Here is a 203961-nt window from a genome sequence, read left to right as displayed (position 1 = left end):
CTCTGAATGCAGCTCTGCCCCCTGCTGGCTGTGCGGGGTAACTTCCTCCACCTCATTATCTCCATCTACAAAATGGGGTGATGGTGGCACCAGCTCCAGGAACTGGCGGTGAGAGGCCACCAAGTCACACAGGTATCGAGAATTCTCAGATAATCAGCTATTTATTTGTGTGCCTGTATTGGGGCTTGAACTCAGGGGTTGGGCATTCTCGCTTAACTTTTTCACTCAAAGTTGATGCTCTACTACTTGAGTCACAGCTCCACTTCTAGCTTCTTTGGTGATTAATTGGAAATCAGAATCTCATAGACCTTCTGGTCCAGGCTCTTTGACCCTCAATCCTCCGATTTCAGCCTGCTGAGAAGCTGGGATTACAGGTGTGAGCCACCAGCACCCAGACACAGCTAATTTTTATTATTACAGAAGTATTATATGCTCATTACAGAAAGTAAGAAAAGTAATATAATTTTGCTTGTTATGATGTTCTTTAAATGTGAAGCTTTTCACCACTAATTCCAGCCCCCGGGAAGTTGTATGAAGGACTGTTTAGGAAGAGGACAAAGATGACACTACAAGAATGAAGAGGTCATGTGGGAAATGACACACAGCCATAGGGATTCACTGAATAAAGGATGGCAGAGTCCTGTGCAGGCTGCCAAGCAGCCTCTGAAAATCATGCAGTTGTTGCCAGAGAAAGATGTGTGTGACTATGATTGGAAGGAGAAGTCGGGCTTCAGAACACTATGTACAGAATCAGCCCTGGTCTAAAACATGTGTTTGGTCCAAAGACTGAAAGCTGATTGCGATATTTAAATAAAGTCAGGCACTGGTGGATCAGATCTGTAATCCTAGCTACTTACAAGGCTAAGATCTGAGGATTACAGTTCAAGGTTTAAAGTTCGAAGCCAGTCTCAAATAAGATTCTTTCTTTATTTTTTTGGTCCAGTCATGGGCCTGAACTCTGGGCCTGGACGCTGTCCCTCAGCTCTTCAGCTCAAGGCTAGCACTCTACCACTCGAGCCACAGCGCCACTTCTGGCTTTTTTCTTTTTGCTTATGTGGTGCTGAGGAATCGAACCCAGGGCCTCAAGCATGCAAGGCAAGCGCTCAACCACTGAGCCACCTTCCCAGCCCCTCAAATAAGAAGATTCTTGATCTCTACTTAACCAGCAAAAAGCTGAAAGTAGAGCTGTGGCTCAAGAGGTAGAGCACCACCAGCCTTGAGTGCGGAAAAAAGCTAAGGAACAGCTCCTGAGCCATGAGTTCAAGCCTAAATATCAAAACCCCCCATCCTACCTCCTCCCTCCAAAAAACGTTTAGATTACATGGACTTACATCTTTATACTTTCCTATTATTTTACAATAAATATGTATTCATACTTTCATAAATTATTTTTTTAAGGAGGAATGCTAATTAACCTATCCTACAAGGTCAGGTCATGGGAAGCAGGAACTGGCTCTCCTACTCCCCTCCAGGCTAGGGGAGGCCAAAGCACCCAGAGAGAGGTCCCGATGGGGCATGGGGCAGGCAGCACCGCAGTGCTGCGCAGACTGCGTACACCTGCGCCAGTCCCCACAGCGGCCCTCCCCACAGGCAGGCACTCTTTGCCATTCACCCTCTGGATGGAATTAGCTCGCAGAGACGATTTTAGGAAGCCCGTGGGTGGAGGGAAGCGGCTTATGAGCAGAGCTGGAGGCCGCAAGGAGCTGCACAGAGTGAGTGCCCAGAAGAAAGCAGGCAGAGAAGAAGAAGTCAGCGCTTTTCCTATTTTTCTTTTTCTTTTTTTTCCCTTCCAAAAACAGTTCCTCAAAAAATCTTTGTTTGGGCCTAAACACTTCCCCCTCCACCGCCCATTTCCTCCAGGCCTCCATGGAGGATCTGAGGCAAAGCCTGGGAAGCCACGTTCTGGTCTCAGATTTGCCAATAACAACTTGGCACTCATCATTCACTCTTGAGCCTTGGTTTTCCCTCTCATGGACCTGGACTGGCGTGGTCTGCAAGTGTCACTCTTGAGGCTTTTGGGATTCCATCTCAGGAGCAAGGCAGCTGGGCCAGATGTCTCTAAGGCCTCTTTATAGCTCTGAGATTCCAGTATTTGTGCTTTGAGGCTTTGGGAGTCTCACACACACTGGCAAGAACTTGCTTTTGCATTCCGGGGCTCTAGAATGTAATGGTATTTAGTTGCTAAGATTCTAGGCCAGGGTGTAGCTAGCATCTGCTCACTGATCCATGTCAACTAAACGTATTCAGAGTGTAATATGGCAGTATACACCTCTAATCTCAGAACTCAGGCAGTAGAAGTAGACTTGTACATTCAAGGCCAACCTGGGCAATTGAACAAGGCCCTTTCTCAAAATACCATTATCACCCAAACCAATCAAAACCATCAAAGGCTGGACCCTGCCTTTGACAGAGGGATGGGGCAGTCTCCATCAGCATAAACAGAGAGGCCTGTCGACCTGGGGCCATGAGGGGAGGGCCAGGCTTCAGAGGAAGATATGAAAAGGGCAGTTCACAAATATGGTGAGCTGCCAGGCACTGGTGGCTCACACCTGTCATCCTAGCTACTCAGGAGGCTGAGATCTGAGGATCACAGTTCAAAGGCAGCCTGGGCAGGAAAGTCTATGAGACTCTTATCCCCAATTAACCACCAGAAAACCAGAAGTGGCGCCATGGCTCAAGTGGTAGAGGGCTTGCCTTGAGCTGAAGAGACGAGGGACAGCGCCCAGGCTCAGAGTTCAAGCCCCACGACCACCACCAACAAAAACAACAAACAAACATGGTAAGCTGATCACATGCCAGGCTGTGACATGTCTGTGGCCATTTGTCACCTGAGCCCTTGCCAGCAACAAGCCTCTGTTTACTGAGTCCTACTAAGGGCCCAGGGGCCCATGAGAGGATAGGGTGCAGGGGTGCTACTATGTCGATGTCTACTTTCTCCATGAAGAACTGAGGCTTCCTGAGGTCCAGTGGCTCACCCAAGTCACAGATCCAGAAGTCAGTGGAGCTAAAACCAGTGCCTGCTTAGCCGACCAGAGCCAGGCTGATCTGGCTCTGCTACCCTGAAAACCCCAGTCCCACTGATGCTGATGGCCAGGACCACTTGTGGGGAGAGTAGGAAGTAGCTTGCAGACAACCAGAACTTCCAGAACAAGGGGAGTGGCCCAGTGCACCCACCTTGCATGGCTGAGCTGGGGGAAGAGGACTTTCGTTTGTGGCAGTATGGCTCCGAGGGTGTGGCTCTGACTGTGTGGGTGTCTCTGCACATCACACGCTCATCTGTTGCCTGTGAGCGCGTTGCATGTGGGTGTGGATTGTGTGTGTGCTGGGTCTCTTCAGGAGCAGGTGAGACAGACAGACGGAGCCCACAGAGCCTGTGCTCTGCTTCCCCTCCCTTCTCATGGCTGGGTGGGGTAGAGGCCTTCCGAGTCACTGCCATTGGTCTCTGTAAAGCCGCTTGCCCCTCCGCCATCGTTTACCTGGTTCTCTCTCTCACCCCAATTATCTGGGACGACTGTGGGAACCTCGTGGATGAGTTAAAGGACTCACTAGCCTTGGCCTTGATCCCTGGAGGACTGGTGAGCCTCTGGGAGAAGGCGGCTGGGTTCCAGGATTCCTGATCCTGAGGATTGTTCAAAGCCAGCCCAGGCAGGAAAGTCCGTGAGACTCTTATCTCCAATTAACTACCAGAAAACTGGAAGAGGAGCTATGGCCCAAAATGGTAGAACACTAGCCTTGAACAAAGGAGCTCAAAGACAGCGCCCAGGCCCTGAATCCAAGCCCCATGACTAACATTAAAAAGAAAAAAAAAAAAAATAGCTGGGCGCTGGTGACTCACGCCTGTAATCCTAGCTACTCAGGAGGCTGAGAGCTGAGGATCATGGTTCAAAGCCAGCCGGGGCTGTGGCTCAAGGGGTAGAGCACTAGCCTTGAGCTGAAGAGCTGAGGGACAGTGCCCAGGCCCCAAGTTCTAGGCCCACAACTGACCAAAAAAAAAGAAAAGAAAAAGAAAAAAAATTACCAGCCTCTACCTCCTGGACTCCCCCCTTTCTTCTTCCCTGAGTCAGGTCTGCTAATGCTATAACTGTCTTAGCAGTGGCTCAGGAAGAAAACCCTAGAACGATCTGTGACCTAAGAACCAGAAGGAAATTTCAGTCTTTTAGTGAGCCCAGTAGGCTCCAGGTTTTACTTGCACACCTCTGAGAACAGAGAACTCACTAGTTGTAAAGAGCCCTTTCCATTCTGACTAGAAATTTTATTTTATCCTAAGGGTTAGACCTGCTCCCCCTCCTCTGGCGTCCGTAAGGTTCAACCCTGACCATTCCTCCTGAGGTTGGGAAAGGTCAGCAAAATGCCTTGTGGGGATCCTACACAGATGCCAGGCTGAGGCTGGAACATCTGCTGGGGGGGGGAGGGGCTGGCCTTCTGACTGGAGTCCCCAGAACCTTTCAGGTCAAGGATGCCTGAGAGCCCCAGGGAAACCTAGGGGCCGATGGTCCTGGCTGGGCCAGGATGAGGGAGGGCTGACAATCAATGTGTGTAGATAAAGAGACAACATGGAGGGGAGTGGCTCCCTCCGCAGCCCAACTGTCACTGAGGTGAAGGATGACTCATGCCCACAGCCTGGTACATGGAAGAGCCTGAGGGGAAGCTCCCTTAGGACTTACTCATCCCGCCATTCGCTGCTTCTCCCAACCCCGCCCCTGCAGTCCTGGACAGCTGTAGATAGGTATGGATGCCTCCATCACTCAGTACACCAGGCGCACAGAAACGGCCTTGGGGACAACACAAGAGTCCCTTTAGAGACACTGAGGCTGTGTCCCAGGGCTGTGGCGGGCTCAGGCTCCCAACATGCTCTTGGGGCTGCAGCTTCCGGATGAGTGCAGGGTCCAGGTTCCCAGGCTGGGCCTCAAGCTCTTAGCTTGGACAGGGTCCCCGGCCCCCTGGATGCATACTCCAGGCCGATGCATGCTTGGCAGCGGTTGTGGCCTCGGTGTGGAATAGGTTGGATGGAAATGAGCATGCTGGCTGGCCCAAGCTAAAGCCTGTGCCCTCTTGGAGCCTGGCTCACTTCGGAGGCAGGTACTTGATCAGGGTTGGGACGGGCATCAGATTGTCTGTCAGGGGCAGCTCCATGCAGCTGGCCATGGCTACCTGGGGCATGGTACTGACACCGAAGGGCAGTGTGGGCATGCAGTGAGCATGTACACTGGCTGGGTCTTCCTGGCCCACTGGAGGCAGGAGACACATGGACTGAGCTAGCTCTGTCACCTTGGGTCTATCTCAGGCACACAGCGTTTTGCTGGCAAGCTCCCCATCCCCTTCCCCCAGCTTCTGACAGAGGGCCAAGGCTCTGTGTGAGCAGAGGCAGAAAAGCCTGAACTGTAAGTGCAGAGCAGTGCCAGGCCTCCCTGCCTTCCTGGCTCTCAGCTGTGTCCAGAAGGAGAGGCAGCAAGCCCTGGCCTACTATGCACCCGGCCCACTGCGCGCCTTGCAGCCTACTTTCTGCATGGAGCTGGCTCATGATGCATGTGCTGAGCGCTGGCTACAAGCTTCCCTGCACAGAGGAGGAAACGAAGGTCAGGGACTGTGACTCCCTGCTGCTAGCATCAGCACCCGCGGCCCCTCCTCAGCCAATGGCCAGCAGCACTTCCCTGGGTCTCGATTCCCTCACCTGGGAAACTAGAAGCAGTCTCCCTCTATTCTCTGGGCACCACTGGCAGCAAGTGCCCTTCCTTCTGGTGTTCTGGCGCCTGAGGAACAGGCAGAAGTGGAGGGGTGCTAGGGTGGGGCAGGGGCGGGACCCCTAACCACATCAGGGTAGGTCTCCTCCACTGTGAACTGCAGCCCCTGCCTCCAGCCCCTCAGGAAGAGGAGGGTACTGGGGGTGGGGGAGTTGCAGTCCGCTGGTTGCGAATGCGGCTTTGGTTGGCTTGCACAGTTCTTAAAAAAAAAAGTCTAAATTGGTTGCCAACATTTAAAAATAGAGAAGTTTCACATAAAAACCCAGATTTCCGGCTCTTGGAAAACTGGAGGCTCCGAGACATCTGCCTTAAATGAGGAGCACAGGGTGCGGAGGCCTCCCTGCCCGCCCCCCCCCCCCCCCCCCCGCCCCCTGCCTGCCTGACCCTCCCTTCCTGCTCCCCCCCACTCCCGGCCTGCCTGACCCTCCCTTCCTGCTCCCCCCCACTCCAGGCCTGCCTGACCCTCCCTTCCTGCTCCCCCCCACTCCAGGCCTGCCTGACCCTCCCTTCCTGCTCCCCCCCACTCCAGGCCTGCCTGACCCTCCCTTCCTGCTCCTCCCCCCTACCCCCCCACCCCCACCTGCCTGACCCTCCATGGCTGTCTTCCCTGTGCAGTGGCAAGCTGGACGCAGGCAGCTCACGTCTGTAATCCTAACTACTCAGGGGGCTGAGGTGTGAGGATCGCGGCTCAAAGCCGGCCCAGGCAGCAAAGTCTGAGACTTTCATCTCCAACTAACCAGCAAAAAAACAAAAACAAAAACACAGAAGTGCAGCTATGGCTCAAGTGGTAGAGTGCTAGCTTTGATCAAAAGAAATCAGGGGCAGTGCCCAGGCCCCGAGTTCAAGCCCTAGCACCACCACCACCACTACCACCACCACCACAAAACTATGGACAAGAGTCAGGCTGACCTGGGTTAGTCCAAGTACATGATCAAATTGCTGTGCGACCATTGAAAAGTTCCCTAACTACCCTGGTCTGCTTCCTAGCTGGGAAATGGGATTCCCACAATCCCTGCTTCATATGGAGGCTGCAAAACTACAAAGAGTGAATGTAGCCCACAGTTCTGCTCGCTGCCTGGGATGTGCTCAGCAAGCTCCAGCCTGGTGTGGACCACCATGGAGGCCAATAAGGCCAGGGTAGCAGCTGCCGCCACCCTGCTCTCACCCAGCCAAGTACTCCACTCCCTCAATTGCACACTCACCTCGATTGCTCCTACTCCAGCTACTCCTACTCCAGCTACTATCCTGTCTGAGTGGCACAGCCAAAATCAACAGATCAATAGAAGGACACCGAGCACTCCAGTGCCATCCCTGAGGTCTGCACAACTACCCGGGCTGCTGGCACCGAGTTCAAGCTCATTTTCTCTTGGATGGGGAACAACTCACCAGGGCACATTGGATGAGTTTTGTTCCTTCTTTCCTGGGAACTGGGCTTCACCAGCCCCAGGATGAGGCTGGTTTCAATCTGTCTCCTTAAATTTGGACACCTTAGGAGCTTGCAGGCAATGAGGGCCCAAGCCTTATGATACAGAAATGTTTTTGTCTGCAGTGGTAGAAGACGGTTAGAAAATAAAGGTGCTATATTTGCTTCATATAGAGGCAGTCTGGGACTGTGGGCTGTAGGTAAGGATAGATCCAGCAATGCTGTCAGCTCAGCTTCCTTTGGTATTGGCCTCATGGTCTCCTCAGGTATAGGGTTTTCTGGGATGGGATCTGTATATGTGCTGTAACGCATTCTGTCTCTTGTAAGTACCTCAGGGAAGAGGCCATGAAGCATGCTACCTTGGTGGTGGAAGGACAGGGTGTGATCAACACCCCCATCAGAGAGGACGTGGGGAAGAAAGTCTTCCCTACAGCCAGGGAGCCCTGACATGGGCAGAGTCAACTAGGATGAAGGGCACAGCCTGAGGCGGCAGCAGCCACTGGCCCTCACAGGCCTCAAAGGAGAGGCAGGGAGAGGAGGGGGTTCTTCCAATCGATGAGGTTTTGCACATGTAGTTCTGCCTGGAGTCTGGGAGAAGATTCTGAGCAAATGATTCTGAGAAGCAGAGGGGAAACAACACACGTCCACACTGTGGGTCCCAGGGCTGGCTGTGTGCAGCCCAGCTGTGCGAGCCGTGAGAGAACGGAGGAGGCCTGTGAGAGGCCTTGGGTGGCTAAACGAAGGACAAGGCGAGAGACGTGAGGCAGTGTGTGCAGACTTAAAATGTGCACAGAAAGAATAGATCTGCAGTATGGAGGGAGCAGTGGAGCTTCAACAAGCAGAGGAAAACAGGAATTTGACCATGGGAAATTTAAAAAATGTAAATGAGAAATACCAGGAAAACTGGAACTGGGGTGGGAGGAGTATACCTTTCCTCTTGATTGGACTTTCCCTCCCCCCTCCCCCAGTCCTGGGGCTTGAACTCAGGGCCTGGGCACTGTCCCTGAGCAGCTTTTGCTCAAGGCTAGTACTCTACCACTTGAGCCACAGCCCCACTTCTGGCTTTTTTTTCCTTCTGTGTATGTGGTGCTGAGGACTCAAACCCAGGGCTTCATGCATGCTAGGTGAGCACTCTACCACTGAGCCCCCTTCCCAGCCCTTGATAGGACTTTTAAGAATTAAAGTACAGGTCTGCAGAGCCACCTTAGTGAACTACACATCACACTGTGACCCACGCAGGCCTGAGATGAAATGCTTTTGGTTTAGTCTTCATTTTCTAGAAACCATTGATTCATATTATTGTTTTCATGAGATACTACTTAATAAGAAGTCATCACTTTAGAGGTTTAAAAAAAGAAAGCAGCTGGGCGCCGGTGGCTCACACCTATAATCCTAGCTACTCAGGAGGCTGAGATCTGAGGATCATGGTTCAAAGCCAGCCCATCCTGGAAACTCCATGAGACTCTTATCTCCAATAAACTACCAGAAAACCAGAAGTGGTGCTGTGGCTTAAGTGGTAGAGTGCTTGCCTTGAGCTGAAGAACCCAGGGACAGTGCCCAAGCCCAGAGTTCAAGCCCCATGACTGACAAAAGAAAAAAAAAAAAAAGCAATGGAAAAAAATTAGGTAAAAAAGAACAAGTGTGTCACATGTAACAGAAAAGTCAAACATACATTTCCAAACATCATAAAATTCAACGGCAAATGGTCAAGCTGGGGGAAGTACTTATACTATTTTTAAGAGATCTATAAGAACCAAGCAGTAATGGCTCACACCTGTAATCCTAGCTGCTCAAGAGGATGAGATCTGCAGGTCAGTTTGAAGCCAGCTTGGGAAGGAAAGCCTGTGAGATTCTGATCTCCAATTAACCACCAAAAAGCCAGAAATGGAGCAGTGGCTCAAAGTGGTAGAGCAGCAGCCTTGTGTGAGAAGGGGCAGTACATAGGCCCTGAGTTCTACTCTTCTGGGATTTTGGGGATCCTATCACTCTACTGGGGTTTGAACTCGGCTTTCACACCTGCTAGGCAGACACTGCCACTTGAGCCTCAGTTCATAAGCCTTAGACAGCTGGGACCCACTGAAGCCTCTGATGTCCTCTACTACCACTTTGACCATGACATTCTTTACTATACTGACCCTTGGTAATCCTTTTTTAACATACCAGACATGCTTATGCCCCAGGGCCTTTGCATTTGCTGTTCCTCCGCCTGGAATACTCTGCCAACCCCAGACAATGACAGGGCTCACTTGCTCACCTCTTTCAAATCTTTGGTCAAATACCACTCCCCTAGAATGGAAACTCCCAGGAGTAGGGATGTGCACCTGGTTGTGGCAAGCCCTCAGGGAAGACTGGATGACCCATGGGGATGCCCTCCGCCTCTCTGTAACTTCTCCTTGCCCCCGTCCTGCTCTGGGCAGAACGCCCCGTCCTTTGGTGAAGTTCCTGCAGTTTTCTCTGGCACACTCTGATGGAATGCTATCAGCTTCCCTTAGAATGCGTAAACACCTGGGGAAGTGGTCAGAGGGGGACAGACGTGTGGGAAGGAAAGAAGCTGAACAAAGACCCAAGGAAAGGGGACAGGTAGTTTCTTACAGGCCACTGGTCATCAGGCAACTCCACAGAGAAACCTCTGACTTCTATATCCCCAGAGCAGCTTAAGAGACAGCCTGGCTACCCTGAAGTCTGCTCTCAGGAGAATCAAGAGTCTACCCGGCTGAGGGCCAGATTGGAAATGTGGTAGCAGGCCTGGCCAGGAGGGAGGGGTCTGAAGCACTTCTCCCAAGCAGTGAACAGCTGGCTTGGTTTCTGACTCTCCTCCTGTATCCCAGAGGGAGGCCAGGCCTCAGCAGGAGCCCAGGGCTGGAGGGAGAACGCTCCAGCCCCAGAGGTGTGGAGGCTAGGGCAGAGACAAGTCCAATCAAAACCAAGCCTTCCCAGGCAAGACAGGATCTGAGAGGAGGAAGTACCATCTGCATTCAGCAGAGGACTAGAGAAAAAAAAAGGCAGAATCCCATAGGCTCCCAGGATTCCAGGGTGGCTCAGGTGAGCAGCCCCACTCTTGATCCACTTTCAGTTTGGTGGCTGTGACTCAGTGCTGGCTCTGACCGTGGAGTGTCTCTGCGTCTCCAGCCCCCGTTTCAGCAGGGGATGGCATCTTGGTCAAGCCAAAGTTTGATCAGCTAAGGAGAGCAGCATGTCACAGTGCCCTGGGAATATTAAATAATATTTACAAGGGATGACGCTAGGGACATAATTACTGACAATAAGAGGCAATCAACGGCAGGGAACTCCTCCATTGCTCTAGCGGTGAGAAATTAGATGCAGTGAGTCTGGGAGCTGTGAGGGTTTGTCACAGGGACAGCGGAAGGGGCTGGCAAGTCACTACCTCTGCTGATGCTGTTAATAGGATAAACCAGCCTTGCAAATAAGAGCCAGACCCCAGGAGGCCTGCATTTGAGGAGGATTTTAAAACCAGGCCAGGTCCTGCCAATAGCTTCACTTTCAGACGCATTAGCACTAGAAGGGAGCTCAGAGAACAGCCACACTCACAGCTTGGCTTAGAGGGCTTCTGCCTTCCAAAAATACGGCAAGTGTTAAGTAATAATTAATTTGTTTTCACATTTCTTATTCATCAAAGGCATAGAGGACTGCCAACTGGGACAAGCAGAAGACCTGAAGTTATCACTTCCGCCTCAGATGGAGGAGCTATTGTTTTATGTCAACACATATTATCTTGCTTTCATACAGTTTCCCTTTTGAAAAACATCAGAAACCTCAAGCCAAGCCAAATCCTTTTTTTTTTTTTTTTCCCCTGGTCCTAGGGCTTGAACTCTGGGCCTGGACGCTGTCCCTGAGCTTTTCTGCTCAAGGCTAGCACTTTACACTTCAGTCACAGCTCCACTTCTGTCTTTTTGTGTGGTCTTGATTTGTGTCTTATACCTGACACATTGTTTTTAGGGTTCATCCACACTGTAGCTTGCCTCAGGACCTACACTTTTAACAAGCTCCCCAGGTAGTCCTCATGGGCGGGCTTTGGGGAGCTCCAGGGTCCATGTGTCCCCAATACCTGCCCCTCCAGAGATGGAGGGCTGGGCGTCCCGAGCACTCTGCAGGGAAATGTGTATCCATAGACAGAAGGCTGGCTGCTCTCGGGACCGGGCAGATTAACTGCAAGAGAGACTCACAGAGAGGATTAGTTTCATCTCCAAGACTTTAATGCACACTATGCTCTTGGAAAAACATCTCCAAGGAAACAAGAGGAAATGAAGTCTTAACCAGCGGGACTCTCGTCCACAGACATGCTGCGAGCCCAGCCTTGGAGAAGGATGGCACCATTTACAGGAGTGCCATACAAAGTGTGAGGCCAGAGTGGCAGGCCTATGTGCCCATCTAGAGACAACTCCACCCACATGGCATGATGGGCGGGCCCGCAGGCCCCAACGACGGCTAGTTCTGTAGCAGGGCAGGATTCTGGCTAATTAGGTCATTTCTGTGGCTTGGAACAGCAGGCACAAAACTTGCGCAGGGCCTAAGAAGCCTGCTTCCCGGGCAAGAACCTTCTGTCATATCTCAAAGTTATCCAAAACAGTTGTGGTGGGTCTGGTGAGAAACAGGACACGTGGGAGGGCTGCCGAGTCTCACTGCTGAGCAAGGCCCGGGATGGGATGGACAGGGTGGGAGGGTGATAGCACCTAAGGGAAAAGGCACCTGAGGACTTTCTGGCCCTGCTTTCTGTCATGGACACCCGCCTAACAGGCAGGCACACGCTCTAGCTCTGCCTTCCATAACCCCGTATTTAACTGCAAAATTGGCCAACTAACTCTTCAGACTTCAGGGCATCTTTTTTTTTTTTAATCATACTATGGAATAAGTGACCAGTCCTCTTGGACTTGGGTTCAGTTTCTCATCAGCAGGAATCAGGCTGCTGAGGCAGGTCGCATCTGGGCCCTCTGAAGGAGAGAAATTTGGTTCCATGTGTGCCACAGCTGGCAGGATCTCTGGTCCCGGCACAGGTCATGGTGAGTGGAGGGGCCTGGCTGCCGCTGTACAGGAAGGGGTTTCTCATGGCCTGAGTACCCCAGAATTAGCTGGTCTCCACCCCCTCAGGGAGCTCCACCACCACTGGGGCACAGTCCTCAGGCTCCGAGGCAAAATCCCATCGAAACTTCTTGGTCAGGTGGGCCTGGAACTTTTCAGCTTTCTTCCTCAGGGTGGCATCCACAGCAATGCTACAGGCAGAGGAAAAGAAAACCTACAAAGAACAGAAGGTAAATCACTCCTGAGAACAGAGAGGCCAAGAAAGGTGTGGAAATTTCCTCCTGGTGTTCAGCTATCTAGGGTGCTGGATCAGCTGCTGTTGGCATAAACCCGGACACCTGCAGTGCCCCCCAAACCACAGAAGAAGGCCCAAACTCAGCTGAGACACTGGAACAGGAGTGGAATGGAAAATTACTATGCTGGGCAGAGAAGCCCCACAGAGTGTAGGTCCAGTGGGGCCACCACCACAGCCTTGCCCCTGGGGGGAAATCTACGAGGGACCTGGGCAGTTAACAGAGGAAGAGACAGTAACTAAACTAGTTAGGAACTAAGAAAGGTTTGGAGGGTGGCACACAAGCCCTTGTACCCTACAAGGTCCCAGAGCCCTTGCCAATGAGACTAAATTGCTGCTCTAGTCTTCTTTTCCCCTTACATATACACCTTAAAAGCTACCTCTGGTGTTCTTTTTGGAATGTGTGTGCTGGTTGTGGGGCTTGAACTCAGGGCCTGGGTGCTGTCCCTCAGCTCTTCAGCTCAAGGCTAGCGTTCTACCACTTGAGCCACACTGCCACTTCTGGCTTTTTCCTTCTGTTTATGTGGTGCTGAGGAATCAAACCCAGGGCCTCATGCATGCGAGGCAAGCACTCTACCACTAAGCCACCTTCCCAGCCCACCCCCCCCTCCCCCCCCAGGCTGGCTTTAAACCACAATCCTCAGATCTCAGCATCCTCAGTAGCTGACTTCAAGGTGCCAGCCACAGGCACCTGGCTGATGTGCATTTTTGGAATTGTGACAAAATATAAAACATTCTTACCATTTCATCCACTTTTTGGTGGGTAAGTTTTCAGGTTCTCGAGCTCTGCTTGGCTTTTTCAGTCATGCCTGGCACTCTAACTCTTGACCCATTCTTCTACTTCCAGTGCTCACTGGAGAGTTTGGTGTATTTGTTCACTGGGGCTAGCTGGGAATTGCAACTCTCTTAGATCTCAGCCTCCTGAGTGGCTGAGATTACAGGCATGATCGTAGGCTGGGCTTTAATTCGCTTTTAAATGTACAGCTAAGTGGCATAAAGTACATTCACACTGCGAGGGAACCATCACCACTATCTACTTCTAGACAGTTTTCTCTTCCCCAACTGACACTGTCCCCATAGAACACAATTTCCTCATACTTTCTTTCCTGTGCTATCAATCTCATAGACAAGAATAATATACTATTTGTCATTTGTCAAGATTCATCCCCATTTGCCAGGTAGCTGCTGGTGGCTCACACCTGTAATCCTAGCTACTCAGATATGAGTTTGAAGCCAGCCTGGGCAGGAAACTCTTATCTCCAATAAACTACTCAAAAAAGCCTGAAATGGCACTGTGTCTCCAGTGGTAGAGCACTTGCCTTGAGCAAAAGAAGCTCAGGGACAGCACCCCTGGGCTTAGAGTTCAAGCCCCAGAACTGGCCAAAAAAAAAAAAAAGATTCATCCTCATTTTAACACATGCCAGAATGTCCTTCCTTTTCAGAAATGAACAGGCACACTCCTGTAATCTCAGCACTCAGGAGAAGGAGGCAGAAAGGTCCTGAGTCTGAGGCCAGCCTACGCTAACAAATAAACAACAAACCTGAATAATCTGCTACTGCATATACATGTCCCACGTTTTGTTTATCTGTTCATCTGTTGCTGGCCACTGGGGTTGTTTGTACTTTTTAAATACTGCGAACACAGGAACAGGGCTTACAAATACTTGTTGCAGTCCCTGCTCTTAGTCCTTTTGTGGAACTGCTCTGTGTCATTGTTCAGGAGGTGCTGTGCTGCTTCACAGTACTCCACTGCAACGGCATCACCCTCTCCAGCATACGCAGGGCTCCTGCCACCACCCTGACCACAAACATTGTAGTCTTCTGCTTTTGTAAACAACAGCCACTCAAGAAAATGTGACATGATTCCTGTTTATAGGCTTCATACGCCTTTTCTCTGGCCAGGTCCACTCCAGTCCATTGCCTACCCCCCCCACTCCCTTTTCCTCAGGGGAATGGGGTCAAACCCAGAGCTTTATGTACACTAGGCACGCACTCTCCCACTCTTGGCCTGCTGCTTAAGTTGGCTTGTTTTGCTGTTGAGTTGTAGCAGTTCTTTATAATCTAGACACTGATTCTTTGTTTTGTTTTTTGGTGCTCATCCTGGGACTTGAACTCAGGGCCTGGGCACTGTCCCTGAGCTTTTGTGCTGAAGACTAACACTATACCACTTGAACCACAGCTCCACTTCCACCTTTTTGGTGATTAATTAGAGAAAAGAGTCTCGTGGACTTTCCTGCCCAGGTTAACTCTGAACCATGATCCTCAGATCTCAGCCTCCTGAGTAGTTAGGATGACAGGTGTAAGCCACCAGCACCTGGCTATCCTTTATTTTGATGTTCTCACATATTGTTTCATCTAATACAAACCTAGAGTGAGGAACAGAACAGCAATTTTCTCCACATCTGAAAGGCACTCCAGATTGTCCTAGTTCCCGACTCACTCTAAGAATAACAGCACTGAAGAAGTTATACAGAGGATCCTCAGCATGCTCTGGGAAAATACGCCAGAACGTGTGTCTTAAGGACATAGATAGAGGCTGAAAGGAGTTAAATGAATGCATTGAAGTTATCCAGAAGAGAAGGAACAGGTTTTCCCAGACTACCACCTGTTATCCTACAGGCCTGTCCCAAAAGATATAGGGTAGAGGGGCTGGGAAAGTGGCTCAGTGGTAGAGCGCTTGCCTTGCATGCCTGAGGCCCTGGGTTCGATTCCTCAGCACCACATAAGCAAAAAGAAAAAAAGCCGGAAGTGGCACTGTGGCTCAAGTGGTAGAGCGCTAGCCTTGAGCTGAAGAGCTGAGGGACAGCGCCCAGGCCCAGAGTTCAGGCCCCATGACCAGAACCAAAAAAAAAAAAAAGATATAGGGTAGAAGCAACTCTTTGGCCCACATTCCCCTCCGGCCATGCAGCAGACCTGTAAACCATGGCAAGGCCTGCTGGGGTTGCATGGAGGGACCCTAGTGAAGGCAAGAGGTTTCCTTTATCAGCAGATTCCATGCACAATGCTCCTCCCACCCCGCTCTCCACCGTCCCAGTGCTGGCAGGAGGAGTGAGACACAGGCTCACTTGCAGGGTCTGTGTGAAGCCATTCTGTCACAGCAGTAGCAGCGGCAGGAGGGACAGAGTGAGAGAGTGGGTATACAGAATTAGGCTTCATTAACTGGGAATCGATTAAATACAGGAATGCAGCCATAATAGAATGCCAGATCAATAACTAATTAGAGGGGCTGTGCGATCTTCATGGCAAAAGGGTGGTGGGGAAAGCCAGATTGTCCACAACTAATGAAGCCTGCCCTGGAGCACAACTGAACCCCGAGTTGGCCTGGAACAGGCAGCAGAGACACCTTCTTTCCCATTGCATTAGCTCCGGAAGCCCTAAGCACCGATGGGTCTGTCCTGACAAGTTGTAGGGAGCTTGCTGGGATGAATGAACAAAAGCAAAAAAGCCTAGGGACAGCACCAATGCCCTGAGTTCAAGGCCCATGACTGACAAAAGTTGTTTTCTTTGGGGGGGGGGAGGGGGAGGGGAGTTGCTCGTGGGACTTGAACTCTGGGCCTGCATGCTGTCCCTCAGCTCTTTAGCTCAAGGATAGCACTCTACCACTTTGAGCTACTTCCAGTCTTCTGGTAGTTTGTTGGAGATATGAGTCTCATGGACTTTCCTACACAGGCTGGCTTTGAATTGTAATCCTCAAATGTCAGCCTCCTGAGTAGCTAGGATTATAGGCATGAGCCACTGTGCCTGGCAAAAAAAGCTTTCTTCTGTATCTTTTTTTACTCAGTAAACTGAATACAATCCTTCTGCTCCAGCCACAATGAGCAGAGCTTCCCAAGCACAGAGAATACTCAACTGTCCCCTCTGTTCACACATGCCTTTCTTTCTCTTTAGACAACTTTCCACCTCCTGCTTTCTCCTCCATAACCTAGCCAACTTTTACCAGTGATTCAGGCTCAGCTCAGGCTCCTCAGACCAAGATGAGACAGGTGCTCCTCTGTGCTTCTCCTTGACCAGCGTTATCTGGCCAAGGTCTCATACTCAGTTAGATAAGAGGTCATTGAGGGCTGAGCTCACCCAAGAAAGAGGAAGCAACTCAAGGCAGTAATTCCCACACTCCTGGTAGTCTGACCCAACATGTTCAATCAACAGAAGACTAAAAAGAACCATAGGTCAAGGGAAATCTATTTTTTGTTCATTTGCAGAGGCACTGCCTGCCACCAAATAACTGCTCAATAGCTATATGATGTGCTGGGAGAAGAGGCATATCCTGGGGAGGTGACTTGTACATGCTGCTGGCTCTCAGGCCACCCCTTGGGACAAGCCCTTGTTAAAGCCCAGGATGAAATGAACCTCTGATCCTCTAATGCCACACTAAGGCCTCCCTAAGGACTTCATACTGTGCCTGTACTATAGTGGTCTACACCACAGAGAACCAGTCCAATTACCAATGGCTCGCCCAGGACCAGTATAGAGTTGGGCCCACAAGAGGCTCACTGAGTTGGTAGGAACAGGACAGAAGGGTGCCCCTGTACTTGGTAACAGCCAGAGGTAAGAGGATGGGATAAGGCAGATTCACAGTCAGCACCCACCTCCCCACCCACTCTCCAATATGCCTGAGAGTAAAATCAATCAGAGGCAGGTCCAAAAGAAGCATTTGGTCTAAAAAATAAGGTTTCTAATTTGAAAAGTGCTTTATCTTCTTAAAAGTATCTGTCAACTGAATCTTTACTACAAACCTGACAGGTAGGACAGGAAATTACTACTCCCATTGTACAGACAAGGACATTGGGCGTGCTGTACCTACCACATAGGCAGAAATGCTGAGCAAGCTCCAGTACAAGGTATCTCAATTTAATCCCATTTCTCCACCAACACCAAAGTGTCCCACATATTTCATTTCCATCACCGCCTTGTGGGTACTGATAAGTACTTGTGGAGCTGTGACCTCTGTAGGACTCTAGAACCCAGGGCACAAGCCAGAATGGATTTTTTAAATTGATCAACTTTATCAAGGCACAATTTGAACACAAATTCAACCACTCTAAGTGTTTAATTCATTTGGACAAATGTACATCATAGCCACGTGACCATCCTGAGAGACATTTTCAATTTTTATTCTGGAACTCAGTTCCAAGTATGGAAGCCAGACCACCGTGAGGGCTTTGGGCAGTGCTGTCCTTTGGGCCGAACCTTCCCTCACTCCAGGAATCTACTCAGCTATTTTTGACTCTCTTTCACAAAGTTGATATTTTTTAAAGCAAATCAGAAAAGATCTTTGAAGATTTGTACTTAGTTTTCAAACAATAATTTATTCTGATTCTTTTATTTTCAGAATAATTTTATGTCTTCTTTAGAAAATTTAGTAATGATCTGGCTATTTTATTCACTAAGGTGAAACCAAGTAAACATTTTCTAACATCACTGAGAAATGAATCATCTTCATTTTAGCAGATGAATCCTAGATATTTAAAAAAATATTTTTGAAAAAGGATGACCACATTTGGCAAACACATTTATCTAAAATAAAAACCATACCTACTGGTATTCTATTAAATATTTTAAAAAGTACCAGCTATTAAGTCTATTATAAAATTTTAAATTAGTCATAAATGTGAAAGCTTTGTTTGTTTGTTTTTTAACCAAAGTTAAATAAATTGAGTAAGGTTACCTTGAAAAATTAGAAATATTCAGTTAGGGTCACTAAGTATCTCTATCTTATCCTATTTTTGGTTATATCAAAAAGAAGAAACTTCTCCATTTTTTCAATACCCAAATGGTTATTTGACTCAAAATGAAACTGGTCAGAAGTAGGCCATTTTATTTTTTTAGTTTTTGTTGGTCATGGGGCTTGAACTCTGGGCCTGGGCTCTGTCCCTCGGCTCTTCAGGTCAAGGCCTGCATTCTACCACTGGAGCCACAGTACCACTTCCGGTTTTCTGGTGGTTTATTGAAGATCAGAGTCTCACAGACTTTCCTGCCTGGGCTGGCTTTGAACTGTGATCCTCAGATCTCAGCTTCCTGAGTAGCTAGGATTACAGGCGTGAACCACCAGCACCTGGCTACAAAAGAAAATATTTTTTTCTTTTTTCTTTCTTTTTGTCATGTAGGCCATTTTATTACTAGAAAGTGGTACTAAAAGCAAGATGATCACTTTCCAGTACTAACCAACCAGCTAGGTGATAAGCAGATAAGCAGGGATTGTGGGATGATTCCCACAATCTGAGGTCAGTTAGAGAATCTGGGATGGTTCATCTGGTACTGTAGTCATATGGGGCGGCCCACACTGGCTTCAGAATCCAAAGCTCAGCCTTCATCCACTAGCTCAGTAATTGCGGACAAAATAATGTAACCTCTCTGAGTCTCTTTCCTTACCTGTTCAGGGGATTATATACCCAACTTCTCACACTGCTGAGAGGGCTAAAAGAGAAAAGGCACACTGAACAAATATAGGGCACAGCTGATGGCAGAAGTCAGGTAAATGCACTAGTTTGTGCTGTGATAAAATAGCACAGAAATTATTGGCAGAGTCAATGTTTTCCTTAAAGTTAGAGATGGACACTAGCATCCAGCATACTGACAAGACAGGAAGCTAGAAAACATCTATAGCCTACAGTGACTAGCAAAGAAACCAAGTTATATGACTATCTGAATAAATGCTATGTAATCAGCAGTAAGAATTCCTTTTTTTTTTTTTTCCTGGTCCTGGAGCTTGAACTCAGGCCCTGGGAGCTATCCTTGAGCCTCTCTGTGCTCAAGGCTGGTGCTCTGCCACTTGATCCACAGCACTACTTCCAGCTGTTTTGAGTAATTTATTGGAGATAAGGGTCCTTACGGACCTCTCTGCCCAAGCTGGTTTCGAACTGTGATCCTCAGATCTGAGCCTCCTGAGTGACTAGGATTACAGGCATGAGCCACCAGTGCCCAGCTAGCAGTAAGAATTCTTATTCTGTACATAACTCTAACATACTATTAAATTCAGATTATCCTATCATAGGCTTTAAACAAATTATGATGATTTAAGTTACTTTAAGTAGAAGAAAAAACTATAAATTTATAAAACAAAGAGTTTTTTCAAGTTAATTACAGAGTTTTTATTCATGCTAAATCCAAAGGATTTGTAAAAATCAGTGACATCTACTCAAAAGTACCCCGTATAGGAAAGCTTGAAGAAAAAAAAAAAGGCCAAAGCCATTACAGGGCTGATTTTCCCCACGTGAATACGACAGTTTTTAATGTCTTTAAGTGCTTACCCATACAAACACAAAGCCCAGTCCGTAGGCAGTAGCCATTTTCACTCCTCAGTAAGGAAGCCAGCTGCACTTAGTTGACTACCTGGGGCCAGAGCACTTGCAGGGAGCTGAAGAAGCTTTAAGGGCTGAATCATCCATTTACAAACACCCTGAGAGAATGCCTCTGGGAGGGGGGTGGGAGTGGGGGAAAACCGGACTCTCTCTATCAGATGGCATCATGTAGCTCTCCATTTTAAAACAAAACAAAACAAAAAACACCTTTATAATATCCTTGTCCACACTGTGCCTTTTGACACTTCAGTCATCCCTTAAATTCATGGCCAAATGCCTCCCTTGACATAAGGCCTGTCCTAAATACCCTCAAATCTCAACCAGTCAGAATCCATTACTCCCTCTTTGGTGCTCCTAATATCGTTTGGTGAGATTTCACTACTGACACTTAGCATACTCACATTGCCACATAACTATAAAATCTTTCCATCTGAAAACAACCAATAACACAAAGTGCGATAAGTGCTAGCCCTTAACAAGTTGTTGAAAATAACCAGATAAGCAAATAATCGGTCTTGTGTGTAAAGAGCCCATGGTTCAATGGGCAAATCAGGGAGAAACTACGTTAACTCAGGAAGCAAAACTGTTCAATATGCTAGTGGTGAGTACAAAGCAGGTAAGAGCAAAGAAGGTGGCATGAAACAGCATGGCCGTGTGCAACCCACCAGGGGGGCTACCGACACTGACTCAATGGGACGAACAAGGGGAGGAAGGGATGCTGGAGAAGAGGGTCAGAGCCAGGACGCTGAGGCCTTGGAACCAAATGTTTGGGCTTTTAAATCCTAGGCAATGAGAAGCCAAGAGAAAGGGTCAGAACCACATTTTGAAGCAGCTCAGGTGGCAATGTGGGAGATGGATGGATGGGCTAAGGGCCTATGTGTGGAGGCTGACAAATTCTGATGCCTTGTACAGGAGGCGGAAACACCAGGGCCAGGGCAGGGACCATGCTGCCTTCTAAACACTTACTGCTCTCTGGAGTTATTTAGTTAATTCATTTGTTCACTTCCCCCTGTGGGGCCTCTGTATGACTTGCTCACAGTTTCTTTTCCACTTCTATAACACAGCCTTGCATACAGCTGGTGCTTAGTCAACAACAAATCCCTTGAGGGCAGGAACCCTAGTTAATTCTACGTGCACTCCTTAACGCTTTCAGAACATTCTATATAAATGATGCTCAACTTTTTGTTGATGTATTTTTTAAAGGCATGAGTTCTTAAGGTTTCTAAACATAGTATCAAATTTTCTTGGTGAAAAGCTCAAGAAGAATTTTTCTAACCACAAGCTTTGTACAACCCATCTGAGCACCTAGAAATCTGGCTGGGTCTTTCTGCTTTTAAAATCCCTGCTGGTAACAAAGCCTCAGCAAAGAATGCTCAGGACAGTGGCCAGGATAACCATGGACAAGGTAGATCTCCTGTTTGTGCGACAGCACTCACTCCCTCTCTTCCTTAGGCTGTAGCCACTGACTGAGGCAAGTCAGGTGATGCTTCTCACACTACCCCACAACCCACAAACAGTATCTTTGTGGAAAGGTCTCCACTGAGGAAGAATGAGGAGATTAAGTTTCTTTGTTCAATTAAGAACCAATTAAAGGGTAGCTTTATAATTCTTCTAGATTATGCCATGTTCAAGTCATTAGCTGATAGATTCATCATCACAATCTGTAAAAGTCTTTCTAGTGCCAGTTTTCAGCTAACTGCCTACTCAAAGGGACTCTTCCAACAGCAAGTTCATTTTAGAAAACTGCTTTGCACTTCTGAGAAACAGGCTACTGGTGGTGTCTCCATCCATTTCCACCAGGAATCCTTCCTGGGAGTTTCCTATATTCAGTATTTCAGGCCATCAGCATAAACACTCAATCAAGTCTCAAGACTGTGTACGATTGACAGACTGTGAGTTTAAGTAAATGACTTAACTTTCCTGAGTCTGTTTTTCCATTCGTAAATCCGGAACAATCTGCTCTGAGAATCCATACAGTGTGGTGCGCACAGTGTGTGAAACCAAACATCATTTACTGAATGCTACTGGTGGCGGGGGGGGGGGGGGGGGGGGGGGGTGTAAGGGAGGGGAAGGAACTACATTGCATGGAGTAGGCCGCTGGGGTCTCTCACAGGGAGAGAAAGTTACAAAATGTAAGTGACAAAGGCTGTCCCAAGTACAGAAAGGGAACTAATCTGTTCGCAAAGGGAGGAAATAGCACAGGATGAAGAATCTAAGTTGTTTGAAGCTCTTTCCCTAATTACCACTCATAATGAAAATTTAATTGCTAAGTTAAAAGCAAATTTCACTTTTTCTGTCAGAGAATCTCTGTAGAAACTGGCACATTTTGTTTGAACAGGAAATCAAAGTTACTTTAATGCTTAAATGAGATCTAAGGAGCTGCAGATGTTTCTGTGGGAATAACAAGCTTCAAAACTCTGCTCTACTGGGTTGTAGCAGCTCAGAGAGGTGGAAGGGAGGGAAAAAGAGGGGGAAAGAGGGGGAAAGAGGGGGAGAGAGGAGGAGAGAGGAGGAGAGAGGGGGAGAGAGGGGGAGAGAGGGGGAGAGAGGGGGAGAGAGGGAGAGCGATACTGCTTTGAGCTGAGGCTCTGGCTTGGTTGTGATCTGTTCCCCAAGGGTTCATGTACTAGAAGTTTTGTCCCCAGTGTGGTGATATTAAGAGGTGGAGCCTGGTGGGGGGTCCTTAGGCCACTGGGTGGTACCCCTGTAGAGGATTAATGTGGTTCTCAGAGGACCTCTGTTAGCTCTACAAGGACTGAACTGGATTCCTGTATGCATTTCCTCCTGCAAAGATGCTCTTGGTACTAACCAAAGGCCAAACTGATTAGTCCACCTTGGACTTCCAGCATCCAGAACTGTGAAACTGCTTTTAACTATTAGTCTGTCTCATATTTTATTATGGTAATAAAAAAAAATGACAGGGGCTAGGGATATGGCTTAGTGGTAGAGTGACAGCTTTGCATGTATGAAGCCCTGGGTTTGATTCCTCAGTACCACATACACAGAAAAAGCTAGAACTAGAGTAGTGACTCAAGTGATAGAGTGCTAGCCTTAAGCAAAAGCAGCTCAGGGACAGTGCCCAAGCTCAGAGTTCAAGCCCCAGGACTGGCAAAAAAACAAAAACAAAACAAAAACAAAAAAACAACACCCCCCCCCCCCGACAATACTGAGTAACCCAAAGAAATAGAAAAGATTCAAATTCTAAGTCTCACAGTGCATGGGATGTCTGGGGAAAGAAGAGCAGAGGGCTTGCGACGGGCAGGGGGTGGTGTGGCAAGGGCTATCCCCCCCAAAAGGCTCCTTGATAGAAACTTTCAACAAAGGAGAAAACAAGGAAACATCTCAAGATCAGGAACGGCAATCAAGAAACGTCAGGGTCTGGGGCGCTTTAAACCTTTGCTATCATTCTGACCCACCTGGGCATCAGCTAACAGAATGCTCACCTGTAATGTACTGGTGAGGAAGTTGTCTTGAGAGACAATGTCCACGAAGAAGTCAGCAGGGATCTCGCCAAGCTGGTGGTAGAGGATGGAGATAAGGTTGATGTAGAGTGTGTGGTGCTTCACCATGGCTGCTTCTGACCGGCACAGAAGGTTCAGGAGCCGCTTCCAGTGCTCAAATGCCTCATACACATTGCCCAGGAGGAAGCATACAAAGGCAAACTGCAGTTCACCTGCAAGATACAGAGGAGCCATGACCCCAAAGGCAAGAACTTCCAGTGGGCTTACATGGCTCAGAAGACCACCAGTTCCACTGACCTCAGCAATGGGAATGTCTGTCCTTGTCATTCTAGCATAGGCTAACATGGACTTTGCACCAAGCAGGTGCTTAGCTCATGTTTGTTAAACTGCCACAAATTCAAATTGTGGGGGTTCAAACTGTGGTTTTGGATTTATGTAAAGTCAGCCTGCAGAGGAGCAAGTCCTAGTATTTGTCTGGCACTTTAAAAGGTGGACACAAACCCGGCTATTCATCAGAATTACTGGAGAAGCTTGTTAGAAGTAGAAGCTTGCTTCAGTCTCAGAGATTTGGGTTGAGGAGAGATGATGGTTCGAGGATTTATAACCCTAATAAGCTCCCCAGGCGATTTGTTGTAGATGACCTGCCTCAAGGTCAAGGAAACATTGCATTATACCACCACACAGCCCTCAACCCAACTCCCCAGTGAAACCACGGAAGGTGGTATTGACCCCCTTTTATAGAGGAGGTCAGGGGCTTGCTTGAGATTGCATAATTAATGCTTTGCAAGGTGAACGATGGGCAGGCAGAACAACTCCCTGCTGGGCAGAAACACTCCTAGAGCCTCCCAGAACAGGAAAATTCATGAGTTCTTATTTCAGGGCTAGCCTGTTTATTTAATCACAGGACTTTGATTTAATCTCTATGAGCAGCCTGGGGACTAAGAGCCTGAGCTCTGGAGCCAAACTACCTGGATTCAAATCTTAGCTCTACCACTTAGCAGCTGTGCAACCTTGGGCAAGTTGTATAATGAATTTATGCTTCCATTTTCTTATTTGAGAGTTGTACTGAAGATTATAGAACTGATACATAGCATGTAAAGCATTTAGAATAATACCTGGCATAAAGCAGCACTAAAAAATATTAGTTACGGGACTGGGAAGGTGGCTCAGTGGTAGAGCGCTTGCCTTGCATGCCTGAGGCCCTGGGTTCGATTCCTCAGCACCACATAAGCAAAAAGAAAAAAGCCGGAAGTGGCGCAGTGGCTCAAGTGGTAGAGCGCTAGTCTTGAGCTGAAGAGCTGAGGGATAGCGCCCAGGCCGAGTTCAGGCCCCACGACTGGACCAAAAAAAAAAAAAAATTAGTTACTATTCCCAATTTCACTGAATGCCTGGCTCAAATGACAAGAAAACCTGATGACCCAGAAGCTACAATTCACTGGACAACCAAATAGGTCTTGGCCTGCTATAGATATGCTAGGTGACTACAGACATTCTCACCTGGCTTCAAAAGCAGCTATAAATTCAATGAAATGTACCATAAAAAGAATGGATTAGCACAGCACCATATATCTCCTTAAATGTATGGCATTTGATCTGTCACCACCAGGGATCTGGGAAAACTAGTTCCCTGTCCTCAAACTTGTGGAACCAAGCCTGATTTGTAGGAATAGTCACCTGGCCCATGTATTTAGATACCTGACCAATCATTTCAAAATACAGTCCAACTTTCTTTCTAAATGACTTATTTCTCAGGAAGGCTTTACCTAGTTAACTTTCAGAAACTAAATATCACCCCATGTTTTGCATTTGGAATATATACTTAAAATTTATGCACTTCTGACCTTGTCTGAAATTAAATTATGTTATAAGAAATAATTTCAAGGAGCCGTTATATAGATTCAGGTATTGGTGAATCCAGGGCCTCTTGAGCTTGACCACAAGCTCCTATTCAATTTTAAACATGTTTCAAGTGTTACTTAGAATACTATATAATACATTGAGATTTGCCTTTCAGGAAGGCATGGTGGCTCACCCCTATAATCCTAGCTACTCTGGAGATAGGAAGATTAGGAAGATCATGGTTTGAGGCCAGCCCAGGTAAAAGGTTAGGGAAACCTTCAACTCAATTAATGAGTGGGCATGGTGGAACAAACCTATCATACCAGCTAAGCAGGAGGCCACTGGTAAGAGGATCAAGGTCTAATGCCAGCCTGGGCAAAAATTCTACCTCAAAAATAACTAAAGCAAGGTGTGAGAGAGTATGGCTCTGCTGGTAGAACACCTGCCTAGCAAGCGTGAGGCCCTGAGTTCAAAGCCTTGTACTTCCAAGAAAAAAAAAGAGAAAAGGAAAGGAAAAGAAAAGGGCCCTGTACCCCTTGTATCATCAGCTAAGCCAGTGATTTTTTTTAAATCTTATATTCAAATTTCTCACCAATCTTCCAATAGGAAGCTATACAAATTACTTGGACTACACAGAAACAAAACAAAGCAAAACAACCATTCACCACAAAAACAAAACCAATAGTTATTAAAGAGGTGACAAATGTTTGCTGTCTCTAGAATTAAAGAAATGTAAATAAAAATGAGATGCCACTTTTCACCTAGTCAACTGAAGAGGCTCTAGCTAGGAAACCAAGCCTACTGCAGTAAAAGGGTAGGAAAGGGCCTCTACAGTCATCAAGGATGAGAGCAAACCCTTCTGGCAACACAACCCAATTCAACAATTCTAAGCCTAAATGTCTGCACAAGTACACTCACGGATGCTCATGATATTTATAACGGGGAAAAGCAGGAACCTCTTTAAGGCCCAGAAAACTGGTTCAGTAACTGAAAATGCTGAACAGCCACTAAAATTGGGTGACCATTAGTGACACAGAAATGTCTATATTAGCGAAGACTATAAAATAATATACTTTAGTCCTGGTTTTTTAAGTCAAATATACAACTAGACCCCTAACTGAATTCTTTTTTTTTTTTTTAACATAACTGAATTCTTAAAAGATTAAAATAGAAAAGGTTGAAGTAAAAAAAAAAATTAAAAAAGAAAAGAAAGTACACCAAAATATAAAAATGGTTATTTCCAGTTAATAGGACATGAAGTGGATTTATTTTTGTTTTCCCTATATAATGCATATATTTTATAACAAGAAGGGGAAAAAAACAAAACACTACAAAAACAATTAAAATAAAAATCACTGTCCAAGCCGGGCGCCGGTGGCTCATGCCTGTAATCCTAGCTACTCAGGAGGCTGAGATCTGAGGATCACGGTTCAAAGCCAGCCCGGGCAGGAGTGAGACTCTTATCTCCAATAAACTGCTAGAAAACCGGAAGTGGTGCTGTGGCTCAAGCGGTAGACCACTCACCTGGAGCTGAAGAGCACAGGGACAGTGCCCAAGCCCAGAGTTCAAGCCCCACGACCGACAAAAAAAAAAAAAATCACTGCCCAGTCTAAAGTAGTAGAGACCAACACCTTGGGAAACCCAGGGTGAAGCAGGTGGCAGGAATACTATTTGGCCAAAGCAAGCGCCGGGCTCTGGTCTCAGTTCAACCACTCTGTTGGCCAAATCCTTTCCCTCTATAGGGCTGGGCCATATCAGTGGTTCCCAAACACAAGTTACCTGCACAGATTTACCTAGGATGCTTGATTATTACAAGATAGTCAGCCAGCCAAATTGCTGGAGCCCTGAAGCAGATCTCCTGATTCAAAACCTCTAGCATAAGGGTAAAAATATACCTGTGTCTTTTACGAGTATACCGAATGACTCTACCAGGTTTAGGAAACTGAATTAGATAACCCAAGACGTGCCCCTTCTTCTAAAACACTCCTTTTAACATCATTCCCTTGGCCCACTCCCAAAGAGCCTTTTGCTTCTCACCAAGCACATCCTGGGGGCTGCTGGGGAACTGCTTGCTGAGCACAGTTCCCAGGGCATAGCTCAGGTCCATGCTGTGTCTAGTTATCTCTGCTGGTGTAGCTCCAGCTGGGAACATCTGAGTGGGCAACTCTGAGAAACGGATCTCTGTCCCAGCTCTGGGCTTCATCTCAGGCAGGCGGGCCAAGCCCTCTTGGTAGCTTTTGCACTCAGTGCCACAATGAGGCAGATTCTGCCCCACCCGGTCCTTGGTATGCTTCATGGAGAGTACAGGCAGCACATCTGAGAAGGCACAGATCTGCCGGCTCTCGGGTTGCAACTTCTCCATTGTGGCTTCACTAATGAAGTTAGTGAGTGAGATCCATTTCTTGAGTGTATTATATGGGTAAGGTCCCAAAAACTGGTCCAGCTCTTGGAGATTGGCCCTCATGGCTTCTACTTCAGCTTCTGGTGCTGGGGACAAGTCTATCTCTTCCCGGATGGCGTTCCAGCGCAGGACTGTCAACCCTCGTTGCTGCAGGTTAAGGAAGAAGCCCATCCGAGGACCCACCTCTCTGGGATTAGCCTTGTCCACGCTGCTATAGTGGAGGAAATGGATGCCTGGTGGGATCATCTTCACCCCTCGGAACTTGGGCCCCACTTCCCAGGAGTTGTAGTCGATGCCAAACTCAGTTCCCTTGGGCATGTTCAGAATGACCACAGTGGCCCCTTCAAAGAAGAGGTGCTTGGCCAGCTCAGGATCCATCTGCACGGCAGCCATGGGGCTAGTAGTTGGAACCCAAAAAGAGAACCCTTCTTGCTGACCTTCTACAACAGCTGCAGAAAAGAACAAGAGTTAAATAGACCTTGGGGAAAAGTGCTTTATTTGCTGAGCATTGTGTGTATGCAAGAAACTGAAATGATCCTTTCACAGAATTAGTCCCTTAATCCAAATCAACCCTGTTCTACAGAAGAAGAAAATCAGGGCCAGAGAAGACTTTTGTGTTTTGGGTTTTTAGGTTTTTTTGGGTTAGTCATGGGGCTTGAACTCAGAGCCTGGGCACTGTCCCTCAGCTTTTTTTGCTCAATGCTAGTGCTCTACCACTTGAGCCACAGCACCACTTCTGGTGTTTTGGTAGTTAACTGGAAACAAGACTCTCACTTTCCTGCCTGGGCTGGCTTTGAATTGCAATCCTCAGATCTCATGCTCCTAAGTAGCTAGGAGTGAGCCACCAGTGCTGGCTGTGTTTTGGTTTAAAGAGCAACATTACTACACAGCCAGAAAGCCAAAGAAGAGTGGTTAGATCTGAGGTCACATGGGGGCTCAAATTAAAATCTGGGTTCTGGTGTCACAGGCCAGTGGTTTTTCATTGCCCAGTCTTGTCTGCTCTCAGTTGCATCTCTCACAAGAGAGAAGAGGATAAGAAAACCTAATAACTATGTCAAGATCATCTTAAGCTATAATTCTGCCCCAAATCTGTTACTAGAGAATTCCAGATGCCTTGGAAAGGATGATTAAATCAAGTTATAACTGTATATACAATTTTCTATCAGCATCTAAAATTCACAAAAGGTCTGGGTAGTGGAGAGCTTTTCAACCACTCCTTTTTAAAAAAAATCCTTCAGCGCTGCAGACTGAACCCAAGCTACATCCAGGCCTTCACTTTTCACTCTTTCACAAGCTGTAATCCTAGCTACTCAGAAGGCTGACATCTGAGGATTGTGGTTCCAAGCTAGCCCAGGAAGGAAAGTTCCTGAGATTCTATTTCCTATTAACCACCAGAAAACCGGAAGTGGTGCTGTGGTTCAAGTAGTAGAGTGCTTGCTCACCTTGAGCTGAAGAGCTCAGGGACAGGGCCTAAGCCAGAGTTCAAGCCCCACAACTGACCCTTCCCCTTCCCCCCCCCCCACCCCCCGCCAAAAAAAAGCAAGCTTCAGGGAATGAAGCAACTTTCTGATGAGCCACCATCAGTTGCATGTCTGGTTCACAATGGATTTTTAGGTGGCAGGGTTGGTTCTAAGTATTTGCAGGGGGAAAAACTGTAAAATGCTTACTTTGCCGACCTCTAAACTTCCTATGAGAGCATACTGACAGAAAAACCTCTATAAGCAGGTACTACCTCTGTAGTATTTGTAAGAATGGTTGTAACATGAACTAACTCAAACCAGTTATCTTACCTTTTAATCCTAAATCATCTACCAATACAATTTAATAAATGTTCAGGGCTTGGAATGTGGCTTAGCAGTAGAGTACTTGCCTAGCATGCATAAAGCCCTGGGTTCCTCAGTACCACATAAGCAGAAAAAGCTGGAAGTGGTACTATAGCTCAAGTGGTAGAGCATTAACCTTGAGCAAAGAAGCAGGGACAGTGCCCAGGCCCTGAGTTCAAGCCCTAAGACCAACAAAATAACAACAATGACAACAACAACAAATTCCATTAATTACCTGCACTGTGCCAAGATCTATGCTGGGCCTCGAAAGAAACATCCAGAGTAAGTCACAGAGTAAATATTTACCTGGTAGCCCATACTTGTCATCCCAAGTACATGGGAAGCATAAAAAGGAGGATTGTAGACCAAAAAACACAAAACCCTATTAAAATAGTGAAAGCAAAAAGGGCTAGAGACATAGCTCAAATGGTAATGTGCCTACCTAGCAAGCACAAGATTCTGAGCTCCTATTACAGTTCTTAAAAAAAAAAATTCAGGGGCTGGGAAGGTGGCTCGGGGTAGAGCGCTTGCCTTGTATGCATGAGGCCCTGGGTTCAATTCCTCAGCACCACATAAGCAGAAAAAAAAGCCGGAAGTGGGGCTAAGCCTTGAGCTGAAGACCTGAGGGACAGCGCCCAGGCCCAGAGTTCAGGTCCCTTGACCGGACCCCCCCCCCAAAAAAAAAAATTCACAAGCAGAAAAAAAAATTGCTGTTTAATTGTTTACTTCTTGCTTTTTTCTTTCTTTCTTTTCTTTTTCTTCTTCTTCTTTTTTTTTTTTTTTTTTTTTTTTTTGGTGCTGGTTCTGGAGCTTGAACTCAAGGCCTGGGCCTGTCCATGAACTCCTTTTTGCTCAAGGCTAGTATTCTACCATTTCAGCCACAGCACCAATTCTGGCTTTTTCTGTGCAGTTTATTGGAGATAAGAGCCTCACAAGCCAGAATCACTGATGGCTCATGCCTGTATTCCTAGATACTCAGGGAGCTGGTATTTGAGGATCATGGTTTGAAGCCAGCCTGGGCTGGAAAGTCCATGAGACTCAATCTCCAATTAACCACCAGAAAACCCTAAGTGGCACTGTGGCTCAAAGTGAAAGAGCACTAGCTCTGAGTGAAAAAGCTCAGGGACAGTGCTCAGGCCCTGTTCAAGTCCCACAACTGACAAAAAAAGCCTCATGGACTTTATTGCCCAGGCTAGCTTTGAACTGTGACCCTCATGTATCAGCCTCTGAGTAGTTAGGATTACAGGCATGAGCCAACAGTGCCTGGCATTACTTCTCGCATTTTAACCAAACAAACAAACCAACCATAAAGTGTAGGAAGATCAGTCTTTCTACAAAAATTCAAAAGTATATTTTATTACTTGTACCTAAAAAACACTACAAATGATTCTTATTCTGGGGCTGGGAATGTGGCTTAGTGATAGACTGCTTGCCTAGCATGCATGAAGCCCTGGGTTCAATTCCTCAGTACTACATATACAGAAAAGGCCCTAAGTGAAGCTCAGGGACAGTGCCCAGGCCTGTAGTTCAAGCTCCAAGACTGGCACACACAAACACACACAAAGTTTGAAAGGCACTACTTGACATATTTATATCTTCCCCTTCCTAATCATAATCTAGAATTCAGAAAGTACTTAATATTTGTGGAATGAACAGAAATTCCATTTAGAGTAATTGCTCATCTATTAGCCATCTTCCCTGTGGCATTCCCTTCACTCTAATTCTGCCATCCTTCAATTCTCTTCATTGTATCTCCAGCAGCTGGCACACGGCCTGGCACAGAGCAGAGGCTGGGAAAGGTTTACTGAGTATGCACAGTACTCTGCAGCATACCAGCCTGACTGGCCTCAGGGTCTGTGAGTTCCTCACAGTCCTGGTATACACCTATCTCGATCCACTCTCCACTACCTCTCCAATCCATCCTCCCTTACACACAACGCTGGCTTGACCTTCAATCCTTTCTCTACCCAACAGCCAGAATGACCATTTCAAAATGCCTATCTTATACCATCCCACTCATTTGCCTTCTAGAGTGCCTCTAAGGTAACCACAAAGGCTGAACTACAAAGCCCGGACGGTCACATGCTAGATAACCCCTCCAGATTCCCCACAACACAGACCCTCAAGTCGGAGTGCACTCTCCCCACCACACTCGGTCAAATCATTTTTTTTTTTCTTCTGACTTCAGCTCAATATTCACTTCCAAGGTCAAGCTTCCTTGACCCTGGGATAGAACGGGGGAGCTGGGCAGGGGAAGGAGTTGTGATTACAGCTGGGTGCTTCCTGGCTTTTCCAAGACCACTTACACGGTTGTGACTTTGATTGAGAGCTGTCATCCCCACAAGATTTGAGTCCTTCGAAATCCCTAGCACCTGCCCGATGCTTAGAAAGCAGTTGCTTAGTAAAATACAGTCGCCACTGTGCAGACGAGAAATAAAGGCTCGTTTCTGGGGAGACTTCACCCCCGGGTCGCGCAGAGAGGAGAGCAGAGTGAGTCGGGTACAACTAAGTTTCCTCGGCTGTGACTCGGTGCGCAGCAGGGCGCCCTGACGGCCACCACGCCGGCGGTCCCCGGGACGGACGGCCACCACGCCGGCGGTCCCCGGGACGGACGGCCACCACGCCGGCGGTCCCCGGGACGGCCCACCGAGGTCTCCGGGGCACCCGCCGCGTTCCCACCCCGGCCCGCGGCCCGCACGCGGCCGCCCGGGCCACAGCGGCCTCGTTCGCCGCAACCCGCGGGCCCGAGTCGTGAGGAGCAGCGGCCTGCTCACACAGACCACGGAATGAGGAAAAAGAAAAGAAAAGAACGGCGGGAGACCCCACTCACCGTCCCCACTGCTTGCTCCCGTACCGCGGAAACGCACCGGAAGTTTGGCCGTTGGGGGGAGGAGGGGGAAGCGCCGGGTGAGAGCGACGGAAAAAGCCGTCCGGCCGAGCGCTCGGTCACAGAAGGAAAGGCCCGGGCCCGCAGGTTCCGCCTGGTCAAGCAATGCATTTTAACTATTCCTAGGCTTTCGCTTTGCCACCTGAATTGTGGGATAACAACGTTTGTTACTAAACGATGCATAACATAGCCACTGCTTGGTCTCAAGCAGTCAAGATCATTGAAGAATGGTCCGGGTCACGGCTACCCAACAAGCTTCCACACTCAGATTCTCTTCAGGCAATCTGTCGGAGCTGGCCCACTGCCACCCAGTCTCCGCTTTGTAGTCACACTCAGCTCTAGGGGAGAGAGAGCCTCCGAAACTCAGGCCCTAGCCCAGGGAAAACCAGTCTCAGCAGCTGTGGTGGCCACTACATAAGCCACTGGTGGTCACCCAGTCTCCTGAAAGCCTAGCCTGACATTTCTGGTCGAGGAAGGAACTTTGCCTGTTTTATGCTACACTGTTTCCTTGAGTCCTAGTGCAAAGCTATTTCAAAACATGTGTTATGCACTTAATTAATAATGATACTAACTTGGTATTGGTGAGCAGCTTCTATTCATGAGTCTAGCCCTGTGCTAGGTGGTTATATTCTTTGGGCTCCTCTAAAGAAGCAGAGTGGGCTGAGCACCAGTGGCTAATGCCTGTACTCCTAACTACTCGGGAAGCTGAGATCTGAGGATGGCCGTTAAAGATATCTTGGGCAGGACAAGTACATGAGACTCTATCTTCAATTGACCACCAGAAAACTTGAAGTGGAGCTGTAGCTCAAAGTAGTAGAGTGAAAAAGCTCATGGACAGCCCTCCAGGCGCTGAGTTCAAGACCCACGGCCCTCCCCCCCCCAAAAAAAAAGAAAAAACAGAAAAAGAAAAAAGAGGCAGTGTGTAGGAGATATATCTTAAGCAATTCATTACCAAGGAATTGGTTTATGTGATAGTGATGTCTGGCTATATAATGCCAAAATCCTAGGGCAGGCTACTTGGATATTATTTCAAATCCTTACACTATTCTTTTTCACTTTTCAGTCAACAAGAGAGAAAACTGAAGTTCCAGAGAGGCAGAGTTAGGATGCAAATCACGGTCTAACTGGCTGTTCTCCACCTTGTGTTCCTGCTTTTTAGCTTGTCTGTCACACTTCCTCAGTGACAGCTAGACACATCAATGTGTCTCAGTAACAAGTCGTCTCTTAAGAGGTTGCAAACTAGGCTGGGCACTGCAATCATGCTAATCACAGTGGGCTCCTGCAGGGCTAACCAGAAGTGACCTCTGAAGTTAAGCACATCAGTCTCAGCCTGTCAGTCCCATTTCTTGCCTGATGTAGCTCAGCTTCCCACTTCTAGTCTTAGTCTCACAGCTCCCTGTTATAGATGGGTTCACCATCACCTCAGAGACTCCAGAACACTTAACACTGGACATAAAAGAAGTAGCCTGATGGCCCAGGAAGCCCTGCCTTTGACTTGCAATCTTTATTCAAATCAGGGTTTCTCATCCTTGGTATATTTGGGGCCAGATAATTCTTTGTTGTAGATAGCTATCCTATGTATTATAGGATGTAGTAGCAACCCAGAGCTGCACCCTCACATGCCGGGAGCACCCCTCAGTTGGGACAACAAACGTCTCCAGGTAGTGCTCCATCATCCTCCCTCCTATCCTAGTTCAGAAACACTGATTTAGATGAACCAATCATTCCCAAGAAGCTGAGGCTGGCCATACAGATCCAGGGAGCATATGACCCTGAGTTGTGTGGGGACCTAGTGTTTGTAAACCAAGCCCTATTCCAGAATCTCAGTAGTGACCAATCATTAAAGGAAACCTACCAGGAAAATTCTGGGAAGAATTCACAAAGCACCTCACAGCAATTATCTTTAACAATAATGGGAATCCAGAGACAGCTGGAGAACTACTTTTCATCACACAGCCTTTGCATTATTTAGTAAATTACCTTTACAAGAAAATGATATTTAATATCTGAAATTATGAGTAAATGCTCTGGATAAAAGTATTTATAACCAGGTGCTGGCTATCATCCTAGCTACTCAAAAGGCTGAGATCTGAGGATCACAGTTCAAAGTCCATGAGACTTTCCTGAAAACCAGAATGTACCTAGGGCTCAAGTGTTAGAGCATCAGCCTTGAGCAAGAGAAGTTCAAAGACAGCACCTAGATTCTGAATTCAAGCTTCAGGGCTGGTTTAAAAAATATTTTTAAAAATATGTAAAATGGTATGTACAACAAGGTTTCAACTCTGAAAAAAATACATATGTGTAGAATAAAAGACTCACTGGTTTGCTTTTGGGCAATATAGAAAGGTGGCCTGGGGCAAGTCATTGATAGAATAATGGGGAAAATGTAGTATGTGTACCTCAAGTGGTCCAAGGAATGAGTCTAGATTTTATATGTTTGGGTTTTTTGGAGGGTTTTTTTGTAATACCTTTGCATTCATTTTTGTGGATTCTTTCCTTTGGCAAATAACACTACTTTTTCATTTATGGAAATAGTAATAATATAGCTTCTTTTAAAACCATCATTCAAGTTAGTCAATTTAAAGAAAAAAAAAGTCAATCATGGAACAAGTGATAGGCTATGGCAACATGCATATGAAGGTTATGGTCAAAGGCTGGAGTGGAGGCCTGAGTACCTGACTTACCCACAAGACTCCCACTGTGGGGGAGGGGGTACAGGAGGGACAGCATGGTCTTTCCTTACCACGTCCCTCCGGGCATTGGAACTAGTCTGCTTCCTGCTCCTATGTGCTTGTTCTCACCCAAGTTCTTTACCTTACTTGATCTTTTTCTTCATTCAGCTCAGACTACCTCCTCAGGGAGGCCCTTAACTGGCTGTTTTTTTTTTTTCTGTTGGAGGGAGACATGCTGGGGATCAAACCTGTGACCTTACATATGCTAAGCACACATTCTACCAGTGAGCTGCCCTCTCAGCCCTGACTGCTTTGTTGAAGCACATCTCCCTCTCTGCATTTCTTTCCTGGTGCTGATCACTCTGTCATTGCCTTTAAACAGGGAGTTGCCTGTTCATTTTTCTCAAGAGCCTCTCAGCTCCTGCACAGTAAGGACTTTTGCCCTATTTGCTGCTGACCTACTACAGAGCCAAGCCACTGTCTTGGGCTTCATTGGGAGTTCTGAACATTTGTTGAATAAAAGTATTCTAAGTTGGGAGGCTTCTAATCTAGTTTTATACCAACGTACCAGTAGCCAAGGTTTGAGAGAAGGAAAGACAGAGTGGGGGGGGAGGGGAGGAGAGGGAGAGAGGGAGGCAGAGGAAGTCTGTGGTTCAGCATCAAACACATTTATTTCACTTTTATTGAGTATACAAGAACAGAGAGCACACGCATACAGCACGGAGCACTGAGGTGGGGAGCATGGGGACGAGAGAGGAGAGAGGGGTGTGAGTTAAAAAGAACAGGACAGCATTGCAGTTGGTTGGTAAGGTGCTTTTGAAAAAAATATATCTATTTAGAACGATGTTTCTCATGCAATTTCAGGCCAGTCTTGAAATATGCTTGCAGGATTCAAAAACTGACACTTCTGACACTTCCCTTACCCTCAGATGGAAAAGATCCAGAGAGAGCAAAATAAGCAAAAATAAAAGTTGGTAAGATGGCACCGTGGGAAAAAAAAGACAGAAACAAAATCCCTGGAGACCATCTCTTTTACTCTGCTCATTTTGAAGGCAGGGAAACTGAGGTCCAAAAAGAGAATGGGACTAGCACAACTGTCACATACTGAGTTAGAGGCTGAGCCAGGAGGGTCACTCAGAATCCTAACCGCTCTCCAGGACATTTCCTGCTATGTTACCTGGCCTCCTGGATCATAGAGGCAGCAGAGAAGATGAGAAGCATTTGAAAAAAAAGGAAAATAGGTTGAAGACAGACAAGACGAACGTCCCTATTCTCTATGGGGAGGGAACAGTGCCCTGTATTTCAGCTTTGCAGGGCCCCTCCTCCCTGGTGGCATTGCCTGCCTCTCTGCAGAAGGTCAGAGCATCATCCAATGGGGTCGGGGTTGTTCCAAATCCTAGCAGCCCTCAAGCTAAGCTGGGATAGGTCATCTCTGTCCTAGAGCCACACCCCCAAGGTCTAGAGACAGGTGCAAAAGCCACAACAAAGAACCTCCCTCTCGCTCTGAAGTGTGTGTAGGGTGCTCAGGAAGGCTGGTGCCTGGGAAAGCCAGGGGGAGCTGAGCCAAATTCTTAGCAACCTAAAGAGGATCATGCCATTCCAGCTGTTGGCCCAGAATGGGTGGGAGATCTTACGTTGAGAAGGGCAGGAAGAAGGTTCTGTAGCTTTTTCAGTGTGATTGTACATAGAACTTGGTGCAGGGAAAGTATGCTGCTGTACCCCAGTGTGTGTGTGTGTGTGTGTGTGTGTGTGTGTGTGTGTGTGTGTGTGTGTGTGTGTGTGTGTGTGTGTGTGTGTGTGTGTGTGTCCATCAGTCTGTCATCTGACAACCCTGTTCTACTTCCCGTTTGCTTACCGAGATAAAAACTATCCTAGTTTCTTACCCTGCTTTAAGCCAGCACCATGGGAGTAGCTAAGGTGTATGGCAAGCAAAAATGGAGGCACATCTAGACGGGGGCCTTTGGGGTTATCCCCAAGCTAGGTCCAAAAGGTTGGAGGAGGGGAAGAAAGTTCTCAGATGAGCCAGCCATGGCTAGAGATACAAAGTGGCTTCTTAGATTCCTTTCTCCCTTCACACTTCTCTTCAGCCTGACAATAATGCCTGGCACAAGCAGATACTCAACACATATTTGTTGAGTGAATTTATTAAGTGTTTAGAAGCAGGACTAGACTAAGAAAGTAAAAGGGCCACGGAGCGCTGTCTCTCAGAAAGGGCTATTCCTTGAGCGCAGGCAAGCTGGAGCAAGCCCAGCCCCTGTGTGCTTGTGACAGGGTTTTCTCCGAGGGCTCCTGTGGTTTAAGGCCATTTCTGGGACTCTGAGGGCACAGACTCAGATGCTGACTGCTGCAGAGGCTCCCAAGCCACGCTCTAAGGCAGAGACTGCCCCGTGAGTGACAGGGCCCTTCACTTTTCATTGTTCTGGGCAGGTGAGGCCTTTGGAAATGCAGTTTTGACCCATCAGAACTTGACATGCTCTGGTCTCTTTATTATGGCTATTTTGGCTCAGGAAGAAGAGAACGATTCCAGAATGGAAGAGGAGCAGGAGACTGAGCTGGACATTTCTGGGAAGCCCAATGAAAGCCACCATAGTCTACCTTGATCAGAGGCACCCTCTTCCCTTGGGTATGGCACTAGTTATTACAGTGTGGTCAGAAAAGGGCAAGATGTGGCAAAAGTAATAATAAAATAAAGAGAGGACTAGAAAGCAAGGCAAGCCCCTAAGGAGGTAGGAGGGGCGAGCTGGGGGACCTGTACTGTCAGTCTTGGTCCTGACTCCAGACTCTGTGTCTGCGCACAGACCAAGTCCTGGCTTCAACTGCTAGAGAAGGCATCTCAGACTGGCTTGCTGGGAACTATTTGTGTTGCTTCTCCCTTGCTGAACCCCCATCTCTCCTTGTGGGTGGGGGGCAACTCTCCCCACCAATCACCCAGTTACAAATACCACACACAGTTTTACTACACTGAACTATCAGCCCATCAAGGGAACTGGCCACACTCAGGGTCCAGTCTCAGCTGGGCCAGTTCAGCAAGATCTAGGAACCTTGAGATACATCAATCACGTCAGATAATTATAACTTGAAAATGTCAGCATCATACTTACCAGCACTGTTTATTTTAATATGTTTCCTGCTATATATAATATACATAACTTAAAAGCACATCCATACAAATCTCCTACGAGCTGCACCTTTGTCATGAGAAACCAGAAACATACAATGTCTACTTCTCTTCCAGAGGCTTCTGTTTTCTGTTCTTGCTTTTTTTTTTTCTCTCTCTCTCTCTCATTTCAAATAAATGTTATCTGCAGTGGCCCTCAGCAGGACCAGGACACAGAGAGGGAGGGGCCAGGGGCAGAGGGAAACTGAGACAAGACATGAGAGCTGAGGGTAAGGGAGGCAGAAGAAGGTAGATTTTGCAGCCCAGTGTCAAGGCCCCAAAAAACAATACTCCAGTGTTCCTCTTCCTCTTTTCCAAATGGGAGGTCTTTCCTGCTTGCTTGCTTGCTTTCTCTCTCTCTTTCTTTTCTTTCTCTTCCTTCCTTCGTTCCTTCCTTCCTTCCTTTTCTTTCTTGCTTTTCTTTTCTTGCTTTCCTTTCTTTCTCAGAAACAGTTGACCTGTGTGTGTCTTGCCGCTGCGACCTCTCTTGCTTGGCTGTGTGATCATTTTCCTTTGCACTCTAGGGGGCAGCAGACTGGAGAACACAGCGCTGTCCACTGAACTGGACCGTGTACACCCCGGGTTGAATAGGATTTCTACCATCATTGTGGTCTGCTTTTGTGGTTCAGCAGGGGAAAGGGGGAGCAAAGGGAGTATGGTGGCTATATTTTTTTTTCCTGAAAAACAAAACAAAAACAAAAACAAAACCCCACCAATTCTTCAATTTGTCTGCAAAGGAAATGTAGGTTGTGGCAGATGTTGGGTGATGCCGTCAGCTGACTGCTCCGCCAGCCCCAGCAGCAAGTGCAAGGACGCGGTGTTTCCTGTATATATATCTATATCTATATATATCTATATATATATATGCTTTTCCCTTCCCAGTCTCTCATCTGTGACAGTATGTCGCAGCTGGGACAGCAGTGTTGTGTTGGAGAATCCAGAACGAAGGCCCCTTCTTAATGGTTCTCTGGCTTGGGTTGACCAAGACACACCAGCATCTCTTCACAGAGGTCAGGATTCCTGGGAGACACAAGGCAAAAGGGGATACAAAGGAAGGAGGACAAGGAGAATTTAGTAGGTTTTGTTGCTTATATTTAAAGACATGGCAAGTCCTAGATACCCTTGACCGTACGCCCTTTATTGTGACTCAGAGAGACAGTGACTTATGCAAAGCCACACAGCTGGTGTGCAGGTAACCGGACAGAGCCCAGAGCCCAGGTGTATTTGCTAGGTTGTTTCCAGGGAGGTAATGTCTTTCCTTTCGGCCTGACATTTTATTAAAATAACCTCTGATACTGAGAAGCTAACATCTCAATTTGCTTTTCCTTTTTGTTTTCCTTGGGACTTCTGTGACCTGGGGAGTAAACTCAAGTTTAAGAAACTGGAGCTGTGCCGGGCGCTGGTGGCTCACGCCTGTAATCCTAGCTACTCAGGAGGCTGAGATCTGAGGATCGAGGTTCAAAGCCAGCCCGGGCAGGAGGGACCGTGAGACTCCTATCTCCAATAAACCACCAGAAAACCGGAAGTGACGCTGTAGCTCAAGTGGTAGAGCACTCCCCTTGAGCTGAAGAGCTGAGGGACAGTGCCCAGGCCCAGAGTTCAAGCCCCACGACCGACAAAAAAAAAAAAAAAAGAAACTGGAGCTGAAGCCAAGTTTATGAGACTCTTATCTCCAATTAACACCAGAAAGCCATAAATGGCACTGTGGCTCAAGTGGTAGAGCGCTCGCCTTGAGCTGAAGAGCTCAGGGACCCTGTCCAGGCCCAGAGTTCAAGCCCCACGACCAAAAAAAAAAAAAGTCTTATGGACACTTTTCTGTCCTGGCTGGCTTTGAACTGCAATCCTCAGATCCCAGCCTCCTGAGTAGCTAGGATTACAGCCACCCAGCCCCCTGCATGAGACTCTGATCTCCGACTAACCACTCAAAAACTGGAAATGGTGTTGTGTCTTAATTGGTAGAGCGCTAGCCTTGAGCACAAAGAGGCTCAGGGACAGGCCCAAGCCCTGAGTTTAAACCCCACAATCAACAACAACAACAACAACAAAAAACCCTGGAGCCTCAGATTGTATGCTAGTACTCAAAGTAAGGGGTGTGGCTCTGAAATCAGACTCAGTTTAAATCTCACTCCTTGGCCATCACTGCAATCAATCATGGGCAGATTTCTTCACCTCTCTGAGCTTCCGTTTCTTCTATAACACGGGTCTTGTCTCATGCAGTTATAGAGGAGTGTCAGCAAAGCCAGAATACAGGAAGTGCTGAGCAACAATCAGCTGTTATTATTACTGTGGTTGATGCTGATGATTTAACCACAGTTCTTGCCCTGATCCCTGAAGGGAAAAGCTTTTTTTTTTGTTTTTGTTTTTGTTTTTTTGCTGGTCCTGGGGCTTGAACAGAGGGCCTAAGTGCTGTCCCTGAGCCTCTTTGTGCTCAAGGCTAGCACTCTACCACGTCAGCCATAGCGACAATTTTTTTCTTATTAGTTTACTGGAGATAAAAGTCTCACAGAGGCCAGACGCCGGTGGCTCACACCTGTAATCCTAGCTAATCAGGAGGCTGAGGTCTGAGGATCACAGTTCAAAGCCAGCCCAGGAAGGAAAGTCCATGAGACTCTTATCTCCAATTAACAACCAGAATAACAGAAGTGGTGCTGCGGCTCAAGTGGTAGAATGCTCACTTGCCTCAGATACAGGGCCCAGGCCCAGTCCCAGAGTTCAAGCCCCATGACCAAAAAAAAAAAAAAAAAAAAAAAGTCTCACAGACTTTCCTGCCCAGGCTGACTTCTGACCATGATCCTTAGATCTCAGCCTCCTGAGAGGTTTCCAGGCGTGAATCACCAGTGCCCAGCAGAGTAAGGCCTTTTATCTATCATCAGCATTCCAGCGCCCAACACTGTGCCTGCACTCAACAACTACTCAAAACCACTGAGCATATGTACTACCGGCCTTCTGCTTCTCATAGGTCAAGTATTAAGGACATTCCTAGAAACGGGTGCTTTTTGTTCCTTTGACAGATGGGAAAACTGAGGCCCGGGAGATTTGACGATTTACCAAGTTATAGCAGAAGTAAGACTAGAATCCAAAGCTCCTGTTTTGGAATTGGTAAATTTTCTCTATGTAGTTAAACATTTGAAGGGAAGGAAGCTCAAAGAAGCTGGGTGAGTACCTCCCTCTTGCTGACAGTGTATGGAAAATACTTTCACTTAGAGGAGGGAGGGGGAAGGGGTTCATCCCAACAATACCGTACTACAAGGTATTTGTCTCAGCTTATTAAGGCAAAGTCTCTATGTGTACCATTTGATTGCTCACTTTGAGTAAGCAAAGTATTATATCTTTCTAGAAGACATTGATGTTGTTTATTCAAGGAAAAAAAAGCAAAACAGGGGACCAGCTACTATTTATGGAGTCTCTGAGGCAAATTTTTTTCCATTGTATGAAGTATGATATATATACCATTTCTCACTAAGAGCTTGATTGGTTTTGTGTGTGTGTGTGTGTGTGTGTGTGTGTGTGTGTGTGTGAGTTGTGGAGCTTGAACTCTGGGCTTGGGCGCTGTCCCTGAGCTCTTCAGTTCAAGATGAGCGCTCTACCACTTGAAGCACAGCTCCACTTCCATTTCTCTGGTTAATTGGAGATAAGAATCTCAGGGACTTTCCTGTCCAGGCTGGCTTTGAACTGAGATCCTCAGATCTCAGTCTCCTTAGTAGCTAGGATTACAGGTGTGAGCCACTGGCACCTGCAAGAGCTCAATAGTTTTTGTTTGTTTGTTTTCCCTTTTGGTGCTGAGGATTGAACCTGGAGCCTCATACTCGCTAAGCATAGACCTCTACCATTGAGTCACATCCCCATCCAGGGATGGAGAGAATGATAAAAAGGGTGACGCCGATCAAGATGCACTGCACTCATCAATTGGGTTGTTGAATGTCAGTTCCTTTATACAACTACTTAAAGATAATAATAATAGAAAGAAAGAAAGAAACTGAGGAGCTAGTCTTCCTTTCTCTCCTCCCTCAGACTCATGTCTGAAGGAGCTCCCTGACTTCCCTGAACCATAAACCAGGTAGGTGAGGGGTCAACGCTGTAATAGGATTAACCCACTTGGGTGCTGAGGTAGAAATGGCTCTTCCCCTACTTCTACCCTCCCCTTCCTGGCTGCTGAACCTCAGAGCCTTACCTGTGGCTTCTTGTCCCTCTCCTCTGGGGATGGGTCTGTTTCTCTGTATACGACAGCTTTGGTTACCAGCATGTCAGGATGCTGCAGCTTGGCCTCTTTGATGGCCAATGCCAGAGCCTGGAGGGTAGAGCAGCAAAGTGAGGCACCACAGAATATGAGAGCATAGCTGGGGGAGACTGAGGCTGGGGGCAGAACCAAAGTCAAATGGTCAGAGGGAGAAACTAGAAACTCTGGCCTCTGCTCAATGCCCCTCCCTTGGAGTTTCTTATTTGCTCAAGGTCAGCAAGAAATGGATACCTTCTCTGCCCAGAAAGTACTATCTGTGGGTCCCTCATTATAGGAAGGGCTAGAGACTGGACAGTGCCATGGGGAATAACCTTTCCTCTTTCTGTACCTGGTCTTGATCAACATCTTCATCGCCAGTAATGATGATTCGCTTCTCAATCCTGGTCTCAGAAAACCCTCCCTTCACAGTCTGCAGAGGGAGAGAGAGAACGAGAGGGAGAGGGAGAGGGAGGGGGGAGAGAGAGAGAGACAGAGAAGGAGAGGGGGGAGATGAGCTTTCTCTTGGGTCTGCTGGGACAGTAGCCACAATAGGGCACCTACTCTAAGCACCTTTCAAGAGCAAGTATGAGGACCCTCTTCTCTTGCCTTTTTCAGTTTTCCCTCCATTTTCTCATTTTGGATCTTCAGATAGCAGATCTTGCTTGGCCGCCACCATCCCCACCTTAGCTGGCAAGGATTCAAGGCCATTCTAAGAGGACAGAGCTGCAGATCTCTCCTAATTCTGGGTTTCTGCTTGGCGCTGACCTTCTGCATCTGCATGTGATCTTGCTCACCCAATCAGACTTGGAATTCTCGAGGGTAGGGCCTGTATTTCATTCATCTCTATAGCCCCTCCTCCCCCATTCCCTTGCCCAATCTGACCAGGGCAGTGCTGAATGCAGATTTTGTTGAATGAACACATGAATGAAATGTGAATGGTGACAAGGTTCTACCTGAAATGACTTCAAACAATATTACAAGAGTAGATCATACTGATGAAGCTTTAGTGCCCCTACTGTTTTCTCAAGGCACAGGATCTGGGTGCAAGTTTAGAAGTAGAAGATAGGGCAGGACCTAATTGGTTGCCATATTTAAGGAGGGAGTGGTGGAAGGAAATCCCAAGTAAAGCCAGGAAGGGTGGAAAGAAAAGAAGAGGCCTAGGCCAACAGTAGCACAGGACAAAATGCACAGCACTCTAGAAACTAGGGTTCTATTTGCCTTACAGATTGAGAAACCAAAGTTGAGCTGTGGTCATGGCCTTCCCGCCTGCAGCCCCCTGGGGCCCGGGCGCCTGCTGCTACTCACTTTAGTGACATGGGTGGTGGTGGAGGTTGAGAGGGTCTCCGCGGTGGCGCCGTAGGTGCTGGTGAGGACATCTTTCCCGATGATCTGCAGAATAAACCACCCCCGCCCTGGGTGTCAGGTCAGGACTTGTGCTCTGCAGGGCAGGCAGGGTCGGGGAGACCCAGGGATGACTAGCAGGGGCCCCCATAAAGGTGAAGCTTAGAATTAGAAGCCAAGATGCATTGAACCATTAAGAATTCAAGAATACTTCAACCTTCTAAAATCTGGACCCATAAACACTCTCAAACCCAGGAATCTCAGATTCCTGAGCTCCAAAATGCTACTGCCACCTAGAGTCTAAAAATCCTGGAATCTGAAAAGAGCAAGTAGTGGGGATGGATTCTTTCTGATTCCCTCATCCTGTCATGGTCAGGAACATGCACTCTCCAGGGCTAGATGATAAGAACAATGGGCAGAGAATCAAAGAGCTGGAAGAGACAGTGACAGACCCTGTCTTGAGTGGGGCAGCCATCCACAAAGCCAGGCCCAGAGTTCAAGTCTCTGGACTCCTAGTTCATCAGTGTTCCTGGTCAGTAGGAGGGGTGAATGTAACAAGGGAGTCCGTTTACCCCCAGGTTGCCAATGCTCTGCTTGCACGAGAAGGGCACACAGGGAATGGAGGAGAGCCGGGTAGGCACCAGGAAGCCTGTGGGTATTGGAAAACGATCTTGTTTCCTGGCTTTACACTTCAAAGGGCACCTTCTGAGCTCATTGCTGCATTTACTGTGTGCTACATGCAGGCCTGTGCCCACATCCTTAGCAGGAAGACCCCTAGTCTGTGCTGGCCCTGCCCACTTACCGGAGAAAGAGAACGGATTTCCGTGGCCACCGTCTGTGGGCCTGGGATCATGGCAGCTGCCCCCTTCCCGGACTTGAGACTGTTCTCCTGGGGAAACAATAGCGCTCAGATGGCCAGGTCTCAGGTGGGCAGGGCCCAGGATGGCTGGGACATGTGGCCATATGGCCCTCATGGCTACAAGGTTAAGGAGTGGCACTGAAGCAGAGAGCTGAAGGTACCATTCACTTCAGTCTCCATTCCTTAGGCATTGGCACACACACGTGCCCACTCATTCACTCAGCATACTCATTCAACACACTGATCATCCATCCAACATTTACTGAGTGCCTGGTGGTAGGGACACTGTGGTGAACAAGGTATGGTAGCAGAGGGGTTGGGACACTCAGGTTCTTGTCCTGTCCCTGCTCCATTCTAGTCATGTGACTTAGGGAAGCGCCGCATCTTCCTCTACGGACTTTGTAGATTCCTCTGTAAAAAATAAATCCTGCCTGCTCTCATGGAGATCTTAGGAAATGGTGTGTGGCGGGGGGAGGAGTAGGAAAGGGAGAGAGAAGGATTTTGCAAATCAAAAATGAAGTGTAAGTGTGGGAACCAGGCTGGTGATGAGTCATATACTAGCTATCGCTTCCCGAGGACTTGCTGTGGGCTAGGCAAGAAACTCAGCAGGTGATATGCATGATCAGATTTAATCTTCTCAATGACCATAGGAAAGTTGTTCTCACATTCCTGCTTTACAGCTGAGATACAGGAGGGCAAAAGCGTACAGAGTGGCTTCTTCAAGTCCCTCAGCAAGTTGGTCAGGCCAGAAGGTAACGCCACACTGGGCCACTTCCAAGACAAACAGGTAGGTACTCAGGTGTGAACTACCACTCTACCCTCGGACCTTTTGCCTTTTCCTGCCTCCCTCACACCCATATACAGCAACGGCTGTTAGTGACCTGGTCATTTGACAGGTCATCACAAGGTACTTTCTCAGACGCATCCTGGATCCCAGAATAAGGTCTCAGCGTTTTCTTTTTCTGTGTTAGGGAACAACCAGTGATGATGGTGATCGTTCAGGCCATTCTTCCAAAAACAGCCTTGATCCCTGTCTCTTGGGGCAAGCTTTACCTCTACCTTCACACCTCTAAATAGACACGAGTTGTTGAATCTGCAGGGGCTGTCTGTTCCTGCCCACCCCGGCTGTATCTTCAGGTAGAGCCCTTTCTTATCTCAAAAAGTAGTGTGTCCTCTCCCTGGCCAAGGCCATCCCACCATCCCTCCTCCTCCACACTTTCTCCCTCGCCACTCTCTGCCAATCCAGGGCTTCGTCTGCCTCATTGAGCCAGAAGAGAGGTCTCCCATCCCTTTACTATAGCCTAGATCTTTCTTTGAACTCTATACCTTTAAAGCCAGTTGTCTCCTTGTCCTTTGCCTAGAAATGTCACTGCTGGCCCCCTCTCAGCTGAAGGGTGGACTGGAATTTCCCTTTGTCACTTTGGCACCTGGGACCATGCTGTGACAACCATTGACTAGGAAGTGTCCCCGGTCCACCCTAAATTCTGTCTCCTGAGCCTTCCCCTAGTGACCGTACCCTATACTTTCCTCTCCCACACCTAACTAACCCGAGCTCTCCTCTAGTCCCAGCCATACTCCAGCTGGACACCCATCTTCTCTCCGTGTCTTCCCAGTGCTGGCTTCACAGTGTCTGGCACAACACTTCACACACGTGGGCGTTCAATAAATATTATTGAAAGGAGGAAGGAAGCAGGAAGATGGGAGGGTGCAGGGAGAAGGGAAGGCATTTTTGCTCTAACCACACTCCATATTGCTAATCTTTTTTTTTTTTTTTTTTTTTTTTGGTTGGTAGAGGAAACTGAACTCTGGGCCTGGGCACTGTCCCTCAGCTCTTCAGCTCAAGGTTAGTACTCTACCACTTGAGCCACAGCACTACTTCTGGCTTTTTCTGCTTATGTGGTGCTGAGGAATAAAACCCAGGGCTTCATGCATGTGAGGCAAGCACTCTACCACTGAGCCACCTTCCCAGCGCCTGCTAATCTCTTCTCTCTCTCTCTCTCTCTCTCTCTCTCTCTCTCTCTCTCTCTCTCTCTCTCTCTCTCTCTCTTTTTGCTGGTCATGGGACCTGAACTCTGGGCCTGGGCGCTGTCCCTCAGCTCTTCAGCTCAAGGCTAGTGCTCTACCACTTGAGCCACAGCACCACTTTCAGTTTTCTGGTGATTAACTGGAGATAAGAGCTTCATGGCTTTTGCTGCCAGGGCTGGCTTTGAACCCTCCTGAGTAGCTAGGATTACAGGTGTGAGCCTCCAGCGCCCGACATTGCTAATCTTTTTTTAAAAACACAGAAACAGAACTGATATCAAGCTTCTGCTCTCAAAATGTAAATAATCCTCCATTTTCTCCAGGATAAAGTTTGAACTCTGTGTATGACACCAGACATTGTCCAAGCTCTGCCTCCATCCTTTCCAACATTCACCCTCTGCCCACTACTGACACCTGCCTGCTCTGATCACAGAACTTTCTGGATGCTTTGCTAGTTGATGTTCTCACCTTTTTTTTTTTTTTTGGTCTAGGGCATGAACTCAGGGTCTGTGCACTGTCCCTGAGCTCTTTTGCTCAAGGCTACCATTTTGAGCCATAGCACGACTTCGAGTTTTCTGGTGGTTAACTGGAGATGAGTCTCATGGACTTTCCTACCTGGGCTGACTTTGAACCACAATCTTCAGATCTCAGCCTCCTGAGTAGTAAGATCACAGGCATGAACTACCAGTGCCTGGCTATGTTCCTACCTTTATACTTGCTCTTCCTACCGCCTACAATCCTTTCCCTTACCTTGATTTATCCTTCACACACTGTTCAATCGACCGTGCTTAGATGGCACCTTCCCTAGCTCCTCCTGGCAGAGATGGCACCAGGAACTACCCTCCTGGTATTCCCTAAGCCAGCTTTATTGCACTGTTTCCTACGGGTAGGAAAGATAACAGCAGCAGTGTAAACCTACAGACCCCTTACAATATGGCTTTGCATAGATTATTCCTCAAATAAACCTTTTGAGATATGTGCCATTATTGCCTCCACCCCCTTTTACAGAAGTTGAAACCGAGGCTTGGAGAGGTAGAGGAGACTTGCCATAAGTCATCAGCCAAGAAGAGGGAGGGCCTTGTTCACCACTGTGTGCCCAGAACCTACATATAGGGCACAGCACCTTCCAGATGCTCATGATGATGACTGAACAAAGGAATCCTAGAAGGTAGTGTATTTCTTTCATTTCTGTGTCCCTGTACCAGGCAGACAGTAGAGACTCATCAGGGTTTTGGGAACAAATGGATGGATGGATGGAAGGAAGGATGGATGAACGGATGGATACATGGATGCATGGACAGATAGATGGGTCAATGAATGATATAAATGCCTATTCACCATAAAGAGAAATTTAAATCCAGCCCCACAAGCATCCCAATGCCCCACAGTGATGCGCTGGGGGAGAGGAAGAGTTGGGAAACCAGAGAAAAGTGGGCAAAATGGTAACTTGTTTTGGGCTTATTGATCCTAAAGCCTTGTTTGCGTAAAACCTACCTGCTGGGGAGATTAGATTAATGGAGTTCTCTTCTCATGTCAGAGGTTTGGCAACAAAGAGCATTTGAAAACAGACCTCAATATCTTAGGAAATATCTGGATTCGGCATTGCTAACTTCAGCCCCATGGGCTGACTTTCACACAGGTCGGGATACCAGGGGTGAAGCAGAGTGGTAGATATTGAAACCCAGGCTTCCAGTGTCAGAATGCCGGCATGAACCCATCACTGCCACTTATTTATTCCATGTGGGACCTCTCCCACTCTGAACGAGTTTCCTTGACTGTATAGGAGCCCTCACCGCTTTATATTCTGGCCATGGTTCTCAGCATGTTCCCCGGCACATAACCTGTGTGCAAGAGCTGCCTGCTCTTCTTGTGATTAAAGGCTCTAAAGTTCTCTTAGGACCTGTGATCTAGGCAGATGAGGATGCCTAAGGCCGAGAACACTTCTTCATAGGTTAGACAGCAAATAGGTAGCAGAACCCCAAGGTCCCTCGTTATGATCTAAAAATCTTGTTTCCAGCTGGATGCTGGTGGCTCATGCTTGTAATCCTAGCTACTTGGGAGGCTGAGAACTGAGGATCGCAGTTCAAAGCCAACCCAGGCAGAAAAAGTCAGATTCTTACCTCCAACTAACCAGCAAAAAGCCGGAAATGGAGCTGTGCCCCAAGTGGTAGAGTGCTAGCTTTGAGCATAAAAGCTCAGAGACAGTGCCCAGGCCCTGAATTCAAGCCACAAGACAGGCACCCCAAAATAAATAAGTAAACAAACAAATAAATAAATAAAATCCCGGGCTGGGAATGTGGCTTAGTGGTAGATAGTTTGCCTAGTATGTACGAAGCTCTGTGTTCAATTCTTCAGTACCACATAAACAGACAAGACTGGAAGTGGTACTGTGGCTCTAGTAGTAGAGTGCTACCCTTGAGGAAAAAAAAAAAAAAAAAGAAGCTCAGGGACAGTGCTCAGGCTCTGAGTTCAAGCCCCAGGACTAGCAAATAAAATAAAATAAAATAATTAATTAATTAAAATCCTGTTTTCAACTCTGGTTCAATACTGCCCTCTATTGCCCACAGACAGGAAGTGGCCTGAGACAGGAAAAAAAAAAAATGCAGCCACCCAGAGAATGAGCTATGAAAGGACTCTCAGGTTTACTTTCAGCAAGGGAAACCTGAAGAGGAGATTCACCCATGCCACAAATCAAATCATCCCATCGTCCTTCAGCCCTTATGTGGCTGAGATGGTTTAGATTACAGAGACTGGGAGATTCAATTTAGAAAGCCGAGGTCTGACAGTGTCCAAAGTACCAGACAACGGAGATCGGATGGTGTGTCCTGTCAATACAATGCAACATTCCACACATTATCTGGCTGCTTTTGGGGGTGGGGGAGGTCAGAGAGAAGGGCCTCTGGGTCCCACTTACCATGGTGGTCGATATGGTCTCCGTGGTAATGGAGGGGGGAGCTGTCATGAAGTCTTTGCCCAGTACAGCACTTCCATCAGCCTGCTGGGCAGAGGAGGAGTTAAGAGACGGGAAAAGCTAGACACACTTGCAGCATCTGTTACCTGGGCTGGTGGCATAGCCAGTAACAAAGTGGTAAGCTAATGACAGAGGGGCTGCCCAGGCCCTCCCCTTCACTCCAGCCATTCTACTAGACAAAGGAAACAATAACCCAACACAAGTTGAAAGATTCTATCCAAATTGCATTTGACCTAGGAATCCACAGGAATGTACACTTTGGATATAAATTTTGCAAAGTCTACTAAGAAATAGGTCCAGGGAAGTTCACTGCAGTATTGATTATTAGGAGACAAAAACTAGTGGGGTGCTGGTGGTTGACATCTGTAATCCTAGCTACTTAAGAGGCTGAGATCTAAGGATCAAGATTTAAAGCCAGGCTGGGCAGAAAAATGTGTGAGATTATTATCTCCAATTAATCACCAATGGCCAGAAGTACAGCCACATGTGGCTCAAGTGGTAAGAGTATCAGGTAAGGGACAGTGCCCAAGCCTTGAGTCAAATCATAGTACTGAGACTAAATAAATAGTAAAGGATAAAAACTACCACTAATGAAATAGAACAAAATAGCTGGGCGCCAGTGACTCATGCCTGTAACCCTAGCTACTCAGGAGGCTGAGACCTGAGGATCACGGTTCAAAGCCAGGCCAGGCAGGAAAGTCCGTGAGACTCTTATCTTTAATTAACCACTAGAAAACTGGAAGTGGCACTGTGGCTCAAGTGGTAGAGCGCTTGTCTTGAGCTGAAAAGCTCAGGGACAGCTCCCAGGCCAAGTTCAAGCTCCATGACAGACAAAAAAGAAAAAAGAAAAAAAAAGAGAAAGAAATAGAATAAAGTAAATAAGGAATTGCTTCCTACATGGGGTCAAGGAGAGAGTAAGGTGTTGCACAGGTGAAAAAATAAAGTGTGATCTAAAAGTGTGAAAGATAATGACCACCTCAATGTAAATATTTTAAGCATATTGGGATGTAGGTATATACATTGGCATGTGCATAATTTTTTCCCAGGAGGCAGCATAAGAAAAAATTCTTTTGGTTCTGTTTGAGTTTTATAATGGAAACTTTTTGTTGTGTTGTTTTGATGTCAGTAAGAAGAGTTAGTGAGTTATAGAATTTAGGCTTTTTTTTTTTGTTTTTTTTTTGGGGGGGGGGGTTCTGGTTGTGGGGCCTGAACTCTGGGTCTGGGCGCTCTTCAGCTCAAGGCTCGCACTCTATCACTTGAGCCACAGCGCCACTTCCGGCTTTTTTTTTTTTCATTTTGCTATGTGGTGCTGAGGAATCGAACCCAGGGCCTCTGGCATGCAAGGCAAGCGCTCTACCACTGAGCCACCTTCCCAGCCCCTTTGTTGTTGTTGTTTTTCGACTTTTTTTTTTCTTTTTTGGTACTGGGGATCGAACCCAGGATGTTGCACTTGCTAAGTAAGCGCTTTGCCACTGAGCTACATCCCAGCCCGGTGTTTTTTAAAAATACTTTTCATTAATGAAAATAAAATAAGCTACAAATCACTGAGACAGCCAGAAGCCAATGGCTCACACCTATATCCTAGCTACTCAGGAGGCTGAGATCTGAGGATTACGGTTCAAAGCCAGCCTGGGCAGAAACATCCATGAGACTCTTATCTCCAATTATTCACCAGAAGACGGGAAGTGGTGCTGTAGTTCAAGCTCTTCGGCCTTGAGCTAAGGAACTCAGGGACAGTGCCCAGGCCCAGAATTCAAGCCCCACAACAGACAAAAGAAGAAGAAGGAGGAGGAGAAGGAGAAGAATAAGAAGGAGAAGGAGAAGGAGAAGAGGAGGAGGAAAAAAGAATTCATGGAAACAAAAAAGGTCAGAGAGGAAAAGAAGCTTGCTAGGGGTCACACAACTCATTAGAGCTCAAGAATCTTGATTGGACCAGGCAGCCTCATAACTCTCCAGTGTCCTTGAAAAAAATGAGAGAGAAAATGAAGGAAATGAGACAGCTGCCCATATGGTTGGTCTAGGTCTTATTTTAGGCTTGTATATGTGTGTGTGCACTTATGTGCACACATGCTGGGGATCAAACGTAGAGTTGTGAACATACTAGGCAAACACTCTACACGGAGCCACAACCATACAAGTGGCCCTTATTTCAGTTTTTTTTTTTCTTCCCCTGATTGTGGGGCTTGAACTCAGGGCCTGGGCTGTGTCCCTGAGCTCTTTTTGCTCAAGGCTAGTGCTCTACCACTTTGAGCCACAGCTCCTCTCTTATTTCAGTTTTTGAAACAAAGACTGGTCGCCAGGACAAGAAAGCCCCAAACACTGCAGCTCTCTGGCCACAAGTTTAAAGCCCTTGAAGGGAGTGTGGAAAGAGCACAGGACGCAGCACACCTGTGCACCTGTGTCTTTCTGGATGCCACACATGCTTCATCTTGCCAAGACAACTTTTAGTCTCACCCTTACCCCACTGCTAATTTATCTTGTTAATCTACTGTGGAGCCCCCATGTATGATGGATGACCAAACGGGGACTAGGATTTCTCCCTCTGAGCTCCCTTCGGGCAAGATCTCTTCAATCCCTAGCAGTGGTCTGAAAACCAGAGCCCCAGTCTACCAACCACTATTCCTGGCATCATTCCAGGAGAATGGAGGAAGCTGGACCTCTCCCATTTTCTAGATGGAGAAATTCAGGCTTTTAGAATTGTGGTCTGTTCCTTTCCCTCCAGTCCTAGAGCTCAGGGTAGACACTGAGACTCAGAAGAGGATCAAGATGAAAATGAGGGCTCTAGGGAAGGCAAAATGTAGTTGGCCAAGGGGCTTGGCCATAGCAGTGGGCCCCCCCAGGCTCAGTACAGTAGAAGGCTACCTGGGCACTATCCATAGTGGAGACTCTGCTCTGAAGTACGGCCTCTGGCTCGATCTTCTTTCTGATGGCCAAACTGCTGACAGTCATAGTTTCTGCTTTTACAGGCTGTGGGAGATGAAAGGAAAGCACTTGGAAACTCCAGTTCCCACACACCTCCTACCCCTGTAGCTAGCCAGACCTCTGGAAAGGTAGGCAGGTCAGAACTGACATCAGAAACAATGTCAAAATAGCCCAAGGAGCGTCAGAGCCCCTGTTGGTATCAGGAAGGCCCACCCCCTATCCCTGGTACCACACCAGGGGGTGGGGTGGGGTGCTGTATGTCTTTTTATACTACTGATACCACTTATTACCAATATACGCTGTACCAGGCCCCACACTAAGAATTTTCCTTATACACAAAATGCTGTGGAATCCATCAGCACACCAATGGTTAACCCTCCACTTGCTGGTTGCTTCAGAGGAAGATTCTATCTGTGGTCTTCAGGGGTCAGGTAGGGAATGGGAACGGGGAGGGCAGGCTGAGGGGTGGGGCAGGTGGAAAAGCTGTAGGATTCAAGTTGGGTCTGGTCCATCTTTTAGCATTGGCTCTGAGAAGGGACTTTGTTTTTTGTTTTTGTTTTTGGCAGTACTGGGGTTTAAACTCAGAGCCTCACATTTGCTAGGCAGGTACTCGACCACTGAACAATACCTCCCATCCTAGTATAGTGATGGTTATTTTTAAGAGAGGGTCTTGCTTCCTGCCTAACTTCGCATCATAGCTGACATGAGTGGCTCATGTTACCATGTCCAGTTTCCGTTGAGATGGAATCTAATAGACTTTACTGCTTGGGCTGGCCTGGAACCCAAATCCTCTTGATCTCAAATTTCTCATGTAGCTGGGGGACAGGTACAGATGAGCCACTGGCACCCTGCCTGCTTGTTTATTTATTTATTTTATTGACCTAAGAGTCTATCATCAGATCTTATATTCAGTGTCATGATTTTTTTTTTAAGTCAAAGAAAATGTCTGCTGGCCAGATGGAGCAGAGGCCATTAGTTTCCAACAACCTCTGCTCTAGCAGGCTAAAGCTACATGATCAGTTTCTCCATGAGGCCTAGCTCATGGCTGCCCCACTGTCATATATGTGAACTGAATAGTACAAGCTTGTCATCTAGTTGAGGGGGAGAGGGCAGGGGAGAAGGCACGAGGGGAGGGGTGTGTCTCTTGTAGATGGCTGGAACCCCAAAATCTAGCCATTCACTTAATCATCTCGTGGTGCTAAGTATGTGCTGGGTTTGGAGGGGCTGCCACATGGTGGGTGTGTATGGGGGTGTGTGTGTGAGCAGACTTTGCAGCTGCTGCCCTGGCTGATGCTGGAGTGGAGCTATCAAAGCAGGCCAGGGTGCGCAGGGCCAAAACGAATACCCAGGGTAGCCAGGAGAGTGCTTGTAAGGGCATAGCCTGTAGGGGTGTAGCTATCTGAGCTCTGCTCTGGACCATCACGGTAAGTTTGTAAGGCACAGAGGAAACAGCATGCAGTGAGAGCCCAGCACAGACAAACTGGTCTGTCACACTGTGGGTCACAAAAGGTGAGAGGCAAAGGCAGAATGTGGCCTGGTCTACAGGTAAGGCCACAAAGCAGAGGCCCAGAGTTTCTCCCCACGTACTCCTTAATGTCTATATTTCTTGTTCACCAGGAGTTTCCACAACCAGCTTGAGACCCCAGAACCTCATGGATTGTTCCTTCCCCCAGGGAGTCCAGACCCCAGGGAGAAGAGACTGAGCTTGGATCAAAAAACAAAACAAAACAAAAAGATTTGAAGTTGGGCACCAGTGGCTCACACCTGTAATCCAAGTTATTCAGGAGGCTAAGGTCTGAGGATCTCAGTTCAAAGCCAGTCCAGGCAGGAAAGTCCAGGAGAATTTTATCTCTAATTAACCACCAGAAAACCAGAAATGGTGTTGTGACTCAAAGTGGTAGAATGCTAGCCTTGAGCAAAAAAAGCTCAGGGACAGCACCCAGGCCCTAAGTTCAAGCTCCAGGACCACAGAAAACATTTGAGTTGCAGATGAGACTGTGGGAGCCCTGGAAGTCCACAGATACATGCTATCAGCACGTGCTAGGCAACACAGGCAAGGAGACAAGGAGTTGAGAAAGATCATACTTCTATCATCACCTGACCTCAGCAAGCGATGGGGTCCCAGGGTTAAAACAGCAGGATCTAGTGTTAGGGGGGAAACTGAGACAGAGCAAACATGCGGACCTAGAACCATGCTGTTCTACAGACGGGCAGTCATGCAACATGACACAGGGTGCAGGCTGCAGCCGGCTGCTGTGTCTTCCCCCACATGGCCCAGGGCCCTCTGAGCATGCAGTGCTTGGGTAGGCCGAGTCTCCACAACGCTCCACTATACCTCAAACTGGGGCATTTCAGGGGTGGAAGAGGCCCCTCGATCTGGGCTGTCCTCGATGCCCCCAGACTCCTCATCTTGGCTTGAGGGCCCCTTAAGATCCCGCGAGAACACCAGTCCCTCGGTTTCGGAGTCGCTTTTGTCGCGGTCCAGCTCGGGCAGGCTGCGGGAGAAGTCTTCGAAGGCGCTGCCGTGGTAGTCGCCAATAACTGTGAAGTCCACCTCAGCCTCCAGGCTGGATGCAGAGCTGACCGTGATGCTGGAGCACTTGCGCTCAATGGTCAGATGGTTATCCTTCAGGAACACGGGGTCCCTCTCCTGGTCCTGGTCCTCATCTCCAGTGTCACTCTCTGGGGCCCGAGGACGTGGCGGTTTGGCTTTCTCCTCTGAGCCCTCCCTCAGCCCCGCTCTCTATGGCCAGATAAAATCAGGGGAATGGGGATGCAGGGGGGGTGGGGGAAGAAAGAGCAAGAGAGAGAGAGAGATAAAGATGGTAAATGTCAGAAATCTTGGGGCTGTGTTGATGTCCCCTGAATGGAAGCGCAGGTCAGGAAATGAAAAACAACCCCAGGTAAGGTTCTTTGAAATTATAACAAGGTTCAAATGAAATTAAAAAAAAAAAAAAGATTCTCAAGGTTGAGGCTGCTCCTTTGGAGGGTCTCACGCTGATGGCCAAAAGCAAGTACAAAGCAAAACATCCTGCTGGCAAATCCTGGACAGGAGGCCCCCATCCAAGGCCTGGATCCCGGAGCCCATCAGAAGCGGTATTATGCGAAAGGCAGGGATGGAAGCCTGGACCCCAGGCCCATCCGTGCAGGTGGCGTCTAGAGACAAACTATGGAAAGAGGCTGGGGATTGAGGGAAACCCAGGGGAGGAGGCAGAGAGGCTAGAGCCAAGAGCTTTGAGGAACACACAGGAAGCCAGCACAGCCTGTCAATTTCACTGAGTCTCTGTGGGAGGGGCGGGCATTATCCTGAGAGAAAAGCCTAAGAGGTCAGGCCCTCAGGCCCCGGTTCTCCGGGAGCTGGGGGGCTCCCAGGAGGGAGGTCCTGATCAGTGTAATTGACAACAGTGCTCTTGCTGACTTACAAACCTCTCAACTGGCCTGTCAGGGATTAAACACCACACACACTTTCAGCTGGTTTGTGACATTACTTTTTTTTTTTTTTAAATAAAGACCAATCTAACACAACATATTATTTTTAAAGAATTCAGCTTCAGGTTGTGGAGGTTCAGTGTGCTTAGAGATTCACTTGCTAAATGGCCTTGGGCCTCTGTGTAGCGGGATTCTGGAGGAAGGAACCAGAAGTGTGAGGAATACATTCCAGACAAGCCAGAGTTGAGCAGCCACAGGGAGTTGCTGCTAGAGCAAGTGGGAATCTAAAGAGCGATGCATCCTGGCCAGGTGAACATGATCCAGGTCATCGGGGTCAGGGAATAAAGGAGCTGCAGAGACCTGAGGACCCGGGGGGCTGGCGAATCTCAGGCGCCCCCCCTTCCCAGGGGCGTTCGCTGCTAAGCTGGTCACGTGCTTCTCTTCCCTGACTGCATCTCCGGATTTGTTCTAGATTAGAGAAGACAAGTTAGTCTTAAAGAAGTAGAGAGAAACCTGAGAGGGAAACCAGAGTGGAGGATGGAAACTTCTGGACTGTCAACTTCTACAAGGCAGGAAACCCGGGATGGGAAAGGATGAAGAAAGATCACTGGATAAGCCAAGCAAGACAGGAAGGGATCTAGCAAGTGGGGACAGCAAGGCAAAGCAAATAGGTAATCTGCTGGTGGTGATGGCGCCTTGTCTATGGGACTTGGGTGAACCTCTGGGCATGGGGTCACACCAAAAGCCGAGGATCTTTGTGGCCAAGCTAATACGGGCTGAGCAGATGAGCCCATCCTTCGGTCTGGGCTATTCTTGGGCACCATCGGGGGGAAGAGACCTCACAGGGATGGACAGCAGCCTTGGATTGCGAGAATGATGAGGGCATCGCTGAGCATGCTTCTAAAGAGCTACGCAACATGCGGCCAGACCCCTGGGTGGGGGGGTCGCTGTGGGAGCCAGTTACCCCAGTAGCTTCCTCCAACGTGGTTTCACAGCCTGAATCGGGAGACACAAGCTCCAGCTCTGAGCATCTTTCCTGGTGGGATGAAGCGGAAATACCCTCCCAGAAGGGCCGGGGAGCCAGAGGCATGGCAGAGGAATGCATGTCTTTGGGGCTGGCGGAGTCACCTGGGGGCTGGAGTTGGACAAACCCCAGGTCTAGAAGCTTGTTCCGCTGGAGCTCTACCTGTCCCATGGAGGCCTCCAAAGTCAGCTCATTTGGAAGGGCCCTTGTTTCACCCTGACCGGCTCGGTGAGGTTCGGCTCCGTGCGTCTCAAATATCCGAATCTTGTTGGCCACTGAAGTCTTGCTAATATCTTCCAGGGACCCCACCTGATCCTCAGCCTGGAGCGGAGTCATTTCTTTTTGCTTCCCCAAAGGGAACATCAACCCTAGGGGTACAACTCCCTCAGCTTCTTCAGAGACAATCCGAGGCTTTTTGCTGACAACTGGCGGTGCCCTGCGCTCCCCTTTTGTGTCAGGAGACACCATTAACCCAACCTGGTCCTTGGACTCTGAACTCTCTTTAGGAAGATGGACAGGTTTGAGAAATACAGGGAACTGCTCTCCAAAGGGATCCCTCGGTTGTGGCCCAGCAGGGCCTGGGCGTGGAGAAACTTCCTCCAGAGCCTCAGTATGATCCGGGGAAGCTGGGAGCGGGATGATCAGCTCCATGTGATGAACCTCTGAGGCCTGTCGGTCCCCAGTCGCAAGTTCTCTGGTTTCTGTGGGAACCACTCCCGGGTCTCTGGACAGGAAGTTGCCTCTGTCTGGTCTGGCGGGCCTTCTAACATGGGAAGGGATGGTGTGCAGAAGAGCGCAGGCCTGGGGGTCCAGACGCACCACCCCTCCTCTGTTAGGGGAGTGCTTGTTCCGTCTCGTGGCGGGATTTTCTTCTTCCTGTCCCATCAAAGCTCCCCTCACAGGGGCCTCTTCCTTTCCAGACACACTGGTGGGGGGGTGAGTACACCCTCCTTCTATCCCCTGCTGCCCTTCCTCCCTGTCCTCAGCAAGCAGCTGTCCTGGAGAAGGTCCCTGCTGGTCATCAGAGCTTCCCTGGCTCCTGGGGAGCCTGGCCTCTTGGTCTGGGGGAGCTGAGCAGGCAGCATCCTTGTTCCTGCCCGAAGCTGTGACGGAGTCCCTCAGGACCAAGGAATTGAGCTCCCAAGTCTCCGAGAGCTCTCCCAACAGCTCCAGGCTGCTCTTGCCGCCAGGAAGGCCATCCAGGTCTCTATCCTCTGGGGGTGGAGGGAGGCCTTGGTCTCCAGAGTCTTTCTCTCCATAGTTTAGATAGAAGCTCCTCTCTGCACAGGAGGTATCCGTCTCGTCACTTGAGTCAGCTCTGGCTTCTGCATGAGCTGGGTCCAATAGAAAGGACTGGAGTCCTCCCGTGTCAGAGGCGGGAGAAGGAATGTCCACTTCTGCTCGCATGGCTTCTGCAGCTGTGCGCCTTCCATCTGTCCTCAGTCCCTTCCTCAGCTCCATCTGGCCCTCTAGCTGACCATCTGAGACAGGGTAGTTGCTGACCTCTGCCTCACCGACGCCTGCCCTAAGCTCAGAGCCCTTGTCTGATGACACACAGCCTGCAGCCCGGGCAGACCCTGCGGAGTCTCCCCTGATCCAGGGGCCTTCCTCCCACGCTGATGCAAAGTCTTCTGGACTTGCAATTATCCTGCCTTTCTGCTGGGTGCTGGCTCTTCTGACTCCTACCATTTCTTCTGTGGCCACTTCAACTTTGAACTTGTCCACCAGAACGTCTACCTTGGAGAGTCTGCCATCAGCAAGAATGCCAAGGCCAGCCTCCCTTTCTTCCAGATGTGTGGTGGCCAGTGTTAGAAGACCCAGGTCTTCGGGTCTAGCGTACTCTCTTTCTATAAATACCCAATGCTCCGAACCCTGCATTTCAATTGGAGCAAGAAGAGTTAACATGGAAGAGCAGGCACCAGAGGGGCAGGTCACTTTTCCCTCTGTAAGACAGGAACCAATCTACCTCTGAAATGGATCCTGGGACCACATGACCCAGAAATGGTCAGGGGAAGGAATGAGGAGTCATCCTCATCATGGCTGTGTTTGTTTGTTTGTTTTCCCATTGAGGCCCCAATAAAGTATTGACCAGCCCTCCTCAACCAGTGCCCCCAACTCGGATAAAAGGGGAGTCCTCCCCATGTTAACAGTGAGGAAACAAATCCATAGAGGGGCCAGGACTCATCCTCTCCTAAAACAAATGAAATTGTCACTGTCAAAAGTACTTGCATCACAAGGGGTCACTGACCGTTAGAGCTGAGAGAACTATGAAGATGTCTGGTATAATCTTGTCATTGTACTAGATGGGAAAACTGAGACATAGAGCAGGTCAGTGACTTGGCTATTGTTGGTTGATAGTAAGAGTCAGGAAAAGAATGCCTGTTTTTTTTTTTTTTTTTTTTTGGATGCTTGAGATCTTTACTGACTGAGATCAGAAGCTTGGAACACAGGTACCAACTGCATCTGAGAGAAGCTGAGGGGACACACTGGATTGAGTTCCACATGCCACAGCCTGAAATGTGACCTTCCTCCAAAACAGATTCGTAGCAAAGATGCCAAATGGCCAGATTCATAACCATCAATGCTTAAACACTCTGGGGTTCAATCCCAAAGAAACAAATATCGAGACCCGTCCTTGGAGAATTCTAACAAAATCCTCAGACAAGGTAACAGAGGATGGACCAGAACACAATCATAAAGGAAAAAATCATCACCACAGCACCAAAGGACCAGAATGTGGCCTGTCTACAGAATGGTTTCTACCTCGCACACCCAAGAGCTCTTCAAAGAGGGGGAATGACGGGAATATAATCTTGGGGGTGACATCATATTTTCTTCCCACACAACTTTAATGAGAGTCCATCTCATGTATAACTCCATCACTGGGCCACCCTGGGGAAGCTGGAAGCCTGGGCTGCCCTAACAAGGAAACTAATTTCTATATGTAGGCCTAGGGAAGGAAAGATTCTCCCCTGAGGTCCCAGAAGCCTGCAGCAAAGGCAAACAAACCATATGTGTCGAGAACCAGCCCCAGATTCTAAGTTTGGGAAAGTACATTCTTCTCACTCCTACCAGGACCTCTCCAGATATTACTTGTCAGAAACTGCTCCCAGGAATAAAAGAGGGTTTGTATGACCTTGGGCTCTTGTGCAGGTTATGGCATGGTGAGGAATCTGTCCAGCCCACAAGATCTGAAGGAGTTTGAAGGATCAAGGGAACACTGCAAACCCTTTTCCTTGACTCCACTTTAGCAAATTATGTCTCTACCATGACCAAGGAGTCAGATCTCATTAAGAGAATTCTGCCAAGAGAAAAGAGATAAAAGGAAGATGGAGGCCCAGACAAGCTGTCCTAGGTTTCTGAGATGTTCTTTCAGGTCATTGGGGCTTCAGGACCAAAGCCAGACCTCATCTCTTTGGGAAGCAGGTTCCTATAGCTGCTCCCATTTCAGCTTGTACGCACATTATCAGCCTGGCAAGGGAGGCCAGAGATGTTGACCTCTTCTAGAATGTTCCCCTTTTGGAACATTCCTGCCCCAACTCAAACTAGCAACCAGTCTAGATGAGCAATTGTGCATAGTGTGAGGGAGGAGTTGGTGAGGAATGGAAAGAAACTTTCTTTCTGAAGGCAGAAGAGACACATGTGGTAAGAGCTGGTTACAGATGCCAAGCAAGGTTAGCCCTTTGTCTGTGCTAGGAAATGTGATCAGACTGGCAGTATAAAGCAGGCATCATTATTTTTATTTCAGAAGGGGAGACTGAGGCTCTCAGGGTGGGAGGGGACTTGCATAAGACGACAGAGTGAGCAGTGAGGGAACAAAGTATGGGTTCTGCTTCTAACCAGCAAAAGTAGGTTTGTTGGATCCTGAGGTGGTGGTGGGGGGGGGCGGAAAAACTAGAGGGAAAAGTGAAAACTTTGCTATCATCAGTGTACGAGGAGAGACATGCCTGGCCCAATCACCAAACAAGGCAGCCCTAGATGATGCGAGTGCTCAGCCAATCTCATTCCTGAGCCCTTTCACCTTCATGACTTTGCTTAGAGCTCCCCCTGCCATGTGCTGGGGGCACTGCAGGCACTCCAGCCACAGAACTGGGAACAGAGAGGCTGGTTCTGCTCCCACACAAGACACAGACAAAAGTCTCCAGAGGGATTGTTTTTACTGACCCGGAGCTGTTCAGGCCCTACCTGAAGCTTGGGCCTTATCCTTTACGGGAGGAGGAGGAGGAGGAGGTCTGGAACATGAGGCCTTCTAGACACCACTTCATGGGAGAAGCTGCAGTAGGGACGTCTAGGGAAGGGGAGGTATTCAACCTGCTTAGGAAGTCTTTGGCAGATTGCAGAGCAGGCCGATGGGCACCAGAGGGCAGCAGGATGTCCTCAGGCTGCCGATTTGGATGGGCAGATTGAAATGAACACAACTCTGGCTAACTGGGGAGGAGACGATGGGCTGATGTCAAGGTTAGAAAGAGTCCCTCTGTGGAGGATGATGAAGGGTGCCCACTGGGAACTTCGCCCCCGACAGGGACACATCCTTGGTTCTAGAAGCATCTGTAGACTCCAAGAAATCACTGTCCCTGACCTTTGCACTTAGGATGCTGTTGACTCCAATCCTCCTTCCCTCAAGAGAGAATGCTTATCATTTTTATTTTATATGGAGAAGAAATCCATGTGGAATTCCAGTTTATGTTTCATCACATCTGGAGCTTCAATCATGACTTTTCCTAAAGTTTCAGTACATTGAACGAGAGCTATAGAATCTTTCTTTATGCCAACAGAAGAGGTCGTCTGAAAGCCCAGCAGGGCAGGATATGGCCCCTGCTGGCAGGGCCTGGATTCCACACCCAGCACTCACACAGAACCACAGGAAATCCCCAGAGCCCTGGGAACAGAAGTGATGCCTTCCTTGTTCAGAATGTTTGTGTGCTTGAGCTCACTGCAGCCCAAGAATTCTCCTGGAGAAAGACTTCCATGATCATCTACCAGGAGACCCATTTTCATCTCCTGGAGACTCAGACAGACCCATGCCCTAGAGGAGTTTAAAGAATTGGAGGCAGGGGATAGATGGGATGTCATGCCCTAACTAGCCACTGATAGACCCTACCTGGGCTTCTGAACAAAGAGAAGACTAAGGAGACATGACCTCTAGCCCTAAGCTTCGAGATCAGAGCCTGTACCAGGGTCCTCTGAGATAGCATATCTCCTCTCCTTTAAAGCTAGATATTCAGCTGTTTGGTCTTTCCAAGATGGTTTCAGTCCTGTCCTCTCTGAGAAACAATGAATGAGGAGGGCTGGCCCTTTATGGATCCCTCGGCTTGCTGGTCATAGCATGGGATAGCATAGCCACCTATCTCTGCCTTCTGCATGGCAGAGTGGGGTCCAGACCCTCACCCCAGAGGATGGGTTTTCTTAAGACCCTGGAAGGTAGACTGGCATGGGTGGGTGGCCCCAGGAGGCAGGGACCGGGGAAGGGAAAGGCAGTAACCTCAGGTGACGCTGCGAGGCTTTTCTGAGTGAACACTTCCACGCTTGGGGCTGTTCCAGGTACCAAGTCCTGCTGAGAGGTGTCCTGGGTCCTCTGGGACTGCAGGGGTAGGCCCAAGGCCAGAGGAAAATAGAGAGAGGGAGGGAAGAAGCAAAGGAGTGACAGAGAGACAGGAAGAGAGGGAGAGAGCAGGAGAGACACACAGAGTGAAAACAGCCCAGTACAGGAAGTCCCCCATCCTTCGGAATCACAAATTCAGTCTGGAGGAGCCACTCTGTGTGGGAGGTAGAGAGGGACGACCTTCCGAGCCATTGAAGGAAGGAGGCCCAGAGTCACTGACTTTGTCCTGTAATTGGGATCATGATTCCCCCCCTTTTTTTGTTTTTATACAAGTCTTGGGGCTTGAATTCATCCCTGAGATTTTTTTTTTTTAGCTCAAAGCTAGTGCTCTACCACTTGAACCACAGCTCTACTGCTGCCTTTTTGATGGTTAATTGTAGACAAGAGTCTCATGATTTGAGCTGAAGAACTGAAGGACAGTGCCCAGGGCCCAGAGTTCAAGCCCCACGACCGACCAAAAACAAAACAAACAAACAAAAAGAGTCTCATGGATGTTCCTGTCCTGGATGGTTTTGAACCATAATCCTCTGAGCTCAGCCTCCTAAGTAGCTAGGATTACAGGTATGAGCCTGTAAATTACCTTTTGAGAGACAGGCAACTGACTCCACATCCCTTTTTAAAAGTGAAACTAAAGCCTGGGTTTTGCAAACGGGAATGGCTCAGGTTCCACTTGCTTCTCCTCTTTGCCTAGACGGGGGGCTCAAAATCTGAGGCAGTTCTTAGGAATGCTGGGTAATATGTCCCTGCAGGGCCCCACAGAGCCCAGCCTCAGATCAGGGATTCTAGTTGCCATCAGCTAAGACCCTGTGACCTTCCAGAACATCCCAGTGGACAGATATGGTCTGCACTATTTCAGTCAATGTGGCCCAGAATCTCCTTATGGAAGGTAGTTTTGGTCCTCCTTCAGGTGGACTTGGCAATGGGGCTCAGAGAGGTGATGCCACTCACCCTAGGGACCAGTCTTTGCCTTGGGCTTCCAAATTTTCAAGAGTTCCCTAAATTGCAGGGGGTAGGCAATAAGCCAGTTCCAAGATGGGCTCCTGGACTGTAATTCTTTTTAGTACTGGAGATTATAGCTCTTGCAGCCAAGAAGGTAAGGTGGTGCTGGACGGGATTACCTTTTGTGAGACCCATCCTCTAGCAGTGCTAGATCTCACCAGCAGGTGGGGCACATCCATAAATCAGGCTGCTCTGAAGCTCCAGAGCTCCAACCCCAGCTCAGCTCATCAGCACCCAACCTTCTCTTCTGACTCTTTCCTTAGCTTCTGCATCCCATCTCACCCTCAGCCAGGCCCCCTTCAGGATGGATTCCAGCCCCATCTGGGCAAGTCTCTCTCTAGGGAGGAGGCAGGGATGGAGGACTGCAATTAGTGAAACCACTAAAGCAGGCTCTGAGACCTAGTCCAGGATCTTGGTTACACTGGGGAACACAGAATCCCTTAGATGCAAAGGTTTGTTCCCCACCCCATCCCCGCCCCCACCTTCCATAGCACTTGCCACAAAAGCCCCCTTTAAGCATCCCTAATTTTGTGAATTGGCAGCCTGGGAATCCAAAAGGTTCTGTCTGAGCTTATGCCTCACTGAGCAAAGCTCTCTGCTATCTGGCCAGCTCAGACAGTGGCTAGTGCTGATTCAATCAAATACTCAGTAAATTAGATCATGGCGGTATCACCAGTTTTCAAAGCATTAGAGGAAAGCACATACACAATTGACTCTATACCTTGTTTTCACATCATTTTCTCTTGCTCCAGGGCAACTGGAGTTTAATGGCAAATACAAGAAAAGCAGCTATGGACCCTGCTTCTGTGAGCTAGGAAGCAGAATCATCCTTCTTTCCAGGTCTCAGAGCTCCTATCTATAAAAGGAAGACCTTGAACCGAGAGCGTTCCAGGGATCCTTTCCAGCTTTGATTTGAAGTTAACCTTCTATACAAAAGAGTCCCAAGACTCTCAACATGAAACAATAAGTAACTCCTATCCGACACCGCGGCACTGTGCTGGTCCCTTTTCGTGCATTCGCATCTAATCCTCACGAATATCTCCACCTAATGGGGCCTCAGAGAAATTAAGTAACAAGCCCAGAGCCATCCAGCTGGCAGGCAGCAGAGCCACGATTCAAACCCAGGCAGCCTTAAGTCTAGACCACAATCAAGTTTGCAGCCCATGAACGGTGGCCCTAGAGAGAAAATACTTAGGTACAAACTGGGATAAATAGTGCCAAAGATTTAGCAAATGCTAAAAAGAATGGGTTGGAATTGTAAATAGAAGAATTCCCCCAATTCTATCACCTTCTCTTTGTCAATTAAGAAAACACCCCTCTTTTTCCATGTGCAAGGGAGGCTGTGTGGGTCCTTTGTGGAAACCTCTGGAGGAGGTCTGGTGTATGTGGGGGGGGGGGGTCTCTGTCTCTTCTGGTGTGTCCCAAGGATCCTTCCAGGAGAAACAACACCCCCAGCACATCTTCACCCTCAGCTGTCAGGCCTAAATGCTGGATCAGGCTGCCAGGATTCTCAAAGGAGAGTGTATAAGAGAACCACCTAGGACTTTTGTTTGCATACTGCCCTAGGGCTCCACCACCAAATCTCTGATTCAGCAGAGAGGGCCTTGCTGGATTTCTAGCAAGCACTTCTTCCCACAATACTCTAGCTGGTGGAACGGAGTGTCTTATGGGTCCCAGGATTCCAAGAGTTAGTGGATTTTTCTCCTCCCCTCCGCCCCCCAGCTCCACACACAGGTATTGATGGAGAAGGTCATTAAGTCAGTACATTGCAACTCCCCACCCCCATGCCTCTTTACCCAAGGCCCGGATTGAGGGCTTCAGGGTGAGAGACCTACCTCATTGGCTTTCTCAGGGGTGCCTTTGGGGGAGGGAGAGGCAGGCGAGGAGGGCAGCCTGCGCTCCCGCTCCCAATCGCGATCCCGGTGGATCAGTTTACTGTTGGGCTCCTTCAGGGTCCTCTTGAGCTCATTGATGCTAGCCTGGTGCTTCAGCAGGACATCCTCTGGCTTGTCCAAGAACTAGGGATGGGTGGAGAAGGAAGTTGTGTTAGGGAAACGGCTCTGAGCGGGCAAGGCAGGGTGCAGGGATGATGGCAGCAGTTGCCATGGTGATACGATTCCCCACCCCCAACCTGGCTTGCTCTGTGTGTCTCAGGGACCCAGTAGGCCAAGGAGCCCAACTGGGGCCCAAGGTTCTTGAAATGACAAACAGGAAAAGTCACCTTCTCTTTCCCCCTGCCTGGCTCCCTAATCTCTGAACACCCAACTCAATTGAAACCCAGTAGGTCTGGGTGCGGCAAGCCCAGCAAGAGTCAGGCACGGAGATGACTTTTCTCTGGTGACAACCAAGACACAGCAGACAGCATCTGCCAGAGTGAGAACTCCCTGGTGCATTCTCGGGGCTGTGCTTTCCTCCCAGGTTCCTCCTGGACGCTGGTTCTTACCTTTGGTGGAGCCCTGGAACACTGTACTTAGCAGGGCATGTAATCTAGGCCCCTCCAAGCCCAACATATGCAGCTGCCCAAACCCTGTGGAGGTCTTTAGTGTAGACAGGGTCATCCAGAAAAAGGGGACCAAGGTAAGACTGCAGCTCTGATCACAGGGCTGTGAGCCAGTACCATCCCTACCACCTAGAATCTTCCAGATGCCTTTCAGCTCCTGATCTACCAAGAACAGATGGGATGAAACAGACAGAAAAAGCAGGATGCTGCAGGGTAGGAAGAAGAAGGGCAAATCCTAAAGCCTGGTGCAAGAACAAGCCAGATATGGCTGGAGCCACAGGTATGATCCCCTCTCCACATTGAGCTGCCAAGGCTGAATTCATGCCAGTGCGGTGATCTACCTAGGTCCTGAAAGACTGAGACATAGGAACCTTCCAAGCTGTTTATCTGCCTGCTTCTGGGACAGAGCAGACAGGCTGACACCCAAAGACCTTATCTGTAAGGCTGTTTGGGGACTCTTGGGGACTCTATTAAGGGCAAGAAATGGAGAATTTCAGTTTATTAGATTCAGATCAGACAGAGGCTTCTTCTGCTTTCCCTTCAGCCCCTTCTTGAGGCTGAGCTGCCTGCAGAATGGTGTATCTGAGAAGCTTCACCTGATGGAGTTTGTGCAAAGTTGGGTTTGGGGCAGCAATGGCTAATGAGTCACAACCAAGACGATCCCAAACTGGCCTGCTGGCAGCAAGGAGCACAGGGGTCCTGGGATCCTTGAGGTTAAAGATCCTATTTCAGACAGGGCACTGGTGGCTCCCACCTGTAATCCCAGCTACTCAGGAAGCTGAGATCTAAGGATCACATTTCCAAGCCAGCCCAGGCATCAAAGTCCATAAGACTCATCTCCAAATAGCCACCAGAATTGGAGCTGTGACTCAAAGTGGTACAACATTAGCCAGAGTGGGCTTTCCTGAGACCCTCTCTGTCAGTGACAGACTGTATTGAAACCCAGATCTCAGGACATCAAGGCCAGGCTCTGGCTATGACCCAGTCTTGGGCCTCTCCCTGGGCAGTCCAGGCATAAAGTCTGTTCTCTTGTGGCTAAGGTTCCAATAAAGAATAGAAGACTGGGGGCTGGGACTATGGCTCAGTGGTAGACTGCTTGTCTAGCATGCATGAAGCCCTGGGTTTGATTCCTCAGTAACATATACACAGAAAAAGCTGGAGTGGCGCTGTGACTCAAGTGGTAGAGTGCTAGCCTTGAACAAAAGAAGCTCAGGGATTAGTGCCCAAGCCCTGAGTTCAAGCCGCAGGACTGGCGAAGAAAAAGAAGAAGAAAGAAGAAGAAGAAGAAGAAGAAGAAGAAGAAGAAGAAGAAGAAGAAGAAGAAGAAGAAGAAGAAGAAGAAGAAGAAGAAGAAGAAGAAGAAGAAGAAGACGACGACGACGATGACGACTGAAAGGGAAGGAAGTGTGTGAAGTCAGGAGGAAGAAGTAGAAGGAAGCAATAAATAAGAGAGGGGAGAGGAGGAGAAAAGGTTTCGACAGAGCTGATGCACCACAGCCAAGCTGCCGGGGAGATGAGCTGCAGTCAGAGCAGCTACATTTATCTCAGAGAAGATATTCCTCCCTTCTACCCCCTTCACCCCACCCCGCCCCCACCAATCTGATTGCCAAGAGATGCCAATTCCCATGCGGATACTGATGAGATGGAGGAAAGACTGAACAGTGCAGTGGGGGAGGGAGAAATGGAAGAGGGGAGTTCAATGGAAGCACAAAATGACCTGGAAGAGTTGGGTGGACACAGGGATACAGGTCAGGTGCTCAGCAGGTTTAAAGCAAGCATAGAATACTTGGTTTCAGTCAGGAGGGTGGCAGGGGTGAAGAGGGAGGGAGAGATGGCTGAGAGATGATGAAGTCTGAAAAGATGAGCTCAATGCGGGGGAGAAGGGATGAGTGGAGAGGGGTATGACAGGGAGGAAGATGGCAGGGCAGACAGAGATGGTGCTGGGGCCATGAGTCCAGGATAGACATGCTGACAAGTGAGGGAGGGGACCTGGATGGCTGGGCAGGGAAGGGCAGGTGCCATGCAGTACCTCCTGCTTGTGTCTCGGCGTGGTTTCCTGCTCCGGCTAGCGGGATATACGAGGAGGGAAAGGAACCAGCAGGGTCAGTACAGCAAACAGACTAGAGACACCACGGCTGGCTGCCCCAGCAAAGGCCTAGTGCATGCACCCTCCTCCACGTAGTGCTGTCTGGGGAGCTGCTGGCCACCCCTCCCCACAGCAAGGTGAGGCAGCCTCAAGGTGCAGAGTAGGAAGCAGGGATCCGGGGAAAGGTAAAGAAGAGTCCTGGGAGACTGAGGCAAAGTGGGCAGAGCCACACTCTGTGGGGCAGGGCCTGAGTGTGTGTGTGAGGTTTCATGCTTCTTGTTGCAGTGGGGGTGTGTTCAGAGGCCTGTGCTCCGACAGCAGAACTGCACGATGGGGGGAAAAACTGCTTAGCAACTACATGGAGAAGAAGCCGTGCCTGGCACATGTGCACGTGCTACTTGTGTGTCTGTGTGCATGAAGCATGAGGTGTGCTTTGTATATGTTTGAGATGAATGCACGCAAGGCTGAGGCTGTGCATTCCTGAAGTGTGTACGTACATGGTAGGTGAGTGCGCATGGGCATATGTCTGTGGGGGGCGGGGCATGCACGCTGAATTCCAACAGCAGAAGGGGACACAACTCAGTGACACCTGATAATGCTGGAGGGGAGGAAGAGGAGGTAATATGGAGCCAGATTATAGTTAAAGGCAGACTAAGAGTGAGCACCAGGAGGTTTGAGGAGACCTACACCCCCACCCCCTCCCTGGGCAGGGGGAAGTGTACAGGGCTGGCAGGGGCCGTATGCCTACTCCTCCCAGGACGTCCGGGTGTGGTGAACACCCGGAGGGCAAGGTCCCATCTCTATGTGTCCTAGGGCAAGGCTGGATGGTCTCAGCTGGGGATGTGGGGCCAGGTTGGGGAGCCTAGACCTCCATCAGCCTCCTGCTACCCTGGGCAGAGGGTGGGGCCATCCAGGCTCCTACCTTTAGCTCCTTGATCTTGGTGGGAGTTCTGACCTCTCCTTCTTCTGCCTCCGACCGCCGCCCTCCAGACTCAGCATCTTCATCCCGTTTGTCACTGTCTGGCCCTGTGTCGTGGTTCTCACTGACCGAGGCTGGGCGGGAGAACTCTGCTGAAATAGGCAGAGATGTCCAGGTGACCGTGGGAGTCACTGCCACAGGTGTGACGGGAAGCCTGCCCCGCTGCCACCCAGCCACGTCTCTTCCATAGCCCAACCTGCTGACCACCCCATTACATGGCCAATGAGGGGGGGGAAATGGCAAGAGGGGCCTCCTAGTCCAGGGCCCCCTCCTGCTTTCTACACACCAGAAACTGGGTTCAGGTCTTAAATTCATGGTTAAAAAAATCCATCTTAAAACCATTGTTGGCTGTGTGGTCTTGGGCAAGTTACATAGTCTCTCTGGGCCTCCATTTCCTCATCCTTAAGTAGTATCTATTTGAGAAAGTGGAGGTGAGGGACAAACAAGCGAACACGGACAAGCATTCAGTAAAGTGGCACAGAATCCATGCTGGCCCATGAATGGCACTGCTTTGGCTGTGCTCACTGTGGAAGAAGGTTCATTGTTACTGTTGGCAGCTAAGGTCCTACAGACTGTGAATGCTTTCTTTTGTTTTCTTTTTGTGCTGTGCTGGTCCTGGGGCTTGAACTCAGGGCCTGGTGCTGTCCCTGAGCTTTTGTGCTTAAGGCTAGCACTATACCACTTGATCCACAGCTCCCCTTCCAGTCTTTGTGTGTATGTGTATGTGTTAATTGGCGATAAGAATCTCATTCATGGATGTTCCTGCCTGGGTGGCTTTAAACTGCAATCCTTAGATCTCATCCTTCTGAGAAGCTACGTTTACAGGTGCCTGGATATTTTACTAATTAGAATTCAAAAAAAAAAAATCTAGCTGGGCACTGGTGGCTCATGTCTGTAATCTTAGCTACTTAGGAGGCTGAGATCTGAGGATCATGGTTCAAAGCCAGCCCTGGCAGGAAAAGTCTGAGACTCTTATCTCTAATTAACCACCAGAAAAACCAGAAGTGGCACTGTGGCTCAAGTGGTAAAGCACTTGCCTTGAGCTGAAGAGCTCAGAGACAGCACCCAGGTGCAGACTTCAAGCCCCACAACCAACAAAAAGAAAAAAAAAATAACATCTAGCCAGTGCTGGTGGCTCATATCTGTATCCTAGCTACTCAAGAAGGTTGAGATCTGAGGATCATGGTTCAAAGCAAGCCTAGACAGAAAAGTCCCCATGAGACTCTTGCCTCTAATTAAAAACTCAAAAACTGGAAGTGGCACTGTAGCTCAAAGTGCCTTGAGCCAAAAGAGCTCAGGGACAATGCCCAGGTCCTCAATTCAAGCCCCATGACCAACAACCAACAAAAATAAATAAATAAATAAATAAATAACATCTATCTTACTAACAGCTATTCCAAAATACTTTTCTGAATGGGAAAAAGTGGAGTGAGAAGCTTTGCACCAGCCTCTGGGTGTAACCCAATTTAAGCCTATAAATTGAGTCTTGGTGGGAAACACTGAGTTAAACCAACCAGAACACAGATTACCCCCAATAAACTAGAGAAGAATTTCCCCCCGCTAGCCATAGATGCTCAATGTGCAAAGTATTGGGCACAACATTTGATTTGAGTCCTACAATACTCTCTTGGTGGTGAGCAAGGAAATCACTGTATTCATCTTAGAAGAATAAACTGAAGCCAAGTGCTCACACTTGTAATCAATCCTAGCATACTCAGGAGGCTGAGATCTGAGGATTGAGGTTTGAAGGCAAGAAAATCTTTGAGACTTTTACCTCCAATTAACCACTAAAAAAAATGGAAGTGGTACTGTGGCTCGAAGAAGTAGAACACTAGCCTTGAGCAAAAGAACTCAAGGACAGTACCCAGGCCATGAGTTTAAGCCTTGTGACCAACACACACACGCATGCACACACGCACGCACACACACACAAGCCCCATGACCAACACACACACACACACACACACACACACACACACACACACACACACACACTCACGAATAAACTGAGAAGGAAGAAGGGCCAACCATTGGGATAAGAGCCTGACCTCCTGGCTCAGAAACCAGGCTTCTGTCCCTTCCCTGACAAACTTCTCCAGCTCTCGGCTAACACCTGCTAGGTTTCATTCAGCACCTGGCTTAGGAATGGAGACTTCAGGGGAGAAACAGAGAGATGCGCATCACCTTTGCATCACCCGCAGTCTATCATCCTCCTGACTCGACGCCCACTGTGCACCCTGAGCTTGTCAGGCAGGGGGATGGAACACTAAGTGGCTGACCTTGGAATCCCACAGGACTCATGACTCCAGGAAGTCTCAACAACAGCAGGTGGCATCCAGTGGCAGTGGGCCCTAGGGGGTCTCAGCTGCCCACCAAGTGCTGCCTGGGTGGTGGTGGTACTTCTGGGCTGCCACGTGTGGTGCAAATAAAGTTGGGATGCGTCCACCGCTGTCCCTGCGCATTATGCCAGGACCTGGGGTGCCCGCTCCCCTACTGCCCTGGGAGAAGCCTCTTCCCCACCTCCAGCCCGGGCCCTACCTCCGTCTAGGCTGCGGGACATGGTGTACCGCTTGCTGGAGGAGCGCTCGAAGAAAGGTGCGGGCCTGTCGATGAGGGCGCTGGCCTGGCGGGTCTGGGCCTGGGTCCTCCCGCTGTACCGGAACTTGGAGCCCATCACCAGGAAGCCCTTGGGTGGGGGCTCTGGAGACACCAGGCTGCACGGGAGGGATGGAGGTGAGGAGGGAGGGGGTGGACCAGCACAGAGAGTCTTTTGTCCTAGTGTCCTACCAGCAACAACACCTCAAAGTAGCCCAGGAAGGAGGAGACTCGGGGAAAGACAAAGCTTTCCTGGGGTCCCCACTAACTCCTTCTGCTCCCCTGAACTCTCACCTCCTCTGCCTCTTCCCCATTACCTGCCCAGGTCGGCTCACCGGAAGAACGTGTGGTGCTCGATGCAGACCTTCCACAGTCTCTTGGCTGACCGGTGGTTTGGGAGCTTGAAGCCAATGGTGCTCTCAAACTGCTCATACTGGGAAACCGAGAAGGGGGGGGGGAGGGTGAGTGGCAGAGCCTGGGCCCCACGCTCACCACCAGCCCATCCTTTCTCAGCCTCTTCCCAGCCATGTGGCTTTGACACGTGTATGTAATCATTAAGACCTGGTCCTGTGACAGGCCCAGTGATAAACATCAGACACACCATGGGGACCAACAGAGAAGATTTCAGGTGATCAGGTCTGATCTCTACACAGGTAAGTTTTGAGCTAAGATCTGACAGATGGGGGCATGCTATAGTTTGAATCTCAAATGACCCCCAAAGGTCCCTGCATGGAAGGTTTTGCCCCGGAGTGGTATACTGGAAGGAGGTGGAAATCCATTAGAGTCAGGGCCTGGTGGGAGGTTTTAGGTCACTGGCAATGCACCTGTGGAAGTGAGTATGGACACAGGTGTCTTCCTCTCTTTTTTCCTCTTTTTTACACCCCAGCCATGAGGCGAACACTCTGCTCCTCCACATGCTCCTGCCAGGATGCGTTGCCTCACCACAGGCCAAATGTACTGGAACTCTTTAGGGATAAAATAAACCTCCAAGGTAGCTGGGGATGTGGCTTAGAGGTAGAGTGCTTGCCTAGCATGAATGAAGCCCTGGGTTCGATTCCTCAGTATCATAGACACAGAAAAAGCTGGAAGTAGTGCTGTGGCTTAAGTGGTAGAGTGTTAGCCTTGAGCAAAAGCAGCTCAGGGACAGTGCCCAGGCCCTGAGTTCAAGCCTCAGGACTGGCGAAAAAAAAAAAAAAAGAAAGAAAAAAAAAGAAACAAAAACCCTCCAAAGCTGATTGTCTTGGATGTTTTGTTACAGTAATGGAAAGCTGACTAACAGAGGAAGAAGGAACCAGCATCATATGCTAAAGATTCAGGGCAGGAATGAAACTTAATTGGTTCAAAAATTGCAGAGAAGGCCAGAGAGACTGGAACATCGTGTGTATGGGCCAGTGTAACAAGGAAGAGGTGGAAAAGGTAGGTGGTCCTGGGACCTGAACTCCGACCCAAGACCTAAAGAACTCCTAGAAGGCTTAGACAAGGAGATGTGTGGATGGGGTGAATGGGAGCTTCGCAGGATCTGAATTATGGAAACAAAGACAGGGAGTCCAGTGACATGGGTGACAGGAGGCAGCTGCTGGTGGCAGGTGGTCCCAGGTACTCCAGCAAGAGAGCCAAAAGGATTTTTGATGGGTGTGATGTGTACTTAAAGAAAAAGAGGTGTGGACATGTTTGTACATGCATGCTATGTTGTCAGCATGTGCCCGGCTGTGTCTCAATATGTGTACATGTTGGAGTACTACATGTAAGCAAACACATGCACAGACATGTACTACTTGTGTAATATGAGTGCATATGGCTATTTCCCTCATGTACATATGTGCGTGCATGTGCGCACGTGTCTGTGTGTGTGTGTGTGTGTGTGTGTGTGTGTGTGTGTGTGTGTGCTCTATGCAAAGATCCATGAGGAACCAGTTCTTCTGTCCATGTACTCTGGATATGAAAAGCCCAAATCTCTGTTGGGTCTACCTATTTTGGTCACCCCATGGGAGCAGGGCTCTGAGGGCCAGCTCACCTCCCCAGGTCGAATCTTGATATAGAAGTTACTCCTCTTGTAGGAAATCTTCAGGATCTTGGGCCAGGCGAAGCGGTTGATCCTCAGCCGGTCCCGGTAGATGAGCAGGCCATTGGCACAGACACCTAGCATGATGTCGATGCCCTCGGAGTCCTGCACAAGAGCCCGGAGAATGGAGAGGCCTGGGCTTCAGGCCCAGGGCCCATGCCACCCACCTTAAACCCTCTCCTGAGTCTCAGGAGTTTAGTGAGAGACTCCATGCTGGAGTCCCAAGACTAATCTCTCCCACAGTCATCTGTCTTTCCTTCCCTCACTCATTTGTCTACACAGCCCTTCACTCCTCGCTTGTTCCATCACTGGCTTTGTCATTCAATCATACATTCACTCAGCAAACATGCAGGTAGATACACAATGCTAGGCCATGTGCTCTCCATCTCATGATGATACACAGGTTCATAAAGAAATGGAACACAAGGAAATGGCCAAGATGAAGGGGAACTAAAGCCATGAACTTGGAGGAATGAGAAATATGACCAGAAAGGATTCTGAGCTGGCGGTAACACAGGTCTGGTACCCCAAGCGCTCTAGAGGGCATAATAATTCTTTTGGGGGGGGGCAACACCCAGTGGTGAAGGGGCTGGGCTCAGCAGTACCTTGGCATGGTGCAGATCAACTCCATACATGGAAAGCTTCTTGGCATTCTCCAGGAAGTGGATCTCAGCTTCTCCTGGGGTCATGCCCCTGAGAAAAGAATGTCATCACTCAAGACTGGTCCAATGGGACTGGGAAGGTGGCTCAGTGGTAGAGTGCTTGCCTTGCAAGCATGAGGCCTTGGGTTCCATTCCTCAGCACCACATAAGCATAAAAAGCCGGTGGTGTGGCTCAAGTGGTAGAGCACTGGCCTTGAGCTGAAGAGCTGAGGGACAGCACCCAGGCCCAGAGTTCAGGACCCACGACTGACAAAAAGGGAAAAGACTGGTCCTGCTGGCTACGAGTGGTCACCACCAGAGCCTGTCATTCCAGGAAGAGAGGTGGCAGAGTCTCATCAAGCTCTTCCCTTTGCCCTTAGGGCAGGATGGACCCAGCATCCATCTACCCAACCCTGTCTTCTGCACAGCTCAGGTCCCATCTTGTTTCCTCCTAGAAGCAGAGAAGGCAAGGGCTAGGCTAGGAGTCATGATTTTTTGCCTCAATGGTCACCAAGTTAAGTGAGCTAAATGTCCTGCATCTCTATAACCAAGGAACCATTGTTGAAGATGGTCGCCACTGTAATCACCCAAAGGTGACTAACCACAGAAGCCATTGCCCTCAGAATTTATTGTCAGCAGCCACTGAATATTCTCTGAGGAACAGGTGCACAAATTCCCTTCCTGAAAAGAAGAGTTAGGATGGGAATCCATTAAGATCTGGATCATCTTGAGCCCCCAGACCAGTGCTTTGATTTACAAACACTCTTGCCTCGCCCTCTCTTCTTGACTGACTATAACTCTTTGGGCAGGCGACAGACCAGGGCTTTGAACAGGGGACACTTCACTTTACTCCCTCCCTTATGCCAACCGTGGCCCATTTCACAAGTTTTCTATGGCCCATCATTACTTACTTTCATACCAGCCCCCACCAGACAAATCTAGTGTTCACTTAGACTCACAACAAATATCCCAGCCTGTGAGCAAGGAGTCAGTCTCTAGCTCTGACCGGTCTCCTCTGCAGGTTTTGTCCCCAATAAACCTATGCTGGTATTAGCTGTCTCTTTGCCTACTTTCCAGGCCTTTTAAAACTAACAGCATTAAGACCCTTAGCTTTTCAGGAAACTCAGACTACATTTGACTCTTGTTGAAAGGAAACTTCTATCAGTGTCTATGTGCACATGTTTGTTTCATGTACAAGCTCAAGAAGAGGTTTCGGGTTTTTTTTTTTTGTGTGTGTGTGCCAGTCCTGGGGCTTAAACTCAGAGTCTGAGTGCTGTCCTTGAACTCTTTTGCTCAAGGCTAAGTTCTCTACCACTTTGGGCCACAGCTCCACTTCCAGTTTTCTGGTGGTTAATTGGAGATAAGAGTCTCACAGAGATTTTTTGCCAGTCCTGGGGCTTAAACTCAGGGTCTGGGCACTGTCCCTGAGCTTCTTTTGCTCAAGGCTAGCACTCTACCATTTGAGCCACAGTGCCACTTCCGGCTTTTTTTTGTTTGTTACTGAGGAATTGAACCCAAGGCTTCATGCATGCTAGGCAAGCATTCTACCACTAAGCCACATTCCCAGCTCCTGAAGAGATTTTGATACAGACAGTGTGGCTCCTGAACTTGTGCTTCCAAGCACTCATCATCTCTCTCTCTCTCTCTCTCTCTCTCTCTCTCTCTCTCACACACACACACACACACACACATCCTCTGGGCCTCCTTGATTTGTGCTCTCTTCACCTCTGAGCTGCCTGCCGTGGGGGATGTATGACACTAAATGTCAATGAGCGTTAGGTCCAGAGAACTTTGGGAATCACCATTAGCATCTGTCAAGTCTATATTGATCTTAATGTCCTTCAATGAATTATTAAAATTCTTGTGTATCTCTAAAGTACCTTGTTATCTAGTATGAGGATGGTAGATAGAGGGCAGGCAGGCTGCCCTAGACCTGTGTCCAGATGCCCATGGCTAATCAGTTGTTTAGCCTTACTCAACACAAATCACACCAGTCAGAACTAACCAAGTAGCAGTGTTATATAAGTCTGAGAGGCAGCATTTGCTGTTCTGGACCTAGTGTTCATCATACCCCAGCAGAGTCTTCTCCACATCAGGTCCTAACCTTCCTCTCCAGATGTAGCCCAAAGCACACCACCCTCCACCCTGCATAGTAATGAGTTCCCTGTCACCATAGGACAACCCGCAGACACAGAGCTTTGTCATTTACAATGGATCCACTTTCACATCATTTGTCCCAAGAGGTTTCCAAAATAACCTTGAACTTGGAGCCCAAAGCATGACCAGCTTAAAAAGCCCCTATGGATTCCTCCCTGGGTGGGTGGGGTTAGTAACCCTGCAGGACAAACATTTGGAAATGGCAGAAAGGGGAGCATCTGGGTTGACATAGCAACTGAAGGGAGATCGGGATCCATAATGCCTGGGATCCAAGTGGGAATTATACTGCGCTGAATACCGACAGTTGAGAAACAATGATCATCTAAGGCTATGCATTAGCAGGTAAAAAAGTGGGAATTCCGGAGGTTAAATAGCCTGTGCTCACACATCTGGTTACTAACCTTCTCACTCCTGAAAGAAGGAACACACTTGACTGTTCACAGATAGCCACAGTCATGGCCAACATGCAGTGTGTCTTTAGTAGTGCCACATGGCCTCCCAACAACCCTGCAAGGTGAGTTTACAGCCCCACTTTGAACAGACCAAAGCATGGGAAAATGAAGTGACCTGCCAAGCCCTCCTGGTTAGAAAGCAGCAGAACCAGATGGTGAACCCAAGCATTTGAACTTTATGCCAAGATCTAGACATTAGCTCACTCACACGGAGGCACACAATTAGTTATCACCTCCACGTGGCAGATAAAGAAAAACCCTCATAGGTCAAGGGCAGGGAATTATAATACCCATATAGAAACTTCAGAAATTTAAAAGGTCTCAGCTAGACACCAGTGGCTCATACCTGTAATCCCAGCTACATAGGAGGCTGAGATCTACAAATCTAGGTCTGAAGCCAGCCTGAGCAGGATAGTCTATGAGATTCCTTTCTCCAAAGCCTGAAGTGGCAGAGCACTGGCCTTGAGCAAAAAAGCTAAGAGATAACACCTAGGGCCTGAGTTCAAGCACCAGTTCTGGTACAAAAAAATGAAACAAAAAACACTGAGGTCCCAAGAGATCACTTATGGTCACACAGCTAGTCCGTTATTCCTATCTGATGGCAACTTTCTCAGCCACCTTGGGTTTGGAGTAGAGCCAGGTGGCTCACAGACAGTACAACATCAGGGCCTAGGACCTTCAGATCCTGCAAGGAAGGGCTCCAACCAACTAGTCAGCAGACCCACTCACCTGTATGTCTTGTGCAGCTCCATGATCCTCTCCTCTAGCTCCCGGGTCTGGTTAGGGGCGAAGCGGAGCTCACTGACATAGTTGCCCACATGTTCCTCTGCATCATAGTCACCCAGCTCAGCCTGCACAGCATAGGAGCCCAGCAGAGCATGTGTGACAAAGGAGCAGGGCAGCCGGCCTGTGATGATGTCTGCCCGCAGCTGCAGGCACAGGTAGTACCTGGAGAGGGGAGAGAGGGCGTGGGCTCGGGCCTAGGCCTGGAGATGTATGCACCGACTGATACCTTCAGATTCCCCGACTTCCCCCTACTCTCTCCCCCACCCCACTCCACACCCCGGCCCTCCCTCCACAAGCCTTAGGGCTGCTTTTTCCTGGCACATGTGACTCTGCCTCATTCATTTTCATTTCTGGACTGCCTCTCACAGCCCAGATGGACTTTCCTCTCCAAACTTTTTATTTTGCCTCCAGCTCTAAGTAAATTGTCTGAAAAACAAATTGGCTTCAAGAAACATTTCCAACCACCAGGCCATGGTTTGTTTGTTTTTGTTTTATTTATTTTTTTTGGTTGGTCATGGGGCTTGAACTCTGGGCCTGGGCACTGTCCTTGCACTCTTCAGCTCAAGGCGAGCGCTCTACCACTTGAGCCACAGCGCCACTTCTGGTTTTCTAGTGCTTTATTGGAGATAAGAGTCTCACAGAGTTTTCTGCCCGGGCTGGCTTTGAACTGTGATCCTCAGATCTCAGCCTCCTGAGTAGCTAGGATTATAGGCGTGAGCCACCGGCGTCTGGCTCATTTTTCTTTTTCTTTTTTTATAAGTTATATGTACAGTTGGATGACTTGACAATTTTTAGAACCATTTAAAACCATTTTGTTATTGCTTTATCAGTTATTGTGTATTAAAAATACACACACTGTGTTTCAGTTCATTTTCAACCAGTGACATCTCCCCTGCCCTTTTTGCTATGTGTTGTAATTTTTTTCCAATCATCTATTTCTCTTCCTTTAAAGGGGCTTTTACTTAGTGTAAATTTTAGAATTCCATGACATTAATTGAGTCAAAACTGAAGCCTGGGTAAAAGGCACATATAGGTCGGGCGCTGGTGGCTCATGCCTTAATCCTAGCTACTCAGGAGGCTGAGATCTGAGGATCAAGGTTCAAAACCAGCCCAGGCAGGAAAAAGTCCATGAGACTCTTATCTCCAATGATTCACCAGAAAACAAGAAGTAGTGCTTGTGGCTCTAAGTGGTAAAGCACTAGCCTTGATCAAAAAGACCTCATGGACAGTGCCCAGGCCTTGAGTTTCAAGCCCCACAACGGACCAAAAAAAAAAAAAAAAGTTCAGTCTAAGTGTGTGCTCACAGCCATAGCACAGGCTCAGAACCAGCAGAGCTCAGATGGTCCAGACACTGAGCATGGGCTTGTGACATTTTGTTCAAAAGCTAAAAAATTCAGGAATTACTGCCAGACACTCTGACCAATCTTTCATCGCAATCAATTTGTCATTCTGACCGGCTTATTTTAGGCCTCACTATTTTTGACTTAATCAGCTGCTCCTACCACTCTACCTCCTGTGGCCATCTGGGCTGGACAGGGCTAACTTTCCCCCTGGTTTCTCTCGAAGCCCAATGCCTAGAGTCCCGCACTGAGAGGAGAGGCTCCAGGGCAAGACTGGAAGGGTAAAGGGACTGGGGTGCTGGATCTAGCTCTGGAGTTTAGATCTGCCTGTAGCCACTTTGGTTTCAAGGTGACCTCAGGGCTCAAGAAGAGGTGAATGAGGCCAAGACTGGAAGCTTACCTATGTCAGGACATGTCTTTTTTTTTTTTAATCCCGGTGGCAGTCCTGGGGTTTAAACTTTGGGCCTTTTCACTCCAGGCTGGTGCTCTATCACTTAAGCCACAGTTCTACTTCCAGGTTGTTTTTCTGTTGTTATTGTTGTTTTGTTTTTGGTGGTTAATTGGAAATAAGAATCTCATGGACTTTCCTGCTCAGGCTTGTTTCAAACCTCAATCCTCAGATTTCAGCCTCCTGAGTAGGTAGGGTTATAGGCCTGAGCCACCAAGGCCTCGCTAGAACATCTGTTTTATTCCCCAAGGCCAGAGCTGGTGTCTTAACGTTGGACTACTGCTTGTAAACAGGGAGCAGGCAGTAAGAAGGGACCAAATGGGAGAGAGAAGGTGGCTTAACGGCCCCTCACACTGAGAATTTATCGTGGGGTTTAGGACCCATCACTTGGATGACACAGCCCCAATCTATCCTGCAGTGATGTCATCTCTCTGGACCAGGCTTAGACAGAGAAGGGCCTCTCCCTGTTTGCAGGCACATGATGAGAGCATAAGGCTGCCATTGGAAGTATGCTTTGTACCCCCTTTCAATCTCAGGCCACCTGATCTATGGCGTAGGACTGTACACATCGGCTGTGTTCACCCCAGTAGCCCAGGCGGCCTCTGCCTGATCTGATCTCCATGTGCTTGTACAGAGGACACGCTGGACCCAATCCTATATATAAAGCAGCTCTGGCATTTTACTCCCTCCTATCAGCCCTCACGTGGGCTGTATTTGTCCCAGAGATGGCCCACATGAGGTTCATACACTGTGTGCCTGAGTTTGTCAATACATAAAATGTGTGGTTTCCACTCTCAGATCTCTAGCTTTATTCTAACAATCAGGGGCCCAATTCCCAGGGGCCAATGATTGCCAGTGCTGAAGAGCAACTTTTCCCACAACAACTGTCCTCTTAAGTGCATAATAGGTCCAACAGGCCCCTGGGTCACCTTCTCCTCTTCTGAAGTTAAGGGTCAGGTGCAACTCACAACTGTATTTCTGTCCTTAGATTTTTTTGGGGGGGAGGGGTTGGTCACAGGGCTTGAACTCTGGGCCTGGGCACTGTCCCTCAGCTCTTCAGCTCAAGACAAGCACACTACCACTTGAGCCATAGCGCCACTTCCAAATGGATTTTTTTTTTCTAATAGGGTCTTCCAGGCTGACTTTTCAAATCCACAATGTAGTCTAAGTTGTCTTTGGTCTCCTAATCCTCCTGCCTCAACTTTCTGTGTAATGGAATTACAAGCAGAAACCACAAGGACCAGCCTCATGTGTCTGTTTCACTACTCCTCGCCATGCTTAGTCTGTGCCTCTCAGTCTAGGTACTCTCATTCATAGTCCCACAGGGCTATATGCCTGGCCTCCATCCACAGTCCTCACCTAGTGATATCTTCTGTCAGCTGAGCAGGGTCAGGGGGGTAGAACTTGACTGTGAAGGCAAAATTCCAGGGGCTACCTGAGAGGAGAAGAGGAGGAGAGATTAGAGAGGCCCCATCATCTCAGTGGACAGCCTGGATATGCCAGCCAATCATAAGTTTTCAGTTTTCTATCTCTAATCTCATGGCAATGGAACCAGAAAGCCTGAAACATGATTCTCAGTTGAGCGATGAGAAAACCAAGACTCGGGTCAAGAGACTTGTGAGCAATGAGAAGGAAGTAGAAAGAAAACTTAGTGCTGTGTGCCAGGTACTCACACTACATGCACCCTGCTTTGCAAACTTCACTTTACCAAGCTTCAGAACAACCCCACAAGTAAGTCCTGTGATTAGCCCTATTTTGCAGATGGGGACATCTAGCCCGGCAAGAAGTGAGCTAGGTTCATGCACAGGTAGTAAGTTAATCTCCATAATCACCCTGAGGTATAATTGTTATTATTATTACTATTATTGTTATTTTGCAAAGCTGAGATGCAACTTAAAGCCTTGTATAAGATTTCTGCCCCTGAGCTATATCCCCAGCCTGAGTTCCCCCCTCCCTTTTTTTTTTATTGGTCATGGAGCCTGAACTCTGGGCTTGGGCACTGTCCCTCAGCTCTTCAGCTCAAGGATAGTGCTCTACCACTTGAGCCACAGCACCACTTCCAGCTTTTTCTGTTTATGTGGTGTTGAGGAATCGAACCCAGGGCCTAATGCATGCAAGGCAAGCATGAGCCACCTTCCCAGCTGAGTTTCCCTTTTATAGGGGAAGATTCTGAGACTAAGTCACTTTCCTCAGTCACTCATCTAATTGGTGGCAGAGAATAGGGGTCCAAAATCTATTATCTGACCTCAGAGCCCAGGCTCCAGACCATAAGGATTCTTGGATAAAAGCAATCTCAAGGTGATACGAACACACACTCTCTCAAGAAAAATAACAGTAATAGTAAGTAATAGCCAGAGAGTTAGGCACTAGTGGCTCAAGCCTGTAATCCTACCTACACAGGATGCTGAGATAGTAGGATCACAGTTCAAAGCCAGCCAGGGCAAGAAGGTCTGTGAGACTCTTATCTCCAATTAACCACCATAAAACCGTAAGTGGAGCTGTGGCTCAAGCTAGTAGAGTGCTAGCCTTGAGCAAAAGAGCTCAAGGATAGAACCCAGGTCCTGAGTTCAAGCCCTACTACTGACAAAAAAATTGTAACAGGGCTGGGAAGGTGGCTCAGTGGTAGAGCGCTTGCCTTGCATGCATGAGGCCCTGGGTTTAATTCCTCAGCACCACATAAGCAAAAAGAAAAAAGCCGGAAGTGGCACTGTGGCTCAAGTGGTAGAGCGCTAGCCTTGAGCTGAAGAGCTGAGGGACAGCGGCCAGGCCCAGAGTTCAGGCCCCACAACTGGACCAAAAAAAAACAAAAAACAAAAAAAATTGTAACATCCAGAGGTAATACATTCCAGATAGGCTGGTATATATTAATTATAGGTGCAGGCACTGTCATTCGTATCATACACATGACAACTCATTTCTTCTCACAATTCTAAAGCTAAATACTATCATGATCCCACTTTATAGATGAAGAAACTGAGGCACAGATCAGTTTATCTAACACAAGAGGGAGTAACAGACCAGGACTCAAATCCAGATGGTCTGGCCCTAGTGTCTGTCCAGATGCTATAGAAAAGCCCAAATAAAACAGCCACTGAGCACCTGTTCTTGGCTGAGTGCTGTCCATGCATTTGTCAATTTAAGTGTCACCCTCATCTCACAAGATGGGAATGGCTAATCCACTTGCTAAGGAGAGGAAGTAGGCTCTATAGGACTTCCCCAGGGACCCAAGGTGATGGTCACTGAGGCTTGAGAGGTGACACTCCTATGGGATAGGAGTTTGGGGAGCTACCTCCAGAAGCTGAGGGGCCATCATAAAGGACTGGAGGGAGGCAAAATTGTATCCCTGGGATCCCATGGGGAAGGATGAGGATGAATAGCTGGAAGTTTCTGGAGTGGGGCAGAGCCTTGGCTTCTATTAGGGGAAGCACTTGCTAAGGACCAAGACTGCATCTTTGGCTTGAGGTACCACCAGTGGCAACATCCACATGCCAAGCTGGGCTGGCAAGGGGCTGCACACACATTCTGGGGAACCACGCTGAGGCCTAAGGATTTGGCCTGGTTGCCTCTCTTTTCCAGGCTTCTGATCTTTACTAAAGACTGCACATTTGGCTGCCCATATGGGTTTTCTTACCATAGGAGACAGCCCTCTCAGGCAGGCTGGAGCTACCAGAGGACAGCCGGAAGCTCAGGCCTAGGATGCTGTCAGCCTCAGAGGAGCATGCTCTGCTGCATGCTCTGCCTCTTTGTCTCCAACTGACAGAAACCTACAGGAAGATCTCCTCAAGGCCCCTCCCGCAGAGTCAGGCTGGCATCCCTGGGCCCAGCTGCTTGCTGTCATGGCAACGGGCTCAGCTACAGCTTTCCAGCCAGGGGACCAGGGAGTCCAACCCTGGAGAGACCAAGCATAGTCAGGAGGAGGGGCTTTGAGTAGAGGCCTCTCTGCCTCCAGGCTCCAGGTCTCCACTTCCTGCAGGGTACCTTGCTGGGACCACAGAACTCCCCCTTCTGCCATTTGAAAGCTGCCCCACCCCTCCCAACAGGCCTTGTCTCAATGTGCCAAAAAAAAAAAAAAGACAGGTTGTCAGCCTGCTCATCTGCCTTCTCTTCAGGCCTTGAAAAGTGCACCGGATGAAAGGCCAGGACTCAAGAGTGGTTCAGGCAATATTTGGCTCTGTGAGCTCTGGGCTTCTGGGAAAAGGGTCATTGGTGACTACCCTAACTCTGCCAACTTGCTTGTAACTCTGCATGATCAATTCCAGTCTCTGGACCTCAGATCCATCGTCTATAAAACCATGTCCACCCTACCTTCCCCAAAACCACCATGTGGAACCAAGGAGCTCACTGTATGACAGTCCCATCTTTAAATCCCGCCCCCCCTCTGCACAGCTGCCACTCACTCCGGGTCTGCTTCTTGATTTCCTTGGAGGGATCCAGCCAGTTCTGAAACAGAACAGAGTTATTTAGAGGGGAATGGAGGAGAGGCCCAATGGGGCTTGGAGAGTAGGATCCTGTAATGGCCAATTGACAGCACCTATTGGGAAACACCCCTGGGACCCTTTCCCTTGGGACTGGGAGGTGGGGGTTGGGAAACCCAGCACCCAGGGTTGGCATTGCCATAGTGACTGGGCATTATAGCCCCACATGCCCCAAGGGGACCCTCAGTTCTTGCAAGCAACCCATATAGTCACAATGGTGCTCTCTAGATACCATCTAGAGACCAGGGGCAAGAAGTGGAGACAGAGAACTGAGGGTGAACAGAAGTTGCTGGTCCTTGAGGGTGGACGAGTAGAAGGTGCCTGGGAAATGACGGAAGCCAGGGGGTGTGGCCAGGGCAGGGAAAGGCTTCCCCCTCTCCACCCACTCCCCAGCCTGCTGCAGCAGGCCTCACCCAGCCAGGTACCTTCTGACTGTCAGCATCGCAGAAGGTCAGGCCGAAGTAGTCCTTCTCCAGGAGGTTGAGGTGCTCACAGACCAGGTCAAACAGTACCTGGCCGCGGCCGTGCTTCTGAAGGGAGAGCAGAGCTGCTGTAGGGCTTCGTGTACTTTAGACTGGGATTAAGAGCTCCCCTGGGCTCCATTCGGATGACTGGAGAGCCCCCAAGAGCCCCCTGTGTCTGGACTCCTGTAACCTGGCTTTCCTGAGTTTTTTTTTAGGGTGGGGGTTCAGTCATGGGGCTTGAACTCAGAGTCTGGGGGCTGTCCCTGAGCTCTTTTGTTCAAGTGCTGTACAATTTTTTTTTTTGGGTTGGTCATGGGGTGTGAACTCTGGGCCTGGGCACTGTCCCTCAGCTTGTCAGCTCAAAGTGAGTGCTCTACCACTTGAGCCACAGCACCACTTCTGGTTTTCTGAGTGGTTTATTGGAGATAAGAGTCTCACGGACTTTCCTGCCCAGGCTGGCTTTGAATCTCTATCGGCGGATCTCACTTTCCTGAATAGCTAGGATTACAGGTGTGAGCCACCAGCACCTGGCTTTGCTCTACCACTTTGAGCCACAGTGCCACTTCGGTTTTCTGGTGGTTAATTGGAGGTAAAAGTTTCATGGACTTTCCTGCCCATACTGGCTTTGAACTGTGATCCTCAGATCTCAGCCTCCTGAATAGTGAGATTACAGGCATGAGCCACTGGTGCCTGGCCCTCTGACTGTTAAGTTCTGAGGGAAGGGTTGGGAGGGAGAGTAGGAGAAAAATGAGGGAAGGGGTAACAAGTTTGACAAGAAATGTACTTGTTACCTTACTTATGTAACTGTAATTCCTCTGTACATCACCTTGACAATAAAAAAAAGAAGTTCTAAGGTGAAAACATCCGCTCACCTAGGCCTCCTCAAAGTCTACTGGGTGTCTCTCTAGACAATGACCTTGCTTAGGGCCAGTTGGGGTATAGTGGGGAGTGACTGATTTCTCCTTCTTTATAGCAATCAGTGGGAGCAACACACCAAAATTCTAAGCTTTGGGGGTAGGAGGAGAAGAAGAGCCCCTTGAGAAATGAGGGATGTGGGCAGGGCAGCAGGGGAGGAGGTGGGATTTGAATCATAGACTGTTATTGTCCTTTCCTGGCTGGTCCAGATGGGGGTAGCAGGTGAGGTGGTAGAAAGAGCCATGGGTCTGAATCAGCCTCCACCCGAAGCAGCACAGTCAGAGTTACCTTCTCCCCAGTGCTCTCCTGAAACAAGGTCCAGCCCAGCCCAAGGACTGAGCATAACTAAGCTAAGGGAATGGGAGGAGTCACCACCTGAAAAGGTAGGGGACTTGAGGGAAAGAATGAGGGCTCTCCAGGGTCGGGCTGGTCCCTGGGGACCAGGGATCAGGACCAGGCCTGGCAAGGAATTCCTGAGACTGGAGGAGTCTGCGTGAGGGAGCGCATCTGGCCTGGACCAAAGTCCCTACGGACTTCTAGGTCAGACTAAAGCAACATCTTGGGACACACACACAGGCAAGCAAGAAGAAGAAAGTAACCCTTTACTTCGTTCAAGCACAGGTAAGGTATCCACCCTAAAACCCTTCTACAGAAATACACCTAAAAACCAAACTAGCTGGGCACCAGTGGCTCCTTGTAATCCTAGCTGCTGAGATCTGAGTATTGAGGTCCAAAGTCAGTCTGAGCAGAAAAGTCCTTGTAAGACTCTTATCTCCAATTAACCACTCAAAAACCAGAAGTGGTGCTGTGGCTCAAAATGGCAGAGTGCTAGCCTTGAGCTGAAGAGCTGAGGGACAGTGCCCAGGCCCAGAGTTCAGGATCTACTACCAACCAAAAAAAACCCAAAAGACGAAAAACAAAAAACAGGGCATGGGGAGAAGGAAAAGTACTCCAAAGTACTCCTGGCAGTCTTGGTAGTGGGGCCACCCTCTGAACTCTTTTGTGCCTGTGGAGAAGGGCCTGGTGTGATGCTGGACCAAAGCAGAACTCCTAAGGGAGGAAGGGTTAGATGGGGGTGGGAAGGTATAAATGAAGAGTCCCCTGTTAGGGCGGATCTGAGCTTATTTAAGACAGGAGACATTAAATGCCACTGCCAAGAGGCAGGGCCATGCCGCAGGCACTTCTACACAGATGAAACTCATCTTTCCCTTTGACCACCTAGGCCTGTGTGGACCTACTTGACACAGAACCCTGAGAAGATAAGTTTTGTTCTGGAGACTAGAGGCAGGACATTGGACAGAGCTGTTCACAAGGATGAGAGGACCCCTCTTACTACCTATCATACAAAAGAAACAAGAAAAAAAAAAAAAAAGCTGGGCGCTGGTAGCTTACGCCTGTAATCCTAGCTACTCAGGAGGCTGAGATCTGAGGATCATGGTTCAAAGCCAGCCCAGGCAGGAAAAGTCTGAGAGACTCTTATCTCCAATTAACCACCAGAAAAAAGCAAACTAACAAAAAAAAAACCTGAAGTGGTGCTGTGGCTCAAGTGGTAGAATGCTTGCCTTGAGCTGAAGAGCTCAGAGAGAGTACCCAAACCCCATAACTGACCATAAATAAATAAATAAATATTAAAGCCGGGTGCCAGTGGCTCATGCTTATAATTCTAGCTACTCAGGAATCTGGAGATCCTGGTTTAAAGCCAGCCCTGGCAGGAAAGTCTATGAGAGTCTCATCTCCACCAAAATGCCAGACATAGAGCTACAGCTCAACTGGTAGAGCACTAGCCTTAATCAAAAAAGCTAAGGGATGGGGCTGGGAATGTGGCTTAGTGGCAGAGTGCTTGCTTAGCATACATGAAGCCCTGGGTTCAATTCCTCAGTACCACATAAACAGAAAAAACCGGAAGTGGCACTGTGGCTTAAGTGGTAGAGTGCTAGCCTTGAGCAAAAGAAACTCAAGGACAGTGCCCAGGACCTGAGTTCAAGACCCAAGACTAGCACCAAAAAAAAAAAAATTAAATTAAATTAAAAATGAAAGTAAAAATAAAAAGATTCTAGTTTCATTGATCACGCTGGTGGCTGAGACAGAAGAGCTGTTTCTGGGCTTCAAATCTAAGGGTCAGACAGTGATAGAACTGCCCTGAGGATCCTTTCCTGATGCCTGCCCTGCACTGAGTCTAATATTGTGTTCAACCACAATTGACCTTTCTGGCCTTGTTGCTACCATCTGTACAAAGAAGGACTGGGCCAGGTCATCTCTCTGGACACTGTAGCCGGTCCAGGACCCCTCTGGTCTGGCTCAGGTTGAAGACACACAGGAGCCTCGGTTGCTCTGAGGCTGGCCGGCCAGGGATAGGGCATATGGCACTTAGTGCTCCCCTACCTCCACCTCACACTCATACTCAGAGGCATCAAGCAGAGTGACTCGGCAGATGGCACTCTTGAACTTCTTGGCAATCTTCTGGGGTGATTTCTGGGCCTTGCTGGGCGTGGTCCTCTCTGACAGGCCATCAGCCTCACAGAAGTCTTTGTCCTCCATGTCTAGGCTCTGTGAGGCCAACCAAGGAAGGGTTTGGTCAGTAGGTTTGAAATCACAGTCTTTCACACAAGCAGGAAGTAATCAGGAGGAAGCGAGGTCCAAGATGGATTTCTCAAAACAAGGGCCACTGCCTTGTAAGTCAGGAGCATCCCACAGAACTGAACCTGTGGCCAGAGCTGTCCTATCTCTCTAGAACAATGCACAAACCATCCAGGCAACCATCTGGACTTGTCTATCACTGGGAGCTGTTAAAGGTCTACTGGAGGCAGGACCAGAGCCCGGCCTCTTCCTGTGATCAATCCTACACTGGGTCTATGGTGAACGAAGGAAGGGAGATGTGAATTTGAGGACTAGATGATTCCTCTAATCCCTGGTAGTTATACTGGGATAAGTTTTACTCCAGAGTCACACTGAACTTGTCAAGCTCAAATGGAAAGGCTCATAGGTAGGAAAATAAAGGTAAAAGAACTATTTTTGAAATCACTTCTAGATCTGACTTTCACTTCTGTCACTTTAGGGCAGTGTGACTCTGGGTAACTAACTGGCTTCATCCCACTGAGCCACAGTTTCTCCAAGTGTAAAATGAGGAAATTAGCAGCTTCCCTCTAAGGTTTAAGAGAATTAAATGTAAAAATGACCACAAAGCCCCCAGCATACAGCTCAGTATGCAATGAGTCAGGAATAAGTCTTACTTTCCCTCTTTCTTTCCTGCTGAGAAAATACTGGAGTCCAAAGCCCTGAACCCAGAGGACTGGCTGGGTGGGAAGACGGATGCCCTGGGCCCTCAGGTACACACCTGTTCAGCAGGCCGAGTGTCCGGCTGGAATGGTTGCTTCTCATTGGAGTTGGCCTCTGGGTGGCCGTGGCCTGCGGGGGTGACCAGGGTGGTCGCAGCAGCTGCAGCCACGGCCTCAGGCTGCTGTGGGGCCTCCTCCTGAGCTTTCTTCACCTCAGAATCGGGACCTGCCTCTGTTGTCATGGTGACCAGCACGCCTGCATTGGCACGGAGAGGGGCAGCAATAGTGTGACAGAGTGAGGGAGCAGGAACCACACATGGAGAGAGACAGATGGTGACAAATGGACAAAGAGCCAGAGAGAAGGAAGGCAGGAGAGAAGGAGGAAAGGACAGAGCAAATGGGGAGGGAGGACATGAAAAGTGAGGGGTTAATAGTGGTAGCAGAGGTCACAGGCCCTTCTCCCTTCCCCCACCCCCACCATACTGTGTGTCATAGTTGACCCTAGGTCCTTTCTAGGGGTGACAGGGTTCTTTCCAGGCAGCCCCATTCTGCCAGGAGCATAGGAAGCAGTGACCAGCTCCAGGCAAGACCCTAGCCAGGCTGTCTCCCCACCCATACCTGAACCATGGCAGCCCTTCAATAAACACTAGACGTGCTGACCTCAACCAAGACAGCTCTGGGTTTCAGGCCCATAGGGTCCTGAATTTTGGCAAGCTTCATTATGCCCAGCCTGCAATAATTCCCACACCTACACCTCCAGCGAGGCTTCACATAGGTGCTGGGGAATAAGCCTACATAAAACTCAGGAATGGGGCTCGAGATCAAGTCTTGACACAAATATACCAATCACCTGACCTCTCTGGGACTCCGCCACAAAGTGAAGAACTTAGGGGACAGGCTCTTCGTAGGATTTTCCCCTTGGAATATTAAATGAGGTCATTCCAGAGAGAATCCAGGATGACACTCACTGTCCAGGTACTCTGTTAGAATGAGCCCATTGCAGAGAGAGAATGGCAAAATAAAAGCCTCAACATTGTGTGTGTGTGTGTGTGTGTGTGTGTGTGTGTGTGTGTGTGTGTGTGAAAAATTTATATATTTATTTATCATTTATTTATTTATTTTGTGCTGGTCTTGGGGCTTGAACTCAGGGCCTGGGCAGGGTCCCTGAGCTTTTTTTGTTTTGTTTTTTTCTTTTTCTCAAGGCTGGTGCTCTACCACAGCTCTATTTGTTTTTTGTTGTTGTTTTGTTAACTGGAGATAAAAATCTTACAGACTTTCCTCCCCAGGCTGGCTTGAACCACAATCCTCAGATCTCAGCCTCCTGAATGGCTAGGATTACAAGCATGAGCCACCAGCACCTGATTAAAAATTTATTTTTTAACCTCTAGTTTTCAAAGCCATCATTTAAATTGCTGAGCACAGTGGTATTTTCCTGTAGTCCCAACTGCTTGGGAGACTGAGGCAGGAGACGTCTTGAACCTACGAGCTTGAGACCAGCTGGTCTTGTATAACAGAGTGAGACTGTGTCTTTAAATAAGTGAACAAATAAATACATTCATAAATCATTCAAAGAATCTCCAAGTGTAATAGGTAACAAATCAAGAACTACAGTTAAATAGAAGAGAAAAACAACAACCTATTTCCACTGCTCAGAAGTAACTACAGCTATTACTTTGATAAATTTTTCTGTATAGATGCTGCTTGATTTTTCATGAGTTTACATACTGGCAAACCCACATATACTGAAAATATGATAAGTCAAAAATGTATTTCAGCTGGGTGACACACACCCAGTAATCCCAGCTACTCAGTAAGCTGAGATCTGAGGATCACAGTTCAAAGCCAGCTTGGACAGGAAAGTCTGTGAGATTCTTTATCTCTAAAAAGCCAGAAGTGGAGCTTTGGCTCAAGTGTAGAGTGTTAGCCTTGAGCAAAAAAACCTTAGGGACCCAAGGCCCAGATTTCAAGCCCCCAGACAAGGGCATGCATGAACACACACACACACACACACACACACACACACACACACACACACACACACACACACACACACACACACACACACACACACACACAAATGCATTTCATATATTAATGTATCAAACAGCTTAGTTGAGTCTCACTGATCTTTAACACGCCCAGGACACTGACATCACCCTACGGTCGGGGAAAATCATTCAACATCAAGCCTATTTAATAAACCTTGACTAGCACATGAAAATTATTGAATAAAGTACTGACAGGGAAAGACAGAATGGTTGTAGGGGTGTGCTTTCACACCATCATGAAGTCAAAAAATTGTAAGTCAGACTATTGTAAATTGAGAAGCATCTGGGTCTGTGTAATCATTAAAATACAGTCTGTACACATTTCCATGTCCCATGCTACTTCACTCAAACATTCTCATGCTTTTTCTATCCCCATTTATTTTGCTGTCTGAGAGGATGAATCATCATCTACTCACCACCCTTGGTACTTGGCCTGGGCCTAAGCGCATCCTTCTTTGCAGCTATATTGTTGGGGTTTGTGGAGAGAGCCAAGTTTGAGGGAGAGAAAATAGACTTAGACTAAAAATCTGGGGAGTCAGGGGGGCTGGTGGACAAGCTTGGTCTCTTGCTCTCCAAGTCTTCCTATGAAAGAAGAGGAGTGAACTGAATTATCTCAGAAGGTGTCCTGGTCCTATTATCTGTGTCACTTGACTAATGGCAGGCTTTGCTAGAGACCTGGGAAAGGAAGAACGAGGATGTTGACTTAAGATTGCTTTTCTTAGCCAGGTGCCAGTGGCTCACGCCTGTAATCTTATCTACTTGGGAGGCCAAGATCTGAGGATCCTGGTTGGAAGTCAGCCTAGGTAGAAAAGTCCCTGTAAGATTCTTTATCTCCAAGTAACCACTCAAAAACCAGAAGCGGATAGCCGGGCGCTGGTGGCTCACGCCTGTAATCCTAGCTACTCAGGAGGCTGAGATCTGAGGATCGCGGTTCAAAGCCAGCCCGGGCAGGAGAGACCATGAGACTCCTATCTCCAATAAACCACCAGAAAACCGGAAGTGGCGCTGTAGCTCAAGTGGTAGAGCGCTCGCCTTGAGCTGAAGAGCTGAGGGACAGCGCCCAGGCCTGGAGTTCAAGCCCCATGACCGACAAAAAAAAAAAAAAAAAAAAAACCAGAAGCGGAGTTGTGGCTCAACATGGTAGAGTGCTAGTCTTGAGCAAAAAAGCTCAGGGACGGTGCTCAAGCCCTGAGTTCAAGCCCCTTGACTACAAAAAAAAAAAAAAAAAAAAAAAAAGATTGCTTTCCTGTCTACTTCCAAGAAGAATTAAACTGGGGGAAAAGCTCTGGGGCTTGGGCTGAAGCTAGACCAAAGTCTAGTTTGAATCTTTCTCATGTGCAGAAATCCAGTACATTTCAGGGAACATAGCAAACTTGGCGCGAGGGCTCTGCTTGTTTCTTGGTTCCCCGAGTTTAGCTCTAACATTATTTTTGTTGAGGCTGGGATCGGGAATGGGTACTTTTGCCCCTAAACAACAATTTTTAAAAAACAAACAAAAAAAAAAACGTTGGTTGGCTGATCATCTACATAACCTTCTATGTCTGTATCTCTACATTAAAAAGATTAAATATTAAAAGGCAAAGTTTTCTATCCCATCGCATTCCCATAAGCCTCTTTCATTTTTCCTTTAACCTATCTTCACAGCATGGCAAGGGGCCTTCCAGATCTTTCCTAAATATAAAGCACAAAGCCAAAGCCAAGCGCCCATGGCTCTCCCCTGTAATCCTAGCTACTCAGGAGGCAGAGAACTGAGGATCACGGTGCAAAACCAGCCCAGGCAGTAAAGTCCATGAGACTCTTATCTCCAATTATCCACCAAAAAAAAAGCTAAAAGTGGAGGTTTGGCTCAAGTGGCAGAGTGGAAAAGCTGAGAGACGGTGCCCAGACACCATCCTGAGGTGAAGGCTCAGGACCGGGTAAGAGGAGATACATAAAATCTGTTTAATTGTTTTAATTTATGAATTAAAAGGAAAAATAACAGTATATATTTTTAAGCCTTATAAGGCAATCTTTCTTTTTTTCTTTCCTTTTATTTTGACAAGTCCAAGAATAACAGCATGTCTCTCTTTAGGCTGCAGAAAGAAACCCGAAGCTGGCCCTGGCTTCCGCCCTAGCAGCATGTGCTTACAGTTCAGTCCAGCCCAGGTCAGCTGACTGAGAGAGCCTACTGGGTAGACAGGCACTGTGGAGACCCTAAGGGAAGCACGTGCTACTTCCCTTGGAGCAAGCTGCAACTAAAGATGGTATTCTCTTAGGAGAGGGCTGGATGGGATTTAGATCAGCCAGCGTATGCTTCAGCCTCTCAGAGGAGCCCCAAAGAGTCAGTTCCCAAAGGTTTCTAGAATAGGGAGCAAAGATACAGTGAGAAGCCTTTAGACAGATGGCAGGGACAGCGTTTGATTTGAGTCACCATGCAGGCAAAGGCCCAGGTGAGATCAAGGGCCTGTGCGGGGAACAGGATACCTTGGCATTCTGATACTCCAAGAAAACTGTACAGGGGAGTGCCAGACAGCCTGGCAGGAGGGACAGGCTGTACCTAGGGAGAGGTACAGAGGCTGAAGTGGTGCTAGCAGCCTTATAAGAGTTAGAAGTGTTGCCAGGCACTGATGGCTCACACCTGTAATCTTAGTTGCTCAGGAGGCTGAGATCTAAGGATTGCAGTTTGAAGCAAGCCTGGGCAGGAAAGTCTGTAAGACCCTTATCTCCAATGAACCACCTGAAAACTGGAAGTAGAGCTGTGGCTCAAAGTGGTAGAGTGCTAGTCTTGAGCAAAAAAATCTCAGGGACAGAACCCAGGCCCTGAATTCAAGCCCCACAAGCACTAAAAATAATTAAGAGTTCAAAGTGTTGACTTCCACCACTAAGCACTACTTAGTGTCCAGGATCAAGCCATAGACTTCATTCAGTCATTCATAGACCCTGCAGGCAGCAGAGCAGGACTGAAAGCCCTGCATCTCAATGGTCAAAAGCACAGGCCTAGCTGGACGCCAGGGCTCATGCCTGTGATCCTAACTATACATGAGGCTGAAGTATAAGGATTGCAATCCAAAGCTAGCCCAGGCAGGAAAGTCTGTGAGACTCTTATCTCCAATTAACCACCAAAACAAAACAAAAACAAAAACCCCATAGAACTGGAACTATGGCTCAAATGGATAGAAGTGCTAGCTTTGAGTGAAAAAACTAAGAGACAATGCCCAGACATGAGTTCAAGCCCCAATACTAGCATTAGCTTTAGAGTTAGGTACTTAGAGACTTGAAAGCTCAGCTCTAACCCCTGCTTTTATCTGTGACCTTGGGTATGTGACCTCCTCTTCTATAAAACAGAGATACCCCCCTCCTCTCAGAGTGATGATGAAGATTCAGAAAAGAGAGAGAGAGAAAAACACTTACCATTATGTACACCCAGTAAAACAAGCCTATGAAGTGGGCCTACAATTTCAAGCAGTATTGGAAAGCTGCTGTACTCAGGACTGGCCTGAGAACAGAAGTGCCCCTCCAGAATGAATGCAGAACGAGAATGTTCTATGAGATAAGAGGCCAAAGGGCCAGACTGATGACACCATCAGAGAGGAGAGGCTGAATGCACAGGATTAGAAAAGAGAAAGGTCAGCCAGAGAAGGGAACGCTGACAGCACCCACACCAGCCCTGTCTGGGGCTGAGGAGAGGGGCACCAATGTGGCTGGGAGGCTCGCCCTACCCTGGGCGAGGGCCAGCCCAGAAGACTGCCTGCATCTGGGGCTCTGCCACTGTCTGGCTCCCTGGCTTGCCTTCCAGGGGCACTAATCAACCATCTCATGCTGTGGCCTTCCATCTGGGTAGCCTGCAGGGAGAGGATGTCCCAGCCAGCCAAGGCAATAGCCACTGGTCCTGGAGTGATACCACGCCATAAAAATGAATCACCTGGCATCAGTTAACCTTTTAATCAGCATTAGTGTGAGTCAGCATCTCTGAGGCCAGTCATTCACATTTGTCCTTTTCCCCTTTCCACAAGCTACCACCCAGGTCCAGGGCACAACCAACTCCAGCCAGGATCGATGTCCAGGCTGCTCCATGACTCTCTATGTTCACACCTAGAGTTTATACTCCATAGGAAAGCCACAAGGGTCTTTGTACAACTTTGAGTTAGATGCCCTTTTTAAAACCTCCAATGGAGGGGTTGGAAAGTTGGCTCAGTGGTAGAGCACTTGCCTTGCATGCATGAGGCCCTGGTTTCGATTCCTCAGCACCACATACACAGAAAAACTACTCAGGAGGCTGAGATCTGAAAATGGCGGTTCAAAGCCAGCAGGAGCAAGAAAGTCCATGAGACTCTTCTCCAATTAACCCACTAAAAAGCTGCAAGTCAGGTGTGGCTCAGATGGTAGAGTGCTAGCCTTGAGCACAAAAGCAAAGGGACAGGGGCTGGGAAGGAAGCTCAGTGGTAGAGTGCTTGCCTTGCATGCATGAGGCCCTGGGTTCGATTCCTCAGCACCACATACACAGAAAAAGCTGGAAGTGGGTGCTATGGCTCAAGTGGTAGAGTGCTAGCCTTGAGCTGAAGAGCTCAGAACAGTGCCCAGGCTCAGAGTTCAAGCTCCACGACCAGCAAAAAAAAAAAGAAAAAAAAAGCAAAGGGACAGTGCCCAGGCTTTGAGTTCAAGCCCAGGACCAGCACACAAATACAAAAAACAAAAAACAAAAAAATTCCAATGGAGCCAGCCTTGAGCTGACTCAAGGGAGCTTCATTAAGAGAACTGGGGGAAAGCGAAGGGGTAACATGTCCAAAAAAGAATCATGATCATTATCTGACTTATGAAATGGTAACTTCTCTGTACAACATCCTAATAATAACAATAAAGTTATACTAAAAAACAACAACAACACACAAACTAAGGGAGAGGGCCAGGCCCTGAGTTCAAGCCCCAGTATAAGCACATGCACGCGCGTGCACACACACACAGAATTAAAAATAAAAAACTCCAATAGCTTCCCACAAAATTAACACACAAACTCTTTTTTTTTTTTTTTTGGTCAGTCATGGGGCTTGAACTCTGGGCCTGGGTGCTGTCCCTCAGCTCTTCAGCTTAAGGCGAGCGCTCTACCGCTTGAGCCACAACACCACTTCCGACACAAACTCTTTATCAAGCAATAGGCTTCTGCTTACAGCCCTGACCACCTTTGCAACATCAGCTCCCACCTCAACCAGTCTCCTACTGACTTCTGACTCTACCCCGCCACTGTGTGCATGATGTACTGACCCTAAGTCTTTCTTCAACCATGCCAGCCTTGTCCCTGCATTGGGACTCTGTCCTTAACACGCACTCTGCATGGACAGTGAGCCTGTCCCTTTCCCTTTGTACTATATTTTCCACACACACCTCCCCCCCGACTTGCCAGTGCAGAGATCAACCCCAGAGGCTCAGACCTGCTGAGGCAAGTGAGCTGCAACCATAGGCCTTGGTTTATAAAGACAGGGTTATAGCCGGACGCTGGTGATTCATGCTTGTAATACTAGCTACTCAGTAGGAGGAGATCTGAGGATCACAGTTCAAATCCACCCTGGGAAGGAAAGACTGTGAGATGCTTATCTTCAATTAACCACCAGAAAACCAGAAGTGGAATTGTACCTCAAATGCTAGAGTGCTACCTTGAGCAAAAGAACTCAGGAACAGGGCCCAGGCCCTGAGTTTAAGCCCCATTGCAGGGGGGCGGGGGAGAGAAAGAGAGACAGGCTCTTGCTTCTAGACCAAGCTAGCCTCAATCTTAGCTCCACCTCTTTTTTTGCGGGGGGGAAAGTCCGTCGTGGGGCCTGAACTCTGGGCCTTATGTGGTGCTGAGGAATCGAGCCCAGGGCCTCATGCATCCAAGGCAAGCGCTCTACCACTGAGCCACCTTCCCAGTCCCTTAGCTCCACCTCTTAAGTGTCAGTATTACAAACCCACACCACATTTGGCCAGATCATAAATCCTGTGTCCCTTGTCAACCCCGTCTAAACTGGTCCCTCTTTCTTTGGGGGAAGCACTGGATATGTGAAGCTGTTTCTTTGTCTTTGTTTTTCACATTTTAAACAATTTTTAAAGTTTCAGCAAGGATTTATTTTAGCATAATAGGGTTAAAGAAGGGAGAAACAGAAGAGAGAGACAAACATTTCCTGGTCTTAAGCAGAAAATGGAAGTTAAAGACTTCTACGTTAAACTGTATTAAAGTGCAGCAATTCAAGGGCGTAAATGACATTCAACAATAGCCACTCTCTATTTCTAAAAAGTTTTTATCTCCCCAAACAGAAAAAAAAAATGTTTCTACTAAGCAAGAATGCTCCATTTGTTTTCAAAGTAATCATCACAAACTGAATTTATATTTCGTGATTGATTTACTTATGTGTTTCTATTCCCCCTCTAGAATATAAACCCTATTAAAAAAAAAAAAAGCCTGGGGGCTGGGAAGGTGGCTCAGTGGTAGAGCGCTTGCCTTGCATGCTCGAGGCCCTGGGTTCGATTCCTCAGCACCACATAAGAAAAAAGCCGGAAGTGGTGCTGTGGCTCAAGTGGTAGAGTGCTAGCCTTGAGCTGAAGAGCTGAGGGACAGCACCCAGGCCCAGAGTTCAGGCCCCACAACCGGACCCAAAAAAAAAAAAAAAAAAAAAAAAAGCCTGTCTTGTTTGCCAATCTCCAGGGATTAGTGCAGTTTTTGATAAATAATAGAAAAGTTAACATTTAGTCAGGCACTATAGAGCATGTTTAAAATTCCAGCTATTTTAAAGCAAGAGGATTGTTGGAGCCCGGGACTTCAAGACTAGCCTAGGAAACATAGTAAGACTGTCTCAAAATAAAACAAAGCAAGCAAAACACATCAATAGTCTAGAACATTAACTCTTATAGTTTTCTATCTTCCAGGCACTGATCTAAGTATTTGATAAGAACTAGTTCATCTAATCTACACAATAACCTGTAATACATATTCTTATCATCTCTATTTTACAAAACAAGAAACTGACCAGGCACTGGTGGCTCATGCCCAGCTACTCAGGAAGCTGAGATCTGAGGATCATAGTTCAAAGCCAGTCTGAGTAGAAAAGTCTGTGAGACTCTTATCTCCAACTAACCACTAAAAAGCCCAAAGTGGAGCTATGGCTCAAATAGTAGAGTACTAGCTCTGAGCAAAAAAGCTAGCTGGACATCAGTGGCTCACACTATAATCCTAGCTATTTAGGAGGCTGAGAGCTGAGGATCATGGTTTAAAGCCAGCTCAGACAGAAAAGTCCCTGCAAGATTCTTGTCTCCAATTAACCACTCAAAAACCAGAAGTGGCATCATGGCTCAAAGTGGTAGAGAGTTAGCCTTGAGCAAAAGAGCTCAGAGACAGTGCCCAGACCCTGAGTTCGATTCCTACAATCAACAACAACAACAAAAAAAGCTAAGAGAAAATGCCCAGGCCCAGGCTGAGTTCAAGCTCTAGGATCAGCACAAAAGAGAAAAAAGAAAAAAGTAACTGAAGCAAAGAAGTTACCAGACCTGCCCATGTTAGTACATGACAATGTACTAACAGTTAGTACATGACAGTTAGTACATGACAATGCCAGAGCCACAATTTCTGTGCTGCATTCATTCACCTCAATTGTCTTGGTGGCCTGTGGCCTGTCAGCCTCTCTTGGTAACTTACCAGACCTCAAGCACTTGATTTTTCCATCCAGATTCCTGATTTTATCTTCCATATTGTGCTGATCAGAACACACACGCTCAGAGAAGCAAACTCATTTGACCAAGGTCAAAAGGCTGTGCCAGCTCCCTACTACACCGAAGTCATTTCTGCTACATGTTACTGTAGAGCCATGGCGGGTAGGGGAGGACCCAAAACCCGCTGGCCAAGAGAAGTGTCTCAGGACTGAAAACCAAATGCACTGCACTGGGAACTGCCGGATTGAAAATCAGGAGCTGCTTCATGTGTCAGGGCTGCCTCTTCCTATCTGTCCTATCTGATGGGCCTTGGTCAGTTGCTTCCTCTTTCTGCCTCCCCATCACAGTAACACCAGGGTCATAGCGATTATGATAGCGAATGAAGGGATTGGAGATCCCACACTTAACATCCCACTGTGTACAGAGCAGAGAACAATAGTGGTGTCTATACCATGTATCCAAAAGGCATAGCTTCACACATGCTTACAGCCATGGCTACCTACAGCCACATGAGGCTGTGGGCATGAACCATCATGGACTCTTCAAAATCTTAACACACTGATGGCACCAAAGACATTGGAAAATTCTGACCTAAGTAAGAGTAGCAGTAGTGGTACATGGGGAGGGGAGAGAGACAGAGAGACAGAGAACAGTGCAGGAGAGACATCAAGACACAAAAAAGAATGCCAGGCAGGAAAAAAAAAAAAGCCAACTCTACTTTTGATGTTTTCAATAACCACAGTTACCAAGACAACTCTTCTTTCTTTTGGGCGAGTGAGGGGGCACAGCCTTTCCCACCCCCTGGCAACAACGCCTCCGGGACTTGTATCTCTATTTACACCCCCAGATCCATGCTATGCTTGAAGGAGTGGGAAGCCAATCCCCTGAAATGCCCCTTGAGCTCACTACCTGCTGTTTCCAGTTGGGTTTGTCCAATAGTAGACACAGGCTGGAGGGCAGGGGATGGGGGGGGGGGGTCAGGAGATATAGCTCGTGGCCTGCTCCAGCTACCCACCACGGCACAGTTCCCTCAATGCTGTCATTACTAGTGTGAGGTCACCAGGACATCCCATGGGTTCCCATAATCCAGCTCACACCTGCATTAATATCCCCATGCTAGAGCTCCCCCAGGGCTCCAGTGGCTTCTGTCAATGTCTGACGAATCAACCACCTGGCACTAAGTGTACATGTACACTGGGGTCCAGGAGAAGAGCCTGGGAGACAGCAGCATGGTTTCAGTAGCTGAGGATGACAAAGAGAAAATAAGAGACCTGCAGCAGGTCCCCTTAATCCCCTGTGCCACCGTTTCTTCACCTGTAAAGTCATAAGGACAACTCTGCCATCATCCCAAGTTTTCTATAACAATGGAATGGCTATGCGTATAACGTACTCAGGATGCCAGACCCACAATGAGCAGGTTTGAGATATTAGCTCTTTTCATCTTTATTATGAAATCCAAAGACTGGCATATGAACACAATCCCCCAGAGAAGAGAGTAGAGGACTTTTCCCTCTTTCTCCTCACTGTTGCATTTTTCTTCTATGAGTGTGTATTACTTTAGAAATCATAAAAGGAAAGAGAGAGAGAGAGAGAGAGAGAGGTACATAAAGACTTATTCTTCCTTTCTCAATGGCTGGGGAGGATCTTACCTCCCTCAGGGATTTCCTCAGCATGGAACATCCGCTTCCTCATGTCTGTCCCATTGGGAACAGACATGGATGAAATGACGGGAGCATGTAGGATGTGTTGCTCCCTCCCAGCCAGGCCCTGAAGGGTCTAAAAGAGAGCTGAGCCCATAGCCATCCTCAGCAGGGGCTGCTCAACTCTGGCTGTGGCACAGGGAAGAGGGCAATTTGTCAGAGGTCTGCAGTGCCCATAGGTACCGCATTAAATAAAGCCGAGCAATGTGAGCGAAGCTACCACCCGCAAGCCCTGGCTTCTTGCCCAAAAGTTTCACATGCTATCACAGAGTCACAGACTGATGTGCAGTTGTGGGCCGGAGACCATGTGACAACTTTGATCTGCAAAGTAACAACATCAAAAAAGAGCTGCCTCCCACTTGGACCACGTTGACAACTGCAGGAGACAACGCACACCTCCCTTTGGCAGGGCATCCTCTGAGAGCCAGCACCGTGCTGACTGCCTTCCGGCCTTTATCTCACTTGAGCTGTGCAAAGGCCATAGAGAGCAGGAGGAGGGGTCATTTCCCAGGCTAGCTTAGCTGGCCAAGGTCACACAGCTAGTCAACTTGAATACAGCCAGGACTCCAACCCAGGTCTGCTGGCTCCCAGCCCAGTGCTCTTCCCTCAATCCTGCTACAGCCCACAACCTCCAACTTGCTATAAACCACATAACCAAAGCTACTGATGTTCTGGATATAGAAATAATAACAGCAGTATAAATCCCTCCCATGTGCAGGGTGCTTTATAATTTAAATCATTATCATTGGTTCACTAATCAGCCATTTGAGAGGGCTCATGGAACAGCAGTCACAAAAATGGCAGAGCCAATGTGGTCTATATACACAATGAAATTCAATGCTTCCATCAGAAAGAATGACATTGCCCCATTTGTTAGGAAATGGAAAGACTTGGAAAAAATTATATTAAGTGAAGTAAGCCAGGCCCAAAGAAACTTATGTCCCATGGTTTCCCTTATTTGCAATAACTAGTATATGCCTGAGTCAAGCAGAAAAGGTCAGATAAATTGTTGTTAGGGAAATGAACCCTAAGATATGTATTCAAATGTTTTTTTTTCTTTCAGGTGATTGTTTCTAACACATTTATAAGATTATTTCTTTGTTGCTTTGTATGTCCCTCCCCCATGGTAACCCCTGCTTTCACAGTATTTGAGGTTGGTATAATTTGTGGAGGGGAAGGGAAAAAACAAATCGTTTAAATAGGGATACAGGTGGATCCATTGCAACAATGAGATGTACAAGTCGTTATGTGGAAAAATGAACTTTACAACTTTGGTGGGGGGGAAGAATTGGGTGGAGGGGCGGGGGGGCAGGGGGGGAGGATGGGAAGGGATGGGAAGGGGAAACAAAGGAGGAGGCTACAATGCTTGATAAGAAATGTACTCAGGGGCTGGGAAGGTGGCTCAGTGGTAGAATGCTTGCCTTGCAAGCCTGAGGCCCTGGGTTCGATTCCTCAGCACCACATAAGCAAAAAGAAAAAAGCCGGAAGTGGCGCTGTGGCTCAAGTGGTAGAGCACTAGCCTTGAGCTGAAGAGCTGAGGGACAGTGCTCAGGCCCAGAGTTCAGGCCCCACGACCGGACCCAAAAAAAAAAAAAAAGAAATGTACTCATTATCTTGACCATGTAATTGTAACCCTTCTGTACAGTATTTTCACAATTAAAAAAAAAAAAATGGCAGAGCCAGGGCTGGAATCCTGACTCCACAGGCTCGATCGTCTTGGGCATGTTACTTAACCTCCTTGAGAACCAATATAAGCAGGTAAAGTGAGAATAATACTCCCCATACTGCTAAGGCCTATAGGAAAAATCAAAGAAGGCAATGCACAGCAAGCTTGCTTTGGCCTAGTACCTGACATTATGGCAGATACTCAGCAGGGGGCAAGGATTGCTCCTATCAGTAAAGCCTCACTACCACACAGATGGGCAAACTAGGGTCCAGAGGAAGTATAGAATTTGCTCAGAGATGGGTGTCAATGGATCATGCCTGTAATCCTAGCTACTCAAGAAGCTGAGATCTGAGGATTGTGGTTGGAAGGCAGACAAATCCCAGAGACTCTTATCTCCAATTAACCTGAAAAAAATAAAAGTAGAAGCTTGGCTTAAGTAGTAGAGTGCTAGCCTTGAGTGAAGAAGCTTAGAGGTACAAGATCCTGAGTGCAGGCCTCAGCACTGGTACAAAACAAGAGAAGAAGAAAGGAGGAGGAGGAGGAGGAGGAGGAGGAGGAGGAGGAGGAGGAGGAGGAGGAGGAGGAGGAGGAGGAGGAGGAGGAGGACGAGGACGAGGACGAGGACGAGGACGAGGACGAGGAGGAGGACGAGGAGGAGGAGGAGGAGGAGGACGAGGAGGAGGATGAGGACGAGGAGGATGAGGAGGACGAGGACGAGGAGGAGGAGGACAAGGAGGAACAGAAAAAGAACATTCAAGGGCACTGACAACTAAGCAACAACACGACCCTGGCAACAGCTTAACAGCACCCTAAGAAAATGTAAAAATTCCTGAGGTGAGCTCACAGTAAGTGGAAGAGGGGTCTACTTGGGCCAGTCCTACCTTTTGAGAGTGACAGTGTCTTCCAAGCAGGCCTCTCCACTGGGGAAAGTAGGAAGAGGAGGTGATAGGAAGCAGCAGCAAACCTTCCAGGGCAACTCCACAGACTCATCATTTTCTATTTTTTTTCCTCTCATATGATTTTCATCAATTGTTCACACACCACTAGAGTTCATTGTCAGTGTCATTTCAAATACAGTAAAATTAGAAACAACTTTTAATGCTCACACCAACAAGCGAGGACTTATCCATTAAAAATTAATTATAAGCCAGGTGCCAGTGGTTCATGGCTGTAATCCTAACTACTCAGGAGGATGAGATCTGAGGATCACAGTTTGAAGCCAGCTGGGGCAAGAAAGCCCATGAGACTCTTATCTCCAACTACCAAAAGGAGCTGTGGCTCAAAGTGATAGAGTGTTTGCCTTGATCCAAAAAGCTTAGGGACAGTGCCCACACCCTGAGTTCAGGCCCAAAAACTGGAATTAAAAAATTATTATAAAAATATTACATAGAGGCCGGGAATGTGGCTTAGTGGTAGAGTGCTTGCTTAGCATGCATGAAGTCCTGGGTTCGATTCCTCAGTACCACATACACAGAAAAAGCCAGAAGTGGTGCTGTGGCTCAAGTGGTAGAGTGCTAGCCTTGAGCAAAAAAGAAGCTCAGGGACAGTGCCCAAGACCTGAGTTCAAGCCCCAAGACTGGCAAAAAAAAAAAAAAGTATTACACAGTCCAAGTGCCAGTAGCTAATACCTGTAATCCTAGCTAATTAGGAGGTTGAACCCTGAGGATCATGTTTTGAAGCCAGCCCCAGCAGGAAAGTCCATGAGACTTTTATCTCCAACAAATTACAGAAAAAGCCAGAAGTAGAGTTGTGGCTCAAGTGGTAGAGTGCTAGCCTTGAGTAAAAGAAGCTCAGGGACAGTACCCAGGCCAAGTTCAAGCTCCAGGCCTGGGGAAAAAAAAGTATAACATAGTTACTGTGATTTTTCTTACAATTCTAAGGGATGGAACTGAGTATTTGCATATGCTAGGGAAACACTACACTAAGCTATGTCCTAACCATGGACAATTTTTAGACAGACTTTATATGTAATGACATAAAAAGATGTCAATATACACTTAAAGGGAAAATGCACATTGTAAAACCATGTAGCGGGGCATCAGTGGCTCATGCCTATAATCCTAGCTACTCAGAAGGCTGAGATCTGAGGAATAAGGTTAAAAGCCAGATTGAGAATGAAAGTCCTGAGATTCTTACCTCCAATTAACCACCAGAAAACCAAAGTGGCACTGTGGCTCAAGTGGTAGAGCGCTTACCTTGAGCTGAAGAGCTCAGGGACAGTGCCCAGGCTCAGAGTTCAAGCCCCATACTGACCAAATACAAAACAAAACATGTAATTCATGATCCTGTTCTGGTTTACCTGTTGATTTTGGTAAAGAAAGTATTCTGGAAGTTACATACTGCAAATGGCTACTTCAGGCAAATAGGCCTTACTGTCATTGGCTACTTTGGAGGGTTATTTATTACTTCTGGAAAGTAGGATTACTCTCATTGGTAACTTTGGTAGGGTTGAACTTTTGTGGGGGAGGTAAGGAGAGAATGTACTGAATGATAAGAATTCTTCACAATTTTTGTTATTGTTATTGTTGCCAGTCCTGGGACTTAAACTCAGGGCCTGGGCACTGTCCCTGAGCTTTTGTGCCTAAGACAAACACTCTACTGCTTGAGCCACAGCCCCATTTCTGGCTTTTTGCTGGTTAATTGGAGATAAGAGTCTCATAAGCTTTCCTGCCCAGGCTGGCTTTGAACCACAATCATCAGATCTCAGCCAGCCTCCTCCTGAGTAGCTAGGATTATAGATGTGAGCCACTGTCACGCAAGCTCTCTTCACAATTTTTTAAAATTGAAAAAGAAAAAGTGAATTTTATACTAGATTTAAAGTCAAAAAAGGGGGGGAAGCATATAATTAAAGAAATATTTTTTGGTCACTCTTGTCTCATTAACTTCTATAATATTTGCTATAACTTTATTAGCGCCTATTTTCTACCAATGTGTCTCTGGTCTAACTTAATAAACACTCATAAAATTATGAGTTTCAACACTGTAACCTCAACACTCATAATTTTGTAGGTTTTCTCTTTTCTATGTATCAAAAATATTTCCACATTATGACATAACCATCCTTACCACAGCTAAAACTCATGGATGCTTTATTACATGCTAGTTGCTATGTCAAGAGTTTTACCTGCCTTAACTAATGTAGTCTTCATGTAGAAGCCAAGTACATAGACAGTCTGTATTACAGATGGGGAACTTGGGACTCTAAGAGTTTAACTGATCTCCAAGGCCAACCTGCTGGTAAATATAGAAGTAAGACCTAAGTCCTAGACTGTGTGAGCCCCTTGTCTTTGCTGAGGAACTCTCCATTGGATGAAACAGATGGTCTACAACATTTTTTTACTTGATTTTCTTACTTTACGGTAATATAAAAGCAATATTCATTCAGGAAAGGCACACTTTGAATGCTGATCTTTCTCTAGGCTAACAATTTCCACAGGATACTCTCCAGGGATGCTGAGCAAGCCACAGCTACCAGTCAGCTGCTTGATCACGAGGGAGAACAACCCATCCACTACCACATGCCATGGAGCTGGGTGAGGATGTGTGTGTGTGTGTGTGTGTGTGTGTGTGTGTGTGTGTGTGTGTGTGTGTGTGTGTGTGTGTGTGTGTGTGTGTGTGTGTGTGTGTGTGTGTGTGTGTGTGTGTGTGTGTGTGTACTGGGGCTTAAGCTCAAGGCCTGGGTACTGTCCCTGAGGTTTGTTCCTCAAGGCTAGCACTCTACCACCTGAGCTACAGCACCCCCTTCCAGCTTTTTGGTGGCTAATTGGAAATAGTCTCAGGAACTTTCCCTGTCTGAGCTGGCTGCTTTGAACCCATGATCCTCAAATCTCAGCCTCCTGAGTAGCTAGGTATTCAGGGAATTCTTAATTATTTTCAAATGGTAATAGTCTTACTGGAAGGCAACTCCATCTTTACAGAGTAGGAACAATGTAGCAAAAAATGTGGCAGTAGCCGGGCACCAAAGGTCATGCCTGTAATTCTAGCTACTCAGGAGGCTGAGATCTGAGGATCACGGTTCAAACCCAGCCTAGGAAGTAAAGTCCATGAGAGTCTTATCTCCGGTTAACCACTAGAAAACCGGAAGTGGTGCTGTGGCTCAAGAGCATTAGCCTTGAGCTGAAGAGCTCAGGGACAGAGCTGGGAAGATGGCTCAGTGGTAGAGCGCTTGCCTTGCATGCTTGAGGCCCTGGGTTTGATTCCTCACCACATACGCAAAATGAAAAAAGCTGGAAGTGGTGCTGTGGCTCAAGTGGTAGAGCACTAGCCTTGAGCTGAAGAGCTGAGGGACAGCACCCAGACCCAGAGTTCAGGCCTCAGGACCGGACCCCCACCCAATAAAAAAAGAGCTCAGGGACAGTGCCCAGGCCCAGAGTTTAAGCCCCACAACCAACAACAACAAAAAGAATGTGAAGCCAGGCACCAGTGCCACACTAGCCAGTGCCTAGCTACTCAGGAAGCTGAGATCTGAGGATCACTGTTTAAAGCCAGCAGGAAAGTCCCTGAGACTCTTATCACCAATAAGCCACCAGAAAACTGGAAGTGGTGCTCAAGTGGTAGAGCATAGAGCACCAGCCTTGAGCTAAAGAGCTGAGGGACAGTGCCCAGGCCCAGAGTTCAATCCCCATGACTGACAACAACTAAAAAAAGAATGTGTCAGTGACTGATTGGACCCTACAACCTGTATGACCTTGAACAAGTCACTTCCCCTCTGCTTAGTTCACTCCATCATTCTTTCACTGGACAAGCATTTGCTGATCACAGAGCGATACACTCATGATAGAACAATGAATAAAACATAAACCCCACCCTGAAGGAGAAGAGAGGCTAGTCTCAATCTGTTCTTGCCCAGAAAAGATGTAACTCTCCCCACCATGGCCACCAGGCAGGCATGAATATGAAATAAAGGATGAAAAGAAGCTCAGTAACACACAGCTTCACACTCTGCGAGGATTTCTGCGGCTGTTCTCCACTGCCGATTACTTTATCCAGTGGATGTTCTAAAACGTTCTCAATCATCTTCCTATTGTTGGACATCCAGTCCCAATTTGCTGCTATTATAGAGAAGCACTGATGGGAATTTATCCAAAGGAAATAATTCGAATGAAAAAAAAAAAGAAGAAAAGAAAAAAAAAAAAGCCAGATGCTCAAAGAAAATGCCACCCAATCTTCTAAATGAGGGATGGGAGACTAACCCTTGTTCTCCAACTCACCAAGCCTCAAGACCAAATTCCCAACCCCCCTGCGGAACTTCCTTACCCAGAGCTGCTTTTCCCCTAATGTGGCACATCACCGGCCACCACCACCACCACCGGGGAACACGGCAGAGCAGCTACCACGTTCCACCTTTCCCAGCCCTCCCAGCCTCCAAGACCAGCCTTCCTACTCAGTCACAGTCTGCCCCCTTCGTAAGGGTCAGACAGACATTGCCAAAGAGGCCTTCTCAAAGCATAGCTCTGTCATGTGCCTCTGCAGACGGAAACCCTGAAAAGGTCCTCAAAGCCCTCCGGCTTACGTCAAGCCCAAACACCTGGGTCTGACGTTTAAGAGATGGAAGGGGAGAGAAGGAATGGTTCCCAGGGTTCTGCTATGTGCCACCACTGTGAATATAACAATAACTATTGCAATGCGGTCCCTGTGAGGCAGGTGTGTTTATCGCCTTTGACAGATGACGAAACTGAGGCTCAGACCAGCTAAGTGGATGTGCCCCAGGCCGCATAATTAGTGCACAGCAGGAGCCTGGCTCTAGTGAGTTCTATACCTTAGTGGGAAACTTAAACCCAAACTGATTTTCTGGGTTACCTGCTTCCTCTCCTCTCCGGCTCCCACTTCTCTATATCATTTTCACCATGCCATCCACTCTCCTTCAAAGGTATCCCTACTTCTTTGCCCTCTGCCCTGAGCCAGTGGAGCACTGGCCCCCAAAGGCTCACATCTAGCAAAGCCCCCATCTTCCTGAAACTTCCCTAAATACCAAACACGCTGAGCTGACCCAATGGCACCATCTCTCCCTTTGTTCTGGCACATCTGTGTCTCTCCTATCCAGGCTTGAGACCACTCAGGAGGAGTGGGTTGCACAAGAGAACGCGGAACAGAACAGAGTCGGACCTCTGACAAGGTGCACCATGCCTGCCATGGCCTCTAGGACAGTGACCCTGAGCAACTGTCTTTCCCTCAGTAAGCCTCAGCTTCTGCAATCTGCAAAGAGGGAAGAAGAGGACATGCTACCTTACAGGATTGGGGGAGGACTGTAGGAGTTGTACATGTAAGACCTTAAAACAGTGCCTGGCACGTAGTAAGTGCTCAATAGACTTAGCTGTTACTATTCCTATCCACAAGCCTCCTGCCCACAAAGAAAGAGAGCCAGCTTGCTACCACCCTCATCCATCCACCCAGGCATCAGGCCCTGCCAACAGAGACACAGTCCTGGCTGGTGACCTGGCATTCCCATTGGTGTGCCCTGGCCATAGAAGCCCCCAAATTTGGTAGGAGGCAAGTGGTAGAGCCAGCCAATCTCCCCTGGTAACCTATGGGAGCAGTCAGTCTGAAGCTTCTCCGTGCTTAGGAGGAAGCCAGAAAGCAGAGCGTTAAGGTTGACCCTAGAACTTTGGCAGTATTCAAGTTATAGAACCATCCCCTGCCTAGTAAAACCCAAACCCCTCTACCCGTACCAAACCTGACCTACCACTTAATTACCCAGCTTTACTGCCACCAACCTGGGGGTACCCAGACACTGTCCCAGGAATAATGTCATGGCAAAAGGGAGGGGTTCTGGACTTCCCAGCTATGTAACCTCAGGCACATACCATAAAACCTGAGTCTGTTTCTCATCCATTAACACACACACACACACACACACACACACACACACACACACACACACACACACCAGATAATAACAGCAGCTTTCTGATAGTTACTATGAGAGGATGCAAAGAAAGCAGTGCAGGGCAAACAGTAAGTGCTCAATAACTGCCGTCATTTTCTGTAATCATTGGTATCACTCCAGAGAGATTATCCTTCCTTTTTTCATAAATGGGGCAGAGAAATCAGAAAAAGGCCCACAAAGAAACTGGAACTAAGAGGCAATCCCATGTTAGCCCATCTGGGCTCGAGACAGACCCTGTCCACTGCCCTCTGGTGCCCAGGACATCTCTGGGCAGCCAGTAGTGTCTGCTCTCTACACTCCAAGAGGAACCCGGGCCACCAGCTCCCTTTCTCTGAGTCCTGGCCTCTCTGGCTCACTCCATGGGAAAAACAATGGGGACGCCAAGGTAAAGCCTGTGCTGAGGAGAGCCTTAGTCTCCAGGCTTGATGGCTGCCCTGTCAGCGGGCTGCCTCTGGATCTGCCACAGCAGCAGAACAGCAGGCATTTGGGCTGGGAGAATCTCATACCAAGAGAAAAAGGACCTGGGAACACTCAGTACTGACTCTTCCACTCTGCAGCTAAATGACCTTGGACAAGTCATTCTTCCTCTCCTGAGAGGAGATCCACTTTTTATTATTTACCGCAGGAGGAGGACTAGAGACCCAGCACCATTCTTATGGGGTTCTCTAAGAAGCAACTAGAGCTGGACCCAGGCAACTGCCACATAGTTCAGTAAGGATTTTATAACAGGAATAGAACCTTCTTACATTCACCCCCACCCCCCGCCCCTTCAGAACTGCCTTGAGGAATCCCTGAGATCCCAAGGACAGTGGTCTGTGAGCCACAAATGTTGTGCATGGGCTTCTAGGCAGGCAGGACCTCAGGCTGGCCAGCAGAAGCCAGCTCCAAGCCTGTACTGGCTGGCAGGGCCTCACTGGTCCACAGGAGCTGCAAGAGGAGGCTGGCACAGGCTGGCTCTGCTGCAGGCTCCATCTGGAGGCACGGGTGGGCAGCAGGCACACAGCGCCTCTATTCTCCATCCCCTTGCCTGGGACAGGAGCTTCTCAGGGCACGGTCTCAGGCTCCAGCTTCCCACCTGCCCAAGTACTGCAGATCCTGGGGGAAGGATGCAGATGGAGCAAGCTGGACCTAGGGCAGCCGCAGAAAGGTCCTAAATGCATTCTTCCTACGCTCCTACCTTGGGGTGCAGAGGAGGTGACACGCAGAGCCGGAGTGAAGGGAACACGTGGTAGTAGTGAGTCTCAGATCTCTGGGGCAAAGCAAGAACCACGGCTGGGAACCAAGAGAAGCCAGCACACCCAAGGTCCTTTTTAGTCCTTATCTTGCTTCTCACCGTCCCAAGGGCTCATACTACTGGGCTAGTCAGTGGCCTCAGCCACCCTGGCAGATGCAGTCTCTTGGCCTTCCCTCCCCCCAACCTTCTCCAAGTCTTGGGGACTCTGGACCTCCCCAAGTATGCGGATGCCATAAACGACTGTGACACAAGTCATCAACCCTAAGTCAGTGGGGACAACCCCTGGCCAGGATGACAGCAGACCAGAGACACAGAGGATCTAGGACTGAGGTCCAGCACCCCAGCTCTGGGAGAGCTCTGGAGAGGAGGTGGGATAGGAAGCCAGGGGAAAGTGGGGAAGGGTCTGTGACCGGAGGGGGGAGGGGGAGAGGACAGGGGGAGGAGGGCGCGCTCCGCAACCTCCAGCTTTCCAGCCAAGATGTGGTCCTGCAGCACCCCAGATCCACACAGCCCTGGCCTCACGGAAGGAGCAGCGGGGGCCAGCCCGCTGGAGCCCAGCGCTCCTCGGCGACCCCTCCAGCCCCACAGAAGGTACCAGCCCATCCATCTCGGCCTGGGGAGCGGGGACCAGCAAGGAGTCCCCCATGTCCGGCCGACGGACTGGCCAGGGAGCCCACAGCCCGCAACTCAGTTCCCGGGCTCGCTCCCCATTCCTCTCTCTGGGCTGGAGGCTGGGCCTAGATGTAGCGTCCCCCCCCCCCCCGGCCCGCCCGCCCGCCCCGTGCCACCTGATCCCCACGTCCCCACATGCCTACCTGGGCCTGGGGGTCCCCATCTCGGGCCGGCTGGACGAGGGGCGGCCCCTCGGCTCCTCGGGCCCCACAGGCCGCGGGGCGGGGCAGCTCTGCGGAGCAGCCGCGCGCGATACCCCGCCCGCCGTGGATGCTGACTGCGGTGGCGGCGGCGGCGGCAGCGATCGGCGTGCGCCGGGGGCTGGGCACCGTGCCCACAGCCCCGGGCCTGGCGCCCGACGTGCGCCCGCCCCCACCGCGGCCTCCGCGCCCAGCCTCGGGGCGGCCGCTCCGCCCCCTCCCCCTGCCTCCCCTCCCCCTCCTCCTCCTCTTCCTCCTCCTCCTTGCCGGTGGCTGCCCTGCCTCTGCCTCCGCCTCCTCTGCCTCCTCCCCCTTCTCCTCCTCCTCAGCCTTCCTCTCCCCTTCAGCCGCTCAGAGCGCAGACACCTCCTCCAGCTCCCCCCCCCACACACACACACCAGACCAGACCACCGCGGGGACAGGGTAGATGTCCCCACCCAGGCACTAGCCAGCCCGCCTCCCTGCCCAGCCAGGCCCCTCTGGGGGCTGGGGAAAGACAGGGAGGGAGGGAGGGGGAGGATCCTTGACTCATAGGGTGACTCAGCCTCAGTGGGTCTCCCATCCCACCTCAGCCCGATACCCTCATTCCACTGCTGTAACCCGCCTGGGACTCTGGGAAGGGCCATGGCACAGCCTCCTGGGAACCCTCCAGGTGCCTGAGTGTGTGTGTGTGTGTGTGTGTGTGTGTGTGTGTGTGTGTGTGTGTGTGTGTGTGTGTGTGTGTGTGTGTGGCAGAACTCATGATGCAAAACCACGCTAAGCCCTGCTCCTCTGTTCCAGCCACACTGTGACAACTTGGAAAGTCACTCTCCATCGGGCAAGCCTTCTCATCCAATCTGCAGGCCAGGACTCTGACCCCAGAAGCCTGTGAGGAGCAGGGAGCCTGGATTTCAGACCAGCCCGAGGTCCCCAAGTACCCCTGGCCACTTGCTGCCATGCTTAGGGTTCCGTGTGGGAAGATGGCATACAACCCACATTTGGTTATCAAACAATGCTGCCCATAAGTCCACACTAGAGGCCCACCTGACCCCCGTGGCCAAGCCAGGCACACACAGCTCTTCCTCCATCTTGCCAGATGTGCTGCATAGCTATGTTTGGCCATTGTGGGACACAGCACAGGAAAGCCACCCAGATGGAAGCTGACCCCTCTGTGTCCCCATGCTACGATTGCTTCCATGTGCGACTCACCAGCGGATTGCCATTTCCACTCTGTGTGTCCCACACTCCGGGGACAGGCCACCCGCCGCCTCTACACTCAGGTGCCATCATGGTGTCTTTCCAGCCTAAGTCCTAGTCCCAAACCTAGGGTACAGGCTAGGCCCTCTCCCAGCACCCCTTACACAGCCCAAGAGGGTGACTAACTTCCTTTGTCTCACCCCACACTAGGCCTTCCCTTCTCTCAGTTAAACACAAACTCCTGCATCAGAAGCCTTCGCTGTCCCTCTTTGCCATTTAGGCTCAGGGATGGGCGAGAGCAGAATGAAGTGAGCCTCCCATGCCCTTCTCCAGACAGAGCCCCCTCCAGGCCTCCATGAATTCAATTCCCCCAGAGAGCCCACGTAGGCCCTGGAGTGTGGCCTTGGAGAAGGGGCTGCCACTGGGATAGCCGCAGTTTGATTTCAGTTCATATGCGTTTATTCCAGTGAATGAGTGAAACCATCAGTCATAGTTAGGAACTACGCTAGATCCACTTACCGTTCCATATGCACATAGGCTTCCAAGTTGACTCTCAGCCTCCTCTGCTGGCTGGCCTTCCCACATCACCAGCTTCCCCTGCTGCATCAGGGCCCTCCTGCTCCTCCAAGCTCAACCCCTCCTGGGGCATCCCCTGTCCCTTCCCCAGACAAGCGCCTTCCCACACATGCGCGCGCGTGCGTGCACACACACTCACACTCACACACACACACACACTCCTCCCGTGGGGCACAGCCCGTTCTCACCCTCCCCAGCCACATGGAGCCTCTTACTTTCCCAGGAAAATCCAGGCTACACTCCAGGACCAAAGCAGGATGTTCCCAGACTTCACTCTGGATTTAAACCCAAAGGATCCAATTCACATCCGGCTAACGGGACACATTAAAACTTAAGCTACTTCTAGCATGATTATTATTTCTACGTTTGTTATTGATACCATTATTTCCTGGTTATTATTTTCTATTATTGGCTCTTTCCAGTTTGCAAAGTACTCCATTTTCACAGCATCTTATGAGTTCGGATCACTCTTCTAGAATGCTCCCCATTTATAAGTAGGGAGCCAAGGCTCAGAACAGTGAGTGACTTGGCCAAGGTCACACTTGCACAGTCATATGGGCTCTGTGGCGCAGACACTTTCCACTTTCCCCAACAATACCCCTTTTCAGAGAAATCAAATATTGGGATAGGATTGGGGGGGGGCCTCCACAGGCATCATTTGAAGCCACTACCCAGTTTTCTTGACTACTTTCATTCCTCAAGTAACAAAACTGAGGCTGGGAACCCACGGTTCATCCCAGTAACCAGTCCTAGCTACTCAGGAAGCTAAGAACTGAGGATCACAGTTCCAAGACAGAAAGAGCAGGAAAGTTCTTGAGAACAGTGGCTCAAGTGATACAGAGGCTAACCTTGTGCACAAAAGCTCAGGGCTAACACCTAGGCCCAGAGTTCAAGCCCCAAGACAGGCAAAAAAAGAAGAAGAAGAAGAAAGAAAAGAACAAGAAAAAAAGAAAGAAGGAAAGAAAGAGAAAGAAAGAAAGAAAGAAGGAAAGAGAGAAAAAAGAAGGAAGGAAGGAAGGAAGGAAGGAAGGAAGGAAGGAAGGAAGGAAGGAAGGAAGGAAGGAGTCATAGGAACAATACTCAGCTAGACTGAGTCTTATAAAAGCCCCTATGGAGGGACTGAGAATGTGGCTTAGTGGTAGAGTGCCTGCCTAGCATGCATGAAGCCCTGAGTTCAATTCTTTAGCACCAACCACATAAACAGAAAGAGCTTGAAGTGGTGCTGTATCTCAAGTGGTAGAGTGCTAGCCTTGAGCCAAAGAAGCTCAGGGACAACACCCAGGCTCTGGGTTCAAGCCCCAGGACTGGCATGCATGCATGTACAAATAAACAAACACCTCCATGGAGAAATGCCAGCAACCTAGCCAGCAGCCCTGGTTCATCCTTGTCCTGTGTTAGACAGGTTATTTGACCTCTCTGGGCTTCCATTTTCTCACACACCTATAAATTGGGAGAAGCTCTCTCTACCCCGTACCAGTGACTAGGTTGTTGTGATGGAAGGCCAGTAAATGCTGGCAGAAAAGAAAGGCCAGAACTCCTCGTCCCCCTCTCTGCTTTGTCTAGGAGCTAGAAGGAATTATTTTCTCTTATAGTTTAACTTGATGAAGAAACTTGAAGGTACAAAAGTCCAGCATAGGGAAAAGCAGGAAATAGGCAGAAGTGATTCACCCACCGGCTGTGAGAAAAAGCACATTTTCAGCCCCAATCTCCACCCCACTGATGGCAAGGCAGAAACAACCAAATACTTCAGGCAGGCCCCCCTCGCCTCCTGCAGCCCCTTTAACCTTCCAAAGGAGGAGAACAGGGCCTTGATAGAGACTTGCTGAGGTTACTCACAAGTAGTCATCTCAGTACATCTAGCCACCAAGGACCCCTTGGTCCTAACGGGTCAGAATGTGGTGGGGGTACTCTCGGCTCAGAGTTTCAGTCTTACCTTCAACAAGCAGTAACATTCACACCCAGCCAAGTCCTGAGCACTAGAGGAGGAAGAACTGGGGAGTTTCTGTCCTTGATTTTATAATCAACCCAGTGGAGGAGGGCAGCACACAGGCAGCACATCAGAGATTAATCTCACAAACCAGGCATGGTAGCATATACCTGTAATCTCAGCAGACTCAGGATGACAGTGAGACCTCTATCTTCAAACAAACAAACAAACAACCCCACGGAAGCTAACCACAAAAAGATTAATCTCACTGCCATTTTCTGATTTCTTCCTCTGGCCTGGCACTAGACGTGCATTCATTTGTTTAATCCTTAAACAATCCTTAAAACAATTCTCTGGCTCTGAAGTTACTAATCCCTTTTACAGCTGAAGTAACTGAGGCTCAGAGGGTTTATGGACTTGTCAAAGTTCACTCAGTAATAAATGCCAGAGCCAGGATGTGTCTGCCAGGTCTATGGTTTGTCAAACCCTGAGCTTCAAGCCTTGGAATGTCCTCTCTGCTCTCGGGCTGTGCTAATCAACATGGTGGCCACCAGCCACATGTGGCTATCCAACATCCAGAATGAACATAAACATAAAAATATACACTCAACTTTAAAGATTTAGTACAAAAGGGGCTGGGAATGTGGCTTCGTGGTAGAGTGCTTGCCTAGCATGCATGAAGCCCTGGGTTCAGTTCCTCAGTACCACATAAACAGAAAAAGCTGGCAATGGTGCTATAGCTCAAGTGGTAAAGTGCTAGCCTTGAGCAAAAGAAGTTCAGGGATGGTGCCTAGACCTTGAGTTCAAGCTCAAGGACTGGCAAAAAAAAGTACTAAAATAAAAATGAACATAGACCTTGCTTGAAATTTTTGTACTGAAAAACTGTGCTAAATAAAAGATGCTTTTAGAATAATTTCATTTATTTCACAGGTCTTTTTCTTTTTGTGCTGGCACTGGTGTTTGAACTCAGGGCTTCAAGCTCTCACTTGGCTTTTTCATCCAAGACTGGCACTCTCCCACTTGAGCCATACCTCTACTTCCTGCTTTTGGTTGGCTAATTATAGATATGAATCTCCTGGACTTTTCTGCCCTGGCTGGCTTTGAGCTGTGATCCTCAGATCTCAGCCTCCTGAGTAGGTAATACCTGGCTTATTTTTACTTTTAAGTCTTAGTCTTGCTTTGTTGCTCAAGCTACCTCCTGGGATCTTGGAATCCTTCCATTCTCTTGAATGGCATGTGCCACTAGGTGGAGTACTGTGTGTGTGTGTGTGTGTGTGTGTGTGTGTGTGTGTGCGTGTGCATGTGTATGTGTGTGTGTATGCGTGTATGTGTGGGGGGGGTACACGTGTACCCACATAATAGTGCTTGAAGTCAGGGCCTAGGTTTTACGTTCACAGCTGGCGCTTTACCATTTGAACCATGCCTCCAATTCATTTTTTACAGGTTAACTGGAGATAAGAGTCTCTTAGATTTGTCTGCCTGGGCTGGCTTTGAACTGCAATCCTCAGAAATCAGCCTCCTGCATGGCTAGGATTATAAGCATGAGCCACCAGCACCTGGTTTCATGTTGTATTTCTTTTAACCAGCACAGGTTTAGCTATTCTCAAGTCTTCATCCAGCCCGTGGGGATGAGAAAAGGTTTCCTGGAGGAGGAAGCAGCGAAACCAAGAAGACAGAGGAGGAAGAGGGTATTTCAGGGCAACTGGCTTTGATCCCAGAGGGCAGCAGGGCCTGGGTGGGATGAGCTGAGCCAGAGGGAGGAAGTGACCAAAGCCAAACCTTCCAGAGCAGCGTTCCCTGAAGGCTGGAAAGTTCTGCCTGGCAGGGCTGCTCCCCCTGAGTGCTGGTCCTGCCCGCAAGGCACTGCACAGTGGCTGTGCTTGAATAGAGGGAGCAGGCGGGGGGACAAACCACAGCACCTACGGGGCAGGGCCTCCTCTCCCCAGCTGCTCCCAGGCCCCGCTCCTTTCCACTCTTCTAGGAAGCCCCCGCAAAGCACTGCAAACCCCACAGGCCTCCCCGTGGTACCTTCCAGCTAGGTGGTGGGAAGCACAGTCCTGCATGAATCCTCACATCTCAGCCTCCTGAGTAGCTAGGATTACAGGCGTGAGCCACTGGCGCCTAGCTTGTCTCACTTCTAAACTAAGCCCTTTGACTTTTCTCAAAGGTGGGAAGATTAGCAACCCCAAACCCACATCCAGGCCCCCCACAGGGCTGGCGTCTCATGGATTGGACAGTTGACAGCCATTTCTGGCCAAAAAAAAAAGCCATTTTCCCGGTGACACACCCAGGCGTAGGTCCTGCTCTCCTTCTGGTGAAGGGCCTTTGGTGGCACCCCATCCCTGATGGCACCCCACTTCCACCTGGTTTTACCTAGCTCTTCAGCTCCGAGTGAGGCACTTGGTCAGGCTGACCCTGCCCTCAATTTCACCCATTCTCTTTCCTCTATCCTTTGCCCTGACCACTTTTTCCTTTTCCAATAGCCATTCTTCCAGAATCTTCCAGAGTTTTTTTGTTTTTTGTTTTTTTTGCTTCCCCAGCTTCTCTAGCCCTTGTGGCTAGAAATAACCTGTTTGTCTGTCCCCTTCCCTCTCATGAATGACTTGCTGAAGAACCTTCATTTTCCAATGCATGCTAGGTTTTAAGGACAGAGACGAGCCAGGTGCCAGTGGCTCACACCTGTAACCCTAGCTACTCAGGAGGCTGAGATCTGAGGATCCTGGTTCAAAGCCAGCCTGGGCAGGAAAATCCATGAGACACATTCTCCAATAAACCACTCAGAAAACCGGAAGTGGCATGGTGGCTCAAGTGGTAAAGCACTAGCCTTGAGCTGAAGAGCTGAGGGATAGCGCCCAGGCCCAGAGTTCAGGCCCCAAAACCGACCAAAAAAAAAAAAAAAAAAAGGACAGAGACTACTTCGCATTCTTTATCTCATGAGGACCTAGCTCAGTACTCAGCTCCTAATATGAGCATAGTATGTGTGTCTCTTGGACCACCTTCACTGCCAGAGCTAGAAGCTAGGGAGCAAGTAGGAGCCAGGAGTTCACCAGAATGCCAGAACATCCCATTTTCTCATGGGTCCTCATACTTCTGGCCACTCTCCCTTACCTCTCTCACCTCCCTGCTTGAGAAGATCCAACTGCATTCCCACTGCATACAGACATCTACCCGACCTGCCACCTGAGGTTTAGTGTCACAGCATCGTGGGCTCCTTGCAGTCAGAACAGATCTTGCAGAGTGTCACACAAAGACTGGGCCCATGGGCAGGCAGGAGGAGAGAAGCTGTGTGTGTGCCTGTGGTCCCGGGTGCCAGAGGAGGCTGCCACGCCACCTTGGATCAGCATCATCTTCACAAAGCATGTCAAGAATCCCCCGCTTTCATGCTGGCACTGTGCCTAGCAATTTGCCTACACTTTGCATTTGAAAGCTCTTGCTTCCTTGTAAGGCAGACATGAACTATCCACCTTGATTTCACTGGGGAGGAAACCCAAGTTAAGTCACCAGTCCAAGGTTGTTCTGCTAATGACTAGCAAAGAGAGACCCAGGGTATAGGCCCAGTCACAGACCTGATTCTGAGCCTGTGTGTGTCTCTCATAACCCTGCACACATTTGATTTTAACACACATTTACTGTGGAGATGTGACATGTCTCAGAGGATAGTTACATAAGTATTTGTGTGGGTTATGATCTATACTTTTTATTTATTTATTTATTTATTGCTTGCTGGTCTTGGGCTTGAACTCAGGGTCTAGGTGCTACCCCTGAGCTATTTCTGCTCCAGGCTAATGCTCTACCACCTGAACCACAGCACCACTTCCAGTTTTCTGGTGGTTAATTAGAGATAAGAGTCCCATAGACTTTCTTGCCTAAGCTGGCTTTGAACCTTGATCTTCAGATCTGAGACTCCTGAGTAGCTAGGATTATAGTCATGGTTTTATGATCATACACTTTTCTATATCTATGTTATGTCAATAAAGAAGATTGGGGATTGGGATTTTTGTTTTGTTTTGTTCTTGAGACAGATCTATATGACTCAGGCTGGTCTCAAACTTTCAATCTTCAGTCTCCTAAATTCTGGGATTATAGACATGTACAGTGTCTCTTGTTTTTTTTTTTATACTGTCTTTGCATTTAAAACAAAGACGAGTCTGAAGACCTCATAAACCCCCCAAGCCAGGCCTGGCAAAAATTCTCCTGCCATCCATCACTCAGGTCATAAACATGTGCTTACGCTCACACTCCCAGCCCAGGCACCCCCCAGCCAGCACCACCTCCAGAAGCTGGCAATGCTCCGCCATCTGCAACCTTCTCCTCATCCATCCATCTGCAAGGACCAGACGGCCAGACCAGCCGCTGCACCACCAGTTAATCCCCAACATCACAAAACAGCCAGGCAGGGATGTCTGAATGCTCCCATCTCCTCACCCCAGCCAGGCTGGGCAGAGAAGCTGTCTGTGTATAAACACAGCCTTCTGCCTAGGTGGCTCCTGCCGGACTTCCCTGGCTAACTGGGCCCTCTGTGGCCCTTATCTCTCTGCCCGGTGGCTTTAATGGTTCTCTGGACAAGGATCAGACTCTCTTGGGAGTCTATGAGCAGCCTGAGGGCAGGATAGATACATTTATCATCTCTGTATCCCCAGTGTACCAGTGGGAAGTATGTGACATTTATTGAGCTCCTCCGTGGACCAGAACGGAGCTGCAGGAGGAAGTAAGAGCTTGCTCCAGGAAACAGCCACACCTTGCAGAAGCTCACAGTCAGTTAAAGAAAATACTGCTTGGATGCTGGTGGCTCATGCCTGTAACCTTATCTACTCAAGAGGCGCAGATCTGAGGATCTAATTTTAAAGCCAGCCTGAGCAGGAAAGTCAATGAGACTTTTATCTCCAATTAACAACCAAAAAGCCAGAAATAGAGATATGGCTCAAATGGCAGAACACCAGCCTTGAATGAAAAGGCTAAGGGACAATGCCAGGGCCCTGAGTTCAAGTCCCAGTATTGGCACAAAAAAAGGAAGAGAGGAAGGGGGGAGAGAGAGAGGGAGAGGGAGAGGGAGAGAGAAGGAGAGAATGCCAACACTAGTCAAGTGCACTATAAGACAAAGCACTCAACGTTGCAAGAGAAGGATGATATGAAGGTTTTGGGGAGCCTAGAGGAGAAAGAGATAGGAGGGGAGCAGGTGTCAGAGGTAACATTCAAAGATGAACACTAAAGGGGGAGGCAGAAAGACAAGCTAGACAGATGGAAGAGAAGCATAAAATAGGCCCAGGGGTCAGAAAGGACATTGCTGTCCATGGCCTGCACCTGGGGCTGGAAAGGCAACTGGTAAGAATGAAGCCTTAAATGATAGACCCAATGTTGCCTGTACTATGTGGCAGGAAGGGGTTTGGAGAGGAGGGAGGGAAGAAGGGAAGGAGGAAAAGGGAAAGGGAGGAAGGAAGGGAGAGAGGGAGGGAGGGAGATAGGAAGGAAGGAAGGAAGGAAAGGAGGGAGGGAGGGAGGGAGGGAGGGAAATCAGGTACAAAATATTATAAAACATACAGTCCAACTTCTACCAAATGTGTGTGTGGGTGTGTGGGTGTGTACATACATAGAAAAAAGCAAATTGGGCTAGGCACTAATGATTCACACCTATAATCCTAGCTACACAGAAGACTGAGATCTGAGAATCACAGTTCAAAGCCAGCCCGGGTAGAAAAGTCCATGAGACTTTTATCTCCAATTAATCACCAAAAAGCCAGAAGTAGAGCCATAGCTCCAGTGGTGAAGCACTACTAGCCTCGAGTTGAAAAAGCCCAGGAACAGTACCCAGGCCCTGAATTCAAGCCTAAGACTGACAGAAAGAAAGAGAAAGAGAAAGAAAAGAAAAGAAAAGAAGGAAGGAAGGAAGGAAGGAAGAAAGAAAGAAAGAAAGAAAGAAAGAAAGAAAGAAAGAAAGAAAGAAAGAAAGAAAGAAAGAAAGTAAGAAAGAAAGAACGAGAAGGAAGGAAGGAAGGAAGGAAGGAAGGAAGGAAGGAAGGAAGGAAGGAAGGAAGGAAGGAAAGAAGAACATTGGAAGGACATATTTTTACAAAACAACCAGAGGTTGTTTTATGACAGTAAGATGATTTATATGCTTGTTCAGGCTTGGTTTGGTTGCTTATATTCTGGTGTGTGTGTGTGTGTGTGTGTGTGTGTGTGTGTGTGTGTGTGTGTGTGTGTGAGTGTGTGTGTGTGTGTGTGTGTGTGTGTGTGTGTGTGTGTGTGTGTGTAGAGAGAGAGAGAATATATGTTATTTACATAAAAACCATGACAAGAAAGGCCCTTTAGCCTCTCCTCACAGCTTCTAACCTGAACCATTCAAAGTCCTTCCTAGAATCACATAGAGGCCCCTCCTCTCAGCCTCACAGCCCCCCTATTCGCTCCCTCTCTGCCTTTGAACTTTGCTGGCTCTTCCTGTTTCCTCTGAAGTTTTAGTAATTTGGAGTCCATTCAGTGATACTCCAGAGGCCTGAAACACTGGTCCCACAGGGGAAGCCCCCTCTAAAGCTCCCAGCCCCCAAATCTAACCCAGACAAAAGAGTCTTATTCCCTCATATTACAGTACATGAAAAAAATTGTTTAAGTTGGGCACCAGTGGCTTATGCCTGTAATCCTATTTATAGACTAAGATCTGAGGATTGTGGTTCAAGGCCAGCTTGGGCAGGAAAGTCTATGAGATTCTTATCTCCAATAAACTACTCAGGAAAAGCCACAAGTGGAGCTGTGGCTCAAGTGGTAGAGTGCTAACCTTGAACAAAAAAGAATCTCAGGCCTGGGCACCAGTGGCTCAGGTCTGTAATCCTAGCTACTCAGGAGGCTGAGATCTGAAGAATGCCATTGAAAGCCAGACTGGGAAGTAAAGTCCTGAGACTCTTATCTCCAATTAGCCACCAGAAAACCAGAAGTGGTGCTGTGACTCAAAATGGTAAAGCACTAGCCTTGAGCAAAAAAGCTCAAGGATAGAGCCCAGGCCCTGAGTTCAAGCCCCAGGACTGGCAACAAACAAACAAAAAACTGTTTACTATAACAAAGAAAAACAACTGTAGTACCTGCATATTTCAGCTTGGTCTTTGTACATTTTGTGTGTGGTGATGCTGGGTTTGAACTCAGGGCACCATACTTGCATACTTACTAGGCAGGTCCTCTACCACTTGAGCTATAACCTCAGCCATTTTTAATTTAGTCACTTCAGGGATAGGTTCCAGTGTTTTTTACCCAGGCTGGCCTAATCCACGATCCTCCTCTTCACATTTCCCTCGTAGCTGGACTGACATCTAGCTATTAGTTCAGATGGAATCTAACTTTTTGTCTCAGGCTGACCTGGAACATCGATCCTCATGAACTCCACCTCCTGAGTAGCTGGGATGCACCCAGTCAAGTGTGCTTTCTTATTTGTATTCCATTCAGCTGTCAAAATGCTTGCACCTGTTGTGTACTTGAGAAAACTAAGGCCCATCAACTGTAGTAGCACAACACAGGCTAAAAGTCACACAACAGATCAGGATTCAAATGCAGATCTGGTTTAGAAATAAAAGGAGCTAAACAGAAGAAATGAACAAGTGATCTAGAGCCCCTGGTCAATGAAGAAGTCATATTCCCCTGTGCCCTGCTTTCTGTCCCCTTCCTCTCTGCCTGGCAGAGCCCCCAGCTGCTATATCAACATCCCCTGCTCAGAATCTCACAAAAGCCCATCTGGGGCCACGCGCCCAGCATCTCCACACCAACTCGCATTCCCTCCCTGCTCTGGCAATGGGTCCTTGCTGTCTCCTCAGGTCTCCTAGCAACAAGGCATCCTGCAGCGCCACTCTCCACCTCTGGGCTCTTCCAGCTGGGCCTATCTTACCAAGGGAGGGGCCAGCTGGCCAGCTCCTCTCCTGGGGGTTATGGCACCCACACTTGGCAGGGGGAAGAAAGCTAGATGGAATCAGCCTGCATGGTTCCCACTCTGGGCATGCTCCCAGCTCCACATGGGGCCACTGGCTTGAACTGTGCTGACCTTTTTCCTGCACATCTATCTGCTGACTAAGACAAAATAGGAGCCAAATCCTAGGGCTTGAATTCTAGTTGATTTCTATTTATTTTTCTATTTTTTTTTTTTAAAAAGGGAGGCAAGTCAGGATCTGATGGTTCAAGCCTATAACTCAGAAGGTTGAGATCTGAGGATCTTGGTTTGAAGACAGCCTGGGCAAGAAAGTCCTTGAGACTCTTGCCTCAAATGAACTACCAAAACAGCTAGAAGTAGAGCTATGGCTCAAGTGGTAGAGCACTAGCTTTGAACAAAAAAGCGTGGGGAGGGACTGGAAATGTGGCTTAATGGCAGACTTGCTTGCCTAGCATGCATAAAGCACTGGGTTTGATTCCTCAATACCCCATAAACAAAACAAATAAAACAATAATATTTAACAAAGAAAAACTTGCCAGTCACTGGTGGCTCATGTCTGTAATCCTAGCTACTCAGGAGGCTGAGATCTGAGGATCACAGTTCAAAGCCAGCCTGGGCAGGAAAGAGTCCTTGAGACTGTTATCTCTAATAACCACCCCCCCCCATAGAAAACCGGAAGTGGCACTTTGGCTCAAGTGGTAGAGCTCTAGCCCTGAGCTGAAGAGCTGAGGGACAATACCAAGGCTCAGAGTTCAAACTCCACAACCAAATAAATAAATAAATAAATAAAAACTCAAGGACAGTACCCAGTCCCTGGTTCAAGCCCCAGCACAAAAACAAAACAAAACAAAAAACAGGGCTAGGAATGTGACTTCATGGTAGAGTATTTGCCTAGCATGCATAAAGACCTGGGTTCCAGGGTTGGGAAGGTGGCTCAGTGGTAGAGTGCTTGCCTTGCATGCATGAGGCCCTGGGTTCGATTCCTCAGCACCAACCACATAAGCAGAAAAAAAAAAGCCGGAAGTGGGGCTGTGGCTCAAGTGGTAGAGCACTAAACTTGAGCTGAAGAGCTGAGGGACAGTGCCCAGGCCCAGAGTTCAGGCCCACGGCCGGATCAAAAAAAAAAAAAAGACCTGGGTTCTATTCCTCAATACCACTAAACAGAAAAAGCCAGAAGTGGTGCTCTGGCTCAAGTGGTAGAGTGCTAGCCTTGAACAAAAGAAGCTCAGATACAGTGCCCAGGCCTGAGTTCAAGCCCTGGAACTGGCACCAAAAAAAACCAAAAAACCAAAAACAAAAACCCACAGCTGGGCACCAGTGGCTCATATCTATAATCCTAGCTACTCAGAAGGCTGTGATCTGAGGATCCCAGTTCAAAGTCAGCCTGGGCAGGGAAGTCTGTGAGACTCCAATTAACCACCAGAAAACTGAAAATGGAGCTTTGGCTCAAAGTGGTAGAATGCTAACCTTGAGTGAAAAAAAGCTCAGGAACAGCACCAAGGCCCTGAGTTGGAGCCCCATAACCCCCCACCCCCAAAAAAAGACAAATGTAAAAGGGAGTGGGGAGAGAAAAATGATTGGAGGTGAATATGATCAAAGAAATTACAGATATGTATAAAAACAGCATAATGAAACCCACTAAAAACTGTTAAAACAGAAAAAGGAGAGGGAACAAGGAGATAAGAAAGAGTAATAAGATGGTAAATTTGTGTCAAAGAGGGGTGAATTTGGGGCTGGGAAGGTGGCTCAGTGGTAGAGTGCTTGCCTTGCATGCCTGAGGCCCTGGGTTTGATTCCCCAACACCACATAAGCAAAAAGAAAAAAGCCGGAAGTGGCACTATGTATGGCTCAAGTGGTAGAGCACTAGCCTTGAGCTGAAGAGCTAAGGGACAGCGCCCAGACCCAGAGTTCAGGCCCCACGAATGGACCCCAAAAAAACCAAAAAACAAAAAAAAGAGGGGTGAATTTGTCAAAGTACATTATATATATGCATGAAAATATCACAATGAGAAACCTCTTTGTATGATTAATATACACTAATAATAAAAGAAAATCCCTTGGGCTAGGTAGGTGGCTCAGTGGTAGAGCGCTTACCTTGCATGCATGAGGCCCTGGGTTCGATTCCTCAGCACCACATAAGCAGAAAAAAAAAGCCAGAAGTGGCGCTGTGGCTCAAGTGGTAGATCGCTAGCCTTGAGCTGAAGAGCTGAGGGACAACACCCAGGCCCAGATTTGAGGCCCACCGTCCAGACCCAAAACAAAACAAAAACAAAAACAAAAAAAAGAAAATCTCATCAGGTACTGGTGGCTCATGCCTATTCCTAGCTACTCAGGAGGCTGAGATCTGAAGATCATGGTTCAAATACCAGCCTGGGCAGTTAAGTCTGCAAGACTCTTATCTCCAATTAACCACCAGAAACCCAGAAGTGGTGCTGTGGCTCAAGTGGTAGAGTGTTTGCCTTGAGCTGAAGAGCTCACGGACAGTGCCCAGGTCCAGAGTTCAAGCCCCACAACAGAAAGAAAGAGAGAGAGAGAGAGAGAGAGAAAGAGAGAGAGAGAGAGAGAGAGAGAGAGAGAGAGAGAGAGAGAGAGAGAGAGAGAGAAAGAGAGAAAGGAAGGAAGGAAGGAAGAAAGAAAGAAAGGAAGAGAGAAAAAGTCCCTAAAACCACCCAAAAAATTCTGGGATATTTTACTGTAACCATTTTGAAGCTAAATATCTTAGGAACATTTCCCCTGCCCCCTTTATAGCAACCTCTTTCTCCATCTTTTTATAGAATTTTCTTGAGAATATGCTCTGTGTTTTTGTTAGGAAGTAGGGAGCCAGGAGAAGCAAACTCAGCCTGGTGTCCCACCCCCCTACCACGCACACACACACACACACACACACACACACACACACCTACCACACACACACACACACCCCTACCACACACACACACACACACACACACACACACACACCCCTACCACACACACACACAGCCTTTTTCAGGAGCCCAGGGCAGTGTCCCCCGCCTGGAGGAGCTGACTGGGGCTGACTCTTTGAGGATCCACAGCCAGTCACCACGGGAGTGGAAGGAGATCCCTGCAGCCACGGGAGAGAGGCAGTTACAAAGCAGAGGACTATGATTAGAAAGCAAATTACAGGCCTCCCCTACAGGCCTCTCCATCTCACAAAAACTCCCCAGCTGTCCAAAGGCCTTCACACAAGTTGCTCAGTGTTTTCAGAGACCAAGAACACACACACACAAGGCGGGAGAGACGTGGAAATGTGAGCATGAGCGAGAAACCCACAGCTGAGGCTGAAAACTGTGTCCTTGGGTAGAGACTGAGGCCACGGGGCGGCAGCACAGCACGGCTCAAAGCAGGGCCTTGGCAGAGAACAGCGCTCCAGCCTGCTCCAAGGCTTCCTGGCTGGCAGGGAGACTTGAGCTAGTAAGCCAGCCTCTCCGAGCCTTTATTCTCACAACTGCCAACTTGGGCTAATTTTATCTGCCATACACAGTGCATATGGGGACCCACTGAGGCAATATGTCAGGTGTTTAACCCAGTTCCTGGCACATGCTAAGTACACAATAAACAGTGCTTAAAAAAGAAAAAGAAAAGAAAAAGTGCTAACCACTTCTGGGTGCACATCCAAACAAAATGACAGCAGTGTCAAAGAGATATTTATGCACCCAACGCCACAGCAGCCTTATACACAATAGCCAAGTGGTAGAAGTTAAAAAGTACGCATCCAGAACAAAATGTGGCGCATGCACACAATGGAATACTATTCAGCTTTAGAAAAGACAGCCATTCTGACAGGCTACAACATGACTGAAGCTTGGGAACAGTATGCTAAGTGAAATAAGCCATTCACAAAAAGACAAATGCTGCATAATTTCACTTACATAAGATACCTAGTCAGACTCACAGTAGCAGAAAGTAGAACACTGGGGGGAGGGGGAGGTTATTGTTTAATGGATATAGGGTTTCAATTTTCTTTTGTTTTTGCTTACAACAGCAGTGCTGGCTTCAAACTTTGTATCCTCAGGCCTCAGCCTCCTGAATACTGAGAATTACATGCATGAACTGAGTTTTACTTGTTCAAGATAAAAGAAAGTTCTAGAGATAAGTGGTGATGATGGCTTCACAATGAAAATATACTTGACACCACTGAATGAGACATTTAAACATGGTTAAGATGGTAATTTTTAGGGTATGTGTATCTTGCCACAATTTTTTAAAAAATTAAAGTGCTAAACAGAAAAACAAGTCAGAGAAGCCAGTTGTTGGTGGCTCACAAGCTACTCAGGAGGCTGAGATCTGAGTATCCTGACTCAAAGCCAGCCTGGACAGGAAAGTCTGTGAGACTCTAATCTCTAACCATCAGAAAGTGGACCTATGGCTCAAATGGTAAAATGCTAGCCTTGAACCAAAGAGTTCAGGAACAGTGCCCAGGCTCTGAGTTCAAGTCTCATGAAAGAAAGAAAGAAAGAAAGAAAGAAAGAAAGAAAGAAAGAAAGAAAGAAAGAAAGAAAGAAAGAAAGAAAGAAAGAAAGAAAGAAAGAAAGAAGAAAGAAAGAGGGAGCGAAGGAGGGAGGGAGGGAGGGAGGGAAGGAAGGAAGGAAGGAAGAAAGGAAGAAAGGAAGGAAGGAAGAAGAAAAGAGAATAAAAGAGTAAAAGATGAAGCTAGAGAGATAGGGAGAACTGTAAAAGTGAGACCACAGTAAGTTGGAGATGATGTGATGATCCAAAGGAGAGACATATTCACACAATCTTAAGCCGCCCAACCACCTAGTCTGTGGAAACTTCCATTTATTTTGCCATTCTTATTTTGTGTGGTGTCAAGTTTAAGTTTATATATTCAAACTTGAAGAGTTTAATAACTTCTATAAGTCTCATTCTCAGAGGTAGCCTTATGGATAGGGCAAGAATTTGGGGGCAGACAGGCCTGGGTTTAAATCTCAGCTCCATCTCTTCCCCGCTGAGTAGCCCTTCACTTATTTATGTATTAGATGTATACACTGTGGGCTAAAAACTTAGGCTGTAATGTTGGTGGACACAGGACTTGAGCAATGGCCTCTTCCATCTAATCTGATAGGAAGCTGGCTTCACTCAGCCATCAGAGCATAGAATGAGGAGAGATACATAAAGGAACTTGCTATGGAATAAGCATTCAGTGACTAAGAGCTGTATCCTTAATGTTATGACTGGGGCCTATTGGCCTACATTTTTTGTAGCATTAGGGACTAAACCCAGGGTCTCACACTTGCTAAACAGGTTCTCTACCCTGAGCTACATGGTGTATGTCTTTAGCAGGTAGCAAGAAGGAGCTCAGTCACAAAGCTCTAGCTCTCAGTTCCTCTTGTGGAGCATTAAAACCAGTGAAGAAGATGGGTACCAATAGCTTACACTTGTATTCCTAGTTACTGAAGAGGCTGAGCTCTGAAGACTGTGGTTCAAAGCCAGCCCAAGGAGGAAAGTTCAGGAGATGCTTAACTAGCAAAAAAAAAAAAAAAAAAAAAAAAAAAAAAAAAAAAAGCTGGATGTGGAGGCTTGGATCAAGTAGAAGAGCACTAGCCTCGAGAGGAAAAAGGCCCTGTACTCAAGCCCCAGTACCAGCACAAATATATAAACAAATAAGCAAGCAAGACAGCAAAGCCTCATTTTACAGACAACAGAAATAAGACCTGACAATAAATAAGAAATAAGAAATGACTTCCTTGATGTCAGAAAACAAGTTAAATAGAATTGAGGCAGGCACCAATGGCTCACGTATGTAATCCCAGGTACTCAGGGGGCTGAGATCTGGGGACTGCAGTTTGAAGCTAGCCTGGACTAAAAAATCCCCATGGGACCCTAATCTCCAATTAACCACCAGAAAACCAGAAATGGAGCTGTGACTCAAAGTGCTTGAGCACTAACCTTGAGCAAAAGAACTCAGGGATAGCACCCAGGCCCTCAGTTCAAGCCCCACGACACACACACACACACACACACACACACACACACACACACACACACACACACACACACACACACACACACACACACACACACACACACACACACACACACACACACACACACGAATTGAACTGGAACCCAGATTTCTCAATCCCTGTTGACTTAGTCCCAAGAGAAGAAACTCTTCCTCTCAAGACAGCCGTATCTGTGTGTTCAGAGATGAAAGAAGGTTATCTTTCCGTTCCTGAAGACTACTTATTGAAACTACCTTGCCCCCAGGTAGGTCATGCCAGAAGCAGGGTGGGGCTCCACGCAGCAGGACCAGGCCAACTGGGCCAGCAGCCAGCGTGGCGCCAAAAGCACAGCTCAGGGCCCTCTCACCGGCTACATAATAAAGTAATTATGGGATTAGGGATAAAATTAGTTACTTGTGTAATTATTTTCCTTAGAATGAGAGCAGAATGGGCCTTTTGAAAGTGTTGTGCCGTAGCCCGCCCAAGAGTATTCATGGAGTCACAGATGAGTACATATAACCCTCACGCTTGCCTGCATACCCATACATGCGTGCACACACGCGTGCACGTGCGCACACACACACACACACACACACACACACACGCAACAGTGATGGCACTTTAAGGAAATGGCACTTGGCTTCCTGTACCGCATAGTGGGTCCTACCTCTATCTTGAAGGTTAGGTATTACATTCCTATTTTTTTTGGGGAGGGGTGGTGGGGGAAGGTCCTGGGGGCTTGAACTCTGGGCCTGGGTATTGTCTATGAGATTTTTGTTGTTGTTGTTGTTAAAAGGCCATCAGGACCTGAGGTCATGAATCAAAAGAGATTCCTGGGATTCACTGCTGTGGTAGGCAGAATAATGCACACACACACACACACACACACACACACACACACACACACCAGTATATCCATATCCTTATCCCCATCATCTGTGAATACATTACCTCACCTGGCAAAAGGGACTCTTCACATGTGATTAGGACTCTGAGATGGAGAGGTGATCCTAGATTATCTTCAAGGTCCAGTGTAATCACAGGGTACTTAGACAGGAAAGAGAAGGCAGGGGGAAGAGCCAGAGGGGATGTGCTGAGAGGGTAGAAGCCGGGGTGAGGTCACTGCTAGACGAGGCCAGGAATCCCGTCATGGCGGCAACCTGACCATGCTTTCAAGGCCAAGGTATAAATCCTCCCCCTGGTAGCTACCTAGCACTCTGGTTTTTGCCCCAGAAGGCTAAAATGTTCAGATTTCAAGTCCTGGGACTTGAACTCAGGACCTGGGCACTGTCCCTGAGCTTCTTTTGCTCAAGGCTAGCACTCTACCACTTGAGCCACAGCACCACTTTTGGCTTCCTTTGTGTATGTGGTACTGCAGAATGGAACCCAAGCTTCATGCATGCTAGGCGAGCATTCTATCACTAAGCCATGTCCCCAGCCCTGTTCAGATTTTTTAAATTGCAGATACAGGAGATAATTTTGTCTTTTTTAATCCACTAAATGTGGGGTAAGTTGTCAGGTCAATAGCAGAAAAGGAATCCAGCCTCCTGAGGAGTGACCTTGGGAGCTTACCTCCTCCAGGACCAGCCAAGGGCCTTTCTGGGGTTAGATGTAGTCTGAATGGAAGAGGTTGGTGGGGGATCCGAGCCCTCAAACCAGAAAGAGACCACTGGTGGACAGAACAGAGGAGAACAAGGGAGAAGACCCACTTTGTGAACTCAACTCTTCCAAAGTATTCTCCACCTTAGGGACAGCCACCCTATCAACCAAAGATCCTAGAGTCAGGATAGGAGACAACCCACGAGACTGGAAGCTGTTCTGCTCTTATCTCTGCTCCTGAGCCGTGAGATGAGCAGCCCCTTCCTCTTGCAAGGCTCTGTCCAGGGCATGGCCCCAGTGCTGGACTGAGGCTCATGTGGCTAGAAAGCTCCAGAAGAACCTGGGGGGTGGGAATGAGAGGATATAGGCCTACAAAGCACAGGTTCAGCTGAGGAGACAGAGGCAAGGCAGCGGGGAGGGGCCTGACTTAAACTTTGACAGCTGGACTCCATGTCCTGCTCTCCCCCCACCCATCTAATCTCCCTTATAGCTGAGAATAAAGAATAAAGAGAGGGGCAGAGAGTGGTGGGGATACGGAACAGGCTCTTCAGACCCCAGGGAACTTAAAAAAACAAAAAGAAAACAGGTCTTGCTGTGCACCAGTGGCTCATGCCTGTAATCCTAGTTACTCAGGAGACTTGAGATGGTAGTGTAAAGCCAGACTGGGCCGGAAAGTCTGTAAGACTCTTATTTCCAATTAAGCACCAAAAAGCCAGAAGTGGAGCTGTGACTCAAGTAGTAAGGGTGCTAGCCTTGAGGGGGAAGGCGATGGTACAGAGGTGGGGGGAGGGAAGGAAAAGCTCAGAGACAGGGCCCAGGCCCTAAGTTCAAGACCCAGGACCAGCACAAACACTAAAACAAACCAGATTCTGTACCAGGCACTGGTGGCTCACACGTGTCATCCTAGCTCCTCAGGAGGCTGAGATCTGAGGATTGCATTCAAAGCCAACCCTGGGCACGAAAGTCTATGAGACTCTTATCTCCAGAAAACCAGAAGTGGCCTGTGGCTCAAGTGGTAGAGCACTCACCTTGAGCTGAAGAGCTGAGGTACAGCGCCCAGGCCCAGAGTTCAAGCCCCATGACCGACCAAAAAAAACAAAGAACAAACAAAAAACAACAGATTCTGCTTATTCCACCTTGCCTTGGGAGACTGAATGACACCCACAGCTTTTGCCCTAGAACTTCCCTGGTAGATCTCCTGAAAGGAGGCGTGTGGACACAGAATGAGCCCTTTCTGCAGGCCTCCTTGCTAAAGCAAAAGCTGCATGGAGCCTCCAAGTGCCCATCAGGAAAAGGGGCTGCCCGTCCTGTGCAGAGTGGAGTAACTGGTAATGCCACCCAGGCACTCTGGAAGGATGGATGCAGATGCAAACTGTGGGCAGCACAGACCTATTAAACAGGATTGTAGCTATTCAAAGAAAGAGCAAAGAGAGGAAAAAAATTGGGAGGAAATGCACCAGACTCTTAATGATACTCAGGAGTCACCTTCTGCCTCCTGTTCACCAAATCTCTCTACTGTATGATCATTTTCATAATTAAAAAATATTAAAAAAAGATACAGTCACTGCAGGAGCAGGGCTAGGCCCCAGAGGCACAAGAGAAGCTGGGGGGAGGCCAGAAAGAAGGCTGCATCTGGAGGATGGGAGGGAAAAGCTGGGAGAGAGTGAGGGAAGCAGCAACACTATCCAAAAAGGAAAATACTCTTAGCTGGGCACCAGTGGCTCACGCCTGTAATCCTAACTACTCAGGAGCTGAGATCTGAGGATCATGGTTCAAAGCCAGCCTGCCCAGGCTGACTTTGAAAGGCCATGAGACTCTTATCTCCAATAAACTACACAGATAAAGCTAGAAGTAGCACTGTGGCTCCAGTGGTAGAGCACTAGCCTGGAGCAAAGAAAAAAAAAGCTCAGGGACAGCATCAATGCCCTGAGCTCAAGCCCCAGGACCAGCCTCCCCCCCAAAAATGTATTCTTTACCTGAGTTATGTAACTGGAACTTCCTGCTGTATATCACCTTTCTAATAACAATTTTAAAAAAATTTTTTTTTTTGGGGGGGGGGTCCGGTCGTGGAGCCTGAACTCTGAGAGGCCTGGGCACTGTCCCTCAGCTCTTCAGCTCAAGGCTAGCGCTCTACCACTTGAGCCACAGCGCCACTTCCGGCTCTTTTCTTTTTGCTTATGTGGTGCTGAGGAATCGAACCCAGGGCCTCATGCATGCAAGGCAAGCGCTCTACCACTGAGCCACCTTCCCAGCCCACAATTTTATTTATTTATTTATTTATTTATAATTTTTTTTTGGGTCCGGTTGTGGGGCCTGAACTCTGGGCCTGGGCGCTGTCCCTCAGCTCTTCAGCTCAAGGCTAGTGCTCTACCACTTGAGACACAAGCGCCACTTCCGGCTTTTTACTTTTTGCTTATGTGGTGCTGAGGAATCGAACCCAGGACCAGCCCACAATTTTAAAAAAATTTAAAGAAAAGAAGGGTGCAGTGGAGGAGCAGAGAAAGCTCCAGAGGCATCATGAGTGGGGTTAGTGTGGCCTGGGAGTCACCAGTGACCCAAGGCTCGCTCCCCAACCCCTAATGGCATTCATAATGCAAATGCAAGATCACATGGCCCACACAAGCACCATGGCCATGAGGAAGCTGCAGTATCCTCACCAGTGTCCCCAGGAGTGAGAACCTACGAGAAGCAATAACTGCCACACCCAGCCATAGGCCAGCCCAGCCCAGGGGAATAGCAGGGGAGTGGGCGCTCATGAAGAAGGGCCTGGACAGACTTGCTAGTGTCCTCAGGATGGGACTTGCTTAGTCATGCCACTTGTATGTCCCTTCCGAGCATGCACACACTTCTTGGCCCAGCCCTTCCCCCAGCCCTGTTGAGACATGTCCTTTACATTCTTTGATGCAAGGGCAGGACATGCCCAGAGTCACGTGCACGCAGACACACCTTCACTGCCGCCCCCTCCCTCCCCGTCTTCTCCTGAGTGCCCCCCCCACTTCCTCCTTCTCTGCCCACCTGGTCACTGACCTCAGACAAGCCCGAGCCCAACAGGCAAAGTTCTGGCAAGTCGTGCCTGGCTCCTATGTCCCATCACTTCCTCCCACTACACCCACGGTGGGCAGTGGCTAAGTCCAGGCTGCTGCAGGGCCCAGGGCCACAAGACTAATATGACTCTGGGCTCTGGTGTCTGACCCTCAGTCTTGGTGAGTCAACAAGAAGCAGGGTTGAGTCACCCCAAGATGTCCTCCCTTCCAGTCTGTTGAGAAAAACGGACATTGTGTACGTTGTGGCCCACAGGCGGGACTGGAGCTTCCTCGGGTGGGGACCAGCCCCTTCCCGGCAGAGCGCTGTGTCAGTACAGTCCTCTGTTTTCAGAACTGTTTCAGCACATCGGAAACATCCTCGTGGAGGTCCCTGGAGAACCTTAAAAGTGTCATTCAGGCGTGAGCTCTGACACAGGCCTCCCTACTCAGACACGGCCCGCCTGAGGCGGCACTTTGCTATTCCTGCCATTGGCACTGCCGGGATTGAGAGCCCATCTGAGGGCTGTGCACATGGTGCCATGGGGGCTGCGGCCCAGGACCCCGCCTTGCGGACTTCCCTCACCTCGGCCTTTCATAGCAGCGGCAGGAAGGGCACGTGGGGCCTTCTGTACAGCACATGTCATCTCGTCAGCCTCTTGGTGGCAATCCCGCAAGGTGACATTATTCCTGTGGAATAGGCACAGAAGCTGCAGCCGAACCTCCCAAGCCGAACCTCCCATGCCTCACCAGCATGGGCTAAGTTATGCCTGACACCCAGGAAGGCTAAGCTCCAAGGCTCTGCTACCTGCCTTCTCCATCCCAGCATCCACGGCTCTGTGGGCTGCCCAGCCCCACCCTGCCAGAAATGGGGTCTCCATCATTTAGCACTCCTAGACTTATTACCCTGAGGATAAGAAAGGCTGTGGGATTGGAGGCTTCTAGAAGAGGCTTCAACGAACACAACTTGCCTAGAAGGAAAGACAAAATAATGCTAAACATTGGTTGCAAACCCCTATTTTTCTCCCAGTGATAAGGATCAAACCTAGGGCCTTGTGAATGCTAGACCAAGCACTCTACCCCTTAGCTATATCATTGTCCTTGATTTTTTATTTTTTTGAGAAGAGAGTTCACTATGTAGTTGAGGCTGGCCTCAACTGGAGATCCTCCTGCCTCTGCCTCCAGAGTACTCCAGTCATGCATCAACTATTCCCACTTTCTGAATTCCCTAATCTGAACTAAAAACACGGAATGCGGTCAGAGCCTTGCAACAGGACCTTGCAAGAGGACCTCTGACCTTGGAAGGTCAGAGAAGAGAGGATCTATCTGGTCTCTGTGGTCAGAAATAAAAGTTGTAAGCATCAGGGTTTATCCCAGGGACTTACAGGAACGGAAACTTGAGACCTGAGAAGGAAAAATCTTGCCCAAGGCCAAGAGTGAGATCCTGGCTTGTCAGGATTCATATATGGATCCTTCAACTCTAGTTAGCTTTCCTGGAGCAACAAGAGTGAGGGACTGGGGATAAATGAATGGGTGTGGTAACAGGATCTGTTGTGTGGAGCATAGATCCTAACACAGTCCTTCCATGGAGACCTCAGCCTCATTTGGGCCTCTCACCCCACAGAAGGTGTAAGCAGAAGAGAGGCTCTTCCATTCACCAAAGCTCAAGCTCTACCAGGAGCCAATCAGGGCTCTGGAGGAAGGCAGAAACTTTGGTTCCCCTGGCAACGCAGACAAAGGCCTTTCCTCAGCACAGAAGCAGCAGCTGAAGTAGGGATGCTGACTGGATTCCAGTCCGCCACATAGGGCTCTCCTCTCTCCTCAGAAGCAGAAGAAACAACCCTGTCCTTCTGGGTTTAGCCCCTAAGTTCCAGTCATGCCTTTGAGCCCATCTCAGAGATGAACAGGCAGGAAGTAGGTGGACCTCAGAGTAGGAAGCCTGGAATAACAGCCAACTCCTCTTTCATGTCTGCTGGGGTCCACTGTCACCAGGCTATAACCTCCAGATGGGCTGAGGATCTACGTGGAAGTTCCTCAGTTGTCAGTCTTGCCTCTTCTACTGTAGCAATCGAAGCTGCAGAACACAGGGGATCCTGCCTGAGCGCATGCTCAGCTCTGGCGCTCCTTCACAGTTGAATCTGAAAATGTTCCCTCCCCTCTCTCTTGGGACTTCAGTTTCCCCATGAGTAGAAAGGAAAAGGGCTGGATCATTTACACCCTGGGGTTTCCAGCCTATAGGAACCTTTATATCATTTTGGGAAAGTTGCACAGTCTCATCAAAAGTCTTGGAATACCCAGGTATTTGACTGTTAGAATTGGCCCCTTGGGCACACTTGGAAAAAAAGCAAGAGAAAAGTAAAAGGTTCTGAAGATTCCAAGGGGAGCCTAACCCCAGCTTTGCTATCGACAAAAGGGTCAAGCTGCCAGGTGCCAGTGGCTCACACCTGTAATCCTAGCTACTCAGGGGGCTGAGATCTGAGGATCATGGTGCGAAGCCAGCCCAGGCAGAAAAGTCCCCTGGCACCCTTATCTCCAATTAGGGACTCAAACACTGGAAGTAGCACTGTGGCTCAAGCTGTAGAGTACCAGCCTTGAGCACAAAGAGGCTCAAGGACAGGGCCCACATCCTTCATCCAAGCCCCACACCTGACAAAAACAAACAAACCAACAAAGGTCAAGCTGCCACCCCGGCTCTCACTGAGTCCTTGAGAGGTAAGAAGTGTTTCTAAAGAGGGCCTTCGTCCCTAAGGGAGGAGCCAATCACTCAGGGACTTTGGATTTCCACCGGGAAAGTCAGAACAATAAAGACATAGAGATCAGAAAGATCTGGGTTCAAAACTGGTCCAGGGAACAAGTTTGTGAGACACAACCCCACCCACACCTTCTTAATCAGTAAGCTGTGCAGAGTGGTAATCACTTGTCATTCCAGGCATTTGTAGAAAGATCACAGTCCAATTTAACCCAGACCAAAAATGTAATAATCTATTAGAAAAACAACTAAAACCAAAAAGTCTGGGAGGGTGTGGTTCCCATGGTAAAGTACATGAGATTTTGAGTTCAAGCCCCAGAAACACATACAAACCCAAAAGGTTTCTCAGGAAACCAAATTATGCCTACAGCATCCAGGCTGATTCCATCTCCCGCCCTGCTCTTTCCCAACACCTATCAGGCCCCATGCTCTGTCCTCTTTCCCTCCTGACTCTGACCTGTCCCCCATTCTCACTTCTACATGTCTGATGTGAGCCCATCACCTGTTACACCAGCAGCCTGCCTCTTGCACCAATCCATCCTGCCACTGCTTGACAGCAGACTGCCTCATTCCCAGCCCAGCACCCTACTGGAGCCTCAGCTCCCACCAATGGGAGCTGGCCCAGGGCCTCCTCCACCCCATCCTGCCCAGCAACCATGGGCCACTCCAAAGTACCCTCCTATTAGAGGCCTGAGCACTTCTTTATACTTGTGTCCCTTTTGCCTGCAATGTGCTTTCTGGATTTGCCACTGTTGACTGAAGGACCCCAGCTTGCTCCCTTGAGGACCCTCATCTAGACACTGTAAGGCAGGCACTGTTAGCAGCCTGTTACAGACAAAGAAACAGAAGTAGAGATGGGAATGAATCTGGCAGATACCTTGTGGTGGATGGGGATTAATAGAATCCAGGCATCAAACTCAGGTCATCCCTAGCCTCTGCCCCCAGAAACAGTGCAGTGGCCACATGAATCAGAAAAATCAAGTGCTCCCAGCCGAGCCCTCCCTCTGGGTCTAGGGAAATAGTTTGCCTCAGGGAGCAACATCAGAGAAGGCCCAGCTCATTCCTCTTGGAATTTTCCACATCCCACATTCCACCATGGTACAGAGCATGGCTTCTCTCAGCACACAAAGTGACAGGAACCTCGGCTTAGAAGTAGGGTTCTTAATAACCCAGAATGACATCTAGGCTCTGTCTCTCAGAATGTCTAAACTCAGCCAGGCACTGGTGGCTCATGCCTTTAATCCTAGCTATTTAGGAGGCTGAGATCTGTGGATCACCATTCAAAGCCAGCTGAGCAGAAAAGTCCGTGAGACTCTTATCCTCACCTAACCACCAAAAGCCACAAGCAGAACTGTGGCTCAAGTGGTAGTAGAGTACCATCCTTGAGCAAAAAAGCCAAGTAAAAACATGAGGCTTTGCCAGGAGCCAGTGGCTCACGCCTGTAATCCTGGCTACTCAGGAGGCTGAGATCTGAGGATCATGGTTCAAAGCCAGCCCAGGCAGGAAAGTTCATGAGACTCTTAGCTCCAATTAACCACCAGAAAACCAGAAGTGATGCTGTGGCTCAAGTGATAGAGCTCTCGCCTTGAACTGAAGAGCTGAGGGATAGCGCCCAGACCCAAAGTTCAAGCCCTACAACTGACCAAAAAAAAAAAAAAAAAAAAAACAAAAAACATGAGGCCTTGAATTCAAGCTGCAGTACATACACACACACACACACACACACACACACACACACACACACACACACACACACACACACACACACACACACACACACACACACACACGGAACCTCTTGCTGAGCATAGAGGTCACAGGACTGAACTCCAGCTCATCTTGAATGCTTCCCATACATCAGGGCCCATGAACAAGTGAGCACTGTGGCTACAGTGAATTAGTAAGTATTTACCACCATGACATTTATTTCACTTTACCAAATACTTCCTAAGATCTATGCATGTCTCAGCCAGATACCCAAACAGCATGCATTCCTCACTGCTGGTTCATTCATCCATGCAGAAAAGGCTTACTGAATACCTATCTTATGCCATGCAATGTGCAATCAAGAATGAATATGAGGGGGCTGGGAAGGTGGCTCAGTGGTAGAGTGCTTGCCTTGCATATCTGAGGCCCTGGGTTCGATTCCTCAGCACCACATAAGAAAAAAGAAAAAAAGCCAGAAGTGGCGCTGTGGCTCAAGTGGTAGAGCGCTAGCCTTGAGCTGAAGAGCTGAGGGACAGCGCCCAGGTCCAGAGTTCAGGCCCCACAACTGGACCAAAAAAAAAAAAAAAAAAAGTTCGGAAGTGGCGCTGTAGCTCAAGTGGTAGAGCGCTCGCCTTGAGCTGAAGAGCTGAGGGACAGCGCCCAGGCCCAGAGTTCAAGCCCCACGGCCGACAAAAAAAAAAAAAAAAGAATGAATATGAGCCAGATGCTGGTGGCTCAAGCCTGTAATCCTAGCTAATTAGGAGGCTGAGATCTGAAGATCGTGGTTCAAAGCCATCCCAAGCAGGAAAGGTCCTAAGACTCTTATCTCCAATAAACTACTCAGAAGTTGCACTGTGGGTCAAGTGGTAGAGTACTAGCCTTGAGAATAAGAATCTCAGGGACAGTGCCCAGGCCCTGAGTTCGCATGCGCGAACACACACACACACACACACACACACACACACACACACACACACACACAATGAATATGAAAACCTAGCTACTCAGGAGGTTAAGATTGAGGATCATGGTTTGAAGCCAGCCCCAGCAGGAAAACCCATGAGACTTTTGTCTCCAATCAACCATCAAAAAGCTAGAAATGTAGCTGTGGCTCAAGTGGTATATATAGCACAGGCCTTGAGTACAAAAGTTCAGGGACAGTGCCTAAGCCCTGACTTCAAGTCCCAGGACTGGTACTAAAAAAAAAAAAAAAAAAAGAGGAAGAAGAAGAAAGCTGGTGCTGGTGGCTCACGCCTGTAATTCTAGCTACTCAGAAGGCTGAGATCTGAGGATTGAGGTTCAAAGCCAGCCCTGACAGAGAAGTCCATGAGACTCTTATCTCCAATAAACCACCAGAAAACCAGAAGTGGCACTGTGGTTCAAGTGGTAGAGCGCTAGACTTCAGCTGAAGAGCTGAGGGACAGTGCCCAGGCCCAGAGTTCAAGACCCATGACCTGCCAAAAAGAGAGAGAGAAGGAGGGGGATTCTTTTAATGAGATTTTTAAAAATAAGACAAATAACTACAAATTATGGTAAGTGTGAGAATGGAAACAAAAGGCTGGAATCAGGTAGACTAGTCATGGTAGCATATCCTATAATCCTAGCACTAGGGAGGCTGAGGCAGGAAGATCCCGAGTTTGCAGACCAGCTCAGATTTCATGATACTGTTTCAAAAAGAAAAGGAGTACAATTAAAAAAAAAAATGTAGAAAGCAGTGTGGGTGGGATTGGACAGTCTAATTTAGCTGAGATGTAAAAGATAAGGGGCCATGGCTGCAAAGAGCTAGAGAAGGAATTCTAAACTGAGAGAACAGCATATGTAAAGGTCACGAGGTAGGAAAGAATTTGTTCAATGCAGAGGGGAGAGACTCCTGTGACTGAATTAAATGGCCAGACAAGAGACAATTTGCTTCTTTCCTTGAAGCAGACACTGGGATTATCTGGTGGTCAAGAAAAAGAGGACTCAGGAAGCAGGTGGAGGCCTCCTGGGTTCCAGAACTCTACTCCTCCCCCATCTTGGAGAGGCCTTGAAAGCTTGACTCTCAGGGAATGATGAGTTCAGATTGAGGATGATGGACATGGGGTTGGCAAAGTCCCCCCAGGGGAGTTCTCTCTGGCAGGCTATAGGAAGGAGCCATTTCCCAAGATATGGGATGCTCCCAGGTATGTTGGCTGAGTCCAACAAGGCCAGGAATCAAGAGATAGATGCAGCCCACCTCCCCGCCCCCCACTCCGGACCTGAGTCTGTCAGCATCACTGATTTGACATGGTAGAGCTCTAATAGAAGCAGAGAATGTGGCTGTTTGAGGAGTGTTGAGCCTAAAGCCTCACTGCACAGATAAAGAAACTGAGGCTCAAGAAGAGAATGGAGCCTGCCCATAGCCACATGCCAGAAGTCTCACGGGCTTCTGCTTTTGCTCCCTGGCAGCCACCCTTGAAAGGTGGGACAGAAGGTGATGGTGATTTGGGGTTGAAGGAGGTGGGGAGGGGGCAAGGATAGCACTGTCTCCTCAGGCCTGCCCTCCCCAGCTCCTGGGTGAGGTAAAACCTGCCAAACCAGTCCCCATGCCAGAGCCAAATGGCAGAGCTGGAGCTGCAGAGACACAGGGAAGGCAACAGACAGCCAGATCCAGGGACAGGGAGGACCCATGAGGCTCCTCCTTGGCTGTCAGACCAGGCCAGTGGGCACTGCCAGGGACAAGATCATGCTCACAGCCGACACTGGGGAGTGGGCATAGCAGGCTTACCCAGGCCTCTTTGTCCCTGTGTGCACAAAGGCTGCCTGCCCTGCCCTTCCCTTCCCTTCCTGCTTGGGGCTCTCAACCTGTTAGCTGTATGTGTCACATGGGCAAGGGATGCAGGAACTTTTCTGAGAAATAAGGCAGGAGGCAGGAAAAGGTGGCAAAATGACAGAACCCCCTTCCCCTGCTCTGGGCCTGTAGGACCCAGGGCCAACTACCAGGCAGCCTCGGCTCCTATGAACACATGACAAATGGTCAGGAAAGTGCCCTACAAACGTCAGCGGCCGTCCTATGTCTCAACTAGCCACCTCCTTCGGAAGATGAAAAGGGCCAGAGAGAGGCTAATGTCATGCAGCAAGGCCTCAGTAGAGGTGGGACCCCAGCCAAAGCTTGTGTGCTTAGGGATACGCTATCTCCCACAGCAGGTTTCCAAAATCCAAAATCAGGCACCTGGCCAGGTGTGGTGGCTCATAATTATAGTCCAGGAGATTGAGAGGGTTGCAGTTCTATGCCAGCCTAAGCAAAAAATAGCAAGACCCTCATCTCAAGCAATAAGCCAACGGTACATACCAATGGTTCCAGCTACAACAGAAGACGGCAGGTAGAAGGATCTCTGCCTGAAACCAGCCCTAAGCAAAAACGTAGGGTCTGACATGAAAAGTAACTAAAGCAGAAAAGAACTTGGCTACTGTGAGGGAACACCTAGCAAGAACTGGCCTACCATAGTTGGTAGTATTGGGGTTGGAATTTGTATATGCATCTTACCGAAGAATAAAGAGAAACAGCTGGCTGGGAAGGTGGCTCAGTGGTAGAATGCTTGCCTTGCATGCATGAAGCCTTGGGTTCCATTCCTCAGTACCATATACACAGAAAAAGCCAGAAGTGGTGCTGTGGCTCAAGTGATAGAGTGCCAGCCTTGAGCTGAAGAGCTGAGAGACAGTCCCCAGGCCAGAGTTCAAGTCTGACCAACCAAAAAATAAATAAATAAATAAAGACTTGGGGGCATAGCTCAAATAATAAAACACTTGCCTAATACATATAAAGCCCTAGGTTCAATCCCCAATATCACAAAATATTATTAATAACAATATTGCCATCATTGGCCTGGCTAGCTCCCATTAATGCCCATATCTAACAGTCCTTATCACCATTATCATCATCAACAAGTATTACTAAGCATCAATTATGTACTAGGCCCAGGACTAATGAAGCCCATTGTCCAGATTTTCTCCCATCCATAACATCTGAATTAAGGAGCATTTTTTTTCTCTGTTTTACAGATGATCAAACCAAGGCTCAGAGAAGTGGAGCAGTTTGTTCAAATTCACAGCAGTGGGAGCAAGGTCTACCAGCATGCTTGTGCCTGACTGAAGGTCCAACTGTGCAGCTGCACTTCACCGCTAGAGTACAGAAGCCTGTTGGCCTGTTAAAGCAGCTGTTTTAGTTGCCTGAGCCTGATGTGACTTGGTCCCTCCCCAGCTATCAGTCGGTGAACCCCTGTGGCGTTCCTATTTGACAAATGAGGAAACTAAGCCCTCAGAAAAAACTTGGTAGACACATGTCTCAACACACCAATCACAGAAAACCAGGGATCCAAAGGGAACAACTGAGGCACAGGAAGGAAGAATGGCCCAGACAGGTCATCCATTCAGACCTTCCCTGGTATCTTCCCCAGGCCTGGTTCCTGGAATCACAGGAAGGCATGTGGCTCCTTCTAGTTCTATAATGCTGCCCCTCCGCAGCTCTCTGTCCACATTGTCTTCAGGGCTGCCTTCTGCCCAACTAAAGCCATTGGCTTCTCTAGGCTAGATCTTGGTGTCCCCTGGGTGCCAATCAAGAGAACTGATCTTGGTCAACAAGAAGTTCTAGAGGCCACCCAGTTTTCCACAGGCCAAATAGAACCCAAGATGCCAGACTCTGTGCCTTTGCTCCCCATCACCACCATCTCCAGGAAGATCTGGGGTAGAGACTGGGTTGACACTTGGACCTCCTGAGCAAGACCACTTGGGAGCACAGTCCTGAGCTGCTTCTCAAACAAGCTGCCCTGTTCTTATTCCATGTCTCAGGCCCAAGGCACCAGGGGAGTGGTACCTAATGGGAGCCTCTAGATGGACATTTGTCATTAGGCTGTGAATAGAGAGAGTTCTAGCTCAAGGTCATGTACAACTTGGTGACTGGTCAAGCCAGGATCTGGGTGTCTACAGCACCTCCAGAATCACAATACATATGACTTCAGGGCTGATCAGTCATCTGCTTCCCCTGTGGAAGCCACATCCTCTGAAGCCCGAGGTTAGTCGTCTTCTCTGATCTGGAGCAGGTTGGGTTTTTCCCTTTGTAATATTGGATGCTACACAACTCCATAGTAGTCTGATGGGGAAATCTCTGAAGTTCCAGCTAAACTTCCTCTGCGCCTCCAGCCCAGTGGTGAAAGGTTCAGCAGCACCGCCTTTGGCTTTGAATCCAGCTCCAACAACATGGAGGCAAATGGTAAGACCTTTCTGTGTCCCAGTTTCCTTGTTTGCTCACCAGCAATAACACTATTACCTATCTCTTAGAGTGGGGATTAAAGGAAATTAACCTAGACAGCCATAAATCATTTACAACTATGCCCAATGTAGAGTAGGAGCTTAATAGATAGCCATCAGTTTTAATGATTAGTACCTCTTAATAACATTACTAAAAGCCTTTACCCTATCATCAGTGCACGGCAAGGACAGCAATGTTAGGGGGTAACTCAGACTGGAAAGCCGTTTCCACTTGTGAAGCAAAGATGAGGTTGGTCTGGGAGGCAAGATGCTTGGTTCTGCCTCCTCCAGGCCCAGGGCCAGGGGGGAAAGAGGAGGAGGGCAGGTGGGAAGAGCAGTAGGGAGATAGGCTTGCACCAAATGCATTGCTTCTCCCCTCTTTAAAATTCATCAGGAGCTCAAACTTGTAATCCTAGCTATTCAGGAGGCTGAGATCTGAGGATCCCAGTTCAAAACCAGCCCTGATAGGCAAGTCCATGAGACTCTTATCTCCAATGAACCACCGGAAAAATGGAAGTGTCGCTGTAGCTTAAAGTAGTAAAGTGCCAGCCTTGAGCAAAAGAGCTCAGAGACAGTGCCCAGGCCCTGAATTCAAGCTCCATGACTCACAAAAAAATAAAAATAAAATAACCAACCAAACAAAAAACCCAAAAACCTTCAGCTCAATCAACCCAGGTGAGTCATTGTATCATTCTGTATCTGTTAAATGGAGATCATTATTCTTACCCTGCTTCCTCTTCAATGCTGATGCAGGAATCAAACAGATATGCTGTATAAGATACCACATTCCTTTTTTCCCTTTCCCTTTTCCTTTTTCACCCTTGCCCTTGCCCCCTGCATCCCTTGCACCCCCTGCACCCTCCACCTGGTGCAGGTCACCAAGTCACCAGTATGCTCTCCCTGCAAGAAATCTTTTCTGTCTGAAAAAAAAAAAGATGCTAGGTTCATTAATGCACATATCTGTTAAGTATCTGTTAAGTATCTACCATGTGTGGTGTATGCTCTAAGATGACCTAGATATTTTTCTTTTGAAAAAAATACTGAGTTTATGGCATTCTCATGCCATAAACTTAGCCACTTTAACGCATGCAATTACATGGTTTTTAGTATATTTGCAGAGTTGTGCAACCATTGCTGCTGGTTCCAAGATCCCAGTTAGACTTAGCAAGAGGCCCCAGGGCTCCAAGGAACCAGGTCTCTGGCTCTGGTTTGTTCCACATGCCACTTTTCTGGGAATGCCTAAGCTGCTGCTTAGAAGAATTTCTATGGAGGGTCTGGGATGTGGTTCAGGGGCAAAGGCATTTGTCTAACAAGTGTGATGTCCTAGGTTCCATTCCCAGTACCAAGAGAAGAAAACAAGAAAGAAAGAAAGAAAAGACACACACACACACACACACACACACACACACACACACACACACACACACAGTCAACTAGGGCCGGGAAGGTAGCTTAATGGTAGAGTGCTTGCCTAGCATGCATGAAGCCCTGGGTTCGATTCCTCAGTACCACATACACAGACAAACCTGGAAGTGGCTCTGTGGCTCAAGTAGTAGAGTGCTAGTGCAAAAAGAAGCTCAGGGACAGTGCCCAGGCCCTGAGTTCAAGCCCCAGGACTGGGAAGAAGAAGAAGGAGGAGGAGGGGGAGGAATAATTCTGTGGGATGAATGTAGAATGCTGTGTGAGTGCTCAGCACCAACTGATTTCTACTCTGTGAAACAAAGCTGCCAGCTTCTGGGAGAAGGGCCCACTCTACTCACCCACCGTGTACCCTTTCCTAGTCTTGCCTTTCCAGTTGCCCTAGAGGCAGCAATTGTACTGAGCCTGGCCTCAGTTTCCCCATCCACTCCCTAGATGGGACACCCACACCTCCAACACTCCACAGACAGATTCCCTTGCCAAATGGCTGTTCTCCTCCACCTTCACAAAAGGAAAAGTGCAGCCTTTTACATCTGCCAGGATTGGCAAGAGCAGCAGGTTGGGGCTAGATTTCAGAAATACTACAGAGTGCCTGGGGGCTCGCTGAGCTGAGGATGCTACCCACACACACTGGGCTGGACCAGAGAGGGAGTCCTGGGGGTGGGGAGGGACTGAGGGATCAGCCCAGAGGCTCTCAGTCACTGTCAGCACCGGGCAATGGCAAGAAAGAACACGGTTCCTGTGAACCCACATCTAACTCTACTCACTAGCTGAGTGTCCTTGGAAAAGTCACTTACCTTCTCTGAGCCTTAACCCACCTGGAAAATGAGATAATTATATCCTCTCGGTCCTGCCCCTCAGGAATGTGAGATAATTGAGACAGACTGACTGACTGACTGACTTGTCTGACTGACAGAAAGACAGAGATGATGAACTGTAAAGCTCTTCATGGGAAAATGTAAGAAACGTTGGTTCTGGTGACAAAGGCCATAGGTTGAAGAACCCTCAACGAAAGGGCTCTTCTGTTCTTCCCTATATGGAAATTGCCCCAAAGGTCCCAGAAACAGAGGTCTCAGAACAAATGCTGGACATCTGTGCCTTAGCTAGGTGATATTTCTGTTTGCCCCCGGAAATAGTCCCTCTGACTCAGGCCAAGGGGAATCCTGTGTTACTTTGTGGGAGAAAGGTTAGGGCGGTGATTGAGGCAGCAGAGGGACGGGGAGGGATGGACAGCGTGATGGTTAATTTTAATTGTGGACTTGATTGGATTGAGAGGTTAGCATGTGCACCTCTGCAAGTATCTATGATGGCCTTTCCCGAGGCAATTAGATCCTTGAGAGCGATGACCTAACACAGGGATGAATGGCTTGATGGGTTCCTAAAAGGATGGTGCTATGGGGAGGAGGGGAAAGGGTGGGAGGTGGGGGATGGCTGGAGGAAGCAGGACGAGTCTTTGGGCCTGGTACCTGCCCTGACCTCTTCCTGCATTCCCTCTCTGCTTCCTGCCCAGCACAACAGGAACTGCTCTTCCCTGCCTTCATTGCCATGATGGGTGAGTCCAAATTAATCCTTCCCCATCAGTCTGTTCTCTCAGGGATTTGGTCCTAGTGGCATAAAAACAATGAATCAGAGCCAGGCACCAGTGGCTCACACCTGTAATCCTAGCTACTTAGGAGGCTGAGATCTGAGGATCACGGTTCAAAGCCAGCCCAGGCAGGAAAGTCTGTGAGACTCATCTCCAGTAAACCATCAGAAAACCAGAAGTGGCACTGTGGCTCAAGTGGTAGAGTGCTTGCCTTGAGCTGAAGAGCTGAGGGACAGCACCCAGAGCCAGAGTTCAAGCCCCACAATGGTTAATAATAATAATAATAATAATAATAATAAAAGAATCCAGATGAGCAAGGGTAGGAGAAGGAAGGGCAGCCTTCCTCACTAACAAGAACAAGACAAGTCCTCCTTTAGGAGACTATGACACAGCCAGCTTCAATCTGACACATGCACTGGTGTCATTTTCCTGCTCTGAGCCTCAGACCCTTATCTATAAAATGGGGTGGCCAAACCTCCAACATGCTAAGTCCAGCTCAGTATGATTGCCACTAACTGCCTCCCCCAACCCGCCACCTGGGGTGTTTGGAGAAAAGCCCAAAGGCACTTTAGGGACAGAGCCCAGGCCTCTAGGGGTATAGCCACCATCTGACAAAGTAGATGATGAGATTAGCTGGGGAAAATGAGGGGGTGGGGGAACCTTTTCCGTGGGTCAGAGTCTTCTGCTGCGTGAAGCCATGCTGGCTGCTGGAGCTCGGGACTGCCTGCAGGGAGGGTGGAGCCTGGGCAGGGGCTGGAAGGGGGAGCACAGTTCCCTCATCACCACCATCAGGAGGGGAAGGGGGCCCTACCCATCCCTTCCTCGCCCTTGATCAAGCAGCTCCCTTCTCCTAGAGGGTCCTCCTCAAACCAAACATCCAGATTCCAGCCCCCTGCAACCTGACCCAGCGTCCACTCCCCTCTCCCCCTAGGCTCTCTCTCATGAAATTCTATTGTGCTTTACCAGCCCCTCTCCATGGCGCTTTGCACACCGACACAGGGATACCTGCACAAAGACATAGGATGCTTTAGCACAGGCTCAGAGGCAGGTAGATATGAATTCAAAACACTAGCTTGGTCCTTTCTTAACCACATGATCCTGACTCAGTCATTCAGTCTCCGTTTTGTCGAGAAAATGGGGGTAATGATGCAGTTTTCTACCTGAAGCTGTGGTTGCAATTACATGAGATAAGATGCTGTTCAGAGCCAGGTGCCCGGTGGCTCATGCCTGTGATCCTAGCGACTCAGGAGGCTGAGATCTGAGGATCGAGGTTCAAAGCTAACCTGGGCAGGAAAGTCCATGAAATTCTCACCTCCAATTAACCATCAGAAAGAAGTGGCACTGTGGCTCAAGTGGTAAAGTGCTCGCCTTGAGCTGAATTGCTGCTAAGGGACAGCACGCAGAGTTCAAGCCCCGCTACCAACAAAAACAACAATAACAAAGCTGTTCAGAGCACCATGTATTGAGAAATCAGTAATGTGGCACTGCTTATGGGCACTGTGCAGGAAGGTGCATGGGTGACTTTTCCGTTCCACCTTCTCAAGCAACTAGCACAGAGCCACACTGTAAGGACAGATGTGCACAGAGCACACAGATGTGTGGCACAGCACGGTCCCTTCCAACAGGCAGAGCCCTGCAGCCTGAGTCCAGGCTACCTGGGAGGGTCATGAGCTCTATGTCACTGATGGCATGCTAGCAGATGCAAGACAGACATTTGGCCTAAGAAGCAAAAGAAAGAGATGTAGTGATCAGAGTTGGGCTGGAATCCCAGTTCTTCCTCTATTCAGCGTGTAGACTTTGCTCAGTTTCCCCATCCATAAGGGGGCAATAATAGCAACAGCAGTACCCATCCAAGGGACTGTCATGAGGATTAAATGAGATGATACTTATTAGTATGTAGAATAACTCAATCAACCTAAGCTATCACAGTTGTTGCTAATTTATGTTCCTATTACTGAAAAGTTAGAGTTTTCATCCCCTGAGGGCTTATAAGATGTACATTCTCCCATAACCAAGGCTCCACTGGCTTCTCAGTATGCTCAGGTGGCCTAGAACGGCCTCCATCCTCATAGTCTGGTGGACCCTCCAACCCTTCTGTTAGGCACATGGGCTTGCATCTCTATCCTCCCCCTAACAAGGATGGGACCAATCACAGTCCTTCTCTTTGATTGACAGATAGGCCCTAGAAGAAAAATAGTCCCTGTTTTCTTGTTTTGCCTGCTAAAACTGTGGTAATAGACAGGCTAAAGAGGAGAGACAAGCAGTCCTTCAGTCCTATGAACTTCCCCAGGACAGCCAAGATCAGGCAAGGGCAAGGCCAGGCAGAAGTCAGTGTTGTAACTCTCTGTGCATTTGGGCACACAACCACCCCCTTCCCCTATCGTTTAGCCTGCAAGGGACAGTTTACAAAACATGCTCTCCAGAATGATTCTGACTCAGCAGCAGTTTACACACTGCTCCCCTAGATCCTAGGTGTTTGCAGAAGAATCTCCAAAAGAACCTCCCAGGAACAAAGGACAGTAAGAAGGGCGGGATTCTGGGTAAACTGCCTCCAGCTCAATCAGTCCCTCTGCTACAAATACAAATGACAGACAAAAAAGAGAAAAAGAAAAGAAAAGAAAATTTTGAATATCATTGTTTTAATTGACACTCAGAAGTACATTAAGAAGGTACAGTGGCTCATGCCTATATTCCTACCTACTTGGAAGGTGGAGATCAAAAGGGTCAAGATGTGAGGTCAGCCCAGGTAACAAGTTCAAGAGTCCCTTCTCAGTCATTAGCTGAGCACACTGCTGCATGCCTCATTCCAGCTACAAAGGAATCTGGGATCAGGAAGATTGGAGATTCAGGCTGGTCTGGACAAAAAACTTCACAAGACTGCATCTCAACAGAAGAGTTGGGAATGGTGGCATGCACCTGTCATCCCATCTACAGGAGGGAGGGGGGACCATAAAATCATGAAATCACAGCCCAGGTACCAGCCTGGACAAAAAGCAGTGCCCTATCTTAAAAATAAGCAGTGTAACAAAGGGGTAGAGTCATGGCTGAGCAATGCAAAGCCCTAGCAAGACAAGGCCTGAGTTCTAACCCTAATACCACCAAAATAAAAAGCAAAAGAAAAGATAGCTAGGGCTTGTGTATTTGCCTGAGTTCCTACAGAAGGGGAAACTGAGGTCCAGAAAGGGAAAGTAACGAGGTAAAGGCTGCAGAAGAAGTACTTGGATGTGTTGCCTCTCACATCTGGTTTCCTTCAGTAAATGGATGGCGGTTCGTACCTAGAGGCTCATCCTTCTCTACTCTGATCCTAAGGAATCGCTTGTTGCTGAGCTTGGCTCCTTGGAGGGCTTTAGGAAGCCAGAGGAACGTGTGGAATACATGAAGGCATCAACTTCTACCTCCCTGCCACACACATATCCTGAGCTCCCCTTCTGCCCCCACATTTGCCAAATGTCAGGGACCGGCTGGGCAGGCCTGCTCCTGGGAACTGCTAATCCACCTCCTCTGTCCTGCCTGTGCTGTGGCTGTGGACAGAGGAGTCCTTGTTCCCCCTGCTTCCTGCCCAGGGAGCTCCAGGGGGCCCCGTGTGATGGCAGGAAGGAACCAAAATCGCTCCTCTTAACTGAGCTAAAGTCACCCTTGTCCCAGCTACCAGGGCTAATAACCTAACATGCTCCCAGCTCTGCTGCACTCATTCTAACCTACTACCTGCTCCAGTTTGGCTCAGCCCCTGCTCCTTGCACACACACACACACACACACACACACACACACACACACACACACACACACACACACACAGAATCCAGAGGTATCTCACAGAAAATTCTAAAATAACATCACAACCCAGCAGTCATGCCTTCTTAACAACCCCACATGACACACGTGCAAATCTGTCACTTTTGTCATTTCTCAGTCAATATAACTTGACTGGTTCCGTGGTCTTGACAGTCACCTACCTCCAGGTTGGAAAGGGTTTGGGGCGGGGGGGTTTTCTTGTTATTGTCTGTTAGGGGGCTTGAACTTGGGGCCTGGGAACTATCTCTAAGCTTCTTTGCTCAAGGCTAGCACTCTACCACTTTGAGACACAGCACCACTTCGGGTTTCTGGTGGTTAATAGGAGATTAAGATCTCATGGACTTCCCTGCTGGCTTTGAACCATAATCTTCAACTCTCAGCTTCCTGAGTAGCTAGGATTACAGGGGTGAGCCACCAGCTCCCAGCTTAGGAAAAGGGTTTTGACATGCTTTGGGCCAATGGTTTCCTTTTTATTCCCCCCCCTCTCTCTCTCTCCCTCTCTCTCTCTCTCCCTCTCTCCCTTTTTGTTTTCCCTGTTGAGACAGGGTCTTAATATGTAGTCTAGGCTAGTCTCCAATTGATGATCATCTAGCCTCAGCCTCCCAAGTGCTTAGATTACAGATGTGTACCACCATGCCTGGCCAAGCCAGAGATTTTTAAAGTATTATACCCAAAGCCAAGGAAGGGTCTAGGGGCTGCTGATGCCTGAAGACTTAGAACAATTATACTGACCTTAGCCCTATGCCCGTGTCACCAGCACAACCCTTTTAGCTATTTCATACATTGGGATTCTTGGAAGTTCATTTAAAAAAGGGAAATTCAGCTGGGCACCGGGGGCTCATGCCTGTAATCCTAGCTACTCAGGAGGCTGAGATCTGAGAATCACGGTTCAAAGCTAGCCCGGGGAACAAAAGTCCATGAGACTCTTATTTCCAATAAACCACTTAGAAAACTGGTAGTGGTGCTGTGGCTCAAGTGGTAGAACATTCGTCTTCAGCTGAAGAGCTGAGGGATAGCGCCCAAGCCTAGAGTTCAAGCCCGACGACTGACAAAAAAAAAGGGGGGGGACTCGCTCAGCACAGGTAGTTCACCCCTGTAATCCTAGCTACTCAGGAAACTAAGATCTGAGGATTGAGGGTCAAAGCCCACCAGGGCCAGGAAGTCCGGAGACTTTTATCACCAATTAACCATCAAAAAGTCAGAAGTGGAGCTACTATGGCTCAAGCGGTAGACAGTCTTGATTTGAGCAAAAAAGCCAAGCAAGAGCAACCAGACTCTGAGTTCAAGCCCCAGTACTGGTATATGTGGGGCAGTGGGGCGGGGGGCGGGGGGGGAGTATCCCTGATGGCAAGTTTAAAAAACCTCATTTAGTCTTCCCTTCTTTCAGTCCCTGCCTAGGCAATGTGACCCTGAGGCCAAGCGAAAGAGAGGTCACACACTAGCTGATGGCAGAGCCAGCAGGGAGCCACCCTCTCCTGAATCTAGTCTACACCCAGGAGTGGTTAAGCCAAAGAAAGCAGGGCCACAGGGCCTGTGGATCCAGCTTCTCCCCTCCACCATTGATAGTATGGATAAGCCAAACAGGCAAAGCACATTGCCAACACAGAATATGAATCGCAGCCTCTACCTCAACCCCAGCCCGAGCCAGGGCCAGCCTTTCACACTTTCATTCTCAGCAGAAACTGTGGCCTAGACAAACCTTCATAGGGCCCAGCAGTAAAATAGATCAAAAGCAAGCAGCTCTTCACCCAGCCTCAGCTCAGGCAGGAGACTAGGCAGAGTCTCGGGAACACTCACCCCTCCTTTGCAAACGGGCTCCCGAGGGAAGATGTCCTCAGCCAGGCACCTAGAAGGAGGGGACAGCGTGAGCTTCTCAGTACAGGAGCTCTGGCCCGGTGGCCCAGCACTGCCAACTGAGACTGGCACTGGACTCCTGGAGGAGTCCTAAGGAAGTTGCTGAACCTGTTAAGCAGAAAGAGCAGGAGGGAAGATAACACATCTGAGCCCTTGGGGGCCGGGCAGTGAAGGCCATGGAGGTCAAGATGAAGCTGAGGCTTCCTTCTCAGCAATGGGAAAGCACTGATTCTCAGGCTGGAGAATGGATGAGAAAGAGCCAAGAGTGACTATGGGAGAATCAGTGAGGAGGCAGAAGAGGAGAGGGGAAGGACTTGAAAATTGGAATTGCCAGGTGCTGGTGGCTCATGCCTGTAATCCTAGCTGCTCAGCAGGCTAAGATCTGAGAATCATGGGTCAAACCCAGCAGGAGAGCATGTGAGACTCTTACCTCCAATTAACCACCAGAAAACCAGAAGTGGTGCTGTGGCTCAGACTGGTAGCATGCTAGCCTTGAGTGAAAAAGCTCAGGGACAGTGCCCACACCCTCAGTTCAAGCCCCATGACTGATAAATACACACACACACACACACACACACACACACACACACACACACACACGCATGCATACATACATACATACATACATGATGGATCCATGGACTTGATATACTGGGAAGACAAGGAGGAGGGACAGCAGGGCCCCACTTTTATGGGTTCCTTCCATACTAGCACCTAGCAAAGAGCAGACCCACTCACTACCTTCTCAACCTATCCTGTCTCAGTCTCCTCAACTGTGAAATAAATGTGGTTAACCTTCAAAAAGACCTCTCAGACCTCTCGGTGTCTTTTCAACATTAGTACTCTGTTCTGGTCAATTTCTCTCATAGGTATTTAGCCCCTTGCCTTCTTTGGGCCCCAACCTCTCAGTCCAGGCCTGGCATACCTGGGGCAGGGTGGTCAGAAGTAAAAAGCACAGGTATACTGCATAGGTATACTCTTGAAGGGACAAGTTATTTCTGCTTCATGTGGAACATGAGGCTCAGGAGAACAGGAAGAAAAGCAGATTACAGTCACACAGTCACCCAGACCTGACTTGTATTATGGCTGCCCCATTTACTACATGGCCTGGCAAATCACCTCTCTTCTTCATCTGGAAAGTCTAAGTAATAGCAAGCTTCCGGGACCAATGGGAGGATTTGATGGGACAACCACGTGGAGAGCTTAGCCTATGAACAGGGAACAGACTCCATTTACAGATGTGGAATCTGAAACTCAGAGAGTGAAATGCCTCCCTAAAGGCCACACAGTGCTAGGAGAGATGAGACATCCCCCCTTCCCCCCCCACCACATACTTTCTCACCACTACTCTGAGAAGCTTGGACTCTTAACCACTGGTTGCACATAGAGTACTTTGGTTCTTGCTTTGGTGGCCCTGTGATATCCAGAAAGTGGAGGGGAGTAGAGAAGATTCACATTTCAGAGCCCTTTCAATCACCCATGGGGACAAACGCAAATGGGGTGATGGTGTATGTGTGTGTGGCTGCCATGCACACGAGAGCAGTTAGCTTGAGAGGAAATCAGAAGGCGTTAGTGAAACAAAAGGCTCTTCTCAGAAGCCCTCTCTGGGGACTGCGCAGCAGAGGAGGGGCTGGCAAGCAAGCAGGACCACCGTCCTGCCAGCACTGAGCAAAAGGCTCAGTCTAAACAAACAGAAGCAGCTCTAGCTTGGTCACCATTGTGCCATATGATCCTAGGCCTGCTTCCTTCCCCCATCTCATATTCCCTCCCTCCCTACTTCCCTCCCTGTTTCCTGCCTTCCCTCCATTTCTCTTCTACCTCTCTATGAATGAGATGACTGTTACTAAATCCTGTCAAGACCTCCTTCAGTTATAGACTAGCGATCCTGTCCCTCACCAGCTCCAGGCTCCTGTTCCTTTAGCCTTCAGTGCTGGCATTTTAACACAGACTCCAATTTCACCATTGGGTTGGAAAGTTCCACAGTCAAGTTTTTTTTTTTTTTTTTGGTCCGGTGGTGGGGCCTGAACGCTGTCCCTCAGCTCTTTAGCTCAAGGCTAGCGCTCTACCACTTGAGCCACAGCGCCACTTCCGGCTTTTTTCTTTTTGCTTATGTGGTGCTGAGGAATCGAACCCAGGGCCTCATGCATGCAAGGCAAGCGCTCTACCACTGAGCCAAGTTCCCAGCCCATCCATACTCAAGTTTTGCCATGTAGCCAGGTGGCAGCCCCTCAACAGGCCTCCACTTCTCGTCTGTAAAATTTATCTTTGCCTGATCACCAGTAGAAGGAGAGACTCAAGGAACTCCCCAAACTCCCTGAGCTAGCACACAAAGCACCAGCCTGTTCCCATCCCAACTCACATGTTCAAACTCTTAACTTCTCTTCTTTCCCCTCCTTGGTGTACAGCCCATCCAGACACATGGCCCAGCCAAAGAGTTGACTGAGGCAGGGAGACTCACACGGGTCCAGGAGTGCAAGACTAGCCTGACAACATAGTGAAACCTCTTCATACAATGGGGTGGAGGGGAGGGGGGAAGGAAGGAAGGAAGGAAGGAAGGAAGGAAGGAAGGAAGGAAGGAAGGAAGGGAAGAAGGAAGGAAGAAGGAAGAAGGGAGAAAGAGAGTGAGAGAGAGAGTGAGAGAGAGAGAAAGAGAGAGAGAGAGAGAAAGAAAGAAAGAAAGAAAGAAAGAAAGAAAGAAAGAAAGAAAGAAAGAAAGAAAGAAAGAAAGAAAGAAAGAAAGAGAGAAAGAAAGAAAGAAAGAAACAAGCAAGCTGGGGGCTGATACCTGTAATCCTAGTTACCCAGGCGGCTGAGATATAGGGATCACATTCAAAGCCTACCCAGGCAGGAAACTGTGAGACTCTTATCTCCAATTAACTACCAGAAAACTGGAAGTGGATCTGTGGCTCAAAGTAATGGAGCACTAACCTTGAGTGAGAAGAGCTCATGGAGAGTACCAGGCCCTGAGTTCAAGCCCCATGACTGACAAAAAAAAAAAGGAAGAAAGGGAGGAGGGAGGGAGGGAGGAAGTAAGCAAGCAAGCAAGCAAGGAAGAAAGGGCAAACCTGGTGTTGGTGGCTCATGCCTGTAATCCTAGCTACTAAAGAGGCTGAAATTTAAGGATCATAGTTCAAAGCCAACCTGGGCAGGAAAATCCTTGAGACTCTTTTTTTTTTTGGGGGGGGGGTCCGGTAGTGGGGCCTGAACTCTGGGCCTGGGCACTGTCCCTCAGCTCTTCAGCTCAAGGCTAGTGCTCTACCACTTGAGCCACAGCGCCACTTCAGCTTTTTTTTTTTTTTTTTTTGCTTATGTGGTACTGAGGAATCGAACCCAGGGCCTCAGGCATGCAAGGCAAGCGCTCTACCACTGAGCCACCTTCCCAGCCCCATCCTTGAGACTCTTATCTCCAATTAAACACCAACAAGCCAGAGTGGAGCTACAGCTCAAATGGTAGAGCACTAACCTTGAGCAAAAAAGCTCAGGGACAGTGTCTAGTCCCCGAGTTCAAGTCCCAGGACTGGCTGGCACAAACACACAAGACATAATGCAAAATGTGAACCACATATATAATTTAAATTTTTTCCACTAACCATCCTTAAGAAAAAATAAAGAACTGAATGAATTGTTTTTGTTTTTCGGGTTTTTTTTTTTTTAATCTTCGGTCAAACACAACTGAAAAAGCATATTCACAAATCTAAGTTCCCAAACATTGCACAACAAGAAGTTTGTCCAAAACTAAAGTATTATTTTCAAATTTTTCATTACTCAAAATCAAATGAAACCAAATCCTAACCACAGTGCACAATTCATTTCCACAGTCACACTAGCCCCATGCAAAGCTGCCCGAGTGCCTGGTAGCAGTTCCTCAGGCGTGGTCTGGGGCCTCCTAGGCTCCATCCAGCCCAGAGTTCAGCCCCAGGAGTACAGTTGCACAGGGATGAATGGTAGACTGCTTCTCACTTAGCAATCCCACTAAGCCTAATATCAATATTAGATTCACAGTGACAGAAGGATCAGAGCACCCCTTGTTTGGCTGGGCCACATGCCCAGCCAAATCACCAGCTTTGACAGGGCTTTTTTTATTTCTGGGGGGTGGGCGGGGGGGGGGGGAGGGAGAGGCTTGAACTCAGAGCCTAGGCACTGTTCCTGAGCTCTTTTGCTCAAGGCTAGTGTTCTACTACTTTGAGCCACAGCACCACTTCCAATCTTCTGGTGGTTAACTGGAGTTACTCACGAACTTTCTTGCCTGGGCTGGCTTCAAACTGCAATCCTCAGATCTCAGCCTCCTGAGTAGCTAGGATTACAGGCGTGAGTCAGGGACACCCAACTTGATGGGGCTTTGATTTAGAAGCCTAAGGTCTACCCCTGCAACCTGGCAGGGACCTGCCCCAAGGCTCAGCTCTATAGAAAGAAATGAGCCTTTGCCCCTATCTCTGAAACCTTGTTCTACCAGCAGGATGGCAAAGTAGCCAAACAGTGAGAGGCTAAAAGGGAAGGAGGCAGGAGAAAGGACTGGATTGGGTGGAGGTCCGGCATAGAGGGCCACAGGACCCCACCCCTACCTCCAACATTCCATTGGCTGAGTGGATCCCCAGGGACAGATGTCCTGCCCACCCCCACCCCCTCCCCGAGAGCACTCAGGCAGAGGCCTTGAACTAGAGCCAGAGCCAGTACTCACCTCCCAGGGTCACCTCAGCTGGAGGCTGGGGAACGTGTCCAAGTGGCAACCTGCCCCCCTGGGGAGGAGAGGCCCTGCAGGCAGATCCCAGAGTAGGGAAGAGGTGGCTGGTATAGGCCAGAAAAACAGAGCTGGCTCCACCCTTCTCCTCAGAAGCAGGAGCTTCGCCAGTACAAGGCAGTGCCTACCCCCCCCCCCTTGCTCAGCAGGGTGAAACTCACCAGCTATTAGGTTTAACAATTAACTCTGATTGGCTTCCAGTTCAGCAGGAGGTTGCTCCAGCCAGAAGTCCATGTGCTGGTAAAGGGGGAGGAGGAGGACTTGGGATACCCCCACCTCGGAGCCTCTGCCAACAAGCCTCTGCCAAGGGGTGGTGACACAATCTATGAAGTCAGTGGCAGTAGCCCACACATCACAAGCACTCAATAAATATGTTCAAAAACTATGAGGATAAAAGTAAACTAGAATAAACTAGGTCAGGTGGGTGAGCAGACTAATAGCTGGCTTTTCGGGACAATGATGGCTCACACCTGTAATCCTAGATACTCAGGAGGCTGAGATCTGAGGATCGAGGTTCAAAGCCAGCCCAGACAGGAAAGTCCATGAGACTCTTACTCCAATTAAGCACCAGAAAACCGGAAGTGGTGTTGTGGCTCAAGTGGTAGAGCACTCACCTTGAGCTGAAGAGCTGAGAGACAGCGCCCAGGGCCTGAGTTCAAGCCCTACAACTGACCAAAAAAAAAAAGATGGTTGGACTTGGGCTTAACTGCAGGATCTCACAAAGCCTGAGCCAGTCGCCTCCCAGGGCACACAGGGACCTGGCTCTGAGGTCCTTCAGCCTAGGACCTACTCTGACTCTTGTCTTCCTAGCAGTACCCCCTGAGGTTTCCAAGTAGTGGTGATGGCCCTGCCCCAGCATAGATAGAGCCTAGCCCACAAGGAAGGGGCCTGGGCTCCTGTAAAGTAGTCCTGTCTCTCACTGCTTGGCTACAGCCTTCTCTTCTCAGGCCAACCCTCATATCCCCCACATCTCAATAGTCCCTATCACCCACCTATACAGCCTCTTCTCCTTTTCCAGAAGCAAAGGCTGGAATGATTTTACTCCAGCCTCCTCCTGTCCCATTCACCTGGACCCCATACCAGCTGGCAACAGATAAGTTTCCAACCTGATGTTGGCTTGTCATTTCCATCCTCCTTGAGCTCCCCGGCGCCCTCTTCATCCTCTTTCCCCATCCTCTAACACAGACTGAGGCCCACAGCCTGCACTTTGTGTCCTTCCTGGGCCTCTGCCTCCAACTGTCTAATGTGGCAAAAGACACGTTTGGGAGTGGGTTTAGAGGTTTTGGGTCTCTTTTGGTGGTCAGCTCTGATCATTAGAGATTCTGACATTTCTGAGGTCATTTTGTATTTTAATACAAGGCAGCCCTGCAAGAGGCCTAAAACTGCAGCCCACTCCAAACCACTCTCAGCTCCAGCCTGACAGGAAAGGACCTTGTGCCTGTACCAGCTTCTGTTCAGCACCCCACATGGGCTCCTCACTGTCCTCAGAAAACACTCATTTCCCTGTCCTACTTTCTAGTCTTTACTATCTTGCTCTCAGGAGAGACATAGAGTCAACACTTGCCCAGATTATTCTTGGGAAAACAAATCTGGGTGTCCCCCACCCCCTCCTGACCCTGAGCTATGTAGACCTTCTGGATCCACCTCTGCTTCTATCCTGCTCTCCTCTGCATCCTTTGCCCTCTGAACATGCCCACTTCCCCATCAGACACAGAGAGCCTCTCATGCTTCAGGACCTTTCCAGCTCAGGGTCACCTTTTTACCCTCAACTCACTCAGCCATCTATCTCTCTGCTTAACACCGACTCCTGATGCTAAGGTCTTCTGTCTCCACATGATCTTATAACCCTGGAGACCTCAGGACTTCCTGTATCTTAACCTGGTCCCAGCAGATAGAACATGTTTACTGATATAGCAGGGTAATAACAAGTAACATAATAATAATAATAATGATGAATTAGTTGAGTACTGGTGGCTCACGCTTGTAATACCAGCTATTCAGGAGGCTGAGATCTGAGGATCAAGGTTTGAAGGCAATCCAGGCAGGAATGTCTATGAGAATCTTCAATTAACTACCAAATGGCTGGAAGTAAAGCTGTGATTCAAGTAGTAGAACACTAGCCTTGTGCAAAAAAAGCTCAGGGACAGCACCCAGGCCCTGAGTTCAAGCCCCAGGACCAGCCCATTCAAAAAACAAAAAAAAAATTAGAATTGCTTCATGGTCATTTATTCTTTCCAATGCTAGCTAAGTATGTATTTAACATAAAGCCTTATAGTTCATTCTCCCAAGTTTCTGACAGAACCGCCATCCCTACCCCTTTAAGCTGAGAAAATGGGGACTCAGGTTGAGGAAGTGACTTGTCCAAGGTCACCTAGCCAGGAACTGGCAGCTTCAAGAATGGAATTTAAGTTCTAAGTCACTGCCCTACTTGGCCACTCCCCAATCCACAAATAAAAGAGTAGCTATGTGGGAAGTAGTGACTGGCCAGTGCAGAGAGCCTAGAGCCACAGGGGCGCCCAAGAAACCAGCCCAGCCCCAAGCCAGAGGCTTCTCTCTGCTAATAAAACTTCTGCCTGGATTAAGCCAGTTGAGGAGAAAATAATGAGACATGAGACATGTCATAGCCTAACAAGAGAGACCAGTCCTCTCCCAGATATGGCTCAGACAGAGGAACTTTTGCCCAGGAGGGAGCAGATCCACTAAGGGAAGGCAAAGAAAGTAAAGGAAGCTCTCCTGGGTTGAAAGGATGGCTTATAGCTTTGGTGAGATCAGCTAGACCTGAGCTGAGCCTTGAAAAGGAATACAGGATTTTGCCAGGGATTGGGAAGAGTGGAGGTGGCAGGGAAGAGCAGGGAGCAAGTTTGAACACACAGGTGAGCACTGGGCCTGCACTGGGAACTTCATTTTTTTTGCTTTTTTTTTTTTGGGGGGGGGTCTGGTTGTGGGGCCTGAACTCTAGGCCTGGGCGATGTCCCTCAGCTCTTTAGCTCTCAGCTCTTCAGCTCAAGGCTAGCACTCTACCACTTGAGCCACAGCCCCACTTCTGGCTTTTTTCTTTTTGCTTATGTGGTGCTGAGGAATAGAACCTAGGGCCTCATGCATGCAAGGCAAGTGCTCTACCACTGAGCCACCTTCCCAGCCCAGCATTGGGAACTTCAGAGAAGGCCTTCTCCCTGCCCTCCCCTTGGCATTCCTCCAAGTGGTGCAGTCCTAAAGACACCTTGGGATTCCCCAGGCTCAAAGTAACATGGTGCATTTATGCTATGTGGGCCTGGGAAGGGAAAATGACCTGGATACCTGGGTACAGGGGTTTATAAAAGAGAAGATCCAGAATGCTGCTTTTGTCCAGAGGTTGGAGAGAGAGAGATGCTAAAAGGATGATCTGAAGAGACAGTCACAAGGAGCAAACAACATGACCTGGGCAAAAGGAGGCCTGGCTCCCAGAACTCCAGATTGAAGCCGCAATGGGACCTTTATATTATTCTGTTCAACCCCATTTCATAGCTGAGAAAAGCGAGGCACAAACAGTGCCTTCACTGCAAATCAGCAGTGCACCAAGATTGAAGAGACGCTTTCTCCATTGGACTCTGTCATTCATTTCCTCCAACCCTTCCACAGATCTTAGCTCTACCTTCATAAAACCTCCTGAAGAGGACAATTAGAAATTTTTATGAGCTGGGCGTCGGTGGCTCACAACTGTATTCCTAGCTACTCGGGAAGCTGAGATCTGAGGATCACGATTTATAGCCAGCCCCGGCAGGAAAGTCTGTGAGACTTTTATCTCCAATAAACTACTCAGAAAAAACCGGAAGTGATGCTGTGGCTCAAGTGGTAGAGCACTAACCTTGAGCACAAAGAGGCTCAGGGACAGCGCCCAGGCCCTGAGCTCAAGTCCCAGAACAGGCAAAAACAAAATAAAATAAAATAAAAAAATATTGATGGCTGGTGACTCTCAAAGACTCAGATGGTACTGATGAATCCTCTCTTAGGGACAAGGCACACTCAAAACTGTTCATGCTGCTGAAGAATGGCCCAAGTGGTCAAGTATCTGCCTAAAAATTGTGAGGCCAAACCCTGGTACTGCCATAGATATGTGTATGTGAGAGAGAGAGAGAGAGAGAGAGAGAGAGAGAGAGAGAGAGAGAGAGAGAGAGAGTGTGTGTGTGTGTGTGTGTGTCCTGATTGACGACTGAATTCAGGGCCTGGGTGCTGTCCCTGGGCTTTCTTTGCTTACTGCTAGTACTCTACTATTTGAGCCACAGCTCTACTTCCTGCTTTTTTGGTGATTAATTGGCGATAAGAGTCTCATGGACTTTCATGCCCAGGCTAGCTTTGAACCATGGGTCTCAGATCCTGAGTAGCTACGATTACAGACGTGAGCCACAGGCACTGGGCCCTGTTGCCATTCTTAACAGGAACAAGGTTTGAGAGCCCAGACCTCAGGGAATTCCAGGAGCTAAGAGATGGGAAAGGCCCTACCTCCAGCCATTTTACCCTTGAATCTCACCTTCCTTAACTGTGGAGAAAAACAGTGGACAATAGTTATAAAGTCAATGTCCCTTGTGATTGAGGCACCTGCTCAGGCAGGCAGGCGGCTGGGCTGGGCTAGGCTACCCAAATAACGTTATTCTAAAGAGATACTTGTAAGATATGAACCCTGTCTAAGAGGAAGTCTGGACATCTGGACTGAATTTGGAGTGGGAAGAGACCCCCAAATACCCTACTCAGAGCCACCCTGATTTCCAGTGTTTCTAACAGAATACCCTGAAGCCTGGTCTTCCTCTGCCTCCCTGAAGACTTTCTACAGAGTTCTGACCCTCACAGAGCCCGATGGAGGATCCCCAAGGCCCTTAGCCCCCTTCAGAGCAGAGGGCTAATATGCTTTCAGATGCTAAGCTCCTCAACAGAAGAATCAAACTCATCCAGGAAAACAATAACAAACGAACAAGTCAAAGTTGGCACATACCGGTAATCCTAGCTACTCAGGAGACTGGGAAAGACCTTGACGATCACAGTTCAAAGCCAGCCCAGACAAAAAAGTCCATGAGACTCTTATCTCTAATTAAATGCCCCCCCAAAAGCCAAAATGGAGTTGTGGCCCAAATGGTAGAGCACTAGCTTTGAGTACAAACAAGGACAGCGCCTAGTCCCTGAGTTCAAGCCACAGCACTGGCACCAAAAAAAAAAAAAAAAAAAAGTGAAAGGGCCTTTGGACCTGCCCTGTCACCTTCCCCTGATGCAATGTCTCCTGAAAAGTGAGCAGCTACCTACAAACAGATGGTGTCCAAAGGCTGACACCATAAAGACCCAGAGCACAGGCCTAGAAAGAAAGGTTCCTAGCTTGGAGACCTTGCACTGTGTCAAGAATTCATTCTCAGAATTTGAGCAAATGAATGCCCCTCTATGGGCATTCTTCTCACAGGCCCCATTGGAAGCAGTATCCAAAGGACTCAAGAGTAGCTGAAGGCTTTGGATGGATGAAGATTTAAATCCTGGTTGTGCCTCCTGCTGGCTGAGAACTGGGTAGGTCTTGGCATATTATTTAGCATCCTTTGATGCAATGAGGATCATCACCTGCCTTGTTGGATAGTTACAAGGATTAAAGGAACTGCCTGGGTGCAGGTGGCTCATGCCTGTAATCCTAGCTACTCAGGAGGCTGAGATCTGAGGATCGAGGTTCAAAGCCAGCCCAGGAAACAAAGTCCATGAGGCTCTTGTCTCCAGTTAACCACCAGAAAACCGGAAGTGGCGCTGTGGTTCAAGTGGTAGAGTGCTTGCCTTGGGCTGAATAGCTCAGGGACAGCGCCTAGGCCCAGAGTTCAAGCCCCATGATGGGGGGGGGGGGGAGATTGGGCTAGGAAGGCGGCTCAGTGGTAGAGTGCTTGCCTTGCATGCATGAGGCCCTGGGTTCAATTCCTCAGCACCACATAAACAAAAAAGAAAAAAGCCCAAAGTGGTGCTGTGGCTCAAGTGGTAGAGTGCTAGCCTTGAGCTGAAGAGCTGAGGGACAGCACCCAGGCCCAGAGTTCAGGCCCCAGGACCTGACCCAAAAACAAAAACAAAAACAAAAAAAAAGGATTAAAGGATCTAAGGTTGGTGAAGCGCTTAGCATAGGACCTGTACAAAGAAGTTAATAAATGCAAACAGGGATCTCTTTCTCTCTCTTTTTTTCTTTCTCTCCTCTCTTCCCCCCCTCCCTCCATCTCTCTGCCTGGGGACTAATCTCAGTTCTCACACAGCTAAGCAAGCGCTCTCGCACCTTAGACAGCCCCTTTTTACTTTAGTTTTATTTTCAGACCATGATCTTCCTACCACCACTTCCTACAAAGCTGGGAATACAGATACATACTACCAGCCCCAGCCCACAAACTAACTTCTAAGTTACCAGAGTATGCCTATGCAGAGGACCCCAGGTTTTCTCATTCTTAGATGACCCTAAACCCAGCCACCTGGAGTGGATCTAAAAACTTATCTTTCGACTTCTAATCTTGACAAAAGGTGGGAAAAAGAAAGAGGGGAGGCTGAAAGAAGGGAGCAAACTGGGCTGGGAAGGTGGCTCAATGGTAGAGTGCTTGCCTTGCATGCATGAGGCCCTGGGTTCGATTCCTCAGCACCACATAAGCAAAAAGAAAAAAGCCGGGAGTGGCGCTGTGGCTCAAGTGGTAGAGCGCTAGCCTTGAGCTGAAGAGCTGAGGGACAGCACCCAGGCCCAGAGTTCAGGCCCCACCACTGGACCCAAAAAAAAAAAGAAGGGAGCAAGCTAAGAAGAAGAAGGAAACAAGGGGAAAATTCAAGGGTTGGGGGACTGGCTTCCAAGCTTAAGGGAAAAGAAGATCACTGGGCAGAAAGTACCAAAACAGGATAGATTCTCTCTTCTTTCCAGAGCCCTCCCAAGTCAAGGCAAAGAGGGACACAGCCCTGGTTGGTAATAGGGCATTGAAGCCTTAGGTTACAGGGGCTGGTTCCCTATGCTGTGTGGTATGGCCCCCTTCCTTCCCACTGGGGCAGAGTAATGGCCACAGCCAGGCTGACAGATATATGAAACCACCTGCTGCTCGGTCTGCAGAGGCATCACAAGCTCATTTAGGACCCAGGACTCCTGGCTTATAATTCTGATCAGATCTTCACCTCTAGAACCTATGCAGAGCCCAACCCAGGCTCTCTGGGCAGGCCCTGAGCAACTGCTTCTGGGGCTAAAGTGGCAAGAAAAAAAAAAAAAAAAGCACCATTCAGTGCAAACAGGAGTCGTGACTAAGGTGTTCCAACTGCCACTGTTACATTTGGGATGTCACCTCTCTGAGGTCCTCCTAACTCTTACAGTGAGTGTGCTCAAGGCACAAAGGGACAGAGAAAACCAGGCTTGGGAGAGGAGTGGGCTGGGCTGGGCCCTACTGAGGTGTAGCATGTGACAATGGCTGAGGGTTATTATGATGATGACGGTTATAATTAAAAATCACAGCAACAAACCCTTAAGCAATTAACAAAGAGCTTTCTCATTAATTCCCAGGATTTGCAATCTGGCAGGAATGTAGGAAGATGAGTATTCACATTTGAGAGTGAAGCAAGATTAAGTAACTTGCCCTCACTACTAAAGGCAGAGAAGACCATGCTGAAGAAATAACAACTGAGTGCCTCCTGCGTCCTGCCTCACTGAGTGCCTAAGCTGTTATTTCTATTGAGTCTCAACCATCACATCACTATTTTTATCTTTTTGTTGGTTGTGGGGCTTGAACTCTGGGCCTGGGCACTGTCCCTCAGCTCTTCAGCACAAGGCTAGCACTTTACCACTTGAGCCACAGCGCCACTTCTGGTTTTCTGAGTGGTTTATTGAAGAGTCTCACTCATGAACTTTCCTGCCCAGGCTGGCTTTGAACTGCGATCCTCAGATCTCAGCCTCCTGAGTAGCCACCGGCTCTCGGTTTTCACATCACTGTCAAGGTGCTTCTGTCCCCACTTCATAGAAGAAGAAACTGAGGCCGAGAAAAAGTAAGGCTTACCATTGCTTTGTTCAAAGCCTGAATTCATACCTAGGCTAGGGAGACTCTAAAGCCTACAGTATTCTATCTCCTGTCGATACAGGATTGAACAATGAGCCCCAGCCAATCACGTCTACCTAGAACCTCAGAATATAACCTTATTTGGAAATAGGGTCTTTGCAGATATAATGAGTTAAGTTTAAATGAGGTCATTTGAGATTAAAGCAGTCCTAAACCTAATATATAACTGATGATCTTAGAAGAAAGGGAGACAGAGACCAGGAGAAGACTTGTAATGGCAGAGGCAGGGGCAAGCTGGGCAAACCACTGCAGGCCAGGGGAGACACACGCCGGCCCGGGGCCGGGAGGGGGGTTCCTTGGAGCCTCCAGAAGGAGCAACCTTAACTGAACTCAAGCTCAGCCTTTGATTTTCCAGCTTTTCGCAACTGTGAGAAGCAGAGCCCGGGCTCTAAGCTCCCAGGTACAAGGCACTTCCCTGTAGTAACCCCAGGAAATCAACATACTGGATGCTCTATGGGTAGCAGAGCTGAGAGCCTCCAACTCTGGCTTTCCCATTTACACTCACGAGGCAGCTGTGGAGGTTAAGGGAGCCCAGGGGCTGGGAGAATTCACTCCATCTTCTGGACTTTGGGATTTTCTCCGGCCTCAATCGGCCAGCTGGGACCTCCCACTGAGCATGTTAAGCAGTCCTGCTGGTCAACAATCCTTTTGTTCTATCTTAACTCCTCCTCTCTCACCACCTGCAGAGCTGGTTTTTTTGAAATGCAAATCTGATCCTGGCTGGCCAGCTTAATTTTCTTCCCTACCTCTCTCCCGCCACCCTCCTGCCCCCCCCCTCGTCACCCCCCCTACACACACACCTGTAGGATCTGGCTCCAGGTTGCCTCCTCGGCCTTACCTCCAGCCAGTTACCCCACCAGGCCCTGCCACCCACTACCGTCTCCATCCAAAAGGGACTATTGGGATTTCCCCCAACAAACCACACTGTAAACAGCCAGTCCCAAACACCATCCCTCCCCTCCACAAATCTTTTCCTCCATAAGGAGCTACCATGTGAGGTGTCCTTCTGGTATGACACTTTCACATGCCTGCTGGTTCATGCCACAGATAAACATTAGGGCATTCAACTCTCCGCAGGCCAAAGGCCAAACACAAAGGCTTTCAAGAACACTGAACTGAACTGTGAAGCAGCTTCAATAGTAATCATAGCTCACATTTTACAAAACATTTACTAAGTGCCCATAGGGTGTCAAGCACCGCGTGTATGTCACCTTAATTCTCATAAACAAGCTTGTGCAACAGAGACAACTATTGGTCCCATTTTACAGGTGAGAAAATGAAGGGGTGAAATCACTTGCTCAAGTCATGCAATTAGTATATGGCAAATCCTAAATAATTCCAGGGCTAGTAACCCCCGGAGTAATCACTCTTTGAGACTTCCCTGTCTGTGATTTCAGTTTCCTGCTGTCCACCGCACTGCGAAAATGTTAAATGGAAATTCCAGGAATAGTTTATAGACTTTAAATTGTAGACCATATGGAGTAGTAAGATGAAATCTCACAGCATCCTGCTTTGACCCGCTGGCATGAGAATCGTCCCTCTCTCCAGTGTATCCACCCTGTATATGCTACCCACCCATTAGTCACTAAATGGCCCTCTCAGCTATCAGATCAACTGTTGCACTGGCATCCCAAAGCTTGTATTCAATTTTTGTTTTCCATCCTAATGCCCCCAAAGTACAAGAATGGAAATGCTGGCAATTTAGCATATGCCAAAGAGAAGCCATAAAGTGCTTCCTTTAAGTGAAAAGGTGAAACTTCTCAATTTAACAGGAAACATAGCTGGGTGCTGGTGGCTCACACCCAGAATCCTAGTTAGTCAGGAGGCTGAGAGTTGAGAATTGCGGTTGGAAGTCAGTCCTAGCAGAAAAGTCTGTGAGACTCTTATCTCCAATTTGGAAAGCCAGAAGTGGAGGGGCTGGGAAGGTGGCTCAGTAGTAAAGCGCTTGCCTTGCATGCATGAGGCCCTGGGTTCGATTCCTCAGTACCACATAAGCAGAAAGTGGCACTGTGGCTCAAGTGGTAGAGTGCTAGCCTTGAGCTGAAGAGCTGAGGGACAGCGCCCAGGCCCAGAGTTCAGGCCCCACAATCGGCAAAAAAAAAAAAAAAAAAAAAAAATCCAGAAGTGGAACTGTAGCTCAAGTGGTAAAGCACCAACCTTGAGCAAAAAGGCTCAGGGCTCTGAGTTTAAGCCACAGGACCAGTGAATGTGTGCGCATGGATGAACACGCGCGCGCGCGCGCGCACACACACACACACACACACACACACACACACACACACAGAGCAAACATAGCAGATAGAGGGTTTGGTTTGGTACCAGTTTCAGGTATCCACTGAAGATCTTGGAACACATCCCTGATGGAGAAGGGGGATGACTGTGCTAAGTACCATCTATCCCAATTCCTTCTTTTTCATTGAAAAGGAAATATACAAAAAAAGGAAGTGAGGTGGCCAGGTGCAGACCCAGATTGTTAGACTCGTCATTCAATGGTTTTCCTCTCCTCCTCCTTGCAGGATCCTAATCCAGAAGGGCACAGAACACGAGCCAGGCTGGGTCTCCCCTAGGGCAGAGCCAATGTGGCCAGGGGCACACAGTGAGGACTTGAACCTAAGGCCAGGGCTGGGAATGTGGCTCAGTGATAGAGCGCTTGCCTTGCATCCCTGAAGCCCTGGGTTCAGTTCCTCAGTACACATAAACAGAAAAAGCCGTAAGTGGTGCTGTGGCTCAAGTGGTAGAGTGTTAGCTTTGAGCAAAAGAAGCTTAGGGATAATGTCCAGGTCTTGAGTTCAAGCACCAGGACTGACAAAAAAAAAGACAAATTTGTTGGGGGGTGGGGGCAAGGAGGATCTGTATCCTGTTTGGATAACCAATTGTCAGGGGTAGAGGGAAAAAACTTTAGGTGCAGCCAGGCACAAGTGGCTCATACCTGTAATCCTACCTACTCAGGAGACTAAGATCTAAGAAACATGGTTCAAAGCCAGCCCAGGCAGGAAAATCCCTGAGACTCTTATCTCCAATAAACTACCAGAAAACTGGAAGTAGTTCTGTGGTTCAAGTGATAGAGTGCTAGCCTTGAGCTGAAGAGCTGAAGGACAGAGCTCAGGCCCAGAGTTCAAGCCCCATGATTGACCTCCCCCCCAAAAACAAAAAACAAACAACAAAAACCACTTTAGGTGCTATTTATTACCACCTCTCAGTTAATAAATTAATTTGATAAATGTCCCATTCTGTGGGACCAAAGCAAGATTAATAAGCAAGTTCCTATTTAGATGACCTTACCTCAAAGACTCCTGAGAGGAGATAGTCAAACGAGAAACAAGTTCAAGTTCAGGTATAATTACAAACTCTCCTAAGTCCTATGAGACCCAGAGTACTCTAGGAATTTGTGATGAGGAAAAGCTGACTGGCTGTTGGGCTAAAGTCAACCAAGATAAAAAGGGGAAGCGTGTGCCAGACAGAAGGAACGGCATATACAAAATTCCAGAGGAAAATGAACTCATGGTGCCTGGTGAACTAAAAGGGCAGAGTGGCTGGCTTCAGAGAAGTGAGCTAGGCCTGGATCTCCTAGGGCCTAGAGATCAAGGTCAGAGAAACACTGAACAGAGCAGGAAAATCCCATGCTAGAACACACAGCAGACACTCTCTATGTCCTGCATTCAATGAAGGAGGGATTGGTTGGAGATCACCCTTACCTACCAGGTAAAGCTTTGGGGTAACATGAATTATGGATGTGAGTGATTGGAGTAGGGAAGGTTTTCCAGATCCCTGGCTCCCTGTTACCCTGCTATTCAGGAGGCTGAGATCAAGAATCACAGTTTGAAGCCAACTGAAGTAGACAAATTCGTGACACTCTTATCTCCAATTAACCAGCAAAAAGCCAGCAGCGAAGGCATGGCTTAAGTGGTAGAGCACCAGTCTTGAGGGGGGGAAAAAAAGGCCAAGCAATGGGCTGGGAAGGTGGCTTAGGGGTAGAACGCTTGCCTTGCATGCATGAGGCCCTGGGTTCGATTCCTCAGCACCACATATGCAAGGGGAAAAAAAGCCGGAAGTGGTGCTGTGGCTCAAGTGGTAGAACGCTAGCCTTGAGGTGAAGAGCTGAGGGACAGTGCCCAGGCCCTGAGTTCAGGCCCACGACTGGACCCAAAATTAAATAAAAATGAAAAGCCAAGCAAGAGCAGGAGCCCCTGAGTTTAAGCCCCAGTGCTGGCACAAACAAAAAAAATTAATTTCTAATAAACTCCCAACGATCCTACAGGTGAGGAGAGTAGAACGGCTGCTCCAGGCAGCCTGCGGTGAGAAAAGCTACAGGTGGTGAATGGGGACACTGGCCAGAGTCCCTGGGGGCAAGAATGAATTCCTAAGTCTGAGCAAGAGTTGAAACCTCAAAGACCTCAAACCCAGCTAGGTTTGCCCCCTAACTGCCTGGACAGAGAAACAGGCATTACACGCCTCATGTGTTGGTTGGGTGAACAGATGAACACAAAAGGTTTGATCAAAGTCAAAAGCAGACCCCTGGACCAGGCTGCAGGGCATTTGAGCTCCAGGAAGAGTTTTCTCTAGAGCTTTGATTCGGGGAAAGAGACAAGAAGCTCAACTCTCCCCAGTCTCTGCTGCCTTTGGCAGGAAAACATCTTAAGAACTGCAGAAATCTGTTGTTGGTCCCAATTTTATCACCCATCCACCTTCCTTCCTTTTACACTCCAGCTCCCTCCCTTTACACTCGGGATCCTGCTAGCTGATCCTGGCAAGCCAGCAGCAAAGAGGGAGGTGAAGTTACAGAGAAGAAAGGCTGAAGAATTCTAGCAACTTGCATATCCTCCTCCCAGCAATCCTTCTCTCTGTCCTTACTTACCTCAAACCCCCAGTCTACCTGCATTTCAATACCAATATCTGATACTCACAAACCAGACACTAAATTCCCAAACTTCTTTTTCATCTTTTTCCCCCCTCAAAAATAGAGTGCCCCTGGGCAGAAATTTTTTTCTCCTCTTTTAGTTGGCAGCAAAATGGCACTTATCTTATAAAGCCTCACTCACAGATTCACTAATACACAAACAGCTCTACAAACAAAATAAAACAATATATATATATATATACAAAAACTTATAAAACCAGATACCCATATACCTCAAAAGGCATCTTAATCACTGTTCATTGATAAAACATACCCATGCACAGGAAATACATGCACGCACAGCGACTACAGGTCTAGAAATGTATGCATGCATGGCCTAATGCATGGGAGAAAGGGTAGATAGACACACCCAGAGGCATCTCACTCCAACTAGAGACACCTCCTGAGAAGGGATTCCTTGGAGTGGGGGCGCTGGGCCTTTACAGAGTATCTGCCTCCCAGACCTGTGAGGGCCCCCAGCTGCTGCTCTGCCCGGCGGCAGGTGAGCGAGGAGTGTGGCTGACCTGGCCAGGCTATGTCTGGCCCTGGGGGGGACAGTACTTGTGGCACCACAAGGAAACTGATCGCTGAACCAGCTGGGTCAACAACCTTGAGGCCGCGGTGGTTGAGACAACCCCCACCGCCACCCCTCCACACCCACCCGTCCGCACCTCGCCACGCACCCCTCCCCCAAGACACACACACCCGGGATTCCAGGCCACGCCCTCCGCTTCGGCTCCGGGGACCGCGGGACGCCCTGTCAGCCCGTCCGCCTCGGCCTCTGGGGTGTGGCTGCCCACCTGCCAGCAGGGTGTCTCCTCCGGGCCCCGGCGCCCGGGCCTCCGTCCCCACCCACCGCCTGAGCCAGGTGCCCGGCTCCCGGCCAGGGCAGCGCCAGGGCCGCCGCCCCCACCCCTTCCTCTAGGCAGTGCGGAGACAAAGCCGAGCACATGCACACGGGGGCTACGCGGGTGTACTCCCGCCCTCACACGCGCGCACACCCGGGGGTCACACGCGCGCGCACACGCATACACACACACACTCTGCCACGGGCTCCAGCCACAAGCGAAGCCACGGGCACAGATCCTCTTCCACAAGTACACACTGCTGCACAACCGGACACACCCTCTCACGGACACATTCCGGACAGACACACGCAGACGTACCTGACACTCGGCGCACACGCGCGCGCGCACTGGGCATCCACTTGCACAGATGCACGGGCACACGCGCGCTCACACCAACACCCGCCCGGAGACCCGGGCCCCGAGCTACCAACCCGCGCCGGGACCGAGGGGCACGGCTCGAAGCCTGGGGCTCCCGGCACGCGCGCCCGCCCCCCGGAGCCCGCCCGTCCGCCCGTCCGCGTCTCGGGGGGGGGATCGGCACCGAGCCCGCAGCCTTGGCGATCGCGAGCTCGGGTACCAGGGGCTCCCGGGGCTCCCCGGAGCGGCGGGGCTGACCTGGAGGCGGCGGCGCGGCTTCCGGGCGCTGTGGGTCCCTGGGTCCTCGCGTCCCGCGGCCGCCCGGTCGGGCTCCGAGGCTCGGGGCTGGGGAGCTGCGCAGAAATACCCGGTGCCCTCGCTCGTCGCTTGCTCGCCGCTCCGCTCCCTCCCGCGGCGCTCAGCCCCCTCCCCGCCCGCCCCGCACACCCCTCTCCCCCTCCGCCCCGCCCCGCCCCGCTCCCCCGGAGGAAGCGGCGGCGATCCCGGCCGCCAGGCAGCGGCGGGCGGCGGCGGCGGCGGCGGCGGCGATCGCCACCAGCCGGGGAAGCGCAGAGCCGCCGGGGCCCCGGGCGCGCGTCGGGAGGGGCCGCCGGGAGCCCAGCCGGGAAGCGGCCTGCGCTCCGCGAGCCCGCCCGGCGCCGGGGGTGCGCCGCCCGTTTCCCCACGTGGGCCCCGCGTCCACCTGAGCCGCGGCGGAGCGGCCCGGAGCGGCCGAGGAGACCACACCCGGGTGGGCTCGGCCCCGCCCCGCCTCCCCGGCCCTCCTGCCCGCGCCGACCTCGGCTTCCCCGAGCTCCGACGCCTCGGCTCTGCGCCCGGTGCCCTGGGCTAACCCTGCGGCTCCGTGCCCTGCTCCCCAAGCCCCGTCCACCTCCGGCGGGGACCTGGCCGCCGCCCACCCGCCTCCACGCCGCCCTCCTATTGTTCCCGCGGCCAGAGCCCTCTGGGGAGGGGGGCAGCGCCCCGGACCCTCCCGCGCTCGCAGAGGCCCCCAACCCTGATGTCCAGCTTCCACAGGTCCCCCGCACGCCCAAAACCAGGGCCCCCCGAAATTAGGGTGATAATCACCTTGGCCTAACGGGGCGCCTTCAGATCCAGCTTTGAATGTAGACAGAAGCTCTGGGAAGGGAGGAAGTAACCCAAGTACAGGGAGCCCAAGATAGCATCTGGAGAAGGTGGGGCACCAATTAGTGTCCCCGTGGCATAGATGGAGAAACCCAGGGAATTCCTGCCCCCAGGGCTCCTGGGACTTGGCCAGGCCCTCCAGAACTGCCCAGAATAATGAGGCTCCTTTGTTAGACACTGAGGCCTGAGGAAAAGGGAAGTCAGTCAGGACGTGAGTGAAAGCCTTCTGAAGGCAGACACCTGCACCCGCTTCCCTCCTTCCCTCGCTTGGCCCTGATTCAAGGCGAGGCAGCGATTCTCCACAAACCGGAGAAGTCGGTCCTGCGTCTTCTCTTCCACACAGCACAGGGCTAAGGGGAAGCAAATATGGCTCTTCAACTATGGTCCCCGCCCCCAGTACAGGATGCTAAGAGCAGATTCCATGTGAACAGCTGCAGACATAACTCGGAGTTAGGGCTGCTTGGAGCCTTCCTCCAACGGCTTCCACAAACTGAGAAATGCCCAAACTAAGGCAGTCCAGGCCCTATGGCCAGGACTGAGCCTGGCTTGTCATTGTGACTTGGAAGATCCAGGATAGAAATGATAATCAAGTTGTAAGAATGAAAGATATCTAACATGTTTGAAACACTTATATTCCATCACTTTTCTAAGAGCTGGACTTGATCTGCACATTAACACCATGAGATGGAGATTATTCTTAGCCTCACTTTAGACATGCTTCAAGGGTGATAATGCAAAGGCATTGCATAGCTTGAAAGTGACAGCCAGCATGCAAACCTAGAAGGACGGTTCTAGAAGAACTGTCCTAGAAGGACAGGATTTTTGGTTGTTTGTTAGACCTAGATAACAGGAAGTATATCACATCCCTGTTCTGTGTGTCAGGGCTTCAGATATCTGGAGATGCCACACACACCCCCATGCTTTCTCTTCTCCATGCCACTTCCAGTATTCATCATGTCACACGATGACTAGCTCATCCACATTCTGGACCCCTCCTTTAGACATGTTCCAGTGTGATAGTGTCCACCTCAGAAGATGGGACTCCAGAGCTGAGCCCTGTCTAGCTATGATGTATTCAGGGCAGCACAGACAGAGCTGGCCTCATCTCTGCTACTTACTGTAGGCCATCTCACTTCCCCTCTCCTCCCTCCCTCTTCTTCTGCCCTTTCACCTCCTTTCCTTCCCCTCCCTCCCTCCCTCCTTTCCTTCCCCTCCCTCCCTCCCTCCTTTCCTTCCCCTCCCTCCCTCCCTCCTTTCTTTTCTGCCTTTCTTTCTGCCTTTCTTTCTGCCTTTCTTTCTTTCTTTCTTTCTTTCTTTCTTTCTTTCTTTCTTTCTTTCTTTCTTTCTTTCTTTCTTTCTTTCTTTCTTTCTTTCTTTCTTTCTTTCTTTCTTTCTTTCTTTCTTTCTTTCTGTGCTGGTCTTGGGACTTGAACTCAGGGCCTGGGTGCTGTCCCTGAACTGTTGTACTCAAGATTAGCACTCTAACACTTGAGTCACAGATCCACTTCTGGCTTTTGGTGGTTAATTGGAGATAAGAGTCTCAGAGATAGGCCGGGAAGGTGGCTCAGTGGTAGAGCGTTTGCTTTGCATGCCTGCGGCCCTGGGTTCAATTCCTTAGCACCACATAAGCAAAAAAGAAAAAAACCGGAAGTGGTGCTGTGGCTCAAGTGGTAGAGTGCTAGCCTTGAGCTGAAGAGCTGAGGGACAGCACCCAGGCCCAGAGTTCAGGCCCCACGACCAGACCCCCCAAAAAATAAAAATTGAAATCAAAGAGTCTCAGAGACTTTTGTCCCTGGGCTAGCTTCAAACCATGATTCTCAGATCTCAGCCTCTTGAGTAGCTAGGATTACAGGCATGAGCCACCAGCACCTGGCAAAGTAAATTCTGTATATGACTTTGGATGTTCAGGGAAGCTGGATATCAGGATCTGGGGCCTCTTTGAGTGCAGGAGAATCTAGGGTGCTGCCCCCCAAGACAGCTGGGATGCAAGGCACAGTCCTGTGGTAGGAGGTAGGAGGGCCCTCTGGCCAAGAGAACAATAGGAGGACAGTGTCAGTGTGGAGAGCTATTATCAGACGTTTTAGAGGAGGGGAGGGTGGAAATGCTGATTCCCATCTATCACTGTTATGAACTTGGGAGAGACATGAATACTTTGGAAACCAGATAAGTTTCCTAAAACTCTCAGCAGGCCTTGGAGGCTGAGCTGGGACTAACAAGATGAGATGCCACACCAAGTGAGAAAGTCCGAACCAGAGGAGGCTCATGAAACTTTCTATGATGATGAAACTGTCCTGACTCTACACTCCAGCCACTAGCTTGTGTGCCTACTGAGCAAGTTTAATGTGGCTAGCACGAAGGGAAACAAAGTCCGTGTTCTTAAGTACATAATTTAATAGCCATATAGATCTAATGACTACTGTACTGGACAGTACAGTTCCAAATGGTCAAGTGTCCAAAATACACTACAGAAAGAATTTACATTATAAGTACTTGAAGTGAAAATAATTTATTTTGAAAAAAAAGAAAATAATTTATTTTGTTTTTCCTTGAGCTCAATAATGTAATATGGCTGGAAGGGATGGAAGGAGGGAGGGAGATGGGAAGGGAATGAAAGAGAGAGGGAAAAAAAGAAAACTGGGATCCAGGGCCAGCGGCTCATCCCTGTAATAATCCTAGCCACTCAGGAGACTGAAATCTTAGGATCACAGTTCCAGGCAAGCCTTGAGACTCCCTTTTTTGTTTGTTTGTTTGTTTTAGTCAGTCATAGGGCTTGAACTTGGGGCCTGCGTGCTGACCCTGAGCTCCCTTGCTAGTGCTCTACCACTTTGAGCCACAGCACCACTTCCACCACTTCTGGTGGCTAATTAGAAATAAGAATCTCATGGAATTTCCTGCCCAGAGTGGCTTTGAACCATGATCCTCAGATCACAGCCTCCTGAGTTGCTAAGGATTACAGGTGTGAACCACTAGCACCCAGCTGTGAGACTCTTATCTCCAATTAACCACCAAAAAGCCAGAAGTGGATCTGTAGCTCAAGTGGTAGAGTGCTAGTCTTGAGCACAGCACGTCAGAGACAGCACCTGGGCCCTGAGTTCAAGTCCCGGGACCAGCACAAAAAGAAAGAAGAAAAGGAAGGAAGGAAGGAAGGAAGAAAGAAAGGAAGGAAGAAAGGCTGGCAGGGAGGAAGCGAAGGAAGGAAAAGAGGGGAAGTGATATGGCATACAGTAAATAGCAGAGATGAGGCCAGCTCTGTCTGTGCTGCCCTGAATACATCATAGCTAGACAGGACTCAGCTCTGGAGTCCCATCTTCTGAGGTGGACACTATCACACTGGAACATGTCTAAAGGAGCTAGTCATCGTGTGACATGATGAATACTGGAAGTGGCATGGAGAAGAGAAAGCATGAGGGGGGTGTGGAGGCATCTCTAGATGTCTGAAGCCCTGACACAGAACAGGGATGTGATATATTTCCTGTTATGTAAGTCTAACAAACAGAACCAAAAATCTTGTATAAGCAAAGCCTTAGGGATCCTCAAAGGAAGGACAGATGAAGTTACCTCTCTTTTCTTGGTACCTGGTCCACTCAAGACCTGACTAACAGAATCACTGACACACTTTGGATGACTGAGCAAATAGGAAGGGATTCCACTTGCCTCAGTGGACAGGCATCCAGCAGGACAACACAAAGTCCTCTAACATTCAAAGCCAGGCACCACGGCTCACATCTGTAATCCTAGCTACTCAGAAGGCTGAGACCTAAGGATCATAGTTTGAAGTCAAACCAGGTAGGAGAGTCCTAGCTACTCAGAAGGCTGAGATCTAAGGATCACAGTTTGAAGTCAAACCAGGTAGGAGAGTCCATGAAACTCTTATCTCCATTAGCCACCAGAAAAAAAAAAAAAAAAAATCTGGGCATAGGTGGCTTACGTCTATAATCCTAGCTACTTACTACTTAGGAGGCTGAGATCTGAGGATTGTGGTTCAAAGCCAAGTTTGGCAGGGAAGCCCATGATTCTCTTATCTCCAATAAACTCCTCAGAAAAAGCTGGAAGTAGCACTGTGGCTCAACTGTTAAGAGTGCTAGCCTTGAACAAAAAGAGGGTCAGAGAGAACACCCAGGTGCTGAGTTCAAGCCCTGGGACCAGCAAAAAAACAAAAACAAAACAAACAACAACAAAAAACTTCTAACCATCAGAGCTACACCAAAATGAAATGGGTTACCATGGGAGTTATGAGCTCCTCGTCAGTAAACATGTTCAAACAAGACCAGGGCTTCATTGGGAGGCTGAACCAAGAACAACCCATCTTTAGATGGGTTAGTTTTAAGCCAGAAATGAAGCTGTGACTCAAGTGGTAGAGCAGTAGCCTTGAGCAAAAAAGCTCAGGGATGGCACCCAGGCCATGAGTTCAAGCCCCAGGACACACACACACACACACACACACACACACACACACGGCTTTAGAAGCTCCCAAATAACTCTCTCATTAGTGTCATTACAAAATCACCCCCCAAAAGTCTTGGTGAGTAGATGTGGGGATAGCATGAGGGACAAGGGCCTCTGAGCTTTTGCAGGGGTCACCTAACACTGTCTCCCCTGGGATCTTTACACACAAACAGTGCTCTGTGCCCTGTGCCCAGTCATCTCTGGAGCTGCTTCCTCATTCCTTTGAGCCACACCCCAAACTTGGCTAAAAGAAGCCACCAGTTCTAGGAAAAGTTAGAGTCTGACTTAAAATTTTTTTTTTTCCATGCACAGATTGCGTAGAGCACATGACTTCCCATTTGACTGCACCCTCAACCCGCAGCTGCCATTTGTTTCCTTCTTGCAGTACTAGGATTTGATTTTAGGACCTTCATACTTGCTGAACCAGGCACTTTACCTCTTGAGCCACACTTCCAGTCATTTTGATTTCATTTTTTTCCACACAGGCTCTCTGCCCAGGACTGCAATTGTCCTATTTACACTAGCCAGATCACAAGATGGAGGTTATTGGACTTTTTGCTCAGGCTAGCCTTCAGTTTTCATCCTCCCACTTTCTACCTCCTGTGTAGCTAGGATTACAATTGTGAGCTACTGTACCAGATTCCCCCTCTTTAATGTTCCCAAATATGCCATATCTGAGCCTTCCCTTTAATATTTAGAACTGGCCAACATTATTGATCACTTAGTAGGTACTCAGCACTCTCCTTATGTGATTTTTCTCACCCTGGGAAGTTTCTCTAATCATTATCTTCATTCCATAGAGAAGGACACCAGGGATCATGACAATTTCTAATTTTCCTGCAGCTACACAACTTGTCAACATGAAGTTATTTGGCTTCAAGTCTGCATTCCTGAAGACCACTCAGCACTTTACTATGTATTTTCACAACAGCAGAGGGAGAAGGACAAGGTCAGTGTTGTTTCCAGCTTGCAATAGGAAAAGTGGCTGCTCAGAGAGGTTAAATTCAGCCAGGGGGCTGGGAATGTGGCTCTGTGGTAAGAGTGCTTGCCTAGCGTGCATGAAGCCCTGGGTTCCATTCCTCAGTACCACATAAACAGACAAAACCAGAAGTGGCACTGTGGCTCCAGTGATAGAGTACTAACCTTGAGCAAAACCAGCTCAGGGACCATGCCCAGGCTCTGAGTTCAAGCCCCAGGACTGGCCAAAAAAAAAAAAAAAACCAATTCAGCCAGGTTGCGCTCCTAGCAACTTCCTCTCTGCATTTCCCAGGGCCCCTCTGGCCTGATGGGTAGGGATTTGCTTAAGGAAAGGACTCTGTGTGTGTGTGTGTGTGTGTGTGTGTGTGTGTGTGTGTGTGTGTGTCACGCATACCAATCCTGGGGTTTGAACTCTGGGCCTGGATGATACTGTTCATGAGCTTCTTTGCTTAAGGTTAATACTCTACCATTTGAGCCACTGTTCCACTTCTGATTTTGGTTTCACTTTTTTGTTTTGTTTAGTAGTTCACTGGCGACAAGTCTTAAGGATTTTCCTGCCCAGGCTGGTTTTGAATCTCTAGCCTCAGATTTCAACCACCTGAGTAGACAGGATTACAGGCATGAGCCTGGTATTCTGCTAAGGAAAGATTTTTTTTTTTTTTTTTTTTTGGGTCTGGTCGTGGTGCCTGAACTCTGGTCCTGGGTGCTGTCCCTCAGTTCTTCAGCTCAAGGCTAGTGCTCTACCACTTGAGTCACAGTGCCACTTCCAGCTTTTTTCTTTTTGCTTATGTGGTGCTGAGGAATCGAACCCAGGGCCTCAGGCATGCAAGGCAAGCGCTCTACCACTGAGCCACCTTCCCAGCCCTAAGGAAAGATTTTTTTCTTGACCTTTTCCTAGATTTTTGAGAGGTGAAAGTAAGTTCCCACTCCCCTCGCCCACTAATACATAAACTCCAGGCCAGCGCCTGTGGTGACAGCGCTGAGGGCTGGCACAGTAAGTCAGGTGGGGCTGACCTGCAGAAGCACCCAAGCACAAGGTGCTAAGCTTAGTTTAGAGGGGTGCAAAATAGGCCAAGCGTCATCATCCCAAGGAGGTGGGACAATCACAGCTTGAACACCTGCGCTCATCTCCCACCCCATCACTGCAAACTCGCGGGGGGGTTGGGGGGGGACACTGTGCAAGGCCTTGAGAGCAAAGGAGATCCCTGACAAAGAACGCACCCCTGCCCAAGGGAGATACAGGCAGTGGGGATAAAGTAATAACCTTGTCGCTTCATATCTGGGAGAGGGACTGGTTCCAGGAAGTCTCACTGCGTATACTCAAGTCCCTTATATAATAGGGCATAGTCTGGGGAGGTGGAGAGGGAAGGGATGGGAGGGGAAAAAAAAGGAGTAGGTGACAATGCTCAATAGGAAGTGTACTCTTTTCCTTTCTCATGTCACGGTGACCCCTCTGTACAGTATCTTTACAATAAAAATATATATTGAAGCCGGGCGCTGGTGGCTCATGCCTGTAATCCTAGCTACTCAGGAGGCTGAGACCTGAGGATCGCGGTTCAAAGCCAGCCCGGGCAGGAAAGACCGTGAGACTCCTATCTCCAATAAACCACCAGAAAACCGGAAGTGGCGCTGTAGCTCAAGTGGTAGAGCGCTCGCCTTGAGCTGAAGAGCTGAAGGACAGCGTCCAGGCCCAGAGTTCAAGCCCCACGACTGACAAAAAAAAAAAAAAAAAAATATATATATATATATAGATAGATAGATAGATAGATAGATAGATAGATATAGATATAGATATAGATATATAGAAAAAATAAAAAAGAGAAAAAATATGGTATAGTATTTACATATAGATGTACATATCCTTCTGTATACTCTGTGTGTTGAGTATGTGCCAATACTCAGGTTTGAACTCAGGGGCCTGGGTGCTATCCATAAGCTTTTTCCCCTCAAAGATGGTACACTACCATTTGAGTAACGGCTCCACTTCTGGCTTTTTGCTGGTTAGAGATAAGGCTCACTCCTGTAATCCTAGCAATTCAGAAGTCTGAGATCTAAGGATCACAGTTCAAAGCCAGCATGGGTAGGAAACTCTGTGAGACTCTTACCCCAATAAACTACCAAAGAGTCAGAAGCAGAGCTATGGCTGAAGTGGCGGAGCACTTGTCTTGAGCAAAAAAAGCTCAGGGACAGCACCCAAGTTCAAGCCCTTGGACTGGCACCAAAAAAATAAAGTAATAGTAATAGTAGTAGTAGTGGTGGTGGTGGTGGTGGTGGTGGTGGTAAATGATCTAGTCTCATGAACTTTCCTGTCCAGGCTTGCCTCGGATCTTAGCCTCTTGAGTAGCTGGGCTACAGGTATGTAGCACCTGCCTGAGGTTACTTTTTCTTTTATTTTGTTGGTAGCAGGGCTTGACCTCAGAGCCTAGTGCTCTTGCTAGGCTTGTTTGCTCGCAGCTGATAACAAGTCACACCTCCAGCTTTTTGCTGGTTAAATGGAGATGGAGTCTTGCCAACTTTTCTGTCTGGGCTGATTTTGAACCTTGATTCTCCAGGTCTGAGCTTCCTGAGTTGCCAGGATTATAGGTCTGAGGCACCAGTGTACCCTATTTACAATACCTGATACAATGTAAATGTATATAAATAACTGTCATACTGTATTATTTAGGGAATAACTAACACAAAATATCTGTACAAGTTCAATAAAGATGCCATTTTCTTTTTTATTTTTTTGTGCCAGACCTGGGGCTTGAACTTGGGGCCTGACTACTGTCTTTGACTTTTTTTTTTTTTTTTTTTTTTGTCGGTTGTGGGGCTTGAACTCTGGGCCTGGGCGCTGTCCCTCAGCTCTTCAGCTCAAGGCAAGCGCTCTACCACTTGAGCTACAGTGCCACTTCCGGTTTTCTGGTGATTTATTGGAGATAGGAGTCTCACGGTCTCTACTGCCCGGGCTAGCTTTGAACTGCGATCCTCAGATCTCAGCCTCCTGAGTAGCTAGGATTACAGGGGTGAGCCACCAGCGCCCGGTCTGTCTTTGACTTTTGTGCTCTACTACCACCTATACCTCCATTTCTGGATTTTTTTTTTTTTTTGGTCGGTCGTGGGGCCTGAACTCGGCCTGGGCGCTGTCCCTGAACTCTTCAGCTGTAGACTAGCGGCTCTACCACTTGAGTTCCAGTCCCACTTCCAGCTTTTTCTGCTTATGTGGTACTGAGGAATCGAACCCAGGGCCTCATGCATGTAAGGCAAGCACTCTACCACTGAGCCACCTTCCCAGCCCCATTTCTGGATTTTTTTTTAAGGGGGCAAGGAGATACTTAATTAGAGATAAGCGTTTCCTGCCAAGATTGGCTTTAACAATCTTCAGATGAGCCTCCTAAGTAGCTAGTACAATTTTCTTTTTTGCATATTTTGGTTGACTGAATGTGTAGAGTCTACAAAATGGAGAGCTGACTGTATGTATTTGTGAAGAGTGGGGTGTGAGGATGTAGGGTGATTCTCCCTAAAGAATTGAGAACGGGGTGGTATCTTGAAGAGTTAGGCACACAGAAGAGGGGGAGAGATTCTCCAGGCTGCATGAATACACATCCCTACAGCATAATATATTTGCACTCGGTCTAGCAGGCCTATTGCCTGCCTTGAGATACACTATGGCCTTGGATAAAGACTGTGTTTGAATCCAGGGTTTGAATCTTCTCTGTCCCAGTCAGTTAAGCCTGCGCTAGTTACTCAACCCCTGAGATCTAGGTGTGTTTTTCTCCATTATTTGCTCTTCCTCTTTGCCAGTAAGAGGATTGTGCAACCACCCCAGCCAGTTGCCATGTGACTTGAGAAGTCCCCAGAAAGAGGCATAGCACTTGGTCAGCCCATTTTAAGATGGATCACATGACTTGCTTTGACCAATGAAGTATAAGCTGGCCAGCTGAAGGCCACTTCAAAGTAGAAACTTGAAAAACCATTGCTCATTTTCGATGTAAAAGCTCATTCTTCCGTTTCTGCCACTGGAACACTGTGTCTTGGAGAGGATCTGGGCCTGAAAAACACACACAGCAGAGCTACGGTGACCCATCCCCCTCAAGGCCCATTGAAGTGGAATGCAAAAAAAGCCACTGAGGTTTGGGGGAGGCTGTAATGTTTATTATGACATCAAAACTTAATAAATACGGACTGATGGGTACAGTGGGGGTAATTTCAATAATGCCTACAGTTCAGTTGTAGTAAGATTATCTTCCAAAAACTGTATTACCATTTCATCAGAATTCTACATTATAAAAGTACCACTCTGGGCTGGGAAGGTGGCTCAGTGGTAGTGTGCTTGCCATGCATGCATGAGGCCCTGGGTTTGAGTCCTCAGCACCACATAAGCAGAAAAAGCCAGAAGTGGTGCTGTGGCTCAAGTGGTAGAGTGCTAGCCTTGAGCTGAAGAGCTGAGGGACAGCGCGCCCAGGCCCAGAGTTCAGGCCCCATGACTGGCAAAAAAAAAAAAAGTACCACTCTGCCCACAAAGAAATACAAATTTGGTAAATAGCAAGGGTAGCAGGAAACATGGCAGTGAGTTGTATTCCCTCTCCACTGCATGTTCTTCTAGAAATTAAACCTATGAAATTATTTGGAAATAGTCTTTACAGATGCAATTAGTTAAGGATTTCAATAAAAACTCAGCCTAAGATGGGTGTAGTGGCACACCTGTCATCCCAGCATTCAAGAGACCGAGACAAGAACATTCGAGGCCAGCCTAAGATACACAGTGAGACCCTAACTCATTTTTTTTTTTTTTTTAGAAAATGAGCATAATGGAGTATACCTTTAATATGAACTTCTCAGAAGCAGAGGTAGGAGGATCACAATTCAAGGCCAGTCCGGGCAAATGCAAGAAACTCTATACAAAAAAAAAAAAAAAAGCATATGAACTAGTGGCTTGGCTCAAGTGATAGGGCTCCTTCTTAGCAAGTGTGAATCCTTGAATTCAGTTCTTATTTCAATCCTTGATACTGCCAGAAAATACAAATTTAAAAAAAGAAAGGGGGTTGGGAAGGTGGCTCAGTGGGAGAGTGCTTGCCTTACATGCATGAGGCCCTGGGTTCGATTCCTTAGCACCACATAAACAGAAAAAGCTGGAAGTGGTGCTATGGCTCAAGTGGCAGAGAGCTAGCCTTGAGCTGAAGAGCTGAGGGACAGCACCCAGGCCCAGAGTTCAGGCCCACGAGCAACCAAAAAAAAAAAAAAAAAGAAGAGGAGGAGAAGAAACAACAACAACTCATCTTGCATTTGATGTGTTTCAGATAGGCACTAACTATAAGAAGAGTAGAGGGCACAGAGAAGCAAATGTGTGGCTGGGAATGTGGCTTAGTGGTAGAGTGCTTGCCTAGCATGCATGAAGCCTTGGGTTCAGTTCTTTAGTACCATATACATAGAAAAGGCCAGAAGTGACACTGTGGCTCAAGTGGTAGAATGCCAGCAAAAGAAGCTCAGGGACAATGCCCAGACCCTGAGTTCAAGCCCCAGGACTGGGGAAGAAGGAGAAGAAGAAGGAGGAGGATGAGGAGGAGGAGAAGAGGAGAAAAAGCAGCAGCAGCAAATGTGCAAGTGGAGAAAACATTCAGAGACATGTCAGCAAGAAAAGAAGGTAAAATGGCTGGACACTCCCATTCACCAGACAGTCACCATGGTGTCTACTTCAGAGGCTCCAGCAGGAATCAACTTGCTGACACCTGACCACTGGACTCTTGAATTGGGAGAAAATAAATTTCTATTGTTTAAAGTCACCTAGTTTGTACTAATTTATTGTGACAGTTCTGTGAAACTAGTACATATGGATAATTTTAAAAATACTTCTGAGCAATTGATTATTCATTTGGAAAAAAATAAAATTGGATTCTTGCCTTATAGTATACATGAAAACAATCCTATTAAAGACCTACATTTGAAGCCAGGCACGGATGCTCATGCCCATAATCCTAGCTACTCAGCAGGCTAAGATCTGAGTATCAAGGTTCAAAGCCAACCCCAGCTGACAAAAACAAATAAACAAACACAAGACTCTTATTTCCAATTAACCAGGAAAAACAAAACAAAAAGCATGAAGTGTGGAGGTATGGCTCCAGTGGTAGAGTACTAGCTTTGAAAAAAAAAGCAGGAGCAGGGGCTGGGAATGTAGCTTAGTGGTAGAGTGATTGCATGAAGCCCTGGGTTCAATTACCCAGTACCACAAAAGCCAGAGGGGGCGCTGTGGCTCATGTGGTAGAGTGCTAGCCTTGAGCAAAAAGCAGCTCAGAGACAGTGCCCAGGCCCTGAGTTCAAACCCCAGAACTGACATTAAAAAAAAAGCAGGAGTAAAGCCAGGTTGGTGGCTCATGCCTGTAATCCGTAATCTGAGCTACTATAGAGGATTAGATCTGAGGATCAAGGTTCACAGCCAGCCGAAGAAAGAAAATCTGTGAGACTCTTATCTCCAATAAACTGTTCAAAAAAAATAAATAAATAAAGCAAGAGCAAGAGGCCCCAAGTTCAAGCCCCTGTACACACACACACACACACACACACACACACACACACACACACACACACAAAAACACACACCTACATTTAAAAAGCAAACCTAGAAATGACAAAAGAAAGTCATCTTTAGTATACTGAGGTGAGGAAATAATTCTTCAACAAGACTTACACACACAGAAATCATCACTGGTGCCAGGCGCCAGTGGCTAACACCTATAATCCTAGCTACTTGGGAGTCTGAGATCTAAGGATTGCAGTTCAAAGTCATCCTGGGCAAGAAAGTCCATGAGAACCTTATCTCTAATAAACTACCAAAAAAGCCAGAAGTAGAGCTGTTGTTCAAATGGAAAAGTTCTGGCCTTGAGCTCAAGGATAGTGCCTGGGCCCTGAGTTCAAGTCTCTCAGGACCAGCATGTACACACACAGACACACATACAGATACACACATAAATATCACCAATGGCATTAGTCTGAGTTCTCCAGAGGAACAGACTAATAGAGTGACTGGTGAAGATGAATTTCTTATAAAAAGAAATTGCCACATGTGGTTTTGGAGGTTGAAAAGTCCCAAGATCAACAGACAGAACAGCAGAGACCCCAGGAGAGAAAATGGCTTAGTTCTGGTCTGCATCTGAAGGACTGAGAACCAGGTAAGCCGCTGTGTAAATTTTAGTTCCCATCAGAATGCAAAGGCAGCAGGAGACCAACATCCCAGCTCAAAGACAGAAGAACTCCCTTCTCTACCCCTTTGTTCCGTGAAGGCCTTCGGTGGCTGGGACAGCCCCCAGCTGAGGACTCAGTCTCCAGAAACACCCTCATCCATATGCCCAGAAACACAGTAGGACCAATTATCCAGGCGTCCCATGCCCACTCTAGTTGATACATAAAACGCTCCACCACACAAGTAAAAAATGAAAAGAGCTAAGCACCAGTGGCTCATGCCTATAATACTGACAACTCAGAAGGCTGAGAGCTGAGGATCGCAGTTCAAAGCCAGCCTGGTAGGAAAGTCTATGAGACTTCTATTTCCAATTAAGTACCAAAAGTTAAAAGGAGAGATGTGGCTCAAGTGATAGAACACTAGCCTTGAGTGGAAAAAACTAAGGTATAGTACCCAGTCCTTGAATTCAAGCCCTAGTATTTGTACATACAAACACACACACACACACACACACACACACACACACACACACACACACACACACACACATTGACAAAGTCAACTTCACTAAATGTAGAAATTCTGGTATCAAAAAGTGTCACAAAGAGAAAAGATAAGCCACTAGCCAGAAAGAAACTTCTACAGTGCTTTTTGTTTTGTTTTGTTTTGCTTTGTATTTTTTTTTTTTTGCCATTCCTAGGACTTGAACTCAGGGCCTGGGCACTGTCTCTGAGCTTTTTTTGCTCAAGGCTAGTGCTCTATACCACTTGAGCCACAGCACCACTTCCGGCTTTTTCTGTTTATGTGGTGCTGAGGAATCAAACCCATAGCTTCATGCATGCTAAGCAAGCACTCTCCCACTAAGCCACATTCCCAGCCCCTTACAATGTTTTTGGCTGATGAAAGATGAGAATCCAAATGACATAAAGAATTCTGGGAAGCCAGGTATGTTGGTTTACCCCTGTAATCCTAACTTCTCAGGACCTGGGATCTGAGGATCCTGGTTCAAAGCCAGCCTCTGCAGGAAAGTTTGTAAGATTCTTATCTCCAATTAATCACCAGAAAACTGGAAGTGGTGCTGTGGGTCCAAGTGGTAGAGCACCAGCCTTGAGCACAAAAGTTCAGGGACAGTGCCCAGGGTCTAAGTTTAAGCCCCATGACTAACCAAAAAAAGAAAGAAAAAAGAATTCTGGGATCTATATTTGCCAAATGGGCAAAGAATATGGGCACAAAATGCATAGAAGCAGTGAGCAGATCAAGTACTCTGCCTGGAAGGTGCACAGTCTGCTGGTGTTTAGCAGTCTGCATGGCCTTGAGTCCCATCCTCAGCATCACCTAAAACCGACACACAGCTCCCACCCCAAGTCCATTCTATTCCACTCTGAGCATCTGGGAGAGAGACACTGTCTGAAAATGCTCCTGTTTATCAGCAGATATTTGAGCAGATGCAAACGATATAGATACAAGGGTCAAAATACTTGACCTTGCTTTCCAGACCTCCTGTCTATTTCTAGTTGACTTGCTCTACATTCTCTTATCTCCAGCCAAACCAAACTGATTATGGACCTGGAACCCCCAAGCCATCCCCACCATGTGTGCTGCCAGGACAGGACCTTTCCACACTCTTCCCAGACTCTCATCCATCCTGGCCTTCCTCCTCCTCCTTTCACCCTCTCTTTCCCGGTCCCCTCCACTCCCTCTATTCTCCTGCTCACCATCTTCTCTTCCCCTGACCTCTTTTTTTGATACGTGCCTCCATCTAGCCTTCTTCTTATTCCCAACCCCCATTTCCTCGCCACTGGGGACCTGCCAGTGGCACCCCATGCACAGACCCTCTCATTGAGTGTGAGAAGAAAGGAGATGACAAATCTAAATTAAATGGCTTTCTAGTTCACATCACAAGGAGCCCAAAAAGTAGGGTGGAAAGGCGAGGGGAGCAGCAGAGGGGGAAGGGATCCCGGTGGCAAAGGAGATGCTGCCTAGCGACTGCTAGAGAAAATTCAGGAGAACATGATGCCGGTTATCTACCTCCAGCCCACCCGGCTCCTCCCTTTCCTCCCTCTCGTCAAAGAATTAAGAAAATGCAGCCCTGAAAAAATTAACCTTGTTAGTCATTTACTCCACCTCTGTAATTTTACTGCTGGGAAACTAAGGCACCCAAGAGAGAAGAAGCTAGGTAAAGTCACCCAACAGGCAGGGGCTGGAATCCAGTGACCTGTGCCTAAGACCGGCCAGTGCCTTTCACTTGCTTCCCAGAGCTCTCTCCCTTTCCTTGTGTCTTTCCTTATTCCTGACTCCTACTATGCCTGGTTTGGGATTACATCTAAGGAGTCCCCAGTACCTGTGGTAGGAACAGTGTGGATGGAAGGGACAAGGCACATTGGAAGATTTGGCCCTAAATCTGAGGAACAGCTGTGGAAATGGTTCAAGTGTGAATCTGACCTAAAGGGCAACTAGTCTCTTTGATGCACAGCCTTTGCTGAGTTAAGGGACGTTCAGTTTCCATGTGCATCCTGTGAGATGCCCCATCCTTCAAACTTAGCAGCTGGCCGGGAGGCTCTAGTTCACCCAGCAGGCCTGGACTTAAAGTAGAGGCCACCCAGGAGCAGGATGGTCAGTGGCTGCTGGTGGAGCTGGCTAGAGGCAGGGGGGAGGGAAGGAGTTCCAGCAGCTCGGCTTTCAGTCTACTCTACTCCACAAAGGGCCACTGTCTAAGCCACAGAGGGACCCTGGAAGAAGGCCTCCCAAGGTGCTCAGCAACAGGGCCTGGTTTCATCATGCTAGGCCTCTGGGCCAAGTAAACATCAGGGTAAGAGCAGGTCAAGCAGTTTCTGCAGACTAGCTCCTGGCTCCAGGAAGCTCAGTGGCATCCTCACCCAGGACTTACCTGAGACAATAAGGAAGGATAAGGTCATTTGCTAAATTTCATAGCTGCAGAAATGGACAATCAAGGCATGAGGAGCTGGCTCTGTCTTTGTCAGTTCCCAAAGTGCAGGCAACTATTCTATACTTCTCTTTAAAGTGCAGGAGTTAAGCCAGGCACCAGAGGCTCACGTCTGTAATCCTAGCTACTCAGGAGGCTGAGAGTTCAAGGCCAAGCCCAGACAGGAAAGCCGATGAGACTCTTATCTCCAATTACACACACACACACACACACACACACACACACACACACACACACACACACACACACACACACACACATACACACACACACACACACACCAATCTTTCCTGCCCCTATTTCTGTCACCCATTTATCTTCCTCCATTCCTGTTGTTCTTGAGTACCTTTTCAGAGAAAATCCATGCATACATAGATGTCCTTCCTTTCTTTGCAGAAATGGAAGTATATTTAACCCATTGTTCTTCACCTTTTTTTCTCTTCAGTGCTGGCCCTGGGGCTTGAACTCAGGGCTTGGATGCTGTCCCTAAGCTTTGTTGCTCAAGGCTAGCACTCTATCAATTAAACCACAACACCACTTCCAGCTCTTTTGGTGCTTAGTTGGAGATAAGAGTCTCACAGACTTTCTTGCCCAGGATGTCTGCAAAATGCAATCTCAGAATGTGGCTTAGTGCTAGAATGTTTGCATGAAACCCTGGGTTCCATTCCTCAGTACCACATACACAGAAAGGCCAGAAGTGGTGCTGTGGCTCAAGGGGTACAGTGCTAGCCTTAAGCCAAAGAAGTTCAGGGGCAGTGCCCAGGCCCTGAGTTCAAGTCCTAGGACTGGCCAAAAACAACAACAAAAAAGCAATCTTAGATCTCAACCTCCTGAGTAGCTAGGATTACAGGCATGGGCCACTGGTACTTGGATACCATTTCTTTTTTTTTTTTTTTACTTGGGGGTTCTGGAGGTCTTTCACATGCCTCAGTGCAGTAGCAGAGTGTTAGCATGTATGTTTAGCACATTGGAAGCACCTGGCTCCATCTTAAGCACACAAATATAAAATCTGAAAGAGCTGCCTCTTTCCTTATGACAGAACTATGATTTATGATCCTCTACCATCAGATATTTAGGATGATTCTTTTCTAATATAAACAATGTAGCAGTGCATATACTGTACATATGTCAGTCAGCATGTGAAGGAATGTCTCCAGGACATAACCCTAGAATAAATATCATGCTAAAGGGCTGGGAATGTGGCTTAGTGGTAGAGTGCTTGCCTCGCATGCATAAAGCCCTGGGTTCCATTCCTTAGTACCACATAAACAGAAAAAGCTGGAAGCGATGCTGTGGCTCAAGTGGTAGAGTGCTAGCCTTGAGCACAAAAGCTCAGGGACAGTGCCCAGGCCCTGAGTTCAAGCTCCAGGACTGGCAAAAAAAATCATACTAAACCCTGGTGTTTTGGACAATACTGGAATTTGAACTTGAACCTTCCCCTAGGCAGGCACCCTGCCATTTGAACCATGTCCCAGTCCTTTTTTATTTTTTTGCCCCAGGTCAACCTCAAACCTCTATCCTCCTATGTATACCTCTCAGGAAGCTGAAATTACAGGTGTGAACTATTTCACCCAGCTTGGTTGTTGAAATAGGGTCTTGCTAACTTTTGTTCAAGCTGACTACAAACCTTGATCTTCCTGATTTCTACCTTCAAAGTAGCTGTAAATTCTTGTGTGTGTGTGTGTGTGTGTGTGTGTGTGTGTGTGTGTGTGTGTGTGTGTGTGTGTTTGTGTGTGTGTCATAGGTCTTGAACTCAGGACCTGATCACTGCCCCTGAGCTCTTTTGTTCAGGGTAGTGTTTTAATACTTTGAGTCACAGCTCCACTTCTGGTTTTCTGGTGGTTAATTGGAGATAAGTTTCATGGACTTTCCTGTCCAGGCTGACTTTGAACTGTTACCCTCAGATCTCAGCATCCTGAGTAGCTAAGATTAGAGGCGTGAGAACCTGGCATTATAAATTCTTTTTTTTTTTTTTTTTGGTCAGTCGTGGGGCTTGAACTCTGGGCCTGGGCACTGTCCCTCAGCTCTTCAGCTCAAGGTGAGCACTCTACCGCTTGAGCCACAGCACCACTCCTGGTTTTCTAGTGGTTTATTGGAGATAAGAGTCTCACAGATTTTCCTGCCTGGGCTGGATTTGAACCATGATTCTCAGATCTTGCCTCCTGAGTAGCTAGGATTACAGGCATGAGCCACCGGCGCCCCGCTGGCATTGAAAATTCTTTATCTGACTTAATGCAACTGTTTAAGGCAATGATAAGTATACTAATGATGCAAATGAGAAAGACCAAAACACTGAAAGGTTCAATGACTTGGTCAAAGTAACACAGCTCTTAAGAAGTAGAATTGAGATTCAGAAAGGCCTATAATCTTAAGATTATAGAATTATAGATCTCAGGAAGCTGAGGTGTGAGGATCACGGTTGGAAGCCAGCCAAGACAGGAAAGTCTATGAGACTCTTATCTCTAATCAACTATTCAGAAAAAGCTGGAAGTGGCACTGTGGCTCAAGTGGTTGAGAGCTAGCCTTGAGTACAGAGAGCCTCATGGACAAAGTCCAGGCCCTAAATTCAAGCTCAGGACTGGCAAAAAAAAAATTAGAGCTAAATATTCAATCATTCTACTAGTAGGTCACATACATCAGCATCACCTGGGGGGCTTGTTAAACCATAGAAGATGATACTCGCCAGAGACTATGTTGAAAATGAACTATACAACTTGTGACTGGGATGGGAGGGAACACCTGGGAGAGAGCAAGGAGTGACATTGTCCAATAAGAAATGTACTCTTTAGCCGGGTGCCGGTGGCTCATGCCTGTAATCCTAGCTACACAGGAGGCTGAGATCTGAGGATCATGGTTCAAAGCCAGCCCGGGCAGAAAAGTCCGTGAGACTCTTATTGCCAATAAACCACTAGAAAACCAGAAGTGGTGCTGTGGTTCAAGCAGTAGAGCACTCGCCTTGAGCTGAAGAGCGCAGGGATAGTGCCCAAACCCAGAGGTCAAGCCCCACCACCGACAAAAAAAAAAAGAAATGTACTCTTTGTCTGACTTATATAACTGTAACCCCTCCGTACAATAATATAAACATAATAATAATAATTAAAACATTTAAAAAGCAAAACAAACAATATTTAGAGGATGAGCTGAGAGTGTGGCTCAGGTAGTAGAATGATTATTTAGAAAGTGTAAAACCCTGATAAGAAATGTACTCATTATCTTGCCCATGTAATTGTAACCCCTCTGTATGGTATTTTCACAATTAAAAAAAAAAAAAAGAAAGGGTAAAATCCTGGGTTCAATCCCTAGTAAAGGGAGACAGGGCAGGGGCAGGGTGTGTAGAAAGACAGACAGACAGACAGACAGACAGACAGACAGATAGACAGACAGAGGTCTGGTTGGTATTATACACTTATATTCTCAACATGGATAATGGGGTTTGAGTCTAATCTGAGCTACATAGCAAGATTGTCTTACTTGGCTGCACAACCTCATCCCCCCTCCCCTTTTCCCCTCCCCCCACTCCCCCCCCCCCACGCACATGCGCACTCACATGTACTTAGGGCTCGAACTCAGGGCCTGGGCACTGTCTCTGAGAATTTTTTCTCGACTAGTACTCTACTGCTTGAGCCATAGCTACACTTTCCGCTTTCTGGTGATTAATTGGAGATGAGTCTCCAGGACTTTCCATCTGGGCTGACTTCAAACCACAATCCTTGGATCTCAGCCTCCTGAGTAACTAGGATTACAGGCATGAGCCACTGATGCCTAAGACTGTCTTAAAACATAAGCTGAAGCCAGTGGCTCACGCCTGTAATCCTAGCTACTCAGGAGGCTGAGATCTGAGGATCACAGTTCAAAGCCAGCCCGGGCAGGAGAGACGGTGAGACTCTGTAGCTCAAGTGGTAGAGCACTCACCTTGAGCTGAAGAGCTGAGGGACAGCGCCCAGGCCCACAGTTCGTGCCCCACAACTGACAACAAACAAACAAACATAGAGATAATTATGTCAGACCCTAAAAGTTTCTGATTTAGTGTTCTTTGGCAAGGCCTCCAATCTGTATGTTAATTAGCTCTCAGGTGACTTTTTTTTTTTTTTTTTTGCCAGTCTTGGGGCTTGAACTCTGGGCCTAGACACTGTCCCTTTTGCTGAAGGCTAGCATTCTACCACTTGAACCACAGTGCCACTTCCAGCTTTTTCTGTTTATGTGGTACTGAGGAATTGAACCCAGGGCTTCATGCATGCTAGGCAAACACTCTACCATTAAGCCACATTCCAGCCTAGGTGATCTTGATACTTACTTTGAGAAGCATTACCCTCTGCTACTCTACTACTTTAGCTATTTAGATAGCCTGGAAAGAAGGCCCAGTTTAGGGACATAGCCAAGGCTTCCTAGAACCTGAGTCTGTTCCCTGAGGACAGGGGAAGAGTCTAGCACAGTGCCTGGACCACAATACTCCATAAATATTTGTTGAACTAATGCATAAATAAATGAGATACAAAGTTCTCCATGCAATTTGTTGCTGCCTCTTTTTCCAGCCCCTGGGAAGACCCTTGGCTTCACTGGCTGAAATCCAAATTCAGACTGTGAGAACCCTTGGGAAGGAAGCTGTTCATTTTCTCCTATACCTCCCCTGGCTTATAATGAAATCAATGAGGCAGCCAGGCCCCTGTTATTAATGGAGAGACAACATCTTAGCAGGCTAGAGTTCCAGCCAGACAAACAAGTCCACTCCTTTCATTTTATTAGCATTAATAGCAACAGATATAATTCATAGCATATCCAGGCAATCAATAAGCTTGCTTTAAAAAAAAAAAAGTTCCTCTAAGCAGTAATTAGTAATTTCTTCCTCTTTACTCTGGTACAGAACTTCTCTCCAGAGGGGAAAACTTTCTATGAGTTTGTCTGGGTGTTTTACACACACACACACACACACACACACACACACACACACACACACACACACACACACACACACACACACACGGGTATAGTAGAAAAGGTTTAAATTCAGAAATCTGGGATCTACTGGATGTTCCCCTGCCAAGCAGAAGACAGAGATTTCCCACAAACAGGGAACAAAAGGTTTGCAAAGTCATTCAACACTATTCTTAGGCACCACATAGCAAGCCACCTCCTGCACATACTGACTGCTACAGAATTATGTCCCTGAGTTCAAGGGCCTTGAGATCCCAAAGCCTTTTTTTCAGCCAACATGCTTCTTCTACCTGCTTCTGACCTGGCCCAAGTCCTCTCAGGCTACCTGCCCCTCCTCTGGGAGGGGCCTGCTCCGGGCCTCCTTCCCCATTGTGGCATTTGCATTGGATATCCTCAGGCCCCGTCTTATAGCTGAAGATGTCCAGGTTCTAGGCTGTGCACAAGTAACACCTCAGAAGCCATCATTGGCTGGGTATGGTAACTCACAGATATAACTCCAGCTGAGGTGGAGGGTCGTGGTTTGAAGCCTGCCTGGAAGAAAGCAAGAGACCTTATCTTGGGATAGGGTAGGAAAAACAAAGCAAAAACTCTAAAAAGCAAAAGGACTGGGGTGTGGCCCAAGTAGTGGAGCTTTCACAAGTTTCTGAGTTCAATTCCTAGGACTTGTGGGTTGTGGGGCTTGAACACTGGGCCTGGGCCCTGTCCCTGAGCTCTTCAGCTCAAGGTAAGGGCTCTGCCATTTCAGCCACAGCTTCCGGTTTTCTGGTGATTAATTGGAGATAAGAGTCTCACGGACCACTATCCTGCCCAGGCTAGCTTTGAACCTCAATCCTTAGATCTTAGCCTCCTGAGTAGCTAGGATTATAGGCATGAGCCAATGATGCCCGGCAGAATATATATATTTGTAACCACTGTGATGAAAGAAGCCATGTGTGACAGGAATTTCAGGGGTCCTGTCAGACAGCTGGTAAGCCCAGCAATCTGACTGTACCAACACCTATTGAATGGCTACTACATGTAGGCCCAATATAGGTGGGTGGTCAACCTGAACATGAGGGCCAGATGTGGGTGGAGTCCATGCAGATGTGTCTCATCCATGCATCTCAATGTTGAGGCTGACCGAGAGGGCAAGGTGATCTTAAGTCTCCTGAAGCTACCCACGGAACTCAGGCCCAGGTGTGGTCAAGCTGTCAGTCCACCCATCGGAGTTGATTAGACAGAGATGTGATCAAGAGCATGGTACAAATGGAATCAGTCAGTAAGCTGAGGTCAGTCGGACACAGAGGCAGGGCAAGACATAGCTTGTCAAGCACAGATGGTGCCTGGTCAGTCAGGTGCAGTGAGGCTCCCTCGGTCAGACACACCCTGTCAGGCCCAGATGCCATTAGCCTGGAAGTGCAGTCAACTGTGATCAGGTGGACAGATCAGGCAGTCTTGGTCTGTCAGGCACCCATGAAATCCGTGCTCAGTCAGATAGAGCCAGACACACTTGGGTTACCAGGCAGTGATGGTGTCTGTGGCCAGACACAGTTGGGCCATCAGATGTAGGCCATCGTGCACCGATGAAACCAGCCTGGTTCTGGGAGGAGCCTGGCCAGCCAAAGGAGTCTGTCAATGAACTAGGACTCATTGCTCACCAGTCACTGTCTACTAGCACATCATCTTAGAGACTTCCAAGCCTCTAGAACTATGAGAAAGACATTTCTGATGTTGTTATTTTGATGTAGCAGTCAATGGTGTTTAGTTACAGCAGCCTGAACAGGCTGACACTGTGGTACACAGAGAGAGAGGAAGTGTATTGATTTGGGAATGATTCAAGTCTAAGAAATTCTACATGTGGGCACAATGGAATCCTAAATTCAGACATTGGTGATCCTGATGAGGATCATGAGCAGGCTGTCTGTTCCCTTCCTTTATTTCCAGGGCTCTGCTGCCAATCTGATCTGCCTGGATGCAGATGTGTGCTGCGGTAGATAAAGATGGGACTGCAGCCCTAGGCCCAGGCCCAGCGAAGGGTGGGCACACTGTGTTTGTTTCCCAAGTGAGCGGTGTGGGTGGCTGGCAGCTCAGCACCCTGCCTGCTAATGAGCTTAGAGCCTTGGCTTAATCAACAAGGCTGTGTGTCACAGGGCTGACATGTGATGTTTCTGGAGACGTGTTAGGATGTTCATTATTTTTACTTTTTCTCTTGCATCATCCTTGGTCTGAGAGAGACAGACGGAACCAGTGGATTCAGCTGCCAGAGCTGCTGCACCTCTGGCTCAGCATCTTGTCTGCAGTGTCAGGGGCCTCAAGCCAGCCTCACTGAGGCTGGTCAGAATCCGATTGTAGCATTCAGATTTCCCAACTGCACAACCCTGAGCCCTGAGTCCAGGCCCAGAATCTGCCTCCTGTTGGAACAGTGACACTCCAGAATCTCTGTTCTGATCTGAAATAGGTCTTTAAGAAAGGAGTCTGTGGAAATGGAGGTGTGGCCCAAGTGATAAGAGTACACCAGCCTTGAGTGAAAAAAGTCCAAGCAAGAGCATGAGGCCGAGTTCAAGACCAGCTTATACATGTTTACACACACACACACACACACACACACACACACACACACACACACACCTGTTAGCTTTCCTGAATCTAATCTAAGCTGTGGGTTAGTGTGTGCTCAGGCCCACATCCCCACCATGTCTTGGATTAGAATCCTGCTTTTCTCTAACAAGTTCCATAGGTTACCTAGCCTCTCCGTTGCAAAAAGAGCACAGTAATAGTACCTCACAGGATTGCTGTGTAAATTGAGATAATATATGTAAAGTGCTTAGTTATCTGCTATGCTCAGTAAGTCTATTTCATAACTATTAATGCCTGCTATATACCAGCCACTGTACTGGTGTTAGAGACATAGGGGGAAAGAATAAAATAAGCCACTAAATTCATTGGAAAACTGAAGCATCTGAAATGAAGTCCATGGTCCAATGTCCTGAATATAAGAGATGCACAGAGCTAGGTATTAGGAACCCATTTGTAATCACAAGTATTTAAAAGGTGGAGATAGGAGGATCACAGTTCAAGATTAAAAAACAAACCAGGGCCAGGCACTGGTGGCTCATGCCTATAATCCTAATGCTCAGGAGGCTGAGATCTGAGAATTAGAGTTTGAAACCAACCTGGACAGTGAAACGCTTATCTCCAATTAAGCACCAAAAAAATCCAGAAGTGGAGCCTGTGGCTCAGGGACAGAGCCCAGAATCTGAGTTCAAGCCCTAGGACTAGCAAAAACAAAAACAAAACCTAGCTGTGGTAATGATGTCTGTGTTAGGTCAATTAAATTGGCAGCCGACTAAAGAGAGCAGCACGTGTTATTCAGGGAAGGGAAAGGTTTATTTGCAGGGCACCTCTGGCCAAGTTGGAAGCCCAAGCAGCAGGAATAAAAAGGATCGAACCACAGCCAGGTCAGACTTATCAAGTCCAGGGGCGGAAGAAGGTGTGGCCACACTGGATTCGGATGTGATGGGGGGGGGGGGGGGTAAGACCTACCAGACGTGAGACCTGTAGGCTAAGAAGAAAGCCCTCCAGGCACCAGTGGCTCATGCCTGTAATCCTACCTACTCAGAAGGCTGACATCTGAGGTTCATGGTTGAAGCCAGCCCAGGCAGGAAAGTCTGAGAGACTCTTATCTCCAGTTAATCACAGAAAAAGCCAGAAGTGGCACTGTGGTTCAAGTGGTAGAGCACTAGTCGAGCCAAAGGAGCTCAGGGACAATGCCCAGGCCACCAGAGTTCAAGCCTCAGGACCTGGAAAAAAAAAAAAGCCATATCAAGAGCCAGGTTACCCAGAGGACATTTGTACAGTAGAGCTTGGATAGTGGAAGGAATGGCTAGGCCAATTCGCAATGTGGCTGTGATATGCCATCTATATTCTATAATGTAGCTGTCATTATATAGATGGAGAGAGTGGTCCAAGACAGGCAGGAGGGAGGCAGAGGTCAAATGCCATGGGAGAGTCTGGATTTTGTTCCAAGTGGGATTAAAGCCCTCAAGGCTTATGCAGGAGTAACTGAAAGCACCCTTGCCAGCAAAAGGAGTTTACTGTCAGCAGGAGCTCACAAGGCCACTTTTCTCAATGGAGAGGGAGAAATGGTGCCTGTCCTTTATTTAGGGGGCATTTATAACCTACAGGAGATAAGGGCGGGGATTCATGTGAAATGTTTGAGCAGAGAATTTCATGATGGTGAGCTAAGATTTATGGCAGCTGCCTGAATAGTAGATAAGGGGGCCTGCTATTACCATTTGTATCTGTAACTGACCAGATGGAATGTTATTTCAAGGTGAGAGGGAGAAAGTTGGTTATCAGCTGCCTGCACCAAAAGGGCCCTTTGTCGGCCAGTCTAGGGAAAGGAACATGTCAGGCTAACAATACAAGATCTGATTTTGGACTAAAAGTTAACTGTCCTCTGTAGGATAGATAGGGAACTATGAGGAACAATAGGAACTGTCAGAACAATTCAGAGGCATCCAAGTGAGCAATGCTGCTGGTTTGGATTTGACTATAGATTAACACTGTCCAACAGGACATTTTGGGTTGGTGGACATTGAAAGCAGCCATCCCCAAAGCCTACATGGACACTGTCATATACAGGAGAGGAAGGCTTATAAGGAGGTTTACCAGAGGGGCTGACATGGCCATCTCCCCCACAGGAGAGGGAGCAAAATAGCGCCTGTCCATATCTAGGGACATCCTTATAACACTGGGGATAGAGGTGGGAGTTCTCTGTGTGCACAGCTAAATCTGGGCAGAGAGAGGGAAACTGGCAGGAGCCCTCAGAGAGTTCTTTGTGAAGGGCAAAGTGCAGTTCAGGTTTGGGTGGAGGGTGTTCTGCTGACGCAGCTGGGGGCAGATACAAGCTACTCCAGGAAGTGAAGTGGAAGGGGCTGAGCACTGAGATGGATGGCAGGCTGACAGACATGAGCTACAGAGAACTTGGAATTTGGTTAATGTTGACAAAGCACTGAAATTTTAATTTCATTCTACTTTTAATTAAAACATAAATATCCTTGTGCAATTCATAGCTACTATAAGAACAAAGTGGGATAGAGACCCTGCCATATTTGAAGTATATTTAGTGACATGTAATGGTTATGGTTGGGCTATGGACTCCAGGAACACCAGCCTGTGGAAACGCAGAAAGGAGGCCATCAGTCCTTCTGCTCTGTGTCACTGTGCCACAGTTCCCCTCTACTTCACCACCCCTGTTCTCTAGTACTACTCCCCTGCTCAGATTCTTGTCTCACTGTGAAGGAGAGGCCCAGTCTCTGGGGTGTTTGCTGGCGTCTCTCACTCTGTTCCGTTAGGCTCTCCCACCACAATTCCTCCCATGACTGGCTTCCTGCGTCCTTCAGGTCTGTCCAAAAGCCACCTGGCCATCACCTAAAACATTCCAAACCCACACTTGGATTTCTCACTTTTATTTTTTCCTTGGCTGACCCCTCCTCGCTTTCTGTCAGTCATGGGGCCTGAACTCTGGGCCTGGAGGCTGTTCCTCAGCTCAAGGCTAGCGCTCTACCACTTGAGCCACAGCGCCACTTCCAGCTTTTTTCTTTTTGCTGAGGAATCGAACCCAGGGCCTCAGGCATGCAAGGCAAGCGCTCTACCACTGAGCCACCTTCCCAGCCCTGCCTTTATTAAGCGTAAGGCTCTTGCTTATTGTGTTTTCTAGGAAAGCAAAAATGTTCATCTTGTTTTTTTCCTCCTTCCCGGCTGCCTTCCATAATGCTTCCGGGCACACAGTAGGTGCGCAAGAGAAACGCGGTGAGTGAAAGACTGCAGTCCTACCACAGTGGGCGGGGGAGTAAGGAAACCGAGGCACTCGGGGGCTCCGGGACTCAGCGGCCGGTATCAACCGTCGCAGGGGGCAAGACGCGGGGGTCGTGAGGTCGGGCTGACCGCTCGCACTCCCACTCTTCCGTGCCGGAACGTTGGAATCCCGGAACCGTACTTCTCTGGCTCTGGTTCAAGAGCATTTCCGGTTCCGCTCCTCTCTTGGCCGCGTCGAGAAGTGCCAAGTCAGTTCCGGTCGAGAGCGCGGAGAGGAGCGGAGCGCGGCCTGCTTCCCCGGGGCCCCCGGCGCCTTGCGGCCCCAGGCCCGAGGCCGAGCGGAGGGCCCCGGGGACCGGCGGGGGCCCTCCGGCAGCGAGCTCCCGCACCCCCGCCGCAATGACCTGGTGGCGGCGGTGGCCTCTGGGAGCCCGGGCTCCACCCTGCCGGGTCATCGAGGGCCTCGCCCGGCTGCCGAGGACGCGGCGCCCTTGGTGGCGGCGGGCATGGCGCAGCCGGGCCACCGCGGCGGCGGAGGCTTTGACGGGCTGGAGGACGGGGACCGCGGGAGGCCTTGGAAGCTCGCCCGCATTCTAGGCCGCCGATCCGGGACCTGGGGTGACCTCCCTGCCCCCCAGAGAGGCCGCACCCCGCGACAAGGACACACGAAGGCCCTAACGGTCCTGGCAGGTGAGCGGAGCCCCGGATGACGGCAGGGGCAACGGTTGGCGGCCCCGGCGGTTGGGCTGGTGCCCGCGGAGAAACGGTAGAGTGATGGCCACGGGTGCCCACCGGAAGCCCACGAAGATTTCCTGGCCGCTAGCAGGCCTGTGTATATAATATGAAAAAGCTGCTCTCAACTTCCCCCAACCTTTTAAAAGACGACTTTGAGTCCATCTGGGCATTCCAGATGCGAAGAGGTTGCCGACGTATGATAAAGTAGAGGTAGAAAGTCGCACCTGTCAATGCCCATGTGTTTGTAAAGACCATAGAAACGTCTTCTGGAAGTGACTTGGAATGGCGGTGTGAGACCACCTCCAGAGGACACAGCCAGAGCCACACTCGTCCGCGTTTGTTCCGTTCGGTGGTTGGAGGACATGGAACAGAAGACCTGTGAGAAGGAAGAGGGGATCGGCGAAGACATTTTCCAGTGACAGCCATTGATCTGTGTGCATCTCATTCCCCTTGCTGTATATAGAGTTGACTGCACTTAAGTACCTTTGATATTCTGAAGTGCCTGATGTATTTTTAAAGTAGGAGTAGGAAAATAACACATTTTGTAAACGTCCCTATTAAAAGTCTTGTGAAATGCATTTGGGGGGGGGAGGGAAAACGGTTAACCGCTTGAGTTGTAGGCATGGTGCTTACGCCTTGGTACCCAGGTGAAAGAAATGTAAAGAGGACCACTCCAGTGCTCACAGTGAAGAGGAACCTTGTCCCATTTTGTTCTACTTTCTTGTGTACATAGTGTATATAAAGGACAAAGGAGTCCTAACTTACATCTAGTCTTTCTAGATGTTAGAGAGGTTGCCAGTGTATGACAAAAATAGAATTAGTAGACTTTGTATGTTTTGTGTTAAAATCCCTAGAAAAGGTCTTCTGAAAATCTGAGCATTCTAGCCCACTGGGTAGGTGGACAAAGGTTCTAGAATGTTCATATTTTGAAGACATTTTTCAGTTTATATTTAGTTACATGTGTGCAGTCAGTGAAGACTGCCGTGTATATAGTGGACAAACTGAGTCCTTACTTGAAAACATCTAGTCTCTCTAGATGTTTAGAAGTGCCCAACGTATGTTAAATGTAGAGGTAGTAAAATAATCACTTTTTAGGTATCTTTTTGCTAACATTCACATGGAACACTGTCTTTAGAAAATGGAATGGGGAAACCACCTCTGTGAGCAGAATGGCAGGTACTGCCTGTACTCATTTATTGGTTTGGAGGGGAGGTGGAAGTGAGCAATTGCAAAAAGTAATGTGCTAGTGTATTCATACCTGGACATCCTCAGATGCCATTTTTCTGTATTGTGCATTTTGTTTTGCTGTGTATATAGTGTATATATAATAGTCAAAAAAGCCCAACTTTTGCAACATCTAGTCTGTAGATGTTAAAAGAGGTTGCCAGTGTATGACAAAGTAGTAAAATTAGCACATTTTGTGTACTTTGTGTTAAAATGTCATAGGAAGCTTTTTTTTTTTTTCTGTAAATGACAGTTAGATAATGAATTTGTTTAACTATCTCTAAGCATTACATATGCCTGTACTGGTCTACTGGTTTGAAGGCAGATAGAAGGAATTGAGGAGGGAATGGCCCAGGGCCAAAATGGCCGTATTTAGAGGATACCTTGGATTATAACCACTGTTGCATGTGCAATTGTATTTACCAGTGCTGTGAGCACAGCAAGCAAGTTTGCGTATGAAATAGTCAGTCCTAGGTATTTAGAAGTGTTTGGTGTACTTAAAAGTAGAAGTAGAATAACTGTAAATAGCTTTGCAAAATTTGGGAAATACTGTGTTGGGAAATGGAGTTGTTAAACCACCTCTGTGAACAGTGTAGTGTCTGTACTTGTTCACTGGGTTTAAGGTGATGGAAAGGAAACTGCTGCAAAAGTTGATTTTGTTAGTGTGTGTGAGAAAATTTCAGCTTATCCCTTACCCTCTACGTTACGTACATTTCGTTTAACTTTGCTGTATTGTATATATTATGTACAGACCGGACAAATGAGTCCTAATTTTATAATATCTAGTCTCTAGATATTAAAGAGGTTGCCAGTGTATGACAGAAGTAGAGTTAGTAAACTAACACATGTTGTATGCATTGTTAAAATTCATAGAAAGGCTGTCTTCTGAAAAAGGCTTTAGAAGCAAAATTGTAACATCTGTAAGAGACTGTAAGTATCAAGTGTGATACTGGAGAGGAGTTGGAAGAAATGAAAAGATCTAGGCTAGACTGCTCCCACCTAGAAGACACTTTCAGATAGAACCATTGTTACATGTGTGTGGCTTATTCAATACTACTGTGTATATAGTGGACAAGTAAGTCCTTATTTGAAACATCTGGTCTCTCTAGATGTTTAGAAGTGCACAAAGTATGTTAAAAGTAGAGGTAGTAAATAATTCATTTTGTAGATACTGTTTTGCTAAAATTCATAATGACATTTTGTCTTTTGGAAATGGAATGATGAAACGGCTTCTGAGCAGTACGCAAGGTGTGCGTTCTGGTTCAGGGAGGGAGGAGAAGTGCGGAGGGCTTTCTACCAGTGGGTTTATGGTGAAGCAAGATAGACCATTGTCTCTTGCGTCTATGCATTTTAATTTTGTTCTGTATATAGTGTATATAAAGGACAGATGAGTCCTAATTTAGAATATCTAGTCTTGCTAGATGTTAAAGAGGTTGCCAGTGACAAAAGTAGAATTAGTAAGCTAACACATTGAGTACATTTTGTGTTAAAATTTAAAGACTTTAAACATTAAAGTAAAATTATTAAAAATCCCCTTGAAATATTACAGATGTGTAAATAACCCTGACATTGGGTTGATGGAAATGGGAAGGGTTCTAGGCCAGAATCTTCTCTTTCAAATTAGAGCTTTTGCTAAGTGTGTGTGCTTTATCTGGCACTACTTGTATGTTTGTTTGGTGGGAAACCTAAGACCTTATTAGAAGCATCTAGTTTTTCTAGATGTCCAAATGTGTATAACCTTGTAAAAGTAGAAGGCTAACATAATGCCCTTGAAGTATTTTTTGTGGTTGAATTTGGGATGAATTGTAATGTCTTAGAGACTATGCTGTTTACTGGGTGGCAGCAGGGGTGGGGTTGGGGAGGAAGTGTGCAAAGAGCAGGCTATCTCGGGCCTGTTTTGTTGGTCTAGACTTGCTTTTGTATGTGTATTTTAGTTACTATTACCAAGTATTAAGGGTTAAGTCTTAATGCTAAAAGTAAAAATAATCCCTATAGAAATGTCCTTCTGTTAGTTTTTGGGAAAAACTGTCTCCTAGGAGTGAATTATCTCAGCGTGTCTGGAGAGATGGTGAGGGAGAAGAGGAAGGTGGGGGAAGGGCTCTGTTAGCATCGCCACATCTAGAAGATGTGCATTTTTGGTAAAATACTTACATTGTACACAAAGCTCTCATTATTTCAGAACATCTAATCTTTATAGATGTCCTGAGATAATGTATGGTAAAAAGTAGAAGTAGTGAATTAAATAACTTGTAATACCTGTTACAATCAGCAGATCCATCTTGGATGGATTGTGCCACCCCTGGGCAATGAAGTCAGGACTTACTTAGAGGCTGGTAGGAGAGGGTAGGAATAGGAAGCCTGTAGGGAGAGAGATGTGTGCAGGTGTGCTCAGAATTTTACTTTGATTAGAACCATTGATGTATATGGTTCTGGTTGTCCCCTGGGGATACATATATTTAGTAGAAACATTCTTGCTAATATTTTAATAGTATGCTATAAGCCTACTAATGAGTTTAGAAATTGCTTAGTATATCTTGCTTTATGTCTCTTTAAATTGAGCATAAAGGAAATTCAGTATTTTAATTGTAACTCTGCCAATACTTCTGTCTAGAAGCCTGTTGCTGTTTTTGTCTTCAGTGAAATTTTTATCCCTAAGAAAAGCAGGAATGCATTTTTTTTTAACCAAACAGATTGAGTTTGTGTAGTTTATTCTTGGTTATCAAAATATTCATGGTAGCTTTCGGATTTTGAATTGGTGAATTTGTAACATTTGGAAAAGCATGACACAAACCATAGATCTGTTACCTAAAAAGGGATTGGTGTATGTACATGGAGGATCTAGACAGTCATGTCCACCTGAACTGCTTGTGGCAGTAATACTTTGCACTTTGCGAATATGTTTTCTGTAACTCACATGTTAAATAAAGGTTATTAAAAAAAAAAAACAAAACTTGAAGGGCTGGGAATGTGGCTCAGTGGTAGAGTGCCTGCTTAGCATGTATAAAGCTCTGGGTTCGAGTCCTCAGAACTACATAAACAGAAAAAGCCAGAAGTGACGCTGCGGCTCAAGTGGTAGAGTGCTAGCCTTGAGGAAAAGAAGCTCAGGGACAGTGCCCAGACCATAAGTTCAAGCCCCAGGACTAAAACAAACACTTGCAGTCCCTATTGTTTGTGGAATAAAGCTAGTGTGCTCCATGGAAGCAGTGTTTTCTGCTCCTTGGCTGCACTCTGAGTTAAAGGCCTTTTTCACTGCCTAGATGTTAGCCCCATCCTGTGCTGTGCTGCCTCGCATGAGGACCCTGCACTTGGAGCAGCGCATGTTCTATTCGTGCTGTTCTGCCCATGTTGCCTTTTCCTCATGGCTCACTTGGTAAAGTCATTTTCCAGGACTCAATTCCAATCAGATTCTAATTTCTGAAGTCTTACCTATAAGAACCTGATATCCCAGAATTAAAGTGTGTCCTCTTCTTTGCAGCCCCTACCCGTTCCTTTTGAATTTGGAACCTGCTTGTGCCACTGTTTCCTGAAAGGCACCTTTAAGCCACCTACACAGCCATAGGGTGCACTACAATGTCTGAAGTGGAGCAGGTGCCTAGACACTCTGCTGAGCATGACAGATACAAGCTCACATACTGCTGATGGCGTTGTGGTTATAGGCACAAGTTGAATAGTCAGGGCTCTTCAGGTTTTATCAAACTGGAGGCCCAAGGCCAAATGCACAAATCAGACATCTGCCTGTCAGGTACAGGAAACATTTCAATAGCACTGAAGTTCTTATTTTCCACTTAGACCTCTAGGTGTAGAAAGTAGTTTCTCTGGGTGCTGCTGTAACCTGGGTAGTTGGGATCCTGAGGGCGGATGGAAGAAGGCAGTGGCTTTCTAACTGCCTAAATGCCTGGACCCCTGTCTGGACCCCAAGACTGGCATGAGCTGACTGGAGGCAGGCTTCAGAAAGGCACTTCTTGAATCTGGTCACATGGTGACCCAGGTCCACAAACAACTGTCCTTTGTCCAAGGCTTAGTCTTGTAATAAGTTGGTCTGGCTTGGTTGATGAGGTTTGCCTCTCCAGATCTAAGAACCTTCCAAAGCCATATTTTATCAGTGCAAAAGCTGTGGTCAGAAGCTTCTAAATGCCATTCTCTACTAAAGGAACCACTGTTGGGGAACTGGCTAGTTACAGGGCTGCATTGGGGAAAGGATAAGATCATCCTGAAGGGGCTGGGAAGGTGGCTCAGTGGTAGAGCGCTTGCCTTGCATGCATGAGGCCCTGGGTTCGATTCCTCAGCACCACATAAGCAAAAAGAAAAAAGCTGGAAGTGGCGCTGTGGCTCAAGTGGTAGAGCGCTAGCCTTGAGCTGAAGAGCTGAGGGACAGCGTCCAGGCCCAGAGTTCAGGCCCCACGACCGGACCAAAAAAAAAAAAAAAAAAGATCATCCTGAAATGTCTGGCGAGAAAGTGCTCAAAGGGGAATGGGGACCTGTCAAAAGGACACAAGCCAGTTTACAGAAATGTAAAA

The 203961-nt window shown here is 48.3% G+C and overlaps 2 protein-coding genes across 26 annotated transcripts; both read right to left on the bottom strand.

The window, feature by feature from the left end:
• Nucleotides 1-11356: 11356 nt before the first annotated feature.
• Aar2 (AAR2 splicing factor) lies at nt 11357-32443 on the bottom strand. 2 transcript variants are annotated; one of them, XM_070007215.1, is made up of 4 exons: nt 32146-32443; nt 27129-27941; nt 23235-23464; nt 11357-12415 (listed from the first exon to the last, which is right to left on the bottom strand). In XM_070007215.1, exons 2-4 carry the CDS (start codon nt 27883-27885, stop codon nt 12248-12250), a joined length of 1155 nt encoding a protein of 384 aa, XP_069863316.1. In that variant the 5' UTR covers nt 27886-27941; nt 32146-32443; the 3' UTR covers nt 11357-12247. The 2 variants fall into 2 exon arrangements, with proteins under 2 accessions (XP_069863316.1, XP_069863317.1); XM_070007216.1 differs by lacking the exon at nt 32146-32443 and adding an exon at nt 31622-31860.
• A 3078-nt stretch (nt 32444-35521) lies between these two features.
• On the bottom strand, nt 35522-171262 carry Epb41l1 (erythrocyte membrane protein band 4.1 like 1). 24 transcript variants are annotated; one of them, XM_070007195.1, is made up of 26 exons: nt 170343-170491; nt 151131-151179; nt 88651-88847; nt 87699-87863; nt 84363-84467; nt 83860-83902; nt 80822-80897; nt 77618-77836; nt 74244-74331; nt 73591-73743; nt 71912-72009; nt 71520-71695; nt 68925-69073; nt 67946-67981; nt 65252-65434; nt 62298-62396; nt 56756-58687; nt 56152-56259; nt 54698-55105; nt 52303-52407; nt 49384-49467; nt 44391-44477; nt 43553-43636; nt 42597-42677; nt 42203-42319; nt 35522-39051 (listed from the first exon to the last, which is right to left on the bottom strand). In XM_070007195.1, the coding sequence occupies exons 3-26, from the start codon at nt 88831-88833 to the stop codon at nt 39043-39045; spliced, it is 4788 nt and encodes a 1595-aa protein (XP_069863296.1). In that variant the 5' UTR covers nt 88834-88847; nt 151131-151179; nt 170343-170491; the 3' UTR covers nt 35522-39042. The 24 variants fall into 24 exon arrangements, with proteins under 24 accessions (XP_069863296.1, XP_069863289.1, XP_069863300.1 ...); XM_070007188.1 differs by lacking the exon at nt 170343-170491 and adding an exon at nt 133401-133504 and having other exon boundaries at nt 151131-151155; XM_070007199.1 differs by lacking the exons at nt 151131-151179; nt 170343-170491 and adding an exon at nt 171174-171262.
• Nucleotides 171263-203961: the final 32699 nt, after the last annotated feature.

The sequence above is a fragment of the Dipodomys merriami genome, unplaced genomic scaffold (assembly GCF_024711535.1).
Source record: "Dipodomys merriami isolate MVZ:Mamm:240054 unplaced genomic scaffold, mDipMer1.0.p SCAF_7, whole genome shotgun sequence".
Taxonomy (NCBI): Eukaryota; Metazoa; Chordata; class Mammalia; order Rodentia; family Heteromyidae; genus Dipodomys; species Dipodomys merriami.
This window is presented reverse-complemented; position numbering and strand designations above follow the sequence as displayed.

Bases quoted from the DNA above. Each gene is read 5' to 3' on its own strand.
- Aar2 (XM_070007215.1), bottom strand. From the start codon at position 27,885: ATGGCTGCCGTGCAGATGGATCCTGAGCTGGCCAAGCACCTCTTCTTT. The intron at 23,465-27,128 runs GTGAGAAGCAAA...TGTATCTTGCAG, and splicing joins CAGCCCCCAGGATGTGCTTG to GTGAACTGCAGTTTGCCTTT. The intron at 12,416-23,234 runs GTGAGCATTCTG...TGTTCTTTGTAG, and splicing joins TCCTCACCAGTACATTACAG to GTTTTCTTTTCCTCTGCCTG.
- Epb41l1 (XM_070007188.1), bottom strand. From the start codon at position 133,461: ATGACATGTGCTGTACAGAAGGCCCCACGTGCCCTTCCTGCCGCTGCT. The intron at 77,837-80,821 runs GTGAGGACTGTG...TCCCCTCTCCAG, and splicing joins CTGACAGAAGATATCACTAG to GTACTACCTGTGCCTGCAGC. The intron at 69,074-71,519 runs GTAGGGCCCGGG...TGCCTATTTCAG, and splicing joins GTCCCGCAGCCTAGACGGAG to CAGAGTTCTCCCGCCCAGCC.